The 288,358-nt window shown below is 39.2% G+C and overlaps 1 protein-coding gene and 1 long non-coding RNA gene across 4 annotated transcripts; one reads left to right on the forward strand and one right to left on the reverse strand.

Annotated features, from left to right (window-relative positions):
• Positions 1-30,704: 30,704 nt before the first annotated feature.
• LOC144309089 (uncharacterized) lies at positions 30,705-121,041 on the reverse strand. The gene is made up of 3 exons (XR_013375212.1): positions 120,603-121,041; positions 105,515-105,674; positions 30,705-30,806 (listed from the first exon to the last, which is right to left on the reverse strand). It is a non-coding gene; the product is annotated as an uncharacterized LOC144309089 (long non-coding RNA).
• On the forward strand, positions 120,150-132,815 carry SLITRK4 (SLIT and NTRK like family member 4). 3 transcript variants are annotated; one of them, XM_077890210.1, is made up of 2 exons: positions 120,150-120,535; positions 124,859-132,815. In XM_077890210.1, the coding sequence occupies exon 2, from the start codon at positions 124,909-124,911 to the stop codon at positions 127,423-127,425; it is 2,517 nt and encodes an 838-aa protein (XP_077746336.1). In that variant the 5' UTR covers positions 120,150-120,535; positions 124,859-124,908; the 3' UTR covers positions 127,426-132,815. The 3 variants fall into 3 exon arrangements, with proteins under 3 accessions (XP_077746336.1, XP_077746335.1, XP_077746338.1); XM_077890209.1 differs by lacking the exon at positions 120,150-120,535 and adding an exon at positions 121,190-121,326; XM_077890212.1 differs by lacking the exon at positions 120,150-120,535 and adding an exon at positions 121,466-121,916.
• Positions 132,816-288,358: the final 155,543 nt, after the last annotated feature.

A 288,358-nucleotide genomic window follows, 5' to 3' on the forward strand; every position in this document is an offset into this window, starting at 1 on the left:
TCCCACATAGAGCTCCCTGCATGGAGCCTGCTTCTCTCTCTGCCTATGTCTCTTCCTCTCTTTGTGTGTCTCTCATGAACAAATAAATAAAGTCTCAAAAAAAGAAAGAATTTTTCAATGAAGTAAAATAAAAACAGAGTATAAATACCAGTGACCACAGAGTGCAAGGGAAAGAGATACCACAGATTAAGTCCAGGAAAGCCACTTAAATAGGAAAATGAATAAAACATCAACAACTGTTAGAAGAATAAAAACAAAAACAAAATCCAGACTTGCTAAATATATAAAATATCCACTATTTAAAGAAAAATTGTGAAACAATATGGAAATGTGAGTCATATTCAGGGGGGAAAAGGCAAACAGAAGGAGCTACCTCTCATTGGACACAGATTTTGAACTAAGCAGATAATTATTTCAAAGCATCTATTATAAGTATGTCTTTTAAAAAAATAAAGAAAACCATATCTAAAGAATGAAATAAAGATGTGATGATAATGTCTCATCAAATAGAGAATACCAATAAAGAGACACAAAACAGGCAAAGAACCAAATAGAAATTCAAGCGTTGAAAACCACAGTAACCAAAATGAAAATTGTACTATAGTAGCTGGTATGAAAAAGAATCAGTGAACTCAAAGATCTGTTAACAGAGACGCGGTCTAAAAAATGAAAGGGAAAGGGATGGATGAAAATGAACAGTACATCAGAGAAACGTGGGACAGCATAGGTACTCCAATGTACATGTAATGGAGGAGAATAAAGAAGGAATAACACCTGAAAATATCCCCAGATTTGAAGAAAAACAAACCTAAAAAGCTTAACACACTATAAGTAGGATAAAAGGAGAAATCTATATCCTAATACATCATTGTCAAAATGTTAAAATCGAGACAAAGAGAAAATCTTGAAAGGGTGAAGAAAAACGTGACTCATTATGTGCAAGGGAACCCCAATAAGAATCATATTTGACTTCTCACAAGAAGTTATGGAGAACAGGAAGCAGAGGAGTGTCATTCTCAAAGTGCTGGGAAAAAAAAAAAACAACAACCAAGAATCTTATAGCCAGAAAAACTACAAATGAAAGCAGAGAGAGAGAGAGAGAGAGAGAGAGAGAGAGAATATTCCCAGATAAACAAAACCTATAAGAGTTTTGGCTAGCAGACCCTGCTTATAAAACATAAGTTCTTTAGGCTGAAAGCAAATGAACCCAGATGAAAATTTAAATTCACACACAAGAAAGAATATACTAAAAGTAATTATGTAGGGAATCATACAATTGAATAAAAATATTACAAATTTAATGATACTAATGGGTCTGCAGCATATAAAAATGTACTGTATTTGACAATAATGATATGCAGGCAGTTGGTGGGAATAAATGTTCAGTAGTGTAAGGAAATGACAAGAGATGATAATGAATCCACAGGTAGAAATTAAGAGAATCAGAAATGTAAATAAGAAGAGAACCAATGTAAATAAATGCTAGATCTTTTTTCTTCTCTTGGTCCCTTTAAGACACAAAATTATATAACATTATAATTACAAAAATGTATTGTTGAGATTTAGCATATACAGATGTAATGTGTATATAGATAACAGCACCGAGTAGGGGCAGAAGGGAACAGAGCTATTTAGGAGTAATAACTTTTCTATATCACCCTGGAATTTAGTTATTGTAAGTCTGAAGTTGATTCTGATCAGATAAGTAAGCTCTAAAGAAACTTGTTGGAAAAAATACATATCATGTAAATACCATTAATAAATAAAGATGTCCTAGAAAATATTCACATAATGCATAAAAAACAATAAATGAGGAAAAGAGAAACAAAAAGACATGAAGCATATAGAAAATAAAAAGCAAAATGACAGATATAAATGCAAAATTACCAATAAAAATATTAAATGTGAATGGATGGATCCTTCAAATTAAAATTCAGAGATTATCAAAATGGATAAAAGTGATGCAACCATATTCTGTATATAGGAGATGCACCTAAGATTCAAAGATATAATTTTTATTAAGATTTATTTATTTGACTCTGGGAAACGAACTAGGGGTGGTGGAAGGGGAGGTGGGCGGGGGGTGAGGGTGACTGAGTGATGGGCACTGAGGGGGGCACTTGATGGGATGAGCACTCGGTGTTATTCTATATGTTGGCAAATTGAACACCAATAAAAAATAAATTTATATATAAAAAAGATGTATTTATTTGAGAGAGAGAGTGCATACACAAGTGGGGAGAGGGACAGAGAGAGAATCTCAAGCAGAGTCCCCACTGAGCAGGGAGCCACACGCAGGGCCCAATCTCATGAGCCTGAGATCATGACCTGAGCCAAAATCAAGAGTCGGACACCTAACTAACTGAGCCACCCAGGTGCGACAAGATACAAATTTTTAAAAGAAAAATTTGGGAATATATACCACACAATCTTAAGAGAGCAGGACTATCTACCAATTACTGACAAAACAAATTTCTTTAAAGTTACTAGAGGTAAAGTGGATTTTTTTTATTTATTTTTTTATTGGTGTTCGATTTGCCAACATATAGCATAACACCCAGTGCTCATCCCATCAAGTGCCCCCCTCAGTGTCCGTCACCCAGTCACCCCCACCCCCCGCCCACCTCCCCTTCCATCACCCCTAGTTCATTTCCCAGAGTTAGGTAAAGTGGGTATTTTATAATCATGAAAGGGTCAACTATTTAGAAATATGTAATGATTCATAAACATACATGCCCAAAATTTAAAAAGTAAAAACTTACAAAATTGAGGGGAGAGGTGGACAATTCAACAATAATAAAAATGTCTTTTTTTAAGATTTTATTTATTCATTCATGAGACACAGAGAGAGAGAGAGAGAGAGAGAGAGAGAGAGAGGCAGACACACAGGCAGAGGGAGAAGCAGGCTCCAAGCAGGGAGCCCGACGTGGGACTCGATCCCGGGTCTCCAGGATCACACCCTGGGCTGAAGATGGTGCTAAACCTCTGAGCCACCCAGGGATTCCCAAAATTTCAATTCCCCACTGTCAACAACGGATGAAACAACTAAGCAGAAGATGAATAAGTAGATAAGAAGCTTGAATAATGTTACAACCAACTAGACATCTATAGAAAGCTCTACCAATACGTTTAAAAAGCTTGAAATTGTGCATAGTATGTTCTCTGATCACCATGGAGTAAAATTAAAAATTAAAAAGGAATTTGGGTGATTATTATATATGAAAGTTAAATAGTACACTGCTAAATTATCAATGATCGAAAAAGATATCACAAGGGAAATTAAATTAGTAAATACTTAGAGATGAAAGTAAATGAAGATACAACATAATAAGACTTATTTGATATAGGGGCACCTGGGTGGCTCAGTCAGTTAAGCGTCTGCCTTTGGCTCGGGTCATGATCCCGGGGTCCTGGGATGGAACCCCACATCATCTCCCTGCTCAGCGAGGAGTCTGCTTCTCCCTCTCCCTCTGCCACTACCTCTTCTTGTGCTCTCTCACTCTCTCTCTCTCTGTGTCAAACAAATAAAATCTTTTTTAAAAAACTTATTGGATATAGCTAAAACAGTGCTTAGAGGGAAAGGTATAGGCATAAACACTTACATTTTAAAAAGAAATATTTAAAAAAATAACCTAACAGGTATACCTTGAAGAGTCCTGTAAAGAAGATTAAATAGAGAATAAAAGAGTAGAGAAAATCAACAAAAGCACAAGTTACTACTTAGAGAAGTTAAAATTGATCAACCTTTAGCTAGACCGACCAAGCATAACGAAGAAAATATACTCAAATATGAACTATTTTTTTTATCTCTGGGAGGTGCTATTTTATGATTTTTGTTTTTATATTTTTCTGTATTTTCTGACTTCTTATACTGATTATATATTACAACTATTATAAAAAATATCAGTGGAGGAGTTAGCCATAAATAATAAGGATAGTAGTTGTCACAGTGAATATCTGTTATTCCCTCATTGAGCAAATATGTATGAAACAGCGACTCTGGCAGAAGCCCTATGGTAGTGAGGGGAGAAAGAGAATGGAAATGTGAACAGGAATTTGACCCCTGCCCTTGAGCAAACATTGTGGCCAACCCTGCACTGGGAATGTGAGGGCATCATGGGAACCCATAACTCCCAGCTCCCATGATATCGTTCTTCCTTCCAACTACCCACCTGACTTGAAGTTCATAACGCTAAAACAAAAGGACGGGGGATAGGCAAGAGTTTTGAATGCACTCATAGAGAAGCTGGTATTTTGGATAGGTCTTCATCAAGAATAGTTCAATCCAAAAAAAAAAAAAAAGAATAGTTCAATCCTGGCAGGGGAAATGGTATACAGAAGGCATGCCAGAAGCACGAGAGAACACTGAGGACTGTCCCCTTGAGTGATAGGAAGTTGACGTGCACAAGTAAATGGGGGGTGCAAGGGAAGAAGCTGAAGGGTAGGCTTGGGTCAGAGTAAGGAGGACCGTGTTGCCCCTGCTATGAATTGCAGGCTTTGTTCTGAAAGATATTAACAGACATTTGTTTGGAAAAAGGGACGTAACACAGTCTGACTTGAGCCTTAGAGATTTTCAGGGCTACCTACTACTGGAGAGAATCAGCATTATTATTCTTTTTTCCTGCTTACTTAGGAGTTTTTGTCTTAAGCCGGTAAAAACAAAACTGTGATAATAAACTCCATGTGTTGTATTTCTCTAAGAGACTTCTTGTAAATTAATACGTTAAATCCCCAAGAATGGGACTAAAGTGACATTACAAATTAGGATTACCATGTGCTACAAAGGAAGGAAATAACTTACAAATTGTTTAAGAGGCTCTAGAGAGAGAGGAAGTTGTTTAAGACAGCACAGAGTCTTGAGAAAATTATGCTATGGCCCTATTCTGTTTTTTTGGTTCTGTTGTTTAAATTTTAACCATTACTGTGTTGTCTCCTTGTATAGCTACACGGAATAAAAAAGCTAAATGGTTAATGTAAGCACTGGAGATAATACGCCTTGTAGTGTTGATTTAAAAGTGATAATAGCTCAAAGTTGTTCAAAGCTAACAATCAGAGAATGAGGTATCCCTTGGAATAGGAATAATATTAATAATAATATATGTGCTGCCAAAGCGAGCACAGTAATATTAATAATAATATTAACAGCTCTCACTTATGTGTTATCATATATCAGGCATGGTTCTTAGTTAAGGTGACCATATAAATTCTCATCTAAACAAGGATACTTTCGAGAGTGAAAGGGCGGCACTAATAACATTTACACACGTGCAGTAGGTGATATTTAAATGTCACATAGAGAAATCAAAGACAGGTCCCTGCTGTCTAGAGGCTCATAAGCCCAGTGATGTTTTTTGCTATGATCTTGAGGTTCAGTTGCTTATTGGTGCCAAAATGCCTGTGCTTTCCAAAAGACAGGTGGAACTTTTTTTTCATGGCTACTGCCCTGTGTTCTGGGCCCTTCTCCCCAGTCCCTGACATGTGGCTTTGAAGCCATTGACTTATACTAAGACACTACTGTAAACCGTCAGGGTTTAACATCAGGACTGGGCCTTCCCATAGCCAAGCAAAGCCTGTGGTTGAGCTTCTCTCTTTTGAAAGGCCTTCACCTTAAAAACGTTTCAGCAATCAGCCTGAATGGCAGTGAGAAAAATAGATTAGGCAAAAGGAAAAGTTACAGTAGTAAATCCTCTTGAGGACGGGGATTGTCTCCTTGGGTTGGAGGAGAGGTAGCCAGTGAACTGACACTTGAATCCTTTGGGATATCCTTTGCTTCATGTGTCCTCTATATCATGGGAGCTTAAAAATGGTCACCTTAATATTCTGAGCAGTATCACGCAGCTGCAGAGATTTGGCAAGGCCTACGCTGGGTGATGCAAACCTTAGAGCTATGGCGTCATACCACTTGTAGCAAATTCCCTTGCTTTCAGGAACATTGACTTCATTTTAATTTTTAGTGTAAATATTGAAAACCTGTAACTGTCTTCTAGGGGACTATGGAATTGCAAAGTCAGACCACTCCCACATCACGGAAGTGGGTGGATGTTCACCATGGTCAGGCTCCTTCAGTGGATTCAAAAAATAAAAAAATTCATTGTGATATAGTTCACTTACCAGATCCACAACTTGAAAGTGCACACCCTAGTGGTTTATGTATATTCACAAAGTTGTACATGACCACGAAAGTATAGCTTAATACTATCTCATTTTAGGACATCTTCTCATTTAGGACATCTTTAGGACATGATTATATATTTCCTTGATAAATAGCTTCAAGGGTCTCATGTGTGTAAAACATGTTGCTGAACATGGTTAAGAAATGCGTTATACTTGTGATTTGCTTAACTTTTTCAGAGAAACCCTCCTGACCTCTTAAGTCTGGATACCCCCAAAAGAAATCCCATTCCTCCACGAATGGTTGTTAAATACAACAGGTTCTCTTAGGTAGTGAGGACTTGAAGTTCCAGAAATTTGCCTCAAATCACTCTCTTATTTGTTCATGAAATCAGTGGTTCCAGTAATAGGCTCATGAATTTATTCATTCATGGAAAATTTATTGAGTGCCTACTATTTACCAGGCACTGTGCTAGGTGTTGAGAATATAACAGTAAACCAGACAGCCATAATTTCTACACTACTGGACCTTACAATCTCGTGAAAGAAAAAGACATTAACTCTACTAGTAAAGAATAGAATTAAAATGTCTTTCCTTTAGGAAAAGGAAATGCATAGCAAGCATCAGGGAGTTTAGAGCTGGGAGTCAGGTGAAGTTTTTAAAAAAATATCCATGTTTTTTAGAAATAATTTGGGCAGCCCGGATGGCTTAGTGGTTTAGCGCTGCCTTCAACCCAGGGTGTGGTCCTGGAGACCCAGGATCACGTCCCACGTCAGGCTCCCTGCATGGAGCCTGCTTCTCCCTCTGCCTGTGTCTCTGCCTCTCTCTCTCTCTCTCTCTCTCTCTCTATATATATATATATATATATATATATATATATATATATGTGTGTGTGTGTGTGTGTATCTCTCATGAATAAATAAATTAAATCTTTTTAAAAAAGAAATATTTTTAAGAGATGAGGTTTTTTAACCCCCGTGTATTTGAGGTTAAGGCTTTTTTAGAGTATTAGGCACCTATCTAGTTCTTTTTTTAAGATTGTATTTATTTATTTTAGAGAGGGAGCATGGTGGGGGGCAGAGGAAGACAGAGAAAGAGAACCTCAAGCAGACTCCGCACTCAGTGTAGAGCCTGACTCAGAGCTCGATCTCACAATCCTGAGATCATGATAGGAGCCAAAATCAATAGTCAGATGCTTAACCGACTGAGCCACCCAGGGGCCCCAAATTTATCTGGTTCTTAAATGTGCCACATGGCTCAATTTATTTATTCCTATTCCTTAACAGGAGCTTCTGTGCTTGTTCATCCACTTAGATAACGTGTTCTGGTTCACTGGCTTCAGTTCTCTATCAGATAAGGTGCCTTTGGACAATATTTGTAAGCCTCTTTTAGCTCCAAAAGAACAGCGCTCCAAAATAAAGACCCCTCCTGAAGTTCTGCATAAGGTGTGGTGATAGATTTAAATGAAATTCTGGGTTTTTTTCTGCCTCAAGAACAATTTCAAAAATCATCTTCAGTGAATTTCCTAAGCAATTCAGAAGTATCCGTTTTCTTTTCTATACCCCAGGATGTCAGTTTTGCATCGAAATGAACTGAAATGCGATGCTGCAAGCATACGCCATTTGAAACCTATTCCCAGAAGGATGGTTGTGAAAAACATGCATTCGTGCACTTAGTGAAAATGGGCACAAATGACAGACATGCACACTTGTGTACCTACTTGCACACATGTACCCAGACATGCAAAAAATCCCTTTCTGGGAAGGGGAACAGCTAACTTAAAATCAAAAGTTGAGGACCAACAACAAAGCTGTTTGCAGAAGCAGTTTCAGGTAGCTAGAGATGCCAGAGATAAATAGGCGTATATAATTAGTGAATTCTCTATGTGTCTATGTGTGCATGGGTGGGGATATTTGTTTAGATTTATAACTTTTTAAATAGTATCCAATGCTTAGGCCAACAATTATACTGCCATGATTATATACTTTCCTTGATAAATATCTTCAAGGGTCTCATGTGTGTAAAACATGTTGCTGAACATGGTTAAGAAACGCGTTATACTTGTGATTTGCTTAACTTTTTCAGAGAAACCCCCCTGACCTCTTAAGTCTGGATAAAATCCCCCTGCTCTGTACTTTTACACTGGTCAGTGACTCCAAATTCTCCTGTCATTACATTCATCGGGCTATATTGCAATTACTTCTTCAACGTCTGTCTTTCCTGCCAGGGTGTGAGTTACCTGAAGAAATGAATGAATAAGTGCCAAGAAAATTTAAAAACTGAAACCCTAATTCTGAGGGGCTTGGCTTCTTGAAGTGGTTTATAAGATCTCCTCCTTGGAGGGCACCTGAGCGGCTCAGTCAGTGAAGCATCTGCCTTTGGCTCAGGTCATGATCTCAGGGTCCTGGGATCGAGCCCCACATCGAAATCCCTGCTCAGCAGGAAGTCTGCTTGTCCCTCTCCCTCCCTTTGCTCATGCTCTCTCTCTCAAATAAATAAATATAATCTTTAAAAAAGCTCCCCATTGTTGTAATGACACCTCTTTATTTATTCAATTTCAAAAGCCTCCATCCTACTTGCTAATTTGTTTTTGAAAAACTTCATGACACACTGTGGCATGAGTGGAGACCTGTTCGTTTTGGTGTCAATTCATTGGATGTCTCCCTTGTGCCAGCCATGCCGGGAGCACAGCACTGAGCAAGATCATGGAGTAGTATGTACTATGTAGCTGGCCAAGCTTTCTAAGAGGGAAGTACAAGGTGCCGTGGGGGCTCATAGCAGGGGCACCCAAGTGAGACTCTAATGTGTGCTCAACTAACTGAAGGTAGTTCATTATGCTTACATATACCTGTGGGCAATAATAGGAAACCAGAAATTAAAATCATTAGCCTAGCATGCTTACTAGTTAACAAATTTCTCATCTTGCCTTGCTAGCCCTCAGAAGGTCCAATGAATTAATAGAAAATTCTCCTGGCAAATTTTTAGAAATAAAAAATAATCCATGCATCTGTATCTTTGATTCTATTCCTAGAGGTAGTTTAGTGCTCTTGTGTCTTGATACTTTCAGGATAATATGAGAATAGTATCTAAAACCAAAGTCTCGCCTTTCAAATTTTTTTAATGTTCTTTCAATAGATATCTTTCCAATAAGCAATCTGTGTCTATTTCAGGAATCATGGCAAACAGCATTGGCTTAGTATTAGGGGGGGCGGGAAACAGCCATGGAAGAGCCTGGGCTCATTTTAAATATTGTCTTTTATAGAGCACTGTGTGTGCTTCCACACTTTCTCGCTTTCTGAACATACTGGCTGCTGGTTGAGGCAGGAAGAAGGGATAGTTTTCAAGAGATCATTAAATCGTGGTAAACATTCACAGATTTCTCCCACTCCTCTCCATTCATCTGCATCATGGTGTGCCGAAAGCTGTTTTTCATGCTTCTGGGAAGCAAGCATCATGTCTTTGGTTAATAGTTCGTGTCATCACCACCCAGGAATGAAACTTTTCAAATCAAAGAAAATTTTAAATGATGCAACGGAAATCAAGAAAAATCTAGGACTGATTTGGGGTGGAAAATCATTCATATAAATTTATAGTCTTGAAAGAAATTGCAGGGTAATTTTTTCCAATGTTAAAATTTTAAAAACTGTAATTTGGAACAAATTAAATTTTAAAGACATTAAAAACTCCTACAAATGGAAATTCGCAAACTGGAACGGTATAGAAAACTCAACTCAATGTCAAAAATATTTCTTAACATCCAGCAAATCTGTACTTTCTAAATATCTCGATTGAAATAATGAATAAATATTGGAATTCCATCTTTGAATGTCATATGCTTGATCTTCAGGTTTTCAAATATAAACTGTTTATGAAGACAGAGGAAAGTATATGCATATATTTATCCATACATATAAATATATATGTACATATGTATGTATACGTACACAAACCACAAAGTACATGTGTGCACATATGTGTATATGAAAAGAACTTGTAAATTGTAATTGCAGTGAGAATTTAGTGACGATTGGATAGGATACACTTAACGCCAGTTATATATCCTTAAGGATAGATTTCTGCATGTGATTTTGCATTTCATTGGTTGCAATCATAAATCGTAAGCATTGCAGATGCTTTGAGTTTTTATAGGGCAGGAGCTCCCAATTACCATTTCAGCATTGTGTCAGGTAATACTGCCAAAGACACAAAATCTGAGACTCTTAGGGATGTCGGCATCCTCCTATATAATATAGGATAACATCATTTTAATGGTGTAATTGAATAAAATGACATTCAACTTCAGAGCGTGAGGCAGGTAGCGCCAAGTTGCAAGGACAGGCCTAACTGTATGAAGCCAACCCAGCCACGTAAGCCACTGTACATTAACGGCAGTTCTGTTACAGAATGAGGACAGATTGCCCTTTATATCTTTTCAAATTATTTATATGTATCCGTGGCCTACATGCAGTCTGGCAGCTTCTTCACCGATGTGTGTGTACATGATATGCCTTAAGTGTTTTGTATTATACGTGCTTGGCAGAGGAAAAGTATCATAATGTCTCAAAGACAACTGGGCAGGCACCGTTGCCTATCTCATAAATTTTCCTGTTACTTGGTGGTATAAAATGTGTCATTTTGTATGTCAAACTTATTCTTCCTCTTATCAAGTCAGAATACTATTGTGATGGGGAAAAAGTCACAGGCTTTTATAGTAGAAAAGGCCTGCATTCCAGTCGTTGCTTTGCCAGGACCAGCTGGGCTCAATTTCACCAACTCTGAAATAGGGACAATATTAACAGCAGACAAAACTTGTGTCAGAAAACCATGACTCTGAAACTCACTTAATCATAAGGAAATGCATTATTTCTCATCACAAGAAGTCGTGGAGTAGGGCAGCCTCCAGGCAAGGTGTGTCAGGGTTTGGCTCCACTTCTTTGCATCCTCTCCATCCTCTTTCCTCTATTGCCTTTACTTCCCCCAGGGTCAGAGCAGTGTGTCTGCAGCATATCGAGGCATCACATGCAGACCAGTCAGTATCAGATAAAGAAATGTGTGGGAAATATCAGAAAGGGAGACAGAACATGAAGACTCCTAACTCTGGGAAACGAACTAGGGGTGGTGGAAGGGGAGTAGGGTGGGGGGTGGGGGTGACTGTGTGACGGGCACTGAGGGGGGCACTTGACGGGATGAGCACTGGGTGTTATTCTGTACGTTGGCAAATTGAACACCAATAAAAAATAAATTTATTATAAAAAAAGAAGAAGAAGAGAGACCATTTCTCCTAGTATCCCCTTTTCACGAGAGAAACTCTCACAAAAGAAGTCCCTCAGGTTTCATTGGCCAGAATTAGATCATATGTCCACTTCTGATGCCTATTGACATGGGAACCGGGACTTCCCTGGGAGCTAAGCAGACCATGGGGTTGGTTGTCTCCTACCACGTTACATGGGGGGTTGGGGGCTAGGTGTCGGAACAAACTATGAGTACTTTTTGGAAAGAAAGAAAAAGAAGAAAGAAAGAAAGAAAGAAAGAAAGAAAGAAAGAAAGAAAGAAAGAAAGAAAGAAAGAAAGAAAGAAAGAAAGAAAGAAGAAAGGAAGGAAGGAAGGAAGGAAGGAAGGAAGGAAGGAAGGAAGGAAGGAAGGAAGGAAATGGAGGCTGAGTGGGTCAATGACTGGAAAGCACCTTCATAGGGTGCTCTGAGTAGTAAATGAAACCGTGTATTATGGGAAGACTATCCTTATGTGTCTGACACAAAGGAAACACTGAAAGCTACTGATATCACTGTTGTTGCTGCTGTTGTTGTTGTTGTTGCTATTATTATTAAGCTCTAGGTGAAACAATCTAATAGGAACCATGCTTGGATGGCTGGAATTCATAACTTCATTACTTACTATCTCCATGACTTGGACTCTATACGAAGGATTGGAAGACTTTTTCTCCAAAGAAAAGCAAATATTTTAAGCTCTGTGGGGAACATAGTTTTTGTCTGTTGTTGTTGTTGTTGTTTTGTCACATACTTTGCTTTACTTTATCCAACCCTTTAAACATGTCAAAACCATTCTTTGCTCTCACATGGTACTAAAAAAAAAAAAAAAAAAAAAAAAAAGACCAGTAGTGGGTTTTCCAGCCCCTAACTTAAAGCAGCTACTCTCAGGGCACCTGAGTGGCTTGGTCAGTTGAGCTGATTTCAGCTCAGGTCTTGATCTCAGGGTCCTGGGATCGAGCCCCACATCGGGCTCCCTGCTCATCGGGGAGTCTCTCTATCACTTGAGGATTCTCTCTATTTCTCTCCCCTCCATCCCTTCCCCTACTTGTGTGTCTGCAAGCTCATGGGTGCACTCTCTCTCTCAAATAAATAAATCTTTAAAAAAAATAAAGCAACTATTCTTTAGCTTCTCTGTGCCCCAGTTATTCCATCTGTACCATGGGCTTACTTGTAGTGCTTCCTTTGGAGGGTTGTGCGGTGGTGAGGATTAAATAATTTATGTATACAAGTTAGAACCAGGACTGACAGATGGCACTCAATAAATATTAGTGATCGGGGTGACGGTGGTGCTCGTGGTTTTAATGCACCACGTGTGCTCATCAACCGACAAACAAATTCAGAGGTAAAGCACACCAACAACTACAAGTGACTACATGATAAGCTAGTAACAGACTCTGTGGAGTTAAGGTATGTAACAAGTGACACAGAACTGGCTTCCAGGGAGAGGAAGCTTGGCACACGTATGCGTCAGGCAGACCTGGGTTTCAATTCCGAGTCTACTTCTTTGCAGTTGTGGTGACCTCGGGGAAATCATTGCCCCTCTCTGTACCTCACGTTCCTCATCTATCAAAATTAGATACAAATAAGGCCTGCCTCGGGATTGATCTGAGCACTAAATAGGATGCACATCAAGAACCTGGCACATGGCAAGCGCTCAGAAAATGGCAGTAACTATCATTTTCCACTCTCTTTTCATTTATATTAAATGCCTCTGAGGCTTTGTCTTCAAAATAGCCAGTCCACTGCACAGTGGAAAATAGCAATTTCTGGATTGTGATTTGACTATTGGTTTTGACTGCCATAGCCAATCCAGTAACTGAGAACAACCACTGTATGTAGAAAAACAAGAACTGACTGGTTAATTAAGCCTTAAATGATGATCCAATAGCCTTGCGTATATACACAGCTTGATTATGATTTCTTTCAGTTATGTACTGCCTTCCTTAATATAACTGACAGGAAAATGATTGAATTTTAATTATTCAATTTTAAACTTTATGCCCAGAGGCTACTAAGCTTCAGTTTAACTTTGAACTGAGCTGATTGGGCATTCCCACCCCAACTAGGCTAATACTCCATTTCACCTGCTTGTCTTACATGCCTGCTAATACAGATACTAATTTAGGTAAATCTTGGAGCTCCTGACAAAAGCCATCCAGATCTGGGACAAGAAGTCCCACCATAGGGACGCCGGGGTGGCTCAGCAGTTGAGCCTCTGCCAAAGCTCAGGGCGTGACCCCAGAGTCCTGGGATCGAGTCCCACATTGGGCTCCCCGCAAGGAGCCTGCTTCTCCCTCTGCCTATGTCTCTGCCTCTCTCTCTGGGTCTCTCATGAATAAATAAATAAAATCTTTTTTAAAAAGTCACACCATAATGTGGGTATTATATATATATTGAAGACACGGGGGGCAAGGTAGCAGAGGGATGCTGTTTGCAAAGAAATTGAAAGGAGAAATGTATAGTTCTGAATTTCCTTCAAGTATCAAATTTGACTTTTAACGTAATATGGACTAACATTGCAAAGCTACCTACTTGTGCCGCACACAGTTGAGGGAGCTGAATCATGTAGAGGCCAAGTAACTTATCCAAACTCATGTAACTAATCATGTATCAAGGAACAAGTCAGCTGGCCCTCCCTACCAATTATCCATTCAGTTTTTGTGCTGAATCAATGACATATTAAACTGTAGTCTCTCAAATCCTCCCAAAATACTTAAGCAGTGTCCCATTTATAACTCTCTTGTTTCAGCCTGTTTAGCCCTCAAGGATAAGAATAACTAATATTTACCAAATTACTGGGATTAGCTATTTAATAAGAAAATTTGATCCCTCTATGCTCTGTAGGTTCCTAGAAGGTGAGAACCATGTCTGCCTTGTTTACTTCTATAATCCCCAGTGTCTAGAGAAATGCTTGGAACATTTTAGATATTTAATATGTATTTCTTAGATGAATGCAAATTCGAAATCCTAGAAAAAGGAACATGAGATTTAAACTTCTGACCTTGACTCCTTCACAATGAAGCATCAGATACCTGAGAGCATTGAAAGCAATTCAAGGTCTACCTCACTTAACCTTTAGGGAGTAGATTGCTGCAAATCCCAGCTGAGGAATGCTCCAGCATAGGGAGAATTGTCCTACAACGAATGGTTCACTCAGTGAACCCATGGTTCACAAATGCTCCACTCAGATCTCCCTCTTTCAGAACTGAAAGACCTATTCCTCCAACTGCTGGGAGTACTGGCTGTAGCATCACCCTCAATTGTTAGCTCTCAATGGAAATTGCCTCCGCTGAAGAGATCCACCTTGGCCAAAGTCACACCCTCTCCCTGAAGTAGCCAATACCCAGTGAATACTCACTGAAGGGGTATAAAAACCTAGTCCCCTTGCCCAAGCTCAGACAACTCTAAAGGGCCTTCCTAGCTTCAAAACACCTTATATTTCATTTACTCCTCACAATAGCCCAGAGAGGTAGTGATCACTGAGGATACCAGAATTGGCATAAAACAGGCAAATGACAATCCTGGGATGGATATGCAAGTCTTCTGATTCTGATTTTTTCCCTACAATACTGTCCTACCTAGTTTTTAGTGTCTAACGGCTATATGTCAATAAAGACCTCCCTATGTTGTTTATACCATCTGTCTTCTAAACATGTCTGAAATGCCTTACCTCCTATGATTAGGTCTTCAGCCTTCTGTTAGAAGAAATTATTCTCGATTAAAGCGCAAATATAGAGAACTATACTTTTTTTTTTCAAATCCTTGACCCAGTAATTCAATTCTTGAGAATGATTTAACTGAAGCAAACTACTAAATACGTGAGCCACGTGGTGCAGAATGTTCTGTGATAACAAAAAGAAAAAGAAAGAGAAAACAAATTCTGGAAATAATCCAAATGCCCAGCAAGAGGGGAGTAAACTTCAGTATATCAAAGTCTAGAACAGTGGTTTTCAGACCATAGATTGCAATCCACAGGGAGTGGTAAAAATATTGTAGTTGATCAAAACCAGCATTTTTTTTTAATGGAAAAGGTAAAAAAGAAAACAGAATGAAATGGAATAAAAGGAATGAAAAATATCAGAGTGCATCACCTCTTGTGAAGGTCACATGTAACCTTATTTCTATGTAAATATGTATGTGTGTATGTGCACCTATGTATGTTTACCAAGTACAATGTAGAATTTATTTCTTAGTGTGGAACATACAAAATTTTTAAGTGTACTGGCCTAGGTTATTATCCATTAATTGAAATTTATTGCAAGAAAAAAAGCACCTTATAGTATTGCTTGAGGCCTTTAAAACTCTATCACCCACCAACTTCTTCCTCTATCCAATCCTGCTTCTTGCTCTACCTTCCCTTCTACCAGTGTTGATCCCAGAGACACTTTTTTTTATTTTTTTATTTTTTTATGATAATCACACAGAGAGAGAGAGGCAGAGACACAGACAGAGGGAGAAGCAGGCTCCATGCACCGGGAGCCCGACATGGGACTCGATCCTGGGGCCTCCAGGATCGCTCCCTGGGCCAAAGGCAGGCGCTAAACCGCTGTGCCACCCAGGGATCCCGAGACACTTCTTAATAAACATTCTACATGTGCATCTCTCTATGTGCCAGCCAACTGGAGAATCCAACCTACAACAGATCCCACCATATTCTCCTTTTTCATTACATACTTTCCAGGCAGGCACTTTTCCCTGGCATTCCAAGTCCTCCCCTTCCCAGGATTTATGTAAATGTTCTAATCAAGTATGGGACACAGCACACAGTATGGGATACAGGCACAAATGGGAAGAGGAAGCTTCTACTCTTTCTTGTTAGATCCAAGCACTGTGGGGTTAATAAATTCCTTCTCCAGACACCTAAGAAATATTTTTCATACTCCCTTTAAGTTAGGAAGAGTGAACACATTCTCCAGGAGAACTAAAGATATAGCCTTCAGTGGCCAGGAACCTCACTATCCTTTTGAAGTCTCAAGTTTTATTCCTAGAGATATTTGTGAATTTGTCATTCAGATCAATAATATGCCATGTTTTTCTTTAAAAGTAATGTCCCCACCAACTTTCTTAAATGAGTAAAATTACCTCTCCAGGAAGGTGAGCATTATTCGCCCCGTGGCTTTTCAAGCAAGAATATATCTTGAGTTAAAATGTGGCCTGTGATCAAAATTCCTGGTCAACTGGTAGAGATATACTGGGGAAATACAGCATACTCATTCTGACTAGTCAGTTTCTACACCTTCCTGCTTATTAAGTATTTTGAATATCATCCCCACCTAAAATATGTGGCTTTTAGGGCAAATGGGTTAGATCACATTTTGTCATACCAATTATTTTTCATTTTCTTCCTTTTAGAGTTTTTTTTCTCTTTCTTCTTTTGCATTTCTTCTACCCCTCCTTCTGTCTCACCTCATTCCTCCATCTCCTCACCTCTGGCCTTCCTTTCTATCTTCATTCGCCACCTGCTTTTTATTTTTTGCTCTCCGTCTACACATCTTTATGACTCTTTTAGGTTAAGTTTGAAGCAGACAGTTTAGTCATGCTGATGCAGGGCTCACATTTTGCATCTTGATTAATATTCAAACTTGGAATTAGGGATCCCTGGGTGGTGCAGTGGTTTGGCGCCTGCCTTTGGCCCAGGGCGCGATCCTGGAGACCCGGGATCGAGTCCCATGTCGGGCTCCCGGTGCATGGAGCCTGCTTCTCCCTCTGCCTGTGTCTCTGCCTCTCTCTCTCTCTGTGTGTGTGACTATCATAAATAAATAAAAATTAAAAAAAAAAACTTGGAATTATGCTAAATCCTTCAAACACTGGTTTCAGGTAATCCTGCTTTATGGAATCTAAAAGGCTTGATCAATTAATCTACACAGTACTGTTTAATTCTGGTACTATGATACTTTGGTCAGATTCCTGTCCAATGGCCTAAAGCCCATCGAGCCTAGAACACTTCCCATATCCTGGTTGAGCTCAGAAAGGAGTCTAGGTGAAACATAGTCCAAATTTTGAAGAGTATCATATAAAAATCTAAGTAGCTGTTATATCCATAATAGCTATAGCAACATTATCAACAAAAACAACAATAATAATAGCTAATGTTTTTTGAGTACCACCATAAACCTGGCAATGTGCTATGAGGTCTTCATATATTAAACCACTTAACTTTCACAACACCTCAATGAGACAGGAACTGTCATTTTCCTGTTATTCACAAATGTTGACAATGAAGCTTGGTGAGGTTATGGTTTTTTGCTGAATATCATACATCTATTAAGAGATAAAACCAAGATGTGAACCCATGTAGTCAATCAATAGAAGCACGTTTTCTAGAATCTTCCAAGTTTCCCTCAGCAACATCATAGGGAACCCAATGACTATGCTGTGTGCCAGTTTCAGTACAATGTTGATAGATTGTAGTGTTCTGTATTCTTGCACATACTCACATATACACACATGTAAACATCTATACTGCAATGTAATGCACGCAATCACAGAGACCCCCACCCCATAGAAGTTTTCATAGTCTTGCCAGGTTGACTTGTTTGTCCTCGATACTACCAGAGTCTACACATTCCTTTAGTGAGGATTTATTCCATTATATTCAGTCATAGTTAACACCATCTATTTTCCTGACTATATGATGAATTCTTTCCAAAATGTCTACTCAGTTCACCTTGGGATCAACAGCTCTTAGCATCATGGCTGTTCCATAGGAAGAACTATAGAAATGAAGAAATAGCATAAGGGCAAAAAGAGGGGAGCTACTGACTCTTACTAGAGATGTCATGGAAAGATTTGCAGATGAGGTGGCATTCTGGTTAGGAATGCCCTGAGTATATAAGAGCAGAAAACACATTACAGGCAAAGGGAATAGACTCTTTCTAGCACCCAAAGAAAATGTTGAAAACTCTGAGGGATGGAGCACAAGGTGCATGGAAGAGGATGCTGTGTGACATGGATAACAATCTAAAGAAACCTACAGTATAAATAAACAAATAATAAATAAATATATATATACTTTATATATATTTTTTACTTTAACAATACTATATATATATATAATAGATTGCACCCACTTTTTTTTACCACAGTTGAGACATGTAGCTTAAATTTTCCATAGAATAAAAGCAATATGACATATGACCACCAAGTTCTTCAAACCCCTCTTTTTACTATCAGTTCCTCTTAACAGAAATGAAATTCTTCAGATTGAGGTAATATTTTAAATTCTATTTCCTGAACAGAATTATCTGCCACATTCTGAATAGATCATTTTACTCCCTCAAAAAAGGTCTCTTATTATTTTCTTGCATTTTATCAGGGAGGCTTTTCTTCTATTACAGATTCTTACAATTCATGTGCATGGTTTGCTAATTCATGTAATGTTGAACATGTTCTTGCCAGCATGTTTCATTACATGAAGCCAATTTGCAATCATGGATACTTGAAAAATTTATGAATGCTAAAGTTTGATTCTCTTTCCTTTGCAATTGCTTGTTTTTCAAATGCTTATTTTAGGCTTTTACTCTTCCTCAAATTTACTTTAGCTATGTTTTGTCAGAAGCCTAAATGCATTCAGGGTCTAAACAAGTATGCTAAATGAGCGAAGCAGGCCAGTTATAAGACAATATAGAGAGGTGACGCCTATAGTGAAAGGAGCGATAAGCCTTATTGAATGACATTCAAAAAAGGAAGAGAAAACAAGAAAATTAAAACCCTGTTCAAGCAGAATCAAAATATATTTGCTGGCAAATTCCTAATTTTTCACAATGCTTTAATGATTATATGGAATAGAGATTTCCATAGCATGGATAGTGTCTCCGCTACAACCAGAGACTATTCTATGTTGACAAGAAGATTAAGTATAAAAAATCATGGGTATGAAACATAGGGCCAGAACAGAGCTAACAGCATGCATCTGGCTCCAGAGCTGGCTATGTATATGGTTATAGCATCCAAACCACAATATTCAGGGGGACATGATTAACTCAGTTGGGAGTGATCAGTGTTGATAGTCAATAGAGCCTAATACGATGGGTAGGACATGGCAGTAGGCATTCTGAGGTGTAATGATGCTGAATCACACCAGCATGCGTTCTAGGGGTGGGAGGGCCCATCTGGTTGAGAATTTAGGCATAAAGGAAACTAGATCCAACTCTTCAGGGAAGTTGGCTTACATGAAATTAGTAGAACATCAGGGTTTTAGGGGAGTATATTAGGGTTCTGCACAGGTTTCTGTGGATTCAGTGTACAAATTAATAAAAAAAAATAAGGAACACTGTGATATGGGCTGAGCATAAAGGAAGAATGGGAGAATGGCTGTGAAGAAGTGAGTACTTACGTACCCAAGACACATCCAGGCACGTGAGGTACAAGATGACAGCACTCAGTCTACCAATTTGTAAAGCTTGACACCAGGCTGGTTCTACTACAGACTCATATAGTAGGTGGGGCTAAACTTATGGGTCAGAAGTATTAGGGAAGCAACTAAATGGGGCTGGGGCTGAAGCTGGGAAAGTTAGAGGATGACTTTGAATTTGTCCTTGCTGGTTACCTAGATAAAAACTCTATCTTTGTCCTGTTGGTGCCCACAGGATTCTATAATTCCATTTTCTTCTCTGAAATCCTTGAGCTTTTCCTATGAAAGTCTGATACAATCCCCAATACACCTTCCAACTGCTGACATGCTAGCTTGAAAGGAGAAGAAGCTATTACAGATGATCTGTGCTAGGGTTAAGGGGGTTAATCCAACTTTAACACTGGGCTCTGATGAATGCAGTATTCAGTGAATATGGTAAACTCAGGGGTAGTGTGAGCCAATTATGATATTGACAGTGCTTATGACATAGTGGGTGGAGCACAAGAACATGATCCCCCAGTAGATAGTCTGTATTCAAATAGAAGGGAATTCTTAGGGCTGAGTAGTGTGTCTTGTTTGCCATAGGATCCAAACTAGAACCTGGGAAGAGAAGACAGGGCCCCATTACTGGATGAGGGGTTGGCAAGGACTAAGTAGAGAACTAGGGCTGCATCCAAGTGGAGAAGGGGCTGGGGGCATGGCTCCAAAGAGGGACTAAACTAGCTATAAAGGAATGGAGCTAGATGCCCAGTGTTTATGGTGAGGTAGATATTTAGGTGCCCAGAATAGCAAGACCAGTACCAGACTCCACTCACTGATGTGACTAGGTGTGCCAGTCTGGCCTCATATTGCAATATTGGCCCATGACCTAGTGGCACAAAGCCTGTAGCTTGATGAAATGGTACCTGTAGCTGGGTAGGGCCTGGAAAGTCAAGGCTTGACACTGGTTTTGCAAAAGCAAAAGAATATTTAGCATAATTATGAAAATTGATCTGCTGCCAAATCAGCATATACCTAGATCTTACTATATTGAGAATTAGAGACGATGGCATAGACTATTGCACTTTACTATTAACCTGCACTCCCCAAAGAAAATAATCATAAATTGTAGAAGAAACAATAAAGGAACTGCGTATCACACTGTAAATTGAATGAACCTTGGCTCACTGTTATTAGGAATGATTTAATGAAAGCTGCTCTCCAGAAATGGAGCTTTGTAATCAACCGAGAGCAGAGATAGAAAAGAAATACTTTCAAATCGGTCACTTGACAGTAAGGAGGTAATGAATGAGATCACAGAGGCTGACTCAGAGAAAGCAGTAAACTGAGCCAAAGTCTCTGACTTACAAGGAACGGGGAGACATGGAAAGGGTCCCATTGCTCCTACTTCCTCCCAAGCATCAGTTTTCCCATCTGCTTAATGACAATGGTAATAGCTCAGGTCTGTGTTTCTTGAACATTTTGATTATAAAATAAATGAAGCTCAGTAGCTTTCCTACTCTCTGTGGTCAACATTTTGAGCAATCGAGCGGGGTTCTGTAAGTAGGGATGCAAGCTCCTAACAAGGCACTTTGACAATTGCCTCTGAATCTAGTCTTTCTTCGCATTGCATGGCAAAAGGTGGGTGATCCCGGTCTGTCCCAGTTGTCTCCTTTAAATGATTCAAACATGACTTTTACAATGGCACAAAGAGCCATCATGGATGCCTGTGTTCCACCTGGGTCACATCCCAGATCTATCTGCATCTGTACCACTTTCTCAGGGCTTTTCTTATTCTTCTCTCTGCCCTGTTTAGGGTCTAGGCTTCAATTTGCTGTCAATGCAGGACCCTCGTATTGGAGACAGTTCAGGCCTGTTTACCTTGTCTTTGACACTGTTGAGTACACAACCCCTGGCACGTATTACTTTGGGTGCACATACCACTAATTGCTCACCACCATCCGACCTCAAACTTGCAAAAGGACACCGAGCCCATCTCTAAGGACTCTGCTCAGGTTGGCCTTCCCTTAGGTTCAGCTGGAAAGGAATAAGACCACCATATTCCTCTTCAGCACTAGCAGGCTATATTCTATTTCAGGGGCTCAACGTGGTAAAAGTTGGTCTATCTTCACCTTTGGGCGAGCTTATTTTGCCTCAGATGGAAAGCTTAACAGAAAACACCACATGAGCATTTGACTCTGTTTTGAATATTAATGGTGCTATACGAAAAAAAAAAAGAGAGAGAGAAAGAGAGATTCCATTCCTTCCACAGTGGCTGAGAAGCAATGCCATGCAGTGTTTACTAGCCAGCTGTTAGCATGCACGGGTGCAGACTGACAGCAGAATCAGCAAACAATTGGCTCAATCTTTGAAACATGTTTTTGTGCCAAGCACATGAAGTTTTAATTATAAGCACTTTGAAATATTCATGGTTATTGAATTTCCTTATTCCCATGCAGAAACAAGATAAAAAGTTCTTTTGAAATCTGATGACAGAAAACACTTGATGCTGACAACACACAGTTGTGTAATGCCTAATTAATCACTCATAGGAAATAAGCATTTTGCCCTGAGATGGTTATTATGCTCAATGCCAAAGTATAACAAACCAAAATGTGGCCTCTATCATACTTCCACATCTTTGTAAAGGATCTTATCGACATACGCAAAGGTGACTTTCGTTGACATGACATGTGTCAGCATGCTTGGTCATGAAATCTTCGGTTACCCAGCTTCGCCAACGTCCTCTTGTTTCATCATTCCTATGTCCACTGAAACTTATACACTGTTCCCTGAAACTCAATGTTCAGTATTCCACTTCCCCTTGAATTCTGGCCTCAGTGAAATTCAGACATCTGTTCATTAAAGAAAAACCATACCAGGTACATAGACTACTGAGAAAAACATGACATAGCCTCTGCCATGAAGAATTTCGCGGTTCAGAGGCCACATTAGCCATGTAAACAAACAAGAGTAACACGAAGTTAAAAATGAGAAGTGCAAAAAATGTAAAAAAAAAAAAAAAGGTTTAAACAGAATTGAAGTAGTATTAAAGCATGCTTCGAGAACTCAGCGATTCAGTGGCATCAGCCAGACCTTCCCCCGTCACACCTGTTCCAATCTAGTCGACTCGTCTTTTCTAACTAACCACCTCCTATAGCCCATACTTTTGTGTGGTGGCCCCAGATACTCACGCTTGCCCTTCTGCCGATGTTCACTACAGCCTCCCTGTCTCTCCACTACCAGCGTTGATCTCAAGGTTCATGCTATAGGTCGCTACTGGAGGTCTGTAGAGAAAGGAGTGGCCAACCCTATTACAAAGATTGGCCTTCCTTTTTGGGATGCAAGGATTCCTCTATGATTCCTTTTGATTCTTTCCACAATATAAACACTTGGGAAAAAAATAATTCTCAATGTGTGAACCAGGGAATATCTACATTAGAGTTATTTGGGACACTTGTTAAAACCTCAGATTCTTAGGCCCCACTCCCAGAAGAATTCATCAAAAGTTCTTGGGAAGTCCAGTCACCTCCAAGAATTCTGCTATACTCTGTAGTTTACATGTTTCGAGACTACGTACCCTAGCAAACCCTCTTAGCATCACATCCTGGGCTTCCTCTCCCTTGATCCAGCCTTCAAGTTCTCTTTACATTCATTCATTCATTTTGTTGATAAGACTGGCAAGATCCCTAGGTTCGTGGATCTTACCTTCTAGTGGAATTCCAGGGACACATAGGGACAAGGTCTTGAGAGTTCTCTTAACATTTTTATACAAATATAAAATACAAACAGTAAAGTGCGTAAATCTTAATGCGTAGCTTGATGAATATGTTGAACATATTTTCATATACTTACCATCTGGATATTCTTTTTTGTGAAGTTCCTATTCAGGTAGTCTGTTCATTTTTCATTGAGTTGCCTTATTAACATGGAAGTATTCTTCTGTGATTCCTGAAACTTTCAATACCACAAACCTATCCCATATACTTCGTAGTGGTTGGATTCACCTTCTACAAACCTGCCCACTTTTTTCTTCATTCCTTCCAGCTGGAATTGAGGTGTGCTTCACCTCATCTAAACTATATCACTCACACTGTGCTTGGGATTCACACTCTCCCACTTTTTCATTGTTCATGTATCTCAACCTTTCCTTCTCTACTGAACTGTTCCCATCAACAATTACATATTTTTTAGAGATTTATTTACTTGTTTGAGAGAGAGAGAAAGAAAGAGAGAGCAGAGGGAGAGGAGAGAAAGAATCCTCAAGCGGACTCCCTGCTAAGTGCAGAGCCCAACGTGGGGCTCAAACCCAGGACCCCGAGATCATGACCTGAGCCAAGATCAAGAGTTGGATGCTTAACCTACTGAGCCACCAGGTGCCCCACCAATTACATACTCTTATTTTTCACCTGTCTTTATTTTTTAAAATTTATCCCCTTGACTTCACTGCCCGAGTCATCCTTATGTACAAACTTCTCTAAAGAGTCGTCTGTACTCGCTGTTTCAATACACCTTTAAAGAGTGTTTCATTCACTCTTCAACCAAAATCCAGTCTGAATTCCACTCCGATCACTACAACGATTCTGCTCAAAATGAGGTTGCTAAATGAACTCTATTTCAAGAAATGCAATAGATACATTTAGTCCTCATGCCACTGCATTTCTCAGTCACACTTTTATGATTTGATTCCCCACCCTTCCATCTTGAAAGATTCTCTCCCTTCGACTTCTCTGACATACTCTCCTGATATCCTTCCTCTGTCTTCCCCTGGAACGTATAGTTCCTCATAGATCTGCCCTATACATTCTTCACTCACATGCTTCCTGGATGATGTCATCAAATTTATGGCTTTAATTACCATAGGTATTCTGATGACTTCAAAATGTTAATGTCCAATCAAAATCTCTCTTCTGTATACCAGATTCATATAAATGACTTCCTATTTGACATCTTCCTATTGAGTTTTCACAGTCCTTAGACTCAACATGATAAAAGAGAATGTTCTTTCTGTCACCTAAAACTTGTTCTTTTTTCCTGTGCTCTTACTCACAATAAAAGATAAAATGTTCTACAGAAGCCAAAAACATGGGCCTTTTTTTGATTCCTCTCCTCACTTTATCTTTATCATGTCCCATAGATTTAGCACCTACCCTTGTATCCATGCATTAAACTAAATCTCCACTGCAACTTTCTTACCCACACAATTGTCATGTTTCTCGTGAACTACTGAAAAATCTCCAACCTTGTCTCTATTCAAGCATTCTTGCCTCCCTTGTGTCCCTTTTATGCCCGTCATGCATAATGACATTTAAATTAATTCTGACCATATATATTCCTATTTTATAAAATAACACTATTTTAGTCTATAGTCTACAAATGTGACTTTTTCACCAGAAATCTACATCTATCTGACTTATACATTGACTGAGCCAGATGGTCAGTTTCTTTTCTTACTCTTTATTTATTTAAAATTATAAAATCTTAACTCACAGTTTTAGGATATTGGAGACTGCAGCAAGTATTTCATGGCCTTTTCAGATTAATTGGGATATTAAGACAAAATGAGGAGCCCGAAATTAGGGAGACATGTCTCAATAAAAACTATTATCAGTGCGCCATCAGATTCAAAGTTGACAAGCACATTGCACTCAATAGCTGGAACATTGGATATTTCAACTTGTCAGAGAATAGGTTCCAATTCTAGTCTCCAGTTTCATTTGGCTCTCAAAAATATTCTACATGTTCTAGTAAAGCATTTAAGTATGAGTTTTAACTATGCCTAATGATATGTCATTAGTTTCTTTCTCCAATGCGTTTAGGAAGATCTTTAGATTTGGGGGAACAGTCAAATTCTTGCCAATCCTTTTGGAAACCATTTGCACTTAAGATATTTTCATAGGTTCTCCACGGTATTATACATAATGATGCTTTGTCCATGAAATCATAGGCTTAGGCTGTTCAAAATACTGTGTCTGCTGTGAAGACAAGATTTTATTTCATCTTTCCCTTAAAAAATTCATATGTGCTTATTTTTCCTCAAGGCTAATCATTCTTAACTGAATGTTCTTTTTCTTTTGCCATTTCTATACACAGCATGCAGAAAACATGTTTTCAATATCCATAGTTTCATCACTTTCACAACTTTCACTAACTTCACTTCAGGAGGTATAACTATTTTTTCTGTGATTACAGCAATTTGTAGAATGACATTCAGGTGCCAGGTCTTTATTTTCGAAATAAACTGCGACTTTCTTCACACAGAGCTGGTCCTCCTTCAGGTGGGCTCCTAATGCAGCTTCTCTAGTCTTTTTTTTTTTTTTAAATGTTTATTTATTTATGATAGTCACAGAGAGAGAGAGAGAGAGAGGCAGAGACATAGGCAGAGGGAGAAGCAGGCTCCATGCACCGGGAGCCCGACGTGGGATTCGATCCCGGGTCTCCAGGATCGCGCCCTGGGCCAAAGGCAGGCGCCAAACCGCTGCGCCACCCAGGGATCCAGCTTCTCTAGTCTTAATCACGAGTTACAAAATAACCACGAGTTACAAAATTTTCCTTCTTCCATTGTATGTGGGCTTTGAGCAATAAACAAAACAAAATGTGATCTAGCATTTCTTCCAGAGGTACACGTGACACATATACAGGGGACTGGTTCATACCTTACACATCAGTAAAGCAAATTTTAAAGAAAAATATCTTCATGTTTGATAGATATTTACTCTTCCACTTTGGGTGTCACTGATATCATGTGATCTCCTATGTTCTCTGTCATATTTTGCCCAACCAGCCTTCTGCTTTTTCACTAGATATAACTCTTATTATTAACTTTGCAGGGTTTTTTAGCTTATAAGCTGTACCTTCTTGATTTACTTTTTAAAGTTGGTTCCTAAAGATTTGATTTTTAAAAATGATTTTATTTATTTACTTGAGACAGAGGGCATGAGAGAGCACGAGTGGAGTCGGAGGTGGTAAGGGACAGAGGGACAGGGCGAAGCAGACTCCTCGCGGAGCAGGGAGCCTAATGTGGGGCTCGATCCCAGGACCCCAGGATCCTGACTTGACCAAAGGCAGATGCTTAGCCCACTGAGCCACCCAGGCGGCCCAAGGTTTGTTTTTCTGTAAATTATCACGTTCTCCCTTCAAATAACCTTACACAGTTTCCCAAAGAATGTAAGAACTTAAAGTAATATTTTTCTATTTCCCCACTTCATTCTTTGTGCTGTTGCTCTCATACCTTCTACTTATGCATGTTAAAAATCCAAGAATACAATAGCATTTTTTGTTTTAAAGTCAGCTATAAAATAAAAATTTAAAAATAGGAAAACAAAAAAATAAAATAAAATAAAATAAAATAAAATATAAATAAAAATAGGAAAACATTTTATTTTACCCACATATTAACTATTACTAGTACTATTCAGCTCTTTAGAAAGAGATCAAATTTTCCATCTGGTGTTGTTTTCCTTCTGTCCGAAGAAAGTCTTTTTATCAATCCCTGTACTGCAAGTCTGCTGGAGATAAGTTCTCTCACCTACTGGTTGTCTGAAAAATCTATATTCTGCATTCATTTGGAAGACATTTTTGCTGGATATAAGTATTGGTTGCTAGATATTTTTTTTTCTTTTAGTACTTTAAAAATGCCACTCCAATATCTGTGGCTTGCATAGATTCTGATGAGTCCACTATACCCATTCTCATGCTCTTTAAGTGATATCTTTCTTCCCTCTGAGTTCTTTTAATATTTTTTCATGCGATCCCTCCTTTAATTAGGATGTACATTGGTATGGTTTTCTTTATTTCGTTTGGCTTTTGTTGCATTTCTTGCATCTTTAGATTATCATTAAATCTTGACAATTTTAGCCAACATATATTCAAACATTTTTTCCCTTTGGGAAACTGCAGTTACACATGTTAGATTGTGGGACACTTTTCTACAAGTCAGTGAGGGCAGTGTTCATTTTTTGTGTTCAGTGTTTTTATTTATCTGTACTTTATTTTGGCTGATTTTTATTACTGTAACTTCTATTTCACTAAAATTTTCTTCTGAAGTACCCAATCTGCTCTTAAACATTTTCAGATATTACGGTTTCCAGCTACAGAAGTACTACTTGGAGTTTTAAAAATAGCTTTTTAATCCTTTCTTAGTTTTGTTCATGCTTTCCTTTAAGTCTTTGAGCAAATTTAAATAAGCTCTCTTATACTTCGTGTCAGTTAATTTCATCTTCTTTGCCAATTTTGGGCCAGCTACTATTGCCTCTATTTTTTCTCTAAGTTATGATTCACATTTTTTTGTTTTGTCCCATATCTAATAATTTGTCATTGATTGCTAGCCATTGTAATATTTCATTTTTAGTTATTTGGGGGTTTTCTTTCTTCTTTTAAGCATTGTTGAATTCTGTTTTGGAAAGCAGTTAACCTGCTTGTAGATAAGCATGATCCCTTTGAGTCTTATACTTAAGAATTGCTGGAATAGCTCTAGAAGGGACTTTTTTCTAGGCCTAGGTTATCCCTGCTACTAAGGTTGACCATTCTTGGTTCTCTACTACATAGTCTAGTTTTGCAAGGAAGTCTCTTCACTATAGGTGGTAGGAATTAAAATGTCTTGGGGAGTTTTGTAAGCTCTGAAATTTGTTCAGTTTGTCATCTCCCTGAAAATTGGTTTTTGCTTGGCTCCTCAAAGAGTTTCACTCTAAACATGCTAAGATTAATATTCATTCAAATACCTTTCTAGCCATCTTTCTTGCATAGCTCTTTGTTCTCTGGTATCTCCCAGAGTTCTAGCCCCCTCAGTTTCCTTGAGCAATTATATCTGTCTCCTCAACTGAGCAAGGCTTCTAAGTATTTCTTGGGTTTCCCATTCCTGTGTAGTAGACTAGAAATTGCATCCAGATAGAAACTCATAGAAAAAGTAGGATTCAATTTGTCTGTTTCCTTTCTCTCTGGGCTCAAACTCCTGTGCTGGCTCTTACCTACTGTTTGCAAACAGTTATTTCATATATACTATTTATTCCCACTTCTCTAGTAAGTTATAGCAGGAACACAATTCCCATACCAGTTATGCTTTCATGAGAGATACCTGTAACTGATTTTAACAACTTTCTTCAGAGTGTTACTTACATCTCATTGCACCTCTTTTGCCATAATGAGTATGATATTGAAAGATACCCATGTATTCTTTGTGTTTCCTCTGGTTTAAGTAGCACATTTATCCATACCCTTCTGGATACATATATGTCAGATTTGGTTGGGAAAAGATTGGTTTACCAGTGACATCATTATGTCTTGTTGAAAAACAATATAAAATTGTTGATGGATTTAGGCTGTCACTTAGCAAAATTTGTAACACTGAATATAACTAGGGGAAATTTTACCACTGGTTCAATAAAATCTAATCTTTCAAATATTCCTTTTCATTATTCTTGGTTTCAATTTTCCTTTCTGCATGCTTTAGTGAAACCAGCACTTTCACAGATTTCTTTTTTTCCTACTTAAACTCACAGATACATGTTCCCTGTTCTCACTGGAGTCCTATTTTCTAGGTATGTTTATGATGCTATTCTGGATCGTACTATTTATATTACCATTTCTTTCATTGCTACATTTACACTTTAGTACACTGTTTGCAGCCACTGATCCATTTTTTTGTGAATTGGGGATATATCTTAATGGATTAATTACAATGAAAAACGCATATACTGCAGACATTAAAAATACTATTAAAGTGACGTGACAGTGTATTTCTACTTACATAAAGGCTAAAAAAAAATCTATGCTGACACATATGAGAAAACAATTACCTTTTTAGGGATGATGAGCTGGAAGGGGCACTCATGAGGTTTAAGGGATGCTGGTGGTAATGTATATCTATATATGGGTGCTAGTTATGTGGGTGTGTTTACTTAGTAAAATTTCACTGAATTGTTCAAGTATGTTTAATGTTTGTTCTTTTTATTGTGTGCATGTTACAGATTGCAAAAATGTTTTCTTAATGACATTCAAGTATGTTAACTGAGATGAACTGTGACTATTAAAGAAAGGGCCGTTAATATTAAATGATCAATGCAGTCTTATACATGTGAAATCTTTAAAAATATAATAATGAAATTTGAAAGAGAATTTCTGTGAAATTCATCTTACTTTAAAATTTTTACTTCATTTATTATTCTTTTAAAACTGCTAAACCAGGGGTGCCTGAGTGGCTCAGCTAGTTAAGCATCTGCTTTCAGCTCATGTGATGATCCAAGGGTCCTGGGATAAAGCCCCATGTCAGGCTCCCTGCTCAGTGGAGAGTCTGCTTCTCCTCCCTTTTCTCCTTCCCCTGCTTGTGCTCTCTCTGTCTCTCACCCTGCTCTGTCTCTCTCTCTTTCTCTCTCTCAAATAAATAAAATCTTTTTTAAAAAAACCACTAAACCACTTATGGAATAGTTAATACATACAAGGCAACCAATGTTCCATGGACCGTACATTGAAGAATTCTGATTTAGAGAATGGGTTTCAGGTACTTTGCTTTCTGCTAATTTTGCCTAATGCAGCAATAGAATGTGGATAATCTAAAGTAATCAACCATGTTGTTTAATGAATCGGAAGAATGCTTATTTCTGAAGAGCAAATTCTGAAGAGCAAAGTATTATATTCATATTAAATTTTCTGGCAGATATGAGTTATGTGGATATAGTTTGTTTATAGTTAAACTGGGAGTTAAACAATTTAACTTTTTCTATATAATGTTTAAAATAAATATATGAATATGGTCACATTTTAAAAGGCAAATAATAAAGAAGACTTTGTGAAGAAAAGCATCCACTTTAACTGACCCTTCACACCTCCAATCCTATTTTCATCTATTAAAGTATTAAATGTATTAACCACCTAATATGTGTCAGATACTTTTCTAGGAGCAGGAGAAGCAGATATATTGTATCATTATTTCATGATTTATCATCTTTAGTATTATCTATTGACAGCCAGAGATTGAAAAAAAAATAATGATAGAGCTCACTTACCCTACCCTGGCTTCATGAAAAGAGCTTCTGGGAGTTTCAGAGTCGAAGGGGAATTTGGAGTTTGCACAATGCTGACAGGGACTTCAGTGGAAACACTGAAAAATAAAAAATTAATGAACTAGATAAGTGGCAATAGAAAATTTTCAAAACAAAATAGATAGGGAAAAGGAAATGGAAAAAAACCTCCACATTGTAAGAGATCTATGACAACAAAAAGTAACCTAGCATATATGAATTTAAAGTTCTAGAATAAAATAATAACAGGGTTTGAAAAATTAAGCCCAAAATATTCCCAGATTTGATGAAAATTATAATCCCTGAGATCCAAGAAGCTCAAAGCCCAAGCAAGATCATGAAGAAAACGGACAGACATCATAATCAAACAGCTGAGAATCAGAGATCAAGGTAAAATCTTTTAAAATAAATAAGAAAAAATGTATTAGGTATAACAAAATAAAAGTCGGAAATGGTAGCAGACCTCTTGGAATCAGTCCAAAACAGAAACATTGGAGTGAGATCTTTAGAGTATTAAAAGCACAAAATCCTCTCAACCTAGAATTCTATACCCAGTACAAAATATTTTTTTCAAAACTGAAAACAAAATAAAGACTATTTCAGGGGGAAAAAAAACACTGAAACAATTCATCACCATCCGACTGTCACTACCAAAAAATATGGAAGGTATTCTGTAAACGGGAGGAAAATCCTACCAGATGAAAATATGGATCCATACAACCCAATTCAAAGCACTGAAAACACTAACTTTGGGGGTAAACAACTCTTTTCCCCCTATTTTTAAGTCTCTTTAAAACATATTTGAAAGCAGGATGGCAAAATAGGAGGTCCCCCATCTAAATCCTCCCACAGCAACAATAGTTTGACAGCCATCCACAGACAAAAACATTTACCTTTGTAAGACTGTTGGGATTCAAGTAGGAGCTTGTGAAACCCTGGTGGAGCAAAAACCAAAGCAAGGCCATTTTTTTAAGATTTTATTTATTTGAGAGAGAGAGAGAGAGAGCACAAGCAGGGGGAGGGGCAGAGGGAGAAGCAGGCTCCTCTCTGATTAGGGAGCCCAAACTGAGGCTGGGTCCCAGGACCCTGGGATCATGAACTGAGCCCAAGGCAGATGCCTAACCGACTGAGCCACCCAGGAGCCCCTAAAGCAAGGCCATTTTGACAAGGCTGGTCCACGCTCTGGTGGCATACCAACTGTGGTCCAGCTAACAGACTCAGACACAGCTCCATTCATCCCCTTGTGAATTCAGCTACAACCCCTTTTGGTTTTGGTCCTGCCACCAGCACCACCTGTGTGGGGACCACCATGATACTGAGATTTACCTCTAGGAGTTAGACCAGGTCCCCACAATAAATATCAGAAAAAAATCCCCTTGTGCTTCTGGCAGGAGGAAGGGAAAAAAATCATTTTGAAGTATACTAGAGCATTATGTTATTTGTGTAAAGTTTTGCCCTCAGAGAAAATTAGTTAACCAAAGCCTGACCTTCTGGGGTATTATCAGAACTGTATCACCTAGGGGAAGGGAAATAACAAACTCCAATTCATTCTAATCAACCTGCCCCACCTAAGGGGGGAGGAAATTCAAATTCATGGGAAGTTCATAATCCAGAGCATTGGCTCACTAAAAGATTGAGAATTAATCATAGAAACATAGAACCCTTCCCTCCCCTACACCTCACCACCACATAACTATTGGGGAAAAATAGTAGATACACAAAGATGAGGAGGACTGAGAATTGTCCAAAATTAATTAAAGACACCAAACCACAGATCCAGGACTCTTAGAGAACAATAAGCAGAATAAATTTGTTAAGAATCTCACCTAGGTATTCATATTCAAATTATAAAAAAAAAACAAAGACAAAATCTTTAAAGAAGCCATGGAAGGGGAGCAAAACAATTTACCTATAGCAAAACAAAGATAAGAATTATATCCAACTTCTCTTCATAGACTATGCAAGCAACAAGAGAGTGAAGTACAGTATTTAAAGTGTTGGGGGTGGGGCACTTGGGTGGCTCAGTGGGTTAAGCCTTTGCCTTTAGCTCAGGTCATGATCTCAGGGTCCTGGGATCAAGCCCCACATCAAGCCCTATATCAAGCTCTGCACAGCCACCCTTGCTCAGCAGGAAGCCTGCTTTTCCCTCTCCCTCTGCCTCTGCCTGCCACTCCCCTGCTTGTGCTCGTGCTCTCTCTGTCAAATAAATAAACAAAATCTTTAAAAATAATAAAATGAAAAATAAAGTGTTGGGGGGGGAACATAACCTAGAAATCTGTACTCAAGCAAAATTATCCTTCATAATTGAAGGAAAAATAAAATGGTCAATTAATTCATCAAGAGTACAGAGTTTCCAAATACATGGAGCAAAACTTGATAGAACTGAAAGGAATAACAAACAAATCCACAATTAGAATTGGAGATTTTAAGAACCCTCTTTCAATTGATACAATGAGTAAACAGAAAATTATGAAAGAAACAGAATACTTGAACAATTCTCAATTGACCTGACCTAATTAACAATTTAGAATATCTATTCAACAATAGAAAAATATACATTCTTTTAAAAAATAATGAAACATTTATCAAGGCAGACCATGCTTGGGGCTATAAAACAAATACCAATATATTTAAGAGCATTCAAACCATGAAAAGTATGTATTCTGGCTATAATTGAATTCTGAATCAATAACAGAAAAATATCTGGAAAATCCACAATATTTGAAAAATAACATGCTTCTAAATAAGCCATGGGTCAAAGAGATCAAAAAAATCAGAAAACATTTTAAATTGAATGAAAACACAATATATGTGGGATGCTGCTAAGCATTACATACGGTGAAATTTAGAACTCTAAACATCTATATTAGGAAAGGTTTCAATTCAATGATATCAACTGTCATGTTAAGGAAGATCAAAATAAGCCCAAAATTAGCAGAACAGAAGAAATATAAGAGAAACAGTTGGTCAGTCTGAAGATAGTATATAAAATTTCAGTATTTATGCCACTTTTTCTGTAAGTTTGAAGATACATAAAAATTTTTAAAAATGGGGCACCTGGGTGGCTCAGTCAGTTAGGCCTCCAACTCTTGGTTTCTGCTCAAGTCATGATCTCAGGGTTGTGAGATTGAGCCCCGTTTCAGGCTCCATGCTCAGCAGGGAGTCTACTTGAGATCCTCTCTCTTTCTCCCTCTCCCCCTGTCCCTACTCCCACTCACACTCATACACACACACTCTTTCTCTCCCTCTAAAGAAATTGATAAAATCTTTATAAATAAATAAATAAATCCAAATAAATAAATAAATAAACAAATAAAATATAAAGACAAGGTTTTCCCATGTAAGTCAAATGGATTCCCCTTTTTTACACTGTACTTGAAACATTTCTCCATTTTCATTTGCTTTACATTTGTGAGTATGACTTTCTTGTACAGGATTTTGTTTTCTGTTGTTTCCCAGGGCCTTTAAGTATCCTTTTGTTTTTGTTATCAAAAGAATAAAGTTCTTCCATTATTCTATAATACTTTCTGTTTTTTCATTCTTACAGTTTGTTTCACATCGTTGTCTTTTTTTTTTCCTGAAAATATCTCTTTTGTTTGTTGTTTCAAGTTTTTATTTAAACTCTATTTGGAAAAATAAAAATTAAAAATTAAAAAAAAACTCTATTTGGTTAACATATAGTATAATATTGGTCTCAGGTATGGAATTTAGTGATTCATCATTCACATATAACACCCTGCGCTCATTCCAACATGTGCCCTCCTTAATACCCATCACCCATCTAGCCCACCGCCCCCCCCCACCTCCCTCTATCAACCCTCAGTTTGTTCTCTATCATTAAGAGTCTCTTATGGTTTGTTTCCCTCTCTTTTTCCCCCTTCCCCTATGTTCCTCTGTTTTGTTTCTTAAATTCCACAAATGAGTGAAATCATATGGTATTTGTCCTTTGTCTGACTGATTTGTTTGGAGACATCTCTTTTAAAGCCCTCTGCAGTCTCCTTTTGCTTCAAACTGTACCAATTTTTCTTTAACCCTACTACTGCTTCTATCACTACTACTATTATACACAATGACCCATCTGCACATGTGCACACAGATACACACACACGCGTGTGTGTGCGTATACACATGCACACACAGGTTTTTCTTGTTTGCTCTTGATTTAACAGTCATAATTGCATTATGGTCTGAAAACAAGGCCTATAAAATTGAGACTTTTTGGAATCTATTAAAATGTTCTCTTAGTTCAACAACATGATTCATTTTTTAAAAAGTCCTATAAGTGTGTTAACTACATACTTGAATTCTTTAAAAAGTTTTAATTTAAAAAATAGAAGTCCCCTAGGCATGTGGGGAAAATATACATTCTTTGTTGTTAGAAAAACTGCTCTCTTCTTATTAAATCAACCTCATTTACACCTATCTGATTCTTTTATGTCATTATTGATTTTGTCCTACTTATCCTGTGTTAATGTCTTTCAATGCGATTGTGTTTTTCATCAAATTCTTGATTCTTAAAGCATTTACCTTATGGATTTTGCTGATATATTGTTCTGAGCACAATACTATTGGCTTAAAATTTTATTGCTTCTGATATTAATATTGCTTGTCCTACTTTCTGATTTGTATTTTCCTAATATGTGTTTAATTATGTCTTTATTTTTAATCTTTCTATATAATTCAATTTCGGTATTTTCTTTGTGAGCAGTACATTTAATCACAACTTTTATTTTAAGCAGGTAAATTCCACTCATTCACATTTATTATAATTACCAATATGTCTGGTCTTATTTCTAAAACTTTATTGTTTAATTTTCTATTTAATTAGTATACTTTTTTATCTTTTTCTAAATGCTTCATTTTTTCCTTTTGCATTCTTTTCCCTTTGCTACTAATTTCAAAGAGGCACTGCATAATTCCTCTATACCCTAAATGTTGTAAAACACCTACTTGAAGAGAATGTTGATGTATTAATGTACAAAAACTGAAGATGACTACATATCCACAATGCACTGAGTTGAGAACCTTTGAATATTTTTATTCTTTCCCCACTTCTTATCTTTGGTGTCATTTATTTGAAATGTGGGTTCTAAGTTACTATGTTTTACAGAGCTAATTTATTTTCTCTGTCCAGAAACTGCTCTTAACATTTTCATGATAATTCACATGTACATTAGCAACAATTACTCAATTTTATCTATGTTTTATTGTCACTATTGCTCCTTGTATATTTAATCTTCTCCCAACTTTAGTTTTTTTCTGATTCATCTTTCAGTAAGCTGGAGTGGTTCCTTAAAGTTGTGTTTTGTTTTCCAAGCCCTCATATATCAAAAATGCCCTTTTTCCTTTCTCACATACGAAAAATATATGTGAGGATCAAATTGTAAAATCAAAGTCCTTTATTCTTATGAATATGTAAATAAAATTCTTCTCACATAGCCTCCACTGTTGCAGATTGGATTATCTTATAATGATCTGAGTCACTTCCTTCTTTAAGTTACCTATTATTTTTCTGTAGAAGCTTATAAGATTTTGTTTTTATCCATGAAATTTATAAGTGTCACCAGGAGCCCCCAGGGTTACTGTCGCTAATTCTGTCTAGAGGTCAAATGCATGCCCTTCCCTCTAAGGAATGCAGGTGCACCAAGATGGTCTAGCCATCAACTATAAGCAGGGATCTAGTGAAGACAAATCATCAGTATTAGGGAGGTCTAGCACTAGGCAACCAGTCTGAACCATGGGCCTAAGTTGCAGCAACTGAACTCCTGGAGGGATTGAGTGGGGACAAAGCAGAACCCTAATTCCTAACCCTAAGCCCTCTGAGACTAGTGGGAAAGGAAACAAATTGGAAATACATAAGCAGGGATATAAATAATGGATCCAGTCACTGAAACTGGTGTATAAAATAACAGTGTGACCAGGGTGAGTAGGCACTGTCACAGAGTTTCAGCATTAGAAAACAAGAAAAAGTGCCCTTTCAAGAATGTAGGTGTACCAAAAGGGTCCAGTCATCAACAGACATTAATCTTGAAGGATCAGCCTCAGAAATCAGGGTAATAGGATTCCATTCCTGCTATTCTTGAAGTTCAGACCTAATTACTAGGTTTAATTTAGAAGGTATTTTCTATGTTTTTCTTCCTTTCTCTAGAATATATGTGACTACAATTCATGTTAAGCTCTCCACACATACCTCAGTCTAAGCCTCCTCATCTCTCCATTAATAGTAGCTGAAAAAGTGATCTTCTTTTTTTTTTAACTTATCTATTCATGAGAGACACACACAGAGAAAGAGGCAGAGATGTAGCCGGAGGGAGAAGCAGGCTCCCTGAGGGGAGCCTGATGTGGGACTTGATCTCAGAACCCTGAGATCATGCCCTGAGCTGAAGGCAGGTGCTCAACCGCTGAGCCATCCAGGTGTCCCTGAAAAAGTGATTTTCACACAACTTATCAGAGAGAAATTTAGCCTCCACCCCACAGTGTGAGTGAACAAAATAGGACTGTTCTCAGAGTGTGTGTCTATGAGACAATAAAATTAGTCCATAGAGTTAAACGAAGTCATCTTCAAGTGGCTCTACCTCCCAGGCCCTTAGGCTGCAGACTGGATATCTTCACTGCCTTGGAGGGGAAGTGACATAATCACTTCCACTTATATTTCATTAGCTAGACTTACTCACATGATCCCACCTAGCCTCAAGGGAAAGTGGGAATGCAGTTGCTCCTATGAGAGGCAACAGTAACGCATATACAAAGGCAATTGTCGCCCCCCGCCCCATGCCAATGTAAAGAAGAATCTCTGACACTAAGGCTGAAGGTCAGACATGGGACTGGTAGTGAATTCACTGAAGTTATGCTTCTCCAGCAAGATTTCTCTTGGCAACACCAAAATATCAGGTTGCGCTTCCATTAACACACACACACACACACACACACACACACACACACCTGCCTGACACCCCTGACATAAGAGCAGTACACTTTATCAACAATGATCATGAACATTAGTTTCTAGACTAGCACATTGGATTGTCATTTTCCAAGGCTGACATTTACAACTCTCTTAACTTAGTGATGTTAGATACTCAGAATAATGGTACTGGGGCCTTGGAAATAATCGAAATGAGTTAAGTGCAGATATTGTTAAGCACCCTTTAGAATCATTGTCTGAAGTTTGTAGCTCATAGTTTTCCTTTAATTAAACTGCCTGCTCTATTCGGGTGTTTAAATTACACTGAATATGATGTACTGTCAGATGCTCTTAAGGTTAATGTAGAATTTCCCTCACTAATTTCCGTCTTTCATTCAACGTTTCTGTTCTAACACAATGAGATGCAGTAAAATGAGGTTCCTTTCTTGTTGCTTTCTTAGCAATGTGAAGAGCACAGTGCATGCAATGCATGAACAGAAAATGAATTGTAAGAAAAGTTGCTGTGAAGACATCCAGAGCCCTCATTTGTTGTAACCCTTCATGTTTTGGAAATTGAAAGAGTTTTCTTGAAAAGGTTCAAGTGCTTCTACAAACCCGAAACCTCTCATCCAAAGCTAGCTCTCATCTCTGAGTTAGCCCCTAAACGCATCAGACGAGGAGATTCACTACAGCTTTGGCCTGAGATAAACAGCAGGCACACAGCCTGCCTTTGAGGGTCCTTGGTATGCTTCAAGGCCTCAAAAACAGTGACCTAGGCAACTGGCTCAGTGGGAAAGGGTGAAATCCAGACCATACAAAATGAGGAATTAAGGGAGGAAAAAGAAGATCTTAAACCAACAAGCACTGAAGAAGCTACAGCCTTCGTGCTGAAGTGAGATACTTTGTGTTAAATTTGAGGACCCAAATGACTGAACTTGAACTTCACAGGAATAGGCATGAGAATTTTTGCTAAGCCCCTCTCTACTAATCAGTGTAACAAATATTTTATCGTTTTATCTCTTTTCCATTTCCTATTTCTTATCCTCTCTTCCTCTTCTGTGGCATTTTCCTTTCTGTGACTTTCTGGATTTGCTGCTTTGTGAGTTGGCCTCACTGGTGACCAGAGGCACCAGACATGATTTAGCCTACTTGGGAGTAATCAAACTAAAGCTGTCACTGAAATTCTTGTCTTCCTTAAAATTCTGCATTACCCTTGGCACACCTAATTTGTCTGACTAAATGCTTTATGCGAAAACATTGAAGAAGTGTTCACTGAGTCTTCTAGAAGTATTCAAGTACTACACGCCCTGAAACTGGGCCCTCTTGTGGGTCCATTGTCAAATGAGAATGGAGTGTCCAAGGGAGACAGAACATGAGAGACTCCTAACTCTGGAAAATGAACAAGGGGTGGTAGAAAGGGAGGTGGGCAGGGGGTGGGGGTGACTGGGTGACAGACACTGAGGGGGGCACTTGATGGGATGAGCACTGGGTATTATGCTATATTGAACTCCAGTAAATAAATAAATAAATAAATAAATAAATAAATAAATAAATAAAATAAAAAGTAAAAAAAAAAGAGAGAGAATGGAGTGTCCCCGATTTCTGAGCTGCCACCCTTGCTGGAGGAGAGACATCAGTAGACATCCCCATGTACGAGCCTGGGATTCCAAGTCTGGATTGCAGAGTTCTCCTACTCCTAGTTCTGACGCTATCTCCCCGAGGGTAGCCTTGGACAGGCTCTTCCTTCTGGACCTCGGTTTTCTCGTGTGATTTAAGACAGTTGAAAATAAATTTTGGTCACTGTCAATACCTTCCAATCAGCACTGATTGGAAGTGTTTGCTTGGGTCACGGTGTTCAGAAAGATTCTAAGTGTCCAGGTTCAATATTGTCACTGCACTCTGTTGTCACTGCATTATTTCTTTTTTTTTTAAGATTTTATTTATTTATGCATGAGAGACATAGAGAGAGAGGCAGAGACACAGGCAGAGGGAGAAGCAGGCTCCACGCAGGGAGCCCGACACGGGACTCAATCCCGGGTTTCCAGGATCCTATCCTGGGCCGAAAGTGGTGCTAAACCACTGAGCCACTGGGGCTGCCCTTTTTTTTTTTTTTTTTTTTGACTGCATTATTTCATAATGGCTAAGAGCAGTAGTTAAGAGTATTGGATTTGGAATCAAAATTTCCTGGACCCCCTTACTAGGTGTGTAGCCATTAGCATGATACTTAACTTCCCTAAGGTTGTGTTCCCTCACCTGTAAAATGAGAATAATATTACATGCCTTAATATCGTAAGGAATGCATTAGACAAATCATATAAAGTTGATAGCACAAAACCTTACTGTGTGAGCCCATGGTCTGTATAGAAAACTATCTGCATGGCCCTCAACTCACAAGCCCAAATAAATATATAGCAAAATATCTGCCACAGGCAGAGGACTGAGGAGTAGTGCTCTACTAGTTAACATCCCAAGACCAAATACTTTCTAAGATGTTTTCTAGCTTTCAGGTTATGTTTCTGTGGATACCAGAACAGCACAGATTGAGGTTAACCACCTTAGCGGCATGTGCAGTGGAATTTATAGTAGGCATATGTGGGATGTTGACAGCTTTCCTTGATTGGCTACTTCAATTCAGTTCAGCCAGCTTTTAGAATTCTTTTAACTAGGCATGTCTCCCTACTTAAGAAACAGTTAAACAAAGAGGAAAAAAAACAAACAAACAGGTGATCATGTTGAACTTGTGGATTAACTTTACACCAAACTGATGTATATCAGTTGACTTATTATCAACTGGTTATATCTTTTTTATCTAATAAATTTAGTATTTTTGCAGTTTGGGTGCAGATATCACTTCCAATTCCAACAACTCAAACTCTCACTCTTCTATGGATTCCGGGAAAATCGTCATTCAAACAAAAATTTTTTGAATGCCTATGTGTCAGGCCTTGTCATATCCACTAAAGATATGAAATCATATAAGCCATGGCTCTTGGAGCTAAAGCACGTAGAATCTAAAAAACAAATTCTAATGGCATGCCTGGATTTGTCCTGCTCTGATTTTATATATTTAACAATTAGCCCTTTATTCTTTATGGTCAGTATTCCAGCATTCACAAACATCCAGTTCCCCTCTCCTTTCTGAACGCAGACAACTGCATTCCCACTCTCCCTCGCTACGTGGGAGCATGTGCTTAAAGCTAACCAATGAAATATGAGTGGAAATGATTCTATCACTTCCTTCCAAAACAGAACATGAGAGACTCCTAACTCTGGGAAACGAACAAGGGGTGGTAGAAAGGGAGGTGGGCGGGGGGTGGGGGTGACTGGGTGACGGGCACTGAGAGGGGCACTTGATGGGATGAGCATTGGGTGTTATTCTATATGTTGGCAAGTTGAACACCAATAAAAAAAATTTTTTAAATAAAAAAGATTAGGAGAAAGTCTTCATGCTTTCTCTTTCCTTGACGTTGGTGCTCCAGAAGTCCCCAGTTGAAATAGCCGCATCACAAGGTAGACCATCCATTGATCTGTGAACCTACCATACCCATTCTCACTGCCTGTTTGTATGGGATATGTAGAATGAGCAAATATGAGGCCTTCTTGTGTTAAATCACTGAGATTTTTAACATTCTTACTATAGCATAATGCAGATTACACTTTTTTTAAAGAGTTTATTTTTTAAGGAACTTCTACACCCAACATCAGCTCGAACTCACAACCCTGAAGTCAAGAGTCGCATGCTGTACCGATTGAGTCAGCAAAGTGGCTCACTTTTTTATTTTAAATAAAGGCTTCCAACCACAGACAGAGCATACATTCACCCATGCATATTAACTACCTTATCTTCTTTTAACCAAATGTTTGAGGTTGAAGAATATTTAAAACATTGCTTGTGCAATATGGGGCACAGGCTAAAACATCAAGAACATTTCAGTCCTATCACATAGAACTAGGCATGTCTCCCTACTTAAGAAACAGTTAAACAAAATATGTCTCCATTCTCTATTTTTCACGCAGCAGTGCTTTTATATACTTGCTTAGCTTATTTGTTAATGCTAGTAAATTGGGTGAATTATTTTTAGTATATTTAACACTGAAGTGGGCACATATTATGTTGTGATGAATAAATCCAATACTTCAAATCCTTTCTAAAGAAAACGCTGTTTTACTGAATTTTAGAGTCGAGAAATAACCTGTGTTGATAATATAGGGCTTCGTTATCGGAAGCTGATTTGAGAATAGAACACAATGTCACAAATCCCAGAGCACAGTCAAATCAAAGGTCATTTTCTCTGTAGCATACACGTGTTATTATAAACCACCGCAATTGATTTCCAAGTATTATTAAAACAACACAACTACTCTTTCATAATTAGAAATTTTCTGAGTGCAGATGGTGCCCAACTCACAATGGTTCAACTTTGACTAGCAACATGCAGTCTGATCCCGTCTTGTGAAGCTGAGCAGTGGCAGCAAGCTGCAACTTTCAATCAGCCATGCGATCACAAGGGTCAACAACAGAGACACTTAAAACCTTCTGAACCCACACAACCCTTCTGTTTTTCATTTTCAGCACCGTATTCAATCAATTACATGAGACAGTCAACACTTTGTTACCAAATAGGCTTTGTGTTAGATAATTTTGCCCAACCATAGATAGGATCATGTAAGTGTTCTGCGCACATTTAAGGTAGGCGAGTCTAAGCTATGATGTTCAGGAGGTTAGGTGTATTAAATCCATTATTGACTTAATATTTTTGACTTACAATAGATTTATTGAGACATCGTAAGTCGAGAGAGATCTGTATTCAAAATCTTTGCTCTTTTGCCAAGAAAGAGACATTAATGTATAAATAACTGGTAAATGTTAGATGAAATTAGAGATATCCAACATTTCTGTATACTAATAAGTGATGTAATAAGTTTGATAATACATTTACATGTTCATGTTGATTTTGCATGTATTTATAATTGAAAAATGACTAAACAAAGGAAGTGCTTTTCCTTTTATTATTATTTGTTTTAAGCATCATATGGGGGTATAGCTACATAAAATCAAACTCCAGGTGGAAATGGAATCATTCAATAAAATACAGGCATATTTTTCTTCTCCCTACCACCACATGACTGTTTAGAGACAGCTGTGTAATTGGAAACATTCTAAACTTCCATATTCTACTCATGAAACTTACAAACTAGTTGTATATACCTGACAGGAAACTAGAAACCAATCCACAAACAAGCTCATAACTTTATTAAAGCCTTACAGCCTGTATCAAAGTAAATCCTATGCTTACAGGAATGTATAAGCTCCTTGAGTTTTGCCCAATATCTGTCTCTACCCCCAGCCTATCCCCATCTCATCTAAAAGCATTCTTTGCCCTGGATCCAATAATTTCCAACCCTTTGAGGTCCTTCATTAACAATGGGGGTAATGTATAAGCTCCTAACCATGCTATTCAAGTTCCTCTAGAACGTGGTCCCTGATTGCCTCTCTAAACTCAGCTATTCTTCTGCCCCCAGCAAAATACCCCATGTGAGGTTTATCAAAGTGTGACCCATAGATTTGCCCTAGGAGATTCAGCTTAGATACCACCACCTCAGGGAAGCCTTCTCTGAATCCCCATATAGGATTGCATGACCCGCTTTGGTGCTCATTCTCTTTAAAGTACTTAGGACAGAACAACTGTCTTTCTCCTTATCCATTTTCTCCATAAAGGCTGAGAGCTCTTTGAGAGCAGGAATCTTTTCCTCTTCTCTTTTTTTCCCCCACTTCCTAGCAGTGATCCTGGCTGTCATAGAATGAGGAGGTAAGATGGAACTGTGCCTTGCTTACCAGTTGGTAGCTATAACCATAAAACACACAGCCAGTGGTGTGCTGGAACCAGATCATGCCAGCTTGTGAGAGGCAACTATGTACAACGCTTCTCAACTCTTCAGATAGTGACATCAGTTTGGTGGTTTGAAATTAGCTATGGTAGTTGAAAATGCCACAAAACATGGCTAAATGATACAAATCATATTTCTTTTCCCCTAGAGATGTGGTTATTTCCATTTACCATCACAGTGCTGCAAACAATTTATGTCTACTTTGGTAAAGTGGCAAATGGTGCAAATATACCACCTGATTACTTGATAATACTTTCTCCCCATCACATCTTCATGACTGGCTTGAAGATCTGTAGTTTTCTTCTGTAATAATTGCCTAAAAATCTGGGTAACTGATGATTCTATGTGTAGTAACTACATTGATTTTGTTAACTTTGTCATCTTAAGAACTGCATCAGATGAGTTGTGCATAAATTCCATAAATATTAGCGTGTTTTTTGGTGAGTGGTAGTGTTTATGACAAATGGGACAATACATTTATTTAGTTCCAACAAAAAGCAGTGAGTCTGTACCCAATCAGCTATTTCTGAAACATCCTCCAAATAAAAGTTTCAGGTCAATAGGCCTTCTACCAGATAGAAAGGGTTTTTTCCCCCAAGTTTTTTATTTAAATTCCAGCTAGTTAACATGTAGTGCAATATTAGTTTCAGGTATAGAACCAGGTAAAAGTTTGCACAGATCTTAAAGTACCCACTTCTCTTGTTGTGCTGCTATGAAAATACCAGATGGGGACTGCTCTAATCAGGAATTTTAATGGGAATGGTTCTCTCCCTACTACTTTCCATGGCTTATAAATAGACTCAGAAAAGAATTCAGGTTTTAAAAAGCATGATTTCAGACTATGAAAAATATTAGAGAAGTCCTAGAGAACCTTAGCAGCTAAATGTTTGCTATTGCACAGTTTAGTGGTTCCCCAAAATCACTGGGACTGGCCAGCCTAGATGCATCAGAATCACTTGGGAAGCCAGTTACAAATACATATCCCTGTACTCCATAACAGAATGGTCTATGGTGAGCCCAGGGAATCTATTTTTTTTTAAAAGATCCCCAGATAATTCCAGTCTATTGATTGTAGTTTTTAACCCTCAGTCCCCTCTTGGAAACATTTTGTTTTAGTTTACAAGTTTGTCTTCCTTTGACTTTAAAATATATGCTCTCAGATTTGAATAAAGACCATGAAGAGAAGTCAGAATTCATCAGTAACATCAACAAATGGCCAAAAAAGGTTTTTAATATAGAACGCAAGGTATTGAGCTTACACATGAAAAATGAGTAGGGAAATGGAAGAAATTATCTCAGTAATTTAGCTTCTCTTCCCCTTGGAGTATTTTCTGTGATGACCCACCCACATAATTGAAAGACAGGTGCTCTAATCATTGATTTTTCTGATAATTTTTCCAATTCTTTTTGAATGTGTACAACTGTTCTTAAATTGAAATAACAAAAATCAGAGGTATGGGCTTCCTGTGACTCTTCTTCTGGGAAAATCTTTGCTTATTGCCACATGATAGAACCACTCCTTAATGATTTTAAAGCCAGTTGCAAATTTGGAATTATTAGCAGAATCACAACCTAGTGTGTCACAAAATATATTATTGCTTTTTTTTCTTTTTTTCTTTTTTCTTAGAGATGTAGGGAGATGGATGTGGGCAGAAGGATGGAGGAGCAAAGGGAGAGAGAGAGTATCTTAAGCACGCTTCACATCCAGTGCAGAGCCCAACATAGGGCTCCATCTCACAACCCTGAGAACATGACCAAAATCAAGAGTCAGACACATACCTGACTGGGCCACTCAGGTGCCCCTACCATTGCTTTTCTGAACAGAATTTTTACTTATCTCAGTTGACTTTGCCTTTGCATCCACCTCTCAAGTATTACATGTAGATTTAAAAAGAATTAGATACATGAAGACTCCTAACTCTGGGAAACGAACTAGGGGTGGTGGAAGGGGAGGAGGGAGGGGGGTGGGGGTGAATGGGTGACGGGCACTGAGGGGGGCACTTGACGGGGTGAGCACTGGGTGTTATTCTGTATGTTGGCAAATTGAACACCAATAAAAAATAAATTTATTATTAAAAAAATTAAAAGAATTAGACTACACAGGAGCTATGAGTTAATACTTTGCTTTACTTTAGACTGTATCATTCTCTTAGAACATAAACACTTGTAACAGAAACAGAGGGTGTTTTCTTTAACACCCCTCAAGTACATAACCATTCTCACTTTTGTATTTGGTTACACATTTTCTTTGACAATGAGGTTTCTCTGGTCTATAGCCATAGATTTATTATGCTATTGTGTTGTTGAATGCCTCCAAATGTCATTATAACAACATGTAATCTTTGTCCTAATTCATAAAACATTTAAAAAATTCATGCCAACATTTGGAGTCCCTAGGAGTACCCTATTTCTAAAAATAATGATATTAAGACTTAAAATCATGGGCAACAATATTTAAATATAGGAAGTATTTTGACTGTGGGTTGTGTTTTTCAGGTTTTTTTTTTTTTGTTTTAGTGGGTTTGTTATGTTGTGTTTTGTTTTTTCGGATCTGCATCATTGACTTTATCACCTTGGTTCTATGGTTCTAATGTCTTGTCCAGAGCCACTCATTTAATTACTTTTTCAAAACATTCATAACACAACATGGCTATAACTATATAGCTGCTGGCCTTTACTGGAATTATAATGAAGATCAATTATAGTATTTGATCTGGCCTTCCTTTCTAAATGCTACCATTAATTCAAATTAAAATGCTATGTCAATGTGCTTCCTACCATACAAGGAAATGAAGACATCTTTTATTGACAATAGAGATAATTTGGGATGATCAGGATAAGAATAGATACTGTTATCTTTATTTTCACAAAAACTTAAGTCAAAGGTTAAAATAACCAGAATATTACAAATATTTTGGAACTTAAAATAAGTTAAGTTGACTCTAGTGAACTAGAATTAGACACTAGTCATATAAATAAGTATACTATGATAGAGTGGAAAAGGCCTTGTGGCAAAAGTAAAGAGTCTTGAGTTCTAATTTAGGCTAGGCTACTATCAAGCTATATGGCTTTGGAAAAAATTTTTAATTTTGGGGGGCATCAGTTTTGTTGGTCATGATATAAGGATATTGAATTGGATGATCCTTTCAATCTTATGAAACACTAGTGATTTGGATGGTGGAAAGTAAAATCACTTAAAATTGGTAAACTCTAATGGTTGGGAGTCATTTCAGCATGATAGTTTGAGGCCACAGAGGGCTGGAAACATGAGAGCAAGTGTTTTCAAAGATTTTATTCAAGAACAAGCTGGAAATAGTTGTTGATCATGACACCGTACAGTTATCTATATCCCAGAATTACAGCTAGCAAGGTCCTCAGAATAAGAGCAAACATATCTAGAAAGAAACCCATAAAGCAGAAATAGTGGGGAAAAAATACTTTTAAGTTGATTAGAGACAAAAATAGCACTGCGACCCAATTTGGATTCAGTTTACAAAAATAATTGTAATGCGGTTCAATCTAAAGTGGTTGTTCCTCCCGGGCAAAGGCAAAAGTTGAAAAAAAATTGACAAAATTTAAAAATAGGTCAAGAACTACCAAATGTATGGTTCCCATCCCAGACTGTGAAAGTGTGAAAAATGAATCGGAATACAGATACAGAAAATGCATATATAATTTGAAGAAGAGACTCAGCTGAGAAACATGAGGTGCAGATTTAGAATCTAGCTCATCTTTGAGATTTAAATACTTATGATGGATTTCCACTAGCTGGAAATAATAGGATGGAGAAGTATTTAATAAAAAGAGCTCTTTTGGAAAAAAAAAAGTACTTAAGCAATGCTACAGAATGACTTCAGCTCAGCACAAACACATGTAAATTTCTTAATTTTGCTTCCCTTCCTAGATGGATCATCTTTTTGTTGGGTGGGAGGGGCCAAGGAGGGAGTAACATAATTCAGTCAAAAGGTAACTGGCCACATTTAAGACCTACATAGATCCTTTCAATTACAAAATATACTCTTATTTCAGGAAATGTTAAATTGTGAATGTCAGAAATACAGTGATTGGTCCACTTTTCCTCTCTCCCTCTTCCCCAGCTCATTTATTCTATTCAATACCTTCATCCTTCTGTAATTGTTTTTGGTGAGATAGGGGTCACCATTGGCCCCTTGAGTATGATCAATCCCCAATCAATCTTAGTCATAATAACATTTATCTTTGAACCACATCCTTAAACCTTTAAATTATTTTCTTTTTTTTTTAATTTTTATTTATTTATGATAGTCACAGAGAGAGAGAGAGAGAGAGAGAGAGAGAGAGGCAGAGACACAGGCAGAGGGAGAAGCAGGCTCCATGCACCGGGAGCCCGACGTGGGATTAGATCCCGGGTCTCCAGGATCGCGCCCTGGGCCAAAGGCAGGCGCCAAACCGCTGCGCCACCCAGGGATCCCTCTTAGCTTCTCTCTTTCATACTGTATAGTAGATTGGATTGAAAACCTAGCTCTGGCACTAAATAGTTTGATGACCCTGGGAAATCATTTTCATACGTTCCTCAATTCCCTCATCTATAAAATGAACATCCATAAGGTCCCATTTCAGTCCACAGTTTGCTGGATTATATTCATGTCTTCTCATGTGGATATCACTTGCATGCTTTGCTCACCATCTTTATACTTCTGCAGTCCTTTTTGGGATTCAGTATGCATTTATTCATGGGCAACATCCCAAGAGAAGCATAATATTCCAAATAAGAAAAATTAGCACAATCCAGGTATTTAAATCACACATTATTTAACCATTTGCTCATTGAATAAATATTACTTAGGAGAACAAAGATTCTACTAAGGGCCGTTAGGATAGAGAGCTCCAAGTACAATGAAGGAACAGACAAGAAAACATAAAATTATAGTATGACGAGTGCTGTGATAAGGACACAGGGCCTAAAGAACAGAAAAGGAGCAAAAGTTGAAGGTTTTCTGATTACATAAAATTCAGGAGAGTTTTTTGAAATATACCACTAGCTTATAAATTTGTTTTGAAAATTTATAGCCAAAATGGTGAAGAGATGGCTTTTATTTTATAGACATTTAAATGGAAATACATATAAAGTAAGGCTAATGTGAATATTCAGCAGGCTCACTGGAGTCAATAAATCATGTTTCTTTGAAAGTATCAACCATAAACAAACTAGAACAGACTAACCAGAAGCTATGACAAGAAGACAGAAAAGAGGATATGGCTGCACTATCACAGAACCACACTGAATATGCACTTTGAAAGGTACACTAAGGATGTATTTATTAAGGCCACAAAGAGAACCATACATTATGTTTGCTGGATTTGAGTACCTTGCCTCTTTGTGTGATTAATTATTCCTGTCAACTTCAAATCTGAAAATGTGGAAGGAAAATATAGGGTGCCTCAAGAGAAGGACTATGGAGAATTCCTACAGATCATCCCCTCACCTCATTTTTAATAACTAATAAACACATTTCTCTGTTAAGTCTGTCAGCTAAAGAAAGAAAGGAATGAGAACTGAACACTTCAATAATGTCTACAGAAGTAGAGCACTGAGATCATTATCTAATAGGATCTGGGGATGAAGACTTCTAGAAAAGCAGAAGGAACTTGGGCTGGGTCATCTGGATACGTGGTCTACAGTGATTACATTGCTTAAGCAAATGTTCACCTCCCCCCTTTTACTTTCCAGTTGATTCTGTAGTCCAAAAATACAACCCCTATTTGCTTCTCATAGGAAAGTCATATGCAGCATTAAAACAATTATCCAGGTGATTCCAGACCGTAGCTCCTAACTAGGACATCTTTGAAGAAAAGGTGCTCATTTCCTTAATTTTTGTAAGTTTGTGATGCCTCTGATTCTTCATGTCACATGTTCAGAACACATCTGATTTCACCTGAAGGAGCAGTGGACACTCTCGTGTGAACTCAGAGTCATCTCATGGGGGCAGCATCCTACCTCAAGAGCTTGCCATGTTGTCTTTCTGCTTTCTTTCAAGGGCCTTCCCCAGTGGTAAGAGGATAAGAATGTTCTTTCCACATAGAGAAATATGAGATTGTTATCTCCAAGAATAGTTCTTAACCAACAGAACACAAAAACCAATGGATATGTTATCCTGCCTCTGTCATGTAGACAGTTCTAACAGGAATTCTGTACACTTTTCAGGAGATCCCAACACAATTGAACCCCTATTGCCCACAACGGTGGTCCCAATCTATATATTGGTTTTTCCTCCTACCGTGACTTCCTCTCTCTGGTCCCTTATTCCTGCTCCTGGAATTAACTCCCAAATAAACTACCTGTACTTGGATCTCCGTCTTCAGCTCTACATTCAGGAGAACCTAAAATAAGATCGTGTGATAGAGAAATTGTTCTGTGTTCATCATAGTTAACCCTTCCTGAGTGCAAATGAAAAAAGCACTCACTAGCTTCCTTGAAGTAATGCTAGGGTGCCTATGACACAATTCTGAACTGTGCAATGTCAACAGAAGTGACTGAACCTGTTAAAAACTTCCTGCACAGTATTTCAACCCACTTTTCCTCTGTCTTGGAAACCTTGGGTATTACATGTTCCAAATGGCATAGTCATAAGATGGAGGACAGCCATCTGACCTGTATAGGCCTTTGCTTGAATAAGAAATTTTTATTATCATAAATTGCTGATATTCCATGTTTGTTACTCAAAATAGTATTTCTTATCCTAACATACTTGGTTAATTGTAGCATATCCTATACCATATCCTAGATGGCAAAAAATGATCTGCATATTTAAACTTTAGAACCGGGCACAGCAAGTGTTCAAACCATGTTTGTTTAGTTGAAAGTACGAATAAATGAATGAACCCTACCCTGTATCTATCTGAATACATACATATACACAGTTTCGTTTTATATACATATATTTATATTAATTTGTATATATATATTATAGTATATATGTATTTTTATATATTATCTATGTAAGTATACATATAGTATTACATTATGTGTGTGTATATATATATATATATATGTATATATAATATTATCATTTTGTTGCTAGCAACCTGCAAGCAGAGGTAAAGTCTCAAAAATTTTATCCTTAACATGGAATGATCTCAATAGTTTCTTGAGGAGTGATGAATAATCTCAGCACCCAAAACACCTCTCTAAAGAGAACCACATTATTCGTTTAAAAAAATACTGTTGGTTCAAATAAATATATATTTTAAAAAAACAAATGAATTTGGGGTATTTTGAGGGTATGGGATCAGCTGGTTTGAAAAAATATAAAAGACTAGTCAGTTCTATTAAACAAACTGAGCAGTTTCTGTTTGTTTTATTTTGTTTCAACAAAATATCTTAGTTTGATCTAACCGACCCGTTATTTTGGTACTGTCTGGAGAGAGTAAAATAGAATTTTGCTAGATTTCTAGTTCTTTTTAATTTTTTTCCAATACTTCTGAAATTTTGTCTCGCATACAATCAATTCACTATGAAGATTTTTTTCTCTTTTTTAAGATTGACTTATTTATTTGAGAGAGAGTGAATGACAGCATGAGCAGGGGCAGGGGCACAAGGAGGGAGAAAGGGGAAGCAGACTTCTTGCTGAGCAGGGAGCCCACACAGGGCTCAATATCATGACCTCGAGATCACGACCTGAGCTGAAACCAAGAGTCAGACACTTAAGCAACTCAGCCACCCAGGAGCCCCTGAAGAATTTTTCAAAAAGTCACTCAAATTTTAATTATCGAATCTTAAGATGACTTAAAGAATTATGGACATTCCTATTCTGTGCTATCTATGCAGAAAAGGTTTGGCACACCTATTCAAAATGTCAATAAAAAATGTTGAAGGATAGTAAACTGCTTAGAGAAACAAATGCTTCCAAGGACATGAGCAAAATCTACCTGAATACAAACAAGGAGTCGGTTACAAATTATCCTTATCTATTAATTAAAATAAAGCTCATTAAACGTTCTATTAGATTATGCTTTACTGATATTATTGAAATTAGTTTAGAGCAATAAAATTTATATAGATTAAAGTGAATTCTAAATACTGAAGGCATTTCACCAGTTCAGACTGGCCCTCTCTCTAATGAGTCTACTTACCAGTGCTTTACAATGTCTGAAGAAAGGTAATTTTGAGGAAATAATGTGTTCTTTATTGATTTTGTGCAGTGCAAGTTTTTATCTTCAGAATACTTAGGCCTTATCTCTATAGATATGTGCATACTTTTACTTTTATTGAAATACTCAGAAATTTCTACTTAACGAATTTCCAATGTAGCCTACATGTCTTTACCAAAAGGACAAATCTTTGACTATTTGGCCTTTCGTCCATGGGACCATTTTTATTAGTAAGTAGTGATTGATTTGAATGAGAGTTTCCATTTTCTTTAGATCACTTGCAAAGCGCTCTCTCTCTCTCTCTCTCGCTCTCTCTCTCTCTTTCTCTCATAGTTAGACACAAGAGAGAAGGAAAGTGTCCTGGAGAGTTAGAGTATTTGGTTACCCCAAAGTAAGGCAGATGCTGTGCTGTTGCACTTTAGAGGACTCCTTCTCTATCATTGGCCTTCCATTCTAGTAGGTTCCATCCTGGCCGTATTTGCACAGGGATTCAGATGAAAAGCATTATCGGAGACCAACAACATGGACTTGTTTTGAATGTTGCCTGCAAGTCACATCAGTATAATGTGGATGTGGATCATCCACAGTGTGGATGGAAGACTTGCTGCCAACATCTGCCATCCAATTTGATCTTGGGAGTTTTCTGGCACATTGAACATGACATTTATTTAAGTGTTAGACGTCTATTATTCTTTTCTGACCAAAAGCTCAAAGAACCAAGTACAGTGGCATGATTTGACCCTAGACATCTGGTCTCAGTATAAGCATGATGACACATTCCACGAAGCTATCAAATTGGAATTCCTGACTGTGTGGCTAAGGGTGCCACCACTGAAAAGTCTAAGGATTTTGAAGGAGTCCAGCTTCACAAATTAATCAATGTAATACAACTTGACAAAAGATAAACATTAAAAGGCTAGAACTCTGTGTTTTGTTACCGCTTGGCTTAGCTTCTTTGTTGTTAGGCATTTTGCTCAGGTAAGCATATCTAGGAAGGCCTTACTCTCCAAAGAAAAGCAATCTTGTGTGGACTCTGGCAAAAACAAGCCACAAGTAAAGCAAATTACATGCTAGGGCATATAAATTTACAGTAAGTCATGTAAATTAGAAGGTGATACACCTGCAAGGCAATGAGGAAGCTATAATAAAATCTTCTCAGGGACAGCAAGACTGTGAAGATTAGGAAGGGGATGGATAACATAATGAATATTGATTGCACATGAATAAATGTGCTGCAGAATTTTCAGCTACCATATGCAGTTATGAAGTCATAGACTGCGTACCATGTGGTCTCAATTGTCATAATTTTGGTCCAGAAAGTGCTCTACGAAATAATCAGCTAAAATCTATCAATGTAACTGTAGTTTAAAATCCAGTTTTGCGAGAGATGCTTTAAAAAGTTAGCAAAAATTCTTGATGCTTTATGAAGGACAACGTTATAGAGTGAAATTCAGTAATGAATGTGCATTTGTGGACAGATTCTAGAACATCAAGTCATTCAGGAATCTGTATCTCTTAAAACCCCAAACCTCAAAAATGCAAGAATAATAATGCATTCAACAGGACCATTCTGAAATGATAAGAAGGAAAGGAAGTGGTACAACCAACACTGGACTTCACTTGCCTTCTCCTGTTCTCCAGGGTTCATCTCTGTTTGCTGAAAAACTGATATGTTACACATTTGGAGGATCCTGTTGCTGTAGTTCTCTTACTCAAATATCATAATGTCTATGATGATATAGTTGCCATCACCAACACTGTCATTTTTAATTAACCTCCTTAAAAATGTCTGTGTTACAAGTCACAAGAAACTAGTATGAAGTCATACCAGGGTGTATTTGAGTCTTCACATTTGACATGGGCCAAGTTACTTAACCTTCCCACAAGTGGTTTGTTCATCAGTAGCTTGGTGGTGATAGCACCTACATCAATGGGTTAGTATGAGAATTATGTGAGATGATCCACACAAAGGGTGAAGCTGTTTCTGGCACTCTCCACCTTGTTTGTTGTTTTTTTTTAAGATTTTATTTATTTAACTGAGAGAGAGAGAGAGAGAGACCACAAGCAAGGGGGAGGGACAGAGAGAGAGAGGGAGAAGCAGGCTCCCCACTGAGCAGGGAGCCCAACTCAGGACTTATTCCCAGGATTCCGGGATCATGACCTGAGCCCAAAGCAGATGCTCAACCCACTGAGTCACCCAGGTGCCCCTCCACCCTGTTTTTTATACCATTTCATTTTAATAGATGTCCCTGAGAGGAACGAAGTCTCTGCTTCCATGTATCTCCAGCTACGTAACTGCACGTTTCATTCGGACAGCAAGTGCCTTCAACAACAGTTTGCCAATTTTATTTAAAGTGCAGACCCTGGAGTCAGGATGCTGGGGATTCAAGCTGTGACTTACTAGCTGCGTGGCTTATATAAGGTGGTCGGTCTTGCTTAGCCTCGGTATCTTCATTTGTAATGAGGGATGACACTGGCCCCTCCATCACTGAATTCTCATGAGGAGTAACTTCAGTTCTGTAGTTATATAAAGCACTTACCACTTTCTGCCACATGGTTAGCCCTCAGTCCATGGCAGGCATGTTGTGATTACTATTATCATGAGTTTTATTATTACTGGATACTTATTATGTGCAGTACTGTAATAGGTGGGTAAATAAAAGGAGTGAGAGCCCTAGCGGTCGAAGCACTTAGAAATTTCTTTCAATGTTTTTTTTTGGTTTGGGGGTTTTGTTTGGTTTTTGTTTTTGTTTTTGTTTCTGGTCAAGTACTTCTGTACTGGGTACTGCCGTAGGCACAGGGGATTTGGCGGAAAGCAAAAAAGACAAAATTCCTACCTTAAAAAAACTTGTATTGGCCAATTGAGGACTATCTTCATGATGCATCACTTCAGTAGGGGAGCCCTAAAAACAATTTACATTTAAAGTGCAGTGCACTTGATGGGATGAGCACTGGGTGTTATGCTATATGTTGCAAATTGAACTCCAATAAAAAAAATGCTCAAAAATAAATAAATAAATAAATAAATAAATAAATAAATAAAGTGAGTGTGATGACAAGCCAGGGCCCAGGGAGGAGGTAAACAAAGAGAAGGGGCACTTAACCCAGTTTTGTGGAAGGAAAACTGAGGAAAGTATCCTGGTGGTAGTAATGTCTATGCAGAGCCTTGTAGCACTCATTTATTGACTTAACAAGTTCTTACATAATGCCTGCTATGTGCCAGGGGAATGGTTCTAAGCACTTTACAAATGAGCTATTACTCTTTTAATTTAATTTAATTCATTTACTTCTTCTAATAACTCCATGAAGTGGGGAAAATGAACCACACATGGGTTAAGTAACTTGCCCAAAGTCAGGAAACTAGAAAGTGGTTCCATAGTTTGTGCTCTTAACTGCAGTGTGCTATGCTGTTTCTCCCTCTGGCTATGTTTGTATAAGGTGTGCGTTGGGGTGAGCTGGGGTGCAAATCAAGCATAGTAGGAGCAGTCAGTAGTCCACGAAAGGCTTGGAGACTTTTGACTTTAACGGAGCAATGTTATGAAATCAGAAGAAGATCAAGAAAGAAAAGGGAGAGCGATTCGGAAGATTCTAGAAAGCCAGGAATTTCGGGTAATCTGTTCCCAGTTGGCACTCCAGTCAGTGTTATGTGACTCCACATTACAATACACTGATGTGATGGAAGTATATTTTATAGGTTCTAATATAGATCAAGGGACATGATTATTTTATTAAGGATACGCATTGCATGTGAGGTCCTAGAATTGAAATACTTAATGTCCTCTCCTGGATCTTACAGTTAATTTTTTTACAGATTCAATCGTGGTTATTTGTACTTAAGGTATCTTTTTTGTAAGTAGCCACGAATTATGTTCTTGTTAGGAACGCCTAGCACGCTCAGATAAAGTGTTGTCAAAAGTTTATAAATAACAGAAGTAAAATGAATGAATCGCTGAAGTAGGACTTAGTAAAAATTTATTGTGCACACACCAAAAAGACAGTTTGCCAACCAAGAACACTCAAACCAAAACATGGAAAAAGGCTGAAGTGTGTGTTGTTATAAAGCAGCTTATATAGTAAGAAGGCAGTGGCTGTTTCTTCTTCACAGTGATTGGTCATAATATTTGAATTTTCTTAAATGATAGGGAATTGGTCAGTGGTTATCTCACAATCGACCTTGAGAAACATTTTAAGTTTTGCTTATGACTTCCAGAGGCATAAGCAAGAAATGACCCGGGTCAACTCAGTCGTACAAAAATAAGCTAAATTAAGCTTTGTGTGTATGAGCAAACTGGTTTTCTCTGCTCAGGGAATTTTCAAGGTTAGACACTGTTTGTTTTTGTGTTTATTTTAACAATGGGATTGCCAAAGGGTAACCCAAATGATCGACATAGAGCTACATGTTCAGGAAAAAGCCTAATTCTAGTTTTCTTTTTTCCCATGAGAAATTTTATATTTCCTCAGTAGATGCCAGTAGCCTAGAGTAGGTTCTCCCTAACTATTCTTTGAACGACTGGAATTTCTACTTCACGAAGGCTCTGGCTAGAACAGTCAATGTCTACAAATAAGACTTGTAACTAATGTACCTTCAATAGATACTCAATAAAATACAAGCTACTTTTGTCTAAAAAGAAAGAAATGGTCATGGAAAAATAATCAAATTGCCTTATGATGTATAAAATATAAAAAGTCACTTCCTTCCCCTCACCAGAAACGCTAATCCTAGTGTCAGAAAAAATGGCTAAAGTTTTTAGTGTAATTTGCCCAGAAATAATGTATACAGATAGAAAGCTAAACTTATATATAAAATGGTATCATACCACACATACTCTTCTGCAACTTTTCTTTTGCACTTCACAGTGTATGTTAGGCATCTTTCTTATACATTTCCCTGAATATTATAAATAGTATTATCTTGCAGATGTGCCATGATGTACATAACCAATAAGACATTGAAAATGCTGTCGTTTTCCCCTCTAACATGGATGTTGCAACAGACACAGTTCTATACATGTAGTTGATCACAGGTGCAAATTTATCTGTATAGTAAATGCTTAAAGAACAAATCAAAATGTGAGACAAGATTCCATCAAAGTCCTAGAGGAGAACACAGGCAACACCCTTTTTGAACTTGGCCACAGCAACTTCTGGCAAGATACATCCATGAAGGCAAGAGAAACAAAAGCAAAAATGAACTATTGGGACTTCATCAAGATAAGAAGCTTTTGCACAGCAAAGGATACAGTCAATGAAACTAAAAGACAACCTACAGAATGGGAGAACATATTTGCAAATGACGTATCAGATAAAGGGCTAGTTTCCAAGATCTATAAAGAACTTATTAAACTCAACACCAAAGAAACAAAGAATCCAATCATGAAATGGGCAAAAGACATGAAGAGAAATCTCACAGATGAAGACAGAGACATGGCCAACAAGCACATGAGAACATGCTCCGCATCACTTGCCATCAGGGAAATACAAATCAAAACCACAAGGAGATACCACCTCACACCAGTGAGAATGGGGAAAATTAACAAGGCAGGAAACTACAGATGTTGGAGACGATGTGGAGAAAGGGGAACCCTCTTGCCCTGTTGGTGGAATGTGAACTGGAAGACCCACTCTGGAAAACTGTGTGCAGGTTCCTCAAAGAGTTAAAAATAGACCTGCCCTACGACCCAGCAATTGCACTGCTGGGGATTTACCCCAAAGATTCAGATGCAATGAAACTCCGGGACACCTGCACCCCGATGTTTATAGCAGCAATGTCCACAATAGCCACACTGTGGAAGGAGCCTCGGTGTCCATCAAAAGATGAATGGATAAAGAAGATGTGGTCTGTGTATACAATGGAATATTCCTCGGCCATTAGAAATGACAAATACCCACCATTTGCTTCAACATGGATGGAACTGGAGGATATTATGCTGAGTGAAATAAGTTAATCAGAGGACAAACAGTGTATGTTCTCATTCATTTGGGGAATATAAATAATAGTGAAAGGGAATATAAGGGAAGGGAGAAGAAATGTGTAGGAAATATCAGAAAGGGAGACAGAACATAAAGACTCCTAACTCTGGGAAACGAATTAGGGGTGGTGGAAGGGGAGGAGGGTGGGGGGTGGGGGTGAATGGGTGACGGGCACTGAGGGGGGGCACTTGACGGGATGAGCACTGGGTATGTTGGCAAATTGAACACCAATAAAAAATAAATTATTATTAAAAAAAAAGAAAGAGAAAGAAGAAAAAAGAAAGAAAGAAAGAAAGAAGAAAGAAAGAAAGAAAGAAAGAAAGAAAGAAAGAAAGAAAGAAGAAAGAGAGAGAGAAAGAGAGAAAGAAAGAAAGAGTGGCACCTGGGTGGCTCAGTCAGTTAAGTGTTTGGCGCAGGTGGTGATCTCCGGGTCCTGGGATCGAACTCTGTGTTTAGAAGTGAGTCCACTTGTCCCTCTCCCTCTGCCCCTCCCCTCATTGTGTCCAGCTCACTCTCTCTCTCTCTTTCTCTCTCTTTTAAATAAATAAATAAATAAATAAATAAATAAATAAATAAATAAATAAAATCTCTCTCAAATAAATAAATAAAATAAAAAGTAATCTCTCTTTTCGAATATGTCATCTTTCTTTAGACTGTTGTAATATCTTTGTCACGCAGAAATTTTTAAGATTTATATAATCAAATTACCATCCTTTTCTTTTGTCACTTAACGGATTTTTTTTCATATTGGATAGGTCTTCTCTCCAAGTGTACACATAGATTTTCACATGTTTCCATCTGGTCTATTTCTGCTTTTTCCCATTTAAATATTTGATCTATCTGCTATACACCTCAGAGTAAAGAGGGAAGTAGGAAATAAGATTTACAACTACGTACAAACACAGCTAGCCGGTTGCCCCAATATCATTTATTTTTTCCAGATACTGAAATATAATTGACATTTAACACTACGTGAGTGTAAGGTGCACAATGTGATGATTCGACGCACATATATATTGTGATATGATCGCCACAATACGGTTAGCTAACCCAGCCTTCATCTCATATATACTCATATAATTTACATCTCATATAACATTTTGTTGTGGCGGTGGTGAGAATATTTAAGATTTACTCTTAGCCACTTTCAAGTATACAATATAGTATTGTTAACTATAGTCACCATGCTGTACATTACATCCTCTTATAACTGAAAGTTTGTACCCTTTGACCAACATCCCATTTCCCTCACTGCCTAGCACCCGATGATTACCAATCTCCTCTCTGTTTCTATGAATTCAGCTTTTTTTTTCTTTTTAGATTCCACATATAAGTGAAATCATACAATATTTGTCTCTCTCTGTCTAGCTCATTTCACTTTAGCATAATGTCCTCTAGGTTCATTCACATTGTCACCGATGGCAAGGTTTCTTTCTTTTTTTCTGGTGAAATAATATTTCATTGTATACACATTGAGTAATCTATTTTCCCCATTGTTAAAGATATTACTTTACCACATACTAAATTCCAGAAGTGTTTGGATCTATCAGTCAGTTCAGCCCCATAATCAGTTATGATTATTGTTGTTTTATACAACGTTGTCGTATATATAGTAATCCTAGTTCCCTTTCTTTGCTCTTCTTTTTCAGAGGATTCCTTGCTGTTCTCATATTTTCTTATCCAGATGAACTTTAGAATAGTTTTGTTAAGTTGTATTTAAAATAATACTAGTTTTGATTAGACTTACCTATAACAAATTGATTGATTTAAACAGAATCAATAATTTTGAATATTGAAGCTCACTGCCCAACAATTTGATGTATGTTTCCACTTGTTTAAAGCTAATTTTTTTTAATAATAAATTTATTTTTTATTGGTGTTCAATTTGCCAACATACAGAATAACACCCAGTGCTCATCCCGTCAAGTGTCCAGAGCCTCGGTAAATTTTTATAGCTTCAAGTTGATATGAATGCTGTGCATTTCTTATATTTATGCTAGATTTTTTAAAATTTTCTTTTTTTAAAAAAAGATTTTACTTACTTACTTATTAATTAATTAATTAATTTATTTATTTATTTACTTACTTACTTACTTACTTACTTACTTACTTACTTACTTATTTGACAGAGAGAGAGCACAAGCAGGGGGAGCAGCAAGCAGAGGGAGAGGGAGAAGAAGCAGGCTTTCCACTGAGCATGGGGTCATGACCTGAGCCAAAGGTAGACCACGGTTAACCAACTGAGCTACCCAGGCTCCCCTAAATTTTATTTTCAATAAAAATATATATATTTAAGTTGTACAACACTGATGACTTGATACATACATACATACATATATATACACACACACAGTGAAATGATTACTCCAGCCAAGCTAATTAACACATCCTCTCCACATGTAGTTACCATGTTTTGTGTATGAGAGCTCTGAAATCTACTATTTGAGCAAATTTCCAGTATTTAATACAGTATTATTAACTATAGTCACCATACTGCACATCAGATCTCTAGACTGATTCATCCTACACAACTACAACTTTGTACCCTTTGATCGATAGCTCCCCAATTTCCCCCCAGGTCTCCATCCCTGGTAACCACTATTCTACTCTCTGCCTCTGTGTACCTGACTTTTTGAGATTCCACGTATAAGTGAGATCATACAGTTTTTTCCTTTTTCTGTGTAGCTTATTTCACTTAGCACTATATCCTGCAGGTTCATCTATGCTGCTGCAAATGTTAGGATCACTTTCTTAAAAAAAAAAAGATTTTATTTATTTATTCATGAGAGACACACAGAGAGAGAGAGAGAGGCAGAGACATAGGCAGAGGGAGAAACAGGCTCCATGCTGGAAGCCAGATATGAGACTCGATCCCGGGACTCTGGGATCACGACCTGAGCCAAAGGCAGACGCTCAATCACTAAGCCACCCAGGTGTCCCAGGATCTTTCTTTCTTAAGGCTGAATAATATGCCTAGATGTTTTAGATCATATAGCTACAGATGATTGGGAGTTTTCCTCCATTTTATTTTGTACCTGATTAGCTTTTATATACAGAAAAACCATTAGTTAATTTTATTGATTTTGTAATCAGAACCTCACTAAATTCTCTTATTGTTTCTTTTTTTAATTTTTATTTATTTATGATAGTCACACACACACACAGAGAGAGAGAGAGAGAGAGAGAGAGAGAGAGGGAGGCAGAGACACAGGCAGAGGGAGAAGCAGGCTCCATGCACCGGGAGCCCGACGTGGGATTCAATCCCGGGTCTCCAGGATCGTGCCCTGGGCCAAAGGCAGGCGCTAAACTGCTGCGCTACCCAGGGATCCCTCTCTTATTGTTTCTAATAGGGTTTCAGTTTATCTTCTTGGATTTCCCAGATGAATAACCATATTATTAGCAAATGTGGGTAATTTTGTCACTGCTTTTCATTTCTTTCATTTGACGAGTTGTGTTGGCTAGTACATCTAGAAATGTATGTTACCGTGATAGTCTTAGCTTTGCCTTGTTCATCATCAGGCTATTTTTCTTTCCATTTTATTTACTTTATTACTGTTTTGGTATGCTGGAGGGATTGCTTATACCATTTATAAGGTTATAAAATTCTAGATTTAATTCAGTTTGTGTTTTTTCTCCTTTTGGTAATATTGAAGGTTTATAGTCTTTGTTTTCATACTTCTCTTTAACTTTCTAAATTTAAATAATATGATTAAACACCTACTCATTGACGTATCAAGTTAAATGATATCTCTTGGTGTCTCTCCAAGGATAAGGAAGATATTCTTAAATATCTTCCCATTCTCCTCCTACCTTACACCTCCACATTTTTGTCAGCTCTATTATAATTTTTACATTGTCAGTGTTCATAACATTTGCCTTCTGTTCTATAATTCCTACCATTTTTCATTTTAAATTCCAAATATTAATGGACTCAATACTTGATGATGTCTCTTTCATACCATGGCTTCTCCTTTTTTTTTTTTTTTTTTTTTTTCGGTCCTTAATTTTGCTTTGCTGTCTGGGTTGACTGGATTTTTGCCTTCAGTACATTTTTGCAAAAGGGATTTATGAGCACTACTGTTCTGGCAGAAATTCTACATATGTTTGAGGATCACTTCTTAGTTTCATTAAAGATGGAGGGTCTCTTCTCTTAATCTTTTTACTATTTTGTGGAGGATTTTATTGAAGGAAATAGAGTGGAAATGTTATTAATCTGTCATCTTGTAGCAAAAGTCTCCTGAATTACTGCTTCTTAATTAACTGCTTACTCCATGAAATGGTAAGTTCAAAAATGTTGGACTCCTAGATCTGCCGTCTTCTAGCCATGGAGATTGGGAATGTTACTTAATCCCTCTGAACCTCAGTTTCCTTATTTTAACATAGGGGTTATAAAAGAGTGACCATATTTACAGTTTTCCTAGAAAGGCTCCAGGTTATACCTGTTGTCTGAGCTTAATTGTTAATATCTGTCATTTTATTCTCCAAAGTGTTCTAATACGGAAAATAAATTGAATGGGCATTCTAATTATCATGGTGCCTACCTCATAGTGGTGCTGTGATAATTAAATGAAACACCATTTAGTGATTAACATAGCGCCTGGCACATCACTTATTCAATACGTGTTAGTTTTTCTATTTTATCAGGATGCTTTCTCCATTCAGACTCTCTATTTGAAAATAAATGTACCGTATCCCTTGAGGAGGAGCACTCTTCAGTCTGGCTGCCAAGCAGTAGAAATTCATAACTCTTGTCAGTTTGGAAAGTCCCCATCATGGTGTGCTCTGAGCCCTACCTCTCTGGCTGATTCAGGTTCCTAGGACCAGGCCAGCTGCAGTACCTATGCAGAAGGAATCCACAGAAATCCTCTCTAATTACCATCCTGGGCTGTTTATATACATTTCCACAGGGTAGAGAGAACATGGATTATGCAAATTCTGCTTTTGTACAGAAATGAAAAATAGATTTCAGTTTCAAAATCTGAGTACACAAGAAGAGTTCAGGAAAGTTCAATGAGGGCATGAAGTAGAAATGTATGGACATTTACCTTTCCCTAGATAAACAGTGAAATGTAAGTCATCCAAATAATAAGAAACTATTTGAAACTATTTATCACTCCAATTTGTGAATATGGGACTGAGAAGGCATTAGAAGTGGCAGGAGTTGGTCAAGCATCAAGGACCTTACTTCTATTTATTATGCTCATTTATCTATGTAAACCTCCTGGTGGAAATGGAAATTATTTTCCTGAGAACTGTGATGACTCTACTATTGTTACATAATTTGCATATCCTTTTGAATATGTTAGCATAAGGGAAGGATTGAGTTATATGGTACATTTGCCTCTGGGTGGAATATTGCTCATTAGCTAGTAGATATAAAGAAAACCGGATGGGCAAATCTAGAAATAGACAAAAGACTTCTCTGTCCTTTCTTGCTTCTAGATTTTCAAAATGTATATACTCTAATGTACTTTAAAGATACCCAAATAATATCATTAAAACTAAATGTAGGTGTATATACTTATGCATATGTAATGAAAATGAACATAAACAATTTGCATACTAGTGCATACTACATAACTGCTTCCTGGCTTGCTCATACTTACCACTTCTGCATATGTTTATCTCTGCTTCACTTATTTCATGAATACTCAAATAGAGTTAAGATGCTTACCAGTGGACAAAATATTGAAAGAACTTTTGCTCGCCACTATCTCTTCTTCCTCAATTATGTAGACTGTCTCCAGAGAGCTCATGTGTGATTCCATTTAATAAAACGCCAGTATGGTTCCTAAAAATTAAATTGTTCTAAATATACTTTGAGATGATAACTAAAAAGAACGTACATAGAATCATTTTAGTGGGTCTTCTTGGATTATTTCAGATAGATCTATGTATTAAGATCAATATGATAAGACATTCCATGGATAAATTAATTGTGGAAAGCAAAATATATATCACCCATCCCTTAAGTTAGAGGCTAATTTTATTATTATTTTTTATTTTTTATTGGTGTTCAATTTGCCAACATATAGTATAACACCCAGCGCTCATCCCATCAAGTGCCCCCCTCAGTGCCCACCACCCAGTCACCCCCACCCCCTGCCCACCTCCCCTTCCACCACCCCTAGTTCATTTCCCAGAGTTAGGGGTCTCTCATGTTCTGTCTCCCTTTCTGATATTTCCCACTCATTTTCTCTCCTTTCCCCTCTATTCCCTTTCACTATTTTTTATATTCCCCAAATGAATGAGACCATATAATGTTTGTCCTTCTCCGATTGACTTATTTCCCTCAGCATAATACCCTCCAGTTCCATCCACATCGAAGCAAATGGTGGGTATTTGTCGTTTCTAATAGCTGAGGAATATTCCATTGTATACACAAACCATATCTTCTTTATCCATTCATCTTTCGATGGACACCGAGGCTCCTTCCACAGTTTGCCTATTGTGGACATTGCTGCTATAAACATCGGGGTGCAGGTGTCCCGGCGTTTCATTGCATCTGAATCTTTGGGGTAAATCCCCAGCAGTGCAATTGCTGGGTCGTAGGGAAGGTCTATTTTTAACTCTTTGAGGAACCTGCACACAGTTTTCCAGAGTGGCTGCACCAGTTCACATTCCCACCAACAGTGCAGGAGGGTTCCCCTTTCTCCGCATCCTCTCCAACATTTGTGGTTTCCTGTCTTGTTAATTGTCCCCATTCTCACTGGTGTGAGGTGGTATCTCATTGTGGTTTTGATTTGTATTTCCCTGATGGCAAGTGATGCAGAGCATTTTCTCATGTGCTTGTTGGCCATGTCTATGTCTTAGAGGCTAATTTTAGTATATTTTAAAGCATATTCTAAAAGTAGGGTAATTAAAAACAGTGGCATTGGCATGAGAATCAACAATGGAATAATAGAAAAATAAGCATTCTTGGAATAAGTCAGTGTATATATAAGAATTTAGCATTTAATGAAAGAAGCCAATTTGGACATGAAAGGACATTTATTACACCATGATGAGTTAAATTATTGTCTATTTCTATAAAGTATTGTTCAAATATTTAAAATTCTGTTTTTGAAGAACATTTAGTAACATAAGAAGTTCTGTCTGTGATGGACAAGCTCTAAGGTAGCCCCCCCCTTGACTCCTTTCCTCTGGTTTCAACACCTTTGTATAATCCCCTCCCCTTGAGTATGGGGAGAACCTATGACTTTCATCTCTCTAATAAAACAGTGTAGGTGATGGGATATCACTTCTTTGATAATGTTAGTTTGTAGCACCAGTCTTGCTTGGAGACACCTTCTCCTTTCTGGTTTTGAAGAAGAAAGCTGGCATGTTTTGAAATTTCCCTATGGAGAGAGCCACATGGCAAGGAAATGAAAGGGGTTTGTTTCCAGCAAATAGCCAGTGAGAAATCTTGACCCTCAGTCTAGCAGCCTGCAAGAAAGCAAATGCTACCAACAGCTACTTGAGCTGGAAGACACATTCTTCCCCAGTTGAGGCCCAGATGAACCCACACACCGGCCAACATCTTGACTGCAACTTTCTGAGACTGTGAAACAGAGGCTCCAGTTAAGCTATGACCAAATTCCTGATCCACAGAAAGTGTGTGCTAACTATGTGCTGTTTTAAGTTAACCATGAAGGTTGTGGTGATGCCATCATTTGGCAGTAGATAACTAATACACTATCAAAATACTAAATTAAAAAAGCTAGACAAAAAACTCTATATATTGTGCATGTCACTCAGCTTTGCTGCATAACAGCCCCCCAACCTCAGTAGCTTACGAAAAAAAGCACTATTTTTAAGTTGTGCTACGTGTTGGTGGTTGTAGGGCAGCTATGGCTGCTGTGACTCTGCTTCATTTTCCTTACTCCTGCTCGACTCAGTTCCATGTACTGATTCTGGGATCCTGACTAAATGAGCAGCCCCTATGTCAGGCATTCCCATTTTTGTGCCAAAGATAAAGAGCATGAACCTTGAGCTGTATCTGAACCATACAATTGCATTGAAAGCTTCTGCTCAGATGTGGTTTATATTACATCAGTTTGTTACAGTTGTTGGACCCAAAGCCCCATTTCCTGGTTGTTAGCTGGGGGGTCGTTCTAATCTCTTAGAGGCTTCTTGCAGTTCCTGTCTTCAGGCCTTCCCACAGGCCCTCTCACAGCACCACTGTGAGCAGTAGGATTCCTTGCGTTGAATCTCCTTCAGGCTTCAAATCTCTCTGCACTTCTGCTACCAGCCAGAGAAACTCGCTGCTTTTAAGGGGCTCACCTGATTGGGCCAGGCTCACCCAGATAATCTTCATATTCTTTAAGGTCATTTTCTTTAGGATTTTCATTAGATGTGCAAAATCCTTTCACAGCGGTATCTAGATTAGTGCCTTGAAATCAGATCAAGCCGTTTTCAAGTCATGGTTCATTCACTTACCTATGTGTACTTTGAATAACTTAACATGTGAGTAGAATAGTCACTAACTCATTTGGTGGTTTTGAAGACTTAAGTGGGATAAAGTCTGTAATGCCCTTAGCAAAGCTTCTGATATATGGCTCTCCAGAATTGGAAGATTTTATATTGATTTTATAGTAAATTTTGCATCAGATAAAGTCCTGATATCGATCATGTGAGTAAAGGAAGTCAATAGGCTATGTCTCTCTCTTCTTCTCCTCCTCCACGCTCCCTTCCTTCCTCTCTCCAGCCCTCTCCCCTCCCACCCTACCCCCCACCTGGGTCTGGAAATATATACTTTGTATGTTTTTGGTATCCAGATTGTCACCTGTTTGCCAAGACTTCACAATTTTAAATTATTATAAAAAGTCCAAGGACGCCTGGGTGGCTCAGTGGTTGAGCGTCTGCCTTTGGCTCAGAGTGTGGTCCCGGAGTCCCGGGATCGAGTCCCACATCGGGCTCCCTGCATGGAGCCTGCTTCTCCCTCTGCCTGTGTTTCTGCCTCTCTTTCTAGCTGTGTCTCTCATGAATAAATAAATAAAATCTTTTTAAAAAGAAATTTTAAAAAGTGCAGGACTGCATCTGTATCACATCGGTGTATTTCTTACTGTTGGCAAGGTGGTCGGATGCAAAGATAGGAGGTGTTTCCTTACCCAGGCTATGAGGTTTTCTTCACAGCGCCTTGCAGCCTGTGCCAAAACAGGCACGAGACACCAGGTCTGAAAATCAACTCCATCTTTTTCATAAAGGATTACAAATCACTGTCATTTCATTTCCAAGACTACTGCTTCAAGTTTTTAAAATAAATTTTGCTTGGAATATGATCAACAATCAATGAAGGAAAGACACCGAAACGCCGCATCAATGCCTCTGATACATGGTTTTCTAACTAACACAAAGCCCAGAAAACAGCCTAAAATATGTTTCATCTTATTTATTCAGAATAACGACTTTTACATCACCGAAAAGAAATATTATCGCCACAGGTTAAAAACGTGAAAATACATATGGAAGGGTCCTTAGAGATACTCAAATCCATTGCTATCACTTCTTAGATGGAAAAATTGTGAAGCGGCAAGCAGATGGGATCTATATGATCCGTGTCCCACATCCATTTCTTTCCTTGAGTTATTTTTAGAGTTGTGGGGTAAATAAGAACTTTCTGACCCTTAAAAAGGTAATATACTGGATCATTATTTCCCTTGTGAACAAGATATTTGTCTACTTAGAACATTTCTTCCTCAGAGTAACTTGCTGCCAGCTAGGTTGGGCCTATGATCAACCTCAAGAAGTCCATCTTCAATGACATTATCTTCTACTTTCTGTTCTCCTTTCCTTATTCTGGGCCCATAATACCTGCCCATTCCCCAGGTCACTAGAATACCAATAAGCACACGTTCTCTTCTGTACCCCTCTTATCTCATCTGAATTTCAGGAAGGGTCAAAATATACTCATCCACAGTGAGATATTATCATTTGAAGATCTTTATTTATTTGAGAGAGAGAGAGAGAGATCATGAGCAGAGGGAGAAACATACTCCCTGCTAAGCAGGGAGCCCGATGCGGGGCTCCATCCCAGGACTCTGGGATCATGACCTGACCTGAAAGCAGACACTTAACTGACTGAACCACACAGGTGCCCTGAGAGATTATCACTTGATGATAAGGCTTTAGAGTCAGTTCTTATGGACATGTCTATGTATTAAGAGAAGACAATGGAATGGACTTTATGAGTATAGAATCATCAGTCATCAATTAGGTCAATTGGGAGGAGAAGGAATTATTTAAAGTGGAAAAGGGTCTTTTTTTAAATTTTTTATTTATTTATTGATAGTCACACAGAGAGAGAGAGAGGCAGAGACATAGGCAGAGGGAGAAGCAGGCTCCATGCACCGGGAGCCCGATGTGGGATTCGATCCCGGGTCTCCAGGATCGCGCCCTGGGCCAAAGGCAGGCGCTAAACCACTGTGCCACCCAGGGATCCCGGAAAAGGGTCTTATACAAGTAGAAATCACGGACTGGAAATTGTAGGGAAACACCATCTTCTCAAGCTCATTGCTAAAGTAGGCTAACATTTGGCAGGTTACAAATCTATGATTTATATAAGCTGAGGCTTTGCCAAAGGGCAGTTCTCTGGCAACATTTACTTTTGGACACACGCACGTTACCTCATGGGAATTCTTGCACAGCCAATTCTCCTGGATGAAGGCCAAGCCATGGAATGAGGAAGGATCATGATCTTTTGGAGAGAAAAGTAGCTCAATCAGAAAGAAGTGCCCTAAAGAAGCTGTCATATGGTTGGATCAATGTTAACTGACTCACCTCAGACATAAAGAGGGAAGGAAGCTAAAAAGAAAGCACATATTTTCCCTCACATAGCACTCTTTGGACCGCATCTCCTCCAGGTAAGCCTCTCCTTTTCTCAAGGTACAGATTAAGCCCTACCTCTTCCAGGTTTCTCACCTCCTTCCCAGAGTTGGCTTGTTGGGTTACGGGAGGGAGCTGGAAGTATTTCAAGGGCTTAACCTTGGTATAAAGTGCCTCCTGCCCAGCATTACAGTTGCCATAGCAGTGACTTACAAGGTGGTGTGGTCTGTTCCAAGGTAAATAGCGTAGACTGAGTGACCAAATCAAAAAAAAAAAAAAAAAGTATGAGTTGAAAAAATTCTGCTTCTACTTAGGACACAGAAAGCTATATGGGAATGTTGTTTCCATCCAAGAAATAAGAAAAAGGCAGAAAATCTACAAACCTGTAGCTATTCCTGAATCACTCGGATTGCTGAGGTCACAAAGCAACGTGCTGAACCAAATTTCAGAGTGACAAGCCCCTTTGAAAAGAGAGACGACTTGCAAACGTTTTTATCTTTAGGAGAGCATGACAGGAAGAAGTAGCCAATAAAAAGCAGGTAAGAAGACAATAACTGAAATTTTAATGAATTCTTAAAGGTCTACTTTGGGCTAGTGATTAATTTATAATGCTTGAAAGACCCAGACAAACGAGGAGGCTGAGTGCACTTACTTGCAAGCTCTTTTCCCAGGGCTCCCCCCACCCCAGGCTGTGCACTAGAGAGAGCTCCCTCTGTTGGACTGCAGGCAGGTAGGTGGTGATGGGCTGCTACTGTGGGACAGGCAAGAAATTCTGCCTACTTCCCTAGACTCTTCTCTCATTCCAAATGCAAGCCATCTGCCCCAGGGAAGGAAAGGAAACCCTCCTGTTCTCAGGGCCCAAGCGAAGTCACACAGCCTCTGGAGGAATGGGAGACTCAAATCCCATCTGCCTTTGGAGGAAAACTAGGAAACTCTTGGACCCAGAAGACCAGCTACCACTAGAGGAGTGGCCAAAAGCTCTCTTCCATCCAATCCACCAAGCAGATACATGACAGACCTTGACTGTCAGCAGGAGGAGGAACGTGGTGAAATCCCTACCTCTGAGGCTCAGGTGCACAGTGTCTGCCCGAGACTGAGGCTGGGATTGGAGAATTGAGAGCCCCCAGTCCCCAGCACTGGCTCTCACTGACTAACAAGGAGACTCCTCTGTTATATAGGTACATCAGTCCTGCCAACAGCTGAAGGTGGGGCAGGAACACTGAGAAAAGACTTCCAGTCCTCTGTCCTCACAAGGAAGCAACCCATCACTGAAGAAATGTGTCAGTTCCTCTGGGCAGATGTATTGCAACAGCAAAACCTAAACTGAGCTCACCTCCTGCCTAGATTGGCTCACCCGCACACTAACAGCCCGACAGAAGCAGCATGCACATTTCTGGGCATAAATACTATTGTCTCATTAAGGAAATGCAAGTTCAAACCACAATTAGGTATCACTACATACCTACCAGAAGGGCTATAAATAAAAGGCCTGACATGCCAAATGCTGCTGTAGATGCAAAGTGAACAGATCTCTCATAGATTGCCGGTGGGAATGCAAAACCATACAGCTACTTTGGAGAACAGCTAGGCATTTTTCGGATAAAGTGACATATATTATTATCATATGACCCAGCAATCCCACTCCCAGGTAAAAGAAGTGAACAACATTGACAGGAAAACTTCTGTATGACTGGTTATGGAAGCTTTACTCATAATCACAAAAAACTGGAAGCAATCAAGATGTCCATCAACTGGGGAAAAGCTTAACAAAATACGGCATATTCAAACAATGAGAAAATGCTCAACTTTACAATAATATACTATAGATGAGAACATGAAGGCATCTAGAAAGCATTATGCTAGGTGAGAGAAGCCAAACACAAAAGACTATATCATGTACTATTGCATGTATATGAAAATCTAGGAAAGACAAAACAACGGTTGATAGAAAGTAGATCGGTGCTTGCCTGGGCCCAGCAGGCCAAAGGATGGAAATTGACTTCAAAGAGACATGAGGGAATTTGGGAAGGCTAGTGGTGGATAGAATTTCTGTCATAATTGTGGTGATTACATGACATTTGTCAAGATCCATCTAACTATAAACACTAACATGAGCTGAATTTTACTGTAGGTTAACTATACCTCAATAAACCGAAGGATTTTTTTTTTAAGGAAATAAGAAGGGAGTCAGAATGGAAAATTAAAGAGTTGTAAAGGTATAAAGTTTTATGTGATTTAGAGCAGACAGAAAGGAGTCTGAAAGACTATCCTGTACTGTGGTTCAGAGATTCACAGCAGCTTTGCAAGTAGTGCCATTGACTCCTGTAGAACCATTCTAGAAGCCTTTAGCAGAGAAGACAGAATGGTCAGTTAGAGCCACAATAACAGTGAAGTACAGGACAAATGTTTCTGATCTCATTCATCCCTGAATCCCTGTCGTGTACATACATCGAGTTTACATGGATGACCACCAGAAATTTCCCAGGACTCCTCAATGTCATGTCATTCGACTTCTAATTATTTTAATTAAGAGAATTCCTTAAATGCACAATAGAATTTAATTTTAATGCAGTCATATGAATTTTCCCATAAATAAACTCACAAATCTGAAGAAAAGTCTTTTCTCATATACTATCTCCTGATTTGTGGTTTGAAAAAAGATAATCACAAGTTCCCATGCTCTAGTAATTCCCTGATGAGATCTTTCTTAATCTCCTCAAATGAAATGGTAAGTTACTTGAATTTCAGTAGAACTGCCATATGATCTAGTAGGAAATTGACATGAATCATCTTATAATAATGCTTTGAAGTATATCTTACCTTTAAAATGAGGAAATTGAGGTTTTTCAATCTTAAATGACTTTTCAATTTTCATATAAGGAGTAAGTGGTAAAGTCACACTAGGCTTCCATTTTTATTTGTTGCCTCAGCCTGTGCTCTGCTTTGCCATTGAGCTCTCCCATGAGGCAAGGACAGGGCCAGCCACTTGAAAAAATTGCTGTGATTCCCTCAGTAATGCTATGATATTTCAGGAGAGAAAAAGACTTTTTCCATCAACTGACCCAACATCTTTTTTTGACAGATGAGATACTTAAGCGGGGGTTGGCAACTTGACCAAAGTCATGGGTCACATATTGAAACAGTTCAATTAGAACCCAGATTTTATAACTCCCAATCTATTACTCTTTCCAATTTCTGTCATCAGAAACCAATGACAGCTTAACAAGGTGCTGATTGGAACAAGAGGAAAAGCTTGATTCCAGTGTAGCCATTGAGCAGTTTCCCTGGCAACAACAACAACAACAACAAACAAAAACAAAACAAAAAAGACTGCTTCTGGTCATGAGGGGTCTAGGTAAGAAAATACAATAAGACAAATACATGGTGTAAAAAGAAGCTCTGTCAGGAACCTGGGTGGCTCAGTCGGTTAAGCTTTTGGCTCTTGATTTCAGCTCAGGTTTTGATCTCAGGACCATGAGTTCAGGCCCCATGTTGGACTTCATGCCTAGCATGGAGCCTACTTAAAAAAATTAAAAATAAAAAGAAGCTCCGTATCATAGAAATAAGCATAGGTTACGTGAAGCTATCCTCACCATGAAACCATATTTACCTACCTAACAATTACAGTAAAAGAGACCATTTAGCAATAAGAAACCTAAAAGGTCAAAGAAGGGATATAAGTAGATGCTCATAAGGGTTACCTTCCTTCTAGTATGTTAAATAAAAAGAAATTGAGGAAGACACAAAGAGATGGAAAAATATTCCATGCTCATGGATCAGAAGAATTAATATTGTGAAAATGTCAACGTTACCCAGGGCAATTTACACGTTCAATGCAATCCCTATCAAAATACCATGGACTTTCTTCAGAGAGTTAGAACAAATTATTTTAAGATTTGTATGGAATCAGAAAAGACCCCGAATAGCCAGGGGAATTTTAAAAAAGAAAACCATATCTGGGGGCATCACAATGCCAGATTTCAGGTTGTACTACAAAGCTGTGGTCATCAAGACAGTGTGGTACTGGCACAAAAAAAGACACATAGATCAATGGAACAGAATAGAGAACCCAGAAGTGGACCCTCCACTTACGGCCAACTAATATTCGACAAAGCAGGAAAGACTATCCACTGGAAAAAGGACAGTCTCTTCAATAAATGGTGCTGGGAAAATTGGACAGCCACGTGCAGAAGAATGAAACTAGACCACTCTCTTGCCTCATACATAAAGATAAACTCAAAATGGATGAAAGATCTAAATGTGAGACAAGATTCCATCAAAATCCTAGAGGAGAACACAGGCAACACCCTTTTTGAACTTGGCCACAGTAACTTCTTGCAAGATACATCCATGAAGGCAAGAGAAACAAAAGCAAAAATGAACTATTGGGACTTCAAGATAAGAAGCTTTTGCACAGCAAAGGATACAGTCAACAAAACTCAAAGACAACCTACAGAATGGGAGAAGACATTTGCAAATGACGTATCAGATAAAGGGCTAGTTTCCAAGATCTATAAAGAACTTAGTAAACTCAACACCAAAGAAACAAACAATCCAATCATGAACTGGGCAAAAGACATGAACAGAAATCTCCCAGAGGAAGACATAGACATGGCCAACACGCACATGAGGAAATGCTCCGCATCACTGGCCATCAGGGAAATACAAATCAAAACCGCAATGAGATACCGCCTCACCCCAGTGAGAATGAGGAAAATTAACAAGGCAGGAAACAACAAATGTTGGAGAGGATGCAGAGAAAAGGGAACCCTCTTACACTGCTGGTGGGAATATGAACTGGTGCAGCCACTCTGGAAAACTGTGTGGAGGTTCCTCAAAGAGTTAAAAATAGAGCTACCCTACGACCCAGCAATTGCACTGTTGGGGATTTACCCCAAAGATACAGATGCAGTGAAACGGTGGGACACCTGCACCCCAATGTCTATAGCTCCAATGTCCACAATAGCCAAATGGTGGAAGGAGCCTCAGTGTCCATCGAAAGATGAATGGATAAAGAAGATGTGGTCTATATACACAATGGAATATTCCTCAACCATTAGAAACGACAAATACCCACCATTTGTTTCGACGTGGATGGAACTGGAGGGTATTGTGCTGAGTGAAATAAATCAATCGGAGAAGGACAAACATTATATGGTCTCATTCATTTGGGGATATAAAAATTAGTGAAAGGGAATAAAGGGGAAAGGAGAAAAAATGAGTGGGGAAATATCAGAAAGGGAGACAGAACATGAGACACTCCTAACTCTGGGAAACGAACTAAGGGTGGTGGAAGGGGAGGTGGGCGGGGGGTGGGGTGACTGGGTGACGGGCACTGAGGGGGGCACTTGATGTGATGAGCACTGGTTGTTATGCTATATGTTGGCAAATTGAACACCAATAAAAAATAAGTTTATATACTAAAAAATAAATAAATAAATAAATTTGTAAAGTTCAAAAAAAAAAAGAAATACACAGGAGAAGCTGCTCATTTTGTTTCTGATCTCTAGAAAGTAGAGGGATTCTCTTTGTGAGAATCAGCTCTATAAGTTTTGAAGCAACAGAAGTGGCTACATTCAAGTCAATAATAACAATAAGTACATTTATTGACCCCTTACCATGGGTCATGCACTGTTCTAAGAACTTTACATATATTAGCTCATTTCATCCTTTCCATGATTCTATGAAGTTGGCACCATTACTAATCTAATTTTATTATTGAGGAAATTGAGGCAAAAAGAATCCAAGTAACTTACCCAAAGTCACACAGTGATAACAGATGGAGAGTCAGGCAGCGACTTCAGATTTCACATTCTTCACCATCACACCCCACCTGAAACCCTTTACTGTAGCTATAGAACATTTGAAGGGAGATTTGATTGAATTTCAAAATGAGTCATGCTCGTTTAAATCCATTCTGAAATACATCCCCTCTTCAGTCAGATTTCTAGTTTTCCTGTGGATATAGCTAACAGGCTGTAGCTTATGTAACCAGCTCCGAGTAAAAGAAAGAGCCAATGCTTGAAAGTTTTTAAGAAAATAATGTAGTTCGATTTCTGCCTCTGTCACTTTCTGATTGGAATCCTGGTCAAGATTCAGTTCTTCAACAACAAAACCAACATAATTTTATTGACCTTACAGAATTGCTGTGTATCATTCAGAGTCCTGCTATGATTCACCCTCAAAAAGAGTGATTGGAGAGATTCAATAAACAGACTATTTACAAGCTGTGGGCAGAGTTAAGGGGAACCAGCAGGGGTTTCAAGCAATAGTGGGTAGCCATTATCACTCTGGGGCCTGAAGGATCAAAGGGAAGGAGGAGTTATAGAACCAAAGGAAATATCTGTCACTGCAGGTAAGATAAGGCTCCCTGAGAGGAGCTGGAAGCTTTAGTTGGTGGACACCACCAGTTCTTGATGACCATATGGGGGAAAGCCAGGGAATAAATCACCTGCCCTTTCACTCCTCCCTTGTTCTATTCTTTTATTCACTGAACCTAACAGAAGACAGAGGCCCAGGGACTCAAGTTGTTGTAGCCCATACAGGGCGGATGCCTAGAGTACCAGGTAGATACGAGTGAAGAATGGATTTGTAGGGCACACTGATACCATAACAGGATGGATGATATGTGTGAAAATGCCTGGCATGTAGCATGGGCTTAATAATTGATAATTTATTTTTTTCCTCGTATGGAGGTCTTATGTTGTTTTTGCCAGCTCAGTGTTGCTTCTCTCTTCTGTTAACATTCTTCCTTTGGTAAACACACTAACCCCAGAATAAGAGATGGAATGTGAAAAAATACAAGTGTCTGAAAAATCCATTTTTAGAGAGAGATTCTGATTAAAAGTATGGACTTTAGAACAAGATTGCCAGAGTCTGAATCACAGTTCTTCCATTTACTAGCTGTGACCTTGGGCAATTTCCTTAACCTTGATGATCCTCTGTTCCCATTTCTATATAATGGATGTATAATGCTAATAGTCATGTAATAGGGTGATTTTAAAGATTAAATAAGTCAGTAAATGTAAAGCACTTAGCATAGTGACTGGTACAGACTAAATGAGCCTGTGTGCTAGGCCTCACTATTATTATTATTACAGGCAGGCTGGTTAGTACTGACAACCAGGGCACTCACTCACCCACTGAATCCACTCCCACTGGATGGGCATGGCAGTTCATGCTAGACCAATCTGACTTTTTCTCCTAAAAAGTTGAATTCTGTATTGAATGATACAAAAAAAAACTGTTAATGCTATAAAACTGTTGACTCTGAAAGCCAGATTCTTAAGAAATTGCCCCATTACTTCTTGCTACCTCATCCCTGGAACTGCCTTGGTTCTATACTTCCAGATTGATTAAGTCTTCCTTTGATTTTTTTTTATAAATTTATTTTTTATTGGTGTTCAATTTGCCAACATACAGAATGAGCACACCCAGTGCTCATCCCGTCAAGTGCCCCCCTCAGTGCCCGTCACCCAGTCACCCTCACCCCCCGCCCACCTCCCCTTCCACCACCCTTCGTTCATTTCCCAGAGCTAGGAGTCTTCCATGTTCTGTCTCCCTTTCTGATATTTCCTACTCATTTTTTCTCCTTTCCCCTTTATTCCCTTTCACTGTTTTTATATTCCCCAAATGAATGAGACCATATAATGTTTGTCCTTCTCTGATTGACTTATTTCCCTCAGCATAATACCCTCCAGGTCCATCCACCTCGAAGCAAATGGTGGGTATTTGTCGTTTCTAATGGCTGAGGAATATTCCATTGGATACATAGACCACAGCTTCTTTATCCATTCATCCTTTGATGGACACCGAGGCTCCTTCCACAGTTTGGCTATTGTGGACATTGCTGCTAGAAACATCGGGTGCAGGTGTCCCGGCGTTTCATTGCATCTGTATCTTTGGGGTAAATCCCCAGCAGTGCAATTGCTGGGTCCTTTGATTTTTTTTAATTTAAATTCAAGTTAGTTAACATATAGCATAGTATTGGTTTCAGGAATAGAATTTAGTGATTCATCACTTACATATAATACCCAGTGCTCATCCCAACAAATGCCCTCCTTAATGCCCATCACCCACTTAGCTCATTCCCCCACCAAACTCCCCTCCTTCTTTTGATTTTTTAACAGATTGTTATTTTGTAAAATCCTTAATAGCTTTATTGAGATAATTATTATAGTGTACAATTCACCTACTAAAGACATACTATTCAATGCTTTTTAATATATTCACAGAACTGTGAAACCATCACCACTAATTTTAGAACACTTTTGCTATTCCCCCAGAGACACCCTACCCTTTTGCAGTCACTCCCCATTCCTCCAAACTCCCTCTCCCCAGCATCTGACAACCACTAATCTCCCTCCTGTCTCTAAAGATTTTTGACAAGGGTGCCAAGATAATTCATTGGGGAAAGAGTAATCTTTTCAACATATGGTGGTGAGACCACTGTATGTCCATATGCAGAAGAATGAAGCTGGACCCCTACCTCACACCCTATACAAAAATTAATTCAAAATGGATCAAAGACCTAAGTAAATGAAGTAAAACTATAAAACTCTTAGAAGAAAGTATAGGTGTAAATTGTTTTCCTTTGATATTTGGAGTCACCTACCATCAACAATTTCCTTATGGAGCTTAGATTTGTCTGAAGTTTTGTTTTGTTTTGTCGTTGGTTTGCTTGCTTGCAAACACAGAACTCTACTCTTCTTCCCTGACCCTCTTGCAGTTAGAATATAATATTCCTGATAAAAGTAATGGATTGTTTTCTTCCTTAGTGCCTTCCTCCACACTCCCACACTCCCACTCCCATAAACAAGAATTAATGGCGTGCATTAATTAGAATGTGTTCTAGAATGCAGTTGATCAGATTTGAGAAGGCCATTATTGGTATCTTCACCTAAGTGGTAACTGACTAGGTTCTCTTTTTTAAGATTTGATTTATTTATTCATGAGAGACACACACAGAGAGAGACAGAGACACAGGCAGAGGGAGAAGCAGGCTCCATGCAGGGAGCCTGACGTGGGACTCGATTCCAGGTCTCCAAGATCACCCCTGGGCTGAAGGCGGCGCTAAACCGCTGAGCCACCCGGGCTGCCCCCTGACTAGGTTCTTGTGTAAAAGACCATATTGCCAAGAATATTCATCAAAGTTTTTATTTTTATTTTACAACTTGACTGTCATGCTCTTGCCTAATACTCTGAACGGGAACATTTTTTGCCCTCTGGAGGAGCAGATCAATCTTTCAGAGTTGTTGGCTTTAGGTTATCACCCTTATTGACATGCTAAATTTAGGCTTAAACTAAAGGACAATTTTGCTCTTTGCTCTGGGTTTGACTGCTTCTACAAAGCTAACCTCCATGGTACTTAGCTAGCCAATCTCTGGCAGTGTTTCAGCATGTGTTTTTGTAGGGCTAAATTAAGTTGCAGTGAACTTAAAATAAAAAAGAAATAAAAGTTAACGAGTTGTTCAATTGGCTCTGTGGCCATCAAACTCCATGTATGGAACCAGACAAGACTGCTATGAATTATAAAATATTACTGAAGAATAGAATTAAAAGAATTCATCACAAACAATACTAGTGACTTGCAATTTAGTGATAATCTATTATCATTAGGCATTCTAGTTTTACCTTTCTGTGAATTTTAATTTTCCAAACAAACCAAATAAGTATATGAAAACACTTTTTTTCAAAAAGTAAAACCGTGCATGTGTGTGTGTGTGTGTGTGCATGTGCGCGCACACATGTGAACATATCTCTGTGTGGTGTGGGGAGGAGGAAGGCTTGGAGGAAGAAATCTGCTATTTGCAGCAATAATATGACATTTTTACTTCAAGAGGATCAAGGGAGAATACACACACACACACAGCCAAACAGATCTACACCAAACTGGACAAATGACGATAGTCCTTGCTACTTTCCCCCTTTAATCATAAATGCTAACATTCTTTTACTTTACACACTGCCACAGTTCATTAAATTAAAGAAAATGCAAATTGCCATCCCTATAAAGTGAATGCAAGAGTGTGCTCAAGGTTAGACCATCTTGAATATTAAAATTAGTGAAAGGGAATAAAGGGAAAGGAGAGAAAATGAGTGAAAATATCAGTGAGGGTGACAAAACATGAGACACCTAACTCTGGGAAATGAACAAGGGGTAATGGAAGGGGAAGTGGGCGGGGGGTTGGGGTGACTGGATGATGGGCACTGAGGGGGGCACTTGGCGGGATGAGCCCTGGGTGTTATGTTATATGTTGGCAAATTGAACTCCAATAAATTTTTTCAATTAAAAAAAAAAAAGGTTAGACCATCTTCCTGAGAAAGTATCCAACACTGACGAATTTAAGTAATAAGAAAATAACAGTAACAATGCCTTCTGTTGTATAGGGTAGAAGGTGCAGTTTCAACCATTTGCTGGGATCCTTTTTTTTCCTCTCACCAAGCCAGTTGTACCACATGCTTCAGAAAGTGTCTTTCTGACATTCCAGAGGAATGAATACAGAGTTTTCAAGTAAGAAAAATGCAGATGAAAGGGACAGCAATGAGTGCACCGATATCCACCTGAAACAGAGGCCAAGCTTGCTGATTGGTATTAAGTCTAGGCAATAAGAAAGATAAGAATGTCAGGTAATGCGTCAACACACGTGGTAAAAGAAAAAGATGTAAAAATAAGAAGCGAACTAACCTTCCTCATCTCCTGGAGCTTCCTCATATCCCTTGCTGCTTCTGCACTGATTCATTTTCTTCTACCTAAACACTAAATGCTGCAATTCCTCATTCCCAGTCCTAGATCCTCCTATCTTTGACTCTACATTCTTCTTAGATCATTCATTCCACTCCTATGGCTTCAATTATGATCCATACACAGCTAATGTCCACGGGTGTAACTCTGGTTCAGATATTTCTTCTGAACTCCAGGAAGTCTCCATCTGTTTCCTGAATATCTCTACACGGGACTCTCAAAGTTATTTTTTTTATAAATTTATTTTTTATTGGTGTTCAATTTGCCAACATATAGAATAACACCCAGTGCTCATCCCGTCAAGTGCCCACCTCAGTGCCCGTCACCCAGTCACCCCCACCCCCCGCCCACCTCCCCTTCCACCACCCCTAGTTCGTTTCCCAGAGTTAGGAGTCTCTCATGTTCTGTCTCCCTTTCTGATATTTCCCACTCAATTCGGCATGCCCCAAACTAAACTCATGATCTTCTTCCTCTAACCCGCCCCTCTGGCATCCCCATCTCAGTAAATGACACCACACCCATACATTTGTAGAGTCAAAAACTTAAGGTTCATCCTTGATACTTCCATCTCATTCAGGCTTTTAGTGGCAGAAGCACAATTTAAACCGATATATTGACTTCAAGTCTGGTACCACCTCACTATTCCACAGAGTAACAAAGACCCCCAGAGTCTAATAAGCAAACATTTCATGATTTTGAACTTATCAGACCTATTTTCTCTATATTTAGTCACCAGTATTTGTTCATAATGCATTCCCAGGGGGAGGGGGAGGGAAGGAAATACATACTAAAGTAGAATTGTGAAAACTGGGCACTATTCCCAGGGAGCTAATTAAAAAATGTTAAAAGTTCCTAATTACCTCTCACACTGAAACTAGATTTTTCAGTATGATGTTATAGGATGCTGAATGAGACTTTTCTTATTACCCCAGAAAGACAACCTGGAACTTAGAGCTGAGAACAGAGAGGCATTAACTACCCTGTCTTCTTAAGATACATGCCAACAATCATGGCCAGACACCTCTGCAAGGACTCACTAAATTTGTCAAGTGGTAGTGTGTCTTGTCCTGGTACCTCCAACCATCATCTCAAAATGTTTCCTTTCCATAGCTTCCCAAAATGTTTACAAAGGCTGGTAAAGGGAGAGAGAACAAAGGAATCAGAGTCAAGAATACTTGTTGCAAGGATGATTGGGCTTATGTGCAGGCATCATGCAACCAGAATGGACTCTGGCCTTGGTGGGGATCATGTTGTGCCAAACATGATCTCTATATTCACTAGATCATGGAGGATACGGGGCTAGGGGCTGAGCTGGCTACTGCAGAGGACCACTGGTGGGGCAGGGGGTGAGGCAAGGGAGATGTCAGGTTAGTGGTTACTTGCTAGTGAATAAAAAGTATTTTAGTATTTCAACAGTGTTTCTTAAAGAGGGAAGGATATTGGCATTGAGGTACCACTATTCTCCAAGGACTGTTTGTTCATTACATGCATTGTTCTTGACCCCAATCTCCTTGTGTATTACATCTAATATCACTGGTCCCTGGACACTAAATGTTGTCTCAGTTACCCTGACAACCAATAATGCCTTCACACATTTTTAAGGATTTCTTGGGTGGTAGGAAAGCACTGTACCACACAAGTTGAGAACCACCTCCTCATCTTCCACACTAGGGAACTATGTAAATAAACAAATTCAGGGGCACCTGGCTGACTCAGCTGGAAGAGCATGCAACTTTTGATCTTGGGGTCATGAGTTGGAGTCCCATGTTAGGTGTAAAGATTATTAAAAATCAATCATCAATCAATCAATCACAAATCCACTGAGCTCTTGCAAAACTTAAACAGGCCCACAAGGGAGCCAGCAATTCAATGTCTTTCTTGCAGAGAACCTTGATGGCCAGGAGATTACAGAGAAGCAACAATAACAAAAAAAAAAAAAAAAGGAATATAATCACAGCCGGAAAGTAAGGAGAGATTTGTTCATGTGTCCATTTCCCCCCAATTCCTGTTCACTTCAACATACTGTTAGACTTGGAAGAAGGAGGAGAGAAGAAGTATCTTCTTCAGACTCTGTCTTGCCACCCCTAAATTATCAGGGTCCCAGTTTAAATCTATTCAAAAGGGAAGGGAAGAGAACTGCAAGTTAGAGATTGAGATTGAAACTGTAAACTGTGCTGAGTTTTAATAACCAAAAGTGACCAGATACTTATGGAATCTGTCCAAGACTTTATTAAAGGACAGGAAGGAGAGATTCAATAGAGTGTGATTGAAGGCAGTGACTAGAGAAAAAAAATAAATCCATTTCATGTTTATATCCCACTAAGTCCAGACTCCACAAAAAAACATGATTGCGATGCATCTTTATCATTTCATGTATTCTAATTTGGTTCTTTTTCTTCATATTTGGATACACAGTTATTGGGTTGAAGTTTGATTGAGGTTAAAGATTTATAGCTTTGAGAGGCTACCATGATTTCTTTTCTCTCACTTACATTAAGTTTATGAGAGCTATGCATTAGCATATTTTACTTTCTCTTTTCCTCTCATTGTATTAGCTAATAAGGACAAAATAAAATAAATGTAAAACATTCAAATAATGGTACAATAAGCCCTGATGTTCACTAAGAACTGCTCAAATTGAACTGATGTCTGGCTGGAAGTGCTGCTATATGATAGCTCAAAATATATGGTACAATACTCTTCTCTTGGCTGTTTTATAACAACTCAGAATTTGATATATGATAGACAGTTTAGGGAAGTAAGAGTAGAATGTGCTAAAGTGTGAATTAGATAAAAGTTGAGCCATGAAGTATGAATGCCATATACGGTTATTAATGCATCTATTTGGTGCTATGAGTGGAGAGAACAAGGGCCCCACCTGTTCTGCTTTATCAGCTATATTTGCACAATTAGTTGAGTCCTAAAAATCCACCTGAAGGCCTTTATTCTTATAAATTAATATTTGAAGCCCCTTATTATAGAATTCCCACCCTTCCAAGAGATGACATAGAATTATCAGTCACTTAAAGTTTAAAGCTTTTAAATTTTACGTTTTTTGACTTTTCACCAAATAAACACCATTATGTATCTGATTAAAACTATAGACCCTCTCCTCAAAAAAATGAACATATGTTCAATTTTGATTACAATTGCAATTCATGAATCAGCTCTCAGATTGTTCAGTGACCCCAATTAGGACATGTTGTATTCCACAAAGATGGCAGCATTGAATATTTATCACGTCCTGCATACTCTTCTTCCAATGTGAAGTTGATGCTCTGCCATTGAAAGACTGGGGCTGTGTTCCCTCCCTTTAAATATGGGCAGACCTTCATAATGGCTTTAATGGAGCAAAAGATGAATTTGGACCCCTACCTCTCTCCATACAAAGTTAACATAAAATGAATCAAAAATCTAAAAATAATAGCCAAAGCTATAAAACTGTTAGAAGAAAATGTAGTTGTAAATATATGTGACCTTGAGTTAGGTAGGAGTTTCTTGACAACTAAAGCACAAGTAAACTAGAACAAATACTTAAATGGGACTTCATCAAAATTAAAAGATTTTGTGTTTTAAAGGACACCATAAGAAAGCAAAAAGACAACCCAAAGAACGAGAGAGAAATTTGGCAAATCACATGTCTTCTTAGGGACTAGTATCTAAAATAATTAGAAAATTCTTATAACTCAATAATAAAAAGCCAAATAGCCCAATTTTAAAAACTGGCCAAAGTATTTGAATAGATATTTCTCCAAAGATGATATATAAATGACCAATAAGAACATGAAAAATGTTCAATGAAAAAAAAATGTTCAATGTAAATTGTCATCAGGAAAATGCAAATCACACATGATGAAATGAGCACTGGGTGTTATACTATATATTGGCAAGTTGAATTTAAATAAAATTTTAAGAATAAAATTTTGTGCAAACCAAAACCACAGTATCATACCCACTAGCATAGCTGTGGGAAAAAATACAGGGGTGCCTGGGTGGCTCAGTCAATTAAGCGTCTAACTCTTGATTTTGGCTCAGGTCATGATATCAGAGTTGTGGGATTGAGCTCCAAGTTGGGCTCCATGTTCAGCAGGGAATCTACTTCTCTCACTCTGCTCCTGCCCACTCTCAAGCATGCTCTCTCTCTAAAATAAATAAGTCTTTTAAAAAATACAGATAAGAATAAGAATTGGTGAGAATGTGGAGAAATTGGAACCCTTGTGCATTGCTGGTGGGAATGGAACATTGTACAGCTACTTTGGAAACCAGTTTGTAAGAAAAAGAACAGTAAAGCAAGCTCAAAGTAAAAGAAAAAAGAAGAAGAGGAAGAAGAAGAAGAAGAAGAAGAAGAAGAAGAAGAAGAAGAAGAAGAAAGAAGAAGAAGAAGAAGAAGAAGAAGAAGAAGAAAATTAAGAGCCAAAATAAGTGAAATTAAAAAATTATTATGGAGAGGATCAACACAATAAAGTTTGTTTTTAGAAAACAAACAATAAAATTGACAAATCTTTGGTGGGATTCATAAAAGATGAAGAAGAAGAAGAAGAAGAAGAAGAAGAAGAAGAAGAAGGAGAAGAAGAAGAAGAAGAAGCCCGTAATAACGTTAGGAATGAGAAGGGGACAAATTCTATAGATAAAGCAATATTTTGATTAATTTTATGCCAATGTCTTTTTGAAAAGTAGATAAAAGGAAAAAAAACTCGAAAAAAATAAATATAATATGGGCTCAGAAAAGAATATTTCTTAAATAATTAAAAATACTGAATTTGCCATCTACCAAATAGTAAAGGAAGAAAGAATTCCAATCTTCCACAAACTCTTCTAGAAAATAGAAACATAGTGAGAGGAGCACATCCCAACTCTTTTTGTATGTGACTAGCATATAATAGATACCAAATCCTAATAAGGAGAAAGAAAGAAAAAATCTTGTCCGTTTCACTCATTAACATAATGTAAAAAATCATAAGCAAAACATTAACAAAGGGAATAAAGCAATATCTCCGAAGGATAATACATCACATCTAAGTTGTATTTATTGCAGAAATGCATGGTTATTCTATCATTAGAAATTCACATAAGTAGAGCAGCACATGAGCAGATGAAAAATGAATTTATAATCCTCTCAATAGATGAAGAAATAACATTTGATAAAATTTAGAAGCCATTCATGATTTCAAAAAGAATAATAAACTTCTCAGCAAATTACAAATATAAGAAAATCTCCCTTAGTTTGACAAAGAGATTTCAAACAACCAAAGTAAACATATACTTGTTAGAAAAGTTGAACTGTTTCCTCTCTGAGACGAGGATTAAGACAAGGATGTACGCACAGTATTATCACCTATAGTCAACACAGTGTTGGGTGTTCTAGCCAGTGGAGAAAGCGATCAAAAAGAAGGATTTGATGAGGAGTGTAGAAAAAGGAACAAGCTTGTTACATTTTTGTGTTTAGAGAATCCTAATGAATCTACAGATAAATTATCAGAACTAATGTGAGTGTTGCAAGATTGTTGGGAGAAAATAAATATTCAAAAATTGATTGTATCCCTGCCCCTTCCCCCTGCCTTTCCCGTCTCTTCTCCCCCCTCCTTGTCCCTATGTGCACAGAACGCTACACAAACTGCTGCCACACATCAGAGTTAATGAATCATCTCACAAACCAAATGGAGGGTGAAAAAAGTAAGTCACGTTATACACTACTCCATTTAAATAAAGTGCAAAACCCAGCAAAACTAAATTATATATTTAAGAGTGCAAACATAGGAAATTAGACCATAAAGAAAAGCAAAAGATCACATCTATATAATATTTATGCATTTTTCTAAGTGCACTATATATTACAATAAAAGAACAAAGTGTCTCAAAACAATTTATGCATGGGACAGGGGTGGCAATGATAAAGAGGCTCTTTCGCATTTGGCTCCATGTTGTTTAAATCTATTACAAAGAGAATACACTTCTCACGTGTCATACATGTAATTTATTTTTATTTTTAAATTTATTTTCCTGTAATTTATTTTTAAATATCAATACAGATTTTTAAAACCTCCAAAAATCTCAAAAATTACGTAGATTCTAAGCGGATGGGAGGGTTTCTGAATGAGAGAAGCTATACAATGGATGGAGGCCAAAGAGTTGAGAGATTGGAGGGCCTTCAGGTAGTTGGTGTAGCAAGGGCAACAGGTACATGTGTGGGAACGAATCTGAGCTCTAGAATCTGATCTCTGAAGAGCTAGCTAGGGCTGTAACCATTTAAATGTGGTGTGAGGTCACACATCGTATCACATGACAGTATTCTTTTTACTTTGACCCTGGTGCACAGACTATGACCCAAACCCCATCAGAGCTGGTAATAAATTCCACAATTATTAGCAATTCTAACTACTGAGAGCCAAAGAATTGATGAGGCCAGGAGGAAAGGTCTGCCCTTTAACCAGAAGCTATACATTCAAGTCACCTTCAAGGCAATTTTCTGGGGCAAACTACTGCCCATGCATTTATATGTGGTTAATGAGTAGTGAAAAGCCCTTTTGAATGTTCAGAGACCCTTTTCATTTGCACACAATTAGGATAAAAATGAAATGTGCAGATTAACATTGAATGACATTCTTCTGTTATCTTTTTTCTATCACATCATGCGTGAAAACCAAAGGTCTCTTTGTCATAATAGGGTCTAATTTGCTTAATACCCAAATTTATAAACTTGAATGTTTTTTCCCCCTCCGAGAATTTGCCATGGTTTCTGAGCTCTTGAATATCTCAGAGATTGTGAATGCAATGAATCGCACATATAAACTCAGAATTCAGAGCAGAAGACTGGTAAGGAAATCTCTGTTCAGAGGAGGAAGTATGAAAGGTAAATGGTAAATGTTTAATGTGGCAATTGAACTTTAAAAGATATTTGTTTCCCGAGGGTAAAGGCAGTGGACAAACTTTCTCAGCACATCTTAGCTTTAAGTCGACTTGCAAATTACTGTGGATATGAAAATGGTATCTCAAGACATCTTGCCGAGGAAAGATACGGAAGCACACAAGTGGTGAGCTTGTCTGTAGAAGGCGATTTAGGGCCACTGTGATATCACATCTTCTGTTCCTTCCCTCTGTGAGCAGTCTGCGTGGTGCTTACGAGGAAAAACGGTGCAGAAGTGTCTGGATTCAAAATCCCAGGGGCATCACCTAGAACAAATTAGTCCATGCCTTTCTGCTTCAGTGTCTTCATCTGGAAAATGGGGATGAAAGTAAGAATGTTGGGATCCCCAGGTGGCTCAGCGGTTGAGTGCCTGCCTTTGGCCCAGGGCCTGATCCTGGGGGCCTGGGATCGAGTCCCACTCTGGGCTCCTGCATAGGGCCTGCTTCTTCCTCTGCCTGTGTCTCTACCTCTCTCTGTGTGTGTCTCTAGTGAATAAATAAATAAAATCTTAAAAAAAAAAAAAAAAAAGAAACGGCTCAGTGGTTTGGCACCTGCCTTCAGCCCGGGGTGTGATCCTGGAGGCCCAGGATCCAGTCCCACATCGGACTCCCTGCATGGAGCCTGCTTCTCCCTCTGCCTCTGTGTGTGTGTGTGTGTGTGTGTGTGTGTGTGTGTGTCTCATGAATGAATAAATGAAACCTTAAAAAAATAAAATAAAAATAAAATAATCTAAAAAAAGAAAGTAAGTAAGTAAGAATGTCTGCTTCCGAGGGCCATGAGGAGGTTTCGGGAAAACATGTCATGCCCTTCAAATGGTGCCCAGCACATTGTAGACATTCACCCGATCGAAGTTATCATTGGTGTTCCAATAGCTCTCATGGCATATAGAATGAAAAAAGTTTTAAGTCATAAGGAGATAGAGTTCTTTAAAAAAAAAAAAACTAACCTGTTTTATGGTTTCAAGCATGGTTTCATATGTGTTTCTAGAGAATGGGGCCTTAAATGGTCTGCTTCTCCAACTGTCTGCCCTGCATCTGTCCTTGTAACTGCTTCCAGCTCACCCACACTGAGGCCATGGGTTTCCTATAAAAAGCTTGCTGAACACCTCACGGAAGTCCTGCGAGCCCCTCAGCCTCATCTGGCCAGCTGCACTCGTGGAACCACTCCCGTGCCACCTCAGCCTGTCTACATCCTTGATGGTGGAGCTGGCCCCCAAACCCCAAGCATGCTGCCTCTGCTCCAGATGTCCTCTCAGCAGCCCATGCCTCAAAACAAGGCTTCAGTGCCCTAACCCACAACCCTGCCAGTCAGAACCAAGGCCTCACAGGTCTCCACCTCGCCACTCCCACCCCCAACACCCTAAGGAGACAAAAACTGGACAGTGTCTGCGATGACTTCACACTTCCAAACCACTGTCTTCTAAATCTTTTTTTTTTTAAGATTTTATTTTTTGAGACAGACAGAGGGCCAGCGGGCGAGGGGAGGGGCAGAGGGAGAAGCAGGCTCCCCACTGAGCAGGGAGCCCAATATGGGGCTTGATCCCAGGACCTCAGGACCATGACCTGAGCTGAAGGCAGATGTTTAACTGACTGAGCCACCCAGGTGCCCCTTGCCCACATAGAAAACTCTTCATGAAGGTTCAGCTAAGTTATCACCTTCTCCCTGAAGCTTTCCCTGCCTCCCCAGAGCAGAATTTAAGGCATCCCCCTCTTCTGTACACCCGCCACCACTCAGTTACGCTCTCTACTACTGCACTTAATATACTGCTGTCTGAGCCACCACTCTCAGCTGGGCACTGACATGTTTTTCATTTCCTTCTGGCTGTTTATATCATGTGGACAGCCTAAAAACAGTCCTGTGTTTGAATTTACTTCTGCTCCTGTTTACTGTTTACTTAATTCAGGAAAACAGAAAGGGTAGACCAATAGTCCCCCAATAGAAACACTGTCAAGAATATAGTCCAGGTCCAGAAAATGATTTGAGAAATCATCGAAACATTACACGCATTCCTAAGACATCTTAAAGATATTCTTGGGAGAAAATGAGCCTTCATTTTATAGATATATGAGGCACTCGACTCCAAGAAAATTGATGCTATTTTAGGAAGTCTCTTACCTGGAGTTCCTATATGATTTAAGGGATAAAAGGGGAAATGGACAAAGATAAAACAAGTGGCCAGGGAATGGGAGGGAAATGAAAAAATCCACATGAATGACTACGGTGCTCTAAATGACATGATCATTCACTCTTAAAGACCAATTAATTAAACAGATTACAGTACATGAATACTATTGAATTCCATGGATAATTAAATGAGATATTAATATGGAGAAAGGTTCATGGTGGAAAATATGCTGAAAATCAATATATCCTATGACTTTTTATGTCATTTACTCATAATAAAAGACAACAGACCTTCTGTGTGTGTATTTGTACCTGTAAATGTCTTTAAAAATGTACAGGGTATGCCTGGCTAGTTAAAAAGTTTCCTCTGTGAGGAAGGGAGGGGAATGGGGAGGATGTTCGGGGTGCTAGGAATCCAGGACAGTTAAAGGGCACTTTAACTGCTACTCTACTTGAATTGCTTGAATTTTTTAATGAGCGCATATTTTTCCTTTTGTCAATTTAAATTAAAACTAATAGAATATCCATTCAAATCACATCCAGATCCTGCAATATATTACATCTCAATAGGGCCTAGAAATACAGGTGAGGGGCAGCCCCGGTGGCTCAGCGGTTTAGCACCGCCTTCAGTCCAGGGCTTGATCCTGGAGACCCGGGATCGAGTCCCACGTCGGGCTCCCTGCACGGAGCCTGCTTCTCCCTCTGCCTTTGTCTTTGCCCCTCTCTCTCTCTCTCTCTCTGTGTGTGTGTGTGTCTCATGACTAAATAAATAAAATCTTTTAAAAAAAAAAAGAAATACAGATGATATATTCTAAGTCAGTTAACTTAAAAGGTATCTTTCTTGGAATATATATATATGTAATGAAAGAAAATCATAGGTGCTGAATTGGGAAGTCTGGGTCTCAAAGACAAGTTGGGAAAATCAGAATTAAACTGGACAGACTGAAGCGCTTTCTATGAAAGTTGCATGAGAAAGGCAGGAAATAAAGGTCAAGTGTCCGTGGAAGCAATAGAGATGAACATGTGGCCAAAAAGTGGGGGTGGATGGGTTATGATTGGCCACCACTAGAGATACCAAGTTAGATCGAATCTGCAGAACTATCATATTTTTTATCTTTGAAAATTAATAAGGTTGTATGGTTAACTTCAGTCTAAATGGAGATATAAAGTGATTTTCTCCTGTGTGATTCATTAATCCATTTATTTATCCATTCATCAAAAATTTACTGAATGTCTCTGATATGCCAGGCCCTGTACTCAGTATGGAGGATGACAGGGGAAAAGTGGCTCATGCTCTTTCTTGCAGTTACAAAGTTCAGGGTCTAGCAATGGACTTACGTTGAGCCAGTGACCTCTAAGGGACTTGTGGCTATCTGGGGCAACCTTGGTCTTGTTAATTCCTCAAAGGGTTGGCAGAGATCCCCCTAAATATACCACAGATTCAATTCCTTTTATGTATCAAAGACAGGCAATGTGGAATGAAGCTGTTCACTCACTGTCTACTGGCTCAGCTCTCTAAGTTCCAGGACAGGGAGCAAACTTTTTCTGTAAAGGGCCAGATACGAGGTATGTTAGGTTTTCCAAGCTAAGAGGTAAAACATGGGTTTTACCATTTTAAAATGTCAAAACCAGGGGCACCTGGGTTGCTCAGTAGGTCAGGTGTCTGCCTTCAGCTCAGGTCATGATCTCAGGGTCCCGGGATTGAGCCCCACATCAGGTTCCCAGCTCAGAGGGGAGTCAGCTTCTCCCTCTCTCTCTGCCCCTGCTCATGTGCTCTCTCTCTCTCTTGCTCACACTCTCTCTTCCTCTCAAATATATAAAATCTTTTTAAAAAATAGATAAGTAAAATAAAATGGCAAAACCATTCTGAGCTTGTGAGCCATACAAAAACATGGCAGGATTTGGTCCATCATTTTACGACCCCTGTTCTAGATGAAGCAGCAGGATGGGGGAGGGGGACAACAAAGTCGCCCTTGCTCTCACTTAAAGCCAGGGAGTTGACTCAAGTTCTGGTTATACAGTGGAGGGTAAAAGAGTCATGGCCTTGCCTTTACAGAGTTTGCAGATGGGGCACAAGCCTGGACATAAAGGAGATCCTTGTACCTCGTAGCAACTCCAGGACATTGAGGGTATATGTTTATCCCACCTTCCCTCCATGTCACAAATACAGCAGCTCTTGGAAAGCATCTCTTATACTAACCCATTATACTAAAATGAACCGTTTTCATGCCTGCATACCCAATAGGGGAAAACCTGTGATGAGCCAAGAAGCATGCTTTGCTTAACTTTTGTTTAATGATTTCATAGAGAGAGAGCGAGAAAAAGGGAGAGAACATGAGCAGGGGGAGGGGCAGAAGGAGAGGGAGAGAGAGAATCTCAAGCAGACTCTGCGCTGAGTGCAGAGCCCGACAGGGAGATTGACCCCACAACCCTGAGATTATTTCCTGAGCTTAAACCAAGAATCAGTCACTTGCCCGACTGAGCCACCCAGGCGTACCTGTTCATCTTTATATTCTTAGCGCCTAGCCCTCCCTGCCCCTAGTACGCGTCATGCACTCAATAAATTCTTGTCAGGATGAATGGAATTTAACTGCTTTTTATCAAGTTATTTGGGTGCCTTTTTAGGTGACCATCCTTCCTTTGCTACATTTAACTGTGTTGTAAGAAAGGCTTTGAATTCAAAGCCTTCATGTTTGAGAATGGAAGGGGGTGTATTTTCACTGCAGTTGACATCATCATAAGGTCTAAAAAAATCCTCGTGACATCCTATATTTTCAGCTGGAGTTTGCGGCAAACTATTGTATTCTTCTTCTCCAAGGAATACTCTATTTAACCACAATTTTCTTGTTGGTTTCACCAGGAGGCTGTTTGTTTGCACACCCCTCTTGTGAGATCAATCATGTCTTACATCTTTTTTTATTCTTTATTATTTCATAAAGAAAAAGGACAGCTTTTTCTGGTGTTGGCTGTTCTGTCTTTGTGCCCTGTGGGCAAAACTGCATACACAGATAGTGACTACTCAAATGTCCATCTGGATGGCTGAAGCTGACACTTGTCTTCTATACGAGCAGGTGTGAAGCTAAACGTGTGTCCCAGTCAGCACGAAAGATGCAAAAGCTTTTAAAAGCATACTCTATTTTTACCAGTGTAAAAGGAATGCATGTTTATAAGAGAAAATTTGAAAATATAGAAAAAATGGAAAATAGGGGTCTCCGCTATCCAAATACATCTCTTATAACCTTTTATGTCTCTGTTTCTTCACCTATAAAATAGAGTTAAAAGAGTACCTACTGAGGGGTAGCAGAATACGCCACCCCCAAATATGCCATTTTGACATACTGATTATTTTGGGCTACAGGCACTCGAGGACAGCAAATGCAGGGAGATGCTTTCTCTGACCTTCCCTTACATGCCTGAGGACAGGATCCTCCAGAAGGAACTCAACTGTCCTAGAACCTCTCCCTGGGAGTTTCATCCACCAGGGAGGATTGGCTGTTATTATGGGAGAGGAGACTAGAAGTCAACACTATACTCAGTTAAACTCTGTCACCAACCATCATACCTTCCATCTGTTCTTCTCAGGGCCTAGTCAATGTTCCTAAAAAGTATTTACCCTCCCCTGAGAGGCCTATATTCCCTCTTCCCTATTAAGATGATATTAATTAATTAATTAAGCCATCTCTCTGAGCTACTTAGTTGTCCTGGGCACCTGCTCTGTATACCTGAGGTGCACATGCTAATAAACTTCTGTTTGTTCTTCCCTGTTGATCTGTCTTTTATTATAGGGAATCTCAGCCAATAACTCAGAAGGGTACAGGAAAATTATTTGCCCTCCCTTATACTACTTTGTAGTGTCATGATGAGCATTAAAAGAATTAATACATGAGCAATGTCTAGAAGAGCACAAATATGGCTCATCACACTGAATATTATATTGAAGCACCTTGTTTATTATTAAAACACACATTTTCTATATAATTCTGTTTTTTTAGCTAACATGATCATGACCCAAGGCCTCCAACATATTATTACTATTAGTAGTAGCAGTACATGATATGCTGTGTAAAAGAAACCCAATTCTTGCACATTTTGTAAAATAACCTGAAGTCAGTCTACAAAACCTAGGAATATTAACATCTTTTGAAATCTTAACTGATCCCATCCAACCACAATTGCCAAAATAGCCTAGAAAAGTCCGTTCATGAAATATTTACAGCCAAAATCCATGCTTTCAATTGTACCTACATGACTCTAAAACCACTTCCAGAGAACATGCTTTGAAATTGTCCAAAGAAATCTTCATTTGAGCTAAGCTTCAAATAGGTAATTGAATATTTGAATATTTATGGAAATGGAATCTGAATATTCAACTCTACAGTAGCCCATCACAGTTGCATACTAATGTCATAATTATTTAAACTGTTGTCATAATATTCTTTTGTTTTCTTGAATCATAAAAGGTCGACGATTCTTGTTCATCACTTATTAACTTCCTTAATGATGGCATTTCTAAAAAGTCTACATGCTGCTTGTCCCCACCCTTCTACATACTTTTCAATTTCAAGAATGACTTCCTTAATGGGAAAAGTAGCCAGTGGAGAATAGATATGCATTAAAACTGCATCTGTGAATGCAAAGTGTAATGGATAATTGTGGTAGCTACCCAGATGAGAGCCGTATGAATGAAGAAAGGTAGGCAATGACACCAAAATCCCAGGCAATAAATTATCAACTGACCTGAAGCGTTCTCGCAAGAAATACAAATAGTAAATATACATGAAATATAAGTCCAACTTGGTTAAGGACTTAAAGAAATGCAAAATCTAACAAAATGAGACCCCAATTTTTATATAATAAAGAAATGAAAATAATTGTAATAATAAATCCCAGTGCTGGCCAGGCTGTGAGAAGTCTGCTCATTTATGGCTAGCACCATGCGAATGCAGCCCTTTCAGTGGAGAATGTGTGACACCTATCAAGAGACATAAAATACTTATATACACTTTTGCCCAACAATTCCACACCTGGAAATTTATTCTAAGTGACTAATCAAAAAAAAAAAAACAAAGTTATGTAAGTTTATTAAAATGTCTATGGTCACCTTATTTATTCCTGAAAAAAACCACTAAACAACTTAAATGCTCAGCCAAAGATTTTAGTATTAAGAATTTGGGTGTAAGAATTAAATTAATGATTAAAAAAAATTAAATTAATATAACATAATATTAAGCAGTTACCATAAAGGATACATCTGAGGATGATGTAAACCCTTGGAAAACAACTCGAAGTTAATATTTTGTGAGACACAGTGGGACACAAAATTGGATTATAACAGACCCTTTACATTTTTGAGAAATCAAGCCTGAGACTTACAGTATTCCAACTTTGCAAGCTATTATTGTAAATAATTTCCCTCTTAACATGCAGTAAAGAGTAACTAAAACATCTAACTGTAAGTTAAATACCACTTTTTCAAATTTCACTGAATTGTTACTGGAGTGCATGATGAGTGGTTCTTTGAATCACTTTTTTTTGTTCCCATATTGAGCATTTAGTGGACCTATTTATGTCACAAGTTCAAATAGCTACTAAATCCACATACCATTAACTATTTTGCTCACAATTTCTATTTTTGGACTAAGGAACATGACTTTACTAGATTCTACAGTTCCGTCACCAGCTCTAGCATTTGGCTCTTTTATAGCCTTTTTCTTCCATAGAGAAACCTTATTTTTACCACTCTTTGAGCGCTACTATATAAGTAACGATGAGTAGGGAACCACAGGGGTTGGGGTGGAGAGGCTGGGCAGCCAGCTAGGCTCATTCACTGGCTAAATGATTTGCTTTGGTTCATCAGTCTCAGGGTGTACATATGTCAAGTGCATCCCTCTTCAAAAACATCCGCTTTGCTATACGTGATGAACCCAATATTTGCCATTCCTAAAATAAGCCACAGGCTCTTGTTCTAGGAACATTCCTTTATATATACCACTCGCTCTGGTGAGCTATTCTCATCTCCACCCATTACATCAAATTGCAACTCACCTTTTTAAGTCAAAGTTCAAGTATGACTTTATTTATGAGGCCTTCTCTGACATCTCCAGGAATGGCTAATCCTAGTATTATCCCTATGATATTGAGCGTGAAGTGAGTACACAGTCAAGTGCTAAACTAATGCTTGCTTGGGGAGATTTTACTGGTGTTGACTATGAAATGTCATGACAGCAAAAGCAGGGATCTATTTTCAGTTTCAGTTGAAATTAAAGGAGGCCCTTCATGTAAGAGACCCACACATAGTGTGGGATGAGTATTAAAATAATTTATACATGTATAATGCCTAGAAGACATTCTTACACGTAGTTCATACTCGACAAATGTTAAACAACTCTTTCTACTACTGCAGTTTCAGAGAAAAGGGCCGCCAATCCTGAGGTACTCGGGTTAGAGACATGGCATTATGTAGCCGTCCCTGGTGTTGGTAAGCAAAGATTTTTTTTAATGTTTTTTAAAGATTTATTTATTTATTTATGATAGACATAGAGAGAGAGAGAGGTGCAGAGACACAGGAGGAGGGAGAAGCAGGCTCCATGCCGGGAGCCCGACGTGGGACTCGATCCTGGGACTCCAAGATCACGCCCTGGGCCAAAGGCAGGCGCCAACCCGCTGAGCCACCCAGGGATCCCGATAAGCAAAGATTAAGAACCTTCCAAGACTAGTAACTAGGTAGCCCAAATAAGATATGGGTATTCCAACACAAACCAGGATTCATGGGACCGAAGAATCGATTGAGAAAGGACAAGAATTCCTCTCTTCACCATACTGGAAACCAAGATCAGAGCCCCCTCTAGTCCCTGCAGAGTTTATTATAAATAATTAGGTTGACATGAGATTTCTAATTCCAGAGTGTGGGTACGTCTCCACAAGCATTCTTGTCATTCTCATGAAGCCTCAAGTTCGATAACCCCTTGAATATTGTTATAGTTATACATCTAGATTGAAGGGACCCTACTGGTTACGTCCAGGAGCACAAAACTACATAAATTACCCCACATACACCCGAACACACGCACTCCCAAGTACTGACAGCTACAGACAATCGAAGCATATGTGGGTGAGACTCACTTCTCTCGGGGGGTGTTACATAGCTCTCCTTATTTCTTCCCAAGCTTTGGCAATATCTTGTTGCTAATCTCTACCTGGGCATTTGTCAGACTCAATTATAATAAGTTCCGTACATGTTGATTGGCACAACTGTTTCCCCTTGTAGAAAATAGTTCAGGCCATGGAAAAGGACCATTTGTCCTCAGCACCGAGGACCCTTTCTGCTGTCTCCCTGCTACTCTGAGGCCGACAAATCTCTGTGAGGCTGTCTCTAAGGCACCGTGTGTCTAAACACACCACACAACCATTCATTCTCTTGAGTTTGGAACCTCCCCAGGGCTCCACCAGGGAAGTGGAAGTGGAGCATTGACACTCTTTGCTGGGAGCTGCAAATGCCTCAGTCCTCTCTACCCATGAAGATCTATTTTAGCCCCTTAGAAAAACCTGTTTCCTCAGCTCCCTTGCTCCTACAATGCTATTTTTCCCTCATGTATCTTTTTTTTTTCCCTATGTCAGTAGTCATATGCATTCCCTAGGAGTATAAGTTTTTGGAAAGCAAAACTAAGAAAACCATTTCCTCTGCTTTGTGCCTTGTCAGACGGCTCTCCTGAATGGTGAATACAGAAAGGGTTAGCTACTTTGGGATCGGAGGTAGAAAGAAAAGTAAACTAGTGAGAGGGGAAAAAATGGTTGATTTTTATCTTGCCACATTCCCAAAGACTCCTCCAGCCCCAAAGGGCTGGTACAACTTCATAAGCACCTGGTTGGCCTCTTTCCCTTTTTCAGGATGTCAGATGAAAAGCTAAAATCAAAAATTCGCTCTGGAAAGCAATGTTGCTGTGAATCCTTTTGTAGAGTGACTTTTTAAAATAAAATGAATTGCCTCCTGTTTTTTCTTAATGTTTGGCGGTTTTCTTAATGTGAAGCATACCTTTACTTTTATTGGGTCTGATACTTAGATACTAGTGTGTGGTTTCACCACAGATAAGCAGGGTTGCAAATTATAATAGAATCGAGAAAAAAGATTTGTTTTACCTCCATCTTACAAGACCAGGTCACTAATGAAATTAATTCCTTGAGAAAGGACAATTTTAAACAATTATGCTCAACTGTTTTAAATCAGCTATAAATTTTATTTGTGAGCTCTTTGCTAGGATAAATGTCTACCCTAAAGCTCCTAAGGTCTTTATGTGAGGTACACATAACCGTCAAATCTATTAGCACGTAGGTTACTGTTGATTGAATTCATGATAAAATCCACTATCATTATTTTTTTTGTTAGATATGTAAGACTTGATATAATTTCTCTCTTCAGGATACATTTTTATTGTGTATTTCAGCAGCAAAGCACATGCCACCTGGTGGCTGAAAGAAATATATAACATAATAGATTTTGAAAACACTTTGTGGAAAGCTCAAGGTTCCAAAATTATCACTTTGAATGTGTTTCTAAATCAGTAGCAAATATGTATTTTGGGGCAAGGCACACCACAGTAGGAAATCCTACGGGTTCAAAACTACACATTCAGTGGAGGCTATATCAAGAGACATTTAATGATGACGCTCCGTTTTAGATATTTTTTTTTTACCTCTTTCCAGAATTGTTTTGTATTTTGAAATATTTTAGTGCCATTTTGTCATGTGCATTTTATTAGGCAGTGGTCACATTATTTACATGCAGAATTGCTTGGTCTGGTACCTATCTAGAAGCCTGAGGAAAATATTTACTTTTCTTGCAACTAACAAAGGAGGGAAGTGATTAGGTAATGGAGGAGCCATTCATTTATTCCAGAATTTTTACTAGAGTAGTAGTCTCTGTGCCAGGTGCCAGGCAAGCAGAGGGTGAGTTGAAGGAGAGAAAACTCTGGAGGAAAGCGCTTTGGAAAGACAAGCAGGTCTGGCCTCCAGCTCACAGCCAAAGATTGTGTGACCGTTTAAGTGTTAAGCCACCTGGTTCACATAAGTCACATATGCAAGCCCTTCTTTTTAAGGTTTTAGGATCGATTTTGTTGGCTATGGTCGTTATTGCTTGGAAAAAATGAACCTGACAAATGACAATCCCTCATTTTTTCTTTCCCCAACCCCTAACAACCAACCATTCTACTTTGTTTCCATGGCTTTGAATTCTCTGGATACCTCATATAAATGGAATTATACAGTATGTGAGTTTTGGCAACTGGTTTATTTCACTCATCAAAATGTCCTCGAGGTTCATCCATGTTGTAGCATATGACAGGATCTTCTTCCTTTTTAAAGGATGAATAATATTCCATTGTTTGTTTATATCCCATTTTCTTGATCCATTCACCAGAAAATGGACATTTAGAGGGCTTCTACCTCTTGGATATTGTGAATAATGCTGCAGTGAAATGGTTGTATTTGAGATCTTGATTTCAACTCTGTGTATATATGTATCCAGATGTGGGATTGCTGAACCACATGGTAATTCTATTTTCAATTTTTTAAGGAGCCCTCATAATATTTCCCATTGTGGCTGCACCATTTCCCATTCCCACCAGCAATGCACAAGTTTCCATTTTCTCCACCTCCTTGCCAACACTTGTTAGTCTCTGTTTCTTCCATGGTGGCCATCCTAATGGGTGTGAGGCAAACATCGCACTGTAGTTTTGATTTGCATTTCTCTAGTGATTATGATGTTTATGATGTTGGCCACATTTTCATACGCTTGTTCATCATTTGTATGTTTTCTTTAGAGAAATGTCTATTTGGGTCCTTTGCCCATTTTTAAAACCAGGTTACTTGGTTTTTGTTGTTGAATTGTGGCAGTTCTTGATATATTCTGATATTAACCACTTATCAGAAACATTATTTTCTCTCATTCCATACATTACCTTTTCACTCTGTTATTTCCTTTAATGTGCAGAGGTTTTTAAGCCTGATGAAGTCCTATTTATCTTTTTTTTAAAAAGATTCATTTGTTTAAGAGGGAGAGGAGGGTCAGAGGAAGAGGGTGAGAGAGAATCTCAAGCAGACTCCCTGCTGAGCACAAAGCCCAATGTGGAGCTTGATCCCAGGACCCTGAAATCATGACCTGAGCCAAAGTCAAGGGTTGGCCACTTAACTGACTGAGCCACACAGGGGTCCCCACCCCCATCTATCTCTTTTTGCTTTTGTTGCTTATGCTCTTGGTATCATATCCAAGAAACTATTACCAACACCAATGTCATGAAGATTTCCCCCTCTGGTGTCTCCTAGGAATGCTACTGTTTTAGGTCTTACGTTTAGCTCTCTAATTCATTTTAAGTTAATTTTTGTATATGGTATAAGGTAAGGATCCAACCTCAATCTTTGGTATGTGGATATCCAGTGTTCCCCACACCATTTGTTGAAGAGACTGTTCTTTTCCCATTTGTGTGGCCTTAGTACTCTTGTTGAAGATAATTTCTTTATACACATTAGTTTATTTTTAGGTTTCTTATTCTGTTCCATTGATATGCTTGTGTGTGTTTATGTTAGTACCACTCCACTTCACTTATTGTAGCTTTGTAATACGTTTTAAAATCAGGAAGTGTGAGACCTCCAACTTTGCTCTTCCCTTTCAAGATTGTTTGACAATTCAAGGTCCCTTGAGATGACATACGAATGTTTGGATTTGTTTTTTTCTATTCCTGCAAAGGACCCAGAACAATATGACATAAAAATTTAGGCTGTGATGTGTAGCAGTGTTTTCTTAACCTCCTGGTTCATCCTGTCAAAGGATGCGGGTTATGCCATGATTAAACTTCTTTACTCACATTTCTCACTTCCACTCCTATCTGATCAAAGCAGATTCACCTCTCATTTTGAAAAGATCTCCAGCACTGATCATCCATACCGGCAACTTAATCATCCCATTTGTAGCCGTGGGATTTCCCTATCATGGCTTACACCCTAGAAGCACTGTCTCATTTTACTTTCTATCTGTGCCTTTTATTCTGGTTAGCTAGCCATTTCTTTCTCCTTGGGCTGGCCTTGTGTGTTATCCTCTATGTCCCTGGGCAATCCCTAATCTTTCACTAACTAACCAATAACTAATCTGCTGAAGCTTCCTTCATGAGGATTATGCTTCATCACCCTGGCTTTGGCCCTAAGGCACTGGACACTCTCCCTCCCTGAAAGTGTCACAGAATAGGCCTCTACCAAATATAGTATCTGAGAGAATCACTGTACCATACAATGCAATCTTTAAATGTATGGTCTTCCTGAGTAACCCTTGGACCCTTTCTCAGACTGTGTCAAGTCTGCTACATCTGCCTACAGCAGGATCCAAAGGCTGACTAAGTCTTATTCTTCTATTGTGTTCATTGATGAATGACCCGAGGTCACCTGAGAGGACACATCTACCCAATGCAGCAATGTAATGACTTCCAAATGTAATCAAGAGAGTTTGGAAGTTCCATTTGTTGTGGCTCATGAGACCAACCCATGAATAGTGGAAATGACATCTTATCCCTATTATCTGATAACTTACCTTAGTTGAGTGTCCCTTGGTTCTTCTGTTAGGTTTGAGCAGCATAGTAAAATACACATCACAAAGTAACTGTGATGATGTGTTTACAAAAGTAAATAAATTGTCAGGTAATGCTTACTGTCAGGTGATAAGATCACGAGCTGGCAAATAGCATATTGATCAACAATAAGATATTCTCTATTTTTAAAAAGTCAAATACTTAGAAGCAGAGAGTAGTATGGTGGTTACCAAGGGTGGAGAGGAGGGGGAAAATAGGGAGATGCTGACCAAAGGGTACAAAGTTGCAGTTATGTGGGATGAATAAGTCTGGAGATCTTATGTGCACCATGGTGACTATAGGAGCAACCCTGTGTTGGATACTGGAAATTTACAAAGAAAGTAGATTTCAGATGCTCTCATCACAAAAAAAATAATGGTGTGAGGAGATGATATGTTAATTAGCTTGGCTGTAGTAATCCTTTCACTGGGTACATGGATATCAATTCATGATGTTGTATACTTTAAATATACACAATTTTTACTTTTTAACAAATTTTTAATTTTTAAAAAACAGTAGAGATTCCAAACAACAGAATTGCATCAGGTTTTTAAGCATATAGATTTTAAGATGATTTTGGAAAATTAAAAAAAAATGCTCCTGAGATCAAGATTTATGGGCTTGAAAAAGAGACTCTCACAGCTCCATGTGTAAACATTTTGTGGTGAGCAGATACGAGGAGACAAGCATGCCCTGGAAAACGATAATATGGTAGGTGATTTACATATATGACTTCACTTAATCATCACCATAAGCCTGTGGTATGGATGGTGTTATTGTCCTACGTCATATGTAAAGCTATTGAACCCCAAAGAGGCTATGTGTAGTTATGTGTCCAAGGCCACACAGCAAATAAAAGGAAGGGCCAAAATTAAAACCCAGATCTGTATGCACTATACCAAGAGTTACATTATAGCTTTCAGGGAAAAGGACACTGTGATATCCACGTAGCTGCAAGATGATGGAGAAATTCAGTATATAGCTGATGGCGAATGTTATCAGAACTTGTTTCTTGAAGCTATATGCTGAAGATTTCCAACATGAATATTTTTATTATAAGTATATGCATACATAAAACTTAGAGCATGAATATACATGTATGAGTCTGTCATTCAAGGGACTCTACATTTTTAAACATGTGATATATTTTTTGTCACTCTTGAGAAATATACCTTTTTAAGGGCTCAGTCCATGCTTGTTACACAACTGACTTGATCTCTGGCTTATGTAGAAATGCATGCAAAGTTCATGTTCCCCAGGGGGATACAGAAAAAGGTGAGTAAACACTTAGCATCTATGTACCGTACCCCTGCTCTGGACAGATCTTGGACTCCTAGAGACCCATTCACTCCTTCAGCAAACCTTATTTGACTACTTGGTAGTAGGTGCAATAAGAGGTATACAAAGATAAAAAAAAATTAAATAAAATGAAATAAAAGTAAAATAAAACACATGGCCTTTTTAATTTATGCTATATGACATACTGATCTCACTTGAGAATTTCCTAGCTGTCTTAGGTTCATCAAATTCATCCCAGATAATTTGTAAAGGTGGCTAAATATTGCAGTCATTCATTTTTCTCAAGAAGGTTGTGAGGGCAATGAGATACCACCTCACACCAGTGAGGATGGTGCAAATTAACAAGGCAGAAAACAACAAACGTTGGAGAGGATGTAGAGAAAGGGGAACCCTCTTGCACTGTTGGTGGGAATGTGATCTGGTGCAGCCACTCTGGAAAACTGTGTGGAGGTTCCTCAAAGAGTTACAAATAGACCTGCCCTACGACCCAGCAATTGCACTGTTGGGGATTTACCCCAAAGATTCAGATGCAGTAAAACGCCAGGACACCTGCACCCCGATGTTTCTAGCAGCAATGTCCACAATAGCCCAACTGTGGAAGGAGCCTCGGTGTCCATCGAAAGATGAATGGATAAAGAAGATGTGGTCTGTGTATACAATGGAATATTCCTCAGCCGTTAGAAACGACAAATACCCACCATTTGCTTCAAGGTGGATGGAACTGGAGGGTATCATGCTGAGTGAAGTAAGTCAATCGGAGAAGGACAAACATTATATGGTCTCATTCATTTGGGGAATATAAATAATAGTGAAAGGGACTATAAGGGAAGGGAGAAGAAATATGTGGGAAATATCAGAAAGGGAGACAGAACGTAAAGACTGCTAACTCAGGGTAACGAACAAGGGGTGGTAGAAAGAGAGGTGGGCGGAGGGTTGGGGTGACTGGGTGACAGGCACTAAGGGGGCACTTGGAAGGATGAGCGCTGGGTGTTATGCTATATGTTGGCAAATTGAACTCCAATAAAAAAAATATACAAAAAAAGAACAAAAAAAAAAAAGAGAAAGGTTGTGAGGGCCATACCACCGCCACCATACTATAAAAGTATAGAAATCTAACTTCAACTCATTTATAATTATTATTACTACGACAAGAACATTTAAAACTCTCCCAGTGAATTACCAGTGGTAGCAGTTCTACTCTTTAACACTAAGCAGCAGTTAGGAAATCATATTAGGTGCTCTGGCAATCTGTTTTAATACTAATTAGCTAATAAAGTAATTACCAAAGTAAGAACTATATTACTACCATGCTGTATTATGATTTAGCTGAAATTGCATATGCAGATGCATAATGTGGAATTTCTAAAAATTCCATTTAGAAAATTTAGCAGTGTATTTAAATATTTCTCATTCACAGGCAACCAGCTGTGATAGAGGAAGCTGTATTTAAATAGTTAGTCAAAATTGAAGGTGCCAGCAGATTTCAAACAGAACACGTGAAAAGGAACTTTTTATAAACTTTGTTTACCTTCTTGGCGTGGATTATGACAACACACCAAAATTGAGGCGCTGGGCTGATTTTAACCATCTAACTATGTCTAAGAGTTACGTGGTGTGCACTCTTCTCCAAGTGCACAACTGTCTGATAACATTCACTGAATGTACCTGTGCACCTGTACCAGACACTATGAGCATGAGTGGTCATGACATTAGTGTACATAGTGGAATACACCTTGAGCATAGCTCTAGCTAACATCTGAGCATAGTTACTCAAAGATAACATGCTTTTCAACCCGACTATCTTTGGTCCAGAATCTGGTTATATGACTAAAGGGCAAGCTTCCTAATGTTAAGTCAGCCATAGAACAAACAAAGCAAGAAATCTGTGAAGACATTTTCCTTCTCTTTTCTTTTCTGAAAACACCCAGTAACAAGTCGTAAAAGGACAAATACTAATTCAGTCAAATCCCTTACAGCACAAGGAAGCAAACCTCTTCTATCCTCCAATAGATATTAAATTGAAAGAAGCATTGTTCTTGTTTGCCTTTTTAACGTAATATTCATCATTAAAAATTATTGGGAGCCAGGGCACCTGGGTGGCTCAGTTGCTTAAGTGTCCAACTCTTGGTTTCAGCTCAGGTCATGATTTCAGGGTTGTGAGTTTTAGCCCCTCGTTGAGCTCTGCACTCAATGTGGAGTCTGCTTGTCCCTCTCCCTCTGCTCCTCCCCGTCTCGAATAAATAAATGAAATTTAAAAAAAAATATTGGGAGCCTAATTTTGTATGGTCTTGTACAAAGTGAATGACGTGGATGGTTTCTTGGAACCTAGCAACTTTCATCAGACAATAAAAAAAAGAACTAAAATCAGAAAAATGGAATCAAACCACCAAACCAAGATGTACAGAGTGAAATGATCACAAAACATCATCCAATAGCATTTTAGGAAACTGCATTGGGGCTGGAAGAGTAAAGGTTGGCTCTCTTGACTCCTAATTCTGGGAAACAAACAAGGGATAGTGGAAGGGGAGGTGGGCAAGGGGATGGGGTGATTGGGTGATGGGCACTGAGAGGGGGCACTTGATGGGATGAGCACTAGGTGTTATACTATAACAAATACAAATCGAACTCCAATACAAAATATATCTAAAAAAAGGTTAGCCCTCTTTAAGCTATCTTGGTAAACTCTGCAGAAATTGTGGAACTTTAGGGTTATTTAATGGGCTAGGGTAGCCAAAAACATTTAATGTTAAAAAAGCGTAGATTGGGCAGCCCAGGTGGCTCAGCGGTTTAGCGCCGCCTTCAGCCCAGGGCCTGATCCTGGAGACCTGGGATCGAGTCCCTCATCAGGCTCCCTGCATGTTGCCTGCTTCTCCCTCTGCCTGTGTTTCTGACTCTCTCTCTCTCTGTCTGTCTCTCATAAATAAATAAATAAATAAATAAATAAATAAATAAATAAATAAATAAATAAAAATCTTTTTAAAAAGCGTAGATAAGGGAAAATAGAAACAGAGAGTAAAGAATGAAATAAGATCTGTTGCAAAGATGAAAAATAATATTTTGTGCTTCGTGATAGAATTGATTATTGCAAAATAAAAAGAACCTTTGCTAAATTAGGTTGTAATTTTATATGCCTAAATGAAAGTAAATACAAATGAATATACAGTAATAAGTCATGGCCTTAACTCTATTACCTATAACACTTGCTAATCTTCCCAACTGATCTTGCCTGATTCCTATCATAAGCTTGAAATAGATGAAGCAACAAAAGCACTGGGATTTAACAGAAAACTCTAAGCCAAAAATAGATTTTTAAAATGCTGAAACATAAAGATTCCTCAACCACTATCTATGACATTTTTAATTGCATGCAAGATTGTATAATGTTGGCTGATTAAAAATTATTTAAAGAAAAGATGATTCAAGTACTTTGAATTTACCACCAGAAACCTTCTACAATAATTTGCATGGAATTACAATGGCATTTATTTTGAGGGGCAACATAAATCATTTAAAATTCTGATGCTGGGCAGCCCAGGTGGCTCAGCGGTTTAGCGCCACCTTCCGGCCAGGGTGTGATCCTGGAGACCCGGAATCGAGTCCCACATCGGGCTCCCTGCATGGAGCCTGCTTCTCCCTCTGCCTGTGTCTCTGCCTCTCTCTCTCTCTCTCTGTCTCTCATGAATAAATAAATAAAATCATAAATAAATAAATAAATAAATAAATAAATAAATAAATAAATAAATAAATAAAACTCTGATGCTGTCATCACCATAATTCGCTGTTAAGTATTAGAAGTTATCTAGGAAACAGTGGTTTAGCTTTCTTTGTGAGATACCTTAATTTAGTATGGGGCATGGAACCTGTAATTATTCACCAAGTGGCAAAGGGAATAAGAGAAAAATACTCCCTGCAGGTCATTGGCCACTGGCAAGAAAAATCCAAGTGAAGAGAAATAAGCCCTTGCTTATTATGTGTGAACAGTTCAGGTGTGGAAACCTAAACTGCCTCTGACTTGTTTTTCTTTATTTTCCAGTTCTTTTACTGGACCTTTCTGGATGTATCTAGAGACGGGTGTTCTAGAGAAAAGTACCCACATATCTATTAGCTACTCACTCCAACTGACGCTTACAGTCTTAGGACTTCTGACCAGTTACCACTGAGTCAGGTCCACGTATTGTCTTAGTCAACATTTTAACCCAACGACCTATAATTCTATTCCATTCCATTCAACCGACATATATCCAGCAAGCAGATTGTGCCCGGTACTGGGATATATAACCTACATGCTGCTGAATGGGGATAAGAGGAGGCAAATACCAAAATGGATTAAGACAACAGTCCCACGAGAAGTCTACAATTTGATGGAGAAGGATTTAGGTACGACCGACTCTAAAAGGTAGTGAAGTACTTACACTGTTTTTGAGGAAGCATGATGGGTTGGAAAGCTCAATTAAAGGCTTTGTTGAGAGGATGACATTTAGGATCCAGCTTGAAGTATTTTCTCAGGACTCCCAAAGGCATGAATGGGACTAGGTAAGGCTTCTAGGCAAAGGGAGCAACAGAGGCAAATACCTAAAGATGCAGGGGGAAAAAAAAGAGATAATAGGAAGTGGTCAGGTTTAGCGAAAGAGTAAAGAAAGGTTCAGGCAGTGAGTGATTAAAGATGAGAACTGCGAAGGGATGGAATCTGCCTCTTGGAAAGAGTGGGCATAAACAGGGACATTTGTTGCATGCCTATGTGCTAGGTATTTATCATGTATCAATGCATTTCATTGGATGTGACTAATCAATAGGGCTCTCTTCTCCAACATTCCCCAAAAGCGATTTCCCAGCTGATTGAATCCTGCAAGAAACAGGCAGCTAACAATCTTCTGCAGTAGCCCATTCATTCCACTTGTGGACAATTCTGACTCTACCTGACTGTGAGTTCAAATACATTCTTCTCACATGCATTTACTGTGCATAGTTCTCCCCTCTGGAAATGTACAGAAATGTTAATCCCTTTTCTCTAAGAATGCTCTCCAAATGACTCAAAACACCTAAGCTTCCAGTTTTACAGGTAGGACACCATCCCTCAGTCCTTTCAGTGGCTTCTCAGCTGACGTGCTTTCCAAACCTAAAGGTTTCCTCCTGGACACTTTCTAGTTTGAATATTCCTCATGAAAGATGGAATTCAGAATGGAATACGTGGCTCCACATATGGCAAGTCCAACAGAGAACAGGACAAAATGATCACCTTCTTTATTACAAGCACTGCATTTTAATAAATGAAGCCTATTTGCATTTCCGGTAACCACATATACTATTGACTCACATTGCTCTTGAACCCAGTCAAATCTTGCAAAGAACTGATATAGTGCAGCTGGGAGTTATATCTTACAAGACTGAAGAGAGGGACGCCTGGTGGCTGAGTCAGTTAAGCATCTGACTTGATTTCGGCTCAGGTCATGATCTCGGGATTGTGAGATCGAGCCCCACATCAGGCTCTGCCCTAGAAGTGGAGCCTGCCTCATATTCTCTCTCTCCTTCTTCCTCTCGCCTTTCTCTCTCTCTCTCTCTTCCCCTTCCTCCTTCCCTCCCTCTCTTGAAAAAACAAAAAAGATGGTAGGAGAAAGATCTTGAGAAAAAAAATACACCAGCCACTAGAATCACACAGGCTCGCCTCCATATGGCCTGGAGCAACTGATCTTACTCTCTCTGGACCTCAGTTCCTTCTTCTATAAAAGAGAGATAATAAAATCACCTTCATAGGGCTCTTAGAAGGATAGGGTCAAATTACACATAAAACCCACCTGAAAAAAAAAACCCACCTGAAGCAGAGCCTAACACAAAGTAAGTTCCATGAAAATGAATGAGAGGCAGAGAGAAATCAGGCTCATGGAAGAAGGTCCATTAACCTAGAACAATAAGGGGGGGGGATCACAGTTTGCTTGAATACAGAACTAGTCTTGAAATATGGTTACTTAATGTTTTTTAGGAAAATTATTCATTCAGTGTAGAGGTCAGAAACAGGGAAGAGAGTAAGACTTCTTGGATTTGGAGACTTCCCAGAGAGATGAAAGAAATGAAGTCAGGCAGGAAGCCACTTGCCTTAGGCAAGGAGATCATAAAAGTAAACTTCAGGTGGCAGAGAGGGACATACTCAGAGATTATGAAAATGATCCTGGAAGCGAGAGAAATCTCCACAGACTCAAAATCATAATCAAATTCCCCAAGTAGAACGATGGTGCAAGCCTGAAACCACTGCTTTGGGCTGGAGCCTAAGCAGTTAAGCCTAACTTCCAATGACCATAGGTTGTGGGTTTTCTGAAACCACTCTTATTTCAAATGATCTTTTCATTTCAAACTAGGTGGCAGTGATTTTTCTTTTTTTTTTTTTCTTTTTCTTTTTTTTTTTTTTTTTTAGAAAACACAGATAGTATCCTAATCTAGCAGAACAGTAAGAAATTACAGAGCAGAGACAATCACTCTAGTAACTGAAAGAAATCTGAGATCTATATAACCATCATCACATGATTTCCTAAAGCTGTAATCTCCATGAGGGCAGGGCCCATCCAGTTCCACTGCTAAAACCCTGGCACAAAGTAAGTGTTCAAAAATGATTTGCTAAATGAATTGAAGCAGTGACGCTTCTCATTTTGTTTTATTTTATTTTTTTAAATAAATTTATTTTTTATTGGTGTTCAATTTACCAACATACAGAATAACACCCAGTGCTCATCCCATCAAGTGCCCCCCTCAGTGCCCGTTTGTTTGTTTTAAATATTTATTTGAAAGGGGAGGGATGGGGCGGTGATGGGGGAGCGAAAGAGAGAATCTCCAGCAGACTCCTCGCTGAGCAGGAAGCCCAACAGGGTTGGGGGGGGGGAGTGGGGGCTCCTTTTCATGACCCTGAGATCCTGACCTGAGCTGAAATCAAGAGTCAGACGCACAACCGACTGAGCCACCCATGCGCCCCCCTACAATGGTACTTCCGTTTGCCTCAGTCTTTTTTCTCATAGTAATTAACAGAAGAACATTTTAATTAAGAAGAATATTCAAGGAGACAGAAAATAGAGGAACTGCTAAATCCTATTCTGCAGCTAGTCTTACAGAGAAGAGGACGCTCATGGACTACAGTGTATGGCAGAAATGAAAAGGATGAGAGAAACACAAAGTAAGGTGTGAAGCCTCCATAAAGGAAAGAAGAGGAACATTCGGAGAGCCCGCCTGGGCCAAAGATATTTGACTTGTGGAAAGCCTGTGTGGTTTCCCTAAACTGATCCATTATTTAACTGTCAAATCTCCCTGCTGTCCTGTAATCAACTAGTCTTAGTTTCTGACTGTCACAAATGAAAGGTGAATGCAATCTTGGAAATCAGTACAGTCACATCACATCTTTATCCAAAAGTCTAACCAAAATCAATCTGCTGAATTATCCCCATTTTTCACTAGGGTGCCCTGACAGTGTGTGCTACTGATCCTTCCAGTGCGCCATTCTGCAGGATACAGCCCATGTTGTTGCCTCCTGTGGCCATAATGGGCCAAGAGATCTGGAAGATTGACATCAGAAACAGTTGTAGTTTAATTAACTGATATTATTGAACAATATGCCAGTGAAAGTCACCTGACACCTGTACCTTTTCCCTTGCAGAGAATAAAACCTGATTACCAAGGATAAGTTTGATTGCCGCTATACAACAGAAGTAGAAGGCTTTGTGTTTGGAACCGCCTTCTTTGTACGCCCATGCTGCCTCTTGAGATTTTTATGACCAATACAAGAGGTTAATGGAAAGCAGATGCTTTATTATTTTTTTTATTTATTTTTTTTTTTTGAAAGCAGATGCTTTAAATAAGAGTTGAAGGACAAGACTAAGAATTCAGAGCTTTCAAGAGTGAAGGTTTGGGACACCGCATCAGGGAAAGGACAATAACTAGTCGAGTCCTGACTTAGGGCAAAGGAACCCTGGAAGGGGTGGTATAGAAAGTACCTACGTGATGGAACTGGAGGGTATTATGCTGAGTGAAGTAAGTCAATCGGAGAAGGACAAACATTATATGGTCTCATTCATTTGGGGAATATAAAAAATAGTGAAAGGGAATAAAGGGGAAAGGAGAAAAAATGAGTGGGAAATACCAGAAAGGGAGACAGAACATGAAGACTCCTAACTCTGGGAAACGAACTAGGGGTGGTGGAAGGGGAGGGGGACGGGAAGTGGGGGTGACTGGGTGATGGGCACTGAGGGGGGCACTTGACGGGATGAGCACTGGGTGTTATTCTGTAGGTTGGCAAGTTGAACACCAATAAAAAATAAATTTATTATTAAAAAAAAGAAAGTACCTATGTTACTTACAGCCTCATGAAAGAAAAAAAGTACTGTAGCAGCTATGCAGAACAACCTGGCTTGCTGTGTGTGTGTGTGTGTGTGTGTGTACACACACACATATATTGCATAGTAATAATTTTGTATATATTCACACACACAATTTGTTTTTCCTCCATCCTCTTTTCCCCCTTCTGATTTTATATAAGGATGGTTGTCGGCAGTTAACTACAGGTTAGTCTTTAGATTGCATCATGCTTAGGCGGAATTAGAAGAGTATTTAATAGCAGCTAGAGATGGACAACATGACTTTTGGAACCTCACACTGGAGGAAAGGACGAAGGATCTTCATTGGAGGAAGGACAAAAAGCATAGAGTGTTGTATGGAAGGTAAATATGTGTACAAGGGTGGATATGGAATACTGAGTACCAACGAGTGGGGCAGGGGGGGTTCAAATACACACTTCTATACACTGCTCTGTGATCCTGGCCCTGGGACTCCACACATTCCCTTTCTCCTTTGCTAGCTGGTGCATTCTTCAGTTTTGCCAGTGGGGTAAATTCTGTTAGAGAGAGACTGCAAGTCCGGAGGAGCGACAAGGGATGTAGGTCCTGATGGCTTGCCGCTCCTGCCAGCAGCGCCCAACAACTGCTCTTTCCCCAGGCAGCAGCAGCTGGTTCCAGTTCCAGTTTCTATCAGCATCCAAGAACCTTCTTCTGTTCACCCATGATGACAATATTACAGTTATCTGTCTTATAAAGTCACAGAAGAACATCATAGCACGTCTGAGAACCAGCAGACCCAGGATTTTTTTTTTTAATTTTTGTTCTTTCCTAGCTCCTAACTTATCAACTAATGCCGCCTTAATCAGATTTGCTTTATTCAGTTTCTTATATTATAAATCATGTTACTGTAGTGTCTTTTGTTATAATATATAAGAATATTGTGAGCATGAATAAGAAAATATCTGTGGGGCACCTGTGTGGCTCAGTCGCTTAAGCGTTTGCCTTGGACTCAGGTCATGATCCCGGGGTCCTGGGATGGAGCCTACTTCTCCCTCTCCCTCTGCCTGCCACTCCCCCTGCTTGTGCTTGCTCTCTCTCTCTCTCTTTCTCTCTCTCTCTGTCAAATAAATAAATAAAACCTTTTTTTAAAAAAGAAAAAATATCTGTGAGGCTTCTTAGATATGAAAAAGATACAATTTTGAGCTAAGATTCAATATGGCCAAAGAAATAATTTTCCATATTAAACCTTTGGGAAAATATACAGGCACCAATCCAGATGAATGACTAATAAACTGAAAATCAGTCAAATAATAATATAGCAGGGCAACAGCAGGGAAAATTTTTTTTTCTCCCCAAATAATTTCGTAAAGAAAGAAATTAAACCTCAAGTAGATTGAATAGCAAAACAGGATTTCAGTGTAAGATGCCAATGGCTGCTTTTCTGGCAATCCTTCTACCTTTCTTCCTTTTTGGAAGAGGGAGAAAGTAGAGGTGGGGCGAGGGGTTATTTATTCAGTAAAGCATCAGAAATAAGAATAGTGGCAACTCCTGACTAGGAAAGTTCTGATGGAATCTCCTCGAATTCAAATGCAACATTCCCTCAAGGATTGTTTATTGGTGGTGGACTGAGAAAAAAACACAAATTAAATACCACATTGAAAAAGAGAATCAGAGCAAACCAAAGACAAAAAAAAAAAAAAAGGTGTAAAATCTCTTGATATCCATAAACAACAATTAGAAGGCATCACTGTCAGACTGCAGTAGGAGTCCCAAGGCTAACCGGCTCTAAGAAGTAAATTTACAGTCTGTCTTGACCTACTAAAACAGTAAAAAAAAAATACAAAGGAACCCACTTTTCAGTCTTGGGAAAACAGTTTCAGTAAGATTCTTCTCTTTCTTGAAATATTTTTCAAATGATCCGTTTAAATATAGTGGCAATTTGTATATATCAGTAAAAAGAAAAGTAATAATGTAAAACCAGACATGCTTATATTTAGGATATTAGTGCCAGAAGCCATTATTTCCTGAGAATAGGTTGGTTTTTTTTATTGTTGTTTCATTATATATTATATTATATTATATTATATTATATTATTATATTATATTATTATGTTATATTATATATAGTATATATAATGTCTATAAAGAAAAAATTAAATGTATAAATTTTATATATACATATAAAATTGTATATATATACACACCACACACACACACACACACACACACACTAAGTAGAGGAGATAGTTATTATATTTTGCTCTCAGTTCCACTTGAAAAGTAAAACAACATGAGCTTCTCTTCCTTTGTATGTCACCCTTCTTGCAGCTTTCACGGTTTGGACATCAAATATGAAAAGATTTTTAACTGTTTTGGTGCCTCCTTTCATTTTGTTTCCCTTGGTTATCTTGGTCGTTTCAATTCCTGGCCCTCCTAAATGATTTAATTTCTTACTTTATAGAACATTTCCTGTTAATGTCCTCTCCAAATATGTCTGGCACACCGTAAATTTTGAGTCTGTATTCTGGAGGAATATCAAAGTTTTGGACTATGTCATCTCCAGAAGGACATACAAGTTGTTGACCTTGCCATTTGATGGAAGGCAATGTTCTGATTTTCTTAATTTCCTTGAATATGTGCCATGGAAGCCTATCACTACTGCATTCAACTCTAGGACTTTACAGTGTTAATGAAAGTGAGAAATTTGGTAAAGTTTAAAAACGAGCATTTGGTGGTTCAAGGGCATCTCCATCCAATACGTTATAGAATATTATTTATTACAACATGGTCTCATCTGCTTTACCACTAAACTAAGAGATCTTGGAGGACAGAGGCAGTGCCTTTCACCTTGGGATTCAGGGCCTTGGTGTGTAATAGGTATTTAATAAAGATTTGAAATGAGCTGAATGTTATGGTTGAGCAGATTATTTGCAGTCAGGCTATCTTAACTCAACTTCATATGTTCTTGAATTCATAGAGTTCTTGGAATCTGAAAGGAAAGGCAGTTTTCTATTCCTAGAACAGATAGAGTGAAATATGTTAATTTATTTTCCGTATACATTTTGACTCTTTCGATGTGCAGCTACCAAATCAACAATTGGGGTGGGGATGGGAAGAGAGAGTGGTATTGGTTTCTTTTAATTTTGGAGAATTTATGTCCATGAGACATAAGATGCAATGTGGCTCTCTAGGAACTCTGAGGAGTAAGCTTGCCTTTTTCCAGAAAAGCTCTGAGTGCAATTGTTTTACAATCAGTGGGAAAGAAGGGAAAATGCGTGGTTAAGAAGAAAATAATTACTTGAAGTGGGTAATGATTTGAATTATGTGTAATTTATAGATCATATGCATGGATATGCTAGTTTCTCCTTCATCCATTCTTCCCCTCTAGGCCAATCTGTTCTTGCCACTAGTCTTAATAAACGATAAAAGCAGAATTTCTAATGAATTGGAGATATCTTACATAATAATATTTAGTAATGATCCAGAAAAGAGAGCCAAAAATATTTACCTTTTGGGCTAAAGTCCACTTAATCACCAGTTCTTACTAGTCCTTCCTTACTATGGAATTAATATATGAAATTATTTCCTTATAGTTCCCAGTATGTTTACCAAATTCAACTTCTTTTATTGCAAGACATACCCCCCCTTTAGAAATTTCTCTTCTATAACATCTTACAACTTTTTACAAACACTTATTGACAAAATAGAAGCTTCTTTTGTCAATATATTTAATTTCAAGTTGAAGTGTTAGTGCTTAGAGACATTCAACCTATGTCACAGGTCTTTGGTTTTGCACAACATGACTGATCAACTGACCAGCACAAGACTGACCATTCACCAAATTTTAAACTGAAGAATGGCATTTCCTACACTTTTGACCAGAAACTCTCTTTAAGTGTACATGGAGGGGTAAAATGGAAGATCAGGCTCCCAAGACCACCGCCCCAACACAGGCATTCCCTGCCACTTGTCACGTAGGACAGATTCTCAAGGAGAAGTAAGAGTGGCTATCAATGAGATTCTTCTCCCTTCAAGGTTCAGGAAACTCATATCTCTTGAAACACAGGCAGAGAAATGAGAGGAGTCATCATTATATGGTCCATTTATAATTTTTTTTCTCATTGCCCTGAGTACTTGGATCCTATAGTTTTGGTTTTGGTTTTCTGGATATTCTTTCATCCATAAAGATAATAAAAATGAAATTTTATTGAATAGCTTCAGCTATAAGAAGTAAAATGCCCAACAACTTTTACTCTGTGAAAAATACTTTGGTTAGAGGTCATACCTTGAACAATTTTTTTAGCTTAGAATATTTTTGCTAAAAAAAAAATTTAAAAAGAAGAATTTTTTTGCTACGGGAAATGACAAACAGAATCCAGATAATATAAGTTAGAGTCCAACATTTCCAACAATGAGTATTCTAAGAAGAGTCAATTAACAGTAGCTCAGACTCATGCCTGTAGTCATCATATCTGTCTGAATAGTTATCAGATGATTGAGATTGAATTAATTCATACATAATTTATCCTTCAGTGGTGATCTTAGATTAATTGTATCACATCTTGTCAAATCTGACTTTCTTTTCTCTAAAAACAACACATGTCACTCTCATGACAAAGTAATCTTATGGACAGAAGAATGCTAGTTCTTTAGGTCATTATGTTTCTAAAAATACATGTTTTCTATAGAGAAAATGATAAAATCAGTGCCCCTAAGTGACTTGAACTTTTTTTTTTTTGCACATATGGTACAAACAATGCTACAAATAACAGCTATATATACTGTGGTTCCTTTCCCCTTCTTTTCTGTCTCCCTCTCTGTTTTCCCCAAAACATATTCAGTAACAGGCTTCCGGAAAACTTATTTTTAATATTCTCTCCAGGGCCATTGTGAGGAACTTCATTGAAATAATAGTATTTCCCATTTCTTGTGGCTCTGGAGCACAGTAGATGAGATTCTGGACTGTAAGCTAGACTGGAACAAAACTCAAAAAAAATAATGATGGTGTTGGTAATGCTCGGCTCTACAGAGGTTGTTGATGGAATTAATGGTTAAAAAAAAACCCTAATTGATGAAAATAGAAAAGTAACTAAAACATACGAGGAAGTGTAAACACTCATGTATTTATTTTGACATAATGGTTTCTATCTTTTGAAATAATTAAAAATAATCAAAACAAGCAAATAATCCCATCATCCTCTTCTACTCATCATCCTTATAGAGACTCAAGCAGAAAATGCACTAGTCTTAACAAGTGATACAATTACCATTCTTTGTTCTTGTGTGTGTATCTAGGAGTTTCTTCTACTTATGAATACAAGGAAATAATAATTCTCTGTGCCAGAAAGGCACCATTCTAGGAATTTTCTAAACATTATCTTAGCTAATCCTCATAAAACTCAGGGAGATTGAGTTTGTCACACCCATTTTACAGAGGAGGCAATGAATGCTGAGAACAGTTAACCACCCTATATCATAGAACTACTAACCCCAAATCCATCTGGTTCCAAATTTGGGGTATTCTTTAAAATCCTCATACAACTAATTTTATGTTTGTTTCACATTTACAAATCAGTAGAGATTGCAAAAACTCCATAATTAATTTTCTAGGTGACTCACTGGAACTTCTACCAGTAGGCTCCCCATCACTGAGTGTATTCAAACACTGAGTGTTCATCTGATGAAGATTTCAGCTTTGGGAATGGTTAACCAGGCCATAAGAATTTTAAGGTCCTTTTCAACCCTGAAATTCTATGATTAACAACAATGCTATGCGCATACAACCGATACAGCGGGAATTCTCCGTGATGACCCTTTTTCCTATACTGTGATCCCTGGACACAAGACTAGGGACAGTTTTCTCATGAAGACCTTATATGGGTACACATTACTCAATTTGAGTCAGATCAGAGAAATAGAAGCTCTGATTTTGAGCTGAAAAAGAAGGTAGTCAATCACAGATACATGACACTGGCTTACACAGATGTTCTGCTTTCCTCTGACTCACCCTTTGAGCTTCAGAAAGAGATAAATTTTATTTTTGATATAGTAATTGGGATACAGTCACACCATAGCTCCTATCTTCATATTATGCCTTTTCTGCCTTGTTTTATGCCCCTGATTTTGACCTACGTTTTGAACTGTCCAAAGGGAATCTCTAAAGCAAAAGAGAAGGGGCTGGAAACAAGATCAATTTTGAAGGAAAGTTTCCAGTTTAAATTTCTAAGGCAAAATAATATTCTTATAAAAGCACTGGACAAAGAGACCCTCAGTATTTTTGCAAAATTAAAAAAAAATGTTTTGCTGGCTGGGGATAGTACTCTGGTTCCCTAGATAGAATTGGGCATGGTAAAAAAAGGAAGGATTCTCATCAACTTTCTGTCTTCCTGACAAAGCTTTGGTTGGTGTTTTGGAACTTGTACAGCCCATGGGAGTAATTCTCACAGTAGATTGTTTGGCTATTAACTTCTTATTTTTTTTATTTCACGATCTTTATTATCTTTGAGTTGTCTGAGAGCAGTGGAGCTTGTTTCCGGACTCTAATCTTTGACAGTGAGTGAGAAAGATGATATTTTTTCAAGTTAAAGAAAACTCAGTAAGAAAGTGGGTAAACAGAACACACGCTATTATATCAGCATCTGTGGCTTAGGAAAAAAAATGTTATTCTAGAGAATATAGGCGATATGAGTGAGCTATACGAACGAGTACTCATTAGGAGCCAAAATCACAAAGATCCTTTGAAACGAGATACTCTTTATTAATCCTTCAGAAGTAATTTGTGAAAAATCAGTCAATGCCTGGAGTACTCAGATTTCAATACATTAATAGCTCACACCGTAGATTCTGGGGGCGGGGGGAACAGGTTACCAGCTATAATATGAAGAAGTACCCCGGGAAAATGGAAGGTCACATTGGTTGGTATAATCTAATCAATTAACCGACTAATCTCACCTTTCCCATTTACTCAGTGCTCTACTGGATAGCAGAGCAAGTTTAGAGATGAACACTACTGCTTTACATGGCTCCATTTAGCCAGTAGCAAAGGCAACTGTCTCTAATAAGAGACAGTTGAGACATCACAGGTTTCAGAATCAACTCAGGTATGAAAGTTGAAAGAGCAAGATGAATGGAACAAGTCCACTATTGGCAGAGGGGGAAATCAGCTGATTTAAGAAACCCAGTCACACGTAATCGATCGAACCCGATTTCCATGTCCTCTATTGGTTGAATCTAGTGTTGAGTCTTAATACTTCATTACTTGCAAACAAACATCTGTGTCCCAAATGTCTATCTCTGAGGGAAAAATCTATGATGCTTTCCAAATTAAAAGTGCCTTGGTTCCTCTGTGGACAAGGAAGTGTGGAGTGTCGAGAAGGCCTCAGATGAATGGGGTCCAATCTTGACCGTCCCTTACTGCCATGTGACCTTGAGCAAAAACACTTGACTTAACTTAACACTTAACTTCCCTGAACCCTGGTTTTTAAAGAAGAAGAATCTCTCCCTTGCAGTATTGCTCAGAGAACTAAAGGAAATACTGTTTGGAGGCAATATGGCACTCAATAGATAGTAGCTTCTACGGTATGGATTAGATTGTGATCTGAAAGCTATCCTTCAGCTCCCGGTTTCCACCAAATGGGCAAAACTGAGCAAGTACTACATGGTTTCTCTAAGTGTATGTGATGAAAACAAACAAAAAGGGCTCCCACAGTCAAATAAGTTTGGGAGATGTCGCATGCTGTACCACTTGACCCTTGTAAGTCAGAATTCATTTTTAATAGAATTGAATTTGCTGAGAAATCCCAAAGTTGACGAAACTGCTTAGCTTTATGGACGCAAGGGTCTTCTAAACTACTTTGATCTTAAAAATGTGTCTTCCCAGAAGATACGTTAACATCCCCCGAACTTTCTTGTATTCCACTTCGAGAGATGCCAAATTTGTAACTTCTTGAAATGCCAGGGTATAAATACATTTTCGAAATTAGGATCCACTGAAAGATCTGGATGTGATACCTGGATACCAGAATGAAGGCCAATTTGATTTAAAACAGCAGCAAAACAGGGTGTGCCTGGCTCGCTCGGTTGACAGAGCATGTGACTCCTGATCTGGGTCTCAGGTTCCTGAGTTTGAGCCCCACGTGAGGCGCGGAGATTACTTAAGGAAATAATAAAATATAAAAACCAGCAGCAAGACAAGGTAGGGTAAGTGGGGAATATGGGTGCGAGACCATTGACAAGGGACAAGTTTACTGTTTATTTGCCCTGAAAGAGGGAGACACAGCAAATCGGCATATAGTCCCATTGTAGTCCCAGTTGTACTCCTGGCAAAGCCACGATTAAGTATGATGGGACATTTGTAGAAAGACAATGAGGCTATTGCAAATCTGTCTCACAATATTTGCATCCATATATTTCAGGAAGAACACCAACTTTGTGTTTCCCCCATTGCCATAAATAGTGCTGGCGTTTTCTTAACACTTTTATTAATTTATATATTTACCTCCCTTTTTTTAAGCTAGCAATTTAGTTTACTATTGTTCTCTATGGATATCACGTGTCATTCTAGGAGCTAGAGAAGACACTGCAGGACTAAAGGATTGGGTTTTTAAATTTGAAAGCAAAAGAAGCAGAAGGCACGGAAGCTGTTACTTTATGCTATTTTCAGGAGTTGCCACTTTATCATTTTTAAGCAGCAAAATATTTTATTTGAAAGCATTAATTTTAATGACTTGGATATTAATCACCGGTACGTTTTCAGCACTATTATTAATTGTAGCTTATTGATGTCCTCGCTGTACTTGTTTTCAGACTTCTGTGTCTATACCCATATGAAAAAGAACATTTCACAGTTATTACAGTCAAATATAGTCAACTCTCAGAACAGTTTCTAGAGTTGAATAAAGGCAGGCATTTAAATCATCTGATATTTACTGTCCAAATCTGGCCTTTTCAGCTATCACAGTGCTTGGAATGTGCATTATATTTTCAGGTAAAAAATTTTTTGTTCATTCTATTGAATCTTGTTAACATTTATAGTAAAGGACAAACAATTCCTCTATCCTGATAAAATATATTGTAGCTTCCTGAATCCTTTGCATTTAGAATAAATGCCAACTTGTTTTGGTATCCATTACCACTTTCAAATTGCATTATACAATATAATGCAAATGTGAGTTCTTAATTAGCAGGATCTGTTTTGTTCAAATGTACAACAGTAGAGGGATTTTTCAACATACTGCAGCTGTTACCTATGGAGGAAACAAATTTCACCTTACTAAGAGGAGCTGCACAAGTTGCCTATGTTGTTATGGACGGATCCTTTAGTGTTTCCTTAAGTGACGCTATTTCGTAACGGATTTCACATGGAATAGAGCAAAATTTACCATTGCTGCCCACTCAATTTCTTCCTCTAGGTTTTTAAAAAAGAGGAGGACGTAATTTCTAAGGGCAGTGGGGAGTGGGGGTAGAGAAAGGATTCTTTATGAAAGATGCAATATTTACCAAGGTCATAAGAAAACATGCCTCTACACACATATCTATTTAAATATTCATTTACATATTGTACATGCATCTCTATATACATGCTGTGCCCAGCAAACATTTGCATGAATATAACCTGAAGGCAGCCCCATGCAATGACAAAAATGAAAAAAATCGAACTTATATATGAATAGATATCACAGATAACATAGAGGACAGGACAGCATCCACAAATAATGTGATAAATCCTTTGCTCATCAGATTTTTTTTTTGCCTAGATTTGAGGCCTTTAAACATCAACCAATTATGGTAAATGTTTAACTGTAGGAGTTCAGGCAGCCAGCCAAATTCTGGTTTCAAAGCTATCGCTAGTTTTAGTTTAAAGAGTTTTTCATTTTTAAGTAAAAGCATTTCTGGGTACTGGCTATACTCCAGTGTGGCTAGAGCGACTGGAATTTGAGTAAGTGGATTAGGCGAGAACATAGGTCCTGAAGAAACGGGCCCTGCAGTATCACCTGAAATGTGGCAAAGAATGGGCTCGGAAAAGACTTGCCATTTATAACTTAGCTCTATTTACCTAAAGCCAGTTTATCCCCACAGACACAAAGTAAAGAGAGTTGTTTTTCTTAGCCAAGCACCTACAAAAACAGTAAGGTGGGGTGGGGGGGGGCAGGGAGTAAACGACCGCTTTAGCCTTTCCTCCTTAGGAAAGCCAGCTATTTGCAACACGTACAGGATAGCCCAAGTCCCCCAACCCCACAGGTACATCCGCTTTCGTGCCAAGCTTGTTAACTAAATTCCCAGTCTGCAGGAGACTGCTTGGAACATTAGCCTCTCCCCCGGGATATTCCTAGTCGCTCGTGGAAGCCCTAGCGAATGGGTAGAAGAAAGGGGCCTAGACAATCCACACGCTGGATTTGCAGCCTCTGGATATTTGAGATTCAATTGCTAAAGCCTCTTCGGTATAGACACGACAGGGCGGGGGGGGGGGGGGGGGGGGCTACTGAAGTGACTTTTCGTAGTCCCCTCTGTTGCCTCCTTCCCTGCCTCCCCAAGGGATCCCAAGGGTCTCCTCCCGCACAACCCCAGAGCTCCAAACCTCGTCCCCCTTCCCTAAAGCCTCTCATTCACCACCACCCTCCCCAACCAAAGTCCCCTCCCGGTCACCACCAAAGCCCGGAGAAGTGGAACGCACACAATGCCTCCCTTATAGGGCTCGAGCTGGGAACTGGGCATGCTCAGTAGCCAAAGCTGATTTTTTTTTTTTCTTCTTTCGGTCGCAAGTGCGGCATCCCTCCGGGTCCCACACCTCTCTTTCCTCTATCCCTATCCCCTCTCCCCACCCCCAGCTCCCTAAGCGTCCTGCTCCCGCTTAACCCGTTCTACGCCGGAGGCACGCGGAGTTCCGAGGCGCGGAGAATTAACCCGTCTCCCCCTAAACCCACTAAATAAGTCTCACTCTGGGCTAAAGCTCCACACTTTTGCCTTAAAGCCCCCGGCCCCTTGCGCGCAGACAGGTAGGGGGAGCGAGGACGCTGCTGGATCCCGGGAAACCGGTCCCAAGAAGCCTCCATCCAGGATCGCCCGCCGCCTGCCGAAGAAGTGTCCCCGGAGCCCTCTGATCTGCGGGGTGACAACTAGCCCAAGGTACCGTGCCCGAGCTACAAAGCCCAAGTGCGAGTGTAGCCTTTGGATGTCATTGTTGTTGACTCACCCCCCTGGATCCTGGAATTATTCAATCCCGCGTAGACTCGACGACCCCATCTACCTCCCTCGGCCCCCCACCCCCGCCTCCGACGTTCCTTTGGCTTCGCCGGGGTTCTTGGTTGCTCCTCAAAGGAACGCCCCGGGCGTGTGTGTGTGTGTGTGTGTGTGTGCGCCTCCGTTCCTGGGGACTGAGGGAGGAGAAAGGACTCGAGTGTGCGTGGATGCGGTGGGAGGATGGAGGTTGGCGCGCTCGCGCGTGGGGACTGGGGTCTCTGCGCTGGAGGAAAGGGGTCGCTCCTCCCCGGGGGGGGCTTTGAGGCATAAAGAGGGGGCGGATGCCGGGAGGAAAGTGCGCTTTCTCGGCGCGTGGGTAGAAGAGGGATCCAGTGGAGGCGTGTGGACGGGGGACGGGGGCCCCCCGGCATGTGCGGGGGTCGGGGGTTCTGAGTTTCGGGAGGGAGGCTGCGTGTGTGCGGGGCGGGGGGCGGGGGCGGGGACTCGGCGCGTGTATGTAAAGGTGCAGCCCGTGTGCGAGGGGCTGGGTGCGCGCGCGGTGTCTGGCCGGGTGCGCGCGCGCCGCTGCCCGCCGCTCGCCTGCGAGGGCTGCTCGGCGGGTTTGACCGGCGAGCCGGCGCGGAGCAGCGCGGTCGCGGATCGCGGGGACACGAGCGCGGAAACCGCAGAGCGGATCGCGGCGCGGCGGGCCCTGCGACAGCTGCTGGGCTCCGGAGGTGGGTGAATTTCCAGCGGGGCCGCGCGGGCCGCGCTGACACTCGCTGCCTCTTCCCCGATCGGCTCGGCAGCGCGAGCGTGTGTGTGTGTGTGTGTGTGCGCGTGTGTGCGTGTGTGCGCGCGCGCGTGCGCGCGGAGGGGGGCAGGTAGCTTATTATTTTTAGTTTGGGTCGTGTTGGTTTGGGGCCGGCGGAGTGGCCAGAGCGACCATAGTGGCTACCCCACCAGCAGCCGCTTGCCGACCCGGCGCGCTCGCAAGTCCCCGAGGACCCAAAGATCCGGTGTCCTTAATCCCGTGCCTCCCCCGGTGGCGGCCGGGGCGCCGGGGCAAGTGTCCGGGTCTAGGGCGGCTCGGGCTGTCGGGGCCGCTGCGCTGGCTTTGTCTTCTGCGCCCCCCTCGCAAGCACCCCGGGCGGACGTGGATCCGTGGCTCAGGGCAGTGGCCCCCGAGCTGGTCGGAGACCCCAGGCAGCCGGCGACGCGGGATCGGGAGAAGCCGGTGGCTAACTCCAAAAGCCCTGCGAAGCCGGGCAAGTGCTGGCAGCGCGACTTTGCAAGATGCCCCAATGTTGAGCGGATTCCGGGCTTGGTGAGAGCAGCCCTCCTGTGGCTGGCGGTGGGGGGGGGTCGGCAGGGTGGGGGGCAGGGGGCGCCGGGACCGCCGCTCTCGGCCACGGAGTCCCCGGCTCACTCCGCCAGTGACAGGCGGGCCAGTGACGCCCCGGGGACCCCGGCCGCGTGGCCCGAGCCGGCCGTCCCTCACCCCTCCAGCACCGCACGCCCGGGTCTGGGGAGGCCGCTGGAAACTCCAGTAGCTGCCCCGGGTGGGACGGGAGCGCGCGGAGAAATGCGTGCGCAGCGCGGCTGAAGGCCCCCGCGACATCCCGAGCGGTCCCCGCCTCCGCTGCGCGCCCCACGAGGCCGCCGCTGGGGCCCGGGACCCGGGAGGGGGCCGCGCGCCGGCCCCGGGCACCGGGATGCGGCAAAACGTTGCGGTACGCGCCACCGCCGGCAGCCCCTCCAGCCGCGGCGCCGCCGGCCCGAGGGAGCGCACCGGGGGCGACGAGGCCCGCGGCTCCCGGCCGAGCCCCCGCCCCCGCCCCCGCCCGGCGGCGTCGGTCCCCGCAGGCCCGCTCCTTCCGCACGGGCGCGGGCGCTCGGGGCGGCCGGGGGACCGGGCCCCTGCAGGGCGCAGGCACCGAGGCGCGGAGACGGGCCGCTCTCGCCGCGGGGTACCCAACTCCTACTTTGCCGGGGTTGGTTGGGTTTTTTTGGGGTTTTTTTTTTTTTTTTTTTTTTTTGCTTATTGACCTTTTTCCAATCCTCCCCCCCCCCCCCCGATTTGAAAATGTGCCTGCTTTAGCGGCAGCCTGTGAATGGGAGGTTTCTTTCGCTTCCATTCCGCGCCCCCTTCCCCTCTTTCGAGCTCCCTCCTGGCTCCCTTCCCTGGGCTCGGCACCCTCCGCGGTCGCCTGCCCTTTCGGTCCCCCGTCCTCGGCGATCCGCCCGCCCTATCCCCTGCCCCACACTCCGGCTGCCTGCGGCTTTCTCCGTTGCACGGGAGATGCATTTGGGAACTTCCTAGCTCGTCCTTGTGGCTTTTTTCCCCCCGTGCTATTTAAAGTAGAAATTCCGAGGAGGAGGGCAGCTCCTTATGCAATTTCAGATCTGCTGATGCTCCTCGTTCTTGTTTTTGTACGGAATTCGGGTTCTTTGGGTTTTTTTTTTTTTTTTTTTTTTGGCTTGTTTGGTTTCTAGTTCGGTTGATTTTTGGTTGGGGGGTCGTACCACGAAATGACTCAACTGAACCAGAATAGCTGCTGAAAACCACATCTATAGGAAGGCAAAACGATCATGTGAAATCTTGATTTTACAATGAAAGTTGGCTTGGATGATGTCATACTTGAGAATTTATGACTTCTTTTTTGCACTGCCAATCAAACTATCACGGTGAATAGGGGAAATGCGTGTCTGCATGGCAGGCAAGGAGCATCTCGGCAGTGCCAGGCTGTATTCTGAACCAAACTACTTAAAATGCAAATCTTTCTGGGTCGTGGCAAATGGATTGTCTACCTTGAGACATGTTTGCTTTTACCACTAGCTGATTCCTCGTGGGCAAAATAAACAAAGGAGTTTCTGTGCGACACTTCTTTGTATCATTCCCTCATCGTGTGTTCCTGGGTAATTTATTTATTTCATTAATATTTGGTGGTAACCATATTGAAATTGCAGCCAGCTTCCCATTCAAGATGGAAAAAAGGCTCACATGCCTAAAATTGCATCAGTAAAACGCACAGTGCTTGTGTTTCCTTTTAGGCTTTTCCGTGAAACACTGCATATGTTTGTATGTGCATGCGGTATTTAAGGAAGTGGCTACAACGGGTTAATTTGCAAAGCATTAAACTCCACTAAGTGATTCGTGATTTGTTTAGAGACCGAGACTTGGGGTGGTGATATTGGGAGGGGACGTTGGGGAAGTGATGATTTTAGGACAGACGTTTGCTGCACTAAATGCATCTGGTGCTGCAGCTAAAGCCCCTCCAGGACTGTAGCGTGTGAACTCCTGTTCCTCAGCAGTGCTAGTCTGTGGTCCGAGTGAAGGAGAGGAGCATCCCAGCCAAGTGTCTGTCGGACCTGGGTTCAAAATGGCATGGAAAGGAATACAAATGGGCCAGGAAGGCAGGGGAGCCAGTTCTTGGGTGGGGGGGGGGGTTGTCAGGAAAGCCGTCTGGACGTCAGCTAGGCAATGCAGGAGCAAGCAGGTTTCTCTCCTGCTTTCAGGGACCCAAAAGGCTCCCCCACCCCCATTTGGGAGATGACTGTCAGGAAACTAGATACCGTTTATTTACTTGAAATTAAAATGTGGCCATTTCCTATTCAGTCGTTTTTCTAGAACCTCACTGGGTCATCTGTGTTTGTGCAAGGCAGCCATGTACAGGAGTGAACTGAGTCACGGCAGCGTGCTTACCTACAGGCTGAAGCTCGGGCACATCTCTTCCCAGGGCGCCCTCCGCCTTGATCTTTGGACTGTCCCTTCTAGAGCAACCAAATCCTCCCATCGCCATCCTCCTTTGAACCCAGGGCTCTAATATCTCCTTGGTTCGGCCTCTTGTCAAGCTGAGGCCCAGAGAGTAGACTTCTACAGACTGGAGCGCCTTGGGTGGTGCAAACTACAGAGACAGAGTTGATGGCCTGGGTCAGTCGTTAGAGTCGCAGGAGGTCTGTGTGCAAGGGTGGAGTCTGATGGTCCGTGTAGAGAAGGTATTTTCAGATTGTTGAGGTTTAAGCACAGTCAAGCCTTTTTCTCCGGTCATTTGTTGTGTGTTCTTGCCCAGGGAAAATGTGCATAGACTCCAGGTACGGAAATAAAACTTAGGGCATATCTGGTGATTGCTTTTCAACTGAGTGAGAATACTTGCAGCATAATACAAAGCTAATCAGTACAGCCACGTGTTCACTGTGGTAGGATGTAAACGCACATCATCTTGCAAGTAATGACCATTGAAAAAATGTTTTCTTTTTATTTTGTAGATTATTTCTCTTTATTCAGAAGCATAAAGTTGTTTGCTGATTGCAAGAAGATGTTTCTTTGGCTCTTTCTGATTTTGTCAGCCCTGATTTCTTCGACAAACGCAGATTCTGACGTATCGGTGGAAATTTGCAATGTGTGCTCCTGCGTGTCAGTCGAGAATGTGCTCTATGTCAACTGTGAGAAGGTTTCAGTCTACAGGCCAAATCAGCTGAAACCACCTTGGTCTAATTTTTACCACCTCAATTTCCAAAACAATTTTTTAAATATCCTCTATCCGAATACATTCTTGAATTTTTCACACGCAGTATCCCTGCAGCTGGGAAATAATAAACTGCAGAACATTGAGGGAGGAGCCTTTCTTGGGCTCAGTGCATTAAAGCAGTTGCACTTGAACAACAATGAATTAAAGATTCTCCGAGCTGACACTTTCCTTGGCATAGAGAACTTGGAGTATCTCCAGGCTGACTACAATTTAATCAAGTATATTGAACGAGGAGCCTTCAATAAGCTCCACAAACTGAAAGTTCTCATTCTTAACGACAATCTGATTTCATTCCTTCCTGATAATATTTTCCGATTCGCATCTTTGACCCATCTGGATATACGAGGGAACAGAATCCAGAAGCTCCCCTATATCGGAGTTCTGGAACACATAGGCCGTGTAGTTGAATTGCAACTGGAAGATAACCCTTGGAACTGTAGCTGTGATTTGTTGCCTTTGAAAGCTTGGCTGGAGAATATGCCATATAACATTTACATAGGGGAGGCTATCTGTGAAACTCCCAGCGACTTATACGGGAGGCTTCTGAAAGAAACCAACAAGCAAGAATTATGCCCCATGGGTACGGGCAGTGACTTCGATGTTCGAGTCCTGCCTCCGTCTCAGCTGGAGAACGGCTACACCACTCCCAATGGTCACACCACCCAAACATCCTTACACAGATTAGTGACCAAACCACCGAAAACAACCAATCCTTCCAAGATCTCTGGAATCGTGGCAGGCAAGTCCCTTTCCAACCGCAACCTCAGTCAGATTGTCTCTTACCAGACAAGGGTGCCACCTCTGACACCTTGCCCGGCACCTTGCTTTTGCAAAACACATCCTTCGGATTTGGGACTGAGCGTCAACTGCCAAGAGAAAAATATACAGTCCATGTCTGAACTGGTCCCGAAACCTCTAAATGCCAAGAAGTTGCACGTCAATGGCAATAGCATCAAAGACGTGGACGTCTCAGACTTCGCTGAGTTTGAGGGACTGGATTTGCTCCATTTAGGCAGCAATCAGATTACAGCGATCAAGGGAGATGTATTCCACAATCTCACTAATTTACGCAGGCTGTATCTCAATGGCAATCAGATCGAAAGACTCTATCCTGAAATCTTCTCAGGCCTTCATAACCTGCAGTATCTGTATTTGGAATACAATTTGATTAAGGAGATCTTAGCCGGCACCTTCGACTCGATGCCGAATTTGCAGCTACTGTATTTAAACAACAATCTCCTAAAAAGCCTGCCCGTGTACATTTTTGCGGGAGCCCCCCTTGCTAGGCTGAACCTGAGAAACAACAAGTTCATGTACTTACCCGTCAGCGGGGTCCTCGATCAGCTGCAGTCGCTTACACAGATTGACTTGGAGGGCAACCCGTGGGACTGCACCTGTGACTTGGTGGCGTTAAAGCTGTGGCTGGAGAAGTTGAATGACGGGATTGTCGTGAAAGAACTGAGATGTGAGACACCTGTTCAGTTTGCCAACATCGAACTGAAGTCCCTCAAAAATGAGATCTTATGTCCCAAACTCTTGAACAAGCCATCTGCGCCATTCACGAGCCCTGCACCTGCCATCACATTCACCACCCCGCTGGGTCCCATTCGAAGTCCTCCCGGTGGCCCGGTGCCTCTGTCTATTTTAATCCTAAGTATCCTAGTGGTCCTCATTTTGACTGTGTTCGTTGCTTTTTGTCTTCTTGTTTTTGTGCTGCGGCGGAACAAGAAGCCCACGGTGAAGCACGAGGGCCTGGGGAATCCCGAGTGTGGCTCCATGCAGCTGCAGCTGAGGAAGCATGACCACAAGACCAATAAAAAAGACGGACTGAGCACGGAAGCCTTCATCCCCCAAACCATAGAACAGATGAGCAAGAGCCACACCTGTGGCCTGAAAGAGTCAGAGACCGGGTTCATGTTTTCAGATCCTCCGGGACAGAAAGTCATTATGAGAAACGTTGCCGACAAGGAGAAAGATTTATTGCACGTGGATAGTAGGAAGAGACTGAGCACAATTGATGAGCTGGATGAGTTATTCCCGAGCAGGGATTCCAATGTGTTCATTCAGAATTTTCTGGAAAACAAAAAGGAGTACAACAGCATCGGCGTCAGTGGCTTTGAGATCCGCTACCCAGAGAAACAACAAGACAAAAAAACCAAGAAGTCCCTGATAGGCGGCAACCACAGTAAAATCGTCGTGGAGCAGAGGAAGAGCAGCGAGTATTTTGAACTGAAGGCGAAACTCCAGAGTTCCCCTGACTACCTACAGGTCCTTGAGGAGCAGACAGCTTTGAACAAGATCTAGGTCATGCAATCTCGCTTCATACAGAGGACATTTATTTAATGATGAAAGTGCCTTTTGTTGACTTCTAACTTCCAAATACTATATTATCAATAGGCATAGAGGCAGGTGTTTCCGAGGCTGTCTCATTAACTGTAGCTGCAGAGATGTGTCCAGTAGAAGAGAATTTCCTTAATAGATTTTACTACAGAAAACCTATACTGTGGAGTCCTGTGGGGATACTGCAAACTCTATTGCCAAAGGGATGCTTTATATACAGAATACACTGAATTTAACCTCAAGAGGCAAATCTGTTTTGTACCCCAATGCAAAACCTTCGTCTCTTTGTGCTTTGTAAAGCAAACTCAAGAAAAACTGGTACCGATGTTTGTACCTCAGCTGGGTCCTTCATCTTGCACGTAGATTAAGCTGGTGGAACTGGAATAAATCCTTTTGATTTGTGGCATTGTAACAACTCTGTGTAAAGATTATCTGAAAAGTCTAAAAAAAAAAAAAGCATGCAAAGAGAGAACATTCGATAGTATTTGTAAATCGGTAAACTTTATGGCCTGCATCTTGAAACCGCTGGATTTATAATGTTAAATTGTGCAAATATTTGTTTAAAATATACCATGCATTACATAACTATAAAATAAATTTGAACACTTTAAGCATTACCTGTCTATACATAAAACCTAAAAGAAAAAAGTCAACGTGAGTTACATAGCGTTTGTGGTGATCTGAAGAAATACATGATGTTTATCAGAATTAAACAAGGCTCAAACTAAACATTAGAGTTTGTTCTCAGTTACGTGAAATACCCACAATCCTTAAAGGTTGTCCAAAATTAGCAAAGTGCTTACCGTGTGAGCGCACCCAAAGCTATTTTTGTAACATAATTCATATTTATGAAGTACTTTGTATACTAAATAGGAAAATATGTACTCCTTAAGATGTATTTAATATGCCTGACTTGTTTTCCTGATCACAGGGAATTTATCAATGAGTATAAATCTAGGCAGAAAAAAAATATACCAAACCGAAACTGAAGCTTCCGTGTACAGAAATATTCTGGACATTGTGATCAGGTATGATTCAAAAACAAAACAAAACAAAAAAACCACAAAAACACAAAAATACAAAAAAAAAAACAACAGTTCTGTGCTATTCTTGAGAAGTTAGCATATTATCTTCAGATTTGTTACCAACTGTGCATTTTAAAATAGGTTCCTTAGTTTTAAAGTATCGTGTCTGGGGCAGTTGTTATTTGCCATCAGTTGTCTTGCTTTTCAGGATTCTATGAGCTTAATTCCAATAGTTTTCACTACAAATATTTAAAAAAGAAATTAATGGGTAAGGTTAATAGTTATATCTCGTACGCATCAGTATCCTGTTCTGTCGTCATTCCAGCTACTATCAGATAATCCAGTAGAGCAGTGAACATCATGGTAATCTCTCGGCTCTCAAAGCCACACTGTAAAATGCTTTCATTGGTCTCAGATGAGTTCACAGTCTGCAACTACAAATGATATGCCACTGTGTTTGCTTGTGCTGTTAACTTCTAAGTCAAAATTGGTCAGAGGAAGGACTTGATAATGGGAGACATTCGAAGATTTGTAGGAGCTCCCAATTAGCAAAGTGACATCCTGAAACACATTACCTTCTTGGCCTGCCTGCATATGTATATTTCTTTGTGCTCCATCTCTTATAATTACTGTATTAATCAGATGACCAAGAAGGTAAACATAGACATTCTTCATGAACTTCAAGTGGCAGATGTTTTGGCGCAGCTTCCAAAATGACATTATGGTTGACGTTGTAACAGTAGTCCCTTTATTACGTACTAATTTCAGGGCTTTATATGTTTGTTCCAGGATTAAAAAAAAAAAAAAAAACTTGGCATTCTTAGAGGGTGTGTGTGTGTATGTGTGTGTGTGCCCGTGTGTGTGTATTTGAGTATATATGCATACATATAGATAATTTGGAGATTTTTTTTTTAAATAGCGGAAAAAAAATTGTCTCCATATGTATGTGCTGGTGCTCTTAAAACTTTAATGTGTAATTTTAATTTTCATGACAATGTCTGTGAAAACTTTATATGAATATTAAAAAAAAATACAAACAAATACTTGCTTTCTGATCTTGAAAGAAAAGACATGAAGATGTGTGCCCAACAGTGTGTTTTCATCTACAATTTCATAAGGACTTTTAATATGCCATTACCATGCTTGCATGCATCCATGGATTAAAGGGCTCCTAATGCATACTGACAGGATAAAGACGCAAAGGCTTCAAAGAGAGTGTTTTAGTTTATCCTGTCAATAAAGTATGGATTGAGGAATCTTAAGTAGAAGCTTATGGGAGGAACCGGAAAGCTCTATCCATGATCTGGGGATAATAGGTCATTGGGATGACGCCTTTTATTCAGTGTGGTGATGCTTTGAAGATGTTTCATGGTTTCTGCAGTTGTCAATGGCAAGAGTACCTGCCATCATCTCAAAGCTTGCTGTAGCATATTGGCTATCTCATAACTCTTCTGCCGAAAGGTATAAAATGTTCAACTTTTTTAAAAAAGTAATTTAAATGTGTGTGGTTATTTGGAGGTTTTAATTGTAAGTGAATGACAGTAACAAATCCTTGGTTAAGGCTGATCTATTTTCCTTAACCGAAGTCATTGTGCCTACATTATACAGTGTATACTGTTTTGCACCTGTCTCTCATTAGTTCTACTTGTACATTTTATGATAATGTAGTTAGGCATAAGTTTTGAGTTGAGTACAAGAGCAGTTAAGACACTGTATCTACATTTTGTTGGCTTCAACTATAACCTTGATGTTAGTTTAACCCCTTGAGGGATGATCTATAGGTCAGTACAGCGTCTTTAGTAGAATTTGATTCAAATCTAGAAAAGCCAAGAAGTGCTCACTTCTAATGTGGTCTGACACATCATGGGCTTCTTGGCATTGTATCATGTGCTTGGACTCTGTTAGAAGGGTTGGAAAGAAGATTAGATCATATGAAATTAGTAGAGGGGTTGAGATAATATATTATGTCCGTGTACTATAAATCAAGTTTTAAATTATTTTTTTATGAAATCAATAAAGATGATTCAATTCTTTAAAAGTAAATCTTTGTGTAATTTTATGAGAAAGCAGCTATTAAAATACAGTGATTCAAGTCTGTAAGGCAATTTATATTCTATATTTAGTTTTCCATTCTGAAAAATAAACTGAATAAATATATTAATTAGAAAATCATTTAAGACCAGCTTTCTTTTGTTGCTTTTTTTAAAGCATTTTGTTTCTTTAAGCCATAAGGATGCATATACACAGGGCATGGCCTCATGAGTAACGTCAGCAGGTATTGCAGAAATAACAGAACACATCTAGAAATGTATGGCAGTAATATTAATCTATAATATCGTTTGCATGATTTGTACATTGACATTGTATGAAATGAGCACAGTGAGTTTTGGTTTTTGTTTTTTTGTTTTGTTTTGTTTTGTTTTTTTTGTTTTTTTGTTATTGTCGCATCCAAAGAGCTGGGGAGAAAATATATTAAGAATGTATTTATAATCACTATTTTGAAATAAAGTAAAGAAAAATCATTGTATTGTTTTTACCCTGATTTGATTATTAGTATTTTAGGTTAGTTTATAAGATAAAAATCAAGTAATGCTATAAAAGCTAATGTAAATCACAGAAAGAAACTGTTTTAATGACTTTTGTTTGCTTTTAATAACATCAAGGTATTAGAGAGAATTTATTAAATGCCATTTTTATGAAAGTATTAATAAAATTGTTTGCTACAATGGTATTTCTGAAGCCACAGTTTGTTAAATATATTTATCTTTCCATTATCTTTCAGAAGAAATAAAGCAGTAACCAAATTGATCTTTTCACCTAGATTTGAGGGTAAGATTCAGAGCTTTAGAATACTATTTGTATTAAACTTAATTGCTAAATCTATATTACGAGATGCTTTTTTTTTTCAGACATCTTTGCAATCTGTGTCCCTTTCCACTGGCAGCCCAGTCCCACTAATCAGTTGGAATCTGACATAACTGCATATAAGCTTATATTAATATTCAATCTTACCTATCTATTTAAAAACTTTTGCACATTTCCTTATGGGAAGAGATGTAAAGAGAGAGGAAAACAGAGGAGATAAATGAAGAGTGTTGTGGTCTTCAGGCTATACCTAGCTATGCTGAAGAAGTGACCAGTATAGATCGCACATACAAGTGCTTTTGGACTAAGTGTTTTACGTAACACAGGATACACATCCCGTGATTGTATGACTTGTTTTAGTTCTTTGTGAGTCCTGAGCATAGGACTTTGGGTCCCAGCCACTCAGTTATGTAGACAAGCGGTATCAAATGAAAGTTTGGCTTCATTTCCAGTGCTCATTCAATTAGTCACTATGGTCAGATGGGCTGAACTAAAATATCCTGTTTGTGGCTTCACTCACCGGGAATAACTGGCAACAGATACTAAGTTCACCTGATAATTGTTAACCCTCAATTTCAGATTTGCTGGTTATCTGTCCTTTGTTAAATTAAAAGCAAACAGGAGGCTAAATGAATTTGAATAACTTATTTTGGACAAAATTGCCCTTAATCCAATTTCGATTGTTGTTTTGTCTCAGTTTCCACTGGTTGATAAGATTGCACTTTAGAAGGGGAAATCCGGGAAGGCAAACTGTGTTGTCTATCTTATATGATAGACTAGGACTTCTTACATTTTTTAAAGGTTTTGTTTAGCCTGTTGTTCCTATGTCTACAGAGGGAAAATGAAGTGGGGCTGTGAGACAACTGCTTAAATACTTCGAGCCAAATAATTGCTATTGAGAAGAAAAAGATTCAGATTTTTCATTAAATCCTAATAATTACCAGACTCATTGACTATAGTACCCAGAACCAGGAAAGGATCACTCAGCCCACCACCTTAATTTGCTTTTGTAGACACTGGCTAAACAGAAATCCTAGTGATGCCGTTAATACATCAGAAATGAGAAGTGACTTGTGTAACTTACAAAGCTCATGAATAAGGTCTTCAGAGAAATTATATGAGTATGTAATGAAAAAATACAAAATATCACTTTCAAATTAGCTATGGGAAGAAAATAGTCTTCTAAAGTTTCTGAACAACACATTTGTCTTAGTTGACGCCTCACAAATACTAGATCATGTCCTGTGTTGCTGGTAAACAACCTGAGGAAGCCATGTTGTGCAATGGATACTGCTCATGGAAGCCTTTGAAAATCATAATGAGCTCATTTCTCCTGACTACGAATTACAATGTATATTTTCATTATTGTTTCATGTAAACTGAACCATTGTGGTAAAACTCTGGAGTTGATATTCAGTAATTTTAATGCTGTTTTCACTAATAAAAGTCTTTTCTTATAGGTCATATTTGTAGCCATCTAGTGTGTTTTTTAGTGTGAAATCAGTAAAGCTCAACATCAAGAAGAAATGCAAATAATTTGTTTCTTGGCCAATGCGATTATTTTGTTAGCTTATACAATAGGGCAGGTCTAAAAGAAAAACCAAACCCAACAACAACAAAAAAATAGGCTAGGTCTACCTACCTGCCTCCCCTCCCCCCGCCACGCCACACACATACACATGCACACGCATACACATACACAGGAGTATATACAAATTATGAATTATGCACAAAGGGAATTACTTAGGTGATATAAACACATAAAATGTCTCTGCCTTGACTACCTACCTAGATTTTCCAAATCAAAGTGGATATTGGGGCCCAAATGATCAATGTTCACTTTTTTGTTCACTTTGAATGGAAACCTGACCACTGTATTCATAAAAACTGGAAATTTGGCCAAGTTTCCTCCCGGGACTTCCTTGGATTTCAGTAATGTCCACTGTCTTGATTTTTGGTTTTGATTTTCCTTGTTAACTTTATCATCGTTATCATCCTTCCATCTGTAAGCATATTTAAGATACGGTGCGGTATGGAACCTCCCAGGCAGCCAACCAAGGTACAAATCAATGCTGCTGCTGCCTTTCACAAATATCATTCAGAGAACCATGTAGAGACATCTAGATCCAAACTAAAGAACCCCAGGGTAAGGATTTGATTAGAAGGTATTAGAACATGGAGGTTAAAAGGAAGAAGAACAAGTAGGTTGCAAATTACCGACCAAAGAGCTCTGTACCTAAGTCAAGAGTTTTTCAGAGAAAAAACAAAAAAAGTTTATCAGATAGAATCTGATTACTGAACAAGAGTCGTGGCAACATATGTCAAATCACAGACTTCTTTCTCCTTATTCTCTCTCTCTGCTTTATTTCTTGCAAATATATATGAAATCCAGGATGTACCAACACAACACACGTAACACACATGTTTTCAAGGAACTCACAGGTCAATTAAAACAACTGGTTACCTTTTCAGCTTCCATGGAGTTGTTTCCCAGGATGACTGACATCTCGAACTGCCTGTCAGGGCCTCCTGGTAGAGCTCTGCTGTAAAAAACAATAAGCAGTATTTGTGCTTCATAAGAATAGCCAGTGAAACATGTGTAGTACATATAATGAATTTTGATAAGGAGAAACAGAAATCGATACAAACGTTTGGGTTCCTAATCCCATGGTGAAAAGCTGCTGAGCCTTTTGGTTTGTTTTCAGCAATTGTATTTCAATACAAATTACCAAGTGCATATTTCAAAAGCCATTTCCTGCGAGAACCCCCGGGAAGCCATGTCTCTGCCATGGGTCTCCTTGTTCCATAGCAGGATGTGTCACATTTGCCAAGTCCTCCCTGCTGGAAATTCTTCTCTTCTGCTGCTATAAACAGCCAACATCATCTATGGCACAGGCTAGCTCAGGGAAATATATATATATATTTTAACTGCTGTTTGGTCATTAGTGGCAATACACATAAAATAATCTAGGATTCTATGTCCAAGCATATATTTTCCATTGTAGTATTACCATGTCTAGAGGGCATTTCTTTTCTTTTTTAAGATTTTATTTATTCATGAGAGACACACACAGAGAGAGAGGCAGAGACACAGGCAGAGGGAGAAGCAGGCTCCCTGCGGGGAGCCTGATGCGGGACTCGATCCCAGGACCCCGGGATCATGACCCAAGCCAAGGGCAGATGCTCAACCACTGAGCCACCCACGCGTCCCCTGAGGGATTTCAATTGAATATATTTTCCACATTGCTGTCTTTGTTTTTACTTACCAGTTAACTTGCAGGCCACGACAGCTTCTAGTTGTCTTATGCCTAGCTCTCCTTCAAAGGGGAAAGTAATTCCATCCTAGAAACTCACAGTTTATTTATAGAAAGAATCATCACACTTCTATCTGCTCATTTCCTTCTATAACTTCCAGAAATATAGAAAATTTAGTACAGTAAGTGATTGATTTAAAAGGAAGTCCTGCTGACACAAAAATAATTATAGGAAGATAGAGTGAGTTATGGGGGGCGGAGGGAGCCAACTTTAGGAAGATATTTCTTGTGTTTCAGATCTCCTTGCAGTGGAATTGGAGTGCAGTGCTTTACCTCCTGAGCTGGACTCCGAGAAATCAGCTTGTCCTCTGGAGTCCCTGCAATAACTAAAGAAGTTTATTATTGCTGACATGTGGGCAGGTTTGCCATGTGTTGCCATAAACATGGCTGTTATTTTCTCCTTGCACTATTTCAGAAAATAGTCATTTGCTCAGATTTGGCACAGCTGCTGAAATGCTGCTGTATCAATTCTCACCGTGAAAATTCACAAAGCATTTTGTGTCTACATGTAAGAAATGCTCATTGGAAACTGGATAAAACCATCAGGCTTAAGAAGGGAACCAGCCTGCCCTTAGGAAAAGAGGGCTTTTAAGAGAACCAAAATGCAGACTTTTTTTTTTTTTTTAATTACATCAAGGTGGAGATCGCCTTCCTTTGAACGTGTTGGCTTTTTGTAGGCTTCGATATGTGCGTTATGAGGGAAGTAGGACTCAGTTCCGGAACAGCATTTCCATTCTCTGCATAGTCATCTTGGTTGCTTAGATGCGACTGCAGTGTAGAATGTGTGAGCGCTCACTTGGTTATTTAATCTCAAATGTGTATCTGATTTCAGCTGCTCATTTGACTATAAACATATTGAAGAAGGCCAGTTTTGCTGACCTATCATAGTGTCCTTATGATAGAACTAAATGGTCTTTATTCCATCTTAAAGGTTATCGGAACAGGGTTAGGCCAAGAGCCTGTTGGTAAATACCTCCAACATTTAAGAACCATCACAGGAAGGCGAGAGTATACATGCTCCTTGAATTTGCAAATCAGATCATTTCATCCCAATTCCTTTTCTTTTGGAAGAGCAACGAGGGCTAGAGAGGGAAGGTGACTTGCCCAAAGCCAAGCAACATATTAAGACCAATCTGGTCTACAACCTGTTTCTCCTGACTCACAGGATAATGCTATTTCCATTACACTGTTCTATTTGGAAGTTCCAAGGAGGAGAATGAGGATCTGTGGGTGAGGCTTCAGGGAGACGTTCCAATGTAGCATAAGGACATTTTCCATAAGGTTTTATAGCAGCCCATAACTGGAGGAATGAGCTAGATTTCAAAATACGGAGTTCTTTATCCGTACAAGTATCCAAAGTGAGAATGGTTTTGACAAGGAGGATGGATGTTATTCAAGAAAATGTATTTGAATGCAAGCTTAGCCTAGCTGATCTTGGAGGACACTTCTAGCTCTAAGATCCTAGGATTCCCTGGTTTATACACCAAAGTCATTTTTCAAGCAAGCCAAGACTATCAAATGTGTATTTTGTCCCAAACATTCAAATCCTCAATCTATAGTAGCTCAATCGCTAATAGGTGATACCTACTGGATATTAGAATAACGAATCAATAACCCCAAGTACCAGTTAGATATGAAGCATCATTTTGGAAGAGACACAAGTTTCCTTCTAATTTTTAGTGTTTTCATTTTGTGTCAGCATTCCAAAGAGAATACTCTCTGATGTTTAATTTTTTCTCACAAAGGAAAAAACAACCTCCTTTGTACATTGCACTGAAGATGGCACTCTAGTAACAACCTCACACTAGCAGTGATAAGATGTGCTTATATTTATTATTTCAGTCCTACATTTCAATTTTGAGGTTATTTCTTGAGCTTGGCAAATGGGACACAAAGGTTAGTGTATTGTTATATCGTCTTCCCTAATTAGAGTTGGGTCTATTTTTTTTATTATTTACCCTCAATTAGATAGAATTGAAAATTATTCCAAATAATTTTAACTCAGGTTATAGCTCAACAGACTATATTAAGAATAGCAACCACAAATTATCCGAATTACCAAAAAAAAAAAAAAAAAAACTCTCAGAAATACTTACTTGAATTTCATTCCATAGAGTCAAAGTTTTCTTAAAAACAAGAACTTGGAAAGGAAAGACACCCTTGAAACCTCAAGGGTTTTTGGTTGTTTATTGGGTGCCGTTAGTTTTTAAAGATTCTGAATACATCCGAGATCACTCTGCAATGCAATTCTGAGTTTGTCTTCATTAAGTGTTATTAACCAGGGGCTCCTTCAAAGTGGCCACTGTGCATTCGCTGACCCCTTTAATCACAAAGAGTATTCCTTCAGGTACTAGTTAGCAATTCATTCAAAATTAGCAGTTTTACACATCCGGATCCTACTTCACTTCTAAATAGTCACCGTGTTAAATGTATAAATAACCTCTGCCTCATTAATGTTTAAGTAGAAAAGAATAGAAGGGAATAAAAAATACTTAGTTTGATTGGTTGCTGGCACATCATGATGTCTATTAGAGCACAGCACACTGACCCTCAGGCCTCCCCTCTTTCTTCATGTACGTGCCCACCCATGCCCGTGCAGCCCCCTAGCTCCTTGTTCAAAGTCCTCTTCTGTGACAGTGGCCGAGTGCTCCAAGTAAGTAACCTCCCCACTCCCATTAAAACTCTAATTCTGTTTGATGTTTTTCTTTCCACCTGATTCACATTTAAATACCAAATTCACACTGCAGCTAATTCACACGTACATTAGTATGTTAATACTCTCAGGGGTATTTTAAGAGGCTATTGAGGAGGAGAAGAGGAGACCATGTTCCTAGAACAAAGGCTGGCATTTCGGCCCGTGACAGTGGACTGAGGCCTCTCTTTGTACCCTTCCGGAATATCACATGTGAAGCTGTTGTAGCTCAGGTCGATTGGAACTGGCAGACTGACTTAAACCGACTCTCCTCAAGACCCACGTGTGTCCCCTAAGTGGCTTTCATTCATGCGACCTTGTTCATATTGGAGTGGGGGAAAGGGGGGGTGGCATCGGTTAATTAAGGCTGTCCTGTGGAAAAGACATTTGAATGAAAGACCTAAAGGGTGAGGTCAAGTTAGTTGTCAAAGAGTGGGGTTGGGCCAGGGCATGTGAAACTGAGGGGGCAACATGGCTAAGACCCCAGTGTGGGAATTAGCTCATCACGTGGTGCTGGTGGGGTAGGCAGAGACTAGACCAGGGGTTGCCACACCTATTTTGCACAGGGCCAGAGAGCAGATAACTTGAAGCTTTGCGGGCCACACAGTCTTTGCTGTAACTAGTCAGCTCAGCTGCTGTAGCATGGAAGTAGCTGTAGACAATGAGTTCAACAAACAGGTGTGGCTGTTTCAACGAAATTTCATTAATGAAACAGGTGGTGGGTCGGTTGGCCCACAAGCCCCGGGTGCCGTCGCTGAAGCTAAATTGTGAAAGGCCTGGTAGGATTCAGACTGCCGGATGCTTTGGGAGAAGTCAACGGAGGTTGAGAAAGCATTGAGGTGACATGGTTACGTTTCCTTAGGACAGACTACTGGCTGCTTTATTGAGGCCAAACGAGGGCGAGTGAGGACCAGAGTATATGTGGGGAACCCAGTCAGGAAGATCCTTCAGTAATACCGAAAAAAAGACAAAGGTGAGCTAAGCTGTTAAAGATGAAGGAAGTACATGGTTGTGGCCTGTATTGCGAATGAAGACCCTGTGGGCCTTGCCCATACACTGGATATGTGAGTCAAGGGTGATGGGGTGGGGTGCAAGGAGGATTCTCAGAGTCCTCTGCGTGGAGCAGCTGGGTTGATGAGAATACCATTCACTGAGATGAGGAACTCTAGAAGAGTTGGAAGTGGCTCAAATTGTTGGGTGGGCGAGTGTCTGTCCAACAGGAGCTCCGAGGAGCATCTTGGGCCAGAGACAGAATTGACACTGAAGGTCCCAGAAGGAGGTCCCAGAAGGAAAATACAAAGGCCTAGCAAGGATTGCAGCTGTTTCAAGCTTTGGTTTTCAGTGTCCCCCATGCATCAATGGTATCAAAAGCACCTGAGGCGCTTGTTAAACCTCAGCCTCTCAGACCCCTTCTGAACCAGAATATCTGTGGGCAGGGCCCAAGAATGTGCATTTTAAGCTTTCCAGGCTATTATTCTTTCCATTAAATTGGGGAAATCTCTGCTGTTGAAGTAACTTGGAAGAGGTAGCCCCTGCAAAAAAAAGAGAAATTGGGACCAGACAGCCAGAGGGAAATCCAGGAAGCTCTTGAGGGGGCCTGGGAGCAAAAGAAGAGCGTTTCGAGAGAGGGGGTGACCAACGGTGTTCAGTGTTGCCAAGAGACCTCAGTACTATCTCACCAGGGTTGTCTGGTACCAGTTCCACTTGGATTGCATCCAAGACAGATGTCAGAACAGCTGTGGGACTCCATGCCCTAACAGAACACAGAAACCACAGATGGAGATGGTCTGAGAAATGAGACGAGAATCGGGATCAGAAGACTAGGCTAACAAAAGATCAGTGCACGGGGAGACAGCAGGATTCCGGGGGGGAGGTGTATGCCAACAGAGCAAGGCCAGCAGCCAGATCCCATCCAGGGCAGGAGGTCAGAGTGGGCACCTCGAGTTAGCACCAGAGGGCATCAGGGCTGGGCTGTCATGGAAGGTCACCAAACCCCAACATTTCTGAGAGGCTCTCTCTGGGCTGAGGGCTGGAGCGTGCAAAATAGTGGGACCGTGTCCCAGTCCCCATAGAGACCACAGCCTAGGAAAGGAGGCAGACGTGAGAGTGACCAATGAGAAACCCCCATCCTCGCTGCTGTAATATAAAGATGATGCAAAAAATAAATAAATAAAATTAAAAAATTAAAAAAAAAAAGATGATGCGCTGCATGAACAGGTGTTCAGCCATAGGGAGAAGAGAAGGCCTCGTTTGACCTTACCTTTGGACGATGGATGAGATTTTGATAGGTGGAGAGGGAAGTCCCAGCTGAGCGCACAGTTTGGGTGAAGGCAGAAAGGGACAGGAGAGCCTGGTGTTCTCCAGGTCGTGGACGGGTCAGTGTGGCTGGAGCAAGTGCCTCCTGAGGGATATCTCTAACTGCTTAGGGGTCACCCTTGCTCGTACCACCTCCCCATTACCTCATCCTTTCGAGCATCCTTTACCTTTGGCCTTCTCTCTCTTGCAAGGGCTCCCCTGTCTTTATTGCAGTTCCTCCTTCCCCCCACCCCGCCCTACATGCCATAAGTATTTCCAACAAATCCTCCAATAAATGAACACAAGAAGGAGCAAATACCATAGTCCAGGTGCTGAGGTATGTGCTTGGAAAAATAAGGGAGAACAAGTCCTGTTCCTTCCTTCAAAGAGCTTGCAGCTCGGGTCACTCCAGCAACGTTTCCCTTAACACAGAAGTTTGGCCCTGTTCGGGCAAAAATCTCACTTTGCAGGGATACCACCGACTTGGACTCCTCCATTCTGCACTGGCCTGTATTTCTGGCTGTTTATCTCCAATCTGAATGAGAAAGGACTGAAGTCAAGGTGTTTTTGTTTTTTTTTTTTAATCAAGTGCAAGAGTTTGTGCTTCCTCCTAGCTCAGCAAAGCCCTTGAGGGAGTTTGGGGTTATTGTTTTGGAAACCTTGAGAGCTGGGCAGGCAGTTGCATTAGTCCTACTTCTATTGGTGGGTGCACGCCGCTGAGCTCAAATGAAGCTTTTGTTGCTGGGATTTGTGTTGTTCTACTTCTTTTCAGGCATCTCGGGGATGAAAGAATGGACTATCACAGATTTGTAAAAACAGCTCTCAACTATTCCATCCCAGGCAAAGTCTCTGCACCCTCCTAGCAATTTCCACATGAGGTCTTTATGTTTTCCAGGGCGCCCTCGCCGCTGCTTTCAGGAGATAGGGAGGGTGTCGTTTCATTTCTTTTTTTTCTTTTTTTTTTTTTGCCTCCCTTTCCTGTTTTTCCTCTTTCTCTATAATAAGAGTCAGTTTTCATTTTCTTTTGTGCGTACGTCTGCTCTGTGTTTGAGGAAGGAGGGTCTTGGTGAGCTGTCACCTTTCTGTGAACAGAGCTCATACTCCGTTGTTCATCTCAGAAATAAAGCAACAGGCTGGGTGGTCTGCTCAGTTGCACTTGGGTCTCAATAATTAGAACCCCCTGGATGAAATAGTAACAGGGTTAAGAGAAGGAGCCTCCTCTTTCTAACTTGAAACCGAGTTTCCATTTCGGCCTCCAGGGTACCAACATAAAACTGGCAAAAAACAAGCCCCCCCCCCCCCCAACAAAAAACCCCAAACCACTCTTATTAAGGAAAACTCCTATCTTCCCCACCCTTCTTCCCAAGGTGCTTCTGTTCAGGGAGGTGGAGTTGATTGTGTCCCATGGGACGTGGATTTGGGGAAGAGGAGTCTCTACAGATGATTCCTTGCTCCATGAGGATGCAGCAAAGAAAGGCAGGAACCCCAGTCTTGAATGCAAAGTGGTAAGGAGGTAGCCTAGTTTAGGATCTCAGACTATAGTGACAAATGGGGGAGGAGGCCCTGGATACATTTGTTGAAGCTCCATGGTTTCACTCTTCTGAAGTTCTAGGGTTTCCTTTTCTTTCCTTTCCTTTCCCCTTTCCTTTCCCCTTTCCTTTCCCCTTTCCTTTCCCCTTTCCTTTCCCCTTTCCTTTCCCCTTTCCTTTCCCCTTTCCTTTCCCCTTTCCCTTTCCCTTTCCCTTTCCCTTTCTTTTTCTGTTTTGGGATGGAGGTTGGAGAAATCATTGCTACACTCTTTATCATATGACTTTGGAAAGGGTTGCTTCAATATGAAAAGCATCTGTCATGTTATGGTCAGCCACTACTACCGTCCCTTCTTGCTTCCTTATAGATGGACATTTCCTTGCTCCTAGTGGCAACACTCAAAATTATTTTTATACTCATGATGATCTCCTATGTAGTAGCCCAGGATAGGGCTGCAAACTTTTCAGGGCAAGTGGAAAGATGAGACCTAATAGCATTTTCTAGCCTTAAACATCATTACACACTTACACAGCAAAAATTGAGACATTTTACAGGGCACTGAATTTAGTTTTTCCTCACAGGGGAAAGGTCAGAGAAGAGGAGCAAAATTAATTTGGAAAGACACTGACTATAAATGAATTGAATTAAACAGAGTCAAAGGACTCCTCATCCTATAAAAGTTGAAAAACATTTTTAAAAGAGGACCTTTCCTGTGTTATGTTTTCATCTAAAAAAAAAAAAAAAAAGGAACTGAATTTTTTTCTCCTCTCACCTTCCCGCTTCTACCTTCAACTTCCATATAAATACACTAAAAAAAAAAACCCCACTTCAGGCTTTTCTTTGTAACCTAATATGTTCAGACACCATTGCTTGCTTGTTTCAGTTTTCTTTTAGGTTTCACTATTGAACACATAATGTCTGTCTCCACCTGGAGCTGCCCACCAGAGATCTCCCCTAATGTGGGCCTAGAAGACAAGGATAGAACATTCGAAAGGTCAAGTGTGGCTAATGCTTCTCTCGATCTGGTGGTGTATCTGGTTTGTTTCTTTATTCTTGCTGTCTCTCCATAGGGGTGCTGCTTAAAAACAAGAGTGATTAAGTACACTAAACTGTTCCACCTCTAGGGAATCCCAGCATATCAAAGAGGCTAATAACTTCTTGGCAAGTTTCCATGCCTGAGCAAAATAAACAGTTTTATCAGCACTGGTAGTTCAAGGTGAGAAAAAATAGATCAGCAACTTTAGAAAAGTCTAGTCTAGTGGGATATTCTAGAAAGCCTATATAGCTCTGGCACCAAGGATCCTAAAAACTCAGGGACACTGCTCTGTCAGACTCTATGTCTGTCTTTATGCCAACGCCATACTGTTTTAATTGCTGTAGCTTTAGGATATATTTTGAAATAAGGAAGTGTGATGCTTCCAGCTTTGTTCTCCTTTCTCAAGATTATTTTGGCATTTGGGGTCCTTTGTAGTGCTAGATGAATTTTTTTTAAGTTTCTTTTACTATATGTAATATAATTTCTTATCAGCAGAAATTGAGGAGGCCGTAAGAGCAGACCACCTGGGACAATAAAGGGTTTTTTTTTTTAATTTTTTATTGGAGTTCAATTTGCCGACACATAGATGAATTTTAGAATTGTTTTTTCTATTTCTCTTAAAAATGCCATTGGGATTTTGATAGGGATTGCATTAAATTCATAGATTGTTTTGGGTAGTCTGGACAATTTAAAAATATTCTTCCAATCCACGAACATAAGATATCTTCCCATTTCTCTGTGTCTCCTTATTTCTCTTTCATCAGTGTTTTGTCACTTTCGGGGTACAAGTCTTTTTATCTCCTCGGCTAAGTTTACTCCCAAGTAATTTATTCTTTTTGATGGTATTGTAGATGAGATTGTTAGTATATTAAAATGCAGATTTTTGTATGTTGATTTCCTATCCTACAACTTTACTGAATTCGTTGATTAGTTCTAACAGGTTTTTTTTGGTGGAGTTTTCTTTTTTTTAAGATTTTATCTATTTATTCACAAGAGACACAGAGAGAGAGAGAGGCAGAGATACAGGCAGAGGGAGAAGCAGGCTCCACACAGGGAGCCCAATGTGGGACTTGATCCTGGGACTCTAAGATCAGGGCCTGGGCCAAAGGTGGCACTGAACCACTGAGCCACCCGGGCTGCCCTGGAGTTTTCTATATGTAAGATCATATCATCTGCAAACAGAGACACTTTTCCTTCTTCCTTCCCTACTTGGATGCCTTTTATTTCTTTTTAATTGTTCTGGCTGGGACTTCCAGTACTATGTTGGATGGAAGTGGCCACAGTATGGGTGGTCTTACTTCCCTTGTTCTTGAGCTTAGTGGAAACACTTTCAGCTTTTCACTATTGAATATGATATTAGCTGTGGACCTGTCATATATGCTTTTATTATGTTGAAGTAGTTTCCTTCTATTCCTACATTATTTAGAGTTTTTATCATGGAAGTTTATTTAACTTAATCAAGCGCTTTCTCTATATCTATTGAGATGATTGATTATGTGATTTTTGTCCTTTATTCTGTTAGTGTAGTTTATCACATTAATTGATTTTCATATGTTGAACCATCTTTGCATCCCTGGAATAGATCCCACATGGTCATGGTGCATATGATCCTTTTAATGTGCTGTTAAATTCAGTTTGCTAGTATTACAAAGGAATTTTTTTAAGATAGATAGATAGATAGATAGATAGATAGATAGATTTATTTATTTATTTATTTATTTATTTATTTATTTATTTATTTATGAGAGAGGCAGAGACACAGGCAGAGGGAGAAGCAGGCTCCATGCAGGGAGCCCGATGCGGGACTGGATCCCGGGACTCCAGGATTGTGCCCTGGGCCAAAGGCAGGCGCCAAACCACTGAGCCACCCAGGGATCCTCATTACAAAGGAATTTTAAACAAAGAATTTAGTTTTAAAAATACACAATATTTTTTAAAAAATTAAACAGATTAACATGAAGGGTGCCTGGGTGGCTCCGTTAGCTAAGCATCCAACTCTTGGTTTTGGCTCCGGTAATGATCTCAGGGTCCTGAGATGGAGCCCTGTATGGGGCTTCACGTTCAGTGAGGAGTCTGCTGTAGATTCTCTCTACCTCTCCATCTGCTCCTCCCTGCAACTCAAGTGTGCTCACGAGTTCTCTATCTCAAATAAATAAATCTTAAAAAAAAAAAAGATTAACAATGAAACTGAAGTCTCTCTTATCTCTGACCCAGAGTCTCTGAGGGTCAGGGATTAGAGAACTAAGAAAGCTGAAAAAAAAAAACAGATGAGGTTTGTGGTTCTTACTCATCCATAAATTGCCTCCTTGAACTCAGTGGGTCCTGTCCCCCTTCTCATCCTCAGCCTCCCAATCTATCGAATGAAGGTATTAGTTTCTTTTATTTTTACCCTAAAAAGATAGTTGCTCTTATAGTTACCAATCAATGAAAAGTAATTTAGGCAACAGATAAAGACAAACAAAACCAAAGAGATGAATGTGACCCAGAGCAACTCTTCCACCACCCCCCACCACCCCCACACACATACACATAGTCAACTACTGCTAACAGTTTCTTACATATCTTTCCCGGACTTGTTTTAGTCATATCTAGGCATACGTACATATTTTCTTTTATGTTTTCTTCCAATAGAAGAATATAGAGGCTTCTCTATAGGAAGAGGCAGAAAGGGGGATCCCTGGGTGGCTCAGCGGTTTGGCACCTGCCTTTGGCCCAGGGCGCGATCCTGGGGTCCCGGAATGGAGTCCCACGTCGGGCTCCCAGCATGGAGCCTGCTTCTCCCTCCTCCTGTCTCTCTCTCTCTCTCTCTCTCTCTCTCTCTCTCTCTGTCTATCATAAATAAATAAATAAATCTTAAAAAAAAAAAGAAGAGGCAGAAAAACATAGCACTTGATATAGTGCAGTCTTGAGAAGCCAGACTACCTGGGTTTACAGCAGGCGTCTGTCACATATCCAGCTGTTTGAACATGGCCATGCCACTTAACCTTCTGTGTATCTATCTCCAGTTCCATATCTATAATACTGGGATCATGAGAGAGCCTACCTCATAGGGTTTGATGTAAAAGACTAAGTGAGGGGCAGCCCCGGTGGCGCCGCCTGCAGCCCAGGGCATGATCCTGGAGACCCTGGATCGAGTCCCATGTCAGGCTCTCTGCATGGAGCCTGCTTCTGTCTGTGCCTCTCTGTCTCTCTCTGTGTCTCTATGAATAAATAAATAAAATATTTTTAAAAAATGAAAAAAAAAAGACTAAGTGAATTAATAAATAAAGGGCCAGTTCCAGTCACTCAGTAATTATCAGATGTGAGTTAGCCCACCCCTCCTTTATCTCTTCACATCTAGTGTATATAGAGCATCTTGTGCCATGAACAGCTTCCCTACCTATCACCATCCTTTTTAATGCCCTTATAGTATTTGAACCAAAATTTATATAACCGGTCGTCTACTGATGAACATTGAGGTAGTTTCCAGGTTTTTACTGTTCAAAACATTACTGCAGGGAGATTCCTTACACATACCACATTTGCACACACATGCGAATGCGTTGTTAGGATAATTTTTGAGAAGTGGCGTTGCTAAGTTTAAGTGGATATGTACTTGAAATGTTGATCTGCAACGCCTAATTGACTTCCAATAAGCTATACCAATTTATTCTCCCATCAACATCGTATGAGAGTGTTAGTTTTTACACACCCACAAAAACTTCATGAACTATTAATTTTGTCTTATTTACTTACTGTTCCAATATGTGAAAAATAGTATCATTACTGTTTTAATTTGCATATCTTTAATTATGATTAAAGTTAAACATATTTTCCTATGTTTATAAGCTATTTATACTTCCTTTTATATTAACTGCCTGTTTATGCTCTTGACAATTGAGTGGTTTTTAAAGCTGATTATCATTTTAAAAGTTATCTTAAATCAATCCTATTATATGGAAGTTTCTAGAATTCGGATGCCAAATTAAATTAAAAAAAAAAAACACCCTCCCGCATTACCCATTTTATAGAGGAGGAAACGAAGTCTCAAATAATTTAATATTAGAGTTAGGTAATGACAGGGCTGGAATTTTAACACCTCCTTGTTTTTCTTTCTTTTTTTTTTTCCTGATGGGAGCAGCTGCACTGCTTTTTAAACAACACCACTTTTCATCTTTGCTAACACATAGGTACAGCCATAATTGTCTCCCTATTACACTCTTTGCTTCATTGTAAGGCAGCCATATGCTTCAGTATGTGGAACGTCCTATCGACTTAACTTCCCTATAAACGTGTAGTGTCAATGAGTAATTAATCCCACTGCAGTCACCACTAAATATTTCCAAGAAAAATCTTTTCACAGAACACACTGGTTCTTATAATAGCATCTCCTGCACCTCCCCACTTGTCCCACAAAGTTTGTTTCAGTGTTTCTTCATTTATCATGTCTTCTTAGAAGATTAATATGCTTACATTGTATTTCATTCCTTGGTGTTCTGAAAATAACATATTAGAGAATAATCGAGTCAATGGAATTGTTTTTATTAAAATGAAATTTGTTGGGATGTTACTATCAGACTGATATGAATCTGTACAGGTCAGGAAAATTGGGAGGGAAAGCACTGAGGAAAGGAGATTTGTATATGGGGCAGGATGTAGGGGCAAGAACAAGACAGAATTTCCTTCCCTCAGTATTGAAACTAAACACTTTGCATTCTCATCTGTAAATAAAATGAATACTGCTATTATTGGAGTGCTCACTGTGTTCCAGGCACCATGCTAGGCTTTTCATGGGCATTATCTCATTTAATTCTCACAACACTATGTGAGATGAATATTATTTTGTATATGAGAAAAATTATGAAAAAAAAAATTATGTTCAGGAAGCCTAAATAGTTCCCAAGGTCAAATAATTAGTAGTTGGTAGAGCCAAGATTGAAGCCCAGGACTTCTGACAGTAAACTTCACATGCGTTCCACTGTCTTATGTTGTCTCCAAATATAAAACATATGGCCTGAAGTTAGGTTGTAAGAGAGAGAGAAGACAAGATGCTGATCCATGTGTGAACAATTAGAGATGTTAGAAATGGAATTATTAGTCTCCAATTTTATTGGGTTCCTGCTAGAGCATTGGATAGGACATTGAGGCATCAGATAAACAATGCCATAGATCACTATTTGTCAAGATCATTCCATAGAACACTGATTCTTCAGGCTAAGGGTGATTTTTTAAAAATAGGTTCTATGCTTAAATAATTTTGGAAAATGTTGATTTTATTAAAGTCAAACAGTTTTATTTGCTGCAGTACTTCTCAGGGTGTTTAATTGTACTAATGTGCATTTTAACACTCCAAGACACATGATGGAGTGTTCTGTATTTCTCAGTCTAACTTCATTTGCAATTCCCTTTTTAAAGGTCTTATGTGCCATGGAACACATTTTGGGAAATCTTGACTAATCAGAATCTCAAGTCCCCTCTTACCTCCAAATATATATATGATTTCATGATTCTGTTAGTGGCCATGAAGACCAAAGCGAAGGCTGCTATGTACACGCATTCTTATCCTATGTTCTTGGCAATTAATCTGTAAGTGTTATACTGTGTAAGCTCTTCACTGAGCCCAAGGTGAACTTTTTGGCAGGATTATGGGTAGTTCAAACATTAGCTAGAAGGTTTAACTGGATCACAGGTTCCCGAATCTAACTGCACATCAGACTCAACTAAAATATTTGTTATAAATGTAAATTTCTGGACCCAATTCTCAGAAATTCTGATTCCATATTTTGTGGGAAGGCTCTAGAAACCATTTTAAACAAGTGCTCCAACTATTCTGAATTATATGTTTGGTCCATGGTGAACATTTGGAAATAACCTAAGATACAGAGTGAGAAACGGCTGTGGGGATGCTACAGAGAAGTCACCAAATTTGTCCCGGTACCAATTTCAAGAAATCAAAGGAGTCGGGCTCCTGAATGTCTCCTTATGAAACACTCTACAAACAAACCTAATGTTGCTGGTTCCTTAGGAACCACTGGTTTAAGTGGTCCAATGATAGCCTTTGATTTTATGAGTGTGACATGTCCCTAATTGCATGAAGAGAAACATGGTGTCCAGGATGAGGCCTGTTCTCATCTCATCAACATAGCACCAAGTTGAGATTATAACTTAGGACACTGTGCTCAGATATGACCATCACTCTAAGAGGAAGCAGAGACAAACTGGAACAAGGTTGGGGGGGGACTGCTAATATGGATTGGCTAGATATCATAAGAAATAAACATTTCTCACTGGCCATGAAGGCCCAAGAGAGGGCTGCTATCTATCTACCTACCTACCTACCTACCTACCTACCTACCTATCTCCTTAGTCTATGTTTTTGGTCTAAACTGTAGATGTTCTGTTGTATAAAGTCTTTTTCATCACTGGGACTTTGGAGTTATTTATTACTGTAACATAGCCCATCCTGGCTGATTCAGCTATAAACAGAAGAGTCAGAGGTAGAACCTAGTCTATTCTACTCCTAAAATCTGTGTTATTTTTTGTAATACAAGGCCTCCCAGATGGCCAGTATAAGTTCTATAACAATGAAAAAGAGTATCTCATTAGTTAACTCACGCAAATATTTGATAATCACTCGGGAGAACTATCATAGATGGGATCGATAAGCCAGATAACTGAATTGGTCTCTTCCAACTCTGGTATTCCATGATTGCCTGATTCTGTGACAGGTTATAAGAACCCAAGTGCAAAACTAGTGCATGTGTCTGTGTCTGTATTTTCCCTTTTCTTCCTTTCTAGGCCTAAGACATATGTACTTTATACGGACTTTACTCAACCCCATCTCAATTGGTCTTTTTAAGAAAACCAAGGTTCTGCTCCTTTTCCAAACAGCTATGAAATTTGGCAATATGTCACAATGACCTGACTATTGGCTTTTATTCCTAATGACTTCCCTGAGGGGGAAAAAACAAAAGAGCATTTGCATTTTAGCCTTTTCTTTTCTAGCACATAAAATATTTTTACATTTATTTATATTTTGGGGGGTTGCACCTTCCTGTAGATTCTCTAAGGTTAGTGCTATCTCAAAATACCCCTTCTCCATTTGATGTCATAATAGGGATGTGGAATAATTTCTGGCTTGAGACTTCCTCATCACTATCATCACTTCTGTGTCATCACTGAAAAAGAAATCATTTTAGGTGTCACCTCATTGGAGCTAAAATATGATGAAAATCAATAAATATATTTATCAGATTCTTATCCTCCCATGTTTTAAATATTCTCATTTCTTATCTTGGTTACTACTCATGTAACTCATTCAACCGCAGGGACACTCATGAAAGAAGTGAATGGACTACACTCACTTAGCTTTACATAAACAAAAACCACAAAATTACATCACAAGTGCTTGTCAGCACCCTTGAAGATGATTGTCAGTATGTTAGGGCATGGAATGCCTGCAAACAAAGACTTCCCCCTAACTTTGAGACCAAATCTGAAAACATCACTCTCTAAAACAACAAATATCGATTAGACATGATTGGACATCTTCAAAATAACTTACCATAATGAATGGCATGTAAATTTGGGATTGTTGAGAAAAGGCTACATCCTGCATCTCAGCCATGAAGATCAGTGTCTCCTAATTGAATACAGAAACCAGAAACCAGATTGCCTTTCAATCTAATTAAGGTCATCAGAGTATATGTGCTCAGGAATGTAGTTATGTAGTTAGACTAAGTATGTCCTATGCACTTGCTAGTAAGATGCTCTGAGAAAAAAAAAAAATTACATGGTTAAGTTGCTAAATACCCACCCTGCAAAGCTTCAAAAGGTACATTACCATATCAAAGGCATTGAAAAGACCTGTAGAGAAAAATACCTCTTAGTTTTGCTTAACCCAGCATTCTCCAAAGTATTTGCTAATGGAACACCCCACCCTTTAAAAAAAAAAACAAAAAACAAAAAAACATGCCTGTTGAAACAGACCATGGAACTCATTTTGGCAATTACTGAGTTAAGGAAAAAATAAGCTCTAAATATATCAAGTGTTTTGTGAGTGTGGAAAGAGTAACAGGCTTTCCATGGAAATTATTTCTGTTTTCTATTTGTGTTACCTTGAAACCTTACTGATTCTTTGCTCTGAGCCTCGATTTTCCCTTCTATAAAATGGAGATTAAAATGTTGAGTGAAATAAGGTATGCTAGCCCCAGGATGGCATTAGAGCTTGGTGTTTAAGGGCCTAGATGCTGGAACCACACCACCTGGGTTCGATTCATGGCTCCATGGCTACCTATTTATGTGATGTTGGGCAAGTTATTTCAACATACTTTCCCTCTGTTTTCTCATTAGTAAATGAAAGGATAATAGTACCTACCAAAGAGATTTGTTGTGAGCATTGAATGGCCTTGAAGTACTTCCAGTGAGCATTCCACTAAACATAAGCTATTATTTTAGCTTAACCAATACTTGAGTCAGAGTAATTGCTCAATAAATGGTAGTTAAATTTTAATCAGAAGTAAACATGCTAACAGGAAGGCTAGAGTCGGTATGAAATTCAGTGGGGCGGGGTGGGGGCAAGTAGGGGGAGAATGAAAGCAGCAATGTTCTATATGTATCCAGTAACCTTGTAGATGGTTGCTTTGACCAGTGTCCACAAAGATTCTCTCCTCAACAGGTCAGCCCCTACCACATTAGTCTGTCAAAGTTGAAGTATACTGTTAGAATTCTCCAGCACTAATTTACCCTCTGGCCAGCTTCACATTTACCAAATACTTCTCTGTAAGACTTTCCGAGCAACATTCTTACGTAGGAGAGACACAGGTTAGAATTACTTCCTTTTCAAAATTTCTAACTCAGCACTAGTTCTTAAAGTATGTATTGGGTGTAGTTGCATATTTCCAAAAGAGATTTACTATGAAAAAACTCATAGTAAAAGTACATTCACAAAGGGTGACTTAAATATCAGGAAGAGTTCAAAACCAAAGAAAGATGGGGGAGATAATTGTACCAGGAAAAAGGGAAGATGTAATTATTGTAATTATGCACTAATTTTAGCTTTGAAGTCATTAAAATTTGAATTCCACTTTTCAAATTCAGTCACTTCATTCCTGGTTTTGTTTATTATTATTATTATTATTATTATTATTATTATTATTATTCCTGGTTTTAATCACCAACCTCACACCTTTATAAGAGTTAGAATTATACTGGTCATTCATTCAAATCTTCTTTAATGGTTAGCAATCTTCAGTTCCCTAAAGCTCAGTGGTTAAGTCTTTAAAGATTTATTTTTTTAATAATAAATTTATTTTTATTGGTGTTCAATTTGCCAACACATGCAATAATACCCAGTGCTCATCCCGTCAAGTGCCCCCCTTCAGTGCCCGTCACCCAGTCACCCCCACCCCCCGCCCTCCTCCCCTTCCACCACCCCTAGTTCGTTTCCCAGAGTTAGGAGTCTTCATGTTCTGTCTCCCTTTCTGATATTTCCTACCCATTTCTTCTCCCTTCCCTTCTATTCCCTTTCACTATTATTTATATTCCCCAAATGAATTATTTGAGAGAAAACGAGAGAGGAGGGGCAGAGGCAGAGGCAGAGGGAAAGAGAGAGAGAATCCCAAGCCGACTCCCAGACTGAGTGCAGAGCCCATGGAGGCAGAGCTTGATCTCAAGACCTTGCGATCATGACCTGAGCCCAAAGCAAGAGTCCTATGCTTCACTGACTCAGCCATCCAGGCGCCCTCCTGTGTTAACTCTTTAAATCCTTAATCCCTGGTGGTAATTTTTTAAAGGAACTATTATGGATTTTATGGTGCACGCACATGCACACACACACGTTTTCCCCTTCTGTATATGTCATTGGAGAGGATCTCCTCTTTCCTAGATCAATGTGCCTAATTACACCCTTATTCTTGGATCTTCTCAGCTTTCCCAACTTTCCTCAACACAGTATAAAATCATATTATCTTCTCCTATTCCACTGAAACATTGGAAACACCTCTATTGCAAGGAAAACAAGTTTCCATCTTTCCAAGCCCAATGGACTGACTTCATCCTACTTGCCTGCAAAGCAGCATTTGACATAGTTGACCACTGTGTCCTCTCCTGTCTTGGCTTCTGCATAAATACTTTCCTGGTTTTCCTTTCTACTTCATCAGTCCATCAGTCTCCTATGCTGTTTCCTTCTTCTCTCCTAGACCTCTAAATATTTGGATTCTTCAGAATTCTGGTTCTAGGATGATGGTTCCCCAGCTTGGAGTAAAACCCAAAGTGACTCATTCTGGCCTATGAAACCCTACCTGATTTGCACCCCACTCGCTTTCTGACCAAGTGGCCCATTTCTGTCTTCCCCCTTACATCAATACTCTTTGGAATATTAATTACCACATATTGTCTCCACTTTTTCTCTTCCCATTTTCTCTTGAACTCACTATAATCATGTTTACATCCAAACCACACTACTCCGCTGAACAGCTCTTGTCAAAGTCACAAGTGACTTCCTAGTAGCCAAATATAAAGATCAATGTTCAGCCCTCCCCTTACCTGACCTGTCCGCACCACTTGGCAAGTTGATTGTCCTCTCCTGTGCAAAATACTAATTCATTTGATTCGAGGACACCACTATTTCTCATTTTTTTCTCCTACCTTAACCGATCTCTTTTGCTCTTTGCCTAGCTCTTTCCCATCCTGCTGCAAACTAAACATTGGAATGTCCCAAGGATTAGTCTTGGGTCTATGTTTTTCTCTATTTATACTCATTTCCTGGGTGATCCAATCCAATTCTGTCCCGTGGATATAAATACCATGTATATACTGATGACTCCCAGGTTTTTATCTCCTGCCCAGAATTCTTACCTGAACTACAGATTTGTAAGCATAACTGCCAACTATACATCTACACTAACAGGCATTTCAAACTTAACACACGCAATACCAAACTACTGATATTCCAGCCTAAAACTTGCTCCACCTGTCATCTTTACCATTTCAGTAGATGGCAATGTTGTTGTTGTTCAACTGTGTGAACCAAATGCTCTGGAATCCGCTTTGCCTCCTTTTTTTTCTCTAGTAAATCCTGCCAGTTTTACTTTAAGAAAATAGACAAAAATCAAATAAAAAATCAACAAGATCAGAACCAAGCCCCTTCTTATCATGCCATCTCCACTGCTTTCACTTTTGTGCAAACCATTATGGTCTCTTGCTTAGATGGCTTCCAGAGTCTCCTAGCCTGTCTACTGGCGTCTACTCTTGCCTCTCTACAGACTATTCTCTATGCAGCAGAGTGATCCTGTTAAAACGAGTCAGACCATGTCACTTCTCTGCTAAAAATCATCCACTGAAGCTCTTTTCTTTGTACCATTCAAAGAAAAAGCCAAAGTCCTTACAGTAGCTTTTAAAGCTCTCCATAATCCAGTCCTTTAGTTTTTCTGACCTCATCTTCTACCCCTCTCCCTCTTGCTCACTTTCTGCAAGTCATACTTGCTTTCTTGCTATTCTTTGAATGTGAACATTGTTAGTCATGTTCCTGCTTTAGGATTTTTTCACTGGGTATTCCCTCTGCCTGGAATACATTTTTTCCCAGACAGCCACATTGCCTATTCCATTTTGTTCCATTCTCTGTTCAGATATCACCTTCTAAGAAAGACTACCCCAAACCATTTTATTGTAAAAGCATGTGGCCACTCTCTAATCCCATTACGCTGATTCATTTTTCTCCATGGTGCCCATCACTGACTGAAAAAAATATATATTTATTTGTTAGTTATATCTAAACTAAAATATAAGTTTATGAATATAGGCCCACCACTGTTTTGCTCACCAGTATATCCCCAGTACCTAAAATTCTACCTGGCATATAGTAGGTGCTCAATAACTATTACATCAAAGAATGAAATGAGCTTTCTTTTTACTCAACAGATTCAAATACCTTCAGTGGCATTTCAAATGCAATAATTCATTTCATTCATTCATTCCAGTATTTGTTGAGCTAGGCACTGTGGCTACAATGATGAAAAGTAAAGTGATTCATGCTTTCATGGAGTTTGATCAGTTTCCCACTTTCTTTTTCCCCAATTTTTACCCCTGCCACTACTCCCATTGAAATGTGTTCCCTCTGTGTTTTGTATCTTGATAAAATGTTATTATTCACTATAATCAGCCAAGGTAAAAACTGAGGGGTAGTTTTGACTTCTCTTTTCCTATGCCCCCAAACCCAATCATTTACCATGTCTACTCAACTCTGCCTAAGTATCTCTAAGATTAATCATTTCTGTTCCATTTCCACAGTTAAATAAATTTCACTTTCCCCAGCCTCCCCACCACTACCTTCTTAGGTCCTCATCATCTTTAGCTTAAAAACTAATTCAATGAATTTACCTCCCTTCTTACCTGCTCCCTTCCCCTCAAATCTATTTTCTACATTGTAGCCAGAGTGATCTTTCTGAAGTGCGAATATGACCACATCATTCCTCTGCTGAAAATCCTTTGACTGGCTCTCCATTGACCACAGGACAAAATTTGAATACCTTAATATGGTCTTTAAGACCTTAAATAATTAAGTCTCCACTGACCTCTCCATCTTTATTTTTTGTTGTTCTTTTTTTTTTCTGGGGGGGGGGTGGTGCAGAGGAAAAGATTGAGAGAATCTTAAGCAGGCTCCATGCCCAGCACCAGCACAGAGCTCATAGGGTTCAACACCGGGCTTAAGGCAGGGCTCAATTCCACAACCCTGCGATCATGACCTGAGCCAAAATCAAGAGTCAGACACATAACCGACTGAGCCACCCAGGCACCTCTATTCTGTTGTTCTTTAAGCCCAGCTCACATGGACTTACTTCGAGATTTTTCCCAGACCTCCTCAGGCTCCTGTAAATACTCCATTTAGACCACCAGCATAACATGATCGTACCAGCATGAGAGAGAATCACTAGGTGATTTCAAATATCTTCCCTGCTGAAATTGCTCTCGTCCCTCCCTAAACTACCATTATGTTCCATCTATCTCTTGCTTTAAGCGCCTTTTATTACAGTTACTTCTGCACTGCTGCCACCACTATTAGGTGATAGCTCCTGGATGGTGGACTCTTGCTTTAGTCAACTCTGCAACCTAGGTGCCATTGGACCTAGACCTGTTAGCTTGCATTCAATTGCAAGGCATTCAATCAATGCTTGTCAAATGACTAAATGTTATGTACGGACATTTTTACTTATATTGCATTTCTATCACACCCTTTCCCTTTGATGATATGGTTTCATCATTTAAAAGATGCTATTAGGGGATCCCTGGGTGGCGCAGCAGTTTGGCGCCTGCCTTTGGCCCAGGGCGCGATCCTGGAGACCCGGGATCGAATCCCACGTCGGGCTCCTGGTGCATGGAGCCTGCTTCTCCCTCTGCCTATGTCTCTGCCTCTCTCTCTCTCTGTGACTATCATAAATAAATAAAAAAATTTAAAAAATAAAAGATGCTATTATAATATTTAACCCTATTAGCTTTTCTGATAAAGAACTGCTTAGTGCTCCCTACTTTTCGAAATTTGGTAACAAAATTATCAAAAAAGCATTGAGTAAATTTCTCACAGAAAGCTGGATTCTTTTATTATGTGAGGGACTTGATTTGTTGTGTTTAAACTAAAGCAATATATGTTTGATCCCTAATTCACAGTTTTTTTTTTCTGTTTCTCTTTATCAAAAATCATCTTTTATGACTGATTTCACTATTGGTTGAACTAGCTTAGCGGTTGACCTTGGTCCGTTAGGGGAGCCCAAAATGGTACTATTATCAAGCATTTAGGTAAAAAATAAATGAAAAAATAAGCTAATACTTTGAATTGGTATTTTGAGATTTGAAGGTTTATATTTATTTGCTTTTCAATGGCATTGTTTTTGGTAAAATCAGTACCAAACTAATTTGATTTTTTTAAATATAGTCTAATATGAAGAGATATATTGAAGTCGCATAGAAACAATTAAATGCAGTTTCTCCTGGTGAAACCTCTAGTTCAATGTAATGCATCAATTCTGAATATCTGTCCAACAATTCTTAGGCACAAATTATGATTCTATTTTGCTCCTCATATTTGGCTCTGTTTGTAACTCAACAAGTGTCTTAGGTATGTCCCATGAGTCATAGAAGCTGAGTGAGTTGAATCAGAAATACTGGATATGGATGATCATTATAAAATGTACACTTTGACCTCTTAAATTATGCCAAGTGACAAGGCTCTTTTTGACACATTGAAATGATCTGGTCTTTTCAATATTTAATTTATTACTAATGAGGGACTGCAATTACTATGAATTAAGTAGACTGCATTTATCAGAAGATCTGGCACATTTCTGCTTCCATTTTAAAAAGAATATCTGAAAGAAAAAATGGAGAAAATTAGATGCGTGAAAATGCATTGTCTAATCAAGAACCATGATCATTACCAGCTGTCAAAGGATATCTTAAAATATTTAATGAGCTAAATTAAGCTACAAAGACATGCCAAATCTTTTTATAGGAATTTACCTGGATTTGACCCTTTGATCTCACTCCAGCACAGCATGAACCAAGGAAACAAGGGAGGAACCGAACATAATAGAAGAAAGAGCATCAATTCAGCAGGCAAGACACTCAGCTCAACCACTTATTTGCTGCCTGACTTTGGGCAAGTCACTCTCTTACTCTAAATTTCCATTTTCCCACCTGTAAAATGAGATGGTTGGACTAGATTGAGAGTTTCTGATAGCCTCCTAGTCCGTCCCTGTTTCGTGGCCATAAGATTTATTTCGGTTCAAGGCAGTTCCATTCAACAACCTTGAGAGACAGCTACAGCAGCATATTACAATACTGTGAAGTATAATATAATATAAACATAGTACAAGGCCTTAGAATCAGATGGACAAGAATTTGACTCGGGACTCTCAACTTACTATTGATATGACCTTCAATAAACCTATTTATCTTTCTGAGCTTTAGTTTTCTATCTGTAAAATGGGGACGATGATACTACATGTTTCATGATTGCTGTAAAAACAAAATGGCATAATGGGTATTTTGAATTATGCTATTTGTTGTCTTAGTGCTTAAGAATATGAAGATGAATCTTACTCTGATTACCCTTAAAAGTGATTATAAGTTGGGAAAAACAGCAAGTACACAATCACCTTAGACGCAATGCAGTCTGTGAAGATTGCCCAAGTGCTTTGGGAAACGCAAAGACCAAGAGAGCAATTTCACCTCGGAGAACCCGAGAAAGACACATATACCCCTTCCATGATCATTTACTGAGCACCACTTTGTGCTCTGCATGAGGGTAAAGAGATGGATAAGAACAAATGCCTGCATTTCAAGTGTTCACAAAACCAGTGAAGTGATTCTTAAACAGTTTTTGCTTCATAGACTCCCTTTAAGAAGCTTATCAAAGTAAGGATTCTGTTCCCCAAAATACAAGCACATAATTTTGCATTCAATTCAGAGGATTCAAGAACCCTTAGGAAGTTCATTCTTATACTCCTTGGGTCTATGGACTCCAGATATAAAGCCTTCAACTAAATCAGAAGTTTTAAAAAAGAGGTGGCAAATACATATATTAAAATATATATTAATATATATATATATAACTGGTGGTGCAGAAGAATAGTCTTGGTCTTTGAACCTGTCCTCTCCAATCCCATAGCTTATATTAACCACTTGCTTCTACATATTATTTGGCTCAGGACAAAGCGCCTACTTTCTGCTTTGCTGCCTTTCTTTACACTCATTACCTGTGTCCTCTCTGACACCTGGATATTTGCCTGACTCCTGAGTCCAGGATGCTCTTCTGTGCTAGCCTAGCCTGCCACCCTCCATCGAGGCACCTGTGCCCCCATACCTGGCCCATCACTTTTACAGCTGCCAATGTCTTTGTTCTCCCATCCTGCTTCCCATTCTCTCTCTCTGATCCACTGTCAGCAAAAGGCCCGATGGAATGGATAAACATGTAGTGAAGAGGCCATCTGTGGGCAGAAGGTCTCCCTCAGATCCAATGCCTACTCTAAAAAAGCCAGCCTGGTCTATCAGTTCTCCTTTTTCACTGCCCCAGTTCTTATCCTTTGACTTAATGTCTTACATCTATATATGACTGTGTTTCACAGAGTAGACTAACCGCAGTAGCAAATGACTCAAAAATGTCCAGTGGGTTAACCCAATAAAGTTTGTTTCTTGTGCATCTTTCAGTCCAACACAGGTATATAGAGAGGAGGCTCAGCTCCAAGCAGTCTTTCAAGTCAAAGGCTGCCCATGTTCCACACATGGCTCTCAAGATTGCTCTGAGAATTGACATCTAGGTGGTGAAAGGAAAAAGACGGTAGTGGTGAGGAATCTGGAGCAAAGCAACATATATCACCTGCTGGCCAGAACACAGCTACGGGGCCCCCCTAAGAGCAGCCGGGGGGCTAGGAAAAGCAGTTCAGCTGGGTGCTCACAAGGGAAGGGAAAAGAATTTTGTGAACACATGATATCTCTGCCATACATGGCCGTTGTCTAATTTGATCCTCCCAAGAACTCTGGGAGGTAGGTACATGATGAGGATTAATATTCTGTGTTTATAGATGAGAGAACAGGATCTGAGAGATGAAGTGATTTGCCCCAGCACCCAAACTCTTTCCTTTATACATGAATATATAATCCCTGAGTGTCGGGGGAAGAATCCTTAGGGCAAATTATACGAAGTGAAATCCGGGGACAATGTACATCATAAACATTTGAGGGAGCTCATTAAAATGCAGATTCCTTGGTCCCAACCCGCACCTACTCCCTGATTTAGCACCTGGAGGTTGAGTCAAAGGATTTGCAGATAATTCTATGCAGGATATAGTTTGAGAACTCTCTGCCTTAGGACTTCGCTTGATTTTCACCTATATGCTTAAAGGAAAACAAAGGTCCTTATAGAAAGCTGCTTTCTCATGTGTTCATAATCTGGTCTCTGTTGGAAGACCTCCAAACCTGGCCTTGGTGATGAAAGAGTCAGTTGTATTTTAATTTTTAAAGACACGTGGATTTCTTTCTAAAAATAGGCACGTGGGGGTAGGGACAGGAAAGGGCCTATAGCAACATTATCATTCAGATGGAGAAGTGCTTAATAAAACTCTGGCTATCTCTATTGGCAAAGTGACTAAAGACCTGAAGCAAATTCTATGGTAATTCAAGTAAAAATAATCTGACTTTCTCTTGAATTTAGAGCTTTATGTGCAATTCTGAGATAATGCCTTAAATTGAAGATAATTTTAGAATCCATTTAGGGGATAGGTTCTTTCCCCTGTCAAGTTGCCCAAATATTGAATATAGATTTCATTGCACATCTGGCATAAATACTGCATGGTCTATGACATCAGGGGTATAAATATTTCATAATTAAGAAACAGATATAGCAATCAGTCATCCAGTTTAATAAGCTTCTGAATTCATACCTTTGCATTCCACCCCAAAAATGTGAGAATGCCGATAAGCCTCTTAATTATATTTTATAATATTTCATTTTAATGTAAAAATTATACATATTTCACTTTCATGTAGACATCACTATTAATTTAAGGAATGTTAAGTAAGCTACCTAAAAGCCTGATAAAGTGTTATTTAGATAGTCAAAATGTTTGCTTTTCTCCCTTCAAGGTGGTTTTAGACACTAATTGTATAAATTTCAACTTTAGGCTTAAAATATCCTTCTAGTAGCTATAATTTAGTGTGAATTATTTATACTCTTTAGAAGAACCATGCAGAGAGAAATGCTGAATCATAAAATGGTAGATCTTACTTATGGCAGTGGCAATCATTGCCAAATTCCCTTCAGTGGTCCTACCTTCTGCCTTAGTAGATATAGGGGGGTTGTGGGTACAGTTATGGCCACACCAGAGGTAAGGAGGGCCCATTCCTCATCCCTTCTGAGGGAAGTAGATGATTGGGTATCTTGATGTTCAGAGAACTGAGGCCACAGTTTATTTTACTTGCAGCATGAATGCTAAAACCCTTGTTTTCTACCTCTGAGATACGAAGCCTCGGTGTTTCCACCTGGGCTTAGAGGCTCATGGTCATGAAGGATGCTGGGGGGATGGCCTTCATTATTTTGGAGCCAGCATGTGAGGCTAGCGGTTCTGCACATCCAGCTCCACTCTTGCAAAGTTACACCTGAATATCTTGCTACTTTTTTTTTTAATACCCTGCTACTTGAATAAACTTTGTATCTGAGTTCCATTCAGGTCTAGTTCATTTTAGTCTTACATGAAGTTGGAAGGGGCACTATTTGGGAACTCTACTACAATATAATGCAATGGCCAAGAGGGATTGTCTTAGAATTAGATAGGCATGGGTTCAAATCACGACTCTGTCAGTCACTTACTAGCAGGGTGACCTTGTAACTAATCCCTCTGAGCCCCAATTTCTCCATGTAAATGTAGATAATGATAGAATCCTACTATCTATCTCATAAGGCTATTGCTGAGATTTTTTTTTAAATCTATATCCATCCATCCATCCATCAATCCATCCATCCATCCATTATACACATATATGTTTAACAGTACTTGGCACTCGGCACATCATAGACACTTAAAAATGGCCTTTGAAGTCAGGAAAATGGATAAGGTTACACAGGTCAAGTGTGTAAAGTGAGATGAGAAGAGGGTCTAGGACAGTAACTTGAGGAACACGGAGTGTGAATCTGAATCTCGGGGCCATCACTCACTGGCTCTGTGACCTCTGGCAAGAGGCCCTGTTGGATGTGAACTGCAAGGTATTTATTAGCTTTAGCATAAGGGATGATGTTGATGACCTGGGTGGGAACTTTTTCAGTGGAAGGGCAGGTATAGAACAGAAAATAGTGAATGGACGGTGAGGAAGTACAAACAAGTATAACAACAACTACCACCACCACCACCACGAATGTGCCGTTTCCTGGAGCCAGGCTCACTTAAGCACTCCTCAGGGATGATCTCATTTACAGAATATCTCCATCTTACAAATGAAGAAAGGTGAGGCCCAAGAGGCTTATGGAACACGGGCAGGGTTACAGTCAGTAGGAGGCATAACTAGGATACAAACTGCAATTTCTTCTCATACCCCCCATGCTAGCATAATGAAATGCTAGAAAGCTCTAAGGCATTTATTTAACAGCTCCTGCAGATTGAGGAGATACTGTGTACTTAGTTTTCTTAGCACTAGGGCTCTGAGGATAAAACAGATAATAAAGCAACCTTCTGACTCAAAGAGCTGTATCTCAAGTCTGGGGCTTTGAACCCAGGGCACTCCACATTTGCTGGGGTGACTAAGACTTTTTAGGTTTCCACCGATGACGCAACTATAATGCAGGGCTGCTTTAGCTGTGTGCCCCAAACTGACATTCTTGGAGCAATGCCAGACATTTAGCTGGAATCACAGAGAACACCTAGCAAAAGAAAACTCACAGTGAAGATTTTGCAAATGTGGCATAGGTCAGGGCTATGCTTTTCCTGTGTATTTTGGCATGCTCTCTTACATCTTCAATATGGATGGATATTTCAATTTGAACTTCCTCGATGCAGTTCCTATTGGGTTGGCCTCACAGTCACCTTCTCTGTTGGGTACCCAGTCACAGCCCAGCTGGTCACAGAGGCCAGTGAGGCTGCAATTACAATGACCAGCAGAAGGTCCTTGGGATGCTGCAGTCCTGTCTGCATAGCAGAAGGAGAGGGCAGAGAGGATGTTGGGGTTTAGGTCCAACATCTGTTCTAGTTCAGTAGCACATCACTAGGCCATGCCGCAGACCATATCCTAGACCTCATCATTACCCAAAAGGCGAGTTAAAATCACAAATCCAAACTCTCCTCTCTGGTGGGAAGCAGAGAAAAGCACTGACCAAAACCAAAAACCAGACTGACCATAGCTGTGCCATTTTTGAGTTATGTGACCTTGCACACATGATTTAACCACTTCCTACCTCAGTTTCCTCTTACATAAAACATGGAAAGTAACAGAATATCCTTCTTGGGGTTATTTTTGAATTAACTGCTTAGAAAGATGACCGGCCTATAGTAAGTGCTAGCTCTTGCTACAGTTTTTTTTTTTTCTCTCTTTCTCCTTTAACACTTGCTTTTTAAATTTTTTTTTTTATTTTTTTTAAGTTTTTATTTTTATTTATGATAGTCACAGAGAGAGAGAGAGAGAGAGAGAGGGAGAAGCAGGCTCCATGCACCGGGAGCCCGATGTGGGATTCGATCCCGGGTCTCCAGGATCGTGCCCTGGGCCAAAGGCAGGCGCCAAACCGCTGCGCCACCCAGGGATCCCAACACTTGCTTTTTAAAACCTACTTGATATCTCCCAATTTCAGGCCCTTCCATTTTTTTCCCTAGTTTTCTTCGGTTTTCACCCTCTCTTCTATTTTAATCTAGATGCTAGACCTATCTCCTCAACTCGTCACTGGCCAAATCCTTCAATTCCTTTCTTTTCTGTCCTGTGTATCTGGAAAAACCATAACCCTGAGTCAGTCCAACTGTCTAACTCGCTGGCCGCCTGCTCTAACCTCTCCCTTCCCCAGTCACAGCTGAACAGGTACTTTTCCTTTAGTATGAGGCAAATCCCATCTCTCCCCACCTCTCCTCAGGTAAATGATCCTATCTCCTCTATCTTCAATGTAGTCTAGTGGCTTCTTCCTTCCTTCTCATCAGCATTAAACATGCTCAGTTTCTCCCACTATAGGACAAAATGCAAAACAAGAGAACAAAACACATGTTCCCACCACCCTGTATCTCCACTGAGCTACCAACGTAGAACAGCAATGCTTCTAGATTCCAGATTTGCAGAATTTATTTTTTTTATTTTTTTAATTTTTTTTGATTTGCAGAATTTAGAAAGAGCGGTTTGCACAAAGTACTTTTCATTAGCATTAGCTCCTCAGTTAACTGTGGACTGTATTTCGCCTCTCCCTTACCACTGACATTGCCCTAGCAAAGTCATCTGTGCCTTATGTGGCAGTAATCAAGGGTAGAAAGATACAGGAAAAAAAAAATTTTGTCTCCTCCACAGGGTATAGAATCATCCCTGACACAGAAGAGAACTCAGTAAGTGCTTCTTGGAAGAAGGAAAAAAGATGTACAAAGAATTAGGCTCGCGATGACAAAAGAGTTACAATATTTCTGTCCCGAGCTCAAGTTGGTACAAATTCATACTCAATTCAGGAAGAAAAACCTCTCTTTGGAAAGAATGGAGAAACCTGGGCTGACATTGATTAAGTAGGAACAAATGGTGTCCGTTGACTTTTCAATTTTATTTTCATTAAATATCCATGAGTATATTGCTAATTCATTTCAGAAACAAAACCACAGACTGGCTTATCAAGTGTTAAAAAGAGCAAAAGGCCCAAAATGGAGCCAGTTTTGCTAAGCCCCACCAAGACTTAATACCTAACCTAATTGCAATATTAGCCTCTCCCAAGAGTGGAATTTCAAACCAATCAGTCTGGAATTTCCTGATCAGCACTAGTGAGGTACTCAGCAAGGTAAGACACCCCCCCCCCCCATGCCCTTCCCTGTGACGGAAGGTGATTTTGCCTGAAACAGTTCTTTCTTTCCTTTGCCTAATAATCTCTCCTTGTCTCACCCTGTATCTGTTTATAAAATCCTTCCATTTTGTACAGCTCCTTGGAACTCCTTTCTGCTTGCTAGATGGGATGGTGCCCGATTCATGAGTCGTGGAGTAAAGCCAATTAGATCTTCAAATTTACTCAGTTGAGTTTTGTTTTTTAACACAAGTTTAATGCATTAAGGTACTAGCAGCCCAGGAAAATCTGTGAACCACAGCTTGAGAAACACTCCTCCAGAGTTCTCAAACGTATGTAGAGGGCATGCCCGTCCGTTTTCCCCAGTTGTTCCTTGCTCTCCCTTGTATCTTAGCTTATCCCTTGTTCCTTGCTTATCCCTTGTATCCATCCCGGATTTGTTTGCATCTTTTTCATTCACTGATATTCATGGCGGATTTTGATTTTTAAGGTGAGGAGGGAGGCAATCTCCTTGAGGTCTGGAACAGGAGTACAGAGACGGGGAGGATCAGTGGCTAGTTTCCCATCGACGCAGTGGATGATTCGGCTCAGACCCGCTGCGCAGGCACCATCTTCAGCTACTTGGAGTCAGGCTGCTGGAAGCTCCCAGTTGCTTCTTCTCATTGGGAGTTACCCTGGGTTACACCCACCTCTGGGGGCTGAACAACTGGCTAACTCAGGGACACAGCCTTGGGCAGCCTTGCCTGAATTCCAGGGAACTCTGAAGGGCCACCCCAGCTCTGGAGCTCTCATGGAATCACCCGAGGCCCCATTTGCGACCCCACTGCAGGCCGGCATCTTCCACTGCTCAGCGCTACCTCCCACACCTCCTCGCAGGCCTATCACCCAGCAAAGACAGAAAGTAGGGCTCCTTCTACACAGGCATGTTGGCTCAGGGGAAGGTGGGAGCCGAGCAGCAGGGCAGTACGCAGACGCAGTGGGGCGAGCGGACCAGCTTCGGCTGCCTGAGAGACCTCAAAACCGCCCAGGCGGAGCCTCTCCCTGTCTCAACATGGGTAACAGGAAGCGTTTGGCCTCCACCCATCTACATCCGGGTACTGCACCACCAGCTCTGGCACCTGGGGGGCCCCCACCCGATGCCCAGGAGAGTTTGGAAGGTGCAATCCAGTGACTGGAGACTCCTGGGCTGATGGTGTGAGGTAGGGGTGTTGCACTCCCTCAGATGCTTCTAGAAACACCTGAGGCAGCCGCCACAGGCAAGGAGATGCCGCAGGACGCCAAGAGTCCCGGAGCCAACCCTGCTTTCAGAGGAGCACTGGGCTGAGACACGGTGCCCCCCACCCGGAGGAAGCCTAGAAATCGTTGAGGCCGCGAGCCCTTGAGCGGAACCTGGCCGGTCGGGCACCGCCTACCTCTGCAACAGATGCGGCCTCCAGCAAACTCAGGAGCTCCTCGGGGACAGGGCAGGCCTTGACTGGGCCTACTGCATAGACGCGGCCTGCAGCAAAGCCCGAGGTGGGGTGGGCCTAGCCCTCTCCAGTTCAAAGGAGCACAGCCCAACCGTGGCCTAGACCAGAGACTCCGGAGCTGGATCCTCACAATGGGACCTACAAGTTGAAACTTCAAGATGACGAGCGGAAGCTTGGAGAGAGCGTGTCCCATGGGAGGTGTCGGAGGCTGACCAACCCCAGCTTCAGGAGCGTGGCGCCAAACCTGAGGAGCTCCCAAGTTCAACAGCTGTAAGTGACAACCATCCCCCCCCCCGTCTTCTTGTGGTTAAATATCTGTTTTTTTAAGTTTTATCGTGGCAAAATGCGCGTTACATAAAATTTTACCATTTTAACATAAAAATTTACGACTCGGTCAGTGGCATGAGGTACAGTGGTTGTGCAACCCTCGCCGCCTTCTAATTCCAGAACATTCCATCACACCAAAAACAAGCCCTGGCCCCATTATGGTCACTTTCCAGCCCCCTTCCCAGACCCTGGCAACCACTAACCCCTCTTTCTGTCTCTGTGGATTTGTTGTTGTGGACATTTCACATAAATGCAATCACACTTAAAAAAAAAAAAGAAAAGGATGTGCATGTCATGCAAGGCGATGTTTTTATTCCGGCTTTTGCAATAGGTAGAATATTCATTGATGAGAAACAAAAAAAGAGGGCTGGAGTTTTATAAAGGGAGGCAATGAGTCACTTGCTTTATAAAGGAGTAGTATAGACGCTGGGTGGAAGTGTACAGATGGTTTTATCTGGGTGATGCAAATAGGCCAGGCTGAGGTGGTCTTTGGTGGTCAGCCATTTACAGAGCAAAAAAGGGTGGTGGTGGTGATGGCCAGGTTCCTAACTGCCCTTGCCTTCTGGAAACCCTGGGCTCAGGTAAAGTTCAGCACTGTCACTTTTTTTTTTTTTTAAATTTATGATAGTCACACAGAGAGAGAGAGAGGGAGGCAGAGACACAGGCAGAGGGAGAAGCAGGCTCCATGCACCGGGAGCCCGATGTGGGACTCGATCCCGGGTCTCCAGGATCACACCCCAGGCCAAAGGCAGGCGCCAAACTGCTGCGCCACCCAGGGATCCCAGCACTATCACTTTAAGAACTTTCCTCAGTCAGCCTCCAGGAACTCTCCATCTCAGATCTGCTTCCAGAGAGCCACTCAAAAGACAGTCTGCCATCTGGCCCTTTGGATGGGTTTGAGCTCCTCTGGTTAAAAGAGTTTGGGCACCAGGAATCTATAGAATTGTATTTTCATGAGATAATCGATGACATTCTGGGCAAGCAAGGGCTGAGATTCCAGCCAAAGTCTTCAGAACTCTGTGTGCGTTGAGACTAACTGCAAGATGAGCTGCTTCAGGGCTGTGCTGAAACCCTGAACTGAGGGCAGCCCGGGTGGTTCAGCGGTTTAGCGCCAACTTCAGCCCAGGGCATGATCCTGGAGACCCGGGATCGAGTCCCACATCAGGCTCCCTGCATGGAGCCTGCTTCTCCCTCTGCCTGTGTCTCTGCCTCTCTCTCTCTTTGTGTCTCTCATGAATAAATAAATAAAATCTTTATATATATAAAAAAGAAACCCTGAACTGAAGCCCTTGGAGGCTTTTGTTACAGCAATGCCCTAATGGGAACTTGGGAAAGCATCTACGCATAGCAGCCTTGGTGGGGACCTTGGGCCTTGCAAGATGGGCAGCGATAATGGTGAAGCCTTTTCCCACTAGCTTGGAGGGCAGCCACCTGGGAGAGATCAAGCAGAGAAGTACAGAGCAGACCTTATGTGATGCCTGCAACTCAGGGTCTTGTGAGCGGCCCTGGAAAGCCCCAAGATACACAGAGGGAACATTTTTGAAATAGAGGTTGGATTTCCAGCAAGCAGGTTGGTGGAGGCGTAAGCTCCATGCTTTGGTCATGAAAAATAAAAGTAACCTCTCAGGCTGGCGAGGTCTGGGATATCTGTGTTACATTAAAGTATCTTTAAGGTCGTCTCATTTTTTTGTTTATTTATTTACTTTTAAAGATTTTATTTATTTATTCATGAGAAAGAGAAGCAGAGACACAGGCAGAGGGAGAAGCAGGCTCCTCGCAGGGAGCCTGATGTGGGACTCGATCCTGGGACCCTGGGGTCACGACCTGAGCCAAAGGCGGCGCTAAACTGCTGAGCCACCCGGGCTGCTCCGCATTATATGCTGCTCAACATTATATGCTGTCATTCATTTGGGGAATATAAAAAATACTGAAAGGCAATAAAGGGGAATACAGGTTGTCTCATTTAAACAGGAGTGTTGTTTCCTGGCAAGTTGGATCACATTTAAATAATATCACAGAGAAGAAATTTCCTTATAAACTACATGATACTTAAGGAATGTAAGATTTAAAAACGGATATTATTGTCCCTGTAAAGTCTACGGAAGGTACCTTTGTGGTTAAGTCTTCTGGTTTTAGGTTCCGGCAGATTGTGTGATTCTGGACTAGATTTTAATCAGTGGGGGAGCCAGAGAGAAGAGAGCGATTTGTAAAGACTTTAGCTTTCCAGGTGTGATGGGTCCGTAGCTCTGTACGTCACACAACCTGCCCCCAAAGGACACACCTAAGCATTAATAAAGACAGGTGGCATGGGATATAAGATAGAAATGAAACTTCAAGACCAGTACTCTGATCTTGAGTAACTTCTACAAACAATGCAAAAAAAAATATATTAAAAAGCCAAAACCAACCAAACAAACAAACAAACAAAAAAACACTGGGTAAGAACAGTAGTCTAGGCAAATTTATTTATTTATTTATTTATTTATTTATTTATTTATTTATGATTTATTATTATTTATTTTTATTTTTTATTGGAGTTCGATTTGCCAACATATAGCATAACACCCAGTGCTCATCCCATCAAGTGCCCCCTTCAGTCCCCGTCACCCAGTCACCCCATCCCCCCGCCCACCTCCCTTTCCACGGCCCCTTATTCGTTTCCCAGAGTTAGGAGTCTCTCATGTTCAGTCATCCTCACTGATATTTTCATCATTTTCTCTCCTTTCTAGGCAAATTTGACTTCAAAACAAGTCAGTCCTTTGGCCAACTTCCACTCTCAGCTTGTTCACTTTTGTGTTCTCTCTCTCACACACACATACACACACACTTATATGCTCATGCAGGAGATTGCAGTCCTAAATAAAACCTTCTGTATTTTCTCAACTAACAATATATAACTTTTAACTTTTCCAAGCCTCAATTTCCTCATCTTTAAGATGGAAGAAATAAGTATTCGAGATCTTGCACATACGGTGCTTAACAGTGGGTAACCCCTCGTCGGCATGCATATCTACGTAAGAAATACTATCTGAAAGAAAACCTTATAGGCGTTATATCTGCTAATTTTTGTTGCCTATAATTAAACATTTATTGTATTTTTCCATCTGCTTACAGGGAGAGTACAGAGAAGGCAATGTTTCTCTGTCTTTATCTCTCCCATTCTTCCCTATCTGAATTTGGGATCACTTGATCACAAGGAATAAGAAACAGAAACCTTTCAAAAGAACTGAAGTGTAAAGGGGATTTATTAACAAGGCAAATTTCTTTTTTGAAAAATAATAAATTAATTTTTTATTGGTGTTCAATTTGCCAACATACAGAATAACACCCAGTGCTCATCCCGTCAAGTGAACAAGGCAAATTTCATGGAACCTAATTTACCTATATTAATTAAATTAATCACCTAAAACAAGTAAATATCATTTCCAATTTATAGATAAGGAAACTGAGAGCTGGGGAGGTAACATAACTTATCCTTTAAAACTTTCCCTATTGGACATTTGAATTGTTCCCCTATGTTTGCTATTATGTTTATATCTATATATATAAACTTCGGTAAATATTTCTGTGCATATCTGCCTTTTTTTTTGTTTTGATATGATTTTGTGGGACTCAATTCTGAGAATTCATATTACTTAGGGAAAGAGTACGTGCTTTCAGTGACTCATGTGCTGCTCTGGTTTTTATTTTATGAGATGTTTACAGTAACCAAGAAATATACAATTATTTTGCAAAAGTAAAGATGCCTTTGGCTGCTAATTATTTGACATGTGTGTTGGATGATGAACATCAGATTTGCAACTATGGGCTCTTGTGTATTCATTTACTCATTGTCCTAATACTGAGCTTTTACAGAGTGTGGGCCTCGTCCTTGAATGTCCCTCGTCGTCACCCCTCAGTCAGGCAGCTCTGATCTCTAGAGTCAGGGATCTGCATCTTCAGAATGATAGATCCTCCTCTGAAGTCATTGCACAGACAATTTTAGGAAAGGAATTTGACTGAAAAAAATTGGAATTTTCCACTTGCTTTCCCAGCTGGTTTTGATTAATTGTAAGCTGGACCGATTGTAAGGGTACTTGGGTGCTTCCACACCTTGGGAATCAAGGTCGCATAGGAAGGACCGTGCAGTGAGAAGAAGACGCCGGCGGTGAGGACAGTGATCACGCGGGTGAGCGCGGGCGTGGCAGTGACAGCTGATCACATTTCTGTCATTGCTGCACCTTTGCTTCATCCTGCGATCAGGGCACAGATGTTTAATGGAATTCAGCGGTGCAGGTGAGAAGCCTTCTTCACACTAATACACTAACTGTGCGTCCTCGGCAGGCGCAGCCGGCGGCGTGTCGCGCGTGTGGCGGGGGCGGGCAGGCAGGCAGGCCGGCGGCCGAGGCGGGGGCGCGAGGGACGCCCCGGCAGCGTCTGCGCGTGGCCCCGGCCCCTCGTGGGGCGTCCACGGCGTGGCGGGCTCGCGCGACGGCCCGACTGGGGCTCCCGGGCAGCAGCGCCCCCGCCCCGAGGCCCGGCGGCCTGGCCCCGAGTGCGCCTCCAGCGCGGCAGCCGCGACGTCGGGGGGGGGGGGGGAGCCCCAGGGCGCCCCGGGGTGCGGAGCGCGGGCTGCGGGGTCGGGCCGGGTCGCCGGCGGGGAGGCGGGGGGCGGCTGTGGTCCGCGGGGTGAGCGGGTGCGCCAGGGGCAGGGGCTGTCGGGGCGGGGGCGACGGGGGCGGGCGCCCCTGTGCCGGGAGCCCAGGCCGGGGGGGGGGGTGGTGGCTGCCGAGGACCGGGGGGCGCCCGGGGTCCACACGAGCCCCCCGGGAGGCGGCGGCGTGGCGGGATGGGCGCCTGATGGGGCCGCGGGGCCCGGGGCTTGGGGGGCGGCCCCTGGGCTGGGAGCGGGCGCCCCGCAGGCGGGTGGGCTTTGGGGGCTTCCAACCTTATTGTAAGATTTTACGTTTTCATGAGAGACAGAGAGAGGCCGAGATACGGGCAGGGGGAGGGGCGGGCCCCACGGAGGAAGCCGGATGCGGGCCTCGATCCCGGGTCCCCAGAACGAAGGCAGGCGCCCATCGGCTGCGCCCCCCGGGCGTCCCCGTAGCCCACGTCTGTCGTCTGTGCCGGGTTCGGGGTCTGTCTCCGTAGGGAGAGGGAGAGGAGCGGGAGCGGGAGCGGGAGCGAGGCTCCCCCGCACACCCCACCTGAGTGCGGAGCCCGACGCGGGGCGCGACCTGCCGGCCCTGGGATCACGCGCTGAGCCCAACCCGGCCCGGTGCAACCGGCTGAGCCTCCCGGGGGCCTCGCGGGTGCCTCCCATCCAGCCCTCGGAGGCCCGACGCCCGTGCGGAGGCTGGAGGAAGACCACGCCGGCTCGCGGGGACACGGACGCCCGCGGAGGGACACGGACGCCCACGGCGGGACACGGACGCCCGCAGCCCCTCATTAGTGACAACCCCGTTCTCGTCCGTCGTCGTCGGTGCACGCGTGTCACTCGGCCCAGAGCGAGGCTTAGCCAGGCGAGAGCCCCGCCGGTTCGGAGCCCGTGTCGGGATTCTGGAACTCTCTCGGCCCGGCCTGGCCTCCTCGGCCCGGATGCCCCGGCGGAGCATGCGGGCCCCACGGTCCGCCCCAGGCCCCCGGCCGCCGTCGCGCACGGCGCCTCTGGATTCTGAGCGGACTGGAAGGGCTTCGAGGGAGTGTGTGCGGCCCACGGGAAGGAGGATCGTGCCCCCGGGCAGGGGCGAAGCGGCTGCGTGGGCCCCGCAGGTCTGTCCGTGCGTCCAGCTGCGCGCTGCGGCCCGTGCACGGTCCTGCTGAATGTCCGCGTGAAAGGCGCCCCCCCCCCCCCCCCCCGGGCTTCGGGTGCGGGTGCGGGTGCGGGAAACGTGCGCTTCCCCTCGTGCAAGCGGCCTCCGGGCACAGAGCGCTGCACCACAGAAAACACTGCATTCCCGCGTCGGCAAAGAGCAGGAAACGTTGCGTATCGCGTGACCACCGGAAAGGCGGTGCTAAAGCAGCATTTTCTTTTTTTTTTTTTTTTTTAATTTATTTATGATAGTCACAGAGAGAGAGAGAGAGGCAGAGACACAGGCAGAGGGAGAAGCAGGCTCCATGCAGGGAGCCCGACGTGGGATTCGATCCCGGGTCTCCAGGATCATGCCCTGGGCCAAAGGCAGGCGCCAAACCGCTGCGCCACCCAGGGATCCCCTAAAGCAGCATTTTCGACGCCTCTTGAAATGCGAACGTGGCCGAGGTCGAGAACTGCACAGTGTTCGGCCGAAGCGCGCCTGGCGCGGGGCTGATGCCTGCCCGGGGCACACGCCCGCCAAGGCCGTGAGCGGGAACGAGGGAAGCAGGCCCCGGCCGCCCCCCGTGAGGAGCCCTTCCCCACGCTGGAGGGGGACCGTGCACGAGCGGCGGCGCGTGTGCGTGGGGCGAGGGGAAGCCGCCTCCGTGCCGGCCTGGCCGTTGTTGGCTTTATGGCATTTTTGCTTCGTATTATAATTCCCTGAAACTTACAAGTTGATTAAGGCTATGGAAATTGATTAAATGACTTTTTAAAGGTCAATCTTTATTGCTGCTAAAAAAAGGAGAAAAAGCTATCTGGTTGGATACACGTCAGTTCAAGGGACAGAGCACCGCAGCAGTTCACCCTGGATAGAAAGTACGGACAACGTGTCTCAGTTTCTCTGTTTGAACTGACCTTCAGACAGTGCTTTTCCACGGAGAATTCAGAAGACCTGGGAAGAATATTTGAATCTACAACGTGGATAAAAAAAAATAAAATAAAATAAAACGTGGATAAAACAGGGAACTCTTCCCATCGGGATAGGTGTGGGGGCAGAGAAAAATGTATGAAACATTAAAAAATAATAAAAAGGAAAAATGTAGAGGCAAAATTACAATTCTAATTATTTATAATTGTGCTATGTGAAGTTCTACGTTGTCGCTGGTAACATGACAAGATTAAAATAGACATAAAACATGCTAACTATATATAGACAAAAAACTTTTGTGCTTGGAGTGATCTTTATTGGAATATAATTGACATACAACAAACCTTTATTAGCACACTTTTCTTTTCTCACTCAAAATACCTCAACACCTAGCATTGTTTCCCGGAAGAGGCTCCCCAAATAGCCTTTGTAGAAGAAAAGGATATTCTTTCAACTTGTCCGGCCGTGGGGTAAAAAAGATAAAAATAAAAATGCTTTTTTTCTCTTTCCTTGATATGTACAATTGAAGGTATTTCTTATTGCAAACTAATATTTCCACTTATCATGTAGCATTAAAGCATTTTTCACATTTGGCAGAGTAATAAAGGATCACACTCCTTAGCCTGGGGCATCTAAGAGGAAAAAAACCTTTAAACTGTTGAGCCTTGTAGAAAATGTCTGAAAGTTCAGAATGCTTTGATTTTAAGGGTTGAGGTTTACTTTCTAATAGGATGGAAATTACTTTTCACTGTGCCAGATATGGAAGTCTCCATTGGGAAGGCATGGGGCAGAGAGATTTTTAAAAAGTGCATGACAAGGACCATGTCTTAGCAGTCTATATGACCCTGTACTTAGTGCAGCCCTCAGCATAGAACATGTGCTTCTTCAAGGGTAATCGAGTGAGTTAATGCTCTTTGTTTTATGGTTTCCTTCTGTCTAGACCACCTTGTTGTTGAACTAATCCTCCAGATTGAACCATGGGCTTTGTTCTCAGGTGCCAGCTAGGTCTGGTGCCCTCCCAGTGATGCCTGCCTCAGAAAGAGCAGGAGGGTAGTTCAAGCCAGGGTAGCCCCACACAGAGTTTTAGACGTGGGGGTCGTAAGCTGGTCGGCTGGAATCATAATGGGATTAAAAGCTTAAAGGAATTATAATATCATTAAAAGTGAGAATTATGGAATGATAGCATATTTTTAAGAATTAGTATCAGTTATTCCAACTTCCTCATTTTATCGATGGGGAATTGGAATTGAGGGAGGATATACAATTTACTGAGTGTCCCAGGAAGAATGTGTGATTTGGGGCCTGAAGAACGGGAGTTAGAAATCCTGTTTCACAAGGTCGTACAAATTATTCTCAGGATCTCAATTCCCTAACCTGCCTTCTGAACGATAATAGGTACCCACCTCCTGGCATTGCTGTGCATCGTGCATCTCTGCTGGACGTGTTCCCTCTGCTCTTCCAGATCCACTCTCCACTCTTCCTGACCCCCGCCCTCTGTCCAGAGAAGCTGTTTCCTATGGATTATAACATTCCTGGACCCTCAGGAGTCCACTGGGTCTGACTACTGGGGAGCCCCAAGGAGAACTGAAGTAGGGAGGACAGTCGGCAGGGTGCTTAATCTCCTGTCTTTCTTCTGGTCACCTTGGGCTGGCTGGGTTTCTTGATAGACGTCACTGCTCTTTTCAAGATGGCTTTTTCCTCATGATTATTGATATTTCCATGTTGCAGGAAACACTCCCTCTTCTTATCTCTTTAGGTCTCAGGTAATAGCAGTGCAGCTATTAACACTGTGATTGCAGTCTTCCTGTACCCTCCTCTTTGTCAGATTATTCCACTTTGTGTGTACTGTTTCCTGTTTGGGCTCTGACTGGTAGTATATGCGGAGAACAGAGCTTGGCATGTAGTAGGTTCTTGGTGCATGGACTCTGTTGCCGTTAGCAGCAGTAGTGTTATAGGTGATACGAGTGGTTGTAGTGCAGGTGATGGTGTCGGTATTTTCCAAAGCAACTCACGTGCAAAGTTTTTAGGAAGTACCCCCCCTTCCATGGCCCTCAACTCTTCCCAGTCTATTGCTCTTTAACTGAGAGGAACACGGATGGTTGACTTTTGACACCTTGGCCTTTGTGGTCAAAATGACGGGCACTGGGTGTTATTCTGTATGTTAGTAAATTGAACACCAATAAAAAAAAATAAATAAATAAATAAATAAACAAAAAAAAAAAACAAAAAAACAAAATGAAGCAAACTCTTAAGCAGATCCCATCCCGTGTCTGGTGGTCTGTGTAGTTTTTAAACTTGCCTTCTAAAGTTAAAACCTACAACAGTGTAAACAAAGTCATTGCAAATGTACTTGAGGGTTATTATTATTATTATTATTATTATTATTATTATAGTGAAATACCACTTGTACAAAAGCCAAGAAAACAAGAGGCAAAAAGAGAAATAGGAGTCCCTGGTTTGGGGCCTGGGGATCTGTCTCCGCCTTGCAGTGTGACACGGGAGAGTCACTTTGAAAGTGTTCCTCAACCCAGTATGATGAAGAATAGTCTTGAAAAGTGAACACATCAGAAATGGGAAGTTTCAATAAAAATGACCTCAGTGTACACTGGTAGCCTTTAATTTTTTTCTCATTCATTTAGGTAGAAAATTTAAAAGAGAACAACCAAGGAGACCAACAGGGATTATTTTATAAAGTCAATTGCAATATTTCAGTACAACGTATGAACTGAATATGTTCCCAATACTTTGAGTTTTCATTGGGTAACAGTACACCCTTCAAGCTATTTTTGGTAAGCAAACTTAGAAAACAGTTACTTCGGAAAATGGAAGAATGTCATTTTCAACAATTTTAATCATTTTGACCTCTATTTGATATAGTCTTAAATAATTACATGACAGGGTGGTATTCTCACTATGAAATGCAGACAACAGTTGAAGAAAAAACCTTAAAAACTGTCCTGTGTGCGTTTAATACATGGAAGCGGTAATCACTAAACCTCATCTGGAGTTCCGTATGAAAAAGATATACAAAAAAAAAAAAAAAAAAGAAAAAGATATACCTTAGTAACAGCATTCTCTTTGTTTAGTAGTGTTTAGTCTGTGGTCATGGGAATGCTATAAACTTGTTGTGTCTGGAAGTCAGCAGGGCATATTACTAGGTCTTTCTTGATGTTCTGGTGTATGAGATGAAGATGTATGCGCTGGATGGAAACTGGATCAAGAATCAAGGCTCTGGTCCAATTATTTTCTCATTATGAAGTTGCGTGAATTCCTGTTAGAGGACTCCAGGGGTATAATGTTTCTACCCTCGGCGCTCTCTTGCTCTCTCTTTTAATTGTTTGATTTTTAATTTTGAAATAATTTTAGATTCAAAAGAAGTTTCAAAGTTACATACAAGACAATCCTGTGTGTAACCTAGCCTCTTTCAGTGATAAAACCTTACATAATCACAGTACATTTAAATTAGGACATTGACATTGACTCAATCCACAGAATTTAAGCAGAATCCATATTTTCAAAGTTATTTTGGCTCTTCTAGGTCTTTTGAATTTTTATATAAATGTTGGAATAATTGTCAATTTCTGTTAAAAAGAAACTTTTCTTTTCCGGGGCAGGGGGTGCTGTGGTGGTACAGTGGGTCATGCATGCGACTCTTGGTTTAGGCTCGGGTCATCATCTCAGGGTTGTAGGATTGAGCCATGCCATCAAGCTCTGTACTCAGTGCTGAGTCTGCTTGGGACTCTCTCCTCTCTCCTCTCTCTCTGTTCCCCGCTACTTCTCTTTCTCTCTCAAGTAAATAAATAAATATTTAGACAAAGAAACCTTTCTGGGATTTTGATGGGTGTTGGGTTGATGAATTGGGGAAGAATTGACATCTTATAATATTGTGTTTTCCTACCCACAAACAAAGTATATATCTCCATCTATTTCATTGTGTCATTCATTTATCTCCACAGTGTTTTCTACCTTTTAGTGTGTAGGTCTTTTATACCTTTTGTCAAATTTATCCCTGAGTATTTCATATTTCCTAGAGAAATTTAAATTACAGTTTTAAATTTTAATTATTAATAAACTATTCTGATTGCTTTTTATAAACAATTCTAATTTATTATTAATATATAAATATACAATCGATATCGACATATTGATCCTGTATCCTACAACCTCAATAAATTCATTTATTAGTCGTAGAAGATTTTTTTTCACACTGATAAAATTTAATACATGAAGTGTCATAATCTGGGATGCCTGAGTGGCTCAGTGGTTGAGTGTCTGCTTCGGCTCTGGGCATAATCCTGGGGTCCTGAGATCGAGTCCTGCATCAGGCTCCCTGCAAGGAGCCTGCATCTCCCTCTGCCTATGTCTTTGCCTCTTTCTCTGTGCCTCTCATGAATAAATAAAATCTTTAAAAAAATTGTCATAATATTTGAAGGACATTTTTACTTCTCCTTTGCCAATCTGAGTATCTTTTTCCCTTATTGCAATGCACAGAACCTCCAGTAAAAAGTTGAGTAACCCCAACTTTGGGTGCACAAGTCAGGTTTAGCTTATAGTGTTTGTCATTTAAATACTCAGAACAACTTTTGTCCTACATATACCTGCCACTTTCCCCTCTACACTGGTAAAACCCGCATCAGGATACTATATCTACTAACATGAACATGCATTCCAGATTGAAATAAGATGAAGATACCAGTAGAGAAAGTTAGTCACTGAAGTGTTGACAGCTTGAAGGTAGTGATTTCAGACTGGAAACCAAAAACTGAAGAAATCTACATGGGCACTGGGGAAAAGGAGGTAGATGGAAAAGTTGCCTGGACTGGGGCACCTGGGTGGCTCAGTTGGTTAAGTGTCCAGCTCTTGATTTTGGCTTGTCATGATCTCGGGGTTGTGAAATTGAGCCCTGCATTGGGCTCTGTGCCTAGCACAGTCTGCTTGAGATTCTTTCCTCTCCCTTTCTCCCCCTCTCTGTTCTTCCTCCTGCTTGTGTGTTTTCTCCCCCCCACATAAATAAATAAATAAATAAATAAATAAATAAATAAATAAATAAATACAATCTTTTTTATTAAAAAAAAAGGGAAAATTGCCTGGCAGTAGCCAAGAAGTAACTAGTCTTCAGAGTGCACAGGAGGGATTTTTAGTGGGAACGTAGGGTGATCCAGATCTCATTATAGACTGCAAAAGAAGGAGAGACAGATAGATGGAAAAACCAAGAAACAGAAGAATACGGTTAAGAAACTCTAGAGAACAAACTGATGGTTACCAGAGGGGAGGTGGTTGGGAGATGGATGAAACAGGTGATGGGGATTTATGAGGGCAGTTGTTGTGATGAGCAATGGGCAATTAAAATGAAAAACAAGAAACAAATCTCTTCATAGACTTAAATATGGCCCCACTAGTTTGGACAAATTTTAGGTAAGAAACTTGAAATGCTGAATAATGGTGAAGAATGAGAAAGAACAGAATGAACCATGGTATAGGAGTATCCATGGAGCATGGATGGGGGAAACTCCTTCTGTTTGCCATCAGAATTGTACATGGGAGATAAAGAATCATGATAGGTCATTTTGGGACCTACCTTTAGGGATGTTAAAGAAACAACCATAACATCAAACCTATATCCCCTCACCCACAGAGATGTCAGAAATAGTGCTTTGTGATGTTGATGCCATTGGCTGGAACAGTGCCTTGATGACCAAAGCCAAAGGGTGGGGCTCCTCATTGCCTGAGGGAGGGTGTGTATATGTATACACAGAGAGGTCAGGTTCCCTGGGGTAGATCACTGGGAGGCTTAAATATGGTGAGAAGATCTGCACACCAGAACAGCCTGCCATAAATATAGAACAACCAAGTATAAGGAAAAAACGTCCAACTCCATGCACCAAAGGAAGGAAGAAGCAGAACAATTCTTGTAACTCGAATAACAAGAAAAACGACAAGGTAAGATGTCTCTATTCATGTTTCTCTTCTTCTTTAGATTCCCATCCCATAACCCCTCCACTGCCCTTATCTAGCAAAAACCCCTCCCTAATTCACACCAGCTCTTTTCATAAAGCCTCCCTGCCATCTACCCTCCACCCTCTTCCCCCAAACTAATGTCCTTATGGCTTCATCCTCTTTTTCTACCAGGTGCAAAAGGGGATCATAAGGGCAACATTAGGCCGTCAACAGAATTTGAAAAAAAGCCAACAATGATAGTCTGTTACTACAGGATGAACAAGAAAATACATCAGGATCAGTTGGAGAATAAACAAGAGACCCCGGAGAGCTCCGACGATGACCTGTGAGTGGCAGGGGCCAGAGATCTGAACTTCTCTCCTGTGTCTCATGAGGATGCAATGGAGAAACAGCCGACTGCAGAGAGACCACCCCTGAAAAATAGCGGTTGTGATGACAATAAAATCAAGTTATCAACAAGAGATGTGTGTTTCTGTGAGTTTTGTGATGGTGGGGAGGGAAGGAAGGGAAGAGGCAGGTGTTGGAGAAGGGAGGAGGTGAGACAGGCCCCGGAGGGTTGGGAGACAGGCCAGAATGTCAGTTAGCCAGCCATCAGGACTAAAGACTGAGTCAGGACTGAGAACTGAAGACCGATTGACTTCTTAACATTTTTTTCTCACAGGTTAGGAGGAAAAGGACTTGGTATTTCTTCAAGTGTTTGTGTGTATGTGGGGGGGGGCAATAGATGAGGAGAGCTGTAATGGGTGTGGAGTGATGGGCGCTCTCACCAAAAGGCAGGCAACAAAATTGCCTTCAAGCCACCTACCTTGTAGTGGTGTATATTGTACTTCACCCTAGGCTATAAGGAACTGAAGCCCTCGGGTCCCAAAACTTATCCTCCAGAAAGTCACTGGCAGCACCCACACACACTAAAACAGTGATACTTGGATGCCACAATAACAACACTAATTAGTGCACTTTCTTGTTAAGAAGCTTGGGTTGGAACAGTGGCCTAACAAGGGTGGGACCATGAGAGTGGTTATCCCCCTTCCCACAGGGAATCAAGGGGAGCTTTGCCTACAGAGAACTTTAATAGAATAGAGTAAGAATAAAATTGAGTAAAAGCTGATCTTTATGTTATCAGCATACTTCAGTCTGTGTAATGTCAGTGATTAAGTATTCTTCCCCTGAAAAAAAAATCTGTGTGTGTGTGTGTGAGAGAGAGAGAGAGAGAGAGAGAGAGAGAGAGAGAGATGGATAATGGAGTGGTTTTGATATCACATCTAGAGGGTTGAAGTAATTACGTTCCCTGAGCAACTTGCTCAAGACCCTCCCCTGTTTGTTTGCTCATTCATTCCTCTTATTTCTACCCTGCAGCCCTATTTCCTTTTTCATAGGCAATTGTTCTAATGCGTTTCATGTGTGTACTTTTCTCTCTTTTTTTAAGATTTATTTATTTGAGAAAGAGGGAGAGAGCACGTTGGGGAGGGGGGCAGAGGAAGAGGGAGGGAGAGTCTCAAGCAGACTCCCTGCTGAGTGTAGAGCCCAACACAGGGCTTGATCTCACAACACTGGGATCATGACTTGAGCCAAAACCAAGAGTCGGTCACCCAACCAGCTGCACCATACATTCCCTCTTGATGTGTATACTTTTCTTAAGTGTTAATGAAATGTGTATTATTGTTTCCTGGGCATTTGCTTTTAATTTACATATCTGTTGCTAATATGATCTATCATTGTTTCTTGATGTTTCACTGAGCCCTGTTTTTAAGATCATCCATGTTCTACAAATACATCTTGTCTGTTGTTCCCTTGTAAATGCATATGTCGGACGAATTCTTTATTTTATAAATTTTAGATATTTGGATCTTTAATATTTGCACCTATCCCTTGGTACATGTTTTGTTTGATTTATACCACAATGTTTCATTTTCTTTGGAGCGACTTGTAAATAATGTCGTGAGTTTAATTTTGGTTTCCACATATTCTTTGTTAGTGTATAGAATTGTGATTGATTTTTTAAATTAAACTTTTCATTTTGATATAATTGTACAATATCACAACCAGGAAATTGACATCGATGCAATCCATCTACCTTATTCAGATTTCAACAGTTTTATACCTGCTCATCTGCATGTATATGTGTGCGTATTTATGCAATCTTATCGCCTGTGGAGATTACTGTAAGAATCACCACAGTAAAGATACAGAAGAGTTTCATCAACACAGCAGCCCCTCCTGTTGCCCTTTAATCCCTCCCCCCCCAACCCTTGAGTTCATAACTCCTAGCAGCCACTATTCTCTACCTCTATAATTTTGTCATTTCAAGAGCTTTTTTTTAATATTTTATTTATTTGTGATAGACATAGAGAGAGAGAGAGAGGCAAAGACACAGGCAGAGGGAGAGACAGGTTCCATGCCAGGAGCCCGATGTGGGACTCGATCCTGGGGCCCCAGGATCACGCCCTGGGCCAAAGACAGGCACTAAACCACTGCGCCACCCAGGGATCCCTCAAGAGCTTTATATAAATAGAATCATTTCCTATGTAATCTCTCATGATTAGCTTCTTTTCACTCAGCATAAGTCTCTAGGGATTCACTTAGGTTGCTGCATGTATCAATAATTCATTCCTTTTTATCCCTAGCATAGTATTCCATGGCATAGATAAGATATAACGTGGTTTGTTTCATCATTCTACCCGTCAAAGGACATCTGGGCTGTATCCAGTGCTTAGCTATTAAGAAGCTGCTATAACCATTCACATACAGGATTTTGTGTGTGAACATAAGGTTTAATTTCTCTGGAATAAATACCCAGGAGTGTAATTGCTGAGTACTGTGGTAGTTCCATGTTTAGTTTTTTTTTTAAGAGATTTTATTTATTTGTTTATTTGAGACAGAGACTGAGAAGGAGAGGCAGAGACATAGGCAGAGGAAGAAGCAGGCTCCATGCAGGAAGCCCGATGTGGGACTCGATCCTGGCACTCTGGGATCACTCCCTGAGCCAAAGGCAGACGCTCAACCACTGAGCCACCCAGGCATCCCTCCATGTTTAGTTTTATATAAGAAAATGCCAAACAGTTTTCTAGCATGACTGTATTATTTCACATTCCAACTAGCAATGTATCAAAAATCCAGTTTTTCCACATCCTCACTAGCATTTGGTTTCATCACTATTTTCTGTTTTAGCCTTTCTGATAGATGTATAGTGATATCTTATTGTGGTCTTAATTTACTTGTCCCTGACAGCTGATGATGTTAGCGATCTTTTCATGTGCTTAATTGGCATCCATATATTCTCACGCCTCTTTTTTTTGACAGGTGCATGATAATGGCTTAGAGCAAGGATATAGTCAGTATATTGAACAAGTCTAAAAATAACACAAGGATTGGAAGATTGTTTCATAACAGAATCTAAATCCAGTAAGGGTTTCAGTAGGCTAGACTCCAGACCACTAGAATGATGGCTTTAATCAAACAAGGAAAAGTTTACTAGGGGAACAAATGGCATGTTCATATCTTGGTGTCCCAAACATAGTATCTTGTGACTAGGATAGGAAAGATTTGATTTAACAGTGGTATTAAAAAGTCAGCCTAGAGATTTCAAATGACAGTAAGCATAATCTGAGCTAAGGGTGCGAAAAGGCCGCCAAAACACAACTTGTAACTTTGACTAAGTTCCATGGAAGTGGAGTACCTAAAGCAAGAGGTGACATTCCCCTGTGTTGACAAGATCACACTCTGAGAACTATTTCCAGTTCCAGTGGGCCTTATACTTTTAAGAAGAATAGAGGCAAATTAAATAGTAACTAGAGGAAAGCAAGGCAGATGCTGTTGGGATTTGAAGTTGTTTGAAGGACAAATAATGAAAGGAACTGTAGCTGGCAGGGTCCTTGTGGGAGACAGATTATGCTCAAATTCAAATAGGATAATGAGAGAAGAGTTTAATGAATCATTGATTATGCAGGAAAGGAAGAGTATAGGGAAACTACAAGAAGTAGTGACATAACCTGGAGCTGGAAACTGAGTGACTGCTACCAACCCTAGGTCAGGTAGGGAGAAGGAGGAGATAATTACTGGAACCTGCAGAATGAGAGAGTTCTGTGGAAAGAACTGTCAAAAAAACAAAAAAACAAAAACAAGATGGTCTAGGTAAAAGTATGAAACAAGACCAGGAAAACCTTGCACAAAAGGAGCCAGGGCAATAAGTACTCTGACTTCATTCTTCTCCTTCCCCTCCGGTCATCTTCAAGGGTTTCCCATTGATCAAAAACAAGTGGAAGTCAGGAGATAAGAGAGTTCATTAATATAGTCCGTGGTTCACACAGGACAGAGCACTGGGCAGGATAGAGAAGAGTAGAAAATGCATCTGGCGATGTAAATGGAGGATATTCTAAGAACACTGAACTCAAGCCAACAGTATCTTTCTTCAGTTCTCTGACATGGGGTCATGATTGGACTTGGACTTGTTGAGTGTCATCACTCTGATGAGTAGTACCACAGTAAGGAACTTAGGGGGAAGTCACATAAACTCCCTCAGGCAGTTGATCTGGATGAGTTGGCCCTGGGAAGCTATTTACAAAATGTTCAATTGTAATTTAGGGACATTTTGCTCTTTCCTGTGGGCTAGAATGTCTACCACACCAACCATTCGTTACACCAAAATGTCCAACAACTGCAATTGTATTTCCCCTGGCAGAAATCATAAAGTTGTGTTTTTAAACTTGGTATCGCTTGAAAAAGAAGAGTTACTAAATGTAGAAAGCCGGACAGTAGCAAAGATGTGAGGTGGCTTGAGCACCAATATCCTCAATCTTGTTTGCTATGCCATCGTTGGGACTTAGCATGGAGCCTGACACAGTAGACAACCAGTAAATATTTGCTTGAATGATGGTACAGGCTTGGGGAGTGAGAATAGCAGAGTAGTGGAAAGAATTATGATAGTGACTCATGTTATATGTCATTCTAGTCCCAGCTCTAGCTATAACTCAATATATAATCTTGGGCTAGTCATACAAATTCCCTTGAAGGTCATTTCCAGATATCTAATTCTTTGACTGTAGATTTAGTCAGTAAAAGTTGGGGTCTTTAGCTCCTACTCCGTGGCATATTAATCTCAGTTCAGAAATATCCAAGGTAATAGATTGAATCTCTAGCTTAGGTTTCATTAGAACATACACAGAGGGATGCCTGGGTGGCTCAGTGGTTGAGCCTCTGTCTGCCTTTGGCTCAGGGCATGATCCCGGAGTCCTGGGATCGAGTCCCAAGTCGGGCTCCCTGCTTGGAGCCTGCTTCTCCCTCTGCCTATGTCTCTGCCTCTCTCTCTGTGTCTCTCATGAATGGATGAATAAAAAGTCTCTAAAAACATTAAAAAAAAAATAGAACATACACAAAGGCTGATCTGTACCCAAAGAAGAGGTAGAAACAGTAGATATACTAATTTTAATTTAGATTATTTTTATATAAAGCCAGGTTGATATTAAAAAGACCCCAAATAATTAATTCATTTTAGCAAACCAATGGAAATTTAAACTAAAAATAATTCCTTGGATTGAAATGTTTCACTAACAGTGAAGAACACTTATACTAATAACAACTAACATTTTCAAATAATTATATCTGAATGTCTAGTATTGCTTAGCACTTATTAAATATCAAGCACTTCATATGCATAATGTAATTTAACCCTTACAACCAATTTACGAGCCTACTACTATTGCTGACACCATCCTTGGGAAATGAGGAACAGTGGCTACGTGATAAGTGAGTGAAATGGGGATTCAAACCCAGGCAGTCTTAAGAGTTTGAACTCTTTATCTACTCATTATAAATATTATCATCACTTGACTTTTCATCAGATACATAAGGGCAAAATATGCATATTTTCTGTAATGCAAATTCAAAGATATTATGATTACATACTTAGTTTTAGAGATTGCATTATGGAATTTTCCCTTTTATGGTACTGACATGTAAACATACTTGAGTTCATGCATTTCAGATATCACTTAGAGAAAACATATAGGGGGTGCCTGGGTGGCTCAATTAGTTGAGCTCAGGTCATAATCTCAGGATCCTGGGATTAAGCCCCAGGGAGTCATCTCTCTTCCCCTCTCCATGCTCATGCTCTCTCACTCTCTCAAATAAATAAATAAAATCTTAAAAAAAAAGAAAAGAAAAAAACCTACATTTGGAAAATTCTTTTGCAGAGCACAGCAGCTGGGTTAAATTAGAACAATTACCATGAACCAGTGGAGATAACTTTCAACTAGTTTAGCACCAGCTCTGTCAACTAACAGTGTGCACCTGGGTGAGCATGTGGCATGCTCTGTAATTTATGACATCCTACAAAGTGCTTATTTCATCACAGGGCCTGTCTTCCAGCCTCTGTGCCTTCACATGTGGGACTCCTCTCTTCCTGATTGTTGCTCTAATAAAAGAGATTCTTCCTTTAAGGAATCCCATACTTGCCCTATGCACTTTGAAACTGTGGAGTTTTGTAGGGCCCATTTTCAGTTAGGCCTTTGCTCTATATCATACTATTTTTTTCTTTTGCTTTCCACAATCCTAATAACCAGCTAGCAGAAGGAAAGCAAAATAGTGAATTCAGTAAGCATTCTTAACATTTAAAGGACTAGTATTAAATCAGATTTTTAAAAAATAATTATTTATTTGAGAGAGAGAAAGAGTGAGAAAGAGAGAGAGCACAGGTGGGGGGGTGGGGGGCGAGAGAGGAAGAAACAGGCTCCCTACTGAGCAGGGAGCCCAATGCAGGGCTCTATCCCAGGACCCTGGGATCATGACCTGAGCAGAAGGCAGATGCTTAACCGATTGAGCTATCCAGGTGCCCCTAAATTAGATATTTCTTAATTTATAATAATAATCAGAAAATTTTCATTGTTTATTTTTAATAACCTGTGATAACATTTTAGGGCCCAAATGTATTACCTCTATATAAAGTTAATAGAAAAAAACAAGGTAGACCAAATTAGACATAGAGGAGGCTATGTAGCCTTTGGATTTCAGGCACATACAGAGGAAAAGATGCTGAAAAATCATAGAGAGTTTCCTTCTTTAAATTTCTTTTTTTCCCACAATGTTCTCTTTAGTTAAGTAAAAAAAATTGCATTGCATATTACATATAGTGTATGATTTGCCAGCTAAAGTTTTGGAGTCTGGCATAGCTGGAGTCATGACTTTGGGCAAATAATTTCACCTCTCTGAGACTTGATGTTCTTATCTGTAAAGTGAGAATACTACTTATTGTCTCCACTCCCCTGAAGATTAAGTGAGAATATGACAATCTTCTAGATTAATGTATGACAGTTAGTATTCCAGAAATGGCTAGGAGGTTCTTTATTTTCTTAGTTTACCTTATTTTTTTTAGTAAACTGTGCCCAACATGTGGCTCAAACCCACAACTCTCAGATCAAGAGTCCCACACTCCACTGACTAGCCAGCCAGATTCCTCTAGGAGGTTCTTTATTGCATGTGAGTTTTACAGAGAAGAATGGAAGTTGTCCAGCGTCCTATTAACAATTATTGTGGGAAGAGGACACTTCAGGAAATTACAACTGGGGGAATCAGGGGCACTTGCTACAGATTTAAAGACCTCCCACAAAGGCACTTGTGGCTAGAGAGGGGAGCCACCTCTCCCTATTTAACTTTCTTGACAATAAAGAATTTTATACCAGCCAGAGTTACCCACCCACAAAACCAAAGGGCGAGAATAAATGACCATAAAAATATGCATCCCTTCCCCCAGGGTAGGAAAGCCTAAACTGTAGTTAAGTTGTTGCTGGAGGCTCTATGTGGACAAGTATGAGAGTAAAAGAGACTCCAGCCATGCAAAGTCTTGAAAGGGGCTTTTTTGTGTGAGCTTTACCTCCAGGAGCCCTAGGAGGTTCTCACAGTGAAAATTGGAGAAAAATCTCCAGCTTTGAGCTGTGAGGTTGGGAGGGGAGGGGTAGTAGCCATCTCAAAATATGCCCCAGCACTCTGTTCTTGTTAACAAGACGTGCTCTCAAAAGGTTGTTTTACCTGCATCTAAGATACTGGAGTTTTATGAAAGTGTAACTGGCCTGGGGGGGTGGTGGTGGTGGTGGGAAATATCCATCTCCATTCTTCAGTCTTTTTTAGCCCTCCTAAAGGGTGTGAGACTAAGAAGCACTTGTAAAGGTCACAGCCTAAGGACACAGGCTTATTCAAAGACTGAGACCTAATCATAGAAGTATGGAATGCTTACCTTCCCTCACTTTACCGCGCCAGTAAAGGCCTATTTGCCACAGTTCCTTTTATTCCCATACATTATGTCCAGCTTTTAACAAAAAATTACAAGGCATACTAAAGGGAAATTTAAAAACACAATTTGAAGAGGCAGAGCAAACATCAGAACCAGATGCATCTACGGCAGCAGTGCTGCAATTATCAGACTAGGAATTTAAAATCACTAAATATGCTAAGAGCTTTAGTGGAAAAATAGACAGCATGCAAGAACAGATGGGTAATGTAATCAGGGAGATAGAAATTCTAAGAAAGAATAAAGAAGAAATGCTAGAAATCAAAAACACTAACAAATTGAAGGATGCCTTTGATGGGCTGATCAGTAGACTGGACATAGCTGGGGAAAGAATCAGTGAGTTGAAGATATGTCAACAGAAAGTTCCATAAGTGAAAAACAAAGAAAAAAATTGCAAAAAACAATGAACAGAATTTTTGAGAACTGTGGGGCAACTACAAACGGTGTACCAGATGGATAATGGGAATACCAGAAGTTGAAGAGAGAAAGGAGCAGAAGAAATATTTAAAGCAGTAATGACTGAGAATTTACTTGAATTTGTGTTAGACACACCAAACCACAGATCCAGGGAGCTCAGAGAACACCAAAGAAGGTAAAAGCTTAAAAAAAACACACAAACAAACCAAAGCAAAGCAAACCAACCAAACAAACAAAAACCTACAACTAGGCATATCATAATTAAAGCTGCAGTAAATCAAGATAAAAAACCTTGAAGGAAACCAAAGAGGAAAAAAAACAGCTTACCTATAGAAGAGCAAAGATAAGAATTACATTTGAGTTCTCCTGAGAAACCATGCAAACAAGAAGAGAGAAAAGTGGAATATTTAGTGTTCCCAGAAAAAAACCCCCACCAGCTTAGACTTCTGTGCCCAGTGAAATTATCCTTCAAAAGTGAAGAACTTTCTTAAACAAAAATTGAATGAATTTGCTGCTAATAGACCTACCTTGTGAGAAATGTTGAAAGGAGTACTTCAAAGAGAAGGAAAATTACATGGGTCAGAAACTCAGACCTACATAAAACAAAGGAGTATAAAAAAAAAAGAGAAAATGAAGGCAAAAGAGATTTTACTTGTGTTTTCAATTGATTTAATAAATAGTTTGTTTAAAATAATTGTAGAAACAATGAATTTGATGATTACAGCTTACAGATAAGTGAAATGAATGACAGTAGTAGTACAAGAGGTAGGAAGGATGAATTAGGAGTACTTTAAAGTAATTGCTCTACTCATGAAGCAAGCAGTATGCAGTTATTTGAAAATTTGCTTGATTAGCTATGAATGTATATTGCAAAACTTAAGACAACTGCTAAAAAAAAAGTTTTTGTTTATTTATTTGGGAGAGAGAGTCTGTGTGTGTGAGAGAGAGAGCAGGGAGGGCGGGAGAGAGAGTCTCTAGCAGACTCCCCACTGAATGAGGAGCCTGATGCGGACTCAATCCCAGGACTCCAAGATCATGACTTGAGCTAAAATCAAGAGTCAGATACTTAACCAGCTGAGCACCCAGGCACCCCTAAAAGAAGTTTTTTAAAAACTGTAATTGACAAGCTAACCACAAAATGCTCAGTTACACAAAAGTCATAAATATGGTAAAAGACGAAAAATAGAAACAAAAAGTGCAATGAATAGAAAACAGGAACAAATATGATAGATGTTAATCCAACTTGGTCGATAACCATTTAAATCATAATTGTCTAAATAGGGACGCCTGGGTGGCTCAGTGGTTGTTGAGTGTCTGCCTTTGGCTCTGAGCGTGATCCCGGGGTCCGGGATCGAGTCCCACGTCAGGCTCCCTGCGAGGAGCCTGCTTCTCCCTCTGCCTATGTCTCTGCCTCTCTCCGTGTGTGTCTTTCATGAATAAATAAATAAAATCTTTTAAAAAATAATTGTCTAAATATACCAAGAGATAGAGGCTGCCAGAGTGGGTCAAAAATAAGACCCAATTATATGTTGTTGACCAGGAACCCACTTTAAATATAGAAACATATAGATTAAAACTGAAGGCTGAAGAAACATATACCATGCTAATACTAGTTAAAAGAAAGCTGGGAGTAGCTCTGTTAATTTCAGACAGAGCAGACTTTAGAACAAAAGTAATTATCAGTGATAAAAAGGGTATTACATAATGATAACACGGTCAATTATCCAAGAAGACGTAGCAAATCCATAGAAACAGAAAGCAGATTAGTGGTTGCCAGGAGCTGGCAGGGGAAGGGATGGGAGGTGACTGTTTGATGCCTTTGAGGTTTCCTTTTGGGGTGGTGAAACATCTTAGATCTAGATAGAAGTTATAGTTGAACATTCTAGATGTACTTCATTTTACCAAATTGTATACTTTTAAAAGGTTAGTAATTCATTGTATGTTAGGTGAATTTTACCCTAAGAATTAAAAAAAAGAGATGCAAATTATGTATTTTCAGAATGTTGTTTATTGAATAATTACCTCTAAATTGGCAACTGCCTGGCATGTGTGATGTCTCACCCTATCTCTTGTCCAAGATACACAATAATTGGCTGATCATAGGCTATGTCCTTCCCTAACCACTGACTTTGCCTCAAATCCTTCTCGCAGTATAGTACTCCAGAAAGTCACTAGAAAAAAAAAAAAGGAAAAAACCTCATTCTCTCATTCTGCTACAACAGCCTTTTCCAATATTCACCCTCAATCCTACTTTACCTGCTGGCTAATACCTGACACCCCAAGATTAAGGCTTTACTCTTTTTGCTTTGGTCTTTGACCTTTGTTAAATGGTCCACTGGGGGATGTGTTGCAGGGTGGGTTTCCAGAAAACAGACTAAGACATATTTATACAGGAGGTCTCATGGGGAGTGTTCTCAGGAACAACACCTATAAGGGAGGGAGGGAAGCAGGATTGGACAGAGGGAGAAGTTGAGCTGTGACACGATTGCCACAGAGGTTGCAGCCCACAGAGAGTTCTGGAGCTGAGCTATCTTGGAGGAACCCTGAAATGAGGCAAAGGCTTTGTATCCTAACCTGAAGCAGTCTCTGTATTTGAGCTGCCCGCAGGCCAGAATTGTGACCTTGGACCTGGAAAAGTAATTTTCATGGGTGGACTCAGTTCTGAACTATCAGCAGCCAGCACTGTGGCAATGGGGGAAATAAGTGTATGGGTTCTTCTAGGAGGATCCGGGTGACAAGCCACAGCAGAGAAGCACCCATTTTAGTGATCAGCCAAATTTATACATCAGTATGAATGAATTTAACCTCATTATGGAGGCAGAGAAATTAAGCAAGCAATCAAGGGCCCCGAAGTGGGATAGAGGGTTATGAAGAGACATTAAGTATGTTGAGGAGAAGATGAATATTGCTATATAACATGAGGTAGTGATGCTCTTCAAAACTGTTTTCAACTACTTTGTCCCCAATAAAAATATCTGTAAAGAATTGCTTTGGGAATGATCATGGTAGTGGACTTTGAGATTGTTGTTTGTAGAGCTAGAACTTATTTTTGTATTTGTTGTGCTTCCCTTGCCCATCAGTTTCAAGTGTGCCTTTCTGGAAAACTCTTCCTGAGTCAAGGCCACTTGCTGGTTTTCTCAGCCAATCTTCACCCGCTTATATGCTGTTAAAAAGAGCACCTTTGGGCAGCCCGGGTGGCTCAGCAGGTTTGGTGCCACCTCCAGCCCAGGGAGTGATCCCGGAGACCCAGGATCGAGTCACACATCAGGCTCCCTGCATGGAGCCTGCTTCTCCCTCTGCCTGTGTCTCTGCCTCTGTGTGTGTGTGTGTGTGTGTGTGTGTGTGTGTCTCTATGAATAAATGAATAAAATGTTTAAAAAAAAGAGCACCTTTCAATCATCTAGCTCATGTGCTATTAAAAAGAGCACCTTTCATCTCTGGTCAGCTAGTCTTCAACAAAGGAGGCAAGAATATCCAATGCAAAAAGGACAACGTATTGAACAAATGGTCTTGGGAAAATTGGACAGCCGCATGCAGAAAGATGACACTGGACCATTTCCTCACACCATACACAAAGATAGACTCAAAATGGATGAAAGGTCTAAATGTGAGACAGGAATCCATCAAAATCCCAGAGGAGAACACAGGCAGCAACCTTTTTGACCTCGGCCACAGCAACTTCTTGCTAGACATGTCTCCAAAGGCGAGGGAATCAAAGGCAAACATGAACTATTGGTAGTTCATCAAGATAAAAAGCTTTTGTACGACGAAGGAAACAGTCGACAAAACCAAAAGACAGTCTACCGAGTGAGAGAAGATATTTGCAAATGACATATCAGATAAAGGGCTAGTATCCAAGATCTATAAAGAAAGAACAAATAATACAATCAAGAAATGGGCAGAAGACATGAACGGACATTTCTCCGAAGAAGACATACAAGTGGCCAACAGACACATGAAAAAATGCTCCACATCCCGGGCATCAGGGAAATACAAATCAAAACCACAATGAGATACTGCCTCACACCAGCCAGAATAGCTATAATTAAGCCAGGAAACGATACGTGTTGGCAAGGCTGCAGAGAAAGGGGAGCTCTCTTACCCTGTTGTTGGGAGTGCAAGCTGGGGCAGCCACTCTGGAAAACAGTATGGAGGTGCCAAAAAGTTGAAAATAGAGCTACTCTATGACCCAGCAATTGCACTACTTGGGATTTACCCCAAAGGTACAAACATAGTGCTCTGAAAGGGCACCTGCATCCCAATGCTTAGAGAAGCAATATCCACAATAACCAAACTATGGAAAGAGTCCAGGTGTCCACTGACAGATGAATGGATAAAGAAGATGTGGTAAATATATATACTACCCAGCCATCAAAAAAAAAAAAAAAAAGAAAGAAAGAAAGAAAAAAGAAATCTTGTCGTTTGCAATGATGTGGATAGAACTAGAGGATGTTATGCAAAGTGAAATAAGTCAATCAGAGACAGCCAATTATATGATCTCACTCGTATGTGGAATTTAATAAACAAAACAGAGGATCATAGGGGAAGAGAGGAAAAAAATAAAACAAGATGAAATCAGAGAAGGAGATGAACCATAAGAGACTCTGAATCATAGGAAACAAACTGAGGGTCGCTGGAGGGGAGGGGAGGGGAGGGGAGGAGAGGGTAACTGGGTGATGGACATTAAAGATGGCATATGATGTCATGAGCACTAGGTGTTATTTAAGACTGACGAATCATTGACCGCTGTCTCTGAAACCAATAATACATCATATGCTAATTAACTGAATTTAAAAAAGGTAAAATCTCAAAAAAATCTCAAAAAAAAGAAGGTAAAATCTTATTTTAAAAAAAGAACACTTTTTTTTTTAAATTTAAGCATACCTCATTTAAGAGAGCACCTTTCAATAGGAGGATAATCAAAGAATTGGTGAATTTTTCATTACAACCTACTTTATCTTCCTGTTGCAGTTACCATGGCTGTATAATGAACTATCCCAAAACTCAGTGGTGAAAAACAACCATTTGTTATATTCACAGTATCTGCAGTTCAGGTATTCAGACAGGGCACAGTGGGTATAGCTTGTCTCTGCTGCCTGCCTGGAGCCTCACTCAGCTGGAAGGCTCAAACGGATAGAGACTGGAATCATCTGAAAGCTCGCTCACACGTGTGCCTGGCAATGATGCTGCATGTAGGCTTAGACCTTTGCAGGAATCGTTGCCAGAACACTTACATGTGGTTTCTTCATGTAGCCCAGGATTACTCATGACACTGTGGCTGTGGTCCAAGGGTGCATGTCCCCAGAGAGAGCCAAGTAGAAGCTTCATGCATATTAAATCTAGTGTCAGGAGTTGTGGCATCTCTTCTGACATACTGTTGTTTGGGCAGTCACAGGCTTCCACTCAGATACAATGGGAGGGGAGTATAGACCCTGCCTCAGTGGGAGGGATGTCATTCACATTGAAATAGGGCATGTGAGATGAAGTAGATATATTGGTTTGGCCATCTTTGAAAAATACAGTCTGCCATGCTTCCTTTCCCATAAACTCATTCTTTCAGCTTGCAGAGGAATATATTTGGCCAAATATTCACTTCCAGAAAAATGTAATTGATATTGGAACTCCTGGGATAGGGGAAGAACGTGCTTAATCTTTCTAGAGTCTTGTCCCATTCCATTGACAAAAAAAAAAATCTTTCTAGAGTCTTGTATTGGTGACTGTCCTATATCCTTTCATTTTTTTTATAACTGCCCTGGAAATGAAAATCCTACATTCTGAGAAAAATTATTTCCCCTTTATATTTATTATGTGTTTCTAAATTGCTGATATAAATTGTAACTATGCAGAAAGTTGGGATATTCTCCTTAATGCTTTCTTGAAAATAAGATTACCAGGAAGAAGAGTGCCTAAAATGTCTTTACTGCCCTATTGATTCTGAACTCCAGATGGCCTGACCACAACACTTGTCTACTCAGATAACGTATACATGTCAGTTGCAAGTGCCATGTTGAAAATATTCTATAAGTATTAATAATGTACATTCTTCATTGAGGTTCCGTAAGATTTAGCTTTTTTTAAAAAAAAAGATTTTATTATTTATTTATTTGAGAAAGAGAGTACGCTTGGACATGCATGAACAGGGAGGGGCAGCGGGAGAATCTCCAGCAGACCCCCCCGTTGAGCACAGAGCCCAACATGGGGCTCAGTCCCAGGATCCTGAGATCATGACCTGAGCTGAAACTAAGAGTTGGACACATAACTGACTGAGCCACCCAGGCACCCCTGTAAAATTTAGCTACTAAAAGTAAGAGCATATGTGCTGTTTAATCAGACAACATAGACTATGAAAACCAAGGTGATATATATATATATATATATATATATATATATATATATATATATTCTCTTGGCAAAAAACAAAACAAAACAAAACAAAAAAAACCCCTAGAACTAACACTATTTACTTGTAATTATCTTATTTCAGGTATGTTATATCATCAATCCTTTATTCTCATAAGATTGTATTCTCCTCTTTAAAATTTTTTGAATATTTAATTGTCCTATTTTCTGTATGCTGAATCTTGGAAGCCACATTCTATCCATTTACAACCATTACAACAAGTAGTGGCATTAGTCATGATGATTGCGTAATTTGATGTATTTCAGCAAAGATGTGAACTAATATTAACAATACCAGCTTGATTGGACATCCACTACAGTCTAGGCATCATGCTTAGCACGGCACATTATCTCATTTAATCTTCACAACAACCCTGAGTTCTGCACTATTACTCTTCCAATTTTAGAGATGAGAAAGTTGAAGTTGACAAAAGGCAAGTAACTTGTCTCGGTGAAGCTATTTCGACCTGGTTTGAATCCAGAGCTTTCACCTTTACCACTATACTATAGAAGGAATAAGAAAATAAATTGTTTTTGAACTTACGTAATGGCCAAAGACTTTGTTATATGAGGTGCTATTGTGGGGTGGGGGGGGTGGATAACATTGCCACGTCATCTTGATACGTATCTTAATTGTATGAGATGTGACTGCTGTTGCTTTTCTCTTGTTTGGGAACCTTTGTTACTTTTCTGAAGTAGTTTCAAGGAAATTGCATTAATTGGAAAACATCTAAGAGCATTGATGCAAAGTGCATTTTTTAAAGATTTTATTTATTTGAAAGAGAGAGAGAGAGAGAGAGAGAGAGAGAGAATGAGCAGGGGGAGGAGCAGAGGGAGAGAGACAAGCAGACTCTGCACTGAGCACAGAGCCCCATGCAGGGCTCGATGCATGACCCTGAGATCATGACCTGAGCTGAAATCAAGAATTGGATGCTTAACTGACTGAGCCAACCAGTCGCCTCTTCTTCTTCTTCCTCTTTCCTCTTTCCTCCTCCTCCTCCTCCTCCTCCTTCTTCAATAGAACTTTATTGAATACACCACAAGCGAGCAGTGGGCAGGACAGCAGAGGAGAGGCTGTCTGCCTCTTTTTTTTCTGTAGCAAGGAAAGCAATAGCATTGCCCTTCTTAGAATAGTAATTATGTAAAAACTTAAAATCGTGCATCTTATCAAATTTCTGGAGCACCTGACATAGGGGCTGGCAGTGCCTCAAGCTTTTCAGGACAACCAAAGCACATAACCTGGTTGGCACTGCTGAAGTGATGGGATGGCTTTGCGAGTTGTATCACATCACTGAGAAACACTTCTCTTAGAGTTCATTCCAGAGGTGTGGTGGCTTACAAGGATATATAGAGGGAATCATAAGAAAGTAATCTGGGAATGTGGAAGAACAAAGGAAGTGTGAATGGAAGGCAGAGCAGAGCAAAGGCTTTTGAAAAACAGCCTTGGGAGAAAGAAAAGCTGAGAGAAATGGATGCCCTAGCATGCTTGAATGCATTTCTGCATCTGTCACAAGGTGACAGTAAAGTTGAGATGTGTGTAAAGAAGCTGATAGACCAGAAGAGAATGTTCTAGGATGTTCTGGCATTCTTTAATATGGATGAAGTCCTCCTATGCTAGGTTAGGGAAGCTATGTAGTCATAACCCAGTGGGCCTGAGAGAGGAATTGAAGCTTTACATCAGTATACAGACTTATCATGGGGAGACTCTGCTAGTAGAGGGACAAAGGAGCCAGGTCTTTGTAGCTCACAGTTTTAATTTTACTCAGTGTCTCTGAAACCCCATGTTGGCATTATAGATTAGAAGGAGGAGACAATGAGGGGGGCACTTGACGGGATGAACACTGGGTGTTACATTATATGTTGGCAAATTGAACTCCAATAAAAAAAAATATACCAAAAAAAAAAAAAGAAGTAGGAGATACAAATATGATTAGGAGCAAAAGCTGACAAGTAGGAATCCCTTGTGTGATATGCCTGTATGACATATATGTGCTTGCATGATGTATCCTGCTTCTGTGTCATAGCAATAATTAATGAGAATCAATGTGAATAAATATATCTACATTCCCATCACCTAGATCAGTTGTTTCCCTCTTCTCTGCCCACCACCAGTAGTTGAAAATATGTGTGCCTTTTTACCCAGTTAAAACATTGCTTTGGTAGTTTGCATAGTACTTTTGCCACCTACCGTTATGCCGCAATCATTTTTCCATGCTGCTAAAGTCTCCATAAATATCATTTTCATTGTTTTATACCGGTGCCGAAGTAGATAAACTATTTAACTTTTTTTCTATTGGTGAGCAAAGATGATCATTTCCTATTTTATATAAGGCAATCATAGATCATGGATTCATAAACATTGGGTTGGATTCTTTTGGATTCAGAGGATATGTGTGCCCAGTATAAGGTAAGATGAAAAGGGAGTGGTCCAAAAAACCTCATTTAATAAAGCCTTTTGTGTCTTGGGAGGTTTTTGATGACTGCTTCAATTTCCTCCCTGGTTATCGGCCTGTTCAGGTTTTCTACTTCTTCCAGTTCCAGTTTTGGTAGTTTGTGTTTCTCCAGGAATGTGTCCATTTCTTCTAGATTGCCTAATTTATTGGCGTATAGCTGCTCATGATATGTTTTAAAATCGTTTGTATTTCCTTGGTGTTGGTGGTGATCTCTCCTTTCTCATTCATGATTTTATTAATTTGAGTCTTTTCTCTCTTCTTTTTAATAAGACTGGCTAATGGTTTATCTATCTTATTAATTCTTTCAAAGAACCAACTCCTGGTTTTGTTAATCTGTTCCACTGTTCTTCTGGTCTCTATTTCATTGAGTTCTTCTCAAATCTTTATTAACTCTCTTCTTCTGTTGGGTGTAGGATCTATTTGCTGGTTTTTTTTTCCCAGCTCCTTTAGGTGCAAGGTTAACTTTTGTATTTGGGTTCTTTCCAGTTTTTGGATGGATGCTTGTATTGCGATGTATTTCCCCCTCAGGACTGCTTTTGCTGCATCCCAAAGATTTTGAACGGTTGTATCTTCATTCTCATTAGTTTCCATGAATCTTTTTTAATTCTTCTCTAATTTCCTGGTTGACCCTTTCATCTTTTAGCAGGATGGTCCTTAACCTCCATGTGTTTGAAATCCTTCCAAACTTTTTCTTGTGATTTAGTTCTAATTTCAAAGCATTATGGTCTGAGAATACACAGGGGACGATCCCAATCTTTTGGTTATCGGTTAAGACCCGATTTGTGACCCAGTATGTGGTCTATTCTGGAGAAAGTTCCATGTGCACTTGAGAGGAATGTGTATTCAGTTGTGTTTGGATGCAAAGTTCTGTAAATACCTGTGAAATCCTTTGATGATGCTCACAAAAACTGCAGATCGTTTTCTTAAAGATTATGCCACAACTTTACATTTTATTTTTTTGATGTTTGTTTATTTAAGTGATCTCTACACCCAACGTGGTGCTCAAACTCCCAACCCCAGGATCAGGAGTCACATGCTCTTCAGCCAGGCTCCCCGTGATCATTATATTTTAAATATAGATGGTGGTGTATTGCTTTCACAATAAGACACTGCAAGGAGCAAGTCTGAGGCTTTGTTGTGGATATTTTCAGAGAAGTCTGGGACTTTACCATTATTTTGTGAAACTAGATGAAAATTCTCCATCTTTCTCCAGGCAGGTTGCTTGGGGCTGATGGAGAGACCTACGACGGAGGTTCTCTGCTTCCACAAGCTTATCCATGAAGTAAATTCATATAAGGGCCTTCAAGCATTAGGCCCCTAAGAATGGTTAGGAGACTTAGGAAAAGCGTCAGACTGGATGATTGTCTGAAGTGTTTTCCATTTTGAAGCAGATGTCTTATATTCACTAGAGTAATTTAGGACATTTAAAGTATTTACAGAGCTGACAAAATGAGAGCATGACTGACTTATATGAAAACATCCAGTCAGTTCAGTCAGAAATCATGTTTCTTTCAGTATTGACTCAACTGACTTGATATTCCAATATCAAGTGGTCAGACACAGCTATACTTTTATGGATCTAAACAATAATTTTTAATATTCAGTACAAGCATGAGTCTAAGCACTTTGCATCGCTTAGCTTATTCAGTTCTCACTGATATAGTAGAAAGTGAGCCATCAATATACTACAATATTCATTTTGAAGTGAGTAGATTATAAAGATGTTTTTCGGCTTTATACTTTTTTACTTTAGGAATCTTTTAAGTGAACATGTATTAATTTTGTCATCATAAAAAGTTAAAGAAACGGCAATGTATATACTCTTAATTCTTAAACCCATCATTTAAGGAAAGCTGGAGTTAGGGGAGTGCAAGGAAGAAAAGGGATTTAAAACACACTTTTTATTAAGGAAAATGACAAACTTAGAATGGTATAATGAACTTCCACTTACCCATTGTCCAGTTTCAATATTCATCATCTCATGAACAATATCATTTTACCTATACCCCACCTACTTAGGAAGGATTAGTAAAAGTTGCTGCTGTGGGCCAGGTGAAAAGAGCATGGACTCTGAAGACATCTGTATTTTAATTTTAACTCTGGGAGTCCAGACCCTTGGGTTTGAGTCCTAGTTCCCTTGACTGAGCAGCAGCAGCCTTGAGCTGGCTGCATAATCTCGGTTTCCTCCTCTGTCAAATATGATAAGCAAGTGTTCCTGAGCCATAAATGAAATGACATGATAAAAAGAAACCTAAATGTATATGACATGGGTTATTGAATTAATTGTCTCGGCTATGTACTTTTTTTTACAACTGAATATAAGTCATGCAACCATAAATCTGGATTTTTAAAGGAAATTTATCTACAGAAGAGCTTATCCACATACATTTGGACAGAGAGACCCCATGTTGCAGGTGGCCTGAGGTAGTCTCATTTGGACCCTATAATAAATGAAAATTGTTATTGCACCCTGTCACTCTCAAAGCGTTCCGGTTTGAATAACATATTTTATAGTCACTGTTATATGGAGGAAATGTTGAGGTTTAAGAAAATGATATTCAAGGAGCTAAAAAAAAATTGCAACAAACAGATCTAATAAATGAGTATTATGTACTCTTTAAAAGCACAGACTTTCCAGTGTTGATGAATATTTTTAAAAATAAGCATTTTTGTATGTTAACTGAATTTCCTTGATATTCAGACATAATTTCACTTTTTTTTTTTTTGAATAGGATTCATGATTCTGGGTCATTCCCAGATGATTCTAGTTTGGTGTAAATATAAAGCTTTATAGGACTTAAGTCTTAAGCAGTGCCGTGATTTCATCTGTAATGCCCCTATCTTCCTATTCTGCAAAGGCAAGCAGGTTAATTCCCTCATAAGAGAAGGGCTGTTAGAGCCACATGAAGGAGCTCTTGTGGACAAATCAGATCACTGAATTAACCACAGTGCTAATGGCTTCCCCATTCAAATAAAATTCCAACTGCTACCATGCATGCTCCCGGTGCCTGACAATTGTAAAAAGTATTTTACAATCATCTTTAACAAGCCTGTCTCATATCAACCTAGGGGGCACAAGCTGAAATAGCTAGGTGTTCTTTCTAATGGTAAAATATGTTCATTCATTCAGCTTTTATTGAATACCTTACATGTCCCATGGTCTGTTCTAGGCAGTAGAAATACAAAGTTGTGGAAGACAGAGTCAGTGGTCTAGCTGACGCAAAGTTAGATGAGGAATGTAATTTGAAATCACAGATTCTGGGGATTTGGAATTGGTTTCACCAGCTACAGTATAATTACAATTTGTTTTTTTGCTTTTTATTTTTTTATTTTTATTTTTATTATTTATTTATTTATTTATTTTTGTTTTTTGCTTTTTAGAATCTGTCCTTTTTTTCATCCTTTTTTTTTTTTCAAGAAAAATTTATTGGGTTCCCACTCTGTTCCAGGTGCTATTCTAAGTACTGGAAATACAAATAATCCCTGCTGTCATGGTGCTTGCAGCCTAGAGGCAGGGAAGTAAGAAAAAGCACACACATATACACATGCTAGATAGTGATAAGTACTATGAAAATAAAATAATTTAGAGTAAACAGGGATAGAACTTGATGGGCTACATTATATTGGGTGGTCAGGGAAAGCTTCCTTCAAAAGAAGCCTTTAAGAAGAGACCTGAAGGAATGTGGGATGAAGTAAGAGCATTCCAAGCAACAAAAATGTGGTTGGTATATTCTCCCCTGACAGCAGAGGGGCCAGTGTGGGTGCCAACAGAAAGCAAGGGGCAGAGTGACTGTTTTTTTTTTAATTTTTTTATTTTTATTTATTTATGATAGTCACACACACACACAGAGAGAGAGAGAGAGGCAGTGACATAGGCAGAGGGAGAAGCAGGCTCCATGCACCAGGAGCCCGAAGTGGGATTCGATCCCAGGTCTCCAGGATTGCGCCCTGGGCCAAAGGCAGGCGCCAAACCGCTGCGCCACCCAGGGATCCCCAGAGTGACTAGTTTTTGGAGAGGAACTCAGAAGGGTGGAAGCAGCCAGGCTATGAAGAGCCCATAAGGGATTATAGAGAAATTGGATTTTTTTCTGAAAGTATGCTTGGAAACCACTGGATGATTTTGAGCAGAGAAGTGATATGATCTGCTTTAGGTTTTGAAGAGATTACCCTGGACACTCTGTTGAGAATGGTTGTAACGGGGCAAAGGTTGAAATCGGGAGACCATTTGGGAGGATTTTGCAATAATTGAGGCAAGAGATTGATGATGGCTTGTTTCAGATTTGGACCCAATTTCAACTTGTAGAGTGGAGATTTACTCCCCTGCCAAAGACCAATGCTCCAGACACTACCTGGGTGTCCTAAAATTCAACTCGATTCTGACACTACCTGGAGACTGCATCATATTCCACAGATTAAGTGACAAGTCCCACAAGACTGCTCCCCAACCACTTCAGATACCAATAGCAAGCCCAGGTTGTTAACTGTGTTTCTGAATGAGTGGCTATACATTACAGTTCCCACAACCCCTTCCTTGGAATCAATTAATTTTTTTAGAATGTCTCACATAATTTAGGAAACCCATTTACTTATTAGATTACCAGTTCATTACAAATGATATTAGAGGATATGAACCAAACAGCTAGATGAAGACACATAGGGTAAGGTCTTGAGCAAAGGAGCTTCTGTCCTCATGGAGTTTGGAGCATGGCACTACAGCACATGGAAGTATTCTGGTTCCCTAACCAGGAAGCTCTCAAATTTCCCTCCTTTTGGGTTTTTATAGAGGCTTCATTACATAGGTTGATAGATATTTAATCAATCATAGATTGATTAAATCATTGGCCGTTGGTGATTGATTCAACCCCTAGCCCTGCCCCCCTCCCCAGAAATCGGGAGGTGGAACTGAAAATTCCAACCCTCTGATTATGGTTGGTGTCCCTGGCAACCAGCCTCCATCTTTATGTGCTTTCCAAAAGTCACCTCATTAACATAAACCCAGTTGGGTTACACGCATTTCAACTTTATGACTCTGAAGCATTTTTTTTTTGGAGGGGGGGGATGGGGACAAGAGAACAAATATAACAAAAGATGCTCTCATTGCTCTTATTTCTCAGGAAATTCCATAGATTTGGAGAGCTGTGAGCCAGGAACCATGGAAAAAGACCAAATATAAATGAAAGATACACTTTGGTCATCTGAATGACCAAATATATTTCTTATAAATCAATATTGCCGGCTTGAACTAGGATGGTTGTGATGGAGCTGGTGAAAAATGGTTGAATTAGGGGTAGAGTATGAAAGGAGAGACAATAGGACTTGCTTGACAGATTGGACATTGTTAAAAAAAAAAAACAACTCTAATTTCTGGCCCTGAGCTATTAGAAAAGTGGTGTTGCCACTTACTAAGATGGGGAAGACTATAAGAGTAGAAGGTTGAGAAATAGAAGTCAAGGGTTAGACATTGGATATATTAGGTTTGTGTTTAGACACCTCAGTGGCACTTTGGAGTAGGCAGTTGGCTACCTGAATTTAGAGTTTAGGTGAATTATCTGGGTAAAGATAAAGGTTTTTGAATCATCAGCTTACTGATGGCATTTCAACTCATAAGACAGGAAAATCAACAAAGGAGTGAGTGTAGAACTTACGAAGACTAAAAGGGAATAGCCGGTAAGTGTAGCACAGGAGCCAGAAGAGAGTAGCATCCAGATACCAGGTTAGAAAGGTATTTAAGAAGGAAAGAGTGATCAGCTATGTGAAATGTCACTTCATTTTTTTAAAAATGTCACTTCATTTATCCAATAATCATTTACTTGGGGCTCACTCTTTTCTAAGCATTGTGCTAGATGCTTGGGATCCAAAGCTGAACAAAATATGATTTTTGCCCTGGAGAAACTTCTAGTCCACTGAGGGAGATGGCCAAGTAAGCAGACCATGGTGATATAGAGTCGCATGCACAGGTATGATACCATGGGAATATGTACTTACTCCATGTGGCTTTCCTCTCAAACCCATGGAGACAAGTGATAGATATGAATAGATCTATTAGCATAGTGCGTTGACTGATTGCTGCCAGAGATGTACTGAATGACATTCCAGGTTTTATTTTCTAAGAGGTGAGTTAAGTATAAGCCAGGTCTCTTGAGAGATATTTTTCAGAATAGGCAAGGTATTGTTACAGTCATGAAAGAGCTTGGTATTCCTACTTCTACTTCTTATTCAAACAACTAGAATTATACATTGAGAAAAAGTGTAAAAATATATACTGGTCTAAATATATGGAAGCATCAGACAAGTGTTCTTTATCTAAAGCAATTGGGGTTCCTTAAGGACACTTTCACAAGGATATAGTAAACTGCTTAGCAATATACACAACTTCCACGGGAAGCTGGCTGTTTGTGTAAGCAGCCTATTTTGATGGAGTTCACTCACATTATCAGTTCAGTTAAAAAAGAAATCATTTGCTTGACTTTGTTTGTTTACCTGTCCGTAGACAAATAGGCCACACGATTGACTTAGTGGATTTGACAGTTTTTTGAAAAGATTCAGTTATTTATCAGAGAGACACAAAGTGTGCAGGTGAGCTGGGGGAGGGGCAGAAGGAGAGGGAGAGAGAATCTCAAGCAGACTCCCGGCTGAGCGTGGAGCCCAATGCAGGGCTCAGTCTCATGACCCTGAAATCATGCCCTGAGCTGAAATCAAAAGTCGGACGCTTAACTGACTGTACCTCCCAGGGGCCCTGCATTTGCCAATTTTAATATTCCTTCTGGCCTTCAGGTCACAACACATACACCTCAGTGTGACACACAAAACCTTTCATAGAGAAAATAGAGGAATTCAGATCACTTTAGAGTCAGTCTTCCCTGATTTGAATCCTGGTTCCATTGTTCACTAGCTGGGTGACCTTGGGCAAGTTACTTGGCTTCTCTGTTAGTGTCCTCATCTGTAAAGTGGGGATAATAATCAACTGTGATTCATGAGGCTATTGTGAGTATTAAATATGTTATTCTGCAGGGTACTTCAGAAGTTACTAGAACATAGTGAGTGCAGTATATGTGTCTGCTATTATCTGGCTCAACTTTACCAGTCTGTCCTCACCAGCTGCCACATGCAAACATGCCACCTCCCTCCAGACAACCAGAGGTGCTCAACAGAGAAGAGCAGAGAGACAGAACAGAGCCAGGGGGCTGTTGCAGTGATCCAAGCCAGAGCTGATAGGACCAAAGGAGGGAGAGAGAAGTAGACTAACTCAGATTTTCTTTTATTTATTTATTTATTTATTTATTTATTTATTTATTTATTTATTTATTTTTATTGGTGTTCAATTTACTAACATACAGAATAACACCCAGTGCCCGTCACCCATTCACTCCCACCCCCCACCCTCCTCCCCTTCTACCACCCCTAGTTCGTTTCCCAGAGTTAGCAGTCTTTACGTTCTGTCTCCCTTTCTGATATTTCCCACACATTTCTTCTCCCTTCCCTTATTTTCCCTTTCACTATTATTTATATTCCCCAAATGAATGAGAACATAATGTTTGTCCTTCTCCGACTGACTTACTTCACTCAGCATAATACCCTCCAGTTCCATCCACGTTGAAGCAAATGGTGGGTATTTGTCATTTCTAATAGCTGAGTAATATTCCATTGTATACATAAACCACATCTTCTTTATCCATTCATCTTTCGTTGGACACCGAGGCTCCTTCCACAGTTTGGCTATCGTGGCCATTGCTGCTAGAAACATCGGGGTGCAGGTGCCCCGGCGTTTCATTGCATTTGTATCTTTGGGGTAAATCCCCAACAGTGCAATTGCTGGGTCGTAGGGCAGGTCTATTTTTAACTGTTTGAGGAACTTTATGGGCAACTAATATTCGATAAAGGAGGAAAGACTATCCATTGGAAGAAAGACAGTCTCTTCAATAAATGGTGCTGGGAAAATTGGACATCCACATGCAGAAGAATGAAACTAGACCACTCTCTTGCACCATACACAAAGATAAACTCAAAATGGATGAAAGATCTAAATGTGAGACAAGATTCCATCAAAATCCTAGAGAAGAACACAGGCAACACCCTTTTTGAACTCGGCCATAGTAACTTCTTGCAAGATACATCCACGAAGGCAAAAGAAACAAAAGCAAAAATGAACTATTGGGACTTCATCAAGATAAGAAGCTTTTGCACAGCAAAGGATACAGTCAACAAAACTCAAAGACAACCTACAGAATGGGAGAAGATATTTGCAAATGACATATCAGATAAAGGGCTAGTTTCCAAGATCTATAAAGAACTTATTAAACTCAACACCAAAGAAACAAACAATCCAATCATGAAATGGGCAAAAGACATGAACAGAAATCTCACAGAGGAAGACATAGACATGGCCAACATTCATATGAGAAAATGCTCTGCATCACTTGCCATCAGGGAAATACAAATCAAAACTACAATGAGATACCACCTCACACCAGTGAGAATGGGGAAAATTAACAAGGCAGGAAACCACAAATGTTGGAGAGGATGCGGAGAAAAGGGAACCCTCTTGCACTGTTGGTGGGAATGTGAACTGGTGCAGCCACTCTGGAAAACTAACTCAGATTTTCATTTGAAAGTTGAGCTGACAGTATTTCCTAATGGATTACATGTGTATGTAGTGTGAGACAAAGAGAAGTTAAAAAAAAAAGACCCTTCACTTTTAGTTTTAGCAACTGGATAGAAGCAGCTTGGGAGAGGAGCAAGTAGAGAAATCAGGTAAGCAGTTGGGTAACACCCTTGGAGTTCAGGGGACAAGTCGGAGCTGCAGATATAAATTTGAGAATCATCAGTATATAGATAAAATATCAAGTGCAGGGACACCTGGGTGGCTCAGTGGTTGAGTGTCTGCCTTTGGCCCAGGGTGTGATCCCGGGATCCAGGATCGAGTCCCACGTCGGGCTCCCTGCATGGAGCCTGCTTCTCCCTCTGCCTGTGTCTCTGTGTCTCTCATGAATAAATAAATGCAATCTTTGAAAAAAAAACAATGCCTTTAAAAATAATATTTCAAGTGCAAAGCCATGGGAATAGTTGAAATCACCTAGGGGCTAATAACAGCATGTATCTTTTAGGATTGTTATAAGAATTATATGAGTAAGCCATGTAGAGTAAGTACTTGGCACAGTTCCTGGCACGTAGTAAAGGTGCAATAAATGACAGTTATTATTACTGTTATGATTACTCTTAAGAACAATTCATTGCTGATGGGAATTATGGTAAACCTCCATTATTACTTAGAGATGTGCCTCCAAACCTTTCCTCTATCATGGTACACAGAGAAAATGCTGATGTTTGTACAACACCCTGGAAAAACTTCACTGCCCAAGGCTCTGGTTCAGATTCTGCTCAGTGGCCCCAAGGGATATGGATATCAGTTGTCAGTGTAATACTGCATCACACTGGTTGGGAAGTTCTGGCCTAGAGCCTTGCTACTTAAAGTACAGTGTGTGGCCCAGAAGCATAGGCATCAACTGGGAGCTTGTTTTCTTTTTTTCTTTCTTTCTTTTTTTTTTTTTTTTTTTTTGCACTACAAAAAATGTTAAAGAATGTTTATTTTTTTTTATTGGTGTTCAATTTGCCAACATATAGCATAACACCCAGTGCTCATCCCATCAAGTGCCCCCCTCAGTGCCCATCACCCAGTCACCCCCACCCCCGCCCACCTCCCTTTCCACCACCCCTAGTTCGTTTCCCAGAGTTAGGAGTCTCTCATGTTCTGTCTCCCTTTCTGATATTTCCCACTCATTTTTTCTCCTTTCCCCTTTATTCCCTTTCACTATTTTTTATATTCCCCAAATGAATGAGACCATATAATGTGTGTCCTTCTCCAATTGACTTACTTCACTCAGCATAATACCCTCCAGTTCCATCCATGACAAAGCAAATGGTGGGTATTTGTCGTTTCTAATGGCTGAGGAATATTCCATTGTATACATAGACCACATCTTCTTTATCCATTCATCTTTCGATGGACACCGAGACTCCTTCCACAGTTTGGCTATTGTGGACATTGTGCTAGAAACATCGGGGTGCAGGTGTCCTGGCGTTTCATTGCATCTGTATCTTTGGGGTAAATCCCCAGCAGTGCAATTGCTGGGTCGTAGGGTAGGTCTATTTTTAACTCTTTGAGGAACCTCCACAGAGTTTTCCAGAGTGGCTGCACCAGTTCACATTCCCACCAACAGTGCAGGAGGATTCCCCTTTCTCCGCATCCTCTCCAACATTTGTGGTTTCCTGCCTTGTTAATTGTCCCCATCCTCACCGGTGTGAGGTGGGATCTCATTGTGGTTTTGATCTGTATTTCCCTGATGGCCAGTGATGCGGAGCATTTTTCTCATGTGCGTGTTGGCCATGTCTATGTCTTCCTCTGTGAGATTTCTCTTCATGTCTTTTGCCCATTCCATGATGGGATTGTTTGTTTCTTTGCTGTGGAGTTTAATAAGTTCTTTATTGATCTTGAATACTAGCCCTTGATCTGATACGTCATTTGCAAATATCTTCTCCCATTCTGAAGGTTGCCTTTTAGTTTTCTTGACTGTATCCTTTGCTGTGCAAAAGCTTCTTATCTTGATGAAGTCCCAATAATTCATTTTTGCTTTTGTTTCTCTTGCCTTCATGGATGTATCTTGCAAGCTTGTTTTCTAATGCAGAATCTGTGGCCCACTGAATCTGAATCTGCATTTTTATAAGCTTCCCCACTGATTCTTGTGTACCGTAAAGTTTGAGAACACTGATCTATAAAATTGTAAATATACATTGTAAATACAATTGTACAATTGTAAATCCTAAATATACATTAAAACGGATATATATTATTTACCAAATTTGAGAAGATTATTTCTTCTTTTCTTGCTTTCAACACAATGTCTATGTACTGTGTCTATTATGTGAGGGCACATGGAGAAACTTAGAATGGGGTTGTTTTTATACTGGGAGACTTCTCTATAATGTGGAAAAAGCTCTGGGGTTCATTGTTTGCTTAATTAAGTGCTTTTCCTTTTACAAGGCACTTCATACCCACTTTGTGGCCATGTCTACAGTGATGACTGGCCTGGGACCATCACTTGCCTTTGCAGCTGTGACAGTTTATCTCAGTGTTAGAGTTCATGGTGGGAAACTTGACACTTCACTTGAAGCCACATTAATGCTGTTGCTGAATGGAGCAAACTCCATTTGGCCTGGAATAATGACCCTGAAGCACACTGAAGAAATGAGGCACTATTTACTAAATTTGGTTTAGACGGAGGGGAAATGTGGCTAATACAGGCCTCCACAAAAATTTGTTTCTTCCCAGATCAAAGATGTGTTTCCTAGTTAATTTTAGATGTGTTACCTAGTTAATTGTATTTTTCAAGATTCATCTGTCCCACATAGATCATACTAAAGACAAGGCTGACTTGTATGAAAATGACTCATATTTCTAATGTTAAAATATTTTTTTAAATTGAGCTAATAGCTTCAATTAAAACACTATTCTTTTTTCCTTCTGTTTAGATGTCCAAACATCCTTCCCTAGCAAGTAGGACTCTGGTACTCTCACTCATTCCAGAGTGGGTCTGGTTAGACTCACAACAATTTCATAAGGAAATTCTCCCATTTAGACATTCTAGAAACATAAGAGGCCAGTCAGGATCCAAAGAGAAAGATCAAAGGAAATGTTAGCCCAGGAGGGGGAAAACAGACATTTCCTTCTTGATCTTCAACTGAGAACAGCCTGAGGAGCAAATAGGAAAGGAATCTAGTTGAACGTGTGGCTATCTGGGGTGGGGCAGAGTCTGGGGACATTCTTATGCATTTAACCTTAGAAAAAAAATAGTTTATTATAGTACTCACAGCTTTGTCACAATGAGGTCAAGGAGTTTTCAGAGGGTGAGTGGGTGTTGGCATAAGGAAGAACTGGCACATCTCTGAGCTCAATCACCCAGGAATTCCATCTCTAAATTCTACAGTATCTTATGGCTGTCCGCCCCATAGTGCTTGTTGCAATGTGGCTAGTGAAGGGTTTGAAGGACCGTGGGCTGCATGGGAAAGAAACAGGAATCATATATTTATTTGGTCCTTGTCATGTTGATATATGACACAGTCAGGTGAGACAGCCAACACGAAACTTCTCCAGTGACAAAAGTTGACAAAGGGGGCTCACTGAGCAAAGGACATTCAGCAGAATAGGGCTCTGAATATAGGAGAAGGCAGCCACCAGTTTACTATATGACTGTGGACAAGGCCCTTCCTGTCTTAGATCCTCAGTTGGTCTATTTGTCAACGAGTTTGGAGCAAATAAACTCATGGGGCTCCATTGGCTCTGATATTCTATAATCCTAGGCAACCTGGTGATGTTGATCTGAGTTTCAGGAAGTGACATGTCAAAGGTTTTTTAAATTGCCATAAAATGAAAATCTCAACAGATATTATCCTCAAAAACATTTCTTTTTTCAACAATCGCTGAAGGAAAGAAACCCAGGATACTCGAGTAATAGAATTCTGAACTGAGGATCTTTTAGGAGGAGAAATCAAATGAAGTCCTTGGTTCCATGCTCCATTCACCTTGAAACACTCCAGGCTGGAGCCACAGAAAATGCCTGTGGCATGGGGTAATGTATGGAAGGGAGATGATTCTTGATGCTCACTTCACAGTGCTCTCTAGATACCTTCTGTCACCATGACCAATCAGAAACAAATAGTAGTCAGAATTATCAGGGGGAAAGAGAAGCATTTGTATGTTGAAAATATACATGATGAAAAAAAAAAGCATGACATTTTTAATTACCTGTAGGAATTTCAAGAGAGCACTTATCATGCTTTTTAATTGGCTATCTTTGTTCACTGTGCATTTTCAGAGAACATAATGACATGGCAGTAATTTTCACTGTTGTAGAAAGATTATTTTTTCAGTACATATTGCCCTAATTAGATTTTTTTCCCCAAATACTTTAAAAAACATGGGTTTAAATCACTGAGTACATTTCCCATTCCGATTAATATTCATGCAAGTGAGAAATCGTAAAACTACAATGTGAAATTGAATAACAATAAAATGACTAAGATCAACTAAAATGAAATGTAAATATTGAACATGCTTCAGTTTTTCTTTTCAAGTAGTTAAAAACAACACTAACTCATAATTATGGTACAAACTATGGAAATCCATCAGCCAACCTCTTGGCAAAATTTGAAGTAAATCACACTTGCCTATACAATCTCTCTTTATGAAGGGTTTCGTGAACCCAAGAAAAAGCTGCATCATCATCAGTTTTTATATCATTCTTCTCTCTAAGTCCTTTACTCTTATGGGACTTAAGAGATATGGGATGGGCGATATGGATAGACCAACTTTTTAGCTTGAAACTGGAGGATCTGTGTTTGCATATTTGCTCTGCCAGTGCTCCCGGCTGTGTGACCTCTGGAAGATCACTTAACTTCTCAGATCTTCCATTTCCTTAGCCATAAAAGAAATGATAATGTCTATTTTCACGAGACCAGTTGTGTCAAATAAGATACAACCAGATATAAAAAAAAAAGGTCTTCCCATGTTATAAACCACAGTAAAACCATGGCATAGTGAATCTGGTATCTGAAACTGCGTAACAAACCACCCTAAAACTTAGTGGCTTAAAATAACCATTTTACTATTTCTCACTGTTTCTGAACTTCCAGAATTTGGGAAGGGCTTAACTGGGCCATTCTGGCTTAGGTTATCCTGTAGTCTTAGGACCTCTCCATATGTTTGTTCTCTCCACATAGGCTAGTTTGGGTTACCTCACAGCATGGCAGCCTCAGGGCAGTTCCAGGGTTGCATGGTGTCTGGCCTCCCCAAGACAGAGTGTCCCCCACAAATTAGGCAGAACTGCAAGGCATTTTCAGGACTTAGCTTTGGAAGTCCTATAGCTTGTCTAGTGGTAAAGGCAGTCACCAAGGCCCAAGTTCAAGGGGAGGGGACATATATCCTACCTCTACATTCTAGACATGTCAAAATTCCATAGGAAGAAGGACATTTGACATTGGAGATATTACTGTGATAATCCTTGGAAAATACAATCTGCCACATGTGGTATTAAATCAAAATTTTTGGGACACTTGGGTGGCTCAGTGGTTGAACACCTGCCTTCGGCTCAGGGCATGATCCCGGAGTCCCGGGATCGAGTCCCACGTCAGGCTCCCTGCATGGAGCCTGCTTCTCCCTCTGCCTATGTCTCTTCCTCCCTCTCTCTCTCTCTCTCTCTCTCTCTCGCATGAATAAATAAAATATTTATAAATAAATAAATAAACAAATAAATAAATAAATAAATCCAATATTTTCTATCATTAATGCTGATCTGATTTAAAAGATACCTTAAATTCTTCAGTGAAACCACTCCCTTGAAGCCACTATCCCATTGATTAGTTTAGAATAATCCATAATGGTTAATGAAGGAGAATTTAGGGCTTCTTACATCCCACAATCTGTTTTTAAGTTGCAAAGAATAATTTTAATACAATGCCAGGCATCTTCTCTGCATCCGATAATATTCTAGATACTCTTATGTAGGATGTTGGTAATCCTTCATCTAACTTTGTAAAATAGAGAATATTCCCATTTTACCAAGGAGTCTGAGATTCAGAGAAATTAGGTAACTTGCTCAGGTCACAGAAAAAAAATCAGATCAAATCAATTCAACCAAATTGGTCAGATCCAAATTTGGATCTGGCACTTCCTTTACTATATTGTATGACCACTCTCTTTAAGCCAATACTTAAATAACACTAAATTCTAGGCACTTTGCTACACACACACACACACACACACACACACACAATTTTCACTCAACCTTGTGAAGTAAGTACTGATATCATCTCTATTCTATAAATGAGAAAAATGAAGCAAAGAAAAATTACATGACTTGTCTGTCCAAAGCCAGATAGTAAGTGGTGAAGCCTGATTTCTCACTAAGATCTGAATCCAAAATTATTACGGATTTTTTTGAGATTTTTATTTATTTGAGAGAGAGAGAGAGAGTGCACGTGAGCATGCATGGGGTGGGGAGGGACAGAGGGTGAGGGACAAGCAGACTCCCCACTGAGCATGGAGCCCCACAAGGGCTGTATCCTAGGACTCCAAGATCATAAGCTGAGCCAAGGTCAGACACTTAAATGACTGAGCCACCCAGGCACCCCTATTCTGGAATTATTAAGAGCTTAAGAATTTAGCATAAATTAGCTTTTCAGTTTCTTCTTCTTCTTCTTCTTCTTCTTCTTCTTCTTCTTCTTCTTTTTGAGTGGAAGGATGGGTCTACCTGGACATTTGTCAGAGGAAGAGATCACGAAGAGATGAAAAGGACTATTTTAAGATGCTCGTTGTTGCCTGGGAGTGATCACAGTGATGGTGGTGGCATGGAAGGACAGACAACACACAAAAGCCAAGGCTTGCCTACTCCCCAGTTTTTCTAGTGTGGGGCTCAGTAAGACCCTGATGGCCATAAATCATCACAAAGTATTGTATTAGCAAAGCACATTTTTTGTGGTGAAGGGGAAAATACAGATCTCTATCAAACATAGTACGCTGCTGTTACTATCAGAAGGAAGTCAGGCCGTTTTTGTTGATCATGCATTGTTATTATGCAGGTATTTATAAATCTGCTTCAAGTCTTTGCTTTATCTGTACAAAAGCAATATCACACAGCAGGTGTTCATTCTTTGCCCTTAACCTTTGTAATTCAGGGTGAGGAAAAAGTCACTATTTGCATACTTTCATTAATACAAGAAACTTGAAATTCAACTAGAAAGTAAGCAACTCATTAAATGACAGATACAAACTGAACACTGTTATTTTGCATATTCCAGGTGACTTCTGCATTTGTGACACTGCAACTGTAGTTGCTTTTTCTAGAACTGGGCTTCAGCGTTGGAATCATGCATTAGCAATGTTGTGCCAGGCAGCAAAGTAGAGTTAAAGCCTTCTCTACACTGGGTGTTATTCTATAGGTTGGCAAATCGAACACCAATAAAAAATAAATTTATAAAAAAAAAGCCTTCTCTAACTTCCTTATAGGAAATGTGAGCTGAGAAAAAAAGGTCAAACTGTAAAATACACGTAGATTGCATAAAAGCTTCGTTATTATAGTATTTCATATTTGTAGAAGTATCTTTATTTTATAAGCATGCAAATATTATTCATTTTAAAAACACTTATTTATTGGAGCCCACTATGTACCAGGTGTAGTTCTAGGTGCCAAAGATAAGTCAGTGAACAAAGCACAACGAACCAGGCCTACTGTCCTTCAACTTGCATTCTAGTGGAGAAAGGTAGAACATAAACAAATCAACAAGTGCAGATCCTCCTTGCCTTATGATGGGGTTATGTTCCAATAAACCCATTGTAAGTTGAGACTGTTGTAAATCGGAAATGCACTCAATACCCCTAACCTGCCTTAAAGGTGCTCGGAACACTTACATGAGCCTACCGTTGGGCAAAATCGGCTAACACAAAGCCTGCTCTATAATAAGGTGTTGGCCATCTCGTGTATTTGACTGAATACTAAACTGACAGTGAAAAGCAGAACGCCTGGATGGGGACAGAATGATTGCATAGCTGCCTGGGAGCTGGGGCTCACTGCTGCTGCCCAGCATCACAAGACAGGATCCGACCACATCGCTAGCCCAGGAAAGGATCAAAATCCAAAATTCCAAGTACACTTTCTCCTGAATGCATATTGCTTCTGCACCATTGTAAAGTCAAAAAAAAAATCCTAAGCCAAACCGTTGTTAAGTTGGGGACTGTGATTACCCAGTATGTCATATGTTGGTGATAGGTGCTGTGGAGAGCAGTAAAGGATAAGAGGGGGGTGAGGAGAACCACAGGAGTGGGATTGTCTGTGGGTTGGGTGGAGGAAAGGGTGCTAACTTATGTAGGACGACCTGAGAAGATCTTTCTGGTAAGGTAAATTTGAGAATTTTATGTCATGGCATTAAGGTAGTCTGGAGTAATTTTTTTTTTTCAAATGACTGCATTACAAATTAAAATGTGTTTTAAAAATAAGTTATTTTTATTTTATTTTTTTAAAGATTTTATTTATCTATGCATGAGAGACAGAGAGAGAGAGAGAGGCAGAGACACAGGCAGAGGGAGAAGCAGGCTCCACGCAAGGAGCCCGACATGAGACTCGATCCCAAGTCCCCAGGATCACACCCTGGGCCGAAGGCAGGTGCTAAACCACTGAGCCACCCGGGCTGCCCCAAAATAAGTTGTTTTTAAAACTACACACAGTATTAGTTTGAAAAGAAGTAGAATTTCATCAAAGGGGCTATAAGTCATTTCATATCGGCTTTATTTAAATAATTAGCTATAATAATGAGGTGAATAATTTTTCTCAATGATTTTTTTCCAGTTTTGTTGTAGAGAACAGGCCCAGGGTTTCCCTTCCTCCCAACAGCTCTCACGTGTTGGGTGTCTTCTGTGTGCCATACGTTTTACATCTGTTACTACGTCTTTCACCCCAGCAATGATCCTAAAAGGTAGATACTGTTGTACTCCCTGTGGGTGTTTGAGAAAGCTATGTTTAGTTATCCAATTCATCCTTAGACCAGTCCTGATGAGTCAAAGATTTCTTTTAAAAAAAAATTCTTTTTAAAAAAAAATAATAATTTCTAAATGAATTTTATTATTTTTTTTCTAAATGAATTTTATTATTTTTTTCTAAATGAATTTTAAACAAAAGAAAACACTTGCAGAAATACCATGCTTCAAGGTCACACACCCACTAGATGGCAGGACCAAGATTTTAACTTAGCTTTGTCTGACACCAAAGTTGCTGTTCCTCTACACCATGCTGCCTTCCCCATGCCTAGATAACTAAAATGAAATACTTCTGTCTTGGAGGATGTTGCATGGGTTCCAGTATCCTGCGTTTCTCATTCCCTGCTTTGTGGTTTCTGAAATAGGTTTAATAGGAATTGAGATTTAGCCATGGATAATTAATCCATAATGGTTAATGAAGGAGAACTTAGGGCTTCTTACATTTTAATTAGAATCTTTGAACATGACATCTAGAAAGTACTATGCCTTCTACAATATTGTATTTGTTATTCCTCTAGGTCGGCACAGAATGTCCTTTCTGGTCCTTGCAAAATGAAGAGGCCTTTCTTAAAGCTGAATGGTGTGTGAAGTGATGTGAACACATATATATCACTGGTCTGCAGGATGTAGGGAAAACTGATATTGGGCTGCTCTGTTTGTCTGATACAGGCACCCCTACAGAGGGAGTGAATTTGCTGTTAGGTCAAGTTCTAGATTACTCCATGCATGCTATCCTTACCACCTTATTTTCCCCCACCAATGCCCGTGATGTTTGATTAATCAGGAAATCCTGAAAAGTTCCGTCTCTAAAATCTTATTGCAGTTTTTCCACAATCACCACCTTTTTTTTTTAAACTGTCACCCTATCTTCCTGGGACTACTGCAGTGACCTCCTTTCTAGCTGATCCTCCTGTGTCCCCACTTATCCCCTCCAGTTACCCTGAACACAGCAGCCAGAGTGATCTTTGGTGTCATCACAACTCTTTCCATTCCAGATCTTCCAAAGGCTTTCTACTGCTCTTAGAATAAAGGCCAAACTCTTTAATGTAACCCATGAAGCTCTAGATGCTCTGGCCCCTGCTAACCTGTCACCACCACCTCCAGACACTTATCACTATGTCTATTTTTACTTACCATTGCATTCCCACTGCCTAGCGTGAGGCTTAGCATGTAGTAGAAACTCTAAAAAATTCTTGAATGAATGAAAACACTTTTTAAAAATAATTTATGCATTTACCATGTTTGTCAACCTAGTGGTCATGCTGGTATGAAAGGTGGGCCCCGCCATCCTGATAGCTGAGAACAATGTAGAAAAAAAGCAAATTCAACTATTTATACAAAGATATTATGCAGGTGAAAATATCTGAATCAAGACTGCTTTAGAATCCCGATTTTTAAATATTTCTTCAATATTTCTAGGAAGCACTCTACAATTAGAAAGAACTGCTTAGATCAGGCTGGAACTGGAGGGCTATTTTTATATGGATCAAATTAGATTTGTGAGCACGCTACTGGAAACTAGTCAGTATATTTCCCCACCCTGGATACTTCAGCCGGTTTACTCAATCTATTGCCAGCAATCTTATCTCTAGGATTTGTCCAGGGCATCTTCCTTTGCCAGTCATGACTCACGGTCTCTTGCTTTAATCTTCCTGGGTTATCTAAAACCTTTGGCTCCATACTGTGGTTCTGACTTTGGCATTCAGCCTTGCTAGTTCTCATGAACCATTAGAGACATATTCCTCTGGGGGTAATCTGGGAAGGCTCTCCCAGAGGCTGTCACTGCCCTCTGGCTCCATGCATGACACCTGTAGGCAACACTCTGCCCTGCTCATGGCAGCCTGGCCCTGTTGACCAGCACTAGTCGGTCCAAGAGTTCTACCCTGGGAAGGGGAATGGAGAGATAGCTCTAGTAACCTTACAGCTTTCATAATTCTGCGTAATTTAATTCATGATTATCAGGATAAAGATGGTCTTGATTGAACAGTATATTTGATGATATAATCACCAAATCAGAATAACTAGCCCAGTTAATGTAATCTAATTTAATGAAATATTTCACATCTACTCTTAAGTTTATTTGGAAATTAACTTAAATTAGAGATAAGAACTGTCACTGGATTCCTTCCAATTTGACTTACAAAAATAGCTAAGAATCCTGAGAATGTGGCTTCAAGAGTATATCTGACTTTAAGGGTCCTAAAATTTATCATTTCTCCCGTGTGCCTGGAATCCATGTGTACCAAGAGTTGGAGCTCCTTTTTCACCAACTCCTAGATTGTTCTCCAAGGAACTTTTATGGTCCCAAATAAAGTTGCGTGCATTATTTTTTTGAAGTTTATTTTTTATTTAAGTAATCTCTATACCCAATGTGGGATTCAAACTCACGACCCTGAGATCACAAGTCTCATGCTCTCCTGACTGAGCAGCTAGGTACCCCCATTTGTGTGCATTCTTGAAATGGGTCACTTTCACCCTTTGCATTTGTGATCTTTGGGGAGAGATTCCTCAGATTAGAAACATACTATGGAATCTACGGAAGGTGGATCATATCTAGGACCTTTACTCCTTGCTGCTATTACAAACCATAAGATGATTTTCTCAGCAATCTAAGAGATAATTCTGACAGCAAACCTATGGCATGACATTTTATTGTAATGGCTTGTTATCCATCCCTAGACTTTTGGGAACACAAATTGGAACTTCCTTTGGGACATTAGACTCACCTTACAGTCCATATGTGCACATGCCAGTATAGACATGTCCAATCAGAATGTTGTAGTGTCTCGGCAAATAGTTTTTGGCTTAGGGATGGGCACGTAATTCAGACAGAGCAAATGAAATGCACTCTTTAGACTTTTGGTTCTACTGTTAAGAGACATGCTCTCATTTTTTTCTGAGTTTGGGCCTATGAGGCTATCAACAGGGAATATGCAGATTTTGCTACTAGGAAGGGAAAGCCTGAATGACTATGGGGCCATGCAAAAGGAAGCAGAGCCAGGAGATGGAGGGCCAAGCCAGGTTTACCCTTAGACTTTTCATTTAGGGAAACCAGTATGGTCCCTTTATTTGCTAAGCCAGTCTGAGGTGATTTTCTTTCACCTGAAATTGCAAGAGTCCTGACTAAATCAAAACTATTTTAACTCTTTGAATCCCTCTACTGCATCTTAAAGAAGTGTATTCTCTAAGAGTCTACATTAGGTTATCTACCATGACTGTGGATACCAGCATTCACCCATGCATACGTCAAACCTGTAATGAAGCATCTATCCCCAAACTTGGTGGCATACTAGCTGCGTAAGGCTTTTGCGATGCTCAAATGCCCCATACTTTAGTATGAAAGTTTTCAAGCATACCTGAAAGAGTTCAAAGTATTTACAGCAAACAATCATGAACCTTCCACCTAGGTCCTATCATTAATTATGTTACTGCACTTGACTTATCATACCTATCCCTCTATCTGTTTTTCAATCCATCTTATTTTGGGGTGCATTTCCTACTAAGTTACAGATATCATTACCCTTTCTGAAACATGGTTCACATACAGCTCTGTTCTTAACTCAATGAAATCTATGGCAACTCACCCTCCCTGCACCTTGGTTTCCTCATATGAAAAAATGAAGGGGTTGTTTTAGATGATTGCCAAGTGCCCTTTCCAGCTTTGACATCCCGTAGTTCTCTGATATTTGCCTTTTTAATTGATTGACATGCTTCTGCAGAATGCTCTCTTGTTGGATTCAAAAAGGATTAAGATGGAAAATACATTTTGTTTATCTATGGGATATTCACCTAACCAAAGCCTGTTTGGCTTAGAATATCCTACTAACCAGTCTATTGTGATATTGAGCCAAAGAAGATGTCATCAGGATTCTAGGGAAAGAGAAGATAAAGTGCCAAGTGAACATTTTAAAAACTATGGAAAGAGTAATGTCTTATGCAGGAAAAGAGAAAAGGGAAAGAACATACAAAAGAAAATGAATTCTAATGAAAATTAAACTCTCCCAGTTCTGGGGAGGAGGGAGAACAAAGGTATGATGGCCAGTCGAACAGCAGAAGTCAGAGGTCTGAGGCTACTGAACCTGACAGCATTATCCCTTGTATAGTTAATGTTGGGGCATCTCTGTCACATAGTCTTTTACACTGATGGTCTTTAGGGACTAAGAAAATGGCTTTTTAAAAAAGATTTTATTTATATATTCATGAGTGACACAGAGAGAGAGAATGAGAATCAGAGACACAGGCAGTGAGAGAAGCAGGCTCCATGCAGGGAGGCCGACATGGGACTCAATCCTGGGTCTCCAGGATCACACCGTGGGCTGAAGGCAGAGCTAAACCACTGAGCCTTAGCCCCATACTTTAGTATGAAAGTCCAGAAATGGACTTTCCCAGGGATCCCAGAAAATGGCTTTAAACAAACCAAAAAAAAAAAAAGAAGAAGAAGAAGAAGAACAAGAAGAAGAAGAACAAGAAGAAGAAAGAAAGAAAGAAAGAAAGAAAGAAAGAGAAGAAAGAAAGAAAGAAAGAAAAGAAAGAAAGAAAGAAAGAAAGAAGAAAGAAAAGAAAAGAAAAGAAAAGAAAAGAAAAGAAAAGAAAAGAAAAGAAAAGAAACCATGAAATCCAGTCTGACAGAGAAGTGGCTCTTTCTAGGAACAAGGAGCAAAAGGGTGGAAGCCAAGACATAGCTTATTGCAGGAAACACCAAGCCAAAAGGAGACCACCACCCTGCCTCACCGTGGACTGCCTTTCTACCAGGCCAGGCTGTATTGATACAGTCTCAACGTCTGATTTCCTTGGGGGCCTCTGAAGTGGCTCCTCCCGCAGGGATGCAAGTCCGTCATCATGGCTCTGGGTTGGGGCCCTTGGCATCTGACGCAAGTTCTAATTCCAACAGCAGCAGCCTTGCCCAGACTGAGCCCCCTCCCCAGATCCTGCTCTTGACTGCAAAGACTCTTCTAGATTGCATTGAATAATTCAGGTCAGAACAAAAGTATCAGTGAAATTCATCATAACTGCCATGAGCTTCCATGAAAAGACCTCTTTCATATGACTTTCAGCATTTACCTACATGTGCAAAATAAGAGGGCCACAGGGCTTCTTGGGACGGCCTTTATGCATGCCAGATGATTAGACCCACTAAATATAGACAAGTATTAAAATTCTTATGTGTATTTGGGATCAAGGAATTTGGGTAAAAAGTGATGTCTGGTTATTTGGTCACAGTGCATCAGTTTTAGATCTAAATTAGGAAGAAGTAGTCATTCCCATGCCATTTGCATTAGGGAAATAATACTGTGGAAAATCTAAAAATAATCAGGAAAACTGCATCTCAAACAGTATTTTCCTCTTTCCATTTTAACACTCTATTGCTTATGATGATGGCTCATTAGGCACTGTCAAACACTTCAAATTCTAATTCTCAAGTTTATTTGAAAATGGCTACATTAATTTGGCATTCAAGTACCCAGTTACTGTAGGCATGCCTAAATTTGTTAACCTTGTATAGACTTTGATTAGATTGTCATTCTTTTTATATGATCCATATTGGTCCAAGGCTATGTCTGTGTGTATATTCTATTTTTGCCTTAACAATATTTTGGGAAAGTGGTGACCAAAATGGAAGATTGTGTGAAGGCACTGTGATACAGGATTTTGTATGAAGGCGCTGTGATACAGGATTTCGGAATAGAGTTGTGGTCTAGGATTTGAGCAGGAATATGCAGTATAGATTATGGAAATTAGCAGCTGTGTGGTCTCTTCATCTGATTGTTTCTTATTAGCAACATGCTTGATTAGCTCTCTACCCTTTTAAATGGAATTACAAAATAATTATGTGTTCTGCCTCCAAAGCCCTTTATTGAGGATAACAATGAACTGTCCAATGTTCAAATCAATGTATGATACATTTATATGATTATTAAATGCTTGTAAATTGCCAGTTAACACTGCATGTGTTTACTACCTAGTAAAACAAGTGTTGAACCATCTATTTAAACAACTGGGGAGCATTCATCTTAGCTTAAGTCATTGTTTCTTCTTGGGAAAACTCTGCTAGCATACCAGTCATCTAGCAGCCAGCCAGCATATCATCTTTCGTCTGCATTTATTAACGGTTTAGAATGTCCATCTGTTGTCCTTAGTAAATGGAACGCCAAGAAAAAAAAGCATTCATCGAGTCTATCTATATATAACTGTTCTCTTTATGGAGAAAAGCTCCTTGGAATGTTCTTCATAAATTAGAAACAAGGGACAAGTGTTGGTCAGAGAAATAATCCAAGTCGCTGAACTTTTAAATGACATCCAGCAGATTCCTCTCATCCTGGGAGAAGATAAGTATGTTTGTTTCAGATAACATGAGCACCATCAATAGAGTAATTTCCCCAAATGTCTCAAATCCCCATTATTTAGACTTTGGTGATGGTTTGATCGGTGGTATAGAATACAACAAGAGAAAAAAAACTAACAAAATTTTCATGTGTATTTGTGTTCACATAATCTCATGCACTGATTCTATCTTGTTTGTGGTTGGGGTTGGATCTGAAATTCAGGAAAACTAGAGGGCATCAGTGTCCTACAGTTATGATTCCAAGAATGTTAGCATGTTTGTTTGTGGCGCTATCAAGGTGAAATGGCAGTTAAAGTGGGACCATTGGATAACAGTCTAGTTAAGAGGACTGAGGGGTAGTGTGAGGGCTCTAAGCACATACAAGTCGATCAGTCAGTTACCTTTGGAAAATACCGCAATCAGTCATGATGCATTCACAGAGAATCTTTAACTCATGAGAGTTAAATAACCCTCTGTGAAATTAGGGTTAGTAATGAGGTCTAATTTTACTTGAGCATATTGTTTTGAAATACAGTGTATAGGAAGAAGGAAACTATAAAAGTCATTGCTTGGAAGCCATAATTACATCACCTCGGTCTGATGCCATGGAGTCTAACAGCAATATAATTAGTATAATCATGTTGATCATGGTGGTGATATTAAGGGCTAGATTTCTGGGAATGTAAGCTGTCGACATGCAACACAATATATAAATGGAAGAACAGCATCTAGACATAGATAATATGGAAAAAAGAGCTATTAGATAAAAATACATCATTTCTAGTAGAAAAGAAGCAAATTTGATTTGGAGACATGAGTTGCAAATTTACCATAATAAGACTCTCAGTTCATGCTACATACCATAATTCAGTCTGAAGTATCCTTGACAAATTAGCAATGCCTCTTTCTGGTTGCTTATTTGACTTGGAAAGAGAATTTGATAAGTGTTAGTTTTTAATATAAATGATCAAGAGTTGATGTCTTCACCTTACCTACAAGTTGTCATCTTCTGTTTAATTTCTTTCAAGTCTAACTCCATTCATCCCCTCCTCTGAGAGGTGAATAAAAGGGAAAAATAGGTCATGATAAAGAGGGTATTTTATTTTACTTTAAGTCAGCTTTGCAAAATCTCCCAGTTTTAGATAGACGCTTTCCCCCCTGATGGTAGCTTTACAATCGATAGTAAATAATGATGGAAATGCACATCAGGATTCATCTTCTTTTGATAGAGAATTGAAGGCTTTTTATTTACATCTAATTTGAGAACATTTAAATTGCTATATTGGTAAATATTTACACTTCTGTAATCGATGTGAATGCTCATCTTCAGTGAACTATAAATTATTGTGTGTATGAAAAGAAATGGCTTAATGGTAATTTCATTTGCCTTAATCTCTCCTCTTCCCCTCAGGACAGCATTTATTATCACTGGCAGATTTAGCTAATATAGAAAAAAATGGAATTAAGTTTATGTGTCAAGTCTTTGTAATAATCTTTTAATAAACATCCTCAGGCGTCATATAGATAGTATAGAGCTACTTCTTTAGTGAAATATGAATAATGGGAGTGATGGGATGGATTTGTGTTTCACTTTATGCTTCCTCATCTTGTTCTCCTTCACTTTGCTTCTGAAGTCCTTATGTTCATCTTGGCCATAGTAGGGCAGATTTTATGGCCATATAAGGAGAAGGGATTGATTATGCATCTGGTTGTACCTGACGTCAGTTTTCGTCTTTTGACATTTATTTTCTGGGGTGGCGAGTAGCATCTTGGGTTAGTTTTCCATATAGTCCATGACTCATTGAGAAGCTCTTCATTTCCTCTCAGAAAATAACAAATGTATTGAAATTTAAGATAAGAATTTGTATTTTTCAACCAGCTTTTTCTTCTGTAATTTTAACCTAAACCCAGATACTCATAGCCAGAAACCCTGAGAGTCAGTCATCCTTGACTCTACACCATCCTCTTCATGCTACTCCCACTCACAGTCAATCACTAAGCCCTGCTGGTTCAGCTCCTTGAATAGCTCTGGAAGCTGCCCTCTCCATTTCATTGGGACTACCCAATGGTAGTCTTAGCTCAGGCCTCCTCCTTGCTCATAGTCTCTGAACTGGTCCTCCTGTTGTTGGGGAGCAAGAATCCATGCCCTCTCAAAGGTCCTTCTAGCTGGACTAAAAAATTGACATGAGACAGATAAACAGGAGAAAATCAAATTTAATAGGGCATATGTATGGGGGATCCACATAGATGTGGAAATTACAAAGATAGGCAAAATGAGGTATATAGTCATTCTAAACTAAAGAGAAGGGGATATAGGGGCTGGGATTTCAGAGAAAAGGAATGCACTTCAAAGGGCAAGAAGAAGAGTAGATGTTTGGTAATTAGATGTTTGCCCTGCCATACAGAGGGGTCACTCAGATAATCCTTATTCTGGGAAAGGCTCCTAATTTATATTATTCTTTGTGGTTAAGGGAGGGACAAAAGTTTCTCTTGAGCTCCCAGAGTCTCAAGTGTCCTCAGCTCAGAATGATCCAAATGTCAAAGTGGCACATTCAGTGGTGTGTGTGTGTGGGGGGGTCACTGTCCTGAACCCCTTCACTGTCTTTGATCTTGTCTCTTTCCAATTCATACTTAATGATGTCCCTGTTATACTCTACCTTAAAAATACTCATGAAGCTTCCCAGTTTAAACATTTCGAGGAACTTTTTAAAAAATTTTATTTATTTGACATAGAGACAGAGAGAGAGAGAACACAGCAGAGGGAGCAGCAGGCAGAGAGAGAGGGAGAAGCAGGCTCCCCACTGAGCAGGGAGCCCGTGGGATCAAGACCTGAGCCAAAGGCAGACGCTTAACCGACTGAGCCACCCAGGTGCCCCTCAGGGAACTTTTCATTACGTATAGCAAAAGGAACAATATCAGTTGTCTAGAGGAGTTAGGCAATAGAAATGAGTGAAGCTGGCCCAAGGAGCTGCCTGAAGCCTATTAGCCAATTAGCTCCCGCCTGGTGTTATCATGCAGAATTGTGGGCCCCTTTTGCCTGCACTCCTTTGTTTTTCTCAAGAGAAATCCAGATTTTTATGTTAAATCTCTTGATCTTTAAATGTTGGCAACTAATTCATTTTCTTAATCCTTTGAGAGTGGGGAAAACAAAATAGGTCTGCAGGCTAGTGGGATTGTGGATCACCATTTTGCAACTTCTATCCTCTAGGATCATATCTGAGTCCCTTAATGTGGTGTCCAAAGTCCTTTATGAGCTCTTTCAGGCCTGCATCTTGAGCTTCATTTCTCACAGCTCCTGTCAGTTCTACCTTTGAAAATAGCTCTCAGAATCCCCCTATTTCTCTCTGTCCCTGGTGCCACTCCCCTATTTCAGGCCTTCATAATCTCTTCCCTGGATTACTACAATAGCCTCTTAACTGGTCTCTGTGCTTCAAATCTCGTCTTGTTCCAAACTATTTTTCAAACTTGGTCTTTATAAACGTAACGGCCTGATTTATTGAGAATTTCATGTAGCAGAGTGACCTATTGAGAAATTACCTAGTGCTTTGTTTTTCTCTTCTGCAACTCATCAGGAGGAGATGAAAGGCATTTTTCTATTTCCCAGGTGAAGAAGCAGCTAGGGCTGTGTATTCCAAAGAGAGATTCAGTAGAGTGGCTCTCAGCAAAATGTCTCTGCTGACCTGTCTAGGGAGTTGGGCTAGGGGACTCCACATGACTTCAGGAAACTCTTAGCTCATGGAGTTCAACACCTGATGCCTAGCGGGGCATTAGATTCTGGATTGCAGAGAGTTGGACATCTGCAAACTCCATCAGGCTGGCAGTTGTTTTAGAGTCATCTTTGTACCTAGATTCTCTTATGGTGCCTATTATCTACTCTGCAATATTGTTGGGCTCCTTGTGGGATTAAACCAGAAACCTTACATGGCTCTTTGTGAAGCTTTGGGTCCTCTCCTTAGAAATTTTAACATAATTTTGGAACATTTATGGACTACACATCTTATATCATCCGTAGAACTGTTCTGGGCTTAGCTTTCACCCAGAAAGTACCTCTTAAACCTCCCAAATCTCTGTACAGAACTAGAGATATGTACTTACTGATGACAAGCAGTTTTTCAATGTCCAAAAGGGGCAAAATCTAGAGAGAGACCAAACCGACCAAGCAAATGTTTCCTATGCTTTGTGCAAGAGAACAAGAACTTAACAAGTATTATTTAAAAGAAAGGACCAAGTTCACCTTCTCCTTTAAGAGATGTTTCAGTTCTATCTCCATAAATTAAAAATAAGTTTCCTTAAAACTCTGGAATAAAACATTGTAACTTAGAAACGGGTACCCTGCTTATGTCAACTTTCATTTTTTTTGGTAAGGGATGAGCAAATAGTTTCATCTCACATGCTAACTCTGAGACGAGAGCTCTATGCTTGGTAGTCCTATGTGTAATATATAAGTAAATGAAGAGAATCTCTGACTTGGGGTACTACGTTTAGGAAGATATTGAGGTTAAGTCCAGATTCAGTGGGAAAAAAATTCATGTTCACAGTAGAATGTTAGCCATGGACATGGGATTGGATTGGCTCTTGGCACTTGGGCCATATATTCTCCTTGGCCACATATCCCCTATGGGCCACATACTCTCTTTTGGGCCACGTATTGCCATGGACCCCATATCTCCCTTAGCTGCATCTTTCCCATGGCTTACATATACCCCATATGCTGTCTTGATTAAGGACTCATGCCTCTTCAGTTTATTTCCTCCACAAATATCTGGAAAGAAGTTATTTTATTTGATCATCAGTAAACCTCTCTACTTCAATTTATAGACAAAAATAAAGACCTGCCTGAGAGGTGAGGGACTTGATACTTAAGGGCTATAAATTATGGGTGAGCCTGTTTATCAATTCTAAGTCAGCCTAAAATAGTGTAGTCTAAATTGGCAGGTTCTGGAATCTTATAGAAAAGGATTTAGGCCTGTTTGCTACTTATTGGTGGAGTGACTTTTGGCTAAAGTACCTTATTCTAAATCTCCTTCTTTTCATCTGGGAATGAGGATAGCAAGTTGTTTTGAGGATTAAGTGAAATAATAAATACAAAGTTCTTAGAATAGTACCTGGAACATAGTAGGTACTCTATTAATGTAAATAATCATAATAACTATTATCCTACAAGATGTAGGGACAACAGAGGATAATTTATACTGTAACTTTTCTCTGATAAGATTATCAAATTTATTAAACAAATCAGAGATCATTAGATTTAATATGACTCAATACTATATTACTTTCCAAAATGAATGTTGGGGTACCTGGGTGGTTCAGTCAGTTAAGTGTCTGACACTTGATCTCAGCTCAGGTCTTGATCTCAGGGTCATGAGCTTAAGCCCCACATAAGGCTCCATGCTGGGCATGGAGCCTACTTTAAGAATGAATAAAACTAAATACATAAATACATAAATAATAGAAATAATGTTGAAAACAATTTTATAACAATATAAAAATATTGTACCTTAATTTTTCATGTAACTGCATAACTGAATAAAATCTGTTTTTGCTTCATTATGAAGATATTTTCAACATTTATCATTAGAAGTCAGCCAGATCTTAGATTTGTTTAAAAAACATAGAGGCATTAAAAAGAAAAAAAAGAGGTGTCAAATTGAGGCCTTTGGATGGGTCATTTTGAATAAACAGCTGCCTGGTTGAAATGAGTGATTTTCCTTTCTTGTTTTTTTCAACACTTATAAGCCTAATGAATTTCAGATATGTTTTCTAATTTGGATATTACAACTATTCTGTGAAGTGGGCATCAGTAGCTTCATTTACAGATGAGGAAAGGAGGTCTGTCCCTGCTCTTCACATTCTCTCCTTTGTGTCCCCAGAGTCCTTCCATAGACAACAAGCTCAGCAAATACTTAGTGCTGAGTGAGGGAGTGAGCAAGCCAGAGCTCAAGAATGCAGGTGGCTCAGTGGTCTGGAGAAGGGGACTGTAAGTCTGCCAAGGATGATATTTTATCCATTCTCTGGTCTTTGGTTGGGCCATACTTAAATCTGCACTAAATGAGGAGCCTGTATGCTGATTTGGGAGACTGCAAGAGAAGATATTTTTTCAAAGTTTCTTTTAATAATGCCTCCAAAAATATAATGGCTTTTAAGGATAAGAACATCATCTGGTGTAAGAAAAGAGGAAAAGAGTAATTTTTCCATAAAAGCAAAAATAAAAAAAATGAATTACTATTAGTAATAGAGAATGTCTAATCACCTGTTTTGTCACCCAAGTCTCTTACAGTTTGTCACCTGTAAATTGAAAGTACTGATTGTCTTTACTTCACATGCTCCTGGATGGATTTACATAAAAGGCATTTAGAGTAGAATTACTTACACCATGGTAAATATTCAATATGTTAATACACTTTTTTTGAGTATAGGTGACACTCAGTGTTACATTAGCTTCAAGTATACAACGTAGTGATTTGACAACTCTATACATCATGCTGTGCTCACTACAAGTGTAGCCACCATCTGTCACCATGTGACACTATTAAAATACCATTGATACTCCCTGTGTTATACTTTCCATCCCTGTGATTTAGTCATCCCATAACTGGAAGCCTTTGTGTACCTTTCTTGATATCTCATTTGGCAAAATCAAGATGGCATGTGCATCTGTAGGGAGAAAAAAAAATCAAAGAAAAATTACATTCAGTGAGGGGGGACATTTAAAGCCATGAATGTTTTTGAAGTAGTTTAACCTGAAAACCTAAAGACACAAGAGAACAGAAAATGAACAGCCAAATGATGTGTATTTGAAATAAAACAGTATCCTTAAAAAACAGTATACACTATTTTCAGACAGCAAGGCCTTCAAAGGTTTTAGTCATCCCAAGTCTCTCATGGACTTGATCAGTATAAATTGTACAACTGCTGCATTTCAGTTGGTTTTGGAATCTACACAGCATCGAAATGAGCATGCGCATGCACACATGCACACACACATCCAGCTGTTGAGAGCTACTCAGTTAACTCAGACTGTAAATATTTTATTGACAAATTCAGGTCTTTCCCGTGGACCCTCTCCACAGTCATACTGTACAGTACAAGGGCTTTCATGATACTCAGTCATTTTTGGCAGCAGCTACTCCCAGTCTTTAGAGGATGCTGGATCCCTGGCATTATAAGAAGAGTTCTGGCCTCATATACAAGAAATACAAGGTCTTCATTATACCAGAGTTTAATACTCACAGCCAGAAGGCTTTATATACAATGTACACACAGAATCTCTGTCTTGCCTTCAGACTGAACAACTGTTTTTTTTCTGTGGTGTGTTGCAAAACTGCCATAATTACATGGACAGCTACGGAGACTCACACTCAAAATCAAAACAGACAAACCAATTAAATACATTTCACAAACAACTTTCAAAATGAGTCTAATCTACCCAAGTGCCCTAGTAATTGACTTAGATACCCACATAGTAACAATGACATTTTTTCTGATGAACGAGCCTGCCTTTTTTAGTTACTATCGTTGAAAACAGAGAGATCTTGCTTCAAAGAAACCTGGCGTAAAAATTCAGATTTATAGCTCAGCAAAATGGGGTGTTAGTGTTTTGAATATTTTTCATTACAAAAGAACCCTTTGCACTAATCACCCAGGAAGTCTGTTGATAAGAATCCAGAGGGTGGTTACCAACTATCTTTAGGCACTTTGGAGTTTCCCAAACACTTTCTCCAACCCGATCTCCTTTGTCCTTATAAGAGTTGTGTGAGGAAGTAGGGTGAGATTTATTCTCTTTTTTTCTATGCATGAAGCTCAGGGAGGACCCTCGGTCACTGGTTTCATAAATGACTAAGCCAAGACAAGGGGGGGCCTCATCACTTTACTCTTAGTTTAAGGGTCCTGGTGCCTTGGCCTGTCCACTTGGCAAGGATTCAGTTGAAAAACTGTATAAAGCCTACTGTCTTTTCCAGGAGCACTTACAGGCATAAAATCAAGTATTTCTGAATTGCCTGTGCCCTAGCCACCCCTTGTAGATGGAGAGATATGAGGAAGACCCAATTTTACCCATTTGGTACACAATATATGGGACCTAGGACTTAGGTGTTTTGCACATGACTATGAAAATGGTTGAGACTTGGAAAAAATACTGGTTCCAAATCAGGAAAAAAATGTTTAAATGGAAATGAATAAATGCTTAATTAAATGACTACTTAACATTAGGTGAGCTAGTCACCTGCAAATGAACTCAACTTCCCATACAGAGAGACAAAGATATTAACGCAGATACATTTAAATATGTTTTGTATGCTATGAGATGCAACCTTAAAAAGTAAGCACGCCTAAGGCATACCAGGTCTTAAAGTGGTCTGGTTGAAAGGGATAGGAGTAAAGTCAATGGCACGTGAAAGAGTATCCTGGGAAAATGTTAATTTTTTTCTGCCTGAGGGATGCCAGTGGCTAGCTTTTATGTGTGTCTCAGTAGCTCCATACACAGTAGGTCAGGTTACTCAATGGGCAAAGATGAGAATGGGAGCAATATAGAGTTATATAATTATTAACCCATTTTCCCTGGAATCTAGGGTTGTCAGATTTAGCTACTTAAAAGTACAGGATGCCCAGTTAAATTTAAATTTCAGATAAATGGATAATTTTTTAGCATACCTACTAAATATAAGTAAGTATATTCAAAATTAAGTATAACTCATGCAACATTTGAGATATATCATATTCGTGCTAAAATACTCACTGTTAAATATCAGTGAGGGTGACAAAACATGAGAGACAACTCTGGGAAATGATCAAGGGGTAGTGGAAGGGGAGGTGGGCGGGGGGTTGGGGTGACTGGATAATGGGCACTGAGGGGGGCACTTGGCGGGATGAGCACTGGGTGTTATGCTATATGTTGGCACATTGAACTCCAATAAAAAAAATATAAATAAATAAATAAATAAATAAATAAATAAATAAATAAATAAATAATGCTCACTGTTTATTGTAGTTTCAGGTATTACTGGGTGTGCTGGATTTAATGTGAGAACCCTACTTGAGGCATTTCAGTCTGATTCACTTATGCTTCTAGACCTTTAGGTTGAGAGTCCCGGCGTCATGGCCAGTATGGATTCTTCACTTAATTTCTCACCAATTTGCAGAAAGTACATATTCGAGTGGCTCCATTTATGAGGACTAGTCCCCACAGTGGTCAGCTGATTTCCTAACCACCCTTCTCTTGCCCCCAGGTACTGTCTCACCTGAGCCTAAGAAGCTCTAACCTTTCAAATCTGTGAGGAAAGCAGATGCACAGATCATGTGCAGGAGGGGCTGCTGTGGTGTGGTGATTCAGGCCATTTTTCTAGACTGTGGTTTGGCTGACATATGCCTGGTTGTCCTGGGCATCTAAGAGGTGTTTATAAAGATCTGTTGGTTCAGGTTGTACTACAAAGCTGTGGTCATCAAGACAGTGTGGTACTGGCACAAAAACAGACACATAGATCAGTGGAACAGAATAGAGAATCCAGAAGTGGACCCTGAACTTTATGGGCAACTAATATTCGATAAAGGAGGAAAGACTATCCATTGGAAGAAAGACAGTCTCTTCAATAAATGGTGCTGGGAAAATTGGACATCCACATGCAGAAGAATGAAACTAGACCACTCTCTTTCACCATACACAAAGATAAACTCAAAATGGATGAAAGATCTAAATGTGAGACAAGATTCCATCAAAATCCTAGAGAAGAACACAGGCAACACCCTTTTTGAACTCGGCCATAGTAACTTCTTGCAAGATACATCCACGAAGGCAAAAGAAACAAAAGCAAAAATGAACTATTGGGACTTCATCAAGATAAGAAGCTTTTGCACAGCAAAGGATACAGTCAACAAAACTCAAAGACAACCTACAGAATGGGAGAAGATATTTGCAAATGACATATCAGATAAAGGGCTAGTTTCCAAGATCTATAAAGAACTTATTAAACTCAACAGCAAAGAAACAAACAATCCAATCATGAAATGGGCAAAAGACATGAACAGAAATCTCACAGAGGAAGACATAGACATGGCCAACATGCATATGAGAAAATGCTCTGCATCACTTGCCATCAGGGAAATACAAATCAAAACTACAATGAGATACCACCTCACCCCAGTGAGAATGGGGAAAATTAACAAGGCAGGAAACAACAAATGTTGGAGAGGATGTGGAGAAAGGGGAACCCTCTTGCACTGTTGGTGGGAATGTGAACTGGTGCAGCCACTCTGGAAAACTGTGTGGAGGTTCCTCAAACAGTTAAAAATATACCTGCCCTACGACCCAGCAATTGCACTGTTGGGGATTGACCCCAAAGATACAAATGCAATGAAACGCCGGGACACCTGCACCCCGATGTTTATAGCAGCAATGGCCACGATAGCCAAACTGTGGAAGGAGCCTCGGTGTCCATTGAAAGATGAATGGATAAAGAAGATGTGGTTTATGTATACAATGGAATATTACTCAGCTATTAGAAATGACAAATACCCACCATTTGCTTCAACGTGGATGGAACTGGAGGGTATTATGCTGAGTGAAGTAAGTCAATCGGAGAAGGACAAACATTATATGTTCTCATTCATTTGGGGAATATAAATAATAGTGAAAGGGAAAATAAGGGAAGGGAGAAGAAATGTGTGGGAAATATCAGAAAGGGAGACAGAACGTAAAGACTGCTAACTCTGGGAAACGAACTAGGGGTGGTAGAAGGGGAGGAGGGCGGGGGGTGGGAGTGAATGGGTGACGGGCACTGGGTGTTATTCTGTATGTTAGTAAATTGAACACCAATAAAAAATAAAAAAAAAAAGATCTGTTGGACTGTTAAGATGTTTAAAGCCAGGATCATTTCTTTTTTCATCTTTATATACTCAAAGCTTTGCAAAGTGCCCAGACCTCTGAGAACATGGACTCGGTTTGCACCCTGATTTCTATTTCCAAGTGGCAAGGCCTCCATGTGTAGTTTTGTTTCTCTGCATCTCTATTCCCTTATGTAAAATGGTGATATGAATTCCTATAAAGCATGCACAGCTGTATCAGGGTTAAATGAAAAGAATATATATATTTATCAGCACCTGATAAATAGTAGTCACTATATGGTTTTGACTAAATGGTAGCTTTCATTAGGTGCATAATGGACTGTTCTACCTTTAACTATTTATTGGCAAAAGCCAGCAACATGATGGTAAATGTAACAAACAGTCATCAAATTAATTTCCCATGTGTTTATGCTTTAGTTACGGAGGATTGTTTAGTCATATTGTAAGAAATTTGATTTCGGGTCCCCTTTGTACTTTATTTTTTTTATTTTTTTTTTAATTTATTTTTTATTGGTGTTCAATTTACTAACATACAGAATAACCCCCAGTGCCGTCCTTTGTACTTTAGAGGCAACATTAGAAATTCAAAGGCTGTACGGGCCTGCCTCTGAAAATGTAGCTACCCCCACCTCCACCACCCCCACCCCGCCCCCAGGCTTTAAGTGCAAGGACCATCCAGACTTGAGCTTGCTTCTGAAATGGAGAGATTAAGGGAATCTGTAAAATAAGACGGTGCCATCCCTGTTCTTTTTTTACTGATGGTGGGTTAGTAAGAACAAGGATCATTTTCACTACACAAACAAGCTAGATATGGAGGAGGTAAAAACTATTCCAAGTGAAGGGTTCAGGATCCGTTATTCAAAATACAATCAGCTGAGAAAATTGCATAGTGTTAGTATCAGTATTAAAATACAAGGGACAGAGGCCCTTCTATCAGCAAGTCCTATAATAAGTTGATTCAGAATCTTCATTTAAAAATTAAGAATAAAAAAATAAAAAATAAATAAAAATTAAGAATAGGGGAGCCTGGCTGGCTTAGTCGGTAGAGTGTGTGACTCTTGACCCTGGGGTTGTGAGTTTGAGCCTCGCATTGGGCATAGAAATTACTTAAAAATAAACTCTGTAACAAAAATTAAAAATAAATCCAAGAAAAGCTCTCAGGCTTATGTTTCGTAAGTCATCAGTGCCTTAAACGAGTCAATTGGTATCCATAGCTTTCTGTCAGTGGTGTGCTTGGAACTTGCTCAAAGTAGAGCAGGAGAACTGATTATTGAATCTTCAAAAATTTTGCAAACTGGTTATTAAGCCTCGGGTAGCTTGGACTCCGCTATGGTGGTAGTATTTACATCCAGCAAAGAAATCCACAAAGGCTACAAAATAGCACCAACCGCCTGCCTTCCGCCTATTTACTCATATGCTGCTCCTTTCTCCATACCCAATTGTGAAGAAAATTGTCCTGGGAGTCTTCCTCATTACAGGATCTTCTACAAGCTTATCAGAAAAAAACAATCTCATCTCATTCTCCCAACTGCCAGGAGAAGAGGAAATGAGATAAAAGTAATTCCTCTGCACAGGAAGCCTCACAGTACACAGTTTATTTGCGTATTCCAACATTTCTATTAGTACTAATAGTAATCCATGGCACTGTTTGAGTTCTTGCCACATGCCGTATCTTGTCCTATACGATATGCAGTATATCATGTTATCCTCACAATAATCACTGGAGAGAATTACTATTATTGACTCCAGCTTACCAATAAAAGTAAATGAAGCTCAGAAAAGTTGGGCATTTGCAAATGTTCACATAGCCAGGAAGAAGTAGATTTGATTGCTGATCTCTCTGACTCAACCAGGGCTGTGTTTTTCTGGCTTGCCAGGCATTGGCAGGCATGTCAGTGCCCAATTCAATGCTTGCGTATTGTACGATTTCAACATTTATTTGTAAAATTGAATCCTAATCTGTACTGCCTACACTGTTTAACTTCACACCTAATTTGGACACTGTGAGCTCCTAGTAACAGTGTTTTGTCTTATTTTCATAGCCTCGGCACTTGGCAGACTCCTGGGCACATAGATGGTGCTCAATAAGGATTTGTTGGATGGGAATGAACTTGTCAATTTTCATAGCAAGTAGGTTGACTCAGAAAAAGAATAGGAGCTGGTCTCAGGACTGAGGTTACACAGAGTTTAAGCTTTCATGGGATTTCTGAAGCTTTGTCCCTCTAAATCTGGTTTAAAATAGCAGTAACTGGAAAGGGGCATGATGTTGAGTGCAGTTCCTTTGGTGCTGGTAGACTGTTCTATTTCAAATCTTCTATAAAAGAAGCAAAGGAGAAAGGAAACATATTTTTTGATGAACAGTCATTTTTAAGGAGATTTCATATGTATACATTCATGTAAAGCAAACTTATGAGGTTGGGACCATATTTGTATTTTACAGATAAGGAAACTGAGAGTCAGAAAGGCTCCGCGGGTGTTATTAAATACAACAGATTGGGAATCAAACTCAGGACTCTTCAACTCAGACAGTGGCAGTTGACAATACCAGCTTTCTTTATTATTTGCCGATTTTTTTCCTAACACATTTTAAAAATTAACCAAGAATTTAGTTCTATTTAATCCGTATATTCTTTGATAACTGCCATCTTCTGTAGATCGAAGGAGGGGGGTCTGTGTTACCTAATGAAAAGGTCTCCATCTAGTGGTTGCAAATCAAACTGCGTTCATATACCCCAAAGGTATTCTGGAGTCCAGACAGCCTGAGGTTAGGGATTCAAATTTACGTTGACTGAAAACAAAAACACAAACACAATCACAAAACAAAACAAATTTATATTGACTGGTGTAGGGCCAGGAGTAGGGCCAGATGAATGAGACAACTGCTTCTGGTACAAAATTTAAGGGAGTGCCCAAAACTTCAGTAAGATAATTTTTTAACGTAGTGTTTTTAAAAATCAGAATTAATGCAAAAAAAAAAAAAATCCACTATGAACAGACATCAACATTTTAAAGACAGGATCAATATTACTGATTTTTCTTGTTTCCTCAAGCTTCAATATGGCACTACGTGGCACTGGACTGGTGTGAACAATATGAAATGTTCATGGGAACCATTCTGAAGCAAGATCCTAATGTCTTGACTTAACCACAGTATCAGACTACAGCAATCGCATACCCAGGGGAAAATCCCATTTTCTAAGGATTTCAAACATTATTGAAAATCTGGATGGTGGTGACTAAGAGGTACCAAGCTCAGTGACTTAACTGGTCATAGTCCAAATGTCTAAACTGCTTGCTTGTAAGGACACAACTTTAAAATTGCCCATTTGATCTGTTTTGCTCTTTGCGAAAACACAAACAAAATGTCTTTTCCATTATGTTTAATTCAACCAACTGTTTTAGTTTACCAATTGTTATAAAATTGGAAGCGTTTGAGTACAAACATGTCAATAGTGAATATCTCGAAAAGAGGTATTTGATTAGCATTTGAAAATTGAAATGACATTTGATCTAGCAGCGTCTTAGTGGACTCTAGTTAATTGATTATTAGGATGGCAAAGTCAGTAATTTTAAAAGGAGAAATAGAAGATACTCTTGCTGGAACTTGATTGGTTGAGTTCCAGAATTGGTGAGCATCTATTAAAATGATCAGTTTACACACTGCCACGTATCAGGAAGAGGAGTAGGAAAATTCAGTCATCTAAATGTTTGTTTTTCTCATCTTTCAGCTATCCTATTTGGAAAGAGCCAGTGTGTCTAGGCTCTAAGTATTTCCTGACAGTTTCAGAATACTACTAAATGTAACTGTCTACTCACCAAGCAGCACAGTTTTAAACCAGTTTATAAATAATGCATACTCACAACTTTTTGCTTTGCAATTTCCAAAAGTTAAATGAACTTTGTCAACATTGGCATCTATTTACTCAGTCTGAACAATGAGTGATGTGATTTATTTTAGGGAAATAATTAAGCAGTTGATCGTTCAACGCTAATGGTTTACTATTAATGAGCTTGTCTAATTGTGGATTCCACAGAGCTAACTGACCCAGGTAACACCATCATAGACTTAACTGAAATCTGGGATATTCTCACAGATGAACGGAAGGGGGGTGTTGCCATGGTAACAGCAACAGGCAGGCCCAGGCATCTTTCTGTAGACTTTAAAGAAGAGATGAGGGAGTAAGGAGAAACTGTATCAGCTTGGCAAAGGTTGGGCTTCCAGTCAGATTGAATTTGAAGGAAGAAAGAGTAAAGGAGAATTCTGTTGCTACTTGACTCTAGGCAGAAGGTCTTTATACTGAGCGTCTCTGACAGCCAATAGTAGGAGTGATTTTCCTCAAAAACCAAAGATAAATTAATTCTTTGGGATGAATAGTGTACCTGAGACCATTTTACACTTAACGGCATAAAATTAAGACTACAAGAGAATATTCTTCTCTGTAACAGATTTGGGAGAGACATTTTAGTATACAAGCATTTAACTTCAATTCCTTTGATAGGTTTCATCATATCCCCTTAGTTTTAGTAATACAAATAAAATGATGTGCAGCAAATATATATACCACATGCACACACACACACACACACACACACCATGGGGATTAGGGGCACCCACACCCATGCAGTAAAAAATCTGTGTATAACTTTTGACTCCACACAAATTTAACAACTCTAGCCTACTGTTGACCAGAAGCCTTCCTGATAACATAAATAGTTAACACATATTTTGATGTTGTATGTATTATATACTACGTTCTTACAACAAAGTGAGCTAGAGGAAAAAAAAATGTTATTAAGGAAGTCATAAGGGGGTGCCTGGGTGGCTCAGCCAGTTAGGTGTCTGACTCTTGATCTCAGCTCAGGTCTTGTTCTCGGGGTTGGGAGTTGACACTCAGTGTGGAGCCTATTTAATAACAAAAAAAAAAAAAGTCATAAGAGAAAATACATCACAATACTGTGCTGCATTTATTGGAAAAACTCCATGTATAAGTGGACCTGCACAGTTCAAACCCATGTTACTCAAAGGTCAATTGTACAGACAGTATATACACGTATGCATGCCACATGTATGTGTATGTATGTGTACATATGTGCATACCGTGTGTGTGTGTAGTATGCACGTGTTACCCACAGCTACACAATATTTCCATAGAAGTAGGTCATACACAGGAGATGCTCCCACCTTACCGAGTTGTGAGTCATTCAGAGGCAAGGATCATGTCTTCTTTGACTTACTTCTCCCAAGTCCCTGCACAGTGAGCGCTCAATAAATTTTCCAAGCACGTACTCTATATCAGGTATAGGTACTGAGGGTACAGTAGTGAACAAAACCAAATCTCTAGCCTCATGAAGTTTACGTTTTAGTGGGAAAGTAACATGAAACAGACAAGTCAAATATGTAGTGGGTCAAAGGATGATGCATTCTGTTAGACCAATAAATCAAGGAGGAGGCATGAATCAAAAGTACAGGGTCTGAGGAGATGGGTCCTATTTCGTATGGAGATCAATTCAGAGTGCTTAAAGGAATGAAGGGACAAGCCATGTGCACTGGGTAGAGCATACTAGGCAGAGAAAAGAGCAAGTGTAAAGGCCCTGAAGCAAGATCATGTTCAAAAGCTTCAGGAAGTTCAAGGATGCCAGTGGCTATAGCTAACGCCAACTGACATTGGTGGAGGGAGGAAGATAGGAGGTGAGGCCAGAGAGGCTAATAATGGAATCTGATCATAAAGGGCTTGCAGTTCCCTATAAAAAACGTTGGCTTTAACTCTGAGATTGGAAGTCACTGAGGGGTTTCGGAGGAGAAGGATGACACATTCTGACATATTTTAAACCAACACGGAATTGCACTTGGGATACTTAGAATAGACTGTTATGTGGCCAAGGTAGAAGCAGGGAGTCCAGTTAGAAGGCAATTTCAGTAGTCTAGCTGAGAAGCTGCTCCATAAATGGTAGGTGATGATGATGGTTATCACAGTAATGATAGATGGTTAAAATATATTGACTATAGTTCATTATCTTTTATAAGGAAAAAAAGACAATTTAAAAACGGTATACAAAAGATTAAGAATTCATTTTTGTTAGAATGAAGACTATATGATAGTATAAAGTGACCCCCTCATCTTTGGGTACATTATAGCTATCTCTGCATGGTACCAAAATAGCTGGTGGAAAAGTTTAAATTTTAGTCATCAGATAAAAAATAACAGAATACATTTGTTCAGCCATTTGAATACATTGATTCAACCATTTGTGGCTTTTAATTGAAGTCAAATGAATTTAATGTCAAACCAAAAGACAGAAGAAAAGACGGGAAGGTGGAGGAAGAGGAAAAGGAAGAAGAGGAGGAAGTTCTTTCATCTGTTTGGTTTGTAGAAGACAAAGGAGGCAGTTTTCCAAAGGCTTATTGAAAAGTTGTTTTTAACATTTTTTAAAGTATGCTGCATGCCCAGCACAGAGCCCAACTTGGGGTTTGAACCCACAACCCCTGAGTTCAAGACCTGAGCTGAGATCAAGAGTTGGACACTCAACCAACTGAGTCACCCAGGTGCCCTGAAAAGTTTTTCTTTTTAATAAAATTGTTTTTTCCTATCCTATAAGAATATATGCTCATTACAAAAAAACCTAGGGAAATGGAAAATTAAGATATTGAGAGGCAAGAAATATTTCCCATCGTCTACCTCCCAAAGTCAACCTTGGCTTACATGGTATATTTCTTACTCTATTATTATTATTTTTTTAAGCATTTTAATTGTAATTCTCATAGAGCATATAGATTTATATTTAATTTTTCACTTAATACAAAATAAAATGTATTTTCCTTATGTTCTCAAATTCTTATAAATCATTTTAATTTCCAAACAATATATTCAATATATGTGTCATGATTTGCTTTCCTAATTTTCTATGCATAGACCATTTTAAAGGTTATTTTTATATTTCTAGATAGTGTCAGAGTGGCTATCTTTGTGGATAAAACTTGTATTCTGTATTTAAGAGTATTTTCTTAGGGTAGGTACTCAATATTGGAGTTGTTGAAACATTTTAAGACTTTCAAGTGGAATTGTTAAGTATAAGAATTAAAAAATCTATGAATAAAGGAATGAAAATGACAGAACTGCTAAGCAATAACTATGGTAAGAAACATGAAACTAGTCAAGATAGGTCTGTGTAAACCCTAAATTAAAGACTTTCCAGAGAAAGAATTTAGAGATTAATTAAGCTAAATGTCAAGAAAGGAAATAATGTATGAACCCCAAAGTGATTAAAAAGTTGTCCTGCAGAGTTCTGAATCAGAATATCATAGATCATGTAATGTCAAAACAGAGTTGGTCTTTTGTATTTTTATTCTTTTTAGCAGATTTATTTATTTATTCATGAGAGACACAGAGAGAGAGAGAGGGGCAGAGACACAGACAGAGGGAGAGGCAGGCTCCTCGCAGGAGCCCGATGTGGGACTTGATCCCGGATTCCGGAATCATTACCTGAGCCGAAGGCAGCCACCCAACCACTGAGCCACCCAGGTGCCCTGATCTTTTTTATTTTTAAGTGGGCTCCATGCCCAGCGCAGAGCCCAACGCAGAGCTTGAACCTATGACCCTGAGATCAAGACCTGAGCCGATATCAAGAGTTGGACACTTAACTGACTGATCCACCCAGGAAACCCAGAGTTGATCATTTTTTTTTTTTGAGTTGATCATTTTTAAATGATTGTTTCACTGAGATCAAATGATGACAGTCTAGGTTTATCTTGAATATAGTTTTAAAATTGTCAATAAATGCCACGTATGATGCTTATTAATGAAATTGAAAATGCTGGCATTTAGTAATTAAAGTAGTCAATGTGAATTAAATAGTGTATCTGGATGTTAGATTATTTCTATTGTTTCAGATTTTGGCTGAAGCTCCAAAGCTGAGAACAGTGCAATGTACAGTACTGTGCGTACATTCTAAAGAAAGATGCTAGACGCATCCATGTAGGATTTGCTAAAAGAAAGAATAAGTCGAACCATCACCATCCACCTCTAGCTTGTTTCAGAGAAGACAAGAAACTTTAAAAGGAATCATTTGAAGCACAGTTGTTAATATTGATGAGGCTTTGATTTTTTTTTCCTTCCTCTCCCCACACCAGGTAAAATGGTTCCTGAGATTAGAGATGCCTATAAGGGTGGGAGTGAATGGGTGACGGGCACTGGGTGTTATTCTGTATGTTAGTAAATTGAACACCAATAAAAAAAAAAAAATACTTAAAAAAAAAAAAAAAAAAAGAAAGTCAGCTCACTGTCCCCCTCATCTGAAGGCTGGTGGGATAGCAAAAACTCTGTAGGCTCCTCATAGTGCGCTACCCAAGTGTCAGATGGTGGAAAAAAAAAATTATTGAAACAGCATAACTAGTCTTCCCTGGATTTTGAAGTGAGGTAATAGTCTTGACATGGAGCATCCCATGGTAGCAGTGAGGACAGCTAACTCATCCAACACCTTGGCATGGCACTCATGCGTGAGTTTTAGTTTGGTCGGGTGATGTTTTAGAGGTAGTTAGATATATATAAGCCGTCTTAAATAGAACCCAATATCTGAAAATTAGATAGTTCTTATAAGTGACTAGAGAGCTATGTGGTCTGCAAGAGACGTTATCAAGCGATGGAGAAAGAAGCAGCTTGATCAGAATTGGCATGGGACTATTCCAGGCCATTTAATAAGCTGGCTATTACCCTAATTTAACTTTAAAAAATGAAGGTAAATTTGTTGACAACTACTACCTATGGGGACATTTTTGAAAGCGCTCTAGCTCTTTCATGAATAATTTCATCTTTCATCTAGCTCAATAAGGCAACCTAGTTACAGTTGCCAGATAAAATACAGGATGACCAATATGTTGTTTACGTGAAATTCAATTTATCTGGGCGTCATGTACTTTTTACCCGTAAAATCAAGGATTTACTAAATTCTGGTCAAACACCATGTGTGCACTAACAAGCACACATGTTACATATGTGTCTCCTATGTACAGTAGACATTTGCTGTTTGTATAGACACAAGCATCAGATTTTAGTTAATTCCACATATCGTTTTTATATTTGTAAATAATGTATCATATATTATAGTAACATAATATGAGTTTTTATAGCCGCCCATGAGATAGATGCTGTTATTATCCTTATTTTACAGAGGAGGAAACCATGGTTTAGAGAGGTAAAAGAACTTGACCATGGTCACACAGCCAAGAAAAGGGCAAAAAAGGATTTCTACATAGGCTCGTCAGACTGCAGAGGCTGTGCTCTAACCACTTGTCCTCTGCCTGCCCCTTTATGCAACGTAAGCCAGAAGAGGAAGTAAATTGCTTCATTAAAACGTTCTGTGCATAGGGGTGTTTTAAATAAGAAGGGAAGGGAAAGTACTCCAAATGTTGAACAATAGGATCACAAGTATGATTTTAATTTGGGACAGACATTTCATCTTTCTCATACTGGTATAAAAATAAAGGTATGGCTCCAAGTATCTAATTTGTGAAAACATCAATTGTATAGACACATTTAAACCTCTTTTCTAAACAAGATTTCAAAAATAATGCCCCAGGTGAAATCTTCCTTTGATAATGGAGTGTTAGCTTCCCATGTCCAACAGAAAAGAGTTTGCGTTTTGTATCTTAACCTTCATTGTTTATGTCTTTTTAAAAATTAATTCATGAATTTGCTGTTTCTTCCACACACAGATGCACTTGATTGTACTTGAATAAAAGGGGCCACACGTAAGAGCTGTAATTTTTCTGAAAGCATCCTCATTCTTTTCTTTTTCTGCTAAATAGGGTGGTATAATTTGTCCTTAATGGATATGAAATGAATATGGATTGTGAACAGGCAATTGAAATTGCCTTTATAATCATCAAATTATTCAGTCCCCAAAGATGTTATTTTTGTTACCCTCAAATAATTGAATGAAGTGAATGAAAACTCCCCTTCTCTTGCATTGCTAATTCACCAATCAAAGAATACATTAATCTCCATCTTGTAGTGGAAATGGAAGGAATTCTTTCAAGAGATGTTGACATAAGTATATACCATTGGGGATTCTTTTCTCCTTATTCTTTTGATATTTCTATTCATTCAGAATAATTTTAATCCTATAGTGGTATTTTTTTCATAGTGGTATTTTTAAAGTTCAGATAATGACATGAATGTTGTTGTGTTCTTTCTGGCTCCATGTGCCATTTTTTTAAATTTTGCAATTCTGCTATTGTACGTTATTAAATATATGTCAAATTAAAAAACCCATTATTAACCAAATGATTTCTAGAATTACCTCCATCGTTCTGCTCTTCTTGCTCTTTAAGCCAGACTCCATCCAAAAAGTTGTTTCAAATGGAATATTGCTCAGCCATTAGAAATGACAGATACCCACCATTTGCTTCGACGGGGATGGAACTGGAAGGTATTATGCTGAGTGAAATAAGTCAATCGGAAAAGGATAAACATTATATGGTCTCATTCATTTGGGGAATATAAAATTAGTGGAAGGGAATAAAGGGGAAAGGAGAGAAAACGAGTGGGAAATATCAGTGAGGGTGATAAAACATGAGAGACTCCTAACTCTGGGAAACGAGCAAGGGGTAGTGGAAGGGGAGGTGGGCAGGCGGTTGGGGTGACTGGGTGACGGGCACTGAAGGGGGCACTTGGCGGGATGAGCACTGGGTGTTATGCTATATGTTAGCAAATTGAACTCCAATTTTTTTAAAAAGTTGTTTCAGTTGAGTTTCTGAAATACTAATTAACATACAGTTTTATTAGTTTTAGGTAATTAATATCGTGATTCAACAATTCTGTACATTTCTAAGTGCTTATCAAGATAAGTGTACTCTTAATCCCCATTATTTCACCCATCCCCCCACCCACCTTCCCTCTGGCAACCACCAGTTTGTTCTCTGTATTTAAGAGTATATTTTTGTCTTGTTTTTTTCTTTGTTTTATTTATTTTTGATTTTTTGTTCATTTGTGTTTTGTTTTTCAAATTCCACAATATGAGTGAAATTGTCCGGTGTTTGTCTTTTTCTGACTGACTTATTTCACTTAGCATTATACCCTCTAGGTCCATCCATGTTATGGCTGAGTAATATTCCATTGTGTGTGTGTGTGTGTGTGTGTGCGCGCGCATGCACGTAACCACCTCTTCTTTATCCATTTGTCTAGCGATGGACACTTGGGCTTCTCCCTTATTTTGGCGACTGTAAATAATTCTGCAGTAAACATAGGGTACATATATACTTTGGAATTAGTACTTTTATTTTCTTTGGGTAAATACCTGGTAATGGTATTACTGGATTATAGGGTAATTCTATTTTTAATTTTTTGAGGAATCTCCATACTGTTTTCCACAGGAGCTGTACCAATTTGCATTCCCATTAATGATGCATGAGGGTTCCTTTTTCTCTGTATCCTCTCCTGCACTTGTAATTTCTTGAGCTTTAGATTTCAGCCATGCTGACAGGTATAAAGTAATATCTCATTGCGGTTTTGATTTGCATTTCCCTCAAGTTAAGTGATGTTAAGCATCTTTTCATGTGTCTTTTGGCCATTGTATGTCTTCTTTGGGAGAATGTTGGCCTTCTGCCCATTTTTTATTAGATTATTTACTTGGTGTTGAGTTATATAAGTTCTTTATATATTTTGGATATTAACCCCTTATAAGATATATCACTAGCAAAAATCTACTCCCATTCAGTAGGTTGCCCTTTTGTTTTGTTGATGGCTTCCTTCACTGTTCAAAACCTTTTTATATTGGTGTAATCCCAATTGCTTAATTATACTTTTTTTTCCTTTGCCTCAGGAGACATATCTAGAAGAATGTTTCTATAGTCTTTTCTATGGTCAAGAAATTATTGCCTATGTTTTCTTCTAGGAATTTTATGGTTTCAGGTCTCACATTTAGGTCTTTAATCCATTTTGATTTTATTCTTGTATATGATTTCATTCTTTTGTATGGAGCTGTTCAGTTTTCCCAATACCATTTGTGGAAGAGACTTCCCATTTCATGTTCTTGCCTCCTTTGTCATAGATTGATTAATCATAAAAGCACAAGCTTATTTCTGGACTCTCCGTTCTGTTTCATTGGTCTATGTGTCTGTTTTTGTGCCAGTATCAAACTGTTTAGATTCCTACAAACTTTGAATTATATCTTGAAATCTGGGATTGTGGTACCTCCAGCTTTTGCAAGATGGTAGTTTCAATGACATGTATGGACATATAGCCTATTTCAAGCAAAAAAAAAAATGAACGTGATAGAACAAACTATCATGTATCATTGATAAAGCAAGCAATTGGTACTGTGAAAATTCTATTTGAACATCCCTTTCCAGTAGCAATATTTGTCCCCTGCCCTCCGTTCCCTGGATGGACATAGGTTTATTTCAGGTTGACTCCACCAATCTTGTCTATCTTTCTGAGTCATCAAAATTGTTAAAATGCATTAAGTTTCAATAGTTCTTTTTCTTAACCTACGAATGCAGTTTTTGTTTTTTTATCGAAGTATAGTTGATACACAATGTTACATTAGTTTAAGGTGTACAACATGGTGATTTGACACTAATGTAATTTTCGAAATTTTTTAATTGCTGTGTAATTTTTTATGTATCTGAATAATGATTGAAAAAAAATAAACATTATTTGTAAAGGAAAGAATGTTATGTTTTAATGATTGTTGGCTAGATGCCAGGTGTTGTAGAATGTATTATGCATGTGGTGTCTCCTCTAATGCTTATATCAACCTTCTGAAATACATATCCGCAGATGAAGAAAAAAACAGGCTTAAAGACAACAAACCACTTGCTCAAGGTTACACAACTGCTAAGAAGTATAATCAGGAGTTGAGGTTTGGTCTCTCTGAGTAAATCTCTGTGTTTTATCTCCTACATAAAGCTGACTCTGAGTCATTCAAACTATGAAGCTTGAATCGACTGCCTACTGACCTTTTGTTCAAGGACACATTGTAGTGTCAAAACATGCCAAACTGTTCAATAAGTGCAATAAAAATTAGGTTCACCTAGTTTACATGAAAAATAACCAGTCGACTGATTTTTTTCCTTAGAATATATTTATAGATTGTACAGATGAAGCCCTTGTATGTATAGATCCAGAGAACATTATGCAAAATGACAAAAGTGATTCATGAATTCTCCTAAGTCTATATATCTGAAAGAGACACAAAAGATGCGCCATTGATTCTGTGTGTGTTGTCTCTCACTGCTGTGCCTGCAAATCTTTAGTAAGTGTTGGGGATTATGATAACTGTAATCCATTGCCAGAGAGATTACTTGCTTAATGTCTTCATTTTGCTTGCATGTGTATATTTTTGATACCAGGTAAAGTTTTTTAGTAAGTGGTATCTAAGTTTGACCCTTTAAGCAAGGGGTTTGCTGAGTTTTATTTATTTATTTATTTATTTATTTATTTATTTATTTATTTATTTATCAGAGAGAGAGAGAATGTACAAGCAGGGAGAGTGACAGGCAGAGGGAGAGGAAGAAACAGACTCCCTGCTGAGCAGGGAGCCACTGGTGCAACACCGGGCTCGGTCAAAGGACTCCAGGGTCATGACCTGAGCTGGAGGCAGATACTTAACCGACTTAGTCACCCAGGTGCCCTGGGGTTTGCAGAATTCTTTTGTAAAAGGCCAAATAGTAAATATTTTAGGGTTTGGGGTCAATACCGTATCTGTCGCAACTACTCAACTTTGCTTTTGAATTGCAAAAGCAGTCATGGACAGTACATAAATGAATGGGCATGGTTGTGTTCCAATAAATACAGGTGGTGATCTGGATGTGGCCAAAGAACCATAGCTTGTCAACTTTTGCTTTATACCATGATCTGATATGGTGTACATTCACATACCCCACATATGTGCACACTCATACATAAACACACACCACACTTTTTACTGGAAATGAACTGTTACTGTGATGCCTTCTTGTAATAGCTATTATAACCTGAATCTTACATGAGATTGCTCATAACGTGCAGTTACAGATTGTTTAATTCTTTCCTAAAGTTAGCGCCATTCTTCTGAATAAACTCCTGGATAATTAAAATGAAAGTTGGTTTCATTGTATTTGAGAAAGGGATTGTAGGCAATAGGTTACAGTTCTCTTCAGTTTTAATTGAAAACCAAGTTAAATTAGCTCTACACTGGCATGGTTCTATAAAGGAGTTCATTATAAGCATTTGTAAAAGTAATGCATGGTCTAAGGGTTCTTTTCTATTTATACTATTGCCATAATTAAGAGTCTGTCCATATTTTAAAAGGCTAGTTTAAAGCTTTTCCAATTTAGCCTTATATATTCTCTTCAGTTTAAAACGTGGTAAATAAAAATGACCCTGGGTTGGGGTGGGGATGGAGAGTGGGGACTTGAGAACATTTGTTTTCTAAACTAATTAGTCTCCTGGGCTATTAGATATGGGTGCTTATGTTGTTTTATGTTTTATGGTTAAGAATTCTAAACATTAAGACCTGATTTTTAAGTTTAGCAAAAGTCCACATATTAAGTGACTTACTTAAACGTGAGCATTTCCGGCTTTTGTTCTAAATATGCGACTTTAGATTTTCAAAATGTTTCCAAGGGAATTCTAAGGAATACTCTGACAATGCACTTGGCTTTGAAATAATAGCTTGAAAACAATGCCCCAAAACAGATCTAGAGTGTAGAACTCTAAAAGGCAGAATTAGCATCATGCCTAAGGGAAGATGTAAGAAGCTTTTGGGTAAAATGGGCACATCAGTGAGGAATGTACATATGTGGCACTTTTCTCCGATCAAATATCTGCCAGTTTTAAGATATAAAGCGTAATGGAATGTTTGAGTTACTGGAAAAAAAATAGAGCATTAGAGTACTTTATAATGACAATCAACCTACACAATAAAGTTGGACAATGTCATATATCTCCATTTCTTTTTCTTCAGACATATTTACAAGGTTATATAACTCAAAACATAATCAAACATACACGTAACATAAGCTTTGCTTAACATGCCAGCTCAAAATATTTGAAAACCCACTTCCATAGCATGGTGTTCAAGGCCCTCACAATCTAACTCCAGCCTTCCTTTCCTGCCTTATTTTTTGTTCAGGGCTACCCTGTACTGTTTACTCCAGCCAAGTAGGATTGATTTCCTTTTTATGAATATGCCCTGTTCTTGGCCCTTTCTTCTTCTTCCACATGGAAGCGAAATTTTAGAAAAAAAAAATGGATGAAGCTACTCTTAAAAGTGAGTGGAACTGATTAATTTTACCTCTAGGATCAAATGTCAATAAGACACATTTTACAGATACAGCTTCAGAATCAATCTTTGCTTGCTTGCCAGACATCAAAAGCATGAAATGTTTCAGTCACCACTACATAGTTGTTTTTTTTTTTTTATCCACTAGTGTATAAGACATTTTCTCCTTTATTCAGTGCTGTCAACTCTGCTATCTTGGCATGTAAATGCTTTTCAGACTTAAGGGGTTTATTTGTTAAAACTTGGGAAAGTCTCAATTGCGAGACTCTTGAATGGAAGCTTTTGAGGATATGGATGCATACTTGCATTAGGAACAAGTGTGATCTCTTATTTATGGCCTTCCTGGCTTGTTCCCTATTTTGTTCTCCGTCTATATGATGAAGACCATTTCTTGTGATGGCAATTGAGAAACGGGATATGAGAGCTGAAGAGAACATGTTCGTCAGAGTTGGCCAGCACCCTAGCTCCCAAGGAAACCTCAAGATTTTCTCGGCCTCAAGCTCTACCAGTAGTGGGCCAGTGATGGGAAGAGGAATCCTAAATGAGGTTTGGGAAGAGCAGAAAGTGTGCATGGCAGTAGGACATTTAGTGGGAGAAGGAAAGGGATTATAAAAAACAATCTCAACAGTAGATATTTACTGAATGTTTTACTATTTGCCAGGCAGAGTGCTCAGTGCTTTACCCAATTATCCCAATTAAAACTCGACAACAGCCCTAAGAGCTGGCTGCTTTTCGTTCATACTACTTTAGACCTAGGGAAATGGAGGCCTAGAGAGAATATACTCACTGAGTTCTTGCTACGTGCAAACACTGTTCTAAGTGATTTATGTCTATTCTTTAATCTTCATAACAGCTCTGAGGTAGATGCTATTATCTCTGTTTTACAGATGAAAAAATTATGGAAATCTACACCTACTGATTCATGAGCTTGTACTCTTAATCCCTGTACTATCTGGTAGCTTAGCTTCAAGTTGTTTTTTTTTTTTTCTTTTATTGGAATCTTGTATTTTGTCTGTATTGCTTAGCACTATCTGATTATCTGTTCATGTCTGTATGTACATCTTTGGGCCCTCCTGAAACGAACATCTTACTACATCCTAGTAGTAAGCTTCCTCCTGGGGCACCCTAGTAGGACCAGGGTGGGGGACCCAGAGCAAGGAGGCCTTGACTGGTGGCATGTAGGCCTTTGAGAAAAGGATTCTTGCTTTCCCAGGCTGCCTCCCTCAGTCTGGTGGTAAGATTCAGAAGGATGATTAGGAGACATATTTCCCTATTTGGGATGGGTGAAGCTTAAACTTTTTCTGATTTTGCTTGATATGTTTTTTTTTATTTAAATTCAATTTGCTAACATATAACACCCAGTACTCATCACATCACGTTTGTCTTAATCTTAGACGCTGCCTGCCATGTACCTGTTTTCTGTTCATTTGATAAATGTTAATCTTTGAATTGAGTGATCTTTCCTAAACAAAAAAGAATCAGGAAAATTATGAATTAATTTCTTTTTTAAAAAACAAAGATCATGGAACACAATCCAGAGTTAGACCAATTAGTATATGTGCCTTCTGCTATTAAGAAGCTGATTTCTCAGGCAGAGTTGTTTTCAAATAATGTAGTTGGGGACATTTTCATCAGTTTCACTCTGACAGACCATCTGTTGGCTGTCAGCCACGGGTTTTTGCCTCCAGTAAGTACTGTCATTTTATAAACTATGCACTATTTTTACTTGTAGTTATATGAATGACATTGAACACTTGAATGGAACTTCCTTGTTATTGTACTAAGATTCAAAGTTTCCTGATTATGAAGTTAGATAATGTAGTGGCTCAAATATAGAATGTGTTCAGAGTACTTTATTTTCCTTAAGTGTGTTTCCCTCTCTCTTCTTCCTCCCTCCCTCCCTCACTTCCTTCTTTCTCTCTCCCTTCCTTCCTTCCTTCCTTCCTTCCTTCCTTCCTTCCTTCCTTCCTTCCTTCCTTTCTTTCCCCCTACTGGGTGATAGATTTTTCTTTAAAAAAAATTTATTTTAACAACAAATTTTAAAGCATACAATCCCCAAATAACCTGAGTTACTTTACTATTGTTAATCACAAATTATATATATATTTTTAAATTCTGTGACTTTTTGGGGCCCCAGGGTGGCTTAGTCAGTTAAGCATCCGACTCTTGATCTCAGCTCAGGTCTTGATCTCAGGGTTGTGAGTTCAAGCTTTGCATTGGGCTCCACACTGGGCATGGAGCCTACTTTAAAAAAAAAAAAAAAAAAACTTCTATGACTTTTTAAAACTATTGAGGAATAATTGACAAATATAATTGTATATATTTAAAGTGTACAATGTGATGATTTGTTATACATTGTGTTTGTTACCAAGATCAAGATAATTAACAGATCCATCATTTCATATAGTTATTTTTTGTGTGTAGTGAGAAAGTTCTAGACCTACTCTCAGCAAGTATTTTAAGTATTTAATACTGTATTATTAACTGTAGTCACTATTTTGTGCATTAGATCCTCAGAACATATTCTTATAGTTGAAAGTTTGTACTCTTTGACCTGTATCACCCCATTTTCCCCTCCTTCCAGCCCCTGGCAACCACTATTCTATTCTCTATTTTTATGAAATATGCTTTGTTTTTAGATTCCATATATAAGTCATACTATATAATATTTGTCTCTCTGTCTTATTTTGCTTAGCATAATGCCCTCAGGTTTCATCCATGTTGTCACAAATGGCAGGATTTCCTTCTTTCTATGGCTGAATAATACACGATCAGATAGACAGAAATCTCGCATTACTTTATCCACTCATCTGTCAAGGACCCTTTGGTTGCTCTTGTATCTTAGCTATTGTGAATAAAGCTTCAATGGACATGGGCATGCAAATAGCTCTTTAAGATACTGATTTCAGTTCCTTTGGATGTATACCTTAGGAGTAGGACTGTTGGATTATATGGTAGACTGAGTATCAAACTATCCCCTCCACAAAGGTTTCTGTTTTTCAAGTCACATAGCATTAATTTGTAGGTTTTGTCAGGACTGATAGCGTTTGGGCTACAATCTCTAAAAAAGAGTCATTTATGCTTTGCAAACTTGGGAGTGTCATTTATGGACAATCTTTATTTTTTTTAAAGATCTATTTATTTGTTTTAGGGAGAGAGAGAGAGAGAGCAGTGGGGAGGGGCAGAGGGAGAGGGAGAGAGAGAATCCTTAGCGGAGCCCAATGCAGGGGTGGATCTCAGGACTCCAAGATCATGACCTGAGCTGAAATCAAGAGTCAGCTGCCTAACTGACTGAGCCACCTAGGTGTCCCTGGACTATCTTTTAAATTATGCTTGTCACATACTGTTTATGTGTAAACAGAGATTAGAAACCAGGCGAAATAGTTGACTTTTTTGGTGAATATCATAATCATCTAAGACCTGCTTTTCTACTTCAAGGAATAGTGTATCGGGCAGGTTTTTTGATAGCAAGCAGCAGAAGCTGGCTCTTGCAAAAACAAACAAAAAACAGAGAAAGTCATTGGGAGGATCTCAGGGGCTCATAGAATTAATGAAACAGTGTAGGAGGATCAAACTTGGGAAATGGTGGGCAGGTAGGCATTTGTGGAAGAGCCAGTGAGAGGACAGCACATCTACTGTCTCCCCCTCATGTTATGTAAGACTCTCCTACTCTTGATCATTATTGCTACTCCTGATGGAACACCACAACATTCATTAGGAAATGATCTGAACTGAACTTTCATCTTTATGCCACTTATTCCAGATTCAAATTTTAGCTGGAAATGTCCTTTTAGCCCTCCCTTACTGTGTACCCAAAGCCACTGCCAGAGAATTAAAAGAGCAACACTGCCCCACTTGGTTCCTAATTAGGAGGGCAGGAAAAACAAAGAATCACATAAGGATTACATCTATTGGGGGGATTTACCCCTAAAAGGAAGATGCTAGGGGCTCTGGGGTGGCTTAGTTGTTTAAGTGTCTGATTCTTGATCTTAGCTTCAGGTCTTGATCTCAGGGTCATGGGTTCAAACCACACCTACTTAGAAAAAAAAAAGGAAAGAAGCTAGATAGATAAAAAGAGATCTAATATTCACTACACACCAGTTGATAGTAATAATCAATCCCATTGAGTCTTATATAAAACTGACTCTATTCTTACAGAAACAAGTCATATTTAGATTTTTACTATGCAGGTTTTTTTCAGCTTGAAAAAAGAGCAGTCTTAATTTGTGATTTTTTTCTGTTTATATGAATGCCTTAACAAACAGTGGGATACATTTAAAAGGGCTCAGTAGTTGGTAAACTTGAAAAAGCCATAATTAACAGTCAGACAAAACTAAGCTCTTTTATCTTTGCCAGCTGTGTGATCTTGAATAAGTTCCTTAATGTCTCTGGGCCTCAATTTCCCTATTTGTAAAATGCAAATAATGCTCCCTGTTCTATATTTATTATGAGGATCACATGATATAATGAACGTGTGCTAAGTACACTGTATTTGGCATACAACTTAATAAATGATAGTACTGTCCCCGTACAGTAAATATAAGTCACTCACTTCATATACACAAGTTCACAAATTAATGTCATTCAGTTTTTTTAGCTCAGTTTTTAAATGTATTTTATTCCATCTGACCATGTAATTGATAGGATTTTTCTACTTTCTCTAACTTTTAATATAATGTTTTATTGCCTTTAGTGACTTTTCTATGGGCTTAAGTAAAGTTGAGGAATAGTATCATCATGTTGAATTACTGCCGATTTACCTCCCTAACAGTCTGTTTTAACAAACTCCCAAAATACAGATGCAAGTAGTATTTTTTTGTTTTGGTTTTCTGGGAGAAAATGACTTCAGTGCAATTGTTATTATTCACAGGACTTAAGAACTCTTGTACTCTGTGCAGATTTTCTTTATTGTTTTTTCTTCTTTCCTATGTTTTTAGCCTCACATTTGATCAACCTTTTAATCTCTGCCTTGTTGAAAATCACTTCATGGGCCTTAATCATCTATGCTGAATAATAATTGCCTAGGAATTTTAGAAATTATTCCACGTTGAAACCATTTAAATCATCACTGTCTTCTTTGGTAAATTCCTTTAATATTTCTATTTTCCCCCTTTAATATTTCAATGATTCAAGAGTTCAGATTTTTCTAAAGGCTAAAGTGTTCTTGTTTGATATATTCTCCATCCCCTGCTTAAGTTCCTAACCTGCATCCCTATCTTAGACAACTAATTAGCAGTTTAGGAAATATTGTCTGATGCCGAACAAGTCTTCTGTGTTCTTTTTGTACCTTTCCCCCTGCTCAGGGACTCCTGTTCTTCCTTAATCTTTCTCTGAATTGTTACTGATACTTGGGAAGCTTGTTTGATGTGGCTTTGCTATACACAGTTGTGGAATTTGGGCATCAATAATGTGGTAACATGCATATTACTTATTATTGTGATATGCTTTGCTCTGGTCAATACCAAATAAAGAATATTACTGCTCAGATCACATTTACATCAGTCAAATATTTTCACAATACTGATAACAGAGTGTATTATGTTGAAGACAAAAATAGCAGTCTGAGGGCTTCAGAAGGCTGGAGATTAACTTCCTTCTCTACACAGCCACCTACCTCTTAGATCCCGGCATTAGAGATCCCTAGGAGATATGTTGCGAGGCTCAATCTAAATTGGTAAATAAAAATAAATAAATAAATAAATAAATAAATAAATAAATAAATAAATAAATTGGTAAATAATCAATGTCTAGTGGATTTCAGTATGCCATTTTATCACAAATTTGCAAAGGAAATGATGGATGCTGTGCTGGGAAATGTGTAGCAACTGGCTTGGGGGTTGAGTGGGTAAAGTCCTGATTTGTAGCATTTGCTGATTTTCATGGTATAAATATTTCCAACATAACCAATTTCAAGCTACCAATACGACATTGAACGTAGATTTGGAAAAATAATAACAGCCAAGACTCATGAAACAGTAAGAGCTGGCTTCAGCACGCCACTGCATATATATTTAAACCCCTCCATTTTTCAGGAAACAAAAACATCATACCATATATGATCAGCAAAGATAATAACCTCCACAGTCAATATCAAGTATTACAATTTAACTATTGCTCTTATGTTTAAAATCAAAAGCCACATATTACATTGCTCAATTCATGGTTCAAAATCTTTCAAAGGAGTGAAACAAAAAGGAGTACTTCTTTTTGAAGTGCAATCTACGGAAAAGCTACTTCACAGACTAAGTAGCAGAATGTTGTTATGATCATAAGCCAGATGTTGCTTTTTCGAAATGGGAAAAGGTCAGTGGGAAAATGAAGCCACTTTGATTGGGTTTTTCTTCACTTGAGATAATACAAAACTAGAGTATGTTAAGTGACTTTACATGTCATATAAAACAAAAACCCTTGCCTTGGACTTTTCAATCTGCTTAACACATTTTGTTAGTGAAGATACTACACAGTTTGAAGCTTACATGTATCCTTTTCATATTTGGTGTGCTAAGAATCTCCGGGCTACCAAGGGAAAACGTACCATGCAGACAGACAATAGTTTGAGCTTGTAGGAGAACAGGCTTTCCCTGATCTTACATGTTTTACACTCACTTGCATGGTAGGTGCTGTGGCGCTGACCAGTTGCATTGAGAGAGCCAACAATGTTTTGCAAGAGCTGTCCTCTCTGTAAGCCCCATCTCACCAATTTCTTTAAAGCTTCATTGCCAGAAACTTATAACACAGCAGGAATAGAAGGATTCTTGGAGCTTATGATTGTGTGGGGAATCTAATGGGAGGTATGATTGCTGAAATCACAAGTGACGTGATATGGACAGGCACTGAAAAAAAAAAAAAGTTTCTCTTAAAGTCTAGTATTCCTTCCACCTTATTCAGTATTCCCTTTGTCCGGACCCTTGCCAACATAGTGGGGTAATGCGCAGTTTTGAATATCTCCCTACTACTCGTTCCATGTCAAAACTCCTCCTCAGTCTTTAGGTTGCTTAATTTGTAGCTGACTCTCACCAGTTAGCGGATTCCGAGTTTGGAATCCTCGTAGTGCATTGTCACAAATCCAGCATGCCCTCAATTCTGATTCCTGAAATGTGCTCAAAGCAAGTGCTCGTTTGCTTCAGGCTCACTTGCTTCATATAAATAATAACACCACCACCACAGTAATAGTATTCTCATTTGAGTGCTTGCTGGTATTATTTATTTTTAAAGTGCCCTCTAGTGCTATACGGTTCCTTTAAGTCCTCACCACAGCACTGCACACAGGTGTTATTATCTTGATTTTACACACAGAAAACTGAGACTTACTGGGGTTCAGCAGACAAATGAAGGAGCCCAAACCTGAATTCAGTTTTATCTGGCTCCAAAGCATGTCATCGTCAACTCCTTAAGTCACTAAACCCTTAGTGACCTGGGGGTCACAGCTTATAGCAATGGCATAGCTTCAGAAAGGAAAAATGGTGGCAGGAGACAATTTGTTTCCCACAATTCTCTTGGATAATGTCTAATTTTTTAAAAGTACGAGTAATACCAAGTTTTTGGGGGGCAAACAGCAGTTAACAAGATAGCTCCAAATGAGTTTGTGAAGAGAAAACTGAACTCTTTTAACGAACACAAGAGTGAGAGGTCAAGATGAATGTCTTCTCTGTTTTTTGGGGCATATTTGCTACTGTGACTTGTTTATTTTGAGCTGTCCTAGAATACCACAGAACATAGCTACAGAGTTCATTTTAATTTCTTGAGACCTCTCACTGGGGAAATCTCTGATGCATTCGAGGACTGTAGCACTACAAAGGTTCTTAGTTGATTTTGTCATTTGATATAAATGTAATGATGGTAAATACATTGATGTAATAGCATCCACCATCTCTCTGGCTCTTCACCTTGGGCAAGATGCACGTCTTTGTGACTGTTCATTGCACGCTTGTTTCAGAAAATAATAGAGAAAAGAGACGAACAGGAGGAGTAAAGATCAACTTTTCAAAGTTCCCTCCAAGACTACGTAGGACAATGTCATGTTGTTTGCTAGGGGGCAGTGGGCTGAGAGGGAGAATTTTTACAGTATGTCTTTTTCTACCCATTGAATTTGTAATCATTTAATGGATGTCCTATTCATACTCCAGCATTTCATAACATAAAATTAAACTTTATGAAATATAAATCTTCCTGGCTGAAAGATAGGACTATTGGAACTGGAGACCTTAAAACCATGCTGGGCACTGTTCTGTCTTCTGGTTTGTGACCAAATTCTTTTGTGTATCAAATAAAGAGGTACCTGGGGCTAAGGATATAATTGGCAGAAACATGATCTGCACACATTCTTAAAACCCACCATAAGTTGAAAACAATTTTTGAGTTAAACATTGCAGCTCGAAAACATGGAAAGGGCTTTGCACGTGGTAGATGTCATCAGATGTTTTGGGTCATTGGAGTAAATAAATAATCCCCTAAATCTGTGTTTTTCTATCCTCATTCTATCACTCCATATGTCTTCATTTTCATAAAACAACGGAAAACAAGACTTCATGAATGTTCACCGCAAGACATAAAATGATAATAAGGCCTTGGTTAGTTTTAGTCTTACTTCCCCCTTCATCTGATCTTTAAAAGAGAGTAGGAAAGAAACTAATTCTTTGAGATAGCTGAACCAGAGCCAGGCACCATAAGGGGCGCTTTACATAAATTACCTCATTTAATCTTCATAATACACTAAGAAGTAAATATAATCTTTTTACAGGTGATAAAACTTAGGCTCATAAATGTTCAGTTTAACATGACCCAGATCACACAGCTATTACATAGAACAGCTGAGGTTTGAGTTGAGTTTTAGCTGGTTTTCCAGTCAGTTACAATGATGACAAGGACCATAATAATTACTATTTATTTAGTGCTTTCTGTGACATGTCAGTTCTAATCTTCTCCCAAATCCTTGAAGTTATGTATTATTATCCACATTTCACAGATGACCCAAAAGTGAAGCTTAGATCATGTAAGCTGTCCAAGTTCACAGCTAATATGTTGATAGTGGATATATGAATCTAGATTTGTGTGTCTACAAAGCCTACGCTTTTCCACATAGTACTCTACCTCTAAATACAGGTATAAAGTAATTGGTAATAGCAAGAATCGTATCCAGACTCTAACCTCATACATATCTCCCACCCAACACACACATACTCACATACACAGATGGATGGAGGAAGAGTGGCCATTTAAAAAAAAAGGGGGGGTGAGTTTATAATCTAATATCATGAAATAAAAACCAATATCATTATTCTAATTGGGCAATTAAATATAGAAAAATCCATTACATCTTCATTTTAGTATCTTCCCATTTGAAGGTTATTTTTATGTCCCTAAGAAAGAAAAAACATGTTATGAAATGTTAATTCTGTTTTGCATCATTTAGGTTTACAGAGTCTTGTGGTTTGAGAAAAATCATGTAACATATTGATATAGCAAGGTCTATAAGATAATATTATGGATAAAAACAGGAAATTAAAATGCTAGGTTTGTACAATATTTTTCAATGAGAATAAAGTGAATGAAGGAAATATATATATTTATTTTTATATATTTTTATTTTATTTTTATTATTATATTATTAAATATATATATTTATATTTATATATTTAAATATATATTTCCTTCATTCACATATATATCCTTCATTCACACATATATATATATATATATATATATATATATATATATTTAAACTAGTTCAAAAATAGCAAAAGCCATTGTCAACGAAATACAGTTTCTTTTCTTTAAATTTTTTTTTTAGTATAGTTGACACACAATGTTAGTTTCAGGTGTATAACAGTGATGCAACATCTCTATACGTTATGCTATGCTTACCACAAGCATAGCTACCATCTGTCACCATACATAGCTATTACAGTACCATTGACTCCATTTCCTTATGCTGTGCTTTTTATACCCCTGACATTCATTCTATAACTGGAAGCCTAGACATCCCACTTTCCTTTACCTATTTTACCCATCCCCCTACCATGTTTCCCTCTGGCAACCATCAGTTTGTTTCCTGTATTTATGTCTGAGTCTACTTTTTGTTTGTGTATTCGTTTGTTTTTAGATTCCACATATGAGTAAAATCATATGGTATTTTTCTTTCTTAGTCTAACTTATTTCACTTAGCATGAAATGTACTTTCTTAATTCAGATCAATGACTCTTGATTACATCAAGTGTAATGGAAGGGAAAAAGGCCTTTGCATAAGTCATTTTCTAAACATTACTATCTCATAAGAATTATTTTGTTTTAAAATATAAGCAATTATTCCAGTATTGACAAAAATCCAATTTCTTGGTATATTTTCATTAATAGATCAGAGGAGTTACCCGGAATGACAAAAGCAAAAACAATAAAAAACTAATATTTGAAATATATCAAGATAAATGAAAATATAGTAACACTTCACCAAACTAGAAATCTCACTTAATGGATAATACAGTCAGGAACCCATCATTAAATCAAAAGGATTTGAAAGTGGCCAAAGAGAGGTTGTGATGTCCAATAAAGTTAATGAGTCTCAGTAATAGTATAGTTTCTCTTGTTTGTATTCAGTACCTCTTTATCTTATTTCAAGTACAATAATAATAAATGTGGGTTATCTCATTTCTGAATCCACCCTACCTTACAGGCACCAAATTAGAAGTGGGAAAAGTTTCTAAAGGTTGGGATGTTGACTGAAGTAAGTAGTAATAATTGTTAGTAAATAGAATCTAGGAAAACTATTAAAACATACCTCTAAGCTACCTAGGGCAAAAAACTCTCCCTCTCTCTCTCTATATATATATATATATAGAGAGAGAGAGAGAGAGAAAGATTATATATATATATATATATCAATAGCCTACAGGAGCCCAAAATTATGTTCTATTGAAGAATAATAAGTGGTATTCATAGTACCCTAAGGCAGTGGGAAATGGTTAACTTCCATTCAGTTTTCTTATTTTACAAAGGCCCTAAGAGTACACTGTTTCAGAATATTTATATAGTAAATGATTAAAACCAAGTATTTGAGCTTAAAGTAATAAGCCTTCAACTATCTAGAAAACCACATGGTTTAGAACAACTGAGGCTGAAATATTGGCACTCACCGATGAACCCATACTTATGTCAAAGAAGTTTCTTTTAATATCGGAAGTGTTTTCTGTAATCACTAAAGAATTAGTGAACCACAAAGAAGTTGGATTAAGTGGTATGTGTGAAATTGTACTTGTTAGCAAAAGATGACACTTTGCAGTAGTCGCTGTGCATCTATGGCACTGCCTTGAATCCAAAGAAGTGGCTTGGCAGAGAGTGGAAGGGGGTTTGCATTTGGAAAAACAAATGGGAGACAATTGAAGAACACGTTCTTTCAGGTCCTAAGATTGCCACCCTGACTGTTCTGCATTAATCAGGAGTTAAGCTCTCTCTGCCTTTCAAGCTTCCTGGAGAGACAACAACTCTTCTTACAGGTGCTCTTGAACTCATTTTCCTGCTTTAGGGATAAATCCACCTAGCACTGCTGGCCATTGGACTTCACTGGCTGGCTCTGGGCTGGTCCAGTGCCCCTGTTGTTTTCCTGTGCAAACGTTATACCCTCCTAGTCTGCCCTCCATTGATTTGGGATTTGTCATGATTTGAGAACTTGAGAAACCACTGTCCTTTTTATCTGTTTCAAAAGGGATATGTTTTGTTCTGTATAGTCAAATTATGCTTTGAAAGTTCAGAAGAGGATAAAGGGCAAAGTCCCCGAGAGGAGCAATGTGTCTGTGACTGCGAATCAAGTTATAAATTGCTAGTGAACTTTAACAGAAGCAGACAGATTGGTTTAAATAAAAGCAACAATAAAAATGCACATGTTTTTAAAAATGCACATGTTGCTGTGGGGGAGCTATGGGTGACCATGAATCAAGTGGTCTTTTCCGAGGAAAGAATATCAGGAAATGGTAGTGTTGGGAAGGACAAAGTGAGAAACAGAAAAGGTAAAAAAAAAATTGTGGCCATCGTAACACTGGGCCTCAGCTTGTATTATGCCATGGGGAGTACTGACATGACATTTTCTCAGTTTTGAATCAGAGAGGATGATATATTCCATTGTGTTGGCAGTTCACTATGGATCAGCAGTAGTTACTATTTTTAACAGATATATGTGTGTGTGTGTGTGTGTGTGTGTGTATATGTATATATATATTTGCTGTACAAAGAACAGAACATCTTTAACACATACAATTTGATAAGTTTGGACATATGCAAATATCGCTGATACCATCACCATAATCAAGGTGAGAGACATATGCAACACTTCCTAAAATTTCCTTATGTCTCCTTGTTTTTGTTTTTGCTTTGTTGTAATAATAATACTTAAATACAATTTGAACAACAGCATATTTGAACAACACTACAGACCAAATGGACCACACAGGCATCTACAGAGTTTCCATCTAGGAACAGCAGAATGCACATTCTTCTCAAGGGCACATGCAGCATTCTTTATGACAAATTGTTTGTTAGGCCACAAAACAAGTCTTAACAAACTAAAAAAGGTTGGAATGACATTCCCAACCACAACGGTGTGTAGCAGGAAATCAGTAACAGGAGCAAAACGGGAAAATTCACATGCATGTAGAGTTAAGCAACACATTCCTGAAAAACCAGTGGGTCAAAGAAGAAATAAAGGAGAAATTAAAATATATATATATATATATATATATATATATATATATATATATATATCTTGAGACAAATGAAAATGGAAATACAACATACCAAAGCTTATGGGATGCAGCAAGAGCAGTTAGTTATAAGAGGAAAGTGTAAAGCTGTCAACACCTACATGAAGAAAAAAATAAAAATGTCAAATCAACAATCCAAATTTACATGTGAAGGAGTTAGGACAGGAGAGGAGAACAAACTAAATGTGAGGTTAGCAGAAGAAAAGAAACGAAGATTCAGCAGGAAGAAATTAAATAGAGAATAGGAAAAAAATAAAAAAAGATCGGTAAGATGAATAGTTGGCTTTTTGTTTAGAAGATAAAAATGACAAACTGTAGATTGACCAAATAAAAAAGCAAGAACTCAAAGGAAATTATGAATGAAAAAGAGACATTATAACTGATACCACAGAAATACAAAGGATCATAAGACACTACTGTGAATGACTAGATGCCAACAAATTAGATAACCCAGAAGAAAGGGATACATTGCTAGAAACATACCACTTACCAAGACTGAATCATGAGAAATAGAAAATGTGAACGGACTAATAATGAGTAATGAGGTAGAATCAGGAATTAAAAACCTCCTCGCAAAGAAACACCTAGGACCAGACGGTTTCACTGGTGAATGTTACCAAACAACTAAAGAAGAATGAACACCAATCTTTCTCAGACTCTTCCAAAAAATTGAGGAGTAGGAAACACTCTCAAAATACATTAGGAACTCATGCAACTCAGTTGCAAAAAAAACCCCACATCACAATCTGATTAAAAAATGGGCAAAGGACCTAGACATTTTTTGAGAGAAGACCTACAGATGGCCAATAGGTATATGTAAAGGTGTTCAACATCATTAATCATCAGGAAAATGCAAACCAAAACCACACTGAGATATCACCTCACATGTGTTAGAATTGTTGTTGAAAAGGCAAGAGAAAAAAAAAAAGTCAAGAGATAACAAATGTCGGCAAGGATGTGAAGAAAGGAGAACCCTTGTATGCCGCTGGTGGGAATGTAAATTGGTACAGCCAGTATGGGAAACAGTATGGAAGTTTCTTATTACATCAAAAATAGAACTACTATATGATTTTGCAATTCCACTTCTGGGTATTTATCTAAAGGAAATTAAATCACTATCTCGAAGAGGTATCTGCCCCCTACCCTGTTCATTGTAGGATTATTCAGAATAGCTAAGACACAGAAACAATCTGTCAGTTGACAGATGAATGGATAAAGATAAGTGGGTGTATGCCAATGGATGGCCACAATGGATATATCCAAGCATATATGCAATGGATTATTATTCAGCCTTAAAAAAGAAGGAAATCCTGCCATTTGTGACAACATGGATACAACTCGAGGGTATGGGGCTAAGTGAAATAAGTCATACAGAGAAAGGCAAATACTATGTGATGACACCTGTGAAATTAAAAAAAAAAAAAGTACTCATAAAGACAAAGAGTAAATTGGTGGTTGGTTGCCAGGAGCTGCAGGGTGAGGGAAATGGGGCAATGTCGGTCAAAGAATACAAACTTCCATTTATAAGGTGAATAAGTTCTGGGTGACTATAGGTAACAATACTATATTGTCTACTTGAAAGTGTTAAGTGGCTCAGTGGTTGGGTGTCTGCCTTCAGCTCAGGGTGTGACCCCGGGGATCGAGTCCCACATCGGGCTTCCTTCATGAAGCCTACTTCTCCCTCTGCCTGTGCCTCTGTGTGTGTATGTGTGTGTCTCACATGAATAAATAAATAAAAATCTTTTAAAAAATGTTGTTACAACAGATCTTAAATGTTCTCATGCCGCACACACACACACACACTCACACAGAAAGAAAAAGAAAATGGTAAGTATGTGAGGTATTGGATGTGTTAACTTACCTAGTGTGATAATCATTTCACAATGTTTATCAAATCATGTTGTACATCTTAACCCACACAATATTATGTGTCAGTTATATCTCAATAAATCTGGAAAAAAATAAATTGCCGGCAAAAAAATTAAAAAAAAATCCATGAAGTCTATCCCTTTAAATTTGAAGTGCATAATCCCATACTGCTCCCTATAGGCACTGTGTTGTACAGCAGATCTCTAGAATTTTCTTCAGCATAACTGAGTCTCCGTATGTATTGAACAGCAACATCCTTCTTCTCCCAACCCCTCCGCCCGGCCACTGATACCCACTAGTTAACTGGGATTTTTCGTCAAGTAATTCTAGTTGACTGTACCTGGGCTACTTCCTCATTAGAGTGGCTGGCCTCTAGGGAAATTTCTGTCACCCTTCTGCCTAAAGGAGAACCTGCAGGTACTTTGGTCAATGAGCCAACCATATAGTAAACTGTGAACCAGTCATATTTTTGTTTTTGTTGTTTTTACCCATGGAAAATATGAGTTCTAAATAGAATCTAGTCGTTGGACTATAAGTATACTAACCTTAGAGTTACTTCTTAATTGAAAGCACTTGAAAGAGTGACAATTTAAGCTGAATTAAGTACAGTTAATAATGCAGCCTAGTTCTAAATACAAGTCCTTCTCTAGACACAAAAGCAGAAAACTGCCTCTTCCATAGCAATCCTTTTGGAAAATGTTTGGATTGAGTTTAAGAAGAAAAGATTAACTTAAAGATTAGGTAAGAGGGGTAGTGTTTAAACTGTTGAAATGACTAGACTGTTTCCAGTATCTTTGGCCACTCTCAAAGTAGCTCTTTACATAAAGTCATCTGCCTAAAGAAGATATTACGTAAAACTTTACATATTCACCAAGGGACCTGTACAGAGCAACATTTTGTTTTCCTAATTTGAGTTATGGTATGCCTCTGAAAATTACGTTCTCTTTTTTAAAAGTGCAATTTAGAGCACTATTTTTTTTAAGATGTGTTCTGTACAGCCCCAGGGGTTCCACTGAGCCCTATTAAGGCAGCAGACAGGGAAGGTGACTTATGGAACGGATGACTACAAGGAATAGAATTTAATTATTTGCATCTGACCCAGGTTTATGTTAACTATCATTTAAATGTGATATTTACTGCAGAATAATTTGTTAGTCACAAACCATCCTCTGGCATGTAATAAAAAACAATGCATGTAATGCATATTACTGGGAAAGCAGAAAGACTGGGAGTAAAGGATTTTGGAGTCAGAAGCATCTTATCCTCTAGAAGTCTAAGCTTCTGTTACACAGATTTGCAGAACAGATTTTAAAACTTGAGTTAGCAATTCTATGGTTGACTCAAACTACTTTATAGTTAACTATAAGCATTTGTTGTTCTTTACAACCACCAGACTGCCACATTATTTACAAATGGCAAAGTCATTAATTCAAGTTAAAAAGGGACATGAAATATGATGGAGACTGGCCTTCTTTCCATCTTCTTTTTAAAATGTACAGCTTAAAAAATACACTTACCTAAAGTCATTCTCAAAATCTGCCATCAGAGAAGACTTAGAAACTCTTGGGCACCATGCTCATGGGCTTGTTTTGATTTAAGAATTTAAAAAAGATTTTCCTCATTTGGTTTTAACAAGTGATAGTCTCAATTCCACAAAATAAGGTGAGCTCTCTAATTTTCTGTAACACTATTGTGAGCCCCTAGTCTGCAAAGTCAGAAAAATGTACTTAAATTGGGGTTTCCCCCATTTCCTTCATCTTAAGTTTTGGAGAGTTTATGTTGTGCCAAGAGATCGAGGGTGAGATGTGCATTTGCTCCTCATTGTTGGACTCTAAACACTGCCATGTACTGACACATCCTCAATCCTGCCTCTATCCTTCTCTATTTCGATTTCATGACCACTTGAGTCTTGCTACCTCTCTAGGCCTTGAGACTTTCCTATCCCCTCCTGGTTTCTAGTCTAGGCTTTCTCTGAATTTTACCATGGGACTCACTCCCTAGGTGGGCAGGTGGATGGACATCCCAAAGCATGTCTTCCCAAATCTTGGTTAGGTCATTGTCTTGCTTTCAAAGCTCAGAAACTAAGAACTGACTTCTCTGTTTCTTGTGTCCTGAAGTCATGGGGGTGGGGGAGATGCATCAGAGGGCCACAGGAAGTACAGGATTTGAAAAACAGTTAACACTTCAAAATCATTTTTCTGTTTCATTTATTTTTTTATTTTTATTTTTATTTTTATTTTTATTTTTTTATTTTTTTATTGGAGTTCAATTTGCCAGCATATAGCAGAACACCCAATGCTCATCCCACCAAGACCACATCTTCTTTATCCATTCATCTTTCGATGGACACCGAGGCTCCTTCCACAGTTTGGCTATTGTGGACATTGCTGCTAGAAACATCGGGGTGCAGGTGTTCCAGCGTTTCACTGCATCTGTATCTTTGGGGTAAATCCCCAGCAGTGCAATTGCTGGGTCATAGGGCAGGTCTATTGTTACCTCTTTGAGGAACCTCCACACAGTTTTCCAGAGTGGCTGCACCAGTTCACATTCCCACCAACCATGCAAGAGGGTTCCCCTTTCTCCACATCCTCTCCAACATATGTGGTTTTCTGTCGTGTTAATTTTCATGTTTCATTTGTTTTTGAGAGGGTACGTTGCAAAAAGGGAAGTTGGTCTAAACGAGAAGTCTTTGGGGGTAACGAAGGTAGCTAAACAGAGGCACTGAGATACATTTTGTAGGGATAGACAATATCCACCAATGAGACCATTTTGTGAAATGGTGAGTTTCTTACTATTTTATGACTCGGCTGACAATTGAGTTCAGCTCTCTTGTACTTCTGAGGGCTTCAAGGCACATTTCCCATCACGATTTGAGCAGAAGAAGCAAGAATGCATTTTCATGTGAGTATAGAAATAAGGAAACCTGACATCTATTCTCCAAGTTCAGGAATTTATGCCAAAATTCATTAACATTCAAATTACGAATTGACTGTCATAGAAGAGCACCTCAGCAAACAAAACAAGGGCCATACGGAGTATTCAACGTCTGGATAGCCCATTTTTGTTTTTAGAGTCTCTGGTAACACATTCAGCAGAGAGTAGTATGGCAATGTTTTCAAACATTTTCTAGGTTATTTGCAATCCTTGGAATCAGCTCATGCAATAATAGTAATATCCTGGACAAACAGCATGGGAAACACAACTTTCCTGCAGAAACAAAATAGAAAAAAGGAATTTGAGTAAATGGAGGGGAAAGTATTTTAAGTTCAGACTCAATCAACTAAATATTGCTTTTTCCAATATTCTTTGGAATTTTAAAGCATTGTTTCTCAAACTGTTTCAGACTTTGTATACTTTAGTGAAGTCTTCAGATCATTCCTGTGTATGTTTAACTTTGAGAACCATCGACCTCGAGAAATGTATGCATATATTCGTTTATTTACCTCTATGTAGAATTCTTTGTGTATAGATAGACAGGTGTGAATACTCACATATTATTCTTAGAATTTTTAGTATTATCAATATATTAGTATCATTGAATATATTGGTATTACTGAGGAAAGACCAGACCAAATATAGCTACTAATAGGTTTCTGAACAGCTTTTTAAACTATCTTTATGATAATGTCATTGGAAAGGTTGGGTTTATAGTAGTAATAGTATATAATATTTAGCGAACACTTACGTCTCTGAACTGTGCTGGGCTTTACAAATATTGTCTTACTAGGGCAGCCTGGGTGGCTCAGTGGTTTAGCGCCTGCCTTCAGCCCAGGGCGTGATCCTGGAGACCCGGGATCGAGTCCCGCATCTGGCTCCCTGCATGGAGCCTGCTTCTCCCTCTACCTGTGTCTCTGCCTCTCACTCCCTGTGTGTCTCTCATGAATAAATAAATGAAATATTTTTAAAAAAACAAAAAACAAATATTGTCTTACTCCATTCTCACCATATTCCTTTGAGTTAATTGGGGCTCTTATTATCCTTTTGTTGCAGAAGGGAAGGAAGTCACTTTTATGGGGCTGGTTGTTCACATTTATTTATCCAACTCGTATTTGTTCAAAGGTAGCTGAGGATCTAGGGTAATAATTACTGGGACTAGAACAAGAACAGCATGAATAATTATTATAAGAGTAGCAAATACTTATGGAGTGATTACTATGTGCTGGGTACTGGACTAAGCATTTTATATTAAAAGCCTTATTTCATTCTCAAATCAACATTATGTGAAATATACTGCCTCAATTCCTCTTTTCTAGGTGCTGAAATTGAGTCTCGGAGATTAATTTGTTAAAAGTCATATAGCTAAAAAAAAAAAGTCATATAGCTCATGCTAATGGGTGATAGAGTGCATTTCAAAATTTCAAAACCTTTTTCTTCCGTCGTTCCTGCCTGCCTCCCTGCCTGCTTGCCTGCCTTTCTTTTCCTTCCTTATTCCAACAAATATATTTGAGTTTGGTTGCCATCATTCTAAAAACGCAACACCCTCAGCCCTGAAACATTTCTGAGCTTACTTCTTTGTTTTCTGTCTTTCTTAGAGGTTTATTTTCACTGTTCCTATTTCCTCCCTTCACGTTAAATCCCTTATCCTCTGCAATTGGAAGTCAACCCTCATCAATTTCTAAAGCTGCTTCCTTCAAGGTCGCAAAAGGCTTCTTAATTATATATCTAACAAAGGTTTCTCAGTTCTCATCATCCTAGACTTCTTTGCTCAGGATGCTCAACAAAGACCACTGAGCAGAGAAGAATGGGCTAGTAACTTGGTTGTTTAAATGCATTACTAACCTGCTTTTTTGATTTGTTTGCTTTCTTTTGTCTTTTCAGTTTTTTCTTTTTCTTCCCCTCGGAGGCCAAGGCTTTTCAGTATCAAGCAGTGTTGCTTAACCAGGGGTGCACATAAGCAGTAGCTCCAGGGATTTTGATTCAGGGGTTCTGGGGTGAAACTAGGCATATGTATTTTCAACATGTTCTTCACATAATTCTGCTTTGTACCAAATTTTGGGACTTACTGCTGGATAATTAGAGTTGTTTGTGTTTCCTTCTGAGATGTACTATAAAAAAATAATGATTTGCATTCTTTTATTTGAAGAATATGCTTTCTTACCTGCATATTTTCATATTTTTAGTTTTTAAAGTCGACTGATTCACAATTTAATTTTACCCTTGAGAGAAAATGAGTGAAAATATCAGTGAGGGTGACAAAACATGAGAGACACCTAACTCTGGGAAATGAACAAAGGGTAGGGGTTGGGGTGACTGGGTGATGGGCACTGAGGGGGATACTTGGCGGGATGAGCACTGGGTGTTATACTGTATGTTGGGAAAAAAATAAATAAGTAAATAAATAAATAAATAAATAATAAAGTTGAGACACTCAACCAAAAAAAAAAAAAAAGAAAAGAAAAGAAAAAAACAAAATCCTCTCAAAAATCAGCAATTAAAATTATTTGTCATCTTACATTTGCCAAAGGGCGAACATTACTTTGCTGTTATCTTTTAAAAATAAAGTCGTTAAAAGCAAAAAAAAAAAAAAAAACTTACCCTTGCAGCTTTAAATCTGTTGGCGTTATGGCTCAGAAAAAGACAACTAAAAAATTACAGATATTAACTCATGAAGTTTGGAGTTCTAAGTAGTAAATAAGGAGAGTATAAATATAACTCTTAGAAGTTTATTAGATCATATTGCACTTGACTTTTTTCAATTATAAATGATGATTTTTTTAAGAATTATTATGTAAAAGAAGCATATTATAATTTATCCTTGATGGCTAAGCTCATGGCTAAGAATGAGGTCTTTCATGTCTTTTTACTCTATAAATGTACCTCTTGCTTCTCTAGATGACAAATTTTTTAAATGTTCCAGAATTACTTTACCCTACTTTAAGTAATATAGCTAATCTAATTCTTCAACCTAAACCAAACTGGCTATTGAAACCTATCATACATGATTTACTGGAGGAAATTTAAATTCTATACAAGAGCACCAAATAATAATTTTCCTACTAAAGTAAGGGTGTTATTTTTAAAAATTTTTTAAGAAAAAATTTTAATTTGTTTTATTCATTTGAGAGAGAGAAAGTGAGCAAGAGCATGAATGGTGGGGAGAGGGAGAGGGAGAAGGAAAAGAAGAGGGAGAAGCAGGCTCTCCACTGAGCAGGGAGCCCTATGCATGCCTCCATCCCAGGGCCCTGGGATTATGACCTGAGCCAGAGGCACACACTTAACCGACTGAGCCACACAGGCACCCCTAAAATAAGAGTGTTTTGAAATGAATTAATGCAGGGCGCCTGGGTGGCTCAGTGGTTGGGTGTCTGGCTTTGGCTCAGGTTGAAATTCTGGGGCCCTGGGATTAAATCCTGCATCAGGCTCCCCGCAGGGAGCCTGCATCTCCTTCTGCTTATGTCTCTGACTCTATCTCATGAATAAGTAAATAAAATCCTTAAAAATAATAAAAAATAAAATGAATTAATGCTGTTGGTCAAGAATATTTTAGCTAATTTAAGAAAATATACCTTAGGGTAAATCGTGCTGTTCTCTGAGAACTCGTAGAGTTAGCAATAGTCCTTGAAATAAAAATTACCATTTATTTGCCTTCTTTTTGCAAAGAAGATGGTCTAAAGAAGTGATTTTTGTATTATCAATGCATATAGCTTATTTTTTTCTAGGATCAAAAAGCCTAGTCACTTTTTAACCCATTTGATAGAAGGTGGCTTTTGTGATTTCCAATATTGTAGAAGTGAGGTCAGTGTGGAGACAAAATAAGAATGGGTCTCCAACCCCAGATTTCCATAGAATCAGAGCATAAAGATGAATGAAAGATGAAATAGATAGTCAGAAATCTTTATTGTTATCCAAGCGAGATTAAGACTGAATGATTGCTTAATTTGTAATTACTTGGAAAACTAAGGCCTCAAAATATCTGCTGTTAAGGAAAAAAAAACAGATTTTTTTTTGGTTGTCTGGTTTGCTCACTTAGTTTTTATGTGGACAAGCAATCAGGAACAGGGGCACCTGGTTGAGCACCTGTCTTTGGTTCAGGTTGTGATCCTGGAGTCCTGGGATCAAGTCCCACATCAGCCTCTCTGTGGGGAGCCTGCTTCCCCCTCTGCCTATGTCTCTGCCTCTTTCTGTGTCTCTCATGAATAAATAAAATAAAACCTTTAAAAAAAAACCCAAACAATGTATATGCAAAAATCTGAGTGTCTGTTCAACATTTCTACCCTCACAAATCAAGGGTCATATCTAGGATAACCAACTCATCCTAGACTACCTGGAATCATTCCAGTTTTCAAACTGAAAGATCCATGTTCTAGGATCCCCCTAAATTTCAGGCAAACCAGGATGGTTTGTCACCCTACTTTCTTGTTTGCTCTTAAAGTAGAACTCAGTTTTACTCACTTCCTCATGGATTTGTCCATTTGTGATTTCAGTAAGTATTTACCAAGGGGCTAGTATGTGCCAGTCTCTGTACTAGCTGCTAAAGAGACCGTGGTAATTAAGGTATCATTTCTGTCCTTAAGGAAGTTACAGTCTAGTGGAGGAGGCACACATTAAACAAACGTGGTAACATCACCAAAGGGGAAGATTAAAATCATATAGGTGAGCTCAATTATGAGTCAGGATTCTGGGGACTCTAAGAAGGGCCTCTCTATGGTTGTAAGTGGATGGAGGGACAGGGGAATGACAGAAAATAAAGCTGAAGAGTAGTCAGAGGCTGGACAATATAGAGCATGATAAAGAGTTTGGATTTTATGGGGCACCTGGCTGACTGAATTGGAAGAACACTGACTATTGATCTTGGGGTCATGAGTTTGAGCCCCACATTGGGTGTGGAAATTAATAAACTTAAAAAAAAGAGTTTGGATTTTATCATAAGAGCAGTGGAGAGTCAGATATTTGTTTTGAGAATAGTTAACCAATTATATATTTGGTGTCATTCATTCTACTCTTAAGAAGAAAGTCACCTGAATGGTTCAAGTAGACATTTCCAGGTTCCTGACTACACCTGACTAAAGTGGAACTAGCTCTTCTTTTGTCAGATCAAGTCAGCTGAGATCCATTTGGAATCAGTGAAGCTATTCCTAAGTGTGTCAGATGACTTACCAAAATAATTAATAATAATAATAATAATAATAATAATAATAATAATAAAACCCACACAAACCCAGAGGAATGGGCTGCCTTGCTACCTTCTATTTCTGACAGCATCTTCAGATTCTGTTGTCCTAGTCAATTTATTTCAACTGGCATCTAAGAGTGGAACGTCTGTGGTAAAGGTGAGGAATTCAGAAGTAAGGCTACTGACTAAAACAATCTTATATTTACTAGCAAGTAGACTTTCTTTCCATTTGCGAGAAATATGGACTGTTCTGCTCATTTGTCACACATTGGCCTCAACGTAAATATAAACATTTGCCTTTCCCTCCTGGGTCTCTAACTGCTAATTCTCCCAGAGGAACCCTATGTGTATCAACGGTAGGGTAGTGTGTTTCAGTGGCTCCGGTCAACCAAATTGGGACACTGAGTTTCCATCGTATTAATCTGGATCACTGAACTACGTTGATTGATAAAATAAGCAATTTAAAAGTTTTCTGAATTTTGAAATGCTTATGCTGTATAGACAAAGCATCTGAATACTTTTCAAAGTTTTCAACTTTTATCTAGAATTTGGTATCACAGACATAGCCTACATGTAACCACCCCGGCAGATCTATGAGGCCTTTGCAGCCATTCTCATAATTGGTGTCAATATCCATTGTCATATTAGCCCCACAGTGATGCCCACTGATCCCTCAGATGGGAGGAGTCTTTAGCTTGCCTTCATTATATTCTTCTGGTTGTTTTGAACACATAGATCTAGCCTAAGGAACAATTGGTGGTATTAATGCCATGCTTATTGAATCATCAGTCAACCTCTTAATGAAACATGATGACAGAAGAACAAAATAAACTGCTTTTAAGGAGAGCTCCAAGAAATATATAACTGCTTTTGCATTTTTGGTGAATATGCTAAAAATTTTAGCCATCAAGGCTATCAATCTTTCATAATTCCCAGATGCTTTCTTCAAAAAGAAAAAGACATTATAATTTTCCACAAAAAACCTGTTCTGCAGGCAGCTATCAATGTCAATCAAATTTTTCTTCTGCTTCAGTGGTTTCCTAATGGTGAAAAAATGGAACAGGGGGTATATGCATTTTAGATATATAAATAATTGCGTGAGAGTTATAGATTTCTCTAGAGGAAAGATTTTCTGTATTATTTGCTAAGCATGTATTGTTTTCTAGGCTGAAAATTACTATTATGTGTTTATTTTTTTTTTCATTAGGATCCCACAAATGTTGCTAAATGGGAAAAAAAAAGGCTGGAAGAAATCAGGCTACATTCTGGGATCTATAAGTGTTCTGTTAAGCTAGAGGACACCTGACTCTTTGAACTCTGGTTCTCTTACCTGTAGCACAACACACTGCCATGAAATTGAATATGAAAGTAAAGACATTTTGTACAATTCCTGACACATAATAGGTACTCAAAAATGTTACTTAACTCAGAATACGTTTGAAAATTACTCTAGCTGGTTCTTGACATCTCTGATTGATTCTCCCATTTATCTTCATCATCTAGGAGCCCTTGCTACCTAGTATTTGAGCTTCTGTGGCACATGGGAAGCCATTTTGAAGTGTGTTGGAGGGAGCATTTCCTTCATCCATGAATCTAGTAAAGTAGTATTTGATTATCCTAAGTTCCTTTAATGTCAGATGAACTTATCTGGTACTACCAATGATAAACAATATCTAATATCGCTAATCTAAGTCATAATATCATTATATATTTTATTGGAATGAATTGCTTATAGTGACTACTCAATTGTCACTCAGTTAATGTAAGTTTTTACAAATGAATGATTAGGTGATAATAAACAATTTAAACTTAAATAGTGTATTCAATGCCAAGATCTTGCCTCTGTTGGACTATTCATTTCACATGTCTCCATCAGAGTAGCCAACAATTTGTTGGATGTATATAAAAAAGTATTTTGTTTGAACCATTTTTACTGTTTTAAAAAACATTTCTTATTTTGGGCCACCTGGGTGGCTCAGTCTGTTAAGCTTCCAAATCTTGATTTCAGCTCAGGTCATGATCTCAGGGTCATGAGATGGAGTCCCACACTGGGTTTCATGTTGAATGTGGAGCCTGCTCAATATTCTCTCTCTTCCTCTCCCTATGCCTTTGCTCCCCACACTCTCTCTCTCTCTCTAAAAAAAAAAAAGAAATTTCTTATTTTAATGTGATTATAGATTTACATACAGTTGTAAGAAATAATGCAGAGAGATACTTTGTACCTTTACCCAGTGGTAATCTTGCAAAATTATACATCACAATTTAGGATTTTGACATTGATACAGTCAAGACATGGAACATTTTTATCATCACAAGGACTACTTATGTTGCCATTTCATGTCTACACCAAATCCCCCCCATCCTCAGTCCTCACCTCTTCCTTAAGCTCTGATAACTCTAATATGTGTTTTATAATTTAGTTATTTTAAGAATGTTATATAAATGGAATGATATGATGTCTAACCTTTTGGGATTGGCTTTTTTCACTCATTATAATTCTCTAGAGATTCATCAAAGTTGCTGCATGTATCAATAGTTAATTCCATTATATTGATGGGAAGTATTCTATGATATGGATGTGCCAGTTTGTTTAACTAGTCACTCATGGAAGTATAACTGGGTTGTTTCCAGTTTTGGACTATTATGAATAGCTGCCAAAAATACTCGGGTTTTTGTGTGCCCATACCTCTGTGATAAATGCCCAGGAATATAATTGCTGTGTTATATGAAAGTTGCATGTTTAGTTTTTTAAGAATCTGAGAAATGTTTTCGAGAGTACCATAGTGGCAGTACCACTTTTCATTCCTACCAGCAAGGTATGAGTGATCCAGTTTCTCTGCATCCTTACCAGCATTTTGGTTTTGTCATTATTTTTTATCATTTCTAATAGGTGTGAAGTGATACTCATTGTGGTTTTAATTTGCATTTCACTAATAGCTAATGATGTCGAACATCGTTTCATGTGCTCACTTGCCATCTGTATATCGTCTTTGGTGAATGAATCAATTCCCCAAAAAACACATCCTACCACAACTCACCCAATATGAAATACATAATTGGCATATCTTTATAAATATAAAAGAAATTGAATTTTTAATTTAAAAAAGCAAAATCTCCAGACCCAGATGGTTTCCCTGGAGAATACTACCGGACATTTGAAGAACTAACACTGATTCTGTACAGTCTCTTCTAGAAAAGAGAAAACATTTCCCAATTCATTTTATGAGTCTTCCATTAGAAGGATGCCAAAAACAAAGACAGTACCAAAACAAGCAAACTAACTATGGTGAAGATCTCTCATGAATTAGATGTAAACATTCTTAACAAAATATTAGCAAATAGTTTTGTGTGATACATTGAAACAATTATACACTATGACCCAACTGAAGTTTCCTCTGGAGATGGGGGGCTGGTTCGACATTTGAAAGTCATTCAGTATAATCCACCATATTAGCGAGGTAAGGGGGAAAAAAGCATATGATCATATCAACCGATTCAGAAGCATTTAACAAAATTCAATACTCATTCATCAAAAAAGCTCTCATAAAAATAGGAATAGAGGGAACTTTCTGAGCTTGGTAAAAATCATCTACAAAAACCACACTTGCGACCATTATACTTAATGGTGACTTTTCCTCTAAGATTGGGGGCAAGGCAAAAATGTCCACTTTGATTATGTTGAACCAGGTTTTTTTTTTTTTTAGTGCCAATATCTTTGAACATTTCTAGTATATGAGAAAGAAAGTATCCTTGTAATTTTCAAAGAAAGTGTTCACTCCAAAGATCGCTATCTTAAAGATGAAAAACATATCAATAGAAATTAAAGTTGCATACCAGATAATTGTTTTCCTCCTTTGGAACAAAGGTCCACCAAACTGAATTTCCAAAACTGGCTTGCCAACACAATTTAAAATCTTTCTAAGAATTTTTGTAAATTAGGTATGCTCAGGAATAAAAAGCAAAAGTATACTTTTACCCATTTTTTAATATATACTTTACAGAGCAGAAATGAATATTTTTAAGCATTTACTATTGGAAAACTTTATGGAAACATATGCTTTGTTTGATTATAGAGTTCATTTTCATTTATTCATTCTTTTAATAAATTCCATATGATCATACATACCTTTGAGCAGAGTGGTTCTCTCATCTAGTTGTCAACTCTTAGAAGTGGAAAGAGGACACAGAAAATTAGGAGAGCTACTTTCTAAGAGACACCCTTGGCTACCATATTTTATTCGATCTTTAGTGTTTTATAATCATTCATATTTTATAGCAAAATTGTCAAGAGAAATAAATAATGGCAAATACTCTAGTTATCTATGTGTTCTAGCTGAGAAATGGACTTCTGGTCTAAGCGTATATATCACTATTCAATGTGCTATCAGTTCAAACTACTTACATATATATTTTTTAGATTATCCCCATAATCACAGAGTATAAGAAACCAATCCTCATTGTTATGGAGTAATATTCAATAATAGTATGGGTCTATTGATGTGTAACAAGCCACACCAAAATTTAATGGCTTAAGACAACAAGTATTTATTTGGAATAGTTTTCTGTGGGTTCATTGTATTTAGGGATCATCTCAGCTCACTGGTTCTTCTGTTCTTATCTGAGCTCCCTCATAAATCTGCAGTCAGCTATAAATCAGCTGGCTGTCTGCTCCGAAAACTGGTGTGACCTCTTGGCTGGGGCAGTGGGAGTCAGCTGTCTTTCTTCCTATAGGAAGTTTCCCCAGGGTTATTCACAGGGCAGTGGGGTAGGGATCCAAAAAAACTGAGCAGTAATAGGCAACAATACTTCTTTAGGCTTAGGGTCAGAGTGGAACCCTATCATCTCTACCATGTTCTATTTGCACAGGCATACTGGAGCCAATTTATGCCAACTCTTGAGAGTGGGTATGTAATCCACTATATTAACAAGCTAAAGAAAAAAAATCATATGGTCATATCAGTTGATGCAGATAAGGATATGTGGATACCTTGAAATAGATCAAAGGGAATATTTTTAGACTTCAGAAATCAGCATATGCTATAATTAAGACTGCTTTTCCCTAGGAGAATGGATTATTGAACATTTATAAGCACACCACTATCTATTAGCCAAAGCAAGTAAGACCAGCCTAGATTTAAGAAATGGAGAAATAGATGGAATAGACCTCATCCCTTGAATAGAAGGTCTGGAAAGTTACATTGAAGAGACATGGTTATATGCAAGTAGTAATAGTGGCCATTTTTTTTCCCCTAAATGCATGGCATTCGAGAGTTTTGTTTTTGTTTTTGTTTTTAGAGAGAGTGAAAGAGAGTGGTAAGTGGCAGAAGGAGAGAGGGAGAGAGAGAGAATCTTTTTTTTATGTCATTATTTTTACTTCTTTTAAAAATTTTTTATTCAATTTGCCAACATATAGCATAACACCCAGTGCTCATGCCATCAAGTGCCCCCCTCAGTGCTTGTCACCTAGTCACCCCCACCCCGCGCCCACCTCCCTTTCCACCACCCCTAGTTTGTTTCCCAGAGTTAGGAGTATCTCATGTTCTGTCTCCCTCTCTGATATTTCCCACTCATTTTTTCTCCTTTCCCCTTTATTCCCTTTCACTATTTTTTATATTCCCCAAATGAATGAGACCATATAATGTTTGTCCTTCTCCGATTGACTTATTTCACTCAGCATAATACCCTCCAGTTCCATCCACGTCGAAGCAAATGGTGGGTATTCGTCGTTTCTAATGGCTGAGGAATATTCCATTGTATACATAGACCACAGTTTCTTTATCCATTCATCTTTCGATGGACACCGAGGCTCCTTCCACAGTTTGCTATTGTGGACATTGCTGCTAGAAACATTGGGGTGCAGGTGTCCCAGCGTTTCATTGCATCTGTATCTTTGGGGTAAATCCCCAGCAGTGCAATTGCTGGGTCATAGGGCAGATCTATTTGTAACTCTTTCAGGAACCTGCACAGTCTTCCAGAGTGGCTGCACCAGTTCACATTCCCACCAACAATGCAGGAGGGTTCCCCTTTCTCCACATCCGAGAGAGAGAATCTTAAGCAGGCACTACACCCAGCATGGAGCCCAATGTGGGGCTCAGTCTAACAACTGTGAGATAATGACCTGAGCCAAAATCAAGAGTTGGACACCTAACAGACTGAGCCACACAGGTGTCCCAGCATTTGAGATTTTTCATGTTTTTTCCAAATCCCATAAATACTTCCCTCCAAAGTAGAGTAGGACAATAACATACTGCAACTGATAATTATGATACCCTATATTTGAATAGAATTTTTCTTTTATCAACGTATTTTCAACATTCATGACTTTATATGTAAACTTTGGTGACTAAAAAGGTGGGTATTACTCCAATTTTACTGATGGGGAAATTGAGATACAGATTGTATATGACTTTTGCAAGCCATGAAGAGCAAGTAAGAAACACATCCAGAACCTGAATATAGGCCCTCTAACTTGCTATTCCCATGTCTCTACTTTATCCACCTTTATTAAATCAAATGTAAAGTGCATAGATATACTGGCCAAGAAATGTTAGTGGTAATGTCTACTGTCTGTGATATTATGTAATAAAGTTGTTCAATCAACTGACTATAGATGCCATAATGCCATATTAACACCTCTAAAAACTCATTCTAAAAATCTAACACTAAATAAAAAATAAATAAATAAATAAATAAATAAATAAATAAATAAATAAATTACAAATCCAACACAACACCTTAAAAAAGGCATGACTCAAAAAAAAATCAGTTTAATATATTATATATTGAACAACAACTATGTAACTCCATGGAATACAATATTAAATAATGGGTAAATATTTTGCTTTTTATTTAGCAATTTCTATAAGGTAAAACTGTTTATGAGGCAACACCGTTTCTGGATTAACGTCTCAGGGTCATCCTTTAATCTATAAAACTCTATTTTGGCTTGTTTTTAAAGCCTGAGACTAGAACACAACTGCCTAAAAGACTAAACTTTTTTCTAACTCGATCAAATAATTATCCCTTACATAAGTTTGAAATTTTTCAGTCTCAATATGAATTTAGTTGTGATTTTAATCTTTTGAAAATTTAAGCATATTAGGCTATTTAAAAAAGATGCAATCTCCTATTTCAGTGTGTGTGTGTGTGTGTGTGTGTGTGTGTGTGTGTGTGTTGCATGGAACCATTCGGCCTGTTGAGTACCTCAGTGTTCATGATATTTTCTCTTATAAGATAAAGTACAAGGGATAATTAATAATGTCAAATTTACTTATCTGTGTCTATGCTCACCCATTAGTTTTAAGTAAAATATGGACTTCTTGAACAAATGGCTATCAACTGATTTATGCAGTTCAATGAATTGTTTTAGAATTATAATTTGAGTTGCTTTATTTTTAAACTCAGACTTTTTTGTGTTGATAGATATAACCACAGCTTCTTTTGAAACCAGGATTTTGGAGGAGAATTAAGAATTTTCACAAATGTAAGAAGGACAAAGCTTCTCGAAATGCCTTTGCTTTTTATCAGGTGGGGGAGTAGGAGTGTTGTTTTCAAAGCTAATTAAAATGAAAAATCACTACTAAACACCACCTCTAGTAAAACAACAAAAAAATATTGCTTCTTAGTAGAGAAGCACAAAGAAAGTTACTTAAGTAGGAGCCAGGCTGCCAAGATTCCACAATGTTAACTTGAATCTAACTCTGTCATTCACTAGACTTGTGATTACAAATGGAAGGAAGATGTATAGGTAAACACTTCAGGGAATTAAGAATGAAAAAAATGCATAAAAATGGATATTAAGTTCTTTGTAAATTGAATTCTTTTGCTTTGTTGTTTATAACAATGATTCTACATTTTTTCTTCAGATTTTCCAATGGTACATTTATTAGATTGTAATTGATTCTCCACAACCCATTAATTCTTAGTCAAAGTAGAATAATGTTCAAAGCAGAGATATAGTTGATACAATTATGGCTGTGTCAGCACATTTAACATAATTTACTTTAATAGGGTTTTCTACTTGGCTGTAATAGAGCTTCTGGATGGAGAATTTGAGTGCCAGGTTTTAGCCAGAATGACTGTTTTTCCTTTTAGTCGGTTTTATAAACATATGTTTATTGGCGATTTGAATATGGATATAGATGGCAAACAATTACCTCTGACATGATATGTCTCTGGGAGGCAATGCAGTTTAATTGAAAAAGCGCAGTACAAGAAGTCTGAATACTTGGTTCTAGATTCACTCCCCAATTTACCTGATATATGACATTGGAGAAGTCAATGTGTCTCAGTTTCCCTACTGTAAAGTGGGGAAAACTTGCCTCAGAGGGGTATTATAAACAAATGAAATGATGTGTGGGAAAGAGTTTAAAATGATTTTTACTATGTACTTTTTGATAGTACAGAGAATACTGATAATATGTAAAAATTATGAAGCATGGCCAAGAAATCACTGTCCAAATCATAACTGGATCATTAGCAATATTGTTGCAACTACCCATGTGCTCCTTCCATGTTCAGTCCCATGGCCTCCCTCTTTTTACTTTCAGCTGCTTTTAAAGCCCTCAGCTTGCCTTTTAGTTTTTGAAATTTTTCAGTGTTTCAGAGTCGGTGTATTTCTTTGTATGTGTCTTCATTTGCATCCATTGTTTTCCCAGTATATATAGACATAGTTAGCCTTTGTAATTGCTTTATCTATTTACCTCTTCTTCATTGTTTATTCATCTACCTCTCTTTCTATGGTTTATTCTCCATAATTTCTTCAGCTCTATTTCGAGATCAGTAATTCAGTTGTGGGCTGTGTCTCATCTACTATTTAACCAGTCTCCTTATATTTTGAATTTGACAATTATACACAGTCTAATTAAACTTTAAAAAAATTTTAAGTAGGCTCCATACCCAGCATGGAGCTCAACACAGGGCCCGAACTCATGACCCCGAGGTCAAGACCTGAGCTGAAAAGAAACAAACAATCCAACCATGAAATGGGCAAAAGACATGAACAGAAATCTCACAGAGGAAGACATAGACATGGCCAACATGCACATGAGAAAATGCTCTGCATCACTTGCCATCAGGGAAATACATTGAATTACCTTTGTCAAGATCTGTGGACTACATTTGTATGGGTCTATTTTGGGGCTCTCCTTCTTGTTCCATTTATCTATGTGTATATTTTTTGCTAATACTATATTGCCTTAATTTCTAGGCTTTGTAGCAAGTCTTGAAGTTGGTTAGTGTTAGTATATTGACATTGTTCTTCCTCAGTATTGAATTGTCTGTTCTGAGTCTTTTGCCTTTGATATAAACTTTAGAATTAGTTTGTTAATATCTGCAAAATTACTTGCTGAGATTTTGAGTGAGATTGTATTGAATCTATAGATCAGGTTGGGAAAAGCTGACATCTTTACAATATTGTCTTCCTATCCATTAACATGGACTATGTCTCTATTTAGATCTTTGATTTTTTTATAATTTGCAGATTTCATCATATAGAACTTATACCTATTTTATCTAAGTATTTTATTTTTGATGCTGATATAAATGATGTTGAGTTTGTAATTTAAATTCCATGTTTTCACCTCCGATATATAAGAAAAGAATTGGTTTTTATCTATTAACTTTGTATCCTACAGCCTTGCTGTAATTGTTAATTTGTTCCAGAAGGTTTTTTATTTTCTGACTATTTGAGATTTTCTTGTATAAACAACCATGTCATCTGCAAACAAAGACAGTTTTATTGCTTCCTTCCCAGTCTGTATACATTTAACTTCCTTTTCTTGTCTTATTCATTAACTAAGACTTACAGTACAATATTGAATAGGAACCATGAGGGGTGAAATATTTGCCTTGCATCTGATCTTCAGGAGAAAGTGCATTGTTTCTCACCATGAAGTATGCTGTTAGCTGTAGGATTTTTGTAGTTGTTCTTTCCTCAAGTTGAGGATGTTCTCATTCCTGGTTTACTCAGAGATTTTAGTCAAGAATGGATGTTGAATTTCATCAAGTTCTTTTTTTGAAACTATTGATATGATCATGAGAATTTTCTTCTTTAGCCTGTTAGTGTGATGAATTTTATTAATTGATTTTTGAATGTTAACCTATGGTTGTATACCTGGGGGGAAAAAACCCAATTGGTCATATTGAATAATTCTTATACATTGTTGAATTTGATTTGCAAATATTTTTTGAGGGTTTTTGCTTTTGTGTTCTTGAAAGATATTGGCTGTATTGAAAGATACAGTTCTTTTTCTTATAATGTTTTTTTAGAGATTTATTTACTTTAGAGAGAGAGAGAGCACATCTGGGAGAAAGGGGCAGAGAGAGAGGGAAAATGAAGATCTCAAGCAGACTCCCCGCTGAATGCAGAGCTTGACTCAGAGCTTGATCTCAAGACCCTGAGATTATGATCTAAGCCAAAATCCAGAATCAGGCACTTAACCGACTGAGCCACCCAAGGTCCCCCTCTTTCTTAGAATGTTTTTATCTCCCTCTAGTATAACTGTAATGCTGGCTTTGTGAAATGAGTTCAAACAGATTCCTTCTGCTTCTATTTTCTGGAAGAGATTGTATAGAATTGGCATCATTTCGTGCTTAAATGTTTGGTAGAATTAACCAGTGAAACCAGCTAGACTTGGTACTTTTGGGAAGATGATTAGTTATTAATTCAGTTTATTTAATAGATATAGGCTTATTCAGATTATTTCTCCTTTTGTGAGTTTTGTTAGATTATGTCTTTCAAGGAATTAGTCTATTTTTTCACCTAAGTTATCAAATATTGGGCATAGAGTTATTTATAATATTTTTTCATTATTCTTTTTAATGTCCATGGAATCAGTGGTGATGATGCTTATTTCAATTCTGATTTAGGAGCTTATGTCTTCTCTCTTTTTTCCTTGGTAACCCTGGCTGGAGATTTATCAATGTCATTATCTTTTCAAAGTATCATCTTTTGTTTTGGTTTGTTTTCTCTACTATTTTCTTGTTCTCAATTTCATTGATTTTTTGCTCTGATGGTTATTTCTTTTATTTGCAGTTGGTTTGCATTGCTCTTATTTCTCTAGTTGACTATGGTGGAAGTTTAGGTTAATGATTTTAGATATTTCTTGTTTTCTAGTATATTAATTCAATGCTATACATTGCCCTCTAAATTTTCCTCTAAGCACTGCTTTGCTGCATCCCACAACTTTAGTTTTTTCATTTAGTTTATATATATATATATATATATATATATATATATATATATATTCTAAAGATTGTATTTATTTGAGAGAACAAGAGAGAGAGCACAAGCAGGGGTAGAGACAGAGGGAGAAGGAGACTCAGACTCCCTCCTGAGTAGGTTGCCCAATGCAGGGCTCAATCCCAGGACCCCGGGATTATGATCTGAGCCAAAGCAGACCCTCAACCACTGAGCCACCCAGGTGCCCCTAGTTTGGTGTATTTTCAAATTTTAAATTTCTCCTGAGACTTTTTTTGACCCATGTATCACTTAGAAGTGGATTGTCCAACCTCTAAATATCTTTTATTTTCTGTCTTTCTACTGATTTCTTTCTAGTTTAATTAAATTGTGATCCGAGAATATATTCTTATATGATTTCTATTCTTTTACATTTGTCAAGATGTGTCTTATGGCCTAGAATATGGTATATCTGGGTGCATGTCCCATGTGAGTTTGAGAAAGATGTGTGTTCTGCTGTTGTTGAATGAAGTAGTCTATAAATGTCAATTAGACACTGTTGATTGATAGTACTGTTCTGTTCCACTGTCTCCATACTGCTTGCTGGGCCTGTGACTTGCTTATAGAGGGGCGCTGAAGTCTCCAATTAAAAAACTGGGTTTGTCTCTTTCTCCTTGCACTGCTGTTAGGTTTTACGCTACATATTTTAATGCTTTGTTGTTAAACACATACACGTTAAAGATTGTCCTGTCTTTTTGGAAAATTGATAATATTATCATTATGTAATAATCCTCTTTATCCCTGATAATACTCCTTATACTGAAATATGCTTTGTCTGGAGTGAATAGAGGTACTCCAGCTTTCTTTTCATTTCGTATTAGCATAGTATATCTTTCTCCATTCCTTTATTTCTAATTAATTCGTGTCATTAAATTAATATAGGTTGCTTGTAGACAGCATGTAGTTCTTATTTATAGGTCTTTTTAATCTTCACTGTTAGTCTCTCTTTTTCAAAACCGTATATTTAGATTATTTATGTTGAAAGTGGTTATTGATAATATTATATTATTACCTACTGTATTTATAACTGCTTTCTGCTTGTTGTACTTGTTCTTTTTTTAAAGATTTTATTTATTTATTCATGAGAGACACAAAGAGAGAGAGAGGCAGAGACACAGGCAGAGGGAGAAGCAGGCTCCATGCAGGGAGCCCGATGTGGGACTTGATCCTGGGACTCCAGGATCACGCCCTGGGCTAAAGGCAGACGCTCAACCACTGAGCCAGCCAGGCGTCCCGAGATTCTCCAGTTTAAATATTATATGCTTAAGGTTCATTTGTTTGGTATTTAGCCTACTTGGTATTACTAGATGTGAGTTTCCTGGATTTGTGCTATTGTCTCTGTCATTAACTTTTTAAAAAAATTCAGCCATTATCACTTCAAATATTTATTTTGCTCCTATCTCTCCTCCTTTGGTATTCTAATTATACACATGTTTCATCTTTTAAAATTGCCTCACAGTTCTTGGATATTCTGTTCTATTTTTTTTCATTTGTTTTCTCTTTGCTTTTCAGTTTGTGAAGTTTCTATTCACGTATCTTTAATCTCACTGTGCTTTTTTCAGCTGAGTCTGTTCTACTGATGAGTGTACCAAAGGCATTCCTTGTTTCTACTACAGTACTTTTCATTTCTACATTTCTTTTAGAGTCTTTTGTACAGTTTCTCTCTACTTATATTACTTATCTTTTCTTGCATGTTGTCTACTTTTTCCACTAAGGTCTTTAGCATATTAAATGTTTTTTAAAGTTCCTAGTCTAACCAGAAAAATCTCAGCTATATCTACCTCTGTTTCTGATCCTTACTTTATTTCATCAGATTGTAGTTTTTCTTGCATCTTAACATGTCTTATAATTTTCTTGTTGAAACCCCATCATGATGTGTGGAGTAATAGGAGCTGGAGTAATAAGTCTTTAGTGTGAGGTTTCATATTTATTTAGCTAAAGTTAGGCTGCCCTTAATGTTTGCAGTAGCTTTGGTGTTACTGTCTTTAGTTTGCTCTAGTATCTTTTTTGTCTGTCTTATTTTCTTTGGGTTTCCCTGGAAATTACTTCTTAAGGTTTGTATCTTGTACCTCTCTTGGTTTTAATCAACTGTTATTATATTGGAGTTCTGCTGATATGGTGGTGACTTACAGAAGGGGATTTCTCAATAAATCATAAGATTAAATCTCGGAGTTTTCTTAGTAGGACTGAGTTTCTTGACTGTGACCCTGAGAAGAGTTTCTTAGCTTTTTTTCTCCCCTTATGGAATGTAGGAAAGCTAGAGGCAGCTCTATTTATCTAATTGACCCTATCCTACCTCAGATAAATCTCTGGTAAAGTAGCTTCAATTGAGAGTAAGCCTTTGTGACTGGGCACAGAATGCCTTGGTCAGATTTCAAGACAGTTACTTTTTCCTTTTCCTGCTGGAATCATGAGGGACTTTTGCTCCAATCTTCACCATGAGAATGTGGTGGAGTTCCTAGAGGTAAAACTTATGAAAATGTGGGTCACTTGTAAGACTGGGTCCCCAGGAGTTTTTAACTCTCAAGATAGGCACCATTCAACCTCCAACAATTTTCAAATTACTGTTCAGGTAATTTCTGCCCTGTTACTGCCTACAGAAGCTTCTGTTCTCTGGTAAGCTGTAATTGTTTGTATTCACCTATCTCTCCTGATTTGGGGGTAACAATTTACTCTGTAACCTCAATTGGATCTAAGAAGAGTTGTTGATTTTCAGTTTGTTCATCATTTTTCCTGTGATTGATGAGTTCCAAGGTCTTTACATGTCCAAATTGAAATTGAAAGTCCCTAACTTGTCTGTGTAATCTCTTAACATGTTCTTTTGTAGAGCAAAGTTGGTTTTTTTTTTAATATTGAGGAAGTCTAATTTATTTGCCCTTTCTTTTATGAATTGTGCTTTTGGTTTCCAATTAAGAATGTTTTGTCAAGGGACACCTGAATGGTCATTGGTTGAGCATCTGCCTTTGGCTCAGGGCCTGATCCTGGAGTCCCGGGATCTAGTCCCACATCAGGCTCCCCGCATGGAGCCTGCCTCTCCCTCTGCCTATGTCTTTGCCTCTCTCTCTGTATCTCTCATGAATAAATAAAATAAAATATTTTTTTAAAAAAGAATGTTTTGTCGAGTCATAGGTCTTGAAGTTTTTCTTATTTTTTTTCCTAAAATATTTTACTTTAAACATTTTATTATGGATTAATATTTGAATAAGTGTGATGCATAAGCCATGATGGGTTTTGTTTTGTTGTTTTTTCATTTTGTTTTGTTTTTGCTTATTATGTCTATTTGCTTCAGCACCATTTGTTAAATAAAAGTTCATCTATTGAATTACATTGTCAAAGTTCAGGCAGGCATATTTGTATGGGTGTATTTCTGATTTCTCAAATATGTTCATGGTTCTGTGTACCTAATCCTCTACCAATACTACCCGCTCTTGATGATTGTAGTAGCTATGTATTATCTTGAATAGACTCGTCCTATACACTTCACATTTTATTCTTCTTTTTCAAAAATTATTTGCACTATTCTAGTTCCTTTAATTTTTCCATATAAATTATAAAATAAACTTGTCTAAATCCAGAAATATTGCTAGGATATTGAAAGGAATATAATTAAACCTGTGTATCCATTTTGGAAGAATCACCGTCTTCACAATTTTGAGTCTTCAATACTGAGTATTACTATAAATACTATGAGTACTTTACAATGAATGTGGTATGACTTTCCATTTATTTAGATCTTTGTTTTCTTTCATCATTGTCGAGGAAGCTTTCCTCCAGTCACGATTTGCATTGTTTCTGCCATCACTAAGGGCAACTAAAAAACTGGCACCACTCTAGGCTCCTACTAAGTTCCCCAATTTAATCAAGGAACCTGGGGTTCATTTATCCTTCCCCACTTCCCTTATTAATCACTCAAGATCCTTTGTGTTTGCTCTTTGCTCTCTGATTAGATTTCAGCTCACATTTTGTTGTTTTCGTTGTTTACTTTTCCTGGCTATTTAGGTATTTTCCTTACTTCCCATAAGCCTAGCAAACCACTAAAAACTACATTTTTAGTTGATATGCACCTAATCCATGACCCTGTCTTTAATATTACCTGTAGGATTTCTTTATTTTTTTAATTTAAATTCAATTAGCCAACATAGAATACATCATTAGTTTCAGATGTAGATTTAGTGATCATCAGTTGCATAAAACACTCAGTGCTCATCACATCATGTGCTCTCCTTAATGCTTATCACCCAGTTACCCCATCCTTCCACCCACCTCCCCTCCAGCAACCCTCAGTTCATTTCCTAGAGTTAAGAGTCTCTTTAAATTGGTACTTTATGGTAACTATGAAGGAGTTCATAGAGGATGATTTTGGAAGGAGAATTATATATAGTGTATAGAGTAGACTTATGTTTGTGTTGTCTGCTGATGCTATTCTGGGTTGCATGCTCTTCCATGCCCCTTGCTGGTTGGCATTTTTATGGACATCCATGTATCTGAGCTCATTCTGCAGAAGATTCTTCATCTCTTTATTCAGTTGTTCAGCTATATTTCTATAGCTTTAGCTACTACTTCTAATGTATATAAAATACTATGACACAAGGGTGTGTACTCTTTAGCAATGCAGTTTCTATGAAACATCCTACGGGACTTCTTTCTCTATTCTTGTTTGTGTTTTCTCTCTACTTCTCTCAGCTCAGTAATATAATATACTGAGTAATATAATGGGAGTGGTGGTGGCAGAAGGTGTTACTACTTTTGGTGACATTTTGTTAGAATGAAAACAATTGCCCGCTTAGAAAACTACCTGAAGGGGCATCTGGGTGGCTCAGTGGTTGAGTATCTTCCTTTGGCTCTGGTTGTTGTCCCGGGGTACTGGGATTGAGTCTGACATCAGGCTCCCCAAGGGAAGTCTGCTTCTCCCTCTGACTCTCTCTGTGTCTTGCATGAATAAATAAATAAAATCTTTAAAAAAACGACTTGAAAAAAATTTCCTTCATTTTTTTTATCAGTCATAAGTAGTTATTTCTGATGTCACACCATTAGTCATTCCCTCCAATTACCAATTCTCCAACAACTTTGGCTTTCTATTATTACACACAAGCTTTGCATCAATAATACCAAATAAATTTATTAAAAGAAAAAATAAACATTGTTAAGTCTCCTGTTTCACACTACTATTTATTTTTTTTCACACTACTATTTAGATGCCTCCCTTCAGAGTTCACTATTCAAAAAAATAATATTATGTTAACTAAATACTTTGGTGCTTTATAAAATAAACTTAGTTTTTATTAAGAAGTTGCCCATATAGTTAAAACATTTTCCTACAAAGAAATTGACATTGTTATGGACACTTCCACATATTCAATAGGAAACGGTAAAATGGGATGCCTGAGTGGCTCAGTGGTTGAGCTTCTGCCTTCAGCTCAAGACATGATCCCAAAGTTCTGGAATCGAGTCCCACTTTAGGCTCTTTGCATGGAGCCTGCTTCTCCTCTGTCTGCCTATGTCTCTGCCTCTCTCTGTCTCTCATGAATAAATAAATAAAATATTTTTTAAAAAAAGGAAGGGCAAAATAATAAAGCTCTACTAAAACTATTTCAGGAGGTAAATCCTCTGCCTGTATATTTGTAATTCCAATCGATTAACAAAACTTTAAGGGATTTCTTTTCAGCTGCTTAGTATAATAGGAAATAAGAGACACCTTTTTCCCTCAAAAAACTCTCTCCTTTGGTTTCTGGTTTAGATACAAAGTAACCAAGTAACCAAACCTCAGTAAAGTAAGCAATAGGAGGATGAGACTGACCTAGAACAGGGATTCACTCACTTTCATGAGCCTCTCTAGCCATCTCATGCCTTTGCTAGTCTTTTGTAATAGCTTTGTTCATTTAGCCTGTCCATCATTTTATGTTTGAAACCTTGTCCATATTAGCTTCTGGGTTTACAGTCTTACATACTTATGTCAGAGGTGAAAGTGGGCCTCTTTCTCTAATCTTCAATTTGAAAATTCTCAGTGACTAAGCATCAAGCTTCTGTCCCTCCTTTGGACTAATCACTGGATTAGGGGTGTGGTAAGATTCCCATTTATTAGCCCAATCATTGGAGTTCTGGAGAAAGGGTCAGGTAATTCCCATTTGGGTGACTGTAAGTTGGGGCAAAGGGGAGAAATGGTTCCTCCAGAGAAGAGTAATGGGTACAGCAATGGCATAGGCCCTGGGGAAAATTCTGTCACCTGGGAAGTCATTCAAATTTGTGTCTACTCTAGGCCTATGATTCAGAGAGTAATAATATTCATGAATTATTGTATGTCAAAAAATAATAATATATAATACATTCAACATACTTGCTATTTAGGACTTTATATATGAAGTCTAAAATGACAATAACTCTTTGTCTAATTTTTGAGGGTCATATATGATGATGAATATGAAGGAGGTACACAAATTGTAAACCATGGTCCATATGACCATGATCATTTATACTGGAGGGAGAAAGGGCAAGTAGGGGGTCTCTTTATGTTCCTTAGGAACATTCTTGATTTCTCTTTTCATACATTCTGGAAGGAGCAGAAGAAAAACAAGGATTCTGATAGAAGAAAAAGTGTCCATAGTTTTAAAGGTTTGGGAATGACTAAGAGAGATTATCTGGCTATTAGGCAACTTGCACAGGGCATTAGATGCATTCAAAACATATCCTACTGGGCTGCTAAATTTCAGTGAGCCCTGGGCAAGGAGAGGAAATGGGAGAGGAGGAGGTTCAGAAAGGGAAAATTTCTAGGTATTCATGTGGGGGCAGGGGAAGTGGAGAGGGTTTCTTCTATTCTTTGTCCTGCTCCAACCCACAGAGGTCCCATCTCACGTCTCTCCCTCTCCCTTACCTGGGTGAGACTCCTTATCTCAGCCCAGGTGAAGATTCAGAATTTGTAGGCTCATTTCACAAAACATTTTTTAAGGTTAAAAAAGTAAAAGTGGTATCTAGAAGAAGAGGTCCTATAAAAATGAGGTTGTTAAGATTTACTTTTTGGTATTACCCAGTGTGATAGTTAATTTTATGTGTCAACTTGGCTAGGCCACATTACCCACATATTCGGTCAAATGCCAGTCTACGTATTGTTGTGAAGGCATTTTTGGGGATGAGCTTAACATTTAAATCATTTAAGCAAATTACCCCCTATAATGTTGGGTGAGCCTCATCCAATCAGTTGAAGGCCTTAAGAGAAAAAGACCGAGGTCCCCCTGTCTGCAGACTCCCTTTGTACTTGAGTTGCAACATCAACTCTTAACTGGTTCTCTAGCTTGCTAGTCTGCCCTGCGCGTTTCAGGCTTGCCAGCCTCTACAACTGTGTGGGCCAGTACATTACAATCTCTCTCTGTTTCTCTCTTGGTGCATCTAACAAGGAGATAATAAGATAAATTTTGCATTTTTTGTTATTTTGGTTGTTGTGTGTATTTGTGTATGTTGCAGTAATGTGTAAAAGTAGTAATACCTGGCTCGTGTTAGATGATCTTGAAACATTAGTTTTATTCAACACCTTACAATCCTCTTCTCCCCTCACCACCACCATAAAAACTTTCACAGGGGGATGAAAAAATTTTATCTTCCTTTTTAGGCATCAGAATCATCCTCTTAACATAGGCAAAAGGATCCTTAGTGCGTTTTCAAAGCTGAAAACAAATGAATTCTGTTGCCATACAAAGCCAACGTAATGGAAGATTACAAAGCTGATAGCAGCATCTGTGACAGGTGCTGTGGTAGAGACTGGAGAGCAAATTAAAATAACACCTATCGGGATCCCTGGGTGGCGCAGCTGTTTGGCGCCTGCCTTTGGCCCAGGGCGCGATCCTGGAGACCCGGGATCGAATCCCATGTCGGGCTCCCAGTGCATGGAGCCTGCTTCTCCCTCTGCCTGTGTCTCTGCCTCTCTCTCTCTGTGTGACTATCATAAATAAATAAAAAAATTTAAAAAAAAAATAAAAATAAAATAACACCTATCCTCAAGGAGATCCATATAGAGTGGGGGAGACAGAGTTATCCAGCCAGGCAAGTATCTGACACTGTGATAGGTACGAAGATGGAGGTGCCTATAGAGTGTCATGAGAAAGCACACAGGGGCCCCATTCACGAGTTTAGAGTCAGGGGAGGCTTCTCAACCCAGGTGATAGCTGAGGATGAGGGGGGATTTCGAAGGTAGAAAATGTTAGGCAAGGATATTGCAGAGAGTAGTACAACATAACATTTGCCTGGTCAACATCAAAAGCCAGACATGTGACACCAGAGGGAAACTAAAACATGCTATTGTGCTACTTGGTGACAATTGAGAGGCAGCCCTGCCCTCAAGTGGCTGGCAGTTTCAGAGAAGGTAGGACATTTGCTTGCAAAGAAAAACACCATACAATGGTACAGATGAGGTACCAAACCAGTGGCTAAAAAGAAAAAAAAAAGAGTTTAGGGATGATGGGAGTGATGATGGGTCACTGTGAACCGCTTCTGGGAGTTTAATGAGGACACTAAGACCTAGACTACAAGACAGATGGGAAAAGCATTCATGATGAGAGAAATGGCACAATCGGGGAACTACTCGGGAAGGAGACTGTACCACATGGCCCAGTGTTTCCCAAATTGAGGCTGTACTGCCCGCCTAGTGGGTATTTAGAAATGTGTGGTGATACAGAGTTGTCAAAGCGCTTGCATCCAGTGGCTGGCAT

This window comes from Canis aureus, chromosome X, assembly GCF_053574225.1.
Source record: "Canis aureus isolate CA01 chromosome X, VMU_Caureus_v.1.0, whole genome shotgun sequence".
Classification (NCBI taxonomy): Eukaryota; Metazoa; Chordata; class Mammalia; order Carnivora; family Canidae; genus Canis; species Canis aureus.

Coding starts and splice junctions, on each gene's coding strand:
- SLITRK4 (XM_077890210.1), top strand. CDS start 124,909: ATGTTTCTTTGGCTCTTTCTGATTTTGTCAGCCCTGATTTCTTCGACA.